At 40.5% G+C, this 288,358-nt stretch overlaps 3 protein-coding genes across 7 annotated transcripts; 1 reads left to right on the top strand and 2 right to left on the bottom strand.

Moving 5' to 3' along the window:
• Nucleotides 1-48,632: 48,632 nt before the first annotated feature.
• Nucleotides 48,633-93,286, bottom strand: MAP3K21 (mitogen-activated protein kinase kinase kinase 21). The gene is made up of 11 exons (XM_075146458.1): nt 92,542-93,286; nt 73,485-73,665; nt 68,394-68,542; nt 67,468-67,643; nt 62,469-62,709; nt 60,456-60,578; nt 57,652-57,792; nt 56,968-57,118; nt 55,836-55,930; nt 53,264-54,049; nt 48,633-52,206 (listed from the first exon to the last, which is right to left on the bottom strand). The coding sequence occupies exons 1-11, from the start codon at nt 93,284-93,286 to the stop codon at nt 51,782-51,784; spliced, it is 3,213 nt and encodes a 1,070-aa protein (XP_075002559.1). The 3' UTR covers nt 48,633-51,781.
• Nucleotides 93,287-97,458: 4,172 nt separating this feature from the next.
• Nucleotides 97,459-257,669, top strand: PCNX2 (pecanex 2). Its single transcript, XM_075146457.1, has 34 exons — nt 97,459-97,611; nt 103,819-104,024; nt 106,570-106,687; nt 108,999-109,035; nt 109,923-111,206; nt 121,322-121,469; nt 121,638-121,783; nt 124,048-124,141; nt 137,658-137,793; nt 140,973-141,115; nt 142,451-142,604; nt 142,699-142,731; nt 149,826-149,997; nt 155,002-155,112; nt 156,726-156,817; nt 167,537-167,646; nt 169,831-169,927; nt 177,288-177,380; nt 177,918-178,068; nt 182,093-182,234; nt 186,911-187,088; nt 198,122-198,232; nt 202,984-203,111; nt 217,698-217,756; nt 220,163-220,378; nt 231,967-232,220; nt 236,167-236,400; nt 239,074-239,177; nt 247,038-247,182; nt 248,365-248,595; nt 248,945-249,219; nt 250,269-250,453; nt 254,982-255,430; nt 257,496-257,669. Exons 1-34 carry the CDS (start codon nt 97,459-97,461, stop codon nt 257,667-257,669), a joined length of 6,363 nt encoding a protein of 2,120 aa, XP_075002558.1.
• NTPCR (nucleoside-triphosphatase, cancer-related) lies at nt 249,090-278,025 on the bottom strand. Of its 5 annotated transcripts, none has more exons than XM_075146453.1 (6): nt 277,900-278,025; nt 275,189-275,351; nt 274,000-274,096; nt 270,339-270,548; nt 265,486-265,570; nt 249,152-249,280 (listed from the first exon to the last, which is right to left on the bottom strand). In XM_075146453.1, the coding sequence occupies exons 1-5, from the start codon at nt 277,931-277,933 to the stop codon at nt 265,502-265,504; spliced, it is 573 nt and encodes a 190-aa protein (XP_075002554.1). In that variant the 5' UTR covers nt 277,934-278,025; the 3' UTR covers nt 249,152-249,280; nt 265,486-265,501. The 5 variants fall into 5 exon arrangements, with proteins under 5 accessions (XP_075002557.1, XP_075002554.1, XP_075002555.1 ...); XM_075146454.1 differs by lacking the exon at nt 249,152-249,280 and adding an exon at nt 253,005-262,410; XM_075146456.1 differs by lacking the exon at nt 270,339-270,548 and having other exon boundaries at nt 249,090-249,280.
• Nucleotides 278,026-288,358: the final 10,333 nt, after the last annotated feature.

Here is a 288,358-nt window from a genome sequence, read left to right as displayed (position 1 = left end):
TTCCATCCTGCTGTGATTTCAGTTTCTCATTGGTTTATCCAACTTCCCAGAAACTTTCTGAGGCAAGAAAGCAAGTCTGAATGTTTATTTATTGTAGATACATTTGGAGAAAGCTACAGATACGTTTACAGAAGCTAGTTTTAAGTATAAAGTACAAGGAGACTGAGGGGAAAAGGTGGGAAAAGCACACTGTAAGGTTAAAATCTGTAGGAACTACTTGTCTTCTTTAGAAAAGAGCTCTTACACCATTGAAGGAAACACTCTAACCTACCATGAAAACAACTTCAATGAAAGATATCTTGAAAATGTCCTTTTTTAAAAATTCAGCTGACCTGTGGCCGGTAGCGAGTTACAGACAGGGTCCTCCTGATGAGGGGACCAAGCAGACAGCTGTAACCCAGAGTTAGTGAAGGGCAGTGGTACAGCTACAACACGGGTGCCAGAGGTAGCAGAGATGCACAGCGGCTGCAACCCTGACCAACTCCATGGCAGTAACCAAACAGCTCGGAGAAGATGTGTGAAGACTGACACTGAAGTGACAGAGCCAAATCCCCCTTAGACTGACCTGGATCAAGAAATCATGCCAAGGAGAGGCTCCCCCTCTCCCCAAAGCCCAGAGTTATAGAAAAACCTGTGCTGTGCCCAGGATCAGATGGAGCCTGCAGCAGAACTGTGGCTCTTTCCCTCCACCCTGGAGGTTGCCTTGTGCTCCAGGAATTCTCGGTGGGCATCTGACTGCTGCTGTGCATCTCAGATGGACACAGGCATATTCAGAGCACATCACTTGCAAACGTTTAGGAGGATCTCTACTTTCAGCTGCATACCAAACCCTGCCCCTTTTGAAATAAATGAAAATTCCCACAGATTTCAATGGGATTTGGATTTCAATTCGTAAATCCATCTCTGCCCCATTCAACTCAGAAAGCATGGTTTGAGCTTGAAGACACACAATGAATCACGATTTCTGCTGAGCAAGAAAGACATAGCAGTTTAAAAGGATTAAGATGCTATACATCTGAGCTGTGTTCCAGCCACATTCCTTGAAATAGATGCTACTGTCCCACTTTGATATATCCTTTCAGGTTCTCCTTGCTGTCTCTGAGGAAAGAGGTTTCCCAGGAGCCCCTTAAATAGTATCAAACATTGCAAGCCATAGGAACATGTTTTCTGAAAATACTCTACAGGGAGTAGAAGAACTAATTCCAGGAGGAAGCAGGTTAGCACTGATAACATATTTCCAAAATACATTTTGACAGCTCAAGTGGCTTGATCTATTTTTCATGGCAAAGCAGCAGCTTTAAAAAGTGACTTTGACTTCTGCTCGTACAGCTAGTGCTTCAATGCTCCTCAAAGCCTATGGATCCTGCGGGCTCCAGTGCTTCAGGTGTTTGGGTCCTGGCACAGGAACGTTAGATTTGTGAATGATTCAGGAGCAAAAATACTATGCCAAAGCTCCTAGGCTTCGTAAGGCAGACTTTCTTCAGGGACCAAGAAAGTCATAAGATCAGCAACAGGTTCAGCTCTCAGCTCTGCCACAGGACCTCCAGGCACTGTGTCCAGGTCCAACCTGGTGAAGCACAGAAGATCCGAAGTCTCTTGAGGGCTTTCAAGCATCCCTCTGTGATTGATGAGAGACAGAAGACATACACCTTACTGCTCAATGAACCTGGCATTTTCTTGTGCTGCTATATCTGTCCATTCCAAAGGGCAGTTGTCTGCAGCCGTTCAAGGAAGAAGCACCTTGCATGAATTAATCTTTTTTTTTTTTGCTGTGGGGTGTATCAGAACAAGTTCTTTTCTTCACCAGCTTTAGTCCCAAATATTCCTTCTTCCAGTTTTTACCACTTTTTCTTTTCTGAATTAGTATAAACAAAACAGAATTTAGGGACTGCAACATCACTGCTTTTTGCTAAAATAGGAGAGATTTTGGCATCCCTTCCTGTGGCGAGGTTCTCTGTAAAGGGCTATTGCCATGGCTAGTGAGTGGAAGGAGAAAGTAGAGAGAGAAGGTTGACACTTTGCAGACTGATGAGTCCTTTCCAAAAGTCAGAAGCTGTTTGCTGCCAGTGTCAGCAAGTTCTCTGAATGGTCACTGTTCCGAATTTGCCTGTGACTAATAGGAAAAATCTGTGGCGAACTGGATTGGAAAAGCTGCTCTGGAGAAAGTAAGTGCCAAACTGGCAAACTTCACAGAAACCAAGGAGCTCTGCTCTTATTTATTGACCCTCAGGAAAGCTGATAAAACAACTTAAATGATAAAGAGGAAAGTATAGCCATACACTCCATCTAGCTGCATAAGGAACTCTTCAAATGAGATTTTAAAAGTTAAACAGAATTAAGCAGAAAATATAAAATACAGGACATATTAATGACAGCTCTAAAGTATTCACACAGGCACAGGGGGACAAATCATTAAGAGTAAGTCACAAGAGGAGCCAACACTATTAGGGAGCAAAAGAGAGCTGAAATAAAATTCAGTAACATTGTAAGTTTGTGAAAGGGAGGAATTATGCCCAGAAAAGGCTGAATTTATCATATCCTCTTTGATTCGGTCTTCACAAGAAAGCAGAATAGTGGCCAGATAGATACCTATGCATTGTTTAACATCTCCTTTCTCCATGTGGCCTGCATTCCCTCCTCTGATTATCTGAGGTGCTGGATGGCATTCACCCAGGAGTTACTATGAAGACAGCTAACACGCTCCGTGAGCAGTCTTGAAGAACTCTCGAGGACGGGAAAGGTCCCACCGCAATGGTTATGATGCTTGCTCTTCCCATCAAGTTATAGTAAATAAATGCAAAATAAGAAGGTCCTGTAAAATTGTGCATGTCACCATATCCATGACAGGAGAAAGGTTGAGTGCAGACCTGTTAAAACTACTATATGCTACTGGCTTGAGTGATGGACTAGCAAATAAGTTTCTAAAGAGTGCAGACCAAAGCTTAATCCTGCTTAAGGGCAGGATTAAAATTCAGAGTGCTTCTCCTATTTATCAAGCTCAATCTCAGGTCAACAAGCTGGAACTGATTTTGAGAAGTGCATGCCAGAGAGGGGAAGAAAGGGGATGAACTGTGCTCAAATGGAAGGGGAGGGCTCCTCTGGGCTGCCGTGTTACAGTGAATGGGCATGGGAGCTATACCAGGCATCACCAACTGAAAAGGCATCAACAAAAATGATGTTGGAAGAAAAAGGTAGATTCATTTTAGGTACCTGAGACAAAAAAGGTCATTTACAAGATAAGAGAGGTGATTATTCCTCTACTCAGCACTGGATGGGCACAGACAATAACGTGTCCGGTCCTGGGGAAAGCGCACTTAATGAAATGTGGGGAGAAAGAGAAGAGTCTGGACTAGAGCAACAGAAATGATCAAAGGTTCAGAAATATGATTTATAAGGAAAGGATGAAAGAGCTGGATTTGGTTAATGTCCAAAGTCCAAACACAAAAAGGGATTTTATCAAGAGAGACAGCAATCAATAAATTATACTCCATGTCCACCTGGGAAAGGAAGGCATTTAGTTGCATTTCTTAAAAACCACCACTATTGCTGTAAAAATGATGGACATCTGTCAGGGATTATACAGGTAAAGCTAATGGCATCTCAAAGCAGGGCAGCAGGCCTCTTGACATCTCTTTTGGAGACCGATTTCTGTGATTTCAGTAATTTGGATTACATTATTTTATCTGTCCTCGGAACATTATTTCTTCTAAGTGCCTACACTACAACTGCTAATAACAAAAGCAGAGCTCCCTTCCCTTTGAAACCACTTTTCTCCACTGTATTACTGTGCCTAATGACCATATCATTAAGTGTCAGCAGGACTAAAGGTTTCCTGTATTTTAGTTCCCAAGCATTGAAGCAACAGACTTACAGCTGATAAATGTAGCACAGTTGCTGCTTCTGCTAATGAGGGGGAAGAAAAAGGTCAGCATCAATACAGAGGGAAAATGCTCCATACAAAGTGTGAGGATAAAAGCAAATGTTAAAGGCAGAAATGTAGATAACCAAAGTTCCTTAGCAACCCAGAGTGACAACTGCTACAGAGACATACAGTAGCTCACCAGGAAAGACATTTCTGTTTCACTGAAATTCATTACACTGACTGTCCAGGCTTAAGAGTTAGTTATTTTAGCTTCTTCACATTAAATGCACATTCACATTCTCTTTTGATTCCTCTATTAATTGAGGTATTTATGGACCCATGTTAAAATATTCAAAACTATTTAACCTGATGAAGAAGTTATGGTGAATATAAGACAGAACAGTCCATCATCCCTTCCTACAGCACAAGGAATCTTGTAGGATTTTTTGCAGTCCCACTCCTCAAACCTGTCTTCACTTCCTCTACCCTCTTAGCAACTGGATACCCTCTCAACATGACACCTCTCCCTCCTCTCTGAAAATTTGTGAGTTTTCTCCATTGAACAGAAGATGAATATCAGGGCTAGTATCTCACAATGATTTATTCACTCAGACATCAGACATGTGGCAGGAGCCTTAGCCAGATGGGATGTATTCAGCTCTGGAGCATGGTTTGAACAGTTTTTCCTCCTCAAAACATGACCACTTGCACCAAAACCAGTACAGACCCACCCTTCCTCTCACCACTTGGCAGACACCAAGCAGTTGGGTAAGATGTGGGAAGAAAAAGGTTATCTGCTCAGCAAAGATAGAGCTGGGCAAGACTGTCTTTTCCCAGAGTGAAACCTCTTCCTGACACCCATAAGGCAAGAGATTAGGAAAAGTTAGGAGAGAGGCACGTAGGCCAGCCACTTCTATTCTCTGCATGCTGTACATCCCATCCAAATGTTGTCCGAGAAACAATTTTCTGCTTCTTCAAGAGAATATTCCCTTCTCAGTTTCCCCCTGCACGAAGTTTCACCTGGACCTACTCATTGCTCAAGAGCTGAGAACAATATTGACTGGGTTGTCTTCAACCCTATCCTTTCCTAAGGCTCCAACACCCTGTCCCCAAGGGGTACGCATACTTCTCGATCTCAGCCTCTCTGTCCCTTTTCAGCCTTTCACACTCAATCTATCCTTTTCCTCCCAGGCCATCAGCCCTGAAATGCTTCCACCCAACGACTATTTTGTTTCAGTACTTGAAGGCCAATAGCACAAACTATATAGAATATGTTCTGTATCTAAAACGTAAGCATTGAAATGGGAAGGAACAACTTCTGGGAGGATGCCACATGGCGAAATAGATCCCAATGGTGATCCAAATGTGCTTAAACCAATGCTCGTTAATTGATTGAAGCAGTTTAGCTGAAATCATTATTGGAGCTTGCTTGTTACTTTGCATAAAGCACAAGCTCCTTCAAGAACTCTGCATGATCACAGAGTCTGATTTTCTATTATCAGAGTATTGGACTCGGGTTTGCAATACATGTCACCTTCCACAGTGACATACTAGTCGTACAGCACCTTATGCACAAGGAAAGACAGGCAGAGAAGAACCCAAAGGCGACATTTCTCATGTGCTTGGGAATGAAGAAGGGAATTGCCAAACCTAGGTCTGTTCCAAGCTTCCGAGCAGAGGCAGCAGGAACAGAACAGCTAATGAGCAAGCTCTGAGAAACAACAGGCTCAGCGATATTTTCATATTGAACAAATAATATCCAGGATATCAGGATATTCAGGATATCGTTGAGCCCCAAATGAGTTGGAGGAGGTTTGGAGAAGGTTCTGAAAGGATTCAATTAAGAGGAGTTTCTGAAGAGAGAAAGCTGGATTGGAAAGAGGAAGGGAGCTGCTGGGAAGGATGCTGAGCCAAATGAGAACAGAGTAGGTCAGCAGGACTGAGTGACTCCCTGCCATATATACTGGTACCATATAGTAAGGGCATTATAGATGGGTAGCTTGCTGTCTCAGGTCACCCTCCTACAGGCATCCTTGACATACAGAGTGAGATCAGGGTTGGAAAGAGAGCTGGCTTTGCCCCTCACTGACCTCCCCAGACACCTCACATTAAGAGTAAATAACAATGGTTTTACTATGAAGCCTGCATGGACAGAGTGTCCAATTTTGTGCTGTCAACCATGCTATAGAGAAATGAGCACTGACCTTTAGTCTGATCCCACTGCCATCCCAAATCTGACCCAGAAGATTAAAGCCAAGAGGCACAGTTATTTGTGAGCTGAAGGTCAGAAGACAGGCATCTGTCAGTGGCCAGAAATCACTGCTCAACAAGCATTTTGTGATGCTGTTCTCCAAAGAGTTCCCGATACAGCCCTGCATCGGGTGCTGACACTGTCCACTACCAGGAGCATTTCAACACCCTTGACTTTGGAGGCATACATGACTTCTCCGAGCATGAAGAGCAGCAATGTCATTTCTCAGTTGAGGTTACATCTTCCCCCAGGACTCTTCTAAGTGATTACAATGCAGAACAGTGGCTTAAATTGCACAATGTGGATTTGGCAGGTTACCAAATCCCAGGACTGCGGAATTAATAGGTTGTTTTTTCAGCTTGATGCTGAAATAGACAGAAGTGATTGATTGAACCAAAACACTTCATTTCATGTTTGTGTTGTGCCTCTTCTGCAAGGCAGGTAAGGGTGGATTGGAGTTGCTGGCCATCATCTAGGGGAAACTAGCAAGATCTGCTCTGAAAAGTTGGGTGTCAAATGTCCCAAGTTACACATGCCAAATCCAGCAATGGACTGTTTAAAATTTTGGCTCCTGCATTTATTTAGAACTTTTAAACTTTTTTTTTTTTTACCTCTTGCAATTATTTTGTCATAGAAGACTCCAAAACATCATGCTGGGAGGGGTGGTGGGGGGGGAAGAGTCATGAACTTTGTATAAGTTCCCTTTGTATAAGGGAAACTGTAAGAGAGAACTATTTTTCCATTTCCCCACATTAAAGAAAAAAAAAATCCTACCGTCAAATTTTATTAAATAAAAAGCGATGTTTGAGCACATCTAGTATTCCCTCATCCTGATTCAAAACATTGCTTGATAGAGCAGAAGTAACATTCACTAAAGCTGACTAGAAGGGAATAGTTTTCTTTTGGAAACTGCTGATCCAGTGGAACCAAAATGGTCTCTGGCCCTTGTGTTCATCCTGCCAAACCTTCCCATGCAAAGCAGGGCAGCCCAGCCAGCTCCCCACCCCTGACCCACCCTGTCCCAGGGCAGCCAGCTCCCACACCACTTGTGTCCTCTGTGCAGCCAACAGTTCCCAGGCCACAGGGGATTTTGGCATCATTTCAGAAACATCTGCAGTAAATATTGTAATTTTCCAGAACAAAACTACCACCAAGCAACAGCTCTCTTTGAACGGGGGCATGTTAAGGGACCTTGAAGGTGTCCTGCACAATAATCAAGGAGGAGTCAGAAGCACAAATAGTTCAAGAAATGCTGAACAATGGCTAATGCAAACTGGTTACAGTAAATATAAAGAGGAGTTGTTGTGTAGGGTGTCCTGCCTGTGCAGTTGTCTTCTGCTAGAAGATGGTCAATTCCACTTGTGTCATGTCTAATGGTGAAATTATACCATGTGGCAAAGCACTGAAATGTCATCTGGTTGTGTTCCTGCAAACTTTAAGTTCTGATTCAACTACATTATTTCAGGAGGAGGCAGCATGTACAATGTTATCATCATGTCATTCATGGAGAACTATTCAGATATTAAGATTTGAAACAGTTTCACAGCTATCACAGCAGAATTTCTTCAAACAAAAGTGGAAAAAAAAAAAGTATATTTGTTATCTGGATAAAAAGGTAGCGACAAGCACATCTAGATTCCTGCCTCCTCAACTGAGTCATAAGTCGAGGAACCAACCTGATCCTTGAAACACAACCTACACCAAAAAAAAAAAAAAGAAAAGAAACAAACATCACCTTCCCCACACCCCATAGGAATACAGGTATCAATCTGCAGATCAGAGACGTATGATGAGGAGGACTGGAGGGGACATTAAATGGAAAGCTCGGACACCAGCCACCACAACTAGATAAGGAGCAGGAGATGGCCACATCAGCAGGGAACCTCTGCATCAGGTTACCTCCTCCTGGGAGAAAGGGAGGCCAGTGGTCTCCACCACACCAGCAAATGGAGAAGATCTCAGAAGAACCTGGGAGGGAGCGTGCCAGAGCACAAGCTCAGCTGTTGCTCAGCAGGATGTCCTGAGGTGCCATAAGCAAGCATACATTAAATGCGCGCCATTTCTGATAGCTCGTACAACTCAAGTGTTCCACTACACAGAAGTCAGCATTGCCCTACGTCACCCAGCCTCTCCCAGCACTGGCCACAGCGTCCTGCACGAGTTGCCACGTACCACTCCAACTCTACCACCTGCTGCCTCCAATACTCCTGCCTGAGGAGACACACGCACTGTCCCCGCACCCTCCTGTCTCACTGCTGAAGAGCAACCTCAGTGCCGTGCCAGGCCCGTCCCACGACGGACGCAGGCTTCAAGCCAGTCAGGATGTGTGCAGCACTAGGCCCACAGTCTAAGACAAGACAACAAAACATACCACCACGGACACAGCGGTCTACAAAGGAGAAATTTAACTCCTAGGTGCTTGGCTGCGTGCCCTGCCAAACTCAGGGCAGCAGAGTGCAGCCGGCTGTGTCTGGACAGGGGTAATCGAGGCTCTTCTATGTTTAGGTGCTGGCTGTGCAGAAAGTAAGGACTGGAAACGTAAGAGATATTCTTATCTTTCTGAGCACTGTCCTGTGCTTCCAGAAGAATATTAAAGTTTGTGCTGGGATGCAACATACTCAGGCAGCTGCTGATAAAAATACAGATATCAAGGGTAAGAGGACCGGTTTCTCCACACAGGCTTAGTGCTGTTTAGTAACAACAAACCGAACAGCTTTAACCATATCAGTCCATAACATACACATACAGTTCCAGACTGTACATGGTTGCCACATTGCTCACCACCCCTCTGGGTCAAAATTCTCCTGTCTCTGGCTGCTACACAACTTCAGCCATCAGAGCACTGTAAGTCTACTGCAAAAAATGGCACAGCACCAAGGCCTTCAGAGCACCTTGGATCCAGAGAAGCCAAACAAACAAGCTGACCTTCAAGAGAAGCTATTGCAGTGGCCTTTGCTGAGGAATTACAGAGCATCATATTTAGAGGGCTAATCAACAACCTGTCTTCAACCCCAGAGCAGATAAAGATGATGCAAAGACATGATTTCTGAATATCCTAGGCACTTAGGACAGCAAAAACAAACAAGCAACCCCTTTGCCCTGTCACAGAAATTAGATTCTTTTGTTTGACAATTTATTTAACTTATTACTATTCCATATTTCAACTGATGTGCTAGCTGAGTCACCACCATGGCTTGTCATCAGTGCCTATAATAAGCACAAAAGGTTGTTTTCAAGAGCAGCAAAATATCTGGTTGTATGTGCAGGAGCAAGAGGTTTTTTTTCTTCAAAAGCAGTAACATAATTCTTACATGGCAGACTCTCACTGGGAAAAAGTTCCTGAACTTCAGCAAATGGAAACTAACAGGTATATACCTACACTATATACCTTGATATACCTTGCATTGTAATGCCAGGACAAAAGGAGTTTTTAAAATCACCAGTAAGGCTAAATTAGGCCAGTATCCATGATTTAAGTGGTCATCCAACAATGCAAGTTCTGCAATTAAAAAATCCTGTTGCCTAACTTAACCTACCCCTCAGCTAAAGGAAGGCCACAGAACAGGAGGACACTCCATGAAAGTGGAGAAACTCAGTTCCTCAGTTGCTTGGCCCAGATGGGGCAGAGTATCTGGGCTGAGGACCTCCCCCAGAACATACAGTAAATCACAGGATGTTCACCAGTGGGGAAAAATGGGAAAAAGTTGTCAGGAGCTCGCTAGACTAGAGCTCTAACACCAAAGGTTGGCCAAGAGGGCAGATCTGCTTCAGCTGACAAACTGTGCAAGCCAGCAGAGCTTGAGGCACAGTCTGCACAGTGCACAACACCTACCAAGAAACAGCTAAAGGAAATGTGAAGCGGCTTTTCTTTTGTATACTCCTAAACAGACACTTGCACACATTGGTTAAAACAAGAAGTTCTCCCACAAAATGCATACACGCACCAATATTGGTTGAAAAGTTGTAGGTTTGTGTCACAGGAACGTTAACAACTCTGAAAGAGCCAATGCTGTTAGGCTTTGAATGAAGTTCTGATTGCAGGATCTGAGTTTATACCATCTTATGCCTAGAGGGAAAGGATTGACCAAATACCAAGAAAGGAAAAAGGAGGACAAGTCTGGTAAAAGGTCCTTTTAGCATGTTCTTCAATGACTTACGGATCCATCTGTACAAGCCAAGGAACTCCTCCTGATCTGGAGCTTCCTGCTTAGCCCGCCTGCTTGCTGTGAAGGTATCTTGTTAGGGTTTCACACATCACTCCACCAAGAATCAAGGAAATGCTTTCCAAAGGAGCTAACAAACACATGAAACGCATAAAGATCCTACACCAATACACACATCTGCAAGCGTCATGAGAAAAATGCATTTTCCTCATTTCTTGCTATGTGCTATCATGAGACGATGCTGCCTGTTACGTGATGCCTGGTCCTGTACCTCAGGTTCTGCTTGTCGTTCTCTTCCCCTGCACCAGCTATAGCCAGTACCATGGGAGCCAAATGCCACACAGAAGTGATTTCTGTTCTTTATAAGAGCCTCTTGAGAAGGAAAGGACTTAATCCGGTTAAAACAACACTTGGAGAGCTTTGTGTCTTTCCATTGTATTTTTAATTGATATTCAAAAGGTCACATTTGTCTGTAATGCCTGATAAATACAATAATTGCAGCAATCTAATATCAAAACTAACCTTCTGGCAATGATGTGGCAATAGCAGAAATTTAACTCTTCCTTTTAGAAGTTCATACTAAAGGCCCATCCTTTTCATGAATCCAGAATGCTCTCTCTCTGAGTGCCAGGAGACACTCTAATTCGTTAATACTGCCCAGCAACACATAACAGCATTTACATGGTAGCTACATAGGTACGTACTTATCAGACAGAATGTTCCTTCTAAGTATACTAAAAAGAAATTTATATGGTTTCTTTAAGACAAAAAGATGCACATTTCTGGCAGTCACATATGCACGCAATCCGTGTGAGACAGCGAGCCTAACTGACAAAGCGTTTTACAAATGCAAGCACAGCAACTTGTCTTTGTCATGGAAGTGCACACGGCCATAGCGATTTGAATACAGTAACTGTCAAGCTTCGCAATTACAAGTACTGACTTACACAAGCAAAAGTGATCTCCATCATCTACTGCACTTGAAGTCAATTAGAGAAACCGGTGGCTCCAATTACAGAGTCATAACCTTCAAAACTTGATAGCAACTTTTACCACGGGACAAAAGCAAGATGTTAGTCAGAAAGGCTGGTATCAATTGCAGCTCTGAGGAAATCAACATCCCTGGGATCTGAAAGTAAGGGGGCCTTTTCTGATGGAAACTCATGGGACGTTTGCCATCAGAACCCAGTGACTGCACATCTTTGGAGGTCTGTAACCAAACACAGACCACGATGGGTGCCCTGTAGAGGTGCAGCAATATCGCCTTCTTGCTACAGGCATTCAGAAGGTACTGGGACCTGGCTCTGAGGGGGCATAACTCTGACCCACTGTGGTGAGATCACCTTTTATGAATACACACCTTCCATCCATCACTTTTGTTGTTTGACCGTGTCTCTAGCAGCTTCCGGGAAATACATTTGGATGTGATGGGTGGGCAGACTGGAATTCACTACTTGCTGACAGAATTATCCCCAAATATTTGAGTTCAGTTACATCAAAGGCTGCAAGTTTTCAGCTACCGCTTTTCAAGATCAAAATTACATGCCGAACACAGAATCCTATAGTATAGCTTAAGAAAGTGGTGTCTGTCAGACTTTCATAGCACTGGATCCTTATCAGGGCTCTCTTTTCAAACCAGCTTTATGTACTGGTGTTGACCGTGTTTAACCATATCTGCTGGCTGCTCTGCCATACACTGTAGCACAAGCACTCACCGAGACAGTGCATTTTGGATAGCATCGCACCTTCTTCGTTTCACAGTGAGCGCGGGTATCTGTGTGGGGTCAGCACAAGTATTGGAGGGTAGGTTAGGAGCCTAAAGACCTGTGGTGGTGCATTTCCCCCTCTCCCCTGGGCTGCTCTGCGATCTCAGGAATTCCCGTTAGGCCTTGGCCTTTGTGTAATGAGTTGGGCAGTTAAGTGTCCGTACCAGGAACTCTTGCATGGCTAAGGCGGGGAGCGGCGCTGACCGTACCAGGAACTCCTGTTGCCTGGCCAAGGTGGGGAAGGAGAGCGGGAATAATTCGTCATCCCCTGACAGCCTTGGAACATTCCTTACCTGGATCATAGCTCAAGTGGAACGGTACCATTGTTACTGGAATTTTGAGAATTTCAGTAATTACTGACCCGGATTGTGGCCAGGATGGAAGTTTACGGATGACTACAGCCAATCATCTTGCGACCCTATAAGCAGCAGTCCTAAGTGAGGCCCTCTGAGCTCTCCTGGACCGCAGCAGGCTGCGCCCAGCATCTCCCTCTGAGCGGGACACCTCTCAGAGCTCAAACTCTGAAGTTTGCAAAGTTCGGAGGACCGTCACTGAAAGCTGATGAAGGGACCTGGGCCGAAACCCTTCACTCCTCAAGGCTCAACCCTCGCCTGTTGAGAAATGCCAAGATATTTGAAGTGAATATTTCACTGAACTCGAGGGGAATTTTTAACAGATATACCTTTGTACATTTATATATCTTTGTGTTTGTATGCGTGCATGTGTGAACTGATTTAGGTGCCTGATAGCAGGTATAGTATAAATATTGCCATCTCAAATCTGTAATTAAGTCACTGCTGTGATTGTAGTAAATTCTATTGACTCACTTTGTAAATGTTAAATTAGTCAATGATTAAGTGCTGCTAAAATCTTGTGATCCACCTTAAAACTGTGAATGAACCTTAGACTGCTACTGGACACATATAATCCCTTAGCCATAAACTGTTGACTAAGTCTGAGACTAAGAGTGGATCCAGCCGCACCTAAGCTTCATCAGGAGTTTAGAAAGCAAGGGGATCTTCTCTAAACCTCGTGACTCAACGGGAGGGTCTCGCTTATGCTTTTGTATCTTCAGTCTCTGTATAAATCATTCTAGCTTGATTCTAACTCGATTTTCCTTTGTATGTTTCTTCCACGCAGTAATTAATAGTGAACCTTGCTAAGGAACTTTGTTAAGTCGCATTTTTACAACATCATATTAAAACCACTTTTGCTAGTATCTTTGATGGTGATTCTTTAAGTGATCTAAATCACTACTCCGCAACAAGACCCGGCCTGTATTCTGCAAGCAACTCCTGCTCAAACACAGGAAGGAAGGGAATACAGGCTGTCCTCGAGGAAGATCTTTATAACCCCTGAAAAGAGCTAGGAAGAAAAATGTCATATGGAAAATATCACCACCCTGTCTGACATTTCTGGTGAGTCTCAGAGGCAAACAGGAAATAATACTGCTACCCAAAACATAATTTTTAAATCGAAGTTGTCAGTTATTGCAGCATTTATCTGGGACCCACCTGTAGCCCTCAAAAGACTGTTTGCACCAGCTCCTTGACATTATCAACTTATGTTATTTGCTGCCTCCTGAAATGTCAGCTGCCTAACCTTTCCAGGCTGTTCTTACACACAATCTGCTTTTCCAAAACTCATTAAGTATAGCAAAGACCTACAGTCCTGTGTAAATCTTGCAATCAAGCCAAGCTGCAAAGGGAACAGTAAGATGTTTGAACCATCTCAGACTTTGTGCACTTCCGATTCCTTGCTGCAAAGGTCCGTCCTCATTGCTGAGCAGTGAGAAAAGGAAATTCTTTTTTTCTTCCCAAATAATATAGACAGCGCTACTTACAACTAGCCAATTTTTTACAAACATATCGCAATCATAAGTACTCTTTAGCTACACAGGGAGACAATCCTCAGCAAGAGTTAGCTCAAGCGTCATGATTTGGGTTGCCTGATTTCCTCTAAGCTGTGCCTATTGTTTAGATTAATCCCCAGTACAGACTGTCTGACACATGTCACTTGGCACTCTGCGACTGTCTAGGAAGTTGCAAGACTACTGCTACATTATCAGACAGGTTGATCTTAACAGCAGATGCTAAATACTGTATTCCAGATACTATGCAGTATTAACTTTTTGAAGGAAAAAGACCACTATTAAAGTGGATTCCTCCAGTCCAATATCCTGCTTTGGTTTTTTTTTGCATAAGGAAAGTAAGTAAACCAGGGTTTGGTGTTGTGTCTCTAGAACTGATAAAAAAATAAACAAATCCACAGCTAAAAAACACTCCTGTGCATTGTAATTGGGGATTATTTCATAGGTAGGTTGTCACGCATGGGACAATGAAAGGCTTATAATAAAAAGCCTGGGGGGAAAAAAATGCACTCTTCCTTCCAGCATCAGGAAATGTTATCTTAAAGAGGCAAGGTATAAATTACTGATTTTTAGGCTATTTCTTACACCTAATGAGGTGCAGTTCAAAAGTTACCTCACTTGTCAGTTGTGCATCAACTAATAGAATCATAGAATCATTAAGGTTGGAAAAGACCTCTAAAATCATCGAGTCCAACCGTCAACCCAACACCACCATACCCACTACACCATGTCCCTAAGCGCCTCATCTACACGTCTTTTAAATACCTCCAGGGATGATGGCTCCACCACTTCCCTGGGCAGCCTGTTCCAAGGCCTGACCACTCTTTCAGTAAAGAAATTTCTCCTAATGTCCAGCCTAAACCTTCCCTGGCCCAACTTGAGGCCATTTCCTCTCATCCTATCGCTAGCTACTTGGGAGAAGAGACCAACACCCATCTTGCTACAACCTCCTTTCAGGTAGTTGTAGAGCGTGATGAGGTCTCCCCTCAGCCTCCTCTTCTCCAGGCTAAACAACCCCAGTTCCCTCAGCCGCTCCTCATAAGGCTTGTGCTCCAGGCCCTTCACCAGCTTCGTTGCCCTTCTCTGGACACGCTCCAGCACCTCCATGTCCTTCTTGTAGTGAGGGGCCCAAAACTGAACACAGGATTCGAGGTGCGGCCTCACCAGTGCCGAGTACAGGGGCACGATCACCTCCCTGCTCCTGCTGGCCACACTATTCCTAATACAGGCCAGGATGCCGTTGACCTTCTTGGCCACCTGGGCACACTGCCGGCTCATGTTCAGCCGGCTGTCGACCAGCACCCCCAGGTCCTTTTCCTCTGGGCAGCTTTCCAGCCACTCTTCCCCAAGCCTGTAGCGTTGCCTGGGGTTGTTGTAGCTGAAGTGCAGGACCCGGCACTTGGCCTTGTTGAACCTCATACAGTTGGCCTCAGCCCATCGATCCAGCCTGTCCAGGTCCCTCTGCAGAGCCTTCCTACCCTCGAGCAGATCAACACTCCCGCCCAGCTTGGTGTTGTCTGCAAACTTACTGAGGGAGCACTCGATCCCCTCATCCAGATCATTGATAAAGATATTGAACAGGACCGGCCCCAGTACTGAGCCCTCGGGAACACCGCTCGTGACCGGCCACCAACTGGATTTAACTCCGTTCACCACGACTCCCTGGGCTCGGCCATCCAGCCAGTTTTTCACCCAGCAAAGAGTGCACCTGTCTAAGCCGTGAGCCGCCAGCTTCTCTAGGAGAATGCTGTGGGAGACAGTGTCAAAGACTTTACTGAAGTCCAGGTAGACCACATCCACGGCCTTTCCCTCATCTGTTAGGTGGGTCACCTGGATAAGTTACCAGAGAGTTAAGGCTTCAAAAATTTTGGCTCTGTTTTTTTCCTTTCCACATCCTTATCTTTCTTATCAAAACATTTAGGAAGAGAGGATGAGGATTCAAGGAATTAAGTTCTGTACCTGAATTCTTCTCTTGTCCTTCAGCAATGGAGCTGGACCACTAATAAATTTTGGCTTTCAATGGATGTGGGTCTCACATTGTGCTTCCAGGTAGACTTTAGGCAGCAACATTATTTTGATTTTTTCCTACACTGGGGACATCAGTCAGGACAGGGTCAACAGCCTAAACATAACTTTGATTCCTATAATGATCAGAGAAAGGCATCTAAGTGCTAATCAGAAGTTGTTTTGTACAGTGAGAGGAAAGGCAGGTCACTGCTGGATGTGGGATTAGGGCATCCACTTGCATGGGGGGGAGACAGCAGAAGCATCTCATCCTAGTCAGGGTGGTAGTTCCTATAAGCCTCCAAGAGAAGCTGGGGCTCTGGCTGCCCATCTGTTTTCATCTTCTCTGGGGACACCAGTGTGATAATTTGGGGGGTGGTGGTGGGGTGGTTTTAAAAGCCCAGCTGAGGTCTTCAGAAATTGTGGTAGTGCTAAAACTGCTGATAACCACAGCATAGGTGGCTCTATCAGTGCTCAGCAGCAGCAGATTAGGTGGCAGCTGGGTAGCTGGTTGATGGATAGCAAATGCCTAATGAGGCAATTAAACATCCACAGCAATTAAACACCTCAGAGGAGCTGAGCCTGTTTAGCCTAACCCAGCTGATTTTGCCTGATGGAAGTTCACATTATCAGCCAGTCCAGGAGATCAAAGAGGACAGTAACCTCTAGCACTAGAGGAGAGGCAAAGACATACGCAGCATTTGGAATAAGGTACAGATATAGGTAGTTCCGGAGAAGGACACCTCTCCACAGCCTCAGCTCAGACCTGCTGGCTCCTTGGCTGTCTCAAACTGAAGTGATTAGAGAGGCATCGCCCGAGCATTTTCACCAGCAGAGCTGGGCTGTGGCAAATGGGGGTACTGTCATCAACAAAGCAAACAAGTTTATTTTGCAGACATCTCCAGCCCAAATCATAACAGCTCTTTTAGCCCACAGCCCTCCAGAAGAAGCGAGAGTCAGTGCCCATACTGAGCTGCGAGTCCCCACACTCAGCAGAGCAGCACTGTTGTTTTACCTTCCACTCCCTGCCCTCTCAGAAAGAATAAGCTGTAGCTTAGTGCGAACTTCCCAGAGGCTGATAAGGACCATTAGAATATTATTTTTCAGTATGGCTGCCCCCACATAACTTGTCTAGGTTTGACTAAGTTGATCCTGAAGGCATTTGCTCCATAATGAAGGCTTATTCCCCATGAAAGAGGAGGCTTAAATCTCTTCCCCCCTAATTTAGATTTGTCTGAGCATCAAAGTGACTATGCATATCATTAAAACAACTTAACATTAGGATTTCATAGATGCCACGGGTGCAGTTCAGCCCCTCCCAATAAATTGGGATAACTGGAAACACAAACACATCACCCTTTGAGAAATAAAACAAAAATAATTTTAAAAAACAGAAACCACTTTTACCTTCAGGATTCAATTTTATTGAAATCACCTTTGGGGATTTAAAAAAAAAAAAAAAAAGTCAAGCTTTGCCCTCCATCTTGACACCAAGAGAAAGCTTACTTTAAGACACCTGCAGCTGTTTCTAGCTTTAACTTCACAGCTCATACCTGCCATTTTTCTAGTATTTACCCTACAGTAAAACCATGAGGTCAGTAAGCTCCGGGTCACCTCATGGTGTTTAGATCCATAGAAGGAAAGATTTTATCCTAAAGTTTCAAACAAGACAAAGCAATGAAAAAAGTGAAATTGAACAACTTTTAAACCTGCAGTACTGTGATGTTATCCAAGCTAGCTGCCCTAAGTTTCAGCCCAAAAGCTTATGCTCTGTGCAGAATATACCCTTCCTGCAAGAAGGCATTTCAGAGCGCCTTCCAGTTGCCAGAATGGTGGCCCAGGGGAGAAATTTAGCATTCTTGCAAGCTGCAATTGTTCAAAGATTTTAAGGAATGGGTAATCTTAACTAAAGAGGTAAGCAGGTGCAAAAGTGCTTGCAGGCCCAAAACGCAACTGCTCCCTTCAGAGAGCCTAAACTGTTGTCAGATTTCCAAATGCTGCAGGAAGCTCAAAGCCCTGCAGCAAAGCAAGTGTGCTGACCTTACGTGGCATCCCCAGAGCTGGAGTGGGGAGGGCATGTTGAGACACGGAGAGGTCTGGCCTGTCCCCGGTCTTGCACAAGAGGCGAGAGCCAGATTTGCCACCACCTCCCTCGCCAACAGGCTTACAGCCATGCATGGTATCACTCCCTTTCCAGGACTGAGACCTTTGCTAGCGACAAGCAAATGCTGTAAGGACTGCAGCCTCATCACAGAGCCATAGCAAATAAGCAAGTTACTTATTTCTTCCTTTAGTTTCTTTTAATCTGTAGAATTTATGATTTATTTTTATTTTATTTTAGGGTACACTGTCGTGGAGCCAAAGGCTCTGCCAAGGCGGAGAAAGCAAACCTGTGTTTTATTTTCTGAGGCCGATCAGCACAGCACAGATGGTTGGGTAAGAATTATTATGCCAGCCAAAAGGGGTTGGGCAGTGATAAACACACACATTTTGTATTATAGGTGAAGGGGCAATTCTGCAAATGTAGTTTATGAGAAACATCTGCAGGAACCTGATAATAAAAATTATTAATGAAGTCAATACAGGTAGGGTTTTGTTGGGTTCTTCCACCCGCAAGATTTAGAGATGTTGCAGCTTTATTACCAGATGTCTTCATAAATTTTAATAATATTCATAATTACTAACTCAGATTCATGGGCCTGTATTTCATGAAATATTTTAACACAGCAAAAAATAACTTCACAGACATACCCAACACTGTTGCAATTTATACTGACAGCTAGAAGATCACATTATACTAAAATTCAGCAACAACAGTTGAGATAACACCAGCCATCTCATGAACCACAGGAAAAATATTTCCTATCTGCTAATAAAAACTTCGATGGCATCATTCAAGGTAACCAAGATATGGATCATGCCAGAAAATATTAGCATTTGAATATACTTAATATTTCTGTTTTGAAATATAATCTCCAGGAATGCAGATACGCCTTAACCATTACTATTTCTTACAAAAAATGTCTTTGGAGTAAAGCAAGACCCTTGTAGAACATACGGTGGCTCCTACTCAACATGGGCACAGTTCCACAACAAAAGCCATAGAGAAAAGCTCAGGATTAAAGGCATCACTACTTTAAGATACTCTTGAAGCAGCAGAGCTTAAATATTCTTTTTTTTTCCCCCCTCTCTCATTATTTATTTTTAAAAGAGGGAACAAAAAGCTGTTTGTTAAATAAGATCATGAATGCTCTGAAATAATGCTCATCAGGTAAATATTGTTGTGCCAGAAAAGCAATACAGGTCATCAGTGCAACAACGGTTTGCAGTTAGGGGGATGCATGTTCTCTTTTCCTGACTTGGACACAAGTTTCTTACGTGACCCGAAGTAACTTCCTTGTTCCTTGCCTCATTTCACAGAAAAATAAATGCTGGTCCTTTGGAAATCTTGTAGTTCAACCTCCTATTCAAAGCAAGGATAGCTTCAAAGTTTGACCGGGTTGTGCAGGGCTCGGTTTAGTTGAATTTTGAAAGTTCCCAGGACCGAGAGCCCTCCGAGTACTTGTTGCAATGCTTAGGAAGTTCATCACAACAGAATTGGTTACTTCCAGACAAAGTTTTCCCTTCTGCAATTTGTGACAATTGCTTCTTGTCCTTTTGCTCTGCACCCTTGAGAAGACCCTGGCTGCATCTCCTCTGCAATACCCTGTCAGGCAATGGAAGATGGCTATTAGGCCCCTTCCTTGACCTCTCTTCTCCAGGCTGAACTCCTTTCCCTCAGCCTCCCCCTGTACATCCTGTGCTATGGCCCCCTGACCACGTTAGCCACACCCTGCTGGGCTCTTTCCAGTTTGTTGATCTCTCCCTTGAGCTGGCATGGGGAGGTTGATATAAAACTGCGCTTACTAGTCCATCAGCTCTACTGAGCTGTACAAGAGAATTTAAACTAGACAAACTTAGCAAGAGCCCAAAAAGTCTGAAGTCCTTGTAGGCAAAGGGCTCATTAAACGTGCCCAATCACCACATTCGTTTGCCCCAAGTAGCATCCTCTCACATTCACATAATTTAGTAGGTGTGATGAAAATCAGTCCGCTCTCCAAACCTGAAGCTACAAAGGACGCATAACTTGCTGAGTTAGCTCAGCTCTCAGAGCAACAGATCTGAATCCACACTGGAAAAAGTGGTCTTAAACATGATGCGTTGCATTCAGGACCTGTTTAACAGAGCCTATTTATGACACAATGGGTACATGTATGAGGCAGCTATTTCTATGGCCACCTCAATTCCTTTTTGTCCTTGAATAAGATTTATTCAAGAGGCCCTTTACCAATAGATAGCAAGCACTGTGTTTAGAAAGTCCTCTTAATTTCACTATCAGCAAGCCCAGCTAAAGAACAGATGTAGTTATATCATTTTTGAACAGCAAACTTGCTTAGAGCTAATAAAATGGCAGTGGTTCATACAGGGCTGAAACAGATTTCCACTACTTGCTTAATTAGCCATACTCTAGAGTTTGTGCAAAACACAGATATTTAAGCAGCAGTTTCTATGACTACCATCATTCTGCTCATTATCGCTGAAGGATTAGCCAAGGGATTCTCTTTTATAGGTGCTAAGGGAAAGTCATGATGGCACACTACCACTTGGGATATGATGGGTGTTAGAAATACAATGAACTATTTTTCAAGAACACTGCTTTCAAGACCCTCTGTACGTTGGCCAAGTATGATTGTGCTTCTGGCTCACGACCTGTCATTTACGAACCTGCGAAAAGCTTTTCCAGAGAGCAAAAAGGGAGCCGAGTCCAGAGCTGCAGCCTAAAAACGGTTCAGCACATTGTGTGCCTTCACCTCCCCCAGCCCGACTGCTCCAGCCATGGCAAAGAGGAAAGATCAGCAAACTGAAGACTTGGTATCTAAGACTGTATTTACAAAGAGCTTTAATTTCAGTAGGTTTTGGGAAGCAGGTGGAGGGGACAGAGAAGGTTTTCTTGACCATGAAATGATGAATTTATCTCTACCAATTTTGCTTTTATGTCTGCATCTGTGACAAGAGGGAGTTGATTCTAAGGCTCCAAGAGGATAATTTTCTGCAGAGCCGACTGAAAAAGGAGCTTCCCTCTCCCTGAGGAAACCCCTGGACTTCAATGTGTGGTTTCATTCCAAAAAACAGACTGAAAAGCAAATATTTTGGAAAATTTCACAAAAAGAGGAAAAATTCTGTTCCAATGTTATTAAAAAGACTTCTTGAGCACTTATATAATTTTGGTTTTGATACAGAATTTTAGAAATCAGAACATTATCCAAACATCCAGGGAAATTCAACAAATTTACATGATAAGCCTCCTAGTGCAGTTTTTTCTTGAATCCTGGTTTTGTGGCCAAAGCACCAGACAGACCTTGAAAGCATGGGCGAGCACTGAGCTGAACCTGAATTCTGGGTCAAACCCTGGCCAAGTCTTCAGTTCTCTGTGTAACTGAACTTGAAGAGCTCAGAAGAAGCCCCTCCGTCTTGCACCAAGGAAAGAATCATGGCAAGTGGATGATAAGTACCAAATGCAAAATAATTTAGGACACAATTGCAGGCTTACCAGCCCAAGTAGAAAGAATGCTTGGCTTCTAGATGCTGCTCATTGTATACTCAAACTAAGACGTATGTGACTTTTACTACCAGCATTTTACAACTGCTGCTAGAACGCCCGTAGGCTTTTGAATGGCTCCTGAAGTCTGAAAGGGAAACTAATGGCATTGCAAAGTACTGACAAGAAGCTTTGGGATCCTTCTGTTCTGTAATACCAGTAGAAATTCACAAGAGACTAACTCCTCTTAAACACCAACCAAAAAACCACCACACCACAAAACCCACAAATTCCAGAATATTAGTTCTTTTAGATTTTAACAACAATTGTATATTTTGGAGAGTTTAGAAGTCCTGCAGGAACTTCATAATGGCTTGAAACGTTTAGTTGTACCTTACATAATTGGGCATTAAATACAGCTCTGTAGCAGCTACTTTAGTATAGTCACAGTGGTACCATACTATAACAGCATTTAAATCTCATCAGAACACAGCCCCATTGTGCTTGAGACTTAACACTCTCAGCTCCCTGAGGAAAAATGTTTCCCCTTGCTCTGTGCATGTCAAGGCAAAAATTAATTTTTAAGGGAAGTCTCTTTCTTCTAGGTTGTTACCGTGCAGAGAACAATAAAGTTTTCTTTTGTGAGGGAGCCCACACACACCAAACATTGATAGAAAGACACCGGCTGTAATGCAAGGCGCAGCTTTCCCAGTGTAACAAAAGAATATGCAAAACAAAGACCTCATCTCAAACCTCCAGTAACCTAGATGAGTAAATTAGTTAAAAGTTCAGCCATCTTTTAAATTTCCCTGTACCTATATAAGAAATTGATGCTATAATAAATCAGCTCTGGGGGCCAAGAGATGGCCCTCGCTGCTGCAACCCCCAAATTTAGGACACGCAGTCTTCCCGGCAGCCACAGGCAGGAAAGCAGCAACACAGCAGCTGTAGCTGTGAGAACCTAGAATCCATGGAAAAGCAACTGCAACCACACACTCCTAGCTTAAACTTTAGTCCTACATCTCTTCACTTTTATGCGGAGATAGTTGTCTTCACAGCTATTTCCCCAACAGCAGTTCCTGTTATTATTTTCCTTTTTTTTTTTTTTTAAATGTACCTTTAAGAAGCTTAGATCACTATAGGCCCCCCACATGGGCAATAAAACACATGATAATCTCTCAAACAAGTTTAACATGAGCAATGGATGGCAGATGAACCCAGAGGCGGATGAACCCATTACCCTGGGTTCCTTTTGTGTCACTTAAATAGATTTGGAGAGTCATCGTGTTCCTCCAGTGGCGGGCTGCAGGATAAACTTCAGCATGCTAATTGGCACAGAGTGCAAATTGGCTGCTGGTGCATGCCTGGAGGTCCTGGGCAATAGACTGAATGAAGCAAATCTCTGTGTAATTGCCCAAAGGAATTTGGACTAAAATCCTTAATCACAGTTTTAATGACAGAACAAGAATTCTGCTTTCTATCATTATCAGTTTACCAGTTCTGTGCTGGCTTTTGCCTATGAGTATTGGAGATGCTCTTGGTTTGATTTCTGTGGTGCAACACCTAGGCCATGCTTACATCTAAATGGACCTTGCCATCAGGGGAGGAAAGGTGGAGAAGTCAGAAACACAGCAGAAACACAGTGAGGAGAAGGAAACTCCGCGGTGCTTTTGTGATGTTTCAGAAAATCCTTCTGGCCGCAGCGGGAGGGAAACCACAGGACAGGCAGAGACAAAGCCTTCAGTCCCCTGCTTCTACGGAGCAAGAGACAGATACCAGCTCTGCCAAATCCAGAAGCAGAAGTGTCCTTTCGATGGCTGAGTGGGTGGATGATTGCAGCTAAGGCCAACATGGTACTTGCAGCTAAGTCACCTCAGCACTTTGCCCCCACTTGCTGCATCTGCACACCCAGCAGATGGATGGACACTCCAGCCGTCTGTTTTAGGGTTTCTTCTGGATGCTGTAGAAAGGGACATTTTGGAAATAGAGACTTCTTCACAAGAGCAAAGTCTCCATTTGCCTTTCCAAATCCTTTCCTTTCTATAAAGCCGTGCTTTAGAGGAACAGTAGTATATAACCTGACCAAGGTCACAAGTCCATAATGGAACCCCAGTTTTCTGACTCTGCTTCACGTTTAGTGAAACAGTATGGTTCAGCTCACATTGGATAAACAAGACTTGTGGCCTATAGGACACCAGAAAATAACCATCTAATTCCCTAGCTTTTCTGTCTTCCCCCTCACTAACACATTTTTGGGGAAAAGATTTAAGCCCCTTTGGGTTTGTATTCTCCTGCAATGAAGTTTGGCTGACTTGCTTGAAGAAGCTTATTCTCCCGAGCTGCTAACACCGTTCATTACATTCCCTTGGATCTACAGCACTTCACAGAACATCGCTGTAGTGCCGGACACAATACCTGAAGACACACATCTCTCCTCACGCTCCTGCTCTCTCCTTTTCACTGACAGCAGACTGTACAACAGCCTATATATTTGTTTTCCAGTACCAATGTTATCACACACTGAAGCTACTGTGAAATACTTTTTAAGGAACATTTTGCTTTACATCAGGCTGGTGTTGGATAGGAAGGTAACTTGTTCCCCAGTGACTAGAACCAGTAGCAACTATTACAAACGCAACCTCCCCACACACATGTCCAACATGGTCATTTGTTCCCCCATAAAGAGAGAATCTATTTTCAAGACAGAGGGTCTCAAGACATTATTAGTGACTATTAAATCTTTATTCTCTATCGCAGTACTCTAGGCAACTCTAGCCCAGACGATGACAAAACGGACCCTTTTAACCACCATTTTGGACCTTATTTCCTATGTATTGTAAAAGAAAACTCTTGCACATTTTTTGTCTTTCAGGAAGACAGATTGTGACAAATTGGAGTCCCTTTGTGTAATACATTACTGCAAGTTGATGGATTAGTTCTAATACTGATTAGCTCAGTACTAATAAGTGCAATTATTATGTTTTCTATAATATTATGGACATCTCCTGGCATCTCTAGGATGACAAGAAAGTAGACTTCATCCTCCTTAGTGTAAGTTTATAAGTAAGAACAGATGTCATGCAGTTTTAAACATCATTCACTGATAAGGGTAAACTAATCAGACAGAAAGAGACAAAGGACCAAGTTTTCTTATGTATTATTTCTCACTAAAGCACCCCAGGATTATGAAAGACAAGTCGAACAAAGAGTTCAGCAAACGTCTCTTTTTAGACATCTACCTCTTTCCCTTTTAGCTACAATAAAGATTTGTATTCATTAGAGAAAGAAGCAAAAACATCATGCATGCATTTTCCTTAAATGCCTTCCTAGAAGTGACCACAAGTCATTTTGAAACCAACAAGCTGAGAGAAGCTGCTAACAGTTGATGGAGCAAGGTTACTCACCACGGGATACCAAAAAGCAAGGCCAGGTGAACCGCATGAACACAGCGCAGCCAGGGACAAACGAGACGGTATGCATGAATCTAGTTTAAGATGAAGAAAATATGCATTTAGGAGGGCTGACAAAAAAAAATTGGAAAAATGCTGGCCCATACTCATCAGCTATCCACACCATCCACAGGCAAGCGGCACAGAGAGGGCAAGCACAGCACCAGAAGAGGAGAGGCCACGTGCGGTCACTCCGCCAGCAAACACCCAAGCACTTGCCCATGCCACCTTTGCAGCATGAGCCCACGCTGGGCTGAGTACATGGCAGTGCCCAAACACAGCTCCCCCACGCACAGCCCGACTGCGTGAAGCTGCCCCGGCCACGCACCCCAGCAGGGCTCCCTGCGCCCGGGTTTGGGCTCCCCCTCCACTGCTGATGGGGAAAGATGGCACTGAGCAGAAACCACCACTTTTTACTAGAGATTTGTCCCCCTGCTAGGGTCAGCAACATGGAGGGAGGGAATAGTAGAAAGACTGATCTCAAGACTGTAAGGGCACTTATTTAGGCTGACAACAACGTGAAGTATTTGAGCGGCTCTCTGGAGATTCTCAGAAGAAAAGTAACTTTGAGCAGTCATGGAGGTGATAGGGAAAAGTCTAGATGTTCTCCTGTAGCTAGTAAGCCTTATTCTGATCCTAATTCAATTGATTTGTTTCCAGACACATGTACACTTCTCTACACCCTTCCCCCACAAATATTACCAGTGTTTCCATAAAAAAAAATTCTTAAAGAGAACAGAGGTTTAAAAATCTATTTTTTTAAAGTTCCTCCTACCCTGGAGAAAAAGATTGATTGTCATCTCTTGATCTCTCCGCTTTTTAAAAATTTGCATTTCAAAGAATAAACCAGAGAGAAAGAACAGAGTCCACAGTAGCATCAGCTTAACTAAAACAATTTTTGAATATTCATTTTCCCTCTTCTCTCCACAGAAAGACTGGTACTGCCATAGCAGTTGCATGATGCACATGCTGAGGAGAGGAGCTCTGTTGAGCTCTAATTTCAAGTGAAAGAGCATCTATTGCATTTTTGTGCTTGTTAGCATAATTATAATTCAATATTTGCATTGCAATAACACCTAAGCAATCCCACTGAGATTCATTCTCCTATACAACGTACAAACATGTTGACATGATCCCAAAAAGGGCTGGATGGTCGCCAGCCCCACCTCACAGAAAGCACACATGATTTAAAGGCTTAGTCTACCACAACTTTTTTGTTAAGACTTGTACATCTGCCACTAGCACGAGGTCCTGACCTAGGAAAGGTGAAATGAACAGAAACAAGAGCTTTAACACGTGTTTTTCTATTGCGCTCACACACAGACTTTGCAGTTAGGTCCCTGCAGCGATCAGCTGAAGCCAGTGCGGTTCAATACAGAGCACATATGGATCCAGGCACCAGCCCGAAGCCCACTCAAGCGGATAGAAGGGCTACCATTTTGGCTAACGTGCACCGTCTCCCTCTGTGCTCACAAGCGAGCTAGCAATTGCAAATGCTTCTTTCACTCTTCCTCTTCCGTCCCCTGTCCTACCTTCCTTTCTCTCTAGAAATTTCACCTTCTTAACATTTGAGTTTATAGCATTTCTAAAGAGACAAAACACCAAACCATAAACAATAACTATCAGAGGAAAAAACTTACTCTCAGGAAGGAGGAAAAAATTAAACAAGTTACCTTACCCTTTGATAAGATGTCCAGCTCAGAAGATATTACTTGATACTTCACAGGCAAATACGGTATTTCTCATCCATTACACTGTTGTAGCAGAAGACCTTTCAGAACTTTGGATGATTAAAAAAGCTGTGGACATGGTGTGTGTTTCCACATACCAACACACAGCTTCATGTACATCTATAAATACACACAAATATACACACCCCCCCTGAGGACTTTTATACCTGAGGATTGAATTCAGGCTTTCAGAGCCTGAAACAAGCAGCAGAAAAACAAAGTCACAAAAAAACTCAGCAGGGGAACACTGGGGGAGTTGCCCAGCTGCCCTCATACCTTCCCCTAGGATGCACGGGAGACTGAAACTCCTGCATCTCAGTAAATCCCACCAGCTTCAGCATAGCACAGAAAACCCAGAGACCTCTCAATGTGCACAGACACAAGGACTTACAGGGTACTAGAGACAAGCACCCTAAGCCTCAGCCCAGCAAGACTAGCATGCATGCCTTGACTCTCAAGCTGAACCCTGAGCAACATAATCATCAGCTGTGTCAGCCCTGCCCACCACCAACAGATCCACGGGCCATTAAGCCCAACCTTGTTTCAGTTAGACTAATTAATTACTACTTTGCAGCACCTTCCCCTCAGCTGGACCCTGCTGTTGCTAGATTACTTCACATGGACTAGAAAGAAAATTTGTGCTGCAAAGAAATCTGCTTGAAAGCATTCGTATTTACATTGAATAGCAAATAGTAAAACAACAAAAAAAAGATCTTTCCGGCAGCTGAGGAATTGCACAGTGTTATGCAGGGTGCTCTCCCACGGTTTGGCTCAGCTGGAAGCATTAGAGAAGAGCACCGGCCCGTTTCAGGGACCACAAAGTTACCCCACAGTTAATGCTCGTATTAGTTCCTACTGTATTCAGCAAGACCTTTCAAACTCCAGCTAGTGATGAAATCCGAGTCTTGGAAAACCCAGCTTTATTAACTATGTGGCAGCGAGGACAGCGGTTTTGCAAGCCACGGGCTGTCTTTGGCACCAAGTGGGTGAGATGGCTCGCCATCAGCACGGGGCTGAGCCTGCCCCCGGCCCCCGCAGCCTGCTGCGGCCATGCAGGGCTCCGCGGCAGTTTCGTGATGCAGGAGTACGGGTGGGTTTGCTAGGGATGAAATGGGTGCAGGCTGGAGTCCGGGGCTCCCCACTCAGGGGCAGGCATCTGGACATCCGAGCACTCAAATTTATTCTCCCTTCTCTGCAAACTGCCAGGGACGAGTCGGGGGCGGCCCTGGGAGCGGCTCAGCTCCCCCCTGCCCACTCACTGCCTGAAATAACAACCCTGTTGTCAGTCCCATTTTCAATTTCCTCATCCATTCGACTATCAATGGTGGGCTCAGCATGGTGGTCAGGGTTGTTAGCGAGGCCACCACCTGCTTTTTCCTGCGACCGGCACAGGCTCCTGCAGACTCGATGTGACATAAACCCATGAGTCCAGAGGTTTGTTTTATCCAGGGGCTGAAGGAGGGCAAGGAGTCAGTCTCTCCTCCTCAAGCTTGACTGCAGCATTTCTAGTAATACTTCTCACCTCTGGCTAACTGAGTCCTTAAAATTACTTTTCTTAAAGTAAGGGGGTGTCCTTTAATGCTCTTCTGCTTTGTCATGTTGAAATAATATTACCAAGTGGTTTAGAAAGCAATAAAATGTGCCTAAAGTTGGGGGGTTTTTTGCAGTAGGAAAACACCGACAGGCACAGGTGGTTTCTTACATCGGCCTTCATCATGCACCATGAAAGTCAGTGAAATATTTGCTGCTTTAGTGCCCTTTTCAGAGTCAGAGTTTTACTTGGAGGAGGGAAGATTCTAATTTTGCCTCTTGACCTCATTTCAATTAGCTTTGGGTGACAGAAGGCATACGTTATATCATTAGACAGCAATATCCCCATTTTAATAAAATAAAACCATCAATACATTAAGCACAATGTTTGCATCAGCTGGTCGGCCTATTCCGTTTAATAACACGCGCCTTCGCCCTGTAGAGCACTAGCTGGCCTCTGGCAGAGGAGGCTTGGGAAGACCCTTTCTCGGTTTGTTCAGTGTAAAGTCTTTTATCACGGGGACAGAACAGGGGTCTGTTGAGGACAGCTGGCCTAACCTGGCTTGGGAATCTTTGCCTTTAAAGCCTGTTAGTAAAAAGTGGTGATTCTTTAAGCCATTAAGTAGTTAGTAAAAAAGCACTATGTCTGAAATCATTCTACAGGAACAGGCGAGCATTTTAGAAGATAGCAATAAATACATTGCAGAATCACTGGAAAGAGAATCCAAATCTCATGATCATTTAAACAAATGTTTCCCATCATGCTGACAGCCACAGAGATAAAGGGAGGCAGAAAAAGGTGCTACGGGTCTCTCTAACGTTCCTGTCAGCTGTGGAGTTTAACTTGATCTTTTTATTTATTTGCACCTGAAGAAAATCCAATTCTATAATTTTCTCCCTTCCTCCGAGATGAATAAACTGGATTTTTCCCAGAGAGATGACAATCAAATGTCAATCACAGTGACAGTTGCCAGCCCTAGTAGTCCTTAAACAAATTAATTCCATTAATATGCAATGATTGTGAAAATGCACCGCTACTATTTAGATTCTGTGCATCTGACAGAAGATACAAACTTTTGAAGCCGTCATGAATACTATTGCAAAACAGCAAGTAGGAGTACCAGTTTCATCGGAACAAAGGTTCTTGTTAAAAACAAACTTAATAAAAACCCCACAGTGTTGCTTTTGTTCATTTGACAACAAAGCGTTTCTCAGATTTCAGCACTTTGTCAGCCTGTGGGTAATAAGTATTCCTCCTTCATGTCATTTCTTTCTCCTGTCACATCTGTGGAGACAGCTGATCCTTCCACATCTTCTCACATTAGCTGCCAGCAGCCCTCTGAAGGTCCCTATTGAGGGCACTCCAGCCTCACACCGCTCATTGACTGGTCATAGCTAGTGGTTCACAGTATGTTTCTCTCCAGTTCTCTGCCCCGCTGCATCAGATCAGGAGAAGACAGCGATGCAGCTGCTGCACGGCATGGGCATCCTCCCTGTGGCTCCTGCCATGGGGCTGCCCCCGCCATACAGCCCAGTGCTGGAAGCCAGAGGCAGGTCGTTCATCTTTTAGTGGCCGTTTCTGCGGCCACTTAGCTTGACAAATACCGAGAAGAGCTGTGTTTTTGCTGTTATCCAGCTGCGTTTGCCTCTGCACCTTCTAGCTTCTGCAGCATTGCTTTAGCTGATACAAAGCTCTTCATTTTGGAAAATGAGTGGTGGAGGTGGACTGTGGAGCTGCTGAACTTCCTAATGGCCAGGGAAAGTGAGGAAGGACTACTTTGTTATAATCAGCATACAAAATTATGGAAAACCTAGTGACGGTATCAGACTTCAGGTTTAAAATTATTAGAAAGGGGTACATGTTTATGTAACTTAAGATTCAATTTTAAAAATCTCTTCCCAGGATATTGTGGAGAGAAGAGGCATAGCCGGGCTCAGAAAAGAGGCTGGCAAGTTTCTGGTGGATACAAGTCTGGCCGGCCATTGGTGATTTTAAACATCGCGGTCAAGAAGTAGTGGCAGGTGCAAATAGGGTAATCCCCCTTCTAGAAGTTATCTTGCCCATCCTGCTGCTCTTGGCTAACTGTGTAACTCCCTATTTTCCACATCCTAACCTTTTCCTTTAGTCTGCTCTCCTTGAGAAATGTTTTGTCTTTTATCAGGGACAGGGAGAGCCAGACAACTCTGCAAATCCCAGCAAGTGCTTCATCAAACCTTCAACTTCGCTGCAGCTAATTATCTCACTCGGGCACTGAGTTCTTATCAGGGGCTGTGCATTCCTTTGCAAATAGGGGAAAGGATATGCCTCTGTTCCTCTGCATGTCTCTGACGCCTACCACTTCTGTGTATCTCACTGTATTCACAGAGGATCTCAGTAGTGATTGTAGTGGAGATGGTAATTCTGCCATTTAGAAATGCCACCATCTCCTTTGCGAGACATCAGTATCATACCACCACTTTATGGCACAAGCAAGGTAGGAGATAGCACCCGGTCATTTAGCACCAGCCAAGAGCAGCCGGGGGCATAGGGGCGGCCCCAGCCCCGGGCATCTCCATCAGGTCCCAGCTGGCAGCCTGCACAGGCACAGCTGATGCCATTCGTTACCGCCTCGTACAGCTGTTCCTAGGCTCACTGGGAAGAAAAATATTGGGCTAAAGATGAACCGATTCTCACACTTTGTATCCATTCTTCTGTAAGGACATTTTGTCCAGAAGTCATTAATTTGCTGCACACTTAGGTCGCACATGTTAAATCATACGCTGAATATATGCATATTTTAAGTGAAGTGGGAGGAAGTAGCATGGGACAACAAGGGGAAGAAAAGAAAGAGGTTTATGAAAAACAAACCACTTTATTTGCAGCAGCTCTGAAACCCTCTTAGAAACTTTTCTACGGAGTTTAAGTAAAAATCCAAAGTGCTACATCAGTATAACCATGTAAGAGTTACACGACAAATATTTTCCATTAAAAATTGTGGAAATGTGCATTTTAATATCTCAAATTAAGACTGTGCTGTGATGCCATGTGAAGCTATTACAAGGTGCTCAGGAAAACTAGACTGCAGGGCTTAACATTTGCAAAAAAGGAGTCCATGAGGAATGCCCAAAAGAAATCTCGTCTTTAAAATAATATGATTTTCTTCTTCCAGCACATCTTCAATAATCTTAGCACTCAAACATTTCCAAGCCCTTCCAAAAAAATAGCGTTACAGATAAATTTTTAATTAGCTTTCTAAAAAGACTTCTCTATTACAACACAGAAAGTGCTGTAACTTACCAAGAAGCCTTGTAGACAAGCTGTATTTCTTTTTATGGTCTTCATCTTATGCAGTTAGTCACACGTTGCTGAATTCATTCTCCCCATTGTACAGCTCTGTAACCTATTAAAGCATTTTTCTCTGGTGCACATACACTGCACTCATAATTATTTTGTACACCACTGGCTTTAACTAAACAATACAAGAATTGTTTTCACATTCATCAATGAACCGCTTCACAAACCCAGCAAGTCTCGGGTCAGAGAAGGTTGACAGCATCTGCATACCGCAAGAGTGAAGAGGCCACCTGTAATTTCTCACATTGCTTCCCACGACAGTACCTACAGCCCCAAAGCGAGCTGAAGGTCTTGGGCTGTGGGCACGGCGGGGCTGCAGGGAGAGGGGCAAGGTGGACTTGCCTCGTGGGCAGCAGCGACTGCTCGCCAGCAGAGCTGCAGGAGGAGCGGGACTCACAGAGGAGATGGAGTGACTCATCCCCGCAACAGGCTCAGCCGCCAGCTGGCTTCGGGAGTCAATGCCAGCGGCACCACGACACCGGCAGAAACAAGTTTCAGAAATACTCTCTTCCAAAAGAAAGGAAACTGCTGGAAGTTCAGTAACAGAAAAGTCCTTTTAACGTTACAGCTACATATTTGTGATTAAATTAAGTCAGATGCGACAGAGTCCTTTACCGTGTATCAGAGGTTCACGGTGAGACCAGATGGCTAAAGGGACGGGCTTTTCCATGGGAAAGGTTGTCAGGCTGTTGGCTCCTTCAGCAGAGAATGAAAACACTCAATGAGAAGTGCCTGTGAAAAAGGAAACTGAAAAACAGAGTTACCACAGAGCAAAAAATTTCAGAAGACACCTCACAAAGCCAGTGATTGCTGGGAATTGTGAAAGAAAAAAAACGTAGAAGACATAGGAGCATGAATATCTCCAGCATTTGGAAAACACTGGAAGAAAATTAATAATTTTGCCCATGTTTGGAACCACATGTAGTGAGGACCACCCAGCAAATGCACTGATGCTGTATAGCAGGAGGCAGCACAGGTGGCAGGGCAGACGTCTATGGGGGGACCTTGTCTGCAAGAGCTGAAAGATCCAGATTAACTCTTTCACAAGAAGCAAATTACATCCAGATGAGCCCACGTTCTGAAAAAAATATAATTTAGAGGAAAAAACAGAAAAACTGAGAATGGATACAAAGGATCCAATTTCCACTATGGGAATTATTTGATTTTAATTGAAAAAAAGGGAAAAAAAAAAATCACAGCTCAAAAGAAAAGTTTGTTACATCTGGGAACAAAGAGCTAATAACAGATTTATTTTTTTAAAAAAAGGGTGCTTAGTTCTGGATTTGATTTAGAGAATGCATACAATAAAGGAACCAAAAAATGTACATAAAATTAATCCTCAGATATCTTTAATGGGACATGTAGACTGGGCATAGAAAATTAACTTTTTAGCACTCCACTGCTCAGTAGTTCATGCTACCAGGAACATCCTTTTAAAAACTGCATTTAATAACTAACTTAGTTTACCAGCAGTAGCAGGAAATAGTAGTAAGTCATTGAGGTAAATATTTAGGACTTGAAATATTCAATAAATACAATTGCCTACAACTAGCAGGACATTCTTATTGACATGACTGAAGCTCAGTATTTTTAAACATTTTTTGATGGTTCTGGCACATTTCCGTAGATAAGGAGAGTTCAATATGCACTTCCAATATGCCATATGGGAGCAAATACTGTTACAGACTACTCTGTGGCTTAAAAAATCTGTTCCTGGTACTTTTTTTTGCCCCCTACAAGAAAGTATCACAGATTTCTGAAGGAATACAGGGCAAAGTGTCTATTGAGACTACCCTGAGAGGACAAGGATAGATCAGAATGAAAGGCTGCAGAAAGCATTCGACAGGGCTCAAGGAGAACTGAAATTTGAGAGACAACCTGAAGGTCATATGAATAATATCTCTAGGAGAAAGACCGAAAATAAGATACAACTATTGCAGAGGCATGCAGACATAGTGAACTCTGGAGGAACGTTCATATCAGTCTTGTCAGCCCATGCTCATCTCTATGTTCTCGTACAGAGAAAAGTAGCTGGAACGTCCTCCAGAAGGGACTTCTCTGTTTTAAAAGGCTCAAAATGAAGCTATCATCCTTGCATGCTTTTACACCAAAAGACAGAGCAAGTTTTCTACAAACACCTCAAAAGACAACATAAGGCACAGTGTATGGGCAAGAATATGATGAATTTTGGGTGTGAGTGACATATGCCCCCAGAATACTTACTGAAATAGAGTGTTACTGCACACGGGCACAGAGGCATATGCGGTGGAGGACAGTTCTGGCAAAAATTAGAAATGACAATACTGCATACATAAAGAATTTCACCTTGAGAAAACTGGCCTTTTTCTACTGTTATTGTACAGCTTGTCAGCACTGTGTAAACTGCAACATTAGCTGCTGATGGCAGATGTGCTCCTAAGAGCACCTGATCAATCTGGTCTTGAGAACCATACGAAAAATGACACAAGGCATGCAACTTATACAAGGCATGTATAAGAATTAACTAATCACAGAAACAATGTAGAATGTATTTACAGAAGTGATAATAAAAGATGAGATAGTTGCAGAGAGTCATTGAATCTTATTCTCTTGGGTGGCTATGGAATTATATACCAAGCCTACATTACCAATGCAAATTCCCATGGCTTTCTGTAATTGCTGGCTTGCTATTTATCGGCAAGAGAAAAGCGCTGCCAGAAGCAGTACAGCTTGACCTGCTTCTAAGGACATAAGAAGGTCACAGTGGTATGCAAAACAGAAAAGAAAATTCATGTGATCTACTGTACTGGCCAGTACTTGGTTTTCTCTGTCAACCCATGTGAAACTTCAGCATAGGAAAAAATATAAGATGTACTAGGACATGGTCTAACAGTAGCACCTGCATCTTCTTCCTTCAAGAAATCAGGATATGGAAAAAGAACCCATTTTCTTGAATATCTCCACAAAATGAAGGAAATCTGAAAGCCTTGCAGAAACCCTCAAAGGAGTGAAAAGCACCAACAATCAAGAGAGAGGAAAAAATGCCTCTTTGAGAGGAGCCAGGACATACAGCGTACCTGCAAGGCATGAGCACTGATAACCAGCCTATACAGCTGAATGAGTTTTGCAACACAATATTAACATTAGATAATTTTCTGTTGGTAGAATGGAAAAGAAGAATAGGTATGGTTGCTTCAAGAGGAGCCAAAGGTTAGGAGACAGACCTGGTCTGAACTACGTAGGCCAGGAGATGAAGGCATTGAGAGAAAGTAAGAGGTCTGCACACTCAGTTTCCTCAGACAGACCCTTGCTAAGTTCTTTTCTCCCATAAACTGTATGGGAAGTCTCCTCCTTGAACCTTGCTCCCAAAGTCATACAAAAGAAGTTGAAGTAAAACCCACATCTCCTGTGTTCCAGATGGGGGCTTCAGCAAGATGACCTCTTTCTCCTTCGCTAAAGAAAAAGTAAGAGGAAGTCTTCACCAAAAGAAATTTATGTGAAAGAGGGTAATTCTGCTGTTTTCCTCTTTCTTTTTGGTTCTTCAAATAAAAATATGTAGGATTTAATATTCCTGTCCATATTTAAAAGCCCTTTGCTACCCTTAAGCATAATCCTGGTTCTCTTTACATCAAAGGGAAACTAATTGGAAAATTGAGATAATTAAATCTCACAGCATCTCCTCAAGCCATTCTTAATCTCTGGAGGATGCAGCTAAGGCTAAAGAAACTTGCCCAAGACTAGAGCTTCACTCTTTAGGAGACCCAGTCTGTACTGCATACTTCTCTGCTTAAACTTTGAAGCTTGCTCCCTGTTCATTCCTGCAGCTAGTTAACATAACTATCTGATGCTATATACAGATATAGCAATGGTAAAAATCAGTAACAATCTACATATGCTGCCTCAGCCAGTTCTGGATGATCAGGGGTGTGCAGGAAATCACACTTTTCATTACGTTAATTGGTCAATGTCTAGGGAAGAATTAGGGAAGAGATGGAAGAGTTTACAAAGCACGTGGTAGAGTTTAATCAGAGGACAAGGCTCACTTCCTTACTCAAAACAATAACATATTGCTTTTATTCCATGCAACACCCCTCTACCTGCCATGGTTTCATCCGCTACCTGCCCATTTATCAATAAACACCAACCCCTCCACCACCACAAATTTTAACAAATCTTCCAGCTAACCAGTCTCTTAAGCAACGATCGAAGTTGTTTTAATTGGAACAGCATACATTGGTGACATCTAGTGGGCACGAGAAAATTAACAGTCAAGCCAGCTTCTGAAAATTCAGCACGTGAAAATAATTGAAAATAATTTTTGACCTACATTATATCTACAAAATTTTGCCTTCAATCTCGAGCTTAATTTCTGCATTGGCATGAGATCAAATGTCACAAATTTGAACCCAAACCTAACATCTTACAGTGTTAAACTCCTCCAGATATCCAACAATATTCCAGAGATAGGCATCTATTACTTGCTTTCTCTCCTTTTCTCTCTCCAACCAGGACATGTTGCTGACAAATTCTCCTGATGATCTTTTAAAAGTACAAATAATCTACTATATTACAGGTGTTTTTAAAATAACAGGCTCTTTGGGAGGAAAAAGAAGTCTGAGACATTGTCAAAGAGCATTGATTTTTTTGCCATGAAATTATACTATTTGCAGGTACTTCCCCCTTGTGCCTGTAGAAACAGATTGAAATGGGCCAAGCCCCTTGAGATGAGAAATAATAACTGTAAGCAATTGAGCTCATCATTTGAATGGGTGCTTCTCCCACAGGATGGGTTTTTGCAAGTGTTTTGACTTCACAACATCTGAGAAATGAAGCTGCACAGTTTATTTGCTATTTGCTAATCTACTTTTTTTTTTTTTTTTCTTTTTTGCAAGTGATGAATTGAAGTACCGGACCCATCCTGGTGGCAAGGACTCAGGGCAATTTCTCTATCAGGAGTTCTGCTTCCTCAGCTCTGGCTGCTGTCTTCCAGCCTCTCCACACTTGCTTCCCTTTGGAGAGGAGGAGGCTCTCCAGCCAAACTGGCAGACTGGAAAGGAATAGCCAGATGCTGGAAGGAAAACTGGCTCACTTAACTCAGACAAGAGAGATGGAAAGTGGGTAAAGTAAATGGTTTATATCACTTCTTCTCAGGATTCAAGTCCCAGCTTCTTTTTACATCTACACAGCACTACCAAGACTGCCAGGCTTTTAACCTTAATTATTAGTCTCATATTCCCAGAGCTCAAGCACAGGACTGAAGCTTTAAGTAAGCTAGAGACCTTTATGCAGAGACAAAAGACGCTTAAAGGCAATTTTTGGAGGTGCAAGGCTACATTTGTAGCAATTTTATGCTTCTTCTATTCATTCTTTTCTATTTTAGAAAAAAAAAATCTTTAATTCACTGAGATGAATCTTTAAAAGTATTTTCAAACAAGAATTTCCACACTAATTCATCCCCAGAAGCATTTATGCAACATACGCTTAGGGACTGGTATCTTATACCTTAGTGAACTTCTTCTCAAGAGGATTACTTATACAGAGGTACTTTGAAAAAGTTTTAAAAGGGAATTAAAGCAGCAAGCCAGAAGAAACAGGCCTCTCTATTTGTAGCCTCAGACCCCCTATTCAAAAATCAAGGGTTGTGGTATTATACATCCACCATGCTGAAAGAATAAAGTTCCCCTTGGTCGCGGCCCAGGGAAAGAAGCTGGACTCCTCACCCCGCCACACGTGTGGCTCCTATTTCCCTCCACGCCAGAGTCAAGCCCCTGGGTCCCCTGCAGCCCCACGAGCCATCCCTTCCTGTACAGTCAGCAGATGATCTTTCAGCTTCTGGTCTGTATTGTTAGGGCTTCACCTCCTCATATGGGAACTGCATCCAGCCAACCTTCATTTCTTGCCCAGCCAATTTGTTTGCAATACACTCCCACTCTGTACAATTCCAGGGAAGAGACCTTGAACCAATGCTGCGGAATTTCTCTTTCACAGTCATCCTACAACCTCCCCTCAAACCACAAATGCACTGCTTCAGCCCGCTGTGATTGCCGTGAAGGAAGCATTAAGGAAGCTCAGATATAATTACCCTCAGGTAATCCTATGATACCATACTGCAGGAGCAGGAAGACACCCCTGTGAGCTTTGAATAATAAATGAAGAAAACATCTTTGAGTCAATTAGTTCTAATATGTTTGTAATGCAATCCTAGTTTGCTTAGTTATCCCATTTGCAAAGGTGAGTTACTTAATAATCCTGCTGCATTGCTGCATACGCATCATCACGCCTATTAATCATGCTGGGTAAAGGAATTCTGATTTTCTTTAACTGCTTTTGGGTTTTCTACATCATTGTACGCAATTCTTAATAGCTTACTTTCTTATCAGGATTCTTACTTCACAGTTAAATGCTCAAGTAGTTAATTACCTGGAGCATAAGGTTCAATGTTCTACAGTGAAGCTAATCTGCAAGATGATCCTTACTTTTCCAAGTGCAAACACAACCCTTTTCCACAGCTGATGTTGCTGTTCCCAACTTCATCACTGTGAGCAGCAGAGGAATTTGGCATTGTGCACATCCCCATGATTACTGGAGGAATAAGGAGTCTAACTGGGTTTGCTAATTGAATGGGTTAAAGTTCAATTTCCCCCCTAATCAGCAGGGACAAGCAGGTGTTGAGTATTTATATTTGAATAGAAAACAGCTCCTCTCTGTTGCTATACCCACTATCAGTATGGGGCAGCATCTACCTCTGCTGCCTTGGGTACCAAAAGACCACAGCATTTTAAACAGCCATCATAAAACGCTGTTGAAGGGAAAGGATTTATTTTGGTATTTCAATTCTCAGTTAAGCAGATGCACACACTAACTTTGCAGGAGCAGAGCACGTGCAGTTCTTACAGCTTTAAGGTCTCCAAAAGACTTATTGCTTTCAATTAGTCTTATTCAAAAGGGCAGCGCTGATAAGCAGAGTAAGAATGTGACGAAAACTTCCGATACTCTGATTTTGGCCCCTGTCCTAACAGAGGTTCCGGTGATGCTGGGCAAGTTACACCTTCCAGTTTTCCCCATCCAGAGAGTTTGGAGATACAGTTAGGTTGGCAATCTTTCTCGTCTGCACTTTGCAGTCAATGTTTTATTTGTTAGCACGTTGCTTGCCACATCTTAGAGAGAGAGTGCATGTCTGCCCTTATTGGTTATTCTCCATTGAAATATAGGCATCTTCCATTCAGCTTTGTCCACAGGTCTACAAGATAGAAACTATGCTGGAGGGTGGGTTTTTTGGGTATTTGTTTTTGCCTACTGCAAAGGCTCAGCATTTCTACATCCCACCAATTGTCATAATTTGGATAGTCTCCAAGGTTCACCAAGGAGAGCACATTAACCTTGATTTTCTCTTTAGTCTCCCAGCAAGTTAATCTACTGCATAAAGTGCCACTGGGGAAACTTGATCTCTGGTGGCTGGTTTTAAGTCCATGAGTTTATAAGGAACCACTTTTCATTTACTGTTTCTCATCAACTCATCACATAATGATTCAAATTAGATCTGAAAGTTGATTATTGTAGGTCTTACAAAAACTAGCGTATTTGCCAGTAAAGATGAGCACATCTAGCATACCAAAGAGTGAGCAACCAAAGCATCATTAAATCCAGAAAAACTTAAGCTTCCATGACATTTTCCAAAAGGCATTTATAACATTGTTTAAAATCCTAAGACAAATGACAAGGCTGAGGGCACAGGGGAACAACAACAGTTATTACTGAAATGCAATCAGTTGTACCTTGCAATATAATGGCTCAGCTATTAAGTCTCTACAGTAGTTCGGAGTAAGAAGAGTAGAATCTCTTTTTGTGACCAGTAGGGAATTAAAAGTATGCTGGAGTCTAGCCACGATTTGAGTGCTGTGTTTCTACCCTTAAGAAAAAGAGGTTAAGAAATTGGTTTTTTGCATCTTATCCAAAATATGTTCTCTTGAAGTAGAAGATTCCTTTTAGGAATTATTCTGTCTTGTGTGAAAAGACTCGGAGCTTTTGACATGCATCCACTTCAAGCTTTTGTGTGATGAACTTTACTTCAAAATATCCCATTAATAGGAAAATCACCTGTAATGTAAAAAAATCCAAGGTGATACATGAAGCTTAAGTAAATAAAAGGTGTCCCTTTAGGACACCTCTAGCTTAATAAAGAGGCTTATAATTTCTGAGTGATGGGAAATCTTTGGGATCCCAGAGATAAACTAAGGATAAACCAGTTATCAAAACCACACTTAGACAAAAAGTTTGGGCTTTGACAGTTTTTCTTTTCTTTTGTCAAAAAAGTATTATTGAAAAGTCCCAACCAGCTCTGCTTCTAAAACTAAAAGCAATATATCATTGAAACAAAAGGGACTGGCTGTTATATCTTATACGTCCGTGGTTGCTTGCAAACATCCCACCATTTGTGTACAAACACGGGAGGCAGGTTACAGCCACAGTAACACTGAAGGCTGCATGCTCAGAAGTAAAGATAACAAAATGGTTAGATAACAAAAATCAGTAGAGACTTTGTAGAAAACACCTCCTCAGCTCTCCTAGGTAGTTAGATTTAAAAGCAGAGAACTGCATTTTTGGCTTGTTTAAAGAACTGACTCTTGGCACACGTGGTGCTGCCATGCAGTTTTTTCATCAACTGCTTTCCTCTGGAATTTGAAGCTGGAGTCTTTAAACCACACATTCTTTCAACCTTATTGACTTCTCATATCTCATATTCATACCCTTAAAGCATACAGATACTGTGGTGGTGAATGCTGGTAGCAATGAACCGTTTCTCCCACTAGCTCTGCAACGTACTACTGCACAATCTGTGTTTTAGGGAGATGAGATTTACAGTGTAGCTTTAGGCATTCAATTTCTGTAGCTCAGTTATGAGCCACGGCTTTCTATACCATCGACTGAGCCTCCAGAGACCCATTCAGAGATTGCTCTTCTTCCAATTCACAGTAGGTACTTATTTCTGTATAGAGTCAGATGCCTAAATTTAGATGATGGAGTAACTCTTCTCCTCCCTCATCCTTATGTTTCACATTAATTTATTAAATCCTATCTCCAAGGTAAAGAGGGAGCAGTTCCAAGAGAGAATGCTACTGTGAGGAAGAGCATGAGGAACTTATCCTGACATGTAGGCCAATAAGCTGTAACATCACCATTCTTTAGGGAATATTTGCATATTCACTCCCCCCCCATAAATGGGGAGCAATCAGATAATGCAGCTTTAAAAGAGTAGTATTGAGTCATTTTATTCAGGCAAAAGAAAATAGCTAGCATCCTGATGAAGTTAGGGTGGGGGAGAACAATGTAATAGCATTTGTTGTATGAAACAGGAAATCAGTGCTAAGTTTTAATAGCTTTGACCAATCATTAGAACCTTTAAAAAAAAAAAACCACGAAACTTTTGTAATTATTTCCCTAATGTGGCAATTACTGGTTAAATCATTGCAGCCAGTTGTTACTGGAATCATTCCTTATCAAAGTTAAACTTTAACTTGCAAGGAACCTGTGCTTTGAAAGAAAAGTATGTACAGCTGCAGTTCCCAGGCTAAGAGTTAGAGCTCCTCTTTGTGTGTAAAGTTAATGCCTTAACTCTGCTGTAGCTGTTGTTTACCACTGAAACATGGTGCCTTTGATCGCAGCTCTCCAAGTGCTCTACAGAAAAGGATGAAATCATTGTGCTCATCTTACAGACCAGAGCTACAGTGTAAGCTATAAAGAAGTTAAGTGACCTGCCCGAGATCAAATGCCAAGCTTGTCCTGGAACCAGCGTCTGATCTCCAGTTTGTACTGCCTGTATCTACAACTTCCCTGCTGAACTCATTGTACTGAAAAAATGCAGAAGAGTAAAGCTCTTTTAGAAGATTCTGTTCAACGTTACCTTTTCAAGACAAAATACGTCACAAAGTAGAAAGATAGCGTTTATTTTAATTAAATGTAAGTAAAAGTTTTCAGAAGCTTAAGTCCAATTAAGCTTTTAAAAAATTTGTAGAGCTCCTAAAGTATTTGAATTTTATAACCCCAAATGCAAACTAAATTGGTTGCATTGATCCAATGCAATTAAATAGGCACATTTTTCAAATCTTCCTTGAAACAGCACTGTTAATTATTGTTGAAAGTGGCATGGGAGAGGTCACTGAACTGATAATACTTAGATTATAGTGTTTTTAACTCTTTGATATCGGAAACCTCTGGGGACAAGCCTACCTAGACAAGCTATTAGACAGATACTCCATCTAGCACATTAGTTTCTTAATCTAGTGAGGAAGATTTTAAATAAGGGTTGAATGGGGCAGTTGACAAAGGCACACAGAAAAATAACAATAGGCAACATGGACCTAAAAATGAGGAGACACACATTTATTTATAAATACGGTCACAGTAAAGCACGGAGAGAGAAGAGTGTATCAAACTAGTCTTAGATGGTTGTATAAAACCACAGTAAGGATGAGGAAGAGCTGAAAGTCTTAATACAATGAACAAGATTATGAGTCAATTAGCATAATTTATGGGAAGTATCATGACCAGAATACAAATCATAGAAGACAAAGCTTATTAAAAAATAGGAAACAGATTGAAATGTTGCTTTACTTATCAAAGAGTCACATGCTTGCTCAGTAGTCCAAAATATAGGAAGAACTACAGGTGTTGAAAAAAATCTCTGTGAACTTATTTCAAAAGGGGACACTCCTCAATTTCCCTTCCCCTGACAAAACTAGACTTCAGTACCTGAAGGACTTGAGTAAAGGCTGGAAAATATAAGGGAAAAATAAGTTAAAAACTTTGGATCAAGGGCATGGCTTCAAATTGTTTCAGTGTGAGAGAAATGAAATTATAGAAGACCACTGACTTGGGTAAATTGTGAATTCTTTATTGATATTAAATAGAAGGCAAAAGCCTATAGAAAAAGTTTAAAAAATGGCAAGAGTACATGGAGACAAGAGGAGGTGAAACTGGAAGGAAAATCTCAAAATAAGTCATATTATAAATACAGTAGTAATAAAAACAAATAAACAAACAAAAACCCACAAGAAAAGTGGTGATACAATTCCAGCAGGCAGGCAAAGCCATCACGTCATTAGTTGGTACCAAGAAATTTTGAGTATTATCTGATTTGCATCAATCTTCTGCAAAATTGTCAGATGTTAAACAGTAACTAGCACAATTAAGACCAGCAAGTAAAGGTAAGACTTCAATCTAAGCAAGTAAAAAGCAGTCTAGAGAAAGCTTAGGAAGTGGAAAAAAAAACCCATTACTAATTAGCTGGACTTGATGAACTTGGTTCTGAAGCTGATCTGATTAGAGCAGTCATTTCTAAGAACCACAGGAAAGCAAAAGACTGTGGAAAGAACAGATGGTGGTGTTTTGATTTTTTTTGTGTGGAGGTGGTACATTACGAACTAGCCAGCTCACCTTCAATTTTCCTTCAAATGTTTGAAAAGACAATCAGGACCCTTTTGAAAGCACCTCAAAGATGACAAGTAGCAGCTACTATGTGTTTGACAAGACTTGACAAATTAACCTAATTTCTTTTTAAGACAGGATAATGAGCCTTCTGGCAACGGGAGAAGCAGCAGATGTATTTTGACCATGACAAAGCTTTGACACCATCACAGATGATGCAAGTAAGGTCTCAGCTGCAGATTTTTGGACACAGTTTTGCCTCACTCCCAAATTGTGAAATGCAATAGAGAGCCCAGAGAGGGACCTGATTTCTAGGAAGTTACTCAGGAGGAACAACTGAAGGAATTGTACGGTTTACCCTAGTAAAGAAAAAAAAAAAAAAAGAGGTGGAATATGATAAACCTAGAGACTGTTGGCAATAAGGACAGAAACAATCTGTTCCTTTGTCATTGCAATAAGTACTTTGCTTATGGAGGAGCCACGCTCTTGGAACACCAGCCAAGCCAGTGCTGTAAAAAAATGGGTTTACAAAACAGTGGAAAAACTCCCACTTAGCAATGTTTGGCAATGGACAACTATAAAATTCTTCTGTGGTGTATTCCACAGGATCAGCTTTTTATTCCTTAACAGACAAGCATTAACATGTCAAGCAACAGATCTGTGAATGGACTGGAGTAAGGGGATGACACTGGTTACTCTAGAAGGTTCAACAAAATGAGGCCCCTGGGAAACAGGATAACCATCTCTGTTAAAATCATAGTCTGCTTTCCTCAGAACAAACAATTACCTTAAACTTCCTTTCTGAGCCCACCAGCACATCTAATGTTGGAAAACAACACTTCATTGCACCAGCCACTGAATTGCTATTATGAGAACTGGTGAAGAGCAGCAGACCACAAAAGTGATGCAGATGGCAAGGAGAGAACTCATTTTCCTGCCTCTCTCTGTCTGCACACACCCTAACAACATCAGAAGAAATCTGCAGGACATCTTTTGACATCGTCCACAATACGAAATCAAGGTTCAATCATATTGTAACTGCAAATGGAAAACGGTGATAAATAACTGGTCTCTAAACTATAATACAATATACTTCTTGTGATCTGTTATACCATGGTGAACCAATACTTTCCAGTTTTGATCCTTTGCATTCCTTTCCAAGGAGAAAATTGGCTTGCATTACAAGATTCAGATATTGATAGATTTCCATATGCAGTATGTGTATCTCATTAATCTCATTGCTTCTCACGCTCAGTCCTGAACTGCTATTTTTAGTGTACTTTATTTTACAATGAAGGCTTTTAAGGATTACAGGTTCTCCTGGCTTTTTCACTGTTAGCAGCAAGATAAACTTAAATTGGACTATATAGAAAAGGAGAAAGTTGAAACAAAACTTTCCTACTTAGGCTTCTTTTCAACTGTAACCCAGCCTCATCCTATCCTGACTTCCACAGGTATTCAGAAAAATTCATCAGTTATCAAAAAAAAAAAAATTTAAAACAAGCATTACAATCATTGCTCACAAAAGTTGAGGCAATTCTCTTTTTTTGAAAAGCATTCACTATATATATTCATACTATCCAGACATTTACACAGTGCTTTTTATCAGATTACCTTCAGCAATATCTGTTGGGGCACGTATAAGCCAGACTCCTCTATTTGGCTCACATACAGCTAGAAAGGGGGAGCATTGCCCATTCCTCTTCCTTCAAAACCCTGGAAGTGTTAAAAGGTTTTAAGGTAAAGGGGGAAAAAAATACTCTAGGAGTATATTTACAGCTACAAGAGAATCTCTCTCTCCTTTTAGTATTTACAACACATAATATGCAAACACAAAGAGTGCCCCTGACTTTCTGGAAGGGATTCAGAATACCTGTTTAAACAAAAAATGGTCTTAGGCACACCTTTCTTCCAAATATACTGTGCAATGCTTAGTACAACTGTGGAAACAGTACCCCATGGCAGCTCTGCAGGCCTGAGAGAAGAACATGTTCTGTAGAGTTCCTCAAACTTGCTAAAGTGATCACAGGTGATGACCTCATGCTATGACATTCTTAATATGCCTTACATAGGTACCCAATGTGATGTCACCATAAACAATATCTGTCCTTTACATCTTCTAGTTATAGATAATGACAGTACAGGTGTTCTTCTTAATGATCTGGTTCTATAAATCAACAGAATTTGCTTAACCAGAAAAAAGCAACCATGGTAAAAAAACCCCAAGCCTGAAAAAGCACCTAAAAGATACGCTTTCAGTGTGTCTAAATTAGCTAAGGTACAATAAAAAATAAGACAAGGCTATTCCTTTGCCCACAAACATCTGTTTAACAAGTATTTCTTGTGGGTAAACTAGGGTGTTTCTGTCCTAGCCCCAAAGCCAGCCACCAAGTAGCTGCATCACAAACAAGACAGAATCAGAGCCTTGGTGATGAAAATTTGTGCTATCAAGAGCAGAGCCACCAATGTGAATAATTTCAGGGGTTCTACAGTGAGAAAAGTAAGTATTTTGATGAGAAATACAGTGGCTGATAGAATCGCCATTACCACTTCTGCCTTAAACATTTCAGGTGGCATGTGCATTGAAGGAGATGCATACTCATTTCCCCAACAACAGAGTCAAGATGACATCTGGCCACACGCAGGCCACTTCTGGAGCAGAAGTGGATTCCCTTTGGGTGAATACCCTGCCCCTGGCAACAGCCTGTAAAAGGTTATCCAGCACTCTCCTCTCAGGAACCATGTACTCAAAATAGCTTAAATCAGTGGACAATCTATGTATACTAGACTAGCAAACAAAGACTAAGTCTTTGACTTACCTAGACTACTGGCAGATATACCTGATGTTTGATCTGTCTGCTTCCTAGCACAACTACCTCTCTCCATCAGGCATGGCAAAAAATCTCGCGTCCCTCTGAACGTTTATCAGGCAGAATAAGTAGCATCTAACACAAGGAACAAACATCACTTTCAGTCTGGAAGGTAGCAGAAAGTAAAAAGGCTTTGTAAAATATTATTGCCTAATCCCGTCTGCCATAAAAGGGAGTTTAGAAACTTCGAATTATTCAAGTGATTTGCAAAACAGTGAGGGGAATGAATAGTCCTATTCTTTCTGTTTTCTCCTGGGCCCCAAATATGCAGACTCCCACCTGCTTTCATAATGACTGGCAAGCCCTCAGATGACTAGACTATTCATAGTGACTACTACTTCATCAAAGATCTTAGCTAGGTATATCTGAACTCTTGGCAGAGAGAAAGGACAACATAGCGCTTATGTAAATTCTCTGGCATGTGAAGAACTCAACAGCTACCGTAGCATTGGGCACCTTTCTTTGGAGAAATGTTAACAGCTTTCTACCAAGGAGTTCATTGTTGTGCCCTCTCCGTCTCCCCTTTGGAGACCAGAGTATTCATGAATGTCTTCAGCAGCCACAAAGATTCAAGTTGTCAGACCCTGTAACTGCATACTTCGGTGTGGTGGGGGGGAAGACTGATGTTCCCAGATATAATGCAAATGTTTTTTAAAAGTCTATTTAGCAATGTTGCAGAGCACGTGTCTCCATATTAATGATCACTCAAAGGAGTAACGCCAAATTTGACATTTGACTGAAGTTTGACTAGTTCGGTCACCCAGGCTGAATTGATGACTCTGCTTTTAAAGCAAACTGTCAAGATTTTGAACAGATACAAGCTGTTACATTAACAAGCACTGAACGTGGCCATCCTGACGCCAGATGTCAACTACCGGAAGCAATTCAGTAAAGCCTAGATGTGAGAATGGTTATTATGCCTTTATTTTTGAAATCGGAAAAAAAGCCTTTGAAAGTAATTGAAGAATAGCAATTACATAAATCTCTTAGGAAAAATATTTTACATGGTATGAATAAAATATGAGATGATATTAACTACAACTTGCTTAAATGTCACCAAGTCACCAGTGGAGTACCCCAGGGGTTGATACTAGGGCCCATACTGTTTAATATCTCCCTTAACGACCTGGATGCTGGGACAGGGTGTATTCTCAGCAAGTTTGCAGATGATACAAAACTGTGAGGAGTGGCTGATGCACCAGATAGTTGTGCTGCCATTCAGAGAGACCTGGACGGGCTGGAAAACTAGGCTTAGAGGAATCTCATGAAGTAGAAATGCATTTGGGGAGAAACAACCCCATGCGCCAGTATGCACTGGTGGCCAACCATCTGGGAAGCAGCTTTGCAGAAAAAGACCTGAGGCTCCTGGTGGACAACAAGCTGAATATAAGCCAGCAATGTGCCCTTACAGCAAAGAAGGCCAACGGTATTCTGCATTAGGAGTGTTGCCAGCAGGTTGAGGGGGGTTATCCTTCTCCGCTACTCAGCACTGGTGAGGCCACACCTGGAGTGCTGGGTACAGTTCTGGGCTCCCCAATACAAGATAGATATGGACTTACTAGAACAAATCCAGTGCAGGGCCACAAAGACAGTTAAAGGACTGGAGCACCTTTCATATGTGGAAAGGCTGAGAGAGGTGGGACTGTTTAGACTGGAGAAGAGACAGCTCCAGGAAGATCTTATCATTGGTTATACATATCTGATAAGGGGGAATGAAGAGGGAGACAGACCCTTCTCAGCAGTGTCCAGTGACAGGACAAGAGGCAATGGGCACAAACTAAAAAAAAACCAACCAGGAAATTTGATCTGAACATGAGAAAATGTTTTGATTGTGAGGGTGGTCAAACACTGGAACAGATTGCCCAGAGAAGCTGTAGAGTCTCCATCTGTGGAGATACTCAAAACTCGACTGGACATGGTCTTGGGCAACCTGCTCTAGCAGAGCGGGTTGGACTGTTTCATCTCCAGAGATCACTTCCAACCTAAATGATCCTGCAATTCTGTGAAACAGAAAAGTAAATCTATCCTACTTGAATAGCCCTGTGGATCTATTCTCCAGCCTAGTAGAACAAAAAGCATTTCTTTTGGTTAAAAAAGCTATTTTATGGAACTAGCTAGATCATCAAGGATACTGGATTTCTAACAGTATTGAGATGACTACCTCATATTTGGTTTGCTCATTTTCACTTATGTTCAGGGACTTGCAAGGACTCTGGCCTAATACGGCAATCTTAAGCACCCTCCATCAAAAAATGTACTAGATAACAGTCTCATTAACTCTTCATAATGCATGCACTGTAGTGATCTGACCAGTTATATTGAAAAGGAAGGTGGCTAGTGAGAATGGGATCTTAATATTACCATTATAAGATTGTGTATAAAATAAAACTGCCTGTGCAGCTTGGCTTATAATCTGGGCTCGATACTGACGCTCACAGACCATGTAAATATTTGTTATTTAGCTAGCCCCACTGAAAGCTCTATGCAGGCATGTCTTCATAAGATTGGGCTTACAGCTTTGAATTTCACTGCACCACTAGAGACTTTGCGGTGTCTTGCCTGTTGCCACTGTGCAAATGGATACTTCCTCTTCTCCTTACTGAAAGATGGGCTAATGTGCCCACGGCATGATGGGGGAAGAGAAGAGGGAAGTTCACAAAAGAAGGTGTTAGAAAATATTACAAGGAAAATACTGGCTTCATTTGCCTAAAAAACCCCAACCAAACAAAAAACCCGAAGTACCAAACCCCCCAAAACAAAAAAAACAACAAACCCTCCCCGCCAAAAACCCCACAACAGAAATATGTTATTCCTTACCTGTATTCTTGATGCTGAATCAGATGCAGAATTTATTTATATCCATTGCTCTACTTCCTCTAAGATATCCAGCCAACATTGTAAAAGCATCAAAAGACATACTATGGTCACATGAAAGAAAGAACAAGCTTATACCATATGTTTCTGCCCACATCAATTGCAAGAAGTTACAGGAACGTTCATGTTATCGTACTGGATAATTAAAGTAACAATTACATTCTAATGTTCCAAGAACAGGCTGGCCATAGTCTATAGTTCCTGATTATTCACTGGAGAACGCCTTTGTACATTTAAGAAAGCATTAAAATATATTTTTCAAGAAAATTCAGGTCACTTTGCAGTACAGTAGCTACAAAACATTTATTTTTTAAATAAAAACATTTAAATCATCAGGTTTTGTAAAACAGCATGTCAAGTGTTTATCTTTGTAGTGTAAGCACCTTCAGTTTTGTGCTAAAACAATCAACATAATTTATTATTTGGTCAGGCTATTAATCTACATTGAAATAAATATACTTTTAACCAAGACAGATCACTTAATGCATACCAGATTACCATACCTTTATAGAAAGTTTCTCTGGTGACAAATGAAATACAGACTGTGAAACCATGATTGCAATATTTTTTTCTTTTTCTCTTTTTAAATTCAGTGAAGACTGGCCTATAATTTTAAACTATCAAAACAATGATAAAGCACTATAGACTATAGCTTAAAAAAACCTGCATCACATAAGAGAAATATTTGAGATGGCTTACCTAAACTGTCTCAGAATAAGAGGTGGAATACAAACTCCTAAATTAGTTACAATGCACTGGGCTGGTCATATCATATGTCCCACTCTTATAGGAAATTATCCACTGAACAGAAATAGAAATCTTTGTTTAATTACAAGAGAGATAAGCCACTGATAAGTGAAAACAATATAGCTCACAAAGGGCTTTTTATGCTGATACTATTAATTATAAAACATAGGGTGCAAAATTCAACATTTAAAATTATACCATCCTCAAAAGTACAGAACAGAACTTAACAGAAGTTTACAAGTCAAAATACTTCAGCACCTGAGATCTTCCTGTAGAAAGCCAGAGATACTTTCTTCAGAAACATGTAATACAATCAGCTCCTTTTCTCTCAGTATTACATAGGAATAATTGATCAAGAAAGAGCTGAAATACACATAATGCTCAAAAATTCTAATTAAGCCTTGAAGATAAATCTGCTATCAAGCTATACTTAAAATTTTATCCATGTGCATTACCTAATTGACTTTATTTTATGAAAATATTTTGTATTAAAACTGGAATAAACTTCATCTATTAAAGTGTTCTGATGAAATTAAAGTTTAAAGATAAGACAAAGAACAGTATTACATGTGAAGAAAATGTAATAACTTCATCATCCACTATATGCAGGCATTTAGTTTTACAGACAACTAGTGGTTATGCCTTTACTTTTGGTAAACTAGTACTTTAAGGAAATCCTTTTCTTTTTTCATTTTGAGAGCTGGGAAGTTGCATTTTCTGTGTTCTGCTCTGTATGATTACGACTTCATGATTTTCTGTGTACAATTATCTGTCATCCTCAAGGTAGCCACTATACTGCATAGAACAGAAACTTTCTTTTTTACTCCCTTGGTTTTGAAGCTTTAAGAAATTGTGTATTCTATTTAACAACTGAACTCCCAGACCCCAGAGCAAAGGAGAGAAAAACATTTAAAACAAAGGTCTCAACAAAACAGAGTTCTGATGGGAACATGGTAGTTTTATTCTAACATTATCTAATTTTATTTATGAAGACTATTTAAATGTCAAATGATATGCAAAATTAGGACTTCAAATACTGGAATGTGAGAGATGTTCCTTTAATTCTAGAAATGTTTTTATCAGGGAAAGTATACTGTACATTTGGTTTTATTTAATCACTCACTTAGTGGTACTGTAAAAAAAATTAAACTATCAGTGTTATCAAGGTTAAATGTTCCTCCCACCCCAATTAACTACTTCGAATTTTCTGGAACTTTTCCATCACTGAAAACCAGTCAAGCATATCTGTTTCTGTCCTTTAATTCCTAAATATGAATAGCTGGGCACTCAGTAGTAACTTTAGGAAGAAAAGCTGCAGAGATTATACTGAAAGATTTAATATTAAATTATCGCAGTTTTAAAATTTGAGTGCAGTAAAACGCACCATTGGCTCACGTAAAACCAAAACCAATCATCCTTAAAACCCTCCATTTTTCCTCAATACAAGGTGCAGCAGAGTTTAAAAAACAAGAAGGGGGGCAAACCCCTCCACCACAAACAAAAAATCCCAAACCAAGAATATTGTTTTCAGTGCAAACACTGTAGTCTTCAAACGGTTAAGAGGACAAATATTTACATTCCAGTGTATCCTTACCCACAAGGAATATTGCTTCACATTATAAAGTATGTCAAATACCTTTAATCCAGTCGCAATACTAAAGTTTACCCTCTCAAATCGATATGGTGGTTGAAACCTAAGTGTTTATACAAGCAGTGTAACTTTCTGGAGAAACTAATGCACACAGTTGAAAGTTCTCACAAAAACCAAGGGCAAAGACTGCAAATTCAGCTGCTGGTCCTTAACCAATTTCAGTATCAAATGCCAAAAAGTAACCAGCTACTTAAGGAGGAGTGAACCTCAAGGAGGAGCCTCCTCAACCAGCACCTTAAATCCCCTGCCCGCCTCCCTAATTCTACAGGCCACAGAGGCAAGCTGCAGACAACCACTTCTTAGGCGAAACTCTTCTTGACAGAACACAACCTTACTGTATATCATTCATTTTTTCCAATGTGCAAAAGTTAAATTTCTAGGAAAACCCCTCAAACCCAAAGAAAACTTCTGTGACACTGCAGAGGGAGGTGGGCATGTTATTTTAGTCATTCAAAATATGCTTATAAAGTTCACCTAGAATACTATTTTGCAGCATTGTGCTTTTAGAGTTACTAGCTGGGATTCTAAGGAACATTTGAAAAAGGCACCTACTACACTTTCTTGATTAGCTGCCCGTTTTAATAATTTTGGTACTATTTGTCACAGTACATCGGAAAACAGCAGCAGAAAGCATTAGATGGACAAGAATTTTATATTTGTTCCCCTTTAAAAAGCAAACATCTTTAAAATGAAAGGCACTCACGACAGAAACTCTCTCTCCAGTTCATATATAGATGGCCGACAAGTTTTGCTCTTCATTCTACATAAAGGCACAGTACAGTCTCTGTTTTGACCTTCCACATCAATATCAAGTAATGAGGGCATGTGGCAGTTAGTTCTTTCCTCCGTATCTGGCAAGAAGTTAACATCTGGATCTACATTGCCCTCTAAATATTCAGAGTCTTTGGAGTTTGGTTTAATAATACGTGGAATAATCTGCCATGCATCAATTTTACTTCTTAGAGAAGAAGGTCGAGGCCGTGATATAATATTGACAGCACTTTGCTTTTCAGTTGAAACACCACTGTGATTGCTTCTTTGTTGAACAGACAGAGAGTGCAGAGTTCCAGTCACTGACAGAACTGGTAACGTGGAGACATCATTGGTTGAAGCAAATCCATTAGCTAGGGGAAAGGAAAGGCCAAACAAAAAAAGACAATTTAAACCATGTGACTTCTTGATTTCTTTGCCATTTGTAAAACTGGATTGCCATAAACACTAGCGGGTTTTTTCCACCAGAAAAATTAAGAGGCTTGTACTTTTGTGGGGAATCTCCTAAAAAAGGACCAGCAGTGCTCAAATAACATTTTTGCATCTATAGTCTCTGCTAGAGACCATAACAATTCATTTTTATTGCTACAAAAGAGATATAGAGAGAAAGCATTAACCACCCAGTAACAGGATGAATACTAATATTGGAATAAAGCCCCACAAATTTGTCCGGTTATTATGAGTAATTACATATGCATAGAGTACCATGAAGAATATTACATTTAAGCCACCATAGAACACCAGTATTGGTATTTAGAGCTTCTTTTCAAAAACTCATCATGAACTTATCCATTTACATGGAAACCAGACGTAAAGACCTTTCTTTCAGCTTAAATTTTTATCAACAGCTGAACTTAAGGATTCGTGGAATATGTGACATAACTTCTAGGTCAAGCAAGCAAACTTACCAGACTTGTTTTTCTTGAAGTTAATAGATGTGCAGTACTAAAATGATGCTCAATCATCACCTATGCAGACTATGAAACTATATTAAACAAGTGTATTCTCAGTCTCAGGAAGTCCACAACTACATAATGCATGCACCTGACACAGACTCAGTTTATTTCAGCCATAATGCTAATACTGTACATTTCACAAAAAGTAGGTTCTCGACGACATAAAATGACCTATTTTTGCAATACCTGAGAAAAATAGATATCGCCTTAAAATGAACCATCTCTCCCCCTTAAATCTCCATACCCACACTCCTAACAGGATACTATTCCAAGTGCAGATAGTTTATTCAGGGTTCAGACACAGAGGGCTTACCCACACACAGTTATGATGGCTCAGCTAACACATAACGGTGTAACAAAAATCCTAGCAACTCATTAGTGAATGGTTAGTTTCCACACATTATCTGTTTGTATACTTAAAAATCCCCTACATTTTAAGTTCTTAATTACCCACCTGTGGTCTGAAAATTGTTCCCATCTGATAAGGTTCGTCTGTGACCCAACACACTTAACTTTGTGGAAGAATCATTTGGCACATTTCGAGATTCTTGTTTCAGACAAAGATTAAAAGGCTGATTTTTAAATTGTGTAGAAACTGTGTTAGGAGCCAGCTGTATCCTCTGTTCTCTCTTACTTTCAGAAGCTTCAGTTGAAAAGTCATCAGTGGAACTACATGGACCACAATCAGCAAACACAGTGCTTACAAATGCATCTTCACTGTCAGATTGAAGTAGGCATTTTGTGGAAATGGAGGGCATAGAGAGAAGATTCACAGTATTTGCAGCTGGATTTAGGGATGGAATACTTGTTTCCTCTTTCTTGGACTGCAATCTTGTAGGGCTGGCACTCCTGCGAAATTTTGAAGCACGCTGAAATATTCCATCACGCTTCTTCTTCTCATCTTTAGGCAAGAGTTCATCTGGACCCTGCGATTTGTTCAGCTCTCTGATATCTAAGCCCAGGGCAACAGATGCAAGGAGGACAGCACACCCATACAGCACTGAATCAGTCTTCTTTTTCTGCAGCGTCCTGCTCAGACTGTTTGTAGGTGTCATTTGAGGAGTACTATTTGTAGAACTAGCAGAAGTTCCTTCTTCAAAGCTCTCATGTTCTACTGTATTCTCTCCCTGATCATCTTTCCAAAGAGGTAGATTAATATAGGCCTGATTCGGCAACTTAATTGGCTTTGGTCTTTTACTGTCCAAACCTTCAGGGAGAAGTTTCTTATCAGTACAGACACCTATAAAACATTACAGTATACTTTAAGATTGGAATTCAGCTCTTTTGCTATTGCATGTCTGTATATGTAAACATTATTTCCTTTCACTTGCACAGTATTAATCTTGAGGTATACTGTATACCCCCTTTAGATGCAGTCAGAAGCTCAGACTCACATTGTAAGATTCAGAAACACACCCTAAGCCTAAACCTCTTCAAAACAGCAGAGGTACCATTTTGCTACAAGTTCATCTTTTTAGCAACTCAAAAGCAAACTCTGTTAGAAGCAACTTGCAGATCAATCTTCCTGAGTGTATATATTAACTGTAAACAAATTACGTCTTCCACACCTGAAAGACTTACTTTTGTTTTAAGAGAGGCATAATGTATCTCCCAACCTTTATGCACTCAACACAGTTGAAGAGCAGATATTGTCTTTGCATTTTCTGTGATATTTGAGGATTTGCAACACTTTGGTAGTGCTTTTCAAATAACATGGAAAACCATTTCCGCGTATGGATTACAGTGAAATAATTTACTATATACAAACTGCCAGGTAAGATCTGGAACACATTCTTTACAACACTTTCAATTGAACGTGTTCCAAAATCCAGTGGGTTACTAGAAATTTTTCCAATTAATTCATTAGGGAATGGTGGTCTGGAGTAAAAAGTAAATTTGACATCTCACACCTAAATGTGTGAGATGTCAAATTTCACAAAAAAAAAGGAAGGTATAATTTGACTTACATGTGTTATTCTACTATAAACTACTGAATGCTACAGAATAAACACAGAAATATTTGAAATGCAAATATGTAAACTTGTATAATCTTCTCTGTAAGTAGGGGTTTAGTAGTAAATTTATAGTAAAAAATAGTAAAATTACTATTTGTGAAGCCTTGATTTATACCCCTACCAGTATATATGAAGATGAAAATGCTTTTTTCCTAGGAGAAAAAAAAAAAGCAGTGTAGCAGTGTCCAAGCAGCTTACTATTTCCTCTTCCAGCTGGCATAAATCTAGCCGCTGGTATGGACACCAAGTTATATCATAGTTTTCTTTCCTGACACTGATAACTTAATTTTCTCAGATAAGAGAATCTCTAGTATAGAAAATGTGTGCAACTTTGAAAATTATGAATATTGTATAGCCATAGCATATTATAGTAATGGACATAAAAAGCAACATACAGCTATTATGTTCCCGATCCTAAAGGGATTAAGTATGTTTTGCCTTGTGATTTACCTGTAAATCCCAAAATTTTGCCTAAACAACTTTAAGATTTGAAATCTACATTTTTTTTCTTGAAAATTTAGAGAATAAAACTCATTTAAAAAACAGGGAACTATTAGCTGGGAATACATCAGGGCTTACAGGTTTTTAAACAGCTATGCATTTTTTTAAACAGCTATGCAGAGCCCACTAACAATAGAAGTCATTAATGATCATTTAAATGTCAAGACAACTACTGATTTAGATATTTCTTTTTAAAAGAAGCTAAAAAGTGGTGACTACAGACCTCATATACAGATCAGCTTGCAACTCAAAAACATGGGAAAAAAGCTCTATGTGGTACTGCTCACACACCATGTATATTTCTTAGCTGCTAATGCTGGAAATGTGAAGATGTTAACACTTGCGTTTTTTTATAGATAGTTTTTTGCACAGGAAAATTATTTGTAGCATGACTACTCTTCTAATAATCTGCATAATCCTTGAGGAATTCAAGCAATACAATTTATAACACTGGATGTAGACTTAATGCCATTATATGGCAACTTTAACTTTTTCAAAAATAGCTCTTACCTTGGTCCACAAATAGTGAAGCTAAGGGAATACCCTTCTGACTTTTCATTAAAAGGGTTGACCAAGGGTTGCTGCCATCTGAAAGGGGTCTTATTCTGAAATAACAATAGTTGTTTTGGTATTACAGAGGATACCATGCTTATACACCGTTTCATAGAAAATTACTAAAACATCTTGCTTTTTAAATTATAAACATGTAGTACATAACTTGAAAACAGTAAAGCTTTCCAAAGGTAAAAAACCTGTATATAATAGCAGAGTCATATGACTAGAAATTGATACATGCCTTATATCAGGTAGTCCTTATATGATGAAAATTTCAGTCCTAAAAAGAAAGCCAATGAAAAATGGGCCTTGACTATCTATTGAAGAACAAAAGTTGGTGAAAACCTGGACAACAGTTTCACTGTGTCAAAGAAATGATGTCAATATTGGAAATTTATTAAACATAGTGACTTTAAAACAAACAAAAATATCATAAAGCCGGTTTCAATAGATGGTCTAGAACCAACTACTGCCACAGGTAAATAAGTGGATGTCTCTACGAAGAAAAAAAGAAAAAGGCGCAATAAATAATTATATATACTAGAAGAGACAAGGAAAAGGATCTCTTGTTTCAGAAAAACTGCTAATCTCCAGTTTAGAGTAATCAGAAAAAATAATCTGAAAGTGAAGGTGTCCAACTGATTTTCAGAACCCTTTCACCCTGTATTTGTCAGTGTAAATGATGTTGCTGGTGTGAATTGTGCTTCATGTATGCAAAGTCAGTTAGTCTTATTTAATCGTACTGGAAGTGCCCACTGGGGGCCATGCTTGCAGTTCCTCAAGTCAAGCTGAATGTCTGGTATGCATTAGGAGCTCAGCATCCCAGTATGTTCCAAGTCTCAAAAACCAGAGATAAAGGGTAATAGATAAGAGCCACTAAAACCTTAAGATAAGTAAGCTTTTTATCCTCAAGTCTATGTGAGGGAGCTACTGATTATTAATGTAATTCCTAAATTAATTAAAAGGTAGGACTGAGTTTTAGCTGTAACTAGAAACTGCAGAACTTCTCTCTCTCACTACCTGTGTTAGTGATTCAGTCACCAAGAACGCTTAGTATTATCAAACAAACAAAATGTAGTAGACATACTTGTCCTTACAATCTGCACGATCCTTTGTTTGAACTGAACTTGGTCCCCATGTACAACCTCTCTTTTTAAAACTTCTCTTTACATCTTCAAACTCTTCTTGGTGATAAGTTGTGCTCCTTCCCCAAGTTCTGTTGCTTTCATCTGAAGTTACTAGAGATTGGATTTAAAAATACAAACAAAAAAACACCCACACATAAATAGTATTTCTAAAACCAAAATATTTTGACAGAACAGAGTATTTTCTCCACTGCAAAACCATTTTGACATAGTAACACAACGAGAAGTAGACAAAATTTGAGATTTTTTTCTTTTAGAAAAACTATCACGCAAACTGCACTGATCCAAAAAGATGAGCAAGCAAGAAAAATAATTTATGAGCTGACAAGAGACCCAAATTAAAGATAAAACAGCAAAACAATCATATTTTCCATGCTTCCTTTAAGTGAGAACCTTATATTTAGGCAATTCAGACAAGTGAGTTAGACTGAGCACTTAAATTCCAGTGAAGAAAATATATGCTGTGGAACAATTGGTATAAAATGAAACAGAATATTCCAATTGTGACAATGATTAACGTTTTCTTTCTCACTACACCAAAACAAATTATACTTTTAAAGTGTCTAACCTTCATTAAATGCTTAGTCTGTCACCGTCTCAACTGTTAAATTAAACAGAACCAGCACCTTTGAAACATAATGAAATCTTGCCTTTTTTCATAACCCCACTGGGAAGTTCATATTCACTTGTGATATCTACATCTTGCTGGTACACATATACACTGTTTCTTCGGCCATTAGTTGTGTGTGTATCTGTTTTGGGAATCACTGAGGAAAAATTAAGAGAATGTAGTAGAGATCTTAGTCAAGCTGATTTCAGAAACGGAACTGTTTCCCTCGTATTTTTATCTTTGGGTCATAAAGCCCAGATCTATAAAGGCACTAAGCATCTTTTGATAGAGAGTTTTTACTGTAGGGTTTAGAGGGTCCTCTTTCTAGGACCAGACCCAGGCAAGTAGATTTTTGTATATGACGGACTAACCAGAAAAGTAACTTGCTATCAACTTAGCATGCTTACAGCGATGATGGAGAGACCTAAGAGAAAAACAACTACGCCGGTTGTAACGGCGTGATAAGTGAGGTTCCATTTACAGGCCCGTGGCTCTGCCAGCCCTGCACCGCACTGCACTCTCCTCCTGCCTCACCGTACACCTGCTCGCCAGCGCAGCCTCCCCTGGAGTACAGCACTCTACTTGCCTTCTTTCCACTCCCATTTTCAACCATATTCCAGGACCTATGGAACATATATCTTACCGGTTTTCCTCCTCCCTTTAAAACACCTTTCAAAATCAGCCGAATTTGTTTTAATAACAAGATTTACAATTAACTTTTTATTTTTATTTTAACCTAAAAACTTACAGATCTTGAAGTTAGCCTCGCTCATGACAAAGTGAAGCAATCAAGTAACCAATTGTTAGATACGCCTGTTCAAATCACCTGTATTTGAGCAAGTCTTCTTGAAACAAAGACACTTTGAAGTTAAATCAAGATAAAACGTTATTGTGGGAAAGAGAATTTATTTTGCACAGGTGCAGATGGGTGTGGAAGCTGAATTGTTTCAGCTAGATACTCCTGAGAGATCTGATAAGCTTTTAGGTAAAGCCTAGGGATCCAAACTCAGAACCAGAAGATTACTTCTTTTAAAGGAGACCCTTTATGTTGTCCTGTATGTTCTAGTCCTACAAATACAAATGCCTGCTCAAATAAAAAAAAATAAAAAAAGAAAACAAAAATCCCCAGTGGCACTTAGCACACACACAAGGACTGGCACTGTTATAGCTTACATAAGGTTATGCATTTTTAAAAAAAAAAAAAAAAAATCAAGTTTTCAGAATCATGCCAACACCTGACATTTGCTTCATTTCCAAGCATTTCCATACAGAGCAAGGAGAATCAAAGATAAAACGAGACAGTCTTGTTTATACGCAATTAGGAAATTTTACTAAGAAAAACCTTTCTTACCTTTCTGCAGTAAAAAAAAAAAAAAACCACCAAAAAACCCACCACACGGTTTGAGGTTGGGAAACCATATCAACACAGATACTGTGTCAGCTAACTTCTGAAAAAGACTTTACGTAATTTTCCTTCCATCTCAAATTTTCATTAAGAAAAGTAAGACAGGGTTTGCCCGCCTCTCTCCTTTATCCACAACATATGGGTAGTAATGGTTTTCGCCCAGGGAACTGTATCAGTTACAGTTCAAACAAATAATAAAGTTACTGCCAGAAAAGACACCACTTCTTCTTTACACATTAATAATGAAAAGGATTTCGTAAGGCAGAGGTATTCCAAAGGAGATGAGAGATCTGGTTTCTATCCAAACTTTAAACAAAGTTTCAGAGTGGTTTAAAAAAAAAAAAATTTAAACTAGCTACAGAACAGTATGCAGAAGAAAAATCCCCATGCGTTTTGATTTCCCCTCCTCCTTATATACATCTGATAAAGCCAGATTCTGAAGTAATTTCCTTCAGAGGTGACTACCCTTGCAAGAGAAGATAACCGTCCATAAGCTATCATCTGGAACAAGTTCCACTGATTTCATACAGAGAGAGAAACTTGAGGCTTTTTCATCTCACATAGCATTCTATGCTAAATATGGACAATTAGACAATCTATTTTGCACAATAGATCAGACTGTACAAATGCAAGCAGTGAATCCTGTAGGAATTGTTTTCTATCTCTACATATGCCATTCCCAAATATAAATGCGGGAATGATCAGATCTAAGTATGATCAGTTTTCTTCCATATTCATGGTACCTTCACTACATGAGCATGAACGCACCTTTCCTTCTATCATCAGTATACATGGAATAATGTAGGCCTACAAGCATACCCACAATTTTATTTTTGTTTCTTTCTCTTGTTTTCAAAAAAATTAAAACGAGCTTTCTTCTTTATTTTCTTCTGGTTTTGTATTTGCTTAAAGCTTGCTTCTTTTTTGACATAAGCAAGCTGGGTTGCTGGCTGATTGTTCGGCCTTTCCATCTCACATGACTCCCTTACTCTCTGAATCTTTCTTTTTTTTCCGATAGTCCATAAGTGATTTCCTTTATCAACTCCAATACCTAATAAAAACTTGTTTTCCATCTTACATGGGTTCTAAGCATGATGCTTTGCCTTTTGCCATTATAAATTTTGATTCTTCATTGTTTTATCCCAGTCAGTTTACAAATGAGTTCCTGAAGTTATTAAGGAAAGATATTATTTAAAGCATTCACAGTCATTTTCAATTACTGAAAATTAGTTAGCATTTTAGCAAGATTATTCCTCCCAAAGAATAAGTTGCAAATGTTTCAGAACAAGTTAAGGGACCTGGAAATCAGAAAGAAATCTGTCTGGAATCCGATACTAATACCAGTGTTTCAGTGAGTATATGGAACAAACAGTCTCTATGGACCAAATGAACAAAAAGAAATGGTGGAGACTTACATTGTATAGCTCGAAGACGAGGAATTATTGTGGGACTACTTGATGGACTAGAGCTGTTACTGTTTAAACTCCTCCTCTTATCCAGATTGGGGGATGCCTGCACTGTTATTTTGTGCTGGAAATCTGTAAGAGAGTAAACCAAATCAGTTTTAATGTTCTAAATAAAAAAATCTTCAGGAGATTATACTGCTGTACTTCTTAAAACAATTAAAGCTATATAATGAATTAGACTTGATAGTGTAAGAGATGTTCATATTAAAAACACTGACAAACTCAAACTCTTAATGTAACAATTTAGATATTGAGTCAAACAGGCAGGATTTCACACCTTCACAGACACTACATGACAGGTTTCCAATAAAATCAACAAAAGCAGGTAGATCCAAGTGGACCCAAACTGCGACACATCCACATCACAAGCTGTAATTCAATCTTGTTGATTGTCACAGAGGGAAAGAAAAATATCAATATTTCATCTCAAATCAATCAATATTCATGGCAATCAGATTTGCCTACTTCTTTTATATTTTATGTAATTCATATGCAATGTAAAAAGTAGCATTAACAAAGAAGTCACATCTATGAGCATGTCAGAAAAACAAGACACCAAGCTACAGAATTACAAATATTTATAGCAATGTAGTAAAAAAAGAACAACAACAAATATTGGCAAGTGAGAAAAATTTTATGAAATAAAATTTGACGATATGCCCCCCTCTAATCCTCATCATCAGTGCAATTAGATTGTATGTTATTCTTACAACAAAATTGTCTCAAGGACAAGTTCGTCTGGATGATTCTTGACAACAAAGAGCTAAGTGGTGTTCTGAGCAAAACTTTTTATCACTTTTTCAAGTTAAATATGAGCAGAACTGGAAACAAAGGACCAAATATTTAGTTTAAGCTTGCGATCCAGCATAAACAAATCTAACATGCTTGTCTGGGAGGCTGTAGTGTTTTAAAAATAATAATAACAGTAAATAAAATAAAGTAAGGAAAAATAAGCTTATTTCACTAGTGCTGAAACAGTACTCTAAATATTACTGGTAAATATTACCTCTTTGTCTCTTTCCAGCTACCATACAGCTATGATTTGGTCAGACCTGTGTTAGCATGGCATTAAGCTCTTACTGCATTAGTAATAAACTGACAGACTTGACCTGGAAGCCGCTGAAAGGAAGCCCATCAACACCAGGATGCTGCTACCACTTTTGAAGCTTTCCAACCATTGGCGTAACCTTGAGTTTACGTAGTGCCATCTCGTGGCAACATTAAAAAGGCACCACTAAACCAGTCCCTGACACCAAAAAAAACCCCAACTCTCTACAAACATACCTCCTTCACAAAGAGGGCATATTAATGCATTCATGGGTGGAATTAAGTGCTCTAACATTCAAATTATATCACATTTGTATTCTGAAATAATATCTTCTGTTGCTATTACAGTGTTTTCTTGTAAGAAGTAAGGCACCGAAGATTGTTACTGCTGTGTTGTATTTTGCAACTGCAATAAGCATGCAATTTGGACCTACCACAGCTGTACCTGCAGCCTTTACAAAGTGCTGTTTTTCTACTATGTATTTGCAAGTTTAGGGCAAACAGCACGAATACATGATCATGTTAGAAAGCTCTGGGATGTGATAAAAAGGCACTTTTCTAACTGCACAAAAAGAACGATAGCAAAAATCTGAACTTCGAACCAATCTTAAATAATTTGGCTCCTGTGCTAGTAACCTTTTCCTCCAGATACAATGGACTTCTAGCTGAATCAGGTGAAAGACTCTTCCAGCTGAAATGAGGACTACTCCACAAGAGTACAATATGTGAAAGCTGTTTTCTTGGCCGGGGAGGGGGGAGGGCCATACAAGTCTTACTCTATCTTTTTGCACTATTAGGATAGAAGGACCTGGTAATGAATTAAAATAGTAGCCAATACTGAAAACATTAACCATGGAACTGAAGCCTGCATATTTAATTGTAACATATATTGTGAACTTCAAAAAAATTGCAAACCTGAAGGCAAACTAATTCTGTGTCCATCTTTAAGTTTTAACCGGCTTCTTTTAAATTTGCCCTTCCTCTTCTTTACATTGGGTTTCTCTTGGTTTAACTGGAATATCATGATATTCAGCTCACGCTCCAGTACATCGATCTCACGTTCTGCTAACTGTTGCTCACGGCGCTTAAGTAATTCTTCTTGAGATTTTTGCTGAAGAGCTGCTCTTGTCAACTCCTCTTCTCGTGATCGAAGCTCCTGAAGATTCACACAAGTGAAACTAAGTAGTAATGTGAAGGTTGCATTAAAGGATATATAAAGTGCACAGTAGGTTGTATTTCCTTATCTATTTTCATGATGCACTATAGACATGTAACATGCACGTGCGAACTTCTGACACTCCTCCATTCTACATAAGCCAAGATTCTGTATCCCAACACAATCAAGCATTATACAGATTTCCTTTTAACCATTTAACTTGAGTCACTTTACTTAAGGTAGGTAAGCACTGGCAATGGGGACAACACATCCAATCAAAGATTATCAGCTTACAGACTAGCAGAAAAGTGCTTGAAGTACTTCACATCAGACACTCTTTCATAGCATGAGGGCTGCTCTTAGATAGCTCCTACGCACTAACATAAAGTCAATGACCTGACGAATACACAAATGAATGCCTTTATCTTAAATTTTCTAACCTTTCCTGTTTTTCAGCCATGTATTAAGTAGCGCTTTTCTATCTAGAAAAGCAATCAGTATTACACCAAATGAGGATTAGTGTAATAGAATAAACTAAGTCATAAGACAGAAGACAGCTGTTTCTTAATTAAAATCTAGCAGGTATCTGTATAACATCAAACAGATACTAACCACTGAATTACACCATGAAGACTCTCCAACCATCAATCCCATAGAATAGTTGTTCTTTTCCCTTTATTCTTTTTATTTTGGAAAAGGAAAAGCTTTAGTGAGAAAGCTAGTTAATTTTTCAGGGTAAATGAATCCCCAAGGCTAAACAGCTGTAAACCTACCATCTTAAAATTATGTTAACCTTCAGCTTCCAAAAGCTGTTAAAATATATCTGAAATTTAAGTAGACCTCCCTTCATAGTATGGGGCATATTATACATGAAACAGACTTACCCAGAAGTGTTGTAGTCAGTACTGCTAATAAAAGAGACTACAGGAAAAGGAGAAGCTACAATGTGACTGATACAGTATGTTTCTCACTACATAATTTTTTCGTTTTTACATATGATTGTGGATAGAAACTGAAATTCAATTCAAAATAGAAAACCAGCATTTGAAATTATGCTATGCTAAAAGTGCTGGACATTTAAGAATCTTATTCCTATTTAAAATTCATTCATTTTGTCACTGTACAATCTTATAATTGTGGTGTGGCTTGGTTTTTTTGGGGTGGGTTTTTTGTTTTTGGGTTTTTTTTTTTTTTGGTTGTTGCTGGTTGTTTTTTTTGTTGTTGTTTGTTTGTTGGTGGTGGTTCTTGGTGGGTTTCTTTTGTGTGGGGTTTTTTTTGTTTTTCTTTTCTTTTTTCTTCAGAGCAGACTGCCTACTTCTGCTCATTAGTATCCGGCAATGTTGTATGCCAGCACAATTCTTTATCGCATACAGTGAAAGCAAAAAAATAAGCTTTCTGCTCTTTTTAATTCCCACTTTGTCCTGAATAAATTAGCTCCTGAACTATACTACTTTGGTGTTTTCAAATGAGGGGGAAAACCCCTCTCTGTTCTTGCCAAAAAGACTATGGTTGTCAAAAGACAGGTTAGCACTGAAGCAAACTCATTCAGTGAGAAGTATCTGTTTCCTCAGAAAGATCCTTGTTCTTTCTTTACAACTATAGCATGCACACACTGCTTATCATTGTTTTCAAATTTAATTGAAATGATGGACAAATTTCATATGGTTTGCTAATTTTGAGTAAGCTTGTTTCAAGACAATTTTTTTTTTTTTTTTTTTTTTTTTAAAATCCACTCTGCTTAACACATACAGTTTTGCAAAAGGCAGTTCTGGCTCTTGGAAATTCAAAGGAGCCTGTCTTCACGCCAGCAAGTAAGGTTTTGAGTTTTGGGGTTTTTTTTGTTTTGTTTTTGGGTTTTTGTTTGTTTGTTTGTTTTTTTTAAGATATTTAGAGATTGCTGCAAATTCTCACTTTCCTCCTCCTCCCGTCTAGTCAAAACTGGACAACCTAAAACAAAGGTTGGAAGCAGAAGCTGCATGAATTCAAATTTAGAATAAAGGTACTTTAGAGTTTAAATAGAAAAGATGTTTATTACGGTATTAATACTGCATTAAAGATGTATTAGGAGACACTGTTGATTATCCTCTTGTTGTCCTCAAATCCAGGTTCCATAAAGCTCAGTAACTAGGCAAAAATTGAGGGCCCATATTGAAAAGGTAGACAGTCTAGAAAAAGTAATAGTGTTTTCTCACTGAGAGATTAAGTATTTACTCTTTCCAAATAAACTAATTAAAGACAGACTTACTGCAATTAGTTATGCAATGTTTTTACACCACTCTACAATTAAAACACCCATTGTAAGGAAGCTAGGAAAGAATTCTATATTTAAGTTGCTCAAGAACGTTTGTCAAAAGAAGATTGTGATCTTCTCTTGGAGTGGGCGTCACCATCGCTCATTCACAGCAAGCCCTTGAGGAAATTCCTCCAGCTACAGAAGTTCCTCTTTTACAGGGCATGAGACTCCATGCAGGGGTTTGTTTGTTTTATTATTACAATATAAATACTTCCATAGACATTACTTTCTCCCTAGTACCCGTCAGTAAAATTGATAATGTGCCAAATTAAATAAGCCTGCACATATGAAAACCTTATCTAAATCAAATATACATGCTTTCATTCTTAAACAGGTTTACCTAATTAGGGCAGATGACTTTAGAGGGGCATTTACTTTGGCATATGAGAAGTAAATTTCATTTTATCTTTTCCCCTCCTCAATTAAGCTTAACTCACTTTTACACCAAAAATATGACTCTTCTCCCAAAGCTTTGTGCCGACTTATTTAATCCTAAACTTGATTTACTCAGTTTTTTCTTCAACGGAAAATCTCATATTGGACTAATGCCTCCAGAAAATTAAAAAATAAACAAAAACCTGAATGGGAATGCCTGTTACAATTGCTCCCGGAGTAAAAAGGGGAAAACGGCTGGTTAGGCAGTTGCTGGAGGGGCAGAAAAGAGAGTTATGCAGGTTAGGCAGGCTGTGGCAAGTAAACGCAGTGGCTGGTGACCCCACGGCCAGTAAAAAGGAAAGTCTCTACTCTCTGTAGAGGGACTCTAACCCATCTGGAAAGGAAAAGATCTGACAGCTACAGAGGCACACAGCCCAGCAACCTACATACCCACTGCAGGCAGGGCGGAGACTACACAGACAACACCTACCCAGTTCTGTGAACCGAAATGGAAGAGGGAAAAGCAGAGGGTGGAAGAAAAGGCAGATATGAAATACATACGATTATTATTGACGATACTGCAATCTTAGTGGTGATCAATAAATTCTGATACCACACATGCTGATATTACAGTAGATCTGTAATGTCACACTCATCACCAGCCAACAGTCTACAAACAGCCATTTGTGACACTTGATGAGAAGTGAGGGACAAAGGCTGCTGACAGTGACTTGCAAGACAAGAGTTTAGTTTTTGCTTTTGTCAAAGTTAAGTGACTATTTTTACAAAGATTTCTTCACAAGTCGCTGCATCTCAATTCTCTTCTTCCTCATCTATTACCACTTCATGAAAAATAACAACAAATACATACCGGACAATAATTGTACTGCAAGAAAGACCTGCAAAGGAGGAATCTGTTTCTACTAGAAGCATTTCTAACAGGGACTCAAGAGGACACCTAGCCTATTCCAACTGTTATCTTTATCAAGTTGTCTAAAGAAAAATATAAACCTCAGGGTGATTAAAAACTAGTTGAAGTAACTAAAAGACAGGGCAAAGAATTAACAGTGAGCGCTCATTTAGCACAAACATATCATGATATGAGAATATGGAAAGCAGATCAGTGACAGAAATCTGGATAATAAACAAGAGAAACTGGATTTGCTGATTCATGAGTACAAGTTTGACCTAATCGATCTTACTAATATCTGGCAAGAAGATTTCCAAAACTGCAACACTGAAAGAGATCAATATTATCAGTCTGTTCAGGAAGAAGAGAGATAAAAGCACTATTCCATTTTTGGAAAAGAAGCCACGTGATACAGTCATGTAACAGCATGAAAAGCTTTTCATTCCCACAGCTGAGGAGAATGTTCAGCAGCAGCTGAAAATTTGTAGTGGTTATAAAGATTAGCTAAGGGGTAAATAAATTCTGGTTTGTTTGTTAAGTGATGCATTCAAATATCCAAGAAAAAAATTACACATTTTAAAAAGAGCCTACGCGCCACATTTACAGATCTACAACCTATTTTCTTTGGGGACACAAGTGTGGATATATTTCTTTTTCAACTACCTGTACTTCTTGAATGAGCCATTCATATGATAACCTCACTTAGTACAACAACATTACACTTTCCTGTCAAACTTAAAATTTCACTTCAACTGAAATACCTCTAGTTATAGTTTCAGCATACAGAACTGTTTATTGTTTTTATTAAGAAAGAAAGGGGAAAAGCAACATTTTCTGAAATTTGAGAAAAACCAATATTCAAACCTTTTTTCTGAAGTAAATTTGCTGCAAGACAGTTACAGGGTTATCTTAAAATACTGTCCAGAAACATATTAATGGAATTTAAGAATAGTACATCTACCAACAAGAATAGGCAACTTAAATTAATAATGTTTTAATGAGAGAGTAAATCCTCTCTTCCAAGCAGCTTATCCTTTCAAGTGTATCTCCACTACTAAATCAGGTTTCTAGTATTATATTGATAAGCCACAATTCAAAAGTTCAAAACTGCTGTATCACATAAATGCACATACACACATACCCTTCCTTCACTGCCATGCAATTGGAAAAATCAACTTACTTTTTCCTTGGTCCTCAATTCATTGAATATCTGCTGAATTTCCAATTTCCAGTCATCTTGCATGGAATGGAAAGACTCTTGAGGCATTTCAGTCATAACTGCCCCTTCAATGGCAGTAAGCTGTTCAAGAATTAAGGCAAACGATGGTCGGATATGAGGGTCCTGCTCCCAGCATTCTAGAATTTATCAAAATCCCATCAGTTTTTAATAGTACACAGAACTTCTTGAAGAACTACATGAATTTCAAGTTACTTGCTTCTGTACTTCAAGTTCTAATGTGTTCCCTTTATCTGCAAGGCTTCCCTAGTTCCTTTTCCATTTACAGAAGTGACATCTACCTACCTGTAATCAGAGGACTGTTCTTGTATTAATAGTCAATTTTTTTCACCTCTATCTTTAGAGTCTGAAATAGCAAAACTAGCAGTACTAGCTATACTACATATAAAAGGTAAAGAAATTCATTAAACACAAGGAAATAGCCATTAGCAAGCAATGTTTATTTCTCTCTAAAGTATTTCCAAAACATTTTTGACACTCAGGAAGAAACAATGAGGAAAAAAATGGCATTTGCAGTTCTTCCCCTTGGGATTTTAATCTTGATGTTGTATTGATCTGTAATATATCCTGTAGTTCATGAAAACTAATGCAATTTGAGTATAAAAGGAAATCAGTAAAACCAGAGCAAAAAGTGTACTCTGTCGCTACTGAAGAACTTATGCAGTACACAGTAATATTGTATGACTTCTTCAGAAACACACAAAACTGTCTGTAACACCAGATTGCTGTGTAAAGAAAAACAAAATACTTTGTACACAGCACATTACCAAATGAAGTGTCTATTTTGCAACCCCATGACTATTACAGGCAAGGATACATACCCCCAAAACATAACTATTTAAATACATAGGAAGAAATAACATTGATACCTTTCATTAATTTTGCAAACGGTTCAGGGCAGGTGGATGGAATGGGCAAAGTAAGCTTATTGACAGCAACTCCGTAAGCCACAGCAAGGCCATCAATGCCACGGTAAGGAACTTCTCCTGTAAGCAGTTCCCACAGCAACACTCCATAACTACAAAAGGTAATTTTTTTAACAGTTATTTTCTGAATACTGACACATTGTTTACTCAAGAACAAACAAGTATCTGTCCAACCATGCACTGAAATCCATGAGGATTTCCCATGTCAAAGGTGAATGTCTTTAAGAGTCAGTTCTACTTTAGTCATCTTGCACCTCTCCACTAATAGTGATTAATCAAATTGGATGCGACTCTAAGATCTAGTATTGTGTAAATCTCACTTGCAATCAGAAGTCTGAACGACAAGAAAACAAGCAACTTTCTCCCCACCAAAAACCAACCAAACAAAACAAATAAAAAAAAAAAAACCTCAGAAAAGCATTCGGGCCATTCCCCTTTCCAAACATTTCACAACAATTTACCTAGATGTACACGCTAAGTTTTTAAAAAAATAACAATAATAAAAAACAGCAGAAAAGTCCCAGCTTTGTTTGGAAGTTTGCATTTCTAATCTCTTGTGTGCTATATAAAGGCGTGTTAACTTTTCACTTCTCACAGAGGATGCAACAAGATTGAGAAATGATTACACACACACAACACTAATTTCTCCATACTAGAAAAAAAAAACCAACCCCAAAACAAAAAAACATTGTCTCCAGTGAAAGGTGGTGGCATGAAGAGATCTTTTCTTAGCATTAGGTACAGAAATCAAGAATCATAGGAATTCCTATTGCAGCAACATTCATCATAAGAATTTCTGCTACGCTCTCCACTCCAGAAGAGCTGGGTGTTGCTTTTACCTTCTTTGGGTCTGCATGGCGTGCTCAAATCATCGAAGCCCCTACAAAGGGCTGGGACAGCACGCTCGCTGCTGTCGCTCTAGAGCTCCTATTCCACCACAACTGAAATGGATAGCTTTCACAGTCACTTTTCAGGAATCAGGCATTACTCCTTTTAGAACGTAAGCCTAAAGTGGACTTTATGACTGGGTTTGGTTTTTATTCCCCATCCCACCACCCCCCTTCCTGCCAGGGACCCACTATCTGTAGAACAAGGATACAAAGGACAACCTGTTGCTGCTTCTGACTAGTAAAGTGAACAGGCAAAGCGAAAAACAGAATACAAAGTATTGCTCTTGCCCTTTTTCTCTAGGTGTGTGAAGAAACTACCTGCAAGTTTTGCAGGACTGGATTGAACTCTCCTACATGAGGAGAAATGCATACAGCACTGGGGAGGTAAGGGCTATGTACCCCTTAGTACTAGAAATACCACCTCAACTACAGCGGATGTGACAGGGAAAAGAACACACATTAGTTAAGTTTTTCTATCACTCTCTCCTTAATGAGAAAAAGTCATACCAGATCTTACATCATCACTTTAATAAATAATAAAACAGCAAACTACGAAATATCAGCAGTGTTTTGTTTATCTACGTTTTGTTTATCTAAGTAGTTTTGCCTACCATAAAATCTTAGAAAACTAATGAATTTATAGTGTTAACAGTTAATCAAAAGCTGAGGAATACAATCTGTTCCTAGAAAATAGAATAAAAAAGGAAAAGTCTTCGGCTTCTTAGTAATTTCCTCCCAATTTTTTCCAGTCTAACCTCTGCACTTGCTTATATACTCAAAGAAAGATAAAATAATTAATTCCAATTTTGTTTTAAAATCAGTGGTACTTCTGACAATAATGAGTACGACACTTCCTGCGGTACATACACATTTTACATGTGATGGAGGGATTCTACTGAACTCTCTCTCATCTGTGTGCTTAGAATAACCATAAAAATAATGTCATGCTCTCTCAGCAAGCGTGGACTGTTCTTAATTCAAGGAATTTCCTTGTTCCGACTACTTTATACATATTTTAGCATGAACTCTGAATTTAAGCAGAACAATAAATGTAACTAAAAAGAAATAATCTTTTACAAAAAACTGTGTCACGTTATTAGCTTTAGTTATATTTACAATTCAAGCCTATAATCCTAAGTAGTTTTCAACAGTGCCAAGAAGGTGGTTGTAAAATTTTAAACAGACCAACACAGTAATAGCCTGAAAGTGCCTCTTTTAATGAAAGCAGTCTTAATATCAAGTACCAAGAGCCAGCACTGCGGGGGGGAAAACGGTGGGGAGGAACCCTAAAGACATTCTAGTCCTGCCATGCTGGAGTTTTTGGGAGATACTAATCTATCATTATCTAGGACAACTACTACAACTACTTATTAATTCTCTCAACTACGGAAGTCGCTACTTTGTGCATTAAATTTCACCAGCCTACGTACAGTTGTCCTATGTATACAGTCAGAGCTTCTAAGAAACAGCTTTTTTTAAAAAAGCAGAAGCCATCTCCTTTTCCACCTTCAGCAAAAGGCCAAAAATACAGGCATAAGAAGCTTGAATTATACATTTTTAAACCACAAAACCAAATACACTTTCAAAAAGATGTCCTTTAAAGTATTTTCATTATTAAAAATTATTCTCCTGCTGTCAAATGTGATTTAAGCTTTACTATATCTCATTCCAGCAATAACTTGCTGTTTTTACATATTTTTAAAGCTGATAAAAATGAAGGTAATTAAAGTTCTCAAAGTTTTTTTTACTTTACAATCCATCTTCTAAAGCAGAGGTTACTACGCATCAGTACATGAATCTCTTCAAAATTATATGAATGTGCCAGGCAAAAGCAGCTGCTAATTCTGCTGCACAGTGCGTGCTTCCTAGCTTTGCCAAGAGCCTGTACAACGGAGGCACACGTTACTGTGAAGACCGCTCCTGAAGCACACCACCAGCACTTGGAGATCTGTGGGCATATTTGCACTTTCAGGATCCATACACAAAACCAAGACTGACATACCACTAAAAAATGTGTGATGATCGATGGACGGGTAGGGCTGAAAGAGTGCAATTCTTGTTTGGGCATTTGGAAGCATATGCCAAAGAATAATAAATGCAGTAGTTATAATTCTGGTTTGGGAAGCAAAAGAATACACATGCAGGGCCTAGAAAGCACCAGTTCTTGCTATCTAGGATGACACCTGAGAACATTGAGCCTGGAAGGCTCTGCACAAAAATACTCCCACAACACTTCTGACCACTGGCTGATTCTGGAAGACTAGCTGCAAATATGAGTATACTTGAGCAGCCTCAACTATTCTTTTTCTTTTTTCTTTTTTTTAAATAAGAGGTCTGCGGACTTCTTTTGGAGACTTAGTACTCAGTATGTGTAACTCAAGTTTAGAACTTTCCTGACATATACTGTTCCTTGTCTTAGAGAGACCCATACTTAAATTTGTAACCTGAATGCTTTTTAAAACAAAAAACACTCCCATAACCAGGATATTCTTTATTTGCTTTTCTTTCAAAGAAAGAGTAAAGATAAGCAACAGAATAGACCAAAGTGCAGTAAGCAGGAAATCTTTAGAAGCCAAGAAGGTCTAAACTATACCGTACAACACAGCCTTTCTACTTAAAAACCTCTCCTGTTAGATGTCCATCATTGAGCTAAATACTTACATTTTTACAAGAGAGGCGTGCAGGAGAGAAGGCGAAGAAGAGAAATACTGTAGGTTCCAAAAATGTAAACTAATGTTGCAGCAGAATATAAAATAATTGCACCAAAGCATACCCCCTCAGATACCTAAAATCACAGCAACAAGACTGGACAGGACCTGTAATTAAGCACGGAATACAGCTGATTAGGGAAACGCCTACACCCAACCTCCACCCCGCAAAAGAAAAAAAAAATTAAAGAAAAAAGGAAGAAAGAATGGAAAAAAAGAATGAAGCCAAAGACGTTTCTCAGCTGGGCATCTATTCAGACTGATGTAAACAAAATGCTGAAAATCAGTTCCAGACACAAGACAAATGGGTGTCACAAAACAGTAGTGCAGATATAGAATCATCCTGAGAATACCAAAAGTATTACTTCATGCTGTAGAATATCAGGCATCTAAGCAAAATAGGACCCTATTTAAGAATTATACAACACAGAACATGCATAAGAAGGCATGAGAAAACAGATTAAAGTCCTTCCCTCCTTCCCCAAATAGCTACCTTGGATCCTTCAGAGAGAAAACATTTCAAAAAGAAAGGAAATGTAGACTTTTCAGGGTGAGGCACAGCAGCTTTTAGAGCCTATTGTGCAATCCCTGCTTCTCCCCACTCACGAAGCAGAACTAAATTAAAACTAAAGTTTAAATTACCTTTCTACAATACATGTATCCCACACTACACCACTCAAAAATAGCATCAGTATTGAGAGCCATATTATTTAAATGATCCACAATAATGTCTTCAACGAGAAATTCACAAATTTAACATAGGGAGTTCCTCCCCACCTTTAAAATTAGAGAGCAAGTTAAAACAATTTTGTGCTGAACACACTCTCCTCACTCCAGCTACTGGAAGCAAAATCTCTATAAATATAAAAGCTTAGATCTGATGTTCACTTTTACACATGATGACATTCTAGATTCCTAAAACCAGCACTAATTTAAGTTAACATTTGGCAAAGTTCTGGTTTACAGCTTATTTTTATTTATCAGATATATAAGGTAATAACTGGCTGGTCCCATTTCTTTATGCAGAATGAGACTTTTCAGACATCTGATATGAAGAAACATACCAATATGAGATCAATCATATGTTAATGTATCAAGAGCATATGCCTGTTTACATTAAGACTCCAGATAAAATACTTCAGTATCTTAACCAATAGATATTTTAAAGGCTTCTCTTAATAAGAACTTGCTTTCTTAAAAATAAAAAAATAATTTTAAAAGAAAGTTTTTCTGTTATTTTCCCTCTCCCTCCCCCAATTGGTAAGTCATGAATAGCTAAAGGTAGATCAAATGAACTAGATGCTGAGGAACTAATATGTTTCTTAGAACAGCTATACTTGCCATATGCTGAGATAATAACATAGGAAACCACCAAAAAATCCAAATAAAAATTCATAGTTCTACTGAACATGGTATTCAACAGACAAACTTCTTACCTCCAAATATCACTTCCTTTAGAAAACATGGAGGACTTGATAACTTCTGGAGCCATCCACGCATAAGTCCCTGCTGCACTCATTTTGGTTGTTCTGTGCCATTCTCTAGCCAGACCGAAGTCTGTAATCTTCAGAGTTTTATTACAAATGTCATCATGTTCCATCTTCTCTAGCAACAAAACTGCAAAAGATTGAGTTTGTAAATTAATGCAATGGGAATCAAATAAAAATATCCAGCCCTCTTATTAATTTCACATACAACTTGTACTGCACAGATAATTGTATACTTTAAATGTTGTGAAAATATTATTGCAATTTTCATAAACATGAAAAAGGTTTTTGACAATTCTAAGCTATTCTAAGCTATAAAAGTGAGAAATACCTTTATGCAACTGTGTGAGTAACCAGCACAAGAAATCCACTGTAAAGAAATGTAAAGTAAAGCACATAAGTTTAAGAAAGCCCAGAATCTTAACATCCCACTGATGATGACAGGCTGTGAAAAAGGTATTCACTCTGGAATGAAATTCTTAAGTAATAAAAATAGCAGTAGTAGTAGAACAAAAACAAATGTTAAGAATTCTTATAAAAGACTTAGAAAACAAAGCAGGACACATTACATCACTGTATAAAATCCATCCTTAATACTGCACCCAATCCTGGCCCCTACTCATCTCAAAAAGTATATAACAGAACTGAAAGAAGCACAGAGAAGGACACAACCAGGGTGCTCAAAACAGCCTATCCACAGCTACAAGGAATGGTTAACAGACAAGGAGTCTTCACCCAGGAAAAGAAACAGCTGAGAACAGAATCTATACCACCACCTATGGAATGGAGAAAGCTATAGGTAATAATTGTTCATGGTTTCTCAACACAAGAAATGGACATCACTAAGCAAAATCAGCAGATAAGAATCAAACATGTGGCAGTCATTCACACAACACACAGGTAACTGAACTTTGGAATTCCTGGCATAGTATGTGAACACTGTAATTTTACATAGATTTAAAAAGCACCTACACAAATTCACAGAAAACAATTCCATAAAAAGCATTTACATCAAAAAAGTGGGTTTAAGTTCAAGAAATCCCCGGGCCACAAATCAGTACAAGTTGGGAGACTATATACCAGGGGAGTTCGCTTGCCTTGGGAGCCCCCAACTGGCAACAGGACACTGGACTTGGATCAAATCCATGTTACATTATATCCACTGCACCTTCATGGATATTAAAGAGTAAATTATCTTTTTTTTGCTTTTGCATCCTACAGTGTGTGTTCAGTGTCTGATTTGTTCGTGACACAACAGTATTGGCAGAGTTGTAATATACCTTCACAAAACAGTGAAGAGTTAAAAGAAAGTTAAAAGAAAAGAGAACTGGCTTATTGTGTTAGAGCTCACATGGAGAAAGACAACAGATACAAAGGAATCATTATTAACACACCAGAATTTTAATTCCATATTCAGTTCCTGTCACTGTCTCTGGCAGGAACTGTTACCTTTAGCTCTCTGTTAAAATGATCTCCTGGGACAAAGATTAAAGGTTAAATTACAAATAAGAAGAATCATAAATGCATGTGTTTTCCAACTATATGTATGGCAAAACACAGTGCAGGGAACCCATTAATAAAAAAGCAGATGAGGAATTACCTTCCCTTACAGAGGAAAAACTGACAACCTTGCATTTGCAATTGCAAGAAATCATTGTTACAGATTAATTACAGTCTTACAAATATTTCAAAAATGACATCAAATCCACATGAAAAAAAGAGAACCCACATTCCATTTTCAGCAAGCTTCTTAACACAGGGTAGACGAAATGAAGGCCAAAACGGTATAGACAAACCAAGAGGTCACCAGTCAGCACCACCAGAACAAGTTAAATACATGCAAGAGTTTTTATACTTTTATACTTGAATCAAAGACCTATTGTTTGCTATTCCATTTCAAACATGTTCAGCAGAATTCCTGACATTCCTTGTCAGTCAATGTGACCGAAACCAAAAACAGTCAGTCTTGCAAAAGGTAATAACTGGCATGTGGCCAAGTTTCATCCTACAAAGGGACAACGCTTCCTAGCAGTTCAAACTTCCCTTTCCGGCTGGTAGCCAGGAAAACAGCAATACTATACACAGATTACTTAGCAGCTGGGTAGTAAAAATGCTCGGCATAGCTGAGTAGTGCTCCGTAAGTGCTTCCCGCGCAGTAGCCTAGCAACCTTTACTATAGCATCCTTCTGCCACTTCCACAGCTTCCCAGCCCTTGCTGGCTGCTAACCTGTGAGAAGTCACTTTTACAATCTTTTGCTTACCCTGTTCGCTCAGCCCCCGCTTGTGTCTTTTACAAATCCTTTAAATTGTCTTTCCAGACTCCAGTACGTCTGCAATATTAAGTTGGGTAAGAGCCAGTTTACCACTTTCTGGTTTACTTTAACACGTTTCAGACTTTTTATTTTCCACAAAGAGTAAAGTTCATACTTACATTAGTGCTATTGTTCTGACAAACACAGCCTAAAACATTTAAAAGTACAAAGCCCATTTGAAAATAAATTCAAACCTACCAAAAAAACGGAATTAGATTAGGAATGCAGAAGTGCAGGAAAATCCTATGTCCACCTCATTTATTTTGACATAAGCAAAACCAGAGACTATGACTGTTTCTGAATGATTCAAAATCTAAGAGGAGGAGACTAAGTTGGATGTGAGAAGACTACTTTGTGCAAACTAGCATAAAACTTCATCTTGGACTGTTATTCAAACATTGCATGTACTACAGCCAGAAATAAACATTTGACTACATATTTTAAGGCTGCATATGTTTCCTACCGGTTACACCATTTTCAACACTCTTTGTGACCTTTCAGCAACGAGATCAAGGGGAAAGTAAATTTATTAATGTCATAGCAGCAGAGGTTATGGTTCCATATACCAGGTACTCTTTGAATATAAGAGACAGTACATGCCCAGAACCATTTATAGGTGAGGAACAAAGAGATGTTATTGCATGTTATTTTCAATAACTCCGTGAAATACAAATCAATAGGTTGAAGATAAAAGCCAAAAAATCCTTAAGTCAGAGAGAAAAATTAAAAAATACAAACGCTCTGTGGTAAAGTGGTATTGAAATTGGTGATATGATTTTACACGTCCTAAAAATTAAAGACACTTTTGACAGTGCAACAAGCGTACATGAGGATTCTAACAGTATCCCTTACAAAGATACTGCTATTTAACCATACAGATGAAAAAACCTTACACTCTTAAGTTGTCTAATGTAACAAAAAAGAACATGGAAATCCAAGTATTACTTATCCTAGCTCACTGAAGGAAGTAGCTCATAGAATTACAAAATAATTTAGATTGGAACAGACCTCAGGATGTCAACCCCGCCCCACTCAGAGCAGGACTAATGTTGTAAAAAGTGTAAATCTACTGTCAAACATTTTTATGGATCTGTAACGTTATGGCACTATGACAGAATAAAAGTAAAATTATCTATATTCAAAACAACTGTATTGTATTCACTCAACTACAGACAAAAATTTAACTTAAATGTCATCTTAGAACAGATTTTGAAGAAAACTAATTAAGGACAGTAATTAGGGACATCAAGGCATAGAAAAAGCAGCAAAATTATAGCAGAGTTACATTACAAATAGGTCATGTCACAGTAATCCCATTTTGTCCCGATAAATGGTTTCTTAGAAAGGGATAAGGTAGCAGACTTGTGCAGATGTGAGTACCTTTTAGGAAGTTTAATCATACAGGCAGAGTAAGGATTAATCAAAGAATTCTATACAACTGTTGTACGAAGGCAAACCTTAAGAGACAAGTTATCAGGATAAAACGGAATCATCACTAGGAAGCATGTTTGCTTCACATGCCAATTTGCAATCAGAGTAAAAATACAAGGTGTGTTTCAAGAACTGACAGCAAAGTCAGAAGATACTGCCCCCACTCTGAAGAAGACCAGATCATCATATGAGAAAATTGGCAAAGTTAGAGGGGATTGATCATAAAACCTACAGCTATAAAGCAGAGGTGAAGGAAGAAGGCTGACTATTCTGGCTAACAGAAGGAAAACCAAAACAGCAGCTACACATAGTTGTGCAACTAGCTCATGCAATTCTAAAAGGCACTAAAAAGGCTTTTTTTAGTGGAAACAGGAAAGTATCAATAAAATTGTACAAAGCATGAAATACTGAATGACTAGAACTGCACGTGTGTTCAAAACCAGGAATTTAAACTGGAGCAGACGCAGAAAATAGAATAGTTAGGAACCTGTAATGTCTTTTATTTAGATAAATCAGAAGAGCTTGTCCTTTTTGCTAGGCTAAACAAATGTTGAGAACAGTTACGAGAACAGAAGTTAGCCATATCTAGATGCAGACCTACAGCACTGGTGCTCCTGTTGATAAAATATTCTCCTAGGTGCCCTGGCTGATCTATCTTACTGGCATGCTCGTGATTAAACTCAGTTCTAGATCTGGAGCTACTAAGGTGGGGAGAGAGTTCTATCAGATTTCAAGATATTGCCTTTTTTCTCCCGCCGCCCTTTTGCCTCTCATCTGCAACGTAGAGCACAGTTTATTCCTCAAAAAAGTCACAAGATACAACATACACTCCTGTTAAACCTAATGGTTCCTGAAACAGCAATGCCATTAATCTTTCCTGCTTTCTTTCTGCATTATCATAGTTACAGCTGGAGTCTTTTTCTACTACTCTTATGGCACACTGCAAGTATTTTATGGTGTAACAGTATGCAGATAAGATGTTCTGCACACTTGAAAACTGAAATCTATCACACGATTGCTCGAGACTGCAACGGAACTGGACCTGCTGAGCCAGCCAGTACTTCCCAAGGCCGCGTACCTCCAATTAAAACAGAACTGGCAACATCTCTCTGCCGAACCACTACTGTTCCCATACAAGCTGTCCTTAGTTAGGAAAGGCACAGAATTTAAGCTTCAAAAGGAGGCAGAAGTCCCAGTAAAATCCCACCGAAATGCTCCCAGTCCCCTGTCCTTTTCCTGTGCCATTCCCTTTCCACCACTCCATCTCCAAACTCTCCTCGCTGGCAGTAACACTTGCTTTGAGCTACTGAGAGCAGAGGATGAGAGATCAACTGCAGCAGCTCAGGTTAGAGATGCATAAAGGGGCAGTCCAGATTTGGATAAGAGCTGCCTTCTCTGCTCCATTTGCTTTTCTTGTGAGTTGGGTTGAAATTTTATTGGGGCAAGGGAAAAAAAAAAAAAAGGAAATGAGAGGCAGGATATGGACAGCTAGGCTGTAACTGGTCAAGAAATAACAGAAAAGAGCACATTTAGACAAATCAGATTCCTGGGGTGCATGCCTGCTCTACCAAATTCAGACAGGTCCAGAACTACACTCCCACTGCTTTCAGGACTAAGCTGAAAGTCTACAGAGGAACTGAAAGGATTCGTTTAAATTGCAAGCATTTTGTTTAATGCATAATTTTAAATAAAAGGCTCACATTCCTGCCTCAGCTTTTCTCCTTTTTATTTCTTAAAATTCATGTAGCTGAAGAAACAGTATTTACAGCAAGCCTGAGGGAAGCCTGGACAGACCTTCTGCTTGGCAGCAAACCCAGGAAACCTCCACCTAGCACTAAGCTCTTCAATGCTACTCTTTTAATGGAGGTTATTTCCTACAGTCTTAGTTTTCTTTTTATTACTAAATACGTATAGATTATATTTCTCCAACTTTATCTATCTCAAAGTCTTCATTTAATACAATATTTCATTTGACAAGTTTCTTGAAATCCAAAGACTTTATGCAGTTAAAATCACTTTTATTTCATAATGCATTCCAGCACTTTCGGGTAACCATTTTCAGTTACTAGCCATTTAAACCACTTGAATAAACAAGGTATTCTGAAAGAAATCAAGTCAAAGGATTGAACACCTTTTTAATAGTTTAGATGTACTGAATTCAAACTATCTTCTAATAGCTTAAACTTAAAAAAAAAAAAATCCTGAAATACTCAAGTCCTTTCTATCCCTCCTATCCTCTTTATACCTTCTACTATACCCTCTTTATATTCTGTATTTTGTTACTACTAAAAATAAAATGTTAAGCAACCTTATTTTCTCAAATTAGTTATTTTCCACCAACTGCTTCTTGCTACTTTATCTACACTTTGCTAAATAGATAACTATCATGTTTTTTGCAAATATAAGCTATTTAATAGCATAGCTATTTAAGTTATTAAGATTATAGGCAAGACTGCCTACATGCCCACTACATTTACCACCACTGATAAAGTCATTCTCAGAGAATACCAGAAAGAAAAGGAAGATGTACTATACACCTCTACTTGCAAATAGAGATTGTCCAGACAACGCTGCTACTGTCATCCGTTCCCCCCGCACCCACATCAGTTCCCTCTCCAACTGTTTGCAAGTGAATCTGGTTCCTGTTAATTCACTAAATCAACACACAACAAAACCAGCAGGGCAAGCGTGTATCTTTACCTGGGAACTAACAGGCAGAAAAAAAACTTATTAAACATTGCATATTCAGTTAACAAAACACAATAACTTGTCAATATTAAGAGGCCTACCACCATTATTTGGAACTGTTGTTTGGTTCCGATTGTAATTAGCAATTAAAATTTCAACACTGCTTATATAGAAGCCATGCCCAGTTTTAAACTGCAAATTAACTATCACAGTGAAAACATTAAGCATTTAAACCACAAATTAACTATCACAGTGAAAACATTAACTGATCGGGACATCTTCAATACATACAAAAGATGATACATTTGCCGAAACAGCACTGCTTCTTAAATACCTTGCTTTTCTCCTATGGGTTCACACAGTAACAACTGTTATCCTCATCTCTGTAGCCAGTATCTGCCAGATTGCAATCATCTCACTAGGTTAAGTTCAGAGCTCACCATCAGCAAGGGAATGTCATCCTTTAAACACTGATTACATATGCAGGAGGCATTTATCTACTTTTCATTATAGGGATCCTATGCTCCTCTATCATCCATACAGCAAGCCCATAAACATTTCTTAATTTTCACACTATATTGAAAACAACTCAACAACAGTTTGTTCTTAAGTGTATTTGTCTAAAAAGATCTAGCTTAAAAAAAAAAAGAAAAAGAATCCTACTTCACAGGAGCCAACATATATTAAAAAAAATCCTGAACAAAGTGTTCCCAATTGGAAAGCCAAAACAAGACAAGACTTGACACAAAGTCCTTGACAGCACGAATTGACAAATACACACCAACCCCATAAGAAAAACACATCCCAGAGCAGGACATGTGGCACAAGAAAACCACTAAAGCATGAGAATGACACAGAGTCACCTGGCTACCTGGAGGAAATGAAGGGAAAAGAAGAGAGAGAAAGAGGGATGAGAGATTTCAACAGCTTCAACACACCTTGCATCACCATTTTTTGCTTCCCCTTCACTTCTTTAATAACCATTATTAAAGCAACTTTGGGCAAATGGCAACTTGAGAGAAAGAAGAAGTTTTAACAAGTTTTTGGCACAGGATGCAGATGCTGCAAGTTACTTTACTGCCTAGCATTTGTGCTTTACTTGCTGTTCAGATAGTTCTGTAACGCAAACCAGAAATTTCTATTGTGCCATAAGAGGAAGTACCAGAGGTAACAAGCGTTTATAATTAGACATTCAAATAATGATCATTTAAACAGTAAATTCTGAAAATGCAGGATCTGGATATTGCATCAGCAAAAAATCAAAAGCAAATTGTACACTAAACATTCTCAAGTTCTCTCTTTAATAAAATACTAAGTTTAGTTTTCCTATTTAAATACTACATTTAAGAAAAGTTACCTCATTACAGCAATTCCTCCATAATTTTACAATTACATGGAAATCAGTCAACACTGAAACTTAGCTTTAAAACTCAAAACACTCAAGTTATGCAGCACCTACCAGGAACTTCCATACTTATTTGAAACAGCAATTACTTTCTTTTAAGCTCTTTCTTCTTTGCTTGCTCTTAGTTTTTAAAAGGCAGCGATGCAATAAAAACAGTGACAAAAATGCAGGTAGATTAGAAAGAAATGCTAAGAATAACTAGTAATAATAGTTAGGTGGTAAATCAGTCATTCCTGACTAAGATATTCTTCTAATTTCAAACTCTACACAACAAAGTAGCTGTGTATCCGTTCCTTAAAGAACATCCCCTTTGTTATGAAATAGTGATTTATTTATTTTTTTAAGGAACTTCTTCCTATTCCTAAAAGAACAAAACACAAGGCAAACTAAAGCTATTATATTCAAACTGCAAAAGGAGCCTTAGCCAATATACAATGCATCAGGTAGAATGTCCTCCAACAGAAACTTTCAGAAAACATTAATCACCTCCCTTACCCCAAATTCAAGACCTGGCCATGCCCTTCAAAACAAAGTAAATCAATATATGCCATGCAACATACAGAATTCACTAGGGCAATGCAGCTGAGGTTTATAATCTCGAAAATGGCATCTAGGGGTGAGAGCTGACAGAGGTTACCTTCCTTCGGAAATAACAAGTTAACTTACCCATCCTTAGTCAAATCACTTTTTCAAGATTTAATTTAAAAACCAAGAATCTTTCATTCCAATTTATTTTGGATTTATATAGTTGGGGGGTTTTTGAAGTAAATAGAACATGGCTTGATGCAATTTGATATTTCAAGCTAATCAGGAGAATACATAGCTTCTGAATACATGCAAGTATTTATATAGTTGGCATACTTTTCCTGATCACAACATATTACACTCAGCAATTACGTACTTCCTTGTTGCTTTATTTTTTGTGATCTATATCAAGTTGCATTTGATGTGTTGAAATTAGAATATTGAATGCACAAAAATATCACTTGGAAATTAAAGAAAGTTTAGAAAAGTTTAATATAAATATATAGATACATATATAAAAAAATAAAATCACATTCCACCTTTAAAGGTGATTTACTAACCAAAGTATAAGGGTGTAGGCTGATGTCACAACCAAGACCATAAGAGCCTGCTGTTACTAAAATACTTATCTCCTCTCCAGTTATAGTCCCTCATCCTCACAGCTTCTTGTCCCCTGCACTGAGTATAGCAACTGGGTAGTCTTGGGAGACTCAACTAGCCAGATAGCTCAGCAGAAAATTAAGCCTGCAAATAAAACAGCTTAGAGTAGTTTTCTGCTGGATCCCCCAGCTGATTTAACCCAGACCTACTGACCGTGCAGGTAGAGATGAGTAGATTCTGCTGACACGTGGGAGGGGGGAGAACCTGTGCCTGGAGATGGGTGGGGAAGGCTCCTCACGCAGCTAGCTGCTAAATGAAGCCACACATCACCTGGTGTAGTAAGTGAGAAGTAAAGCAACATTTCAGAATTAATAGGTCTAACCCTTTTACATCTAGTTTTAGTCAGAGATGTAAAGATAGAATCCAGCTTTGCTACTTTTTTCCATTATAAAATAATCTTTGATGAAATTTACTGTTGAAAAGAACCAGTTGAATAAACTGAAGACAAAAAAATTTTCTCCGTCCCTTTGAAAATGCCTACTGCTATGAATCCAAACGAACTCTGCTTGTAGATGCTTAGTCAAGTTTAGTCATTGAGTTCCCTTAGAAGCTCATCAGTTAACATGCAACACTCCATAAAGGATTCTGACTTAGGTTGTCAGTTTCTTTTACACAGAATATTTGAAAGCGTCTTATTACTTTAAAACAATTTTTACCAAACAGCCTGTCCCAAAACAAAGCAGGAAAAAAAAAAAAAAACACAGACTGAATTTTTGAACCCACTTTTTTTTTAAAAAATACAAAACTTGGGAGGAAAAAAAAAAAATCAAACTTTTTAATATATTCTGTGGGGTAGAAAGATTCCTGCGTTCCACCCTTATAGTTTTTTCAGTAGCTGAAGCCCCTCAGGACTGTGCATTTCCAAAATCTCTAATCATCTTTAATAGCAAAGACAAAATGCTTATTTTTAAATGAGAACTCTGCAAACTTGGCAGAGCTCTCTTTCTCTTGGGAGGAGAAAATGCAAGGGAGAACCTGCTCTTTTGACTCAATAATTAACGTAACATTCAGTAATGAATTAAAAAGTACAATTTTTTCCTTTCTACATAACCCACGAGGAAATAAACACAATTAGTTTCAGGAAGAACAGTGGCATCTAATCCTAATGGAAAAGAAAAATCACAAAACTGCCTAAACATTTAGAACTAAAATATAACGAGTTCCAAGGGTTAATTTGTCCCATAATGAACCACAGCAATGAGGCAGTTACTACTGCATTTTCAAGAGGGAGGGCCAGCTTATCAGCTCCAAGTTAATAGCACACCTGCCAAAACACAGATTTTAGTCACTATGAAGAGAACAAAGCATGATTATATAGCCAACACTGGCATGTCTAGGACTAATTTAACTGGAGTTATGACCCCACACACAAAAAAAAAAAAAAAAAAAAAAAGAAAGGTTCAGCTTGGCAGGAAGCTCCAAGAAAGAAGAATACTTTTGCGGTGACATTATACAAATACGTAACTTTTCCATCTTACCATATATAACCCATGACTTTAAGATACAGTAAGTGGGTCAAAATTTAAACATCCAGTTACTTTCAGTTACTGATTTGAGGTAAGCTCTCAGTAACATAGTAAAGCAATTTAAAAATGGTGAAAATAGTTTTAAGTTGTCAATCCAGGAATGTAAATTTATGACACCAGTTGTTATTTTGGTATTGCTACTATAGACAGCCAAGTCATTTGGTATTTAATATATTTTATCTATATATAAAATCTATATTTTTGTTGACTTCAATGTCGTAATTTTGCCTCTAACAAAAAAAAACCCCAAAGCTCAAAAATAAAAAAAAATGCTGCACTTTTTAGAAGCATTATTACTGAAGGTCATTGGGATGAATTTCAATGCTTTAAATTTTAAGAGATCATCAGAAATAAAAATTCAAGGACAGAAATCACCCATGCCGCTAACACTCCTTGCAAATTTTCATTGTACAAGGCCATCGTGTTTCAGAACTTGAAACACTGAAGCATGTTTAGAAGAAAGTTTATACTTAGTGATAAGAAAACTTACAGGCTGCAAACAAAAAGCCATTCTCTTCTAAGGTCAAAGAAACCACAAAACAGCATTCAACATCCAAATACAGTTCAATGATCTGTTACTTCTCTATTCTTTTGAGGTTGCAGAACATAATTTTTTAATGGAACTTTCAATATTTGTTAAGAGGGTCCAAAGGCATGCACTGTGCTTGCAGTCCCAATAGGGGGAAAAAAATAATCTGTAACTGAAAACCCAGTTATAGCTCCAATTTTTCTAATGCTAGGCTAACACTATCAATGCCCAAATTCCAACCCTATTTTGCGTTCTGTTTTTTTAAGTACAATACCTCATTTCACAAATGTTATGGTCAGCAGTTAAACTTATTTCTCACTGTTTAGGGGAATGAACAAAATTGTATACGTATTTTAACACGTAATGGGAGGTGTTTAGCTGCCTGTTTTTCCATTGACTTCTATGGAAATGGGTTGCTTGGTCAGCGCAATTTTCAGAGGCAGGTAGGTATGTGACCATATCCTTAGGGCACCAGCTTAAAAAAAAAAAACAACTGAGCCAAGTAATGCTTGAAGTCGTCTTTAGTATACAAATATTACAAACACTCTAATCCAAAGCCCTACACTTCGGTCAGCAAATGTGACATACAGACTAGAACATGACTCCCCATGTTGGACATGAAGAGGTCACCAGAAACCTCGGTGCAAACGAGCCTCTTGCAGAAACCTGCTAGGAAAGAGTCCAACATGGAGCAGGAAAAAAGAAAAAAAAACTTCCAACAGCTGTAAACCAGATCACTTGGTGTCTTACAATGAGAGAGAGAACAAAAACAGGGAGAGGAGAAAGACATGAAGAACCAAGTTAAGATCCAGAAAAAGATCAAAGTAACATTATTCTTGAATTAATAATCCTACCTGTTAAAGATGCAAAAAGTCTCAACACCAAATAAGGAACAACTCCACACTTATCAGATGGACATAGTTGGGGAAACATTAAAATCAAAGTCGGTATTAAAAATGAGTTATAAATAGGGGTATTAAATGTTCACGGGTTTTTAATTAATTATATTACATTTAGCTAGTGTTTCAGCCTAGAATCTTGTTTTCAGCATTAAGGACTGCATGTAAATATGCTTGAGCCTTGTTAACTTTGAGGGAATTTGTTGTAAATTAATGAGCATTTTTTCCCCCCCCGTTAATGTCCAGACTTGAGATACAGAAAAACATCAAATGGTAGCAAATTTAGAAGATAATAGATCAAGGTCAAATAAATGGCTATTGCAGTTAAATTTTCATCTACAAATAAAGTAACTGCTGGATGTTACCTCTCCTCTGGAAGCTTACAGACTGTACAAAAGAATATTGTGCTACAGAGTAGTACACAAAATTTCATTCGACAGATATTGTATTAAAATCATTAAGTTCCTGAATATTAATTTTAAATGCTGAAACACATCCTTCAACTGGAAATTAGCCTCTACGACATTTTAGCACTAGTTATTTCTATTGCAGATTGAGACAACCACAGCAATCAGTTACTCAAAATAGTTCTTAATTGAATTCCAGCACCCCTTTCTGAACACAAAATATACAACATATTTATATCCAGCAAGTAAATATATCAAGTCAATATAAAATGGGCACAACACAAAACATTTCCTTTGATGAACTGGAAAAAGATACATATAGCTCAAGGCTGCTAAGCATTTGCTGCTCCCACAGAATCCAACCAGCCTTCAGGGTCTCCAAAAAAATAAAATCCCTATCTATAGTCTCAGCACACACCAAATAATGAAACAAATTACTGGGAGCAATGTTTTATAAAACAAAGTAGAACATTTTCAAGTGACATAACTATATTCAAAAGAAAAACTTATTAGAATTCAGTGGCATGCTAACTTTTAATAGACCATTGATGAAATTCTGCAATCCTACCACAGTTTGCATGAGGATGGTTTGATTTTGATTTTTGGTGTTTTGGTTTTGTTTGTTTGTTTGTTTTGGTTTTTTGGTTGTTTTTGGTTTTTTGGTTTTTTTTTAAGAATACTGTGTGGACAAGGTTATTAAAACTAGAGCTCCTTCCTGCTATACATTTCCAGATGCTTCAGGATGTGTGACCAGTTCTTATGTTGTAATGCAGCAGCATTATCTTTACAGCAAAGCACAAGGCAGGGCTACATAGAGATGGGATAGGAAGCTGGTGTACCTGGAACAGTTTCTAGCTTTATGCAATTTAGGTAATTAAGAATAGAGCAACGCATTTAAGTGCCATGACTTCCTATATGAACACATGGAAAACTACAGCATAAGAATTTTAAACTGCTAAATAACTTCTGGACCCATTATTTTATCTGACTGATGTTAGTCAAAGCGATACCACGTTCTCAGAGATATGGTTCCTGTGGGTTTCATGAAAGTCAGCTGCCTTACGGAAGAGGAACTGCAGTTAGTTCCACCAGAAAAATTGTTCATTCCTCTCCTCTGAGAAGCCAACCAGTAGGACCTTAGCAGCTAGCCAGGCAATACAAGTGGTTTCAAAACAATTACAGCATATGCAGCCTGCTATAGGAGGTGGCAGGAGTCAGCCAGTGCTGGAGGTGGGCACCCTGGGACAGCCAGGCTTAGCCCAGCAGGGACACTGGGGATGTGGAAGGGAACAGGAGAGCAGAAGTTCCACAAATGAGAGTGCCAGGAGGAGAGGGAGATGCAGAATACATACAGGTAGAAAATCAGGTTTTTTAGTTTTGTTACAATATAACAGCTGAGCAGTAGTTGGCACAGTGCTATTGACAGAAACAACTGCAAGTTTCACTGCCAGTAGAGGACATCTTGGAACTTTATTTCCAGACAAAGTAAGTTAGGTTGAAGCTCAAATCTACTGAAAAGCCATCTCTCTCCTTCCTCAAAACTACCAAAGACAATTGTAATAGAATTTTATTTTTGATTTTCTTGGTAACTGTACATTGGAAGATACTGAATTTTCAAGCATTTTAGTAACATCTAAGCAACCCTTACCGCTCTACTTGTGATGTGAGCAAGTCTTCCCTCTTCAAAACAGAATCAAGAGACAAATTATGCACCCCAGTGATTTCAGAATAAATAAAATCAGTTCAGAAGATGGCAGATAGGCTTAACTCTAGTTTCTTTCTCTTCCTCTCCCTGAACAGCTAGCCTAAAGTTGCTAGGTGGAGAAGTTAGAAGGAAAGTAGTTTTTATGAATTCTTGAAAACCTATCTTAACTGTTTAACAGCATAACTTGAGCAGTTCTGCTGCAAATAACCCGTAAAAGCAAAGAACCAGAGATAATTTGTTCTTGTTTTTCTCAAACTCCAGGACACCTTCCCTCATCAAAATCAACTGATTCAACAGTTCTGTCAAATCACATCATACTTTTGAGGTTTTAAAACCAAATGATTTCTATCTTCTGTTTTTCATGAGACTAGTTTGAAGAATGTCACATTGGAGTGGATTGTCCAATTACAGTTTCACTGTTCTCTTGTATGTTGCATTCCTTCAGATTTCAACTATTGCTCTCATTAGCATTGTCACATCCATGGCCTTAATCAACAATCCTTGAAACTCAAGCTGTCCTTGACCATTTCAAAAAGTAATATAAATTCAACACACTTCAGAGAGCTGAGGGCTGCAAAGGATCCTGGGATGTCATCATAGAATGGTTTGGATTGGAAGGCACCTTAAAGATCATCTAGTTCCAACGCCCCTGCCATGGGCAGGGACATCTTCCACTAGACCAGGTTGCTCAAAGCCCCATCCAACCTGGCCTTGGACACTTCCAGGGATGGGGCATCCACAACTTCTCTGGGCAACCTGTTCCAGTGTCTCAGCACCCTCACAGTAAATAATTTCTTCCTTATATCAAATCTAAATCTGCCCTTTTTCAGTTTAAAACCATTGTCCCTTATCCTGCCAGTACAGGCTCGGTAAAATGTCTCTCTCCATCTTTCTTATAAGCCCCCTTTATATCTTGAAAGGCCACAATAACGTGCCCCTGGAGCCTTCTCTTCTCCAGACTGAACAACCCCAACTCTCTCAGCCTTTCTCCGTAGGAGAGGCGTTCCATCCCCCTGATCATTTTCGTGGCCCTCCTCTAGACCCTCTCCAACAGGTCCATGTCTTTCTTGTACCCAGAACTAGACTCCAGAACTGGCTGTTAGAGGAGCTGGTGAAAGCCATAGCAAACTGAATCCTGCTCACATATCCATCTACAACAGAGTACTTTATGAGTATTGTATTAGTACACATAACCTGCACAGAATCAACTTTATGCTTTATTTTGTACTCATGGATGGGTCTATGCCATAAGCAAGATATTCTGAACTTTTTGTAACATTTCCTACAAGTAGGCAAAGCTGCTGCACTAGAGATAAAGTGCATTTTTTTTTTAAGGCAGAAGTACTGCACAGTCTGAAATCCATCCCAGAAACGCAAACCTCTGCTTTCTCTACGATAGACTTCAGAAAGTAAAAACCTTGCATGCTCTACCTGAACATATTACTAGCTTTCTTCAGAATACTGAAAAAGAATCAGGACAGGCTGCACCGAGCCCCTAAACAACCACAGGTCTCCTAACTAGTGGGGTGTCCTTGCCCAGAAGAAAGCAATCTGATTCCCCCAGAGAAAAAAAGTTGCCCTTTCAAAGAGCCAGCAAAACAGCTGAGATGTGCTAAAAAGACACATGTAACTATTAGTGTCCAGTCTTGTAGATGAATTCGTGTTTTTTATTTTCAGTAAAACTTAACTTTTTAATAATCAACTGGCATGCTTAATCAAGACTAAGTTTGTACCCAGGAGATACAGTTAAGAATGTTCAAGTATCTTCACAATTTTTAATATATTTGCTTTTCAGTCAAAGTATCATTTAATTCAGAATTCCTTGACTATCCATGAAGGTTTGAAAAACGTCAAATTTTCTTTCAAATTTTTTCTTTAGATTTTAGATAGATAAAGTCCACCTCTTAACACTTAATTTTAGATTATCTCCTTAATCTAAGCATATCTAAGAACATAAGAACTGCTTATGAGGAAGATATGCTCAAAATAGACCATGTTCTTTTTCAGAGAAACTTCTCACCATGTCACCTGCACAGGGTTTTACAAAGCACCCACAATTTGCAAATCGGCATTAGAGGCCATGGTTACTATGTTTCATTTTATCACACATATCTAAAGCTAAAAGTGTTCTTTACACCTTTGTTTTGTCTACTTCTGAATTACATTTAAATATTAAGTTTATTTTACATGGACTCCAGAATTGAAGAAACTCTGCTACCAACAAAACTTGAGAGTTACCCCTTACTTCCTTGTTCAGCCCTCACAACCAAGTTTGATAGTTTTTCTTCCCAATATAGAAAACATTTGCATACCTATTTATTTCCTTTTTCTTGCTTTGGCAGAAGCAAAAACCTTTTCCCACCCTCCAAAAGGAGTCTAAGGAAACTTGTGCATACAAACCTAGATGGTCATTACTGTTAATAAAACCCTGCTGCTCTCATGGCTCTTCTCTTTGTGGCACCTTCTCTCCAATCATGTCAATTTGGCATCAGCAAAACTGCACTAGATATGCTGTCCTATAGATCCCAACTCCATAAAATTGCTTGGAGAGAAATAACACACTTGCCTTTGAGATGCTTGCTTTGCCTATCGCCTGCCAACCACAAGCCCAGACATATATCCTTTCTTGATCGTATATACTGGTGGAAGGGACTCCCTTCCCCTGGCTGGAAAAATTAGTTCCTGCTTATTTGCTAGGGAAATAGTTTGGGGAGCATTCCTTACCACACCATGTTAAGGGCAGTCATTTTTCCAACTTGTTGTCCAAGGAAGAAAAATTCCTTCTTAACGAAAATAACTAAGCTAGCACAAAACCTATAGGTTGGTATATTACCTAGAGCTGTGTAATGGAGAACACTGAACCACCACTGCTAGCAGTCCATGGAAAGCAGCGATGAGCAGTTGAGGAATAGGTGCTGCCAGACCCCTGTCCGCAGCTGTAGCCACTGCTGAACTGTTACTATTGATCAGTCAAACCCAACAGCTTTCCACTCCCACTGTGTAAGACTGGAAAAGACTATCGTAAAAGAATGAAGTGAAATCTTCCATGAACAGGTGAGTTAAAAGAACAGGGCATACTGTCATGATCTGCAGTCATTTCAAATTCATGTTGTTGAACTTAATTACTATAGCATATTGTACCACTCGCACACCATTGTCTTCCAACGTTATCATTTAGTTGGATGATCAAGAGACATAATTCTATTTAGCGTATTCAATACTGTCTTCAGGCTTCACTAAGATTAAGAAATATGGGTGAGAAAACTAAGTAGCTGAAGTTAAGTGCATGTGCAGCAGGAGTTAGGTAATGAAAGCAGTGAATAGGCACACATGCTGAGGTTATAATCAAAAGCATGTTTTTAAAATGCTCTGCCATTATCCACATACACATAGATGATAATGGTAATCAGTTCACAGCAGTCACCAACTCAGCTCTAGCTGCTACGCTAAGCCACAGGGTTATGAATTCATTTCAGACTTTGCCATTGTCACCTTAGGAGGCTAGCATGCAGCAACCCATGTTGTCTAAGGAAACTCAAGAAATACTCAAGGTATGGCACCTCACTCTGAACAGAGCAGCAAACTAGGAGGGCACAAGCTGCGTACAGACAACCTGCTAGACATTAAGGTGTTGGCCATGACCCTAAAGGTACGTTCCAAGAGTTCATCATCTTGTGCTACAAACAGAACCACAAATGTAGCTGAGCTAGGTCCTTTCTTTATCAAATAAGTAGTGAAAGTATTCTCAGGAACAGTCCCATGACTGAGCCTTGTCTTAACAACCCATGCATGATGACCTTCAAGACACGCTGCAAAGGCTTTTTAAACAAAGTGCTTCAAACTTGAATGAAGCTTTTTTTTTTCCCCCTACTGGACTACTTAAGGACTCCTAACTGGAAAAAGAGAGTAACATATTGCTGCACATTTGGCCCATTCAGAACAAAAAGCAAAGAGAGTAAAGATAGTTTCTGACATTTATGGAAGCACATAGATTTCCACTTTAAAGTTACCAATTCAAAACACATCTATGATGGCAAGTCATAAACACCTCTATTCTAGTAAGCCAGCCTTCCAACACCACAACTGCCAAAATCTTAGATGCTCCTGTATCGACAGATGAACCAAGGATCCATTAAGCACGAATTTAGCAACCCCCTCACTCTTTCAGGTGCTTTTGTCCATGCCAATGGCTGAAAGCAAATCCAGCAACTGCACAAGAGTTTCTACTGTTTTAAGCTGCTGTCTTTTCTGTCTCAATGCTTGCTAAGTGGGTGAATTTTAGCAATGCTAAATGCATACAATGAAAACTAGAAACACATATGATTGTTCGCCAGTGAAACAGAAGCGATACCCTTATTAAACCTTTCCTTTACAAGGTGCTTGGCTTACAGTAACTTTTAAAAGCTAGGACTACGCAACGCATCAGAGTAAAAGAAGTCTTGTGGATGTGCAGTTGCAGTTGTGCACAGGATTTTGTCCCGCTTCGCTTTTAAGTGAGCTCCCGTCCGAGAGGGCAGGACTTTGCTCTGCGTGCGTTGTAGGTAAACCCTCTTCTCCCTACCTTTTCACAACGAGTCCGTAACCAGCTCACAGCCACGGCAACTAACCTGCCGCCAGCCCAAGGCTCCTGGCAGAGGGTGCCCAAGCCGCGACACCCATCTCCCGGTGAAACAGGGTTGCCGGACCGTGCCCGTCCAGGCCTGGCCGCCCGTTTCCTGAGCGAGCTGCCCGCCGCCGGGCCGCCCCCGCGCCGCGGCAACGGCCAGCGCCGCCGCGCCGGGCAGCCTCAGGCGAGAGGCCGGCGCCGCGCTAAAGGCCGGCCGCGGCAGAGGGCGGGGGACCTCCTCACTGCCGCCTCACCGCCCGCGGCGGCCCGAAGGCCCCCCGTCACCCGCCACCCCCCCCCGGTCGGGACTCACTGTTGCTCGACTTGAGGTCCCGATGCAAGATGGGGACGATGGCCTCGTCGTGCAGGTAGAGCATGCCGCGGGCGATCTGCACCGCCCAGTTCACCAGGATGTGCGGGGGGATGCGGCGGCCCCCGCGGGTGGCTCCGGCCCCCGCCCCGGGGGCGGCGGCGGCGGCCAGGGCCCTGTTGAGGGAGCCGCCGCGGGCGAACTCCATGACGAGGCAGAGGTTGGGCTCCCGCAGGCAGACCCCGTGCAGGGCGATGATGTTGGGGTGCCTCAGCATGGAAAAGAGCTTGGCCTCCTGCCGCACGCTCTCCGCCGTGGCCGTGATGTCCTCGTCGGGGTCCTGCCGCGCCGCCTTCACGGCCACCTCGCGGCCGCGCCAGGTGGCCCGGTACACCTTCCCGAAGCCCCCCACGCCGATGATCTCCTGCAGCTCCAGGTGTTGGAAGTCGATCTCCGTCAGGCTCCCCGCGGGGTCCCGCCGCCCGCCGCCGCCGCTGCTCCCCGCCGCCCCGCCGCGGGGCTGGCGGGTCACGTAGTTGGCGGGGAAGATGCCGAGGCGGTGGCGGATCTTCCCCGCCCACCAGCCGTCGTCGCCGGACACGGCCGCGTCCTGCGACAGCACCTCTACCACGTCCCCCCGCCGCAGGCTCAGCTCATCCTCGCCACTCGCCTCGTAGTCGTACAGCGCCGTCCACAGCGGGCACGGACCCCCGCCGGCGGCCGCCGCCCCGGCGCCCGACAGAGCCATGGCAGCAACCTCAGCCCCGGCGGCCGCCAGCGCCGCCGACGCGGGGGCACCCGCCCAGCCGCATCCTCACCTGCCGCCGCCGCCGCCGAGCGGGAGCCGCGGGAGGGGGAAGGGCGGGGGCGCCAGGCACAGGGAAGGGGCGGGGCCAGGGGAAGGGGCGGGGCCCGGCCGGCCCGGTCGCTACCGCCGCTGCCGCCGCCGTCGCCGGGCTCCGGCAGGTAGGGCGCAAGCGCGCGCGGAGAAGGCGGGCAGGGGAGTGGCGGTGCCCCGCGACCTCCCTCCCGCCTCCGCGCCCTGCCCCCGGGGATTGGCTGCCGGCCGTCACATGAGGCCGAGCGCTGGAGGCGGGGGATGGGGGGGCGGTGGTGGAAGCGGGCCGGCGGGCGGGCGTGTAGGCAGGTAGGTGCCCGCGCCCGCCCCCGCCCTCCCACGCGCGCAGACTGGCAGGCTCCGGCCGCTGCGGGGGGCGGGGCGCCGGCGGGCGCGCGGCTGAGGCGCTCGCAATGGTCCCGCCCTGGCAGGGGAGGGGGCGGTGTAACGGCGCCGCCGGGCCCACCCCGCCGCGGGGGGGGGAGGGTTGGGGCGGAAGTCACCCGGTCTGGCCCCGCGCGGAGCCGGAGGAGGGTGCCGGCGGGAGCCCGTGGCCCCCGGCGCTCGGTGAGGTGGCAGCGGTGTCTCGGTGCAGGCCGCCCTCAGGCGCCCGCCCCGGCCTGGTTTGTCCCTCGGGGGCGGCAGAGCCGGTCGAGGGGTTCGTGCCGCCGCCGGCAGCTTCCCCTCTCCTTCGTTGTGCGGTCTTAGGACTTCACCAGAATAAAACGCAAGCAGTTTCTGAAGAAACCGTGCTGCCTCAGTTCGTGTTTCCTCTCCCAGCCGCCTTCACCGCTCATCGGCTCTCTCCCCTGCTCGCTGCCCTGCCCGCGCACGGACCGGAGAAGGTCCCGGCTCCGTGTGGCGCGGTCACACAATCCTTTCGTTGGGAGGTTGCCTGGAAATAGCAAATGCTGTATGTATACTATTTCTGGATAAAGATTTTCCACCTGGTTTTAGATGGAAAAATCGTATCACTTTCTAAACTACAGTCGTTTCGTTGGAAGGTAGAGGGAAGCGTGTGGGCTGGGGACGTACTCTCTTCTCGTCAACGCTGTGGGAACCGTGGTTCAAAGTGAAGGAAGATGTGTTTTCATCCTCGGAGTTGATCACTTTGTGCTGCGGCACCTGTGGTTCGGGACGCGGCTGCTGCCAGCAGAAGCCCCGAGCTGGATAGAAAAGACCTGGGGAAGGTGTCAAACCGCACTGCCGGGTATAATAACCTGGTGTGATGAACGCCTCTCAACTTCTCGCACAAAAGCCCACATCCAGAGCACTGTACATCCCTATATAAACACAACATTTGCGACTGGATGTCACAGGACTAAGGTTCCAACACAAAGACAGTAATTAAAAAAAATTAAAATTACGGTATCCGAAAGTCATAAATTTTTGTTTATCCCACGGTCTAAACTGTGTCTATAGTTGTACACACAAGGCAAAAAGTAAAATTACCCAGAAAGTGACTTACTGAATCCTGTTAACCAAAAAGAAAGAATGCAGAAGCAGCATGTCTATTGAATCTTTTCCCATTTCTTTTAATATAAGAGAATGCCTTGCAGCTATTCAGTGAGATAATTACAAGCCTTTTCCTTATCTGCATATTTGCTTTACTATAAAAGCCATAAAGTGTGTTGTAATACAAGCATTCTGCCACACAAATTCCACCTTGAACTTTATCTGTTATCTAAAGGAATCTGCAGGAACTAATTAAGTGTGGAATGTTTTGGGTCAGACAAGGTATTGGTTGCAGTACAGTGAAAAGTTTAAATATTTATTTAAAGCTATTATTCGAAAATTTGCTCTCTGAAGTGCCATCATCCATTAGCAATTGCTACACTCGGGTTATTCTTTGTTCGGTGTTTTTGCAGCACCTACCGCTCTAGGATCCTGGTATGTAATTGCTGTTCCTGGGAGTTCTAATAATGGAAATCACGTTGCAGAGAACGCTGCAGAGCGCCTGTAACTTTTCTGGTGGCACCACCTAGTGGAGTTCCCGCTGGGCAGAACAGCCTACGGCAGGCAAAGCTTTTGTCTCAGTCTGTCATCGGCTTCTCTCGAGAGACAAGCGGTCGCATTTTTCATCTTTGGCACTCCTGCACCTGTAGATGCAGTACTGGGCATCTACGTTGTGTCCAGAACACATATCCTGAGCTGGAAATGACAGGAACCTGTCATTCCTGCAAGTATCATGGTACCAAAAAATGTTTGCTGTCAACATTATCCAGAGCTGAGGAAGAGTTGAAAGATCCAAGATCCAAAGATGAGGATGAGTCAAAGATTTGAGTGATGGGCAGACAGGTCACCCTAGTAAGATCCAATGTTATATCAGCTCCAGTGAAGCTTTCACCATCTGGGGCCTCCAAGTAAAAACCTACGTGAGTTAGAGGTCTCAAAAAACAGAAGAGAGGAGGTTGTGAAGAAGCTTTCCATTTCCACCTTTGCTTATCCACCTCTCTTTTTTGGAGCTGTGCATGTCAATGTTCTTATTTGCCAGTATGCATGTGGAAAACAACTTCAGTAGTTTCTGAAAAAATGTTTTTAGTTATGTGTACACAGGAGTAGCACACAGGGCACTGGTGGGACTGCACCTCCTTCATACAGATCAAGAGACTTTGCTGCTTACCAAGGACACACCAAGCACATACTCAAGCCCTGTGGCTACGGATCGACAGACATCTGAGGATGCCAATGCTACGGAAGGAAACGGTGCCATTCCTCTGCTGCTCCCAGCCGCTTGTTCATACTGCTGTGTCATCCCTCCCATTGAGCCAACACAAGCATCCAGCATAGCCACATCGCCTGCAACATCAGGAAGTGAGCGGAGATGTGGTGCATTAGCTCACAAATAAGGTGGTTTAATAGCATCTTTGGTCTCTTACCTTTGTCTAAAAAATCCGTACAAGGCACACCAGAACAGCGTGTTTAGTCCATGAAACTGTAGCCACAGTCAGGAACAATGAAACTAGGGTAAATTTGGTCAAGAAACGTGCAAGCTGCTTGGCTGCCTCCATTTCATACACGCATCCTTCACAAAACTGACTGCAATGAAAGTCTATACACGTGGAAAAGTCTCTGGAAGGGTTTGATGAGAGACATGCAATTGAAGTTCACATCTATTTTCTGATGGCAGAGGAGAGGGAAGGAGCACTGTGTACAGTTGGCTCTGGTGTTCACGGCCCAGCCTTACACCCCTGCCTTCAGGGGTATCCCATAGGGATATGCCCTGTATCCCTATGCCCCATCCTTTGCTGCCTTTGGTCTCCCCTGCTCAAGCTTCCACTTGGCTCCATCCTTCATTTCAGCTCCACTCCCCACTGCTTCGTGCACCCATGCTTCCCCCACCCCTCACGTACCTCTTGACTCTGCTAATTTGAGGTCAGCTGCCATGAAATTCTTTAATGCAAGGCAGACTGTGTTTTGCCCTACACTCATTCTTGAAAGAAACCGAATGGTTTTTACAGAATTTCCCCACCTGCCTGCCCAAAATGCAGCTCAAAACAACACGGAAAGGTCAACACTGCAGTTGGGGAGAGCTCAATGCTCGGAAACTCGTGCTGTATCAGGCAGAATTAACAACTGACAATGAAAACACGGCGGTGGGGGGTGTCACCGATGCGGAGAGCAGCCCAGCTGGCTGACGCCGGTGCTGCCCCTTTGCCGCGCATTTTTTGCACCTGTGACCCGACCTCGCCGCCGCCCAGGGCGGGACGCCGCGGTGACGGACGCCTCCGCGCCAGAACTGCACCCCCACCCCCGCCGTGCCTCGGCCCGGCCCCTTTCCGCCCTGCGGCCTCCCTGCGCTGCCGCCCGCTACCGGCAGCCGGGCGCGGCCCCCCGACCCGGCAGCGGGGCAGCGTCCCCCGCACCGCGGCGGGGAGGGGTGGGGCGGGGCGCTGTGCCCGGGGGGGGGTGGCCCGTGGCGGCGCCCTCCCGGCGGCGGCGGCGGCAGCGCTCGGGGTGGGGCGGGCGGGATGCTCGGCGTCGCGGGGCACCATGGGAGAATCCGCGGGCGCCCGGCATGGCGGCGGCGGCGGCGGGCGGCTGAGGGGCGGCGGTGGTGGCGGCGGAGGCGAGGGGCGGCCATGGTGTCGCCGGCGGCGCGGCTGGTGGGGCAGGGCGTGTGGGCGGCGCTGACCGGGGGCTGGTACCACGACCCGGAGCAGGGCGCCTTCACCAACAGCTGCCACCTCTATCTGTGGCTCTTCCTGCTGGCGCTGCCCATGGCCCTGCACCTGGTGAGACCCGGCCCGGGGCGCGGAGCGGGGCGACGGGGCTGAGCTGGGGGGGGGGGCTGCCGCGGACCCCAGCCGGGAGGCAGCAGCGGCAAGGGCGCGAGCGCAACGGAGAATAAACTGACCTGGGGGGGTTAAAAAAATAGGTATACTGGGTTTTGCATGAGGATTTTGTGTCTAAAGGTTAACGGGGTTAAGTACACCGGGCGCGTTGGTCTGGGGCCTCGCCTCCTAGCCCTGCTGAAGCTGTCGGGTAGGGTTGCTTGGGAAGGGGTGCGATGCTGGCCTCTGCAAATGCTGAAGGACCGTGGGGACGTTTGTTCAAAAAATCTCTTTTAGAGACTTTTTTTTTTCCCCCCAAGTCTGCTCTGCTCTAGTCTTACCTGCTGAGAAGGGTACATAAATGGAAAAATCCAAATATCACATAATTAATATGCCTTGCTGAATGTCACTGGTGAGTCACATGGCTTTTCGTGACATGCAGCTCCCTTTGTGATGAAATTTAAACACGGCAAAAAAAAATTTTAATAACTAGAATTTGTTTGCCAGACTTCAAATTATTTTCCTTGAAAACTTGAAACTTTTGTTCTATTTTTGTGCATTTTCCTACTGTGTGAGAGAAGCTTAAGAGTCTAGTTTGCTGGATCATTGCATCTATTCGTTGGTGTGTTTTTCAGTGATTGTAGCTTAATATTGCTTCCACTGGAAACAATTTCCACCCCTTTGGTTCTCACAGTGACTCAACTAAATTCTTAACTAAGTTCTGTAGAATTGTTTTGTTTTGTTTTTTTTTTGTTGAATAAAATTTCTAAATAGGTCTCCTCACCCTACATGGTCAGATATTGGCCTGATTTTCAAAAGCAAAGAGCATTCACAAATCCCTCCGCAATCCCAGTGAAAAGCAAATCTTGTATTTTTAAAACTCAATTGCTATACTATATTTTGTGGCATGGATTGCAGTAAATTCCTGTAAGCATGGCTCATGGAGTTAATGAACCAAGATAACAATATGCTTTCTTCTGATTGATAGGGTCTATTTCCTATGCAAACCAGCAAAAGTCTTGTTGGATTGACTGTCAAAGCGGTATGTGTGATTAAAAAGAAAAAAAAAGAGTAAAGGTTAACTTTTTTCCAGTTGTATCTGAAAGAATATGTATTTCCTTGTGGGAAACTTGTGAATTAAGAGCATGGAAGAAGGCATGCAGAGTTGTGCAAAAGAATACTGGATACGAAGATTGTAGGTCAGAGCTAAGGTTAAAAAAGACATTATTTAAAGGGAAGGGGAGAAAACCAAACTTATCTACTGAACTCTCTCTCTTGGGCTTCATCTTTGCCTATCTAGATGGACTTGCTTTTTCTGCAGACTGGCTGACTTTCTGATGAATCATCTGGTTAAATGCAGGACTTGTGTTCTTGAGCTAATGTATTGCTATGGGAATTCTTTATCCTTGATAAGAATAATGCATTTATTATTCTGGCTGCTTCAGAGTAATGATGTCCTTAAGTATTTGGTTTTTTGCTTTTAAGTGGTTGGGCTTTGTAAACTTTGTGCAAGACATATTCTTGCCACTTAGAAACTTGAACCTGCTTTCTAACTAATGGTTTTCTTTGGGGAATTTTATTTACATTATTATATTTAGTAATGTCTGGGGTGATATTTATGTTACACACTTGACACCAATAGTTTTGGATTCAGCTAAAGCAGTCACTGACATTTCTTGAAATGGCAAAGTCAAAACAAATCGGAGTACTACTTTTTAAAATTTTACTTTGCTTGGGATAATCTTAATCTTAATCAAAGTCAGAAAGTCTCTCTGAAACAGCTTGATTTGAATGAAATGGCAAAACTCATCCAGCTGTTTTTAGATTTTTCACACTCGCTCAGCAGAGACGTGCTGACAGTAGTGTCGGGAAGCTTATAGTATCAAGTTGTTTCTGTCGTGTGGATCGAGAATCTCATTCTCTAGCTTTGTCAGCATAGTTTACTTTGGTACTAATAGTTCAGTTATTAGCTTCCCCAGCCCTGAAAATGCAGATCTGTGTTTCCATCTCTTCTTTTTCTCATTTATCCTTTGTAGTAGTAAATATACAATTAAAAATGTGCATTGGATATTATTTGGAGCATCATTGCTGTTAAACTCAACTTTAAAAATTGTAATGAGATCTCTTCTAACTTTGCCATGTCAACTCTCATAGTAGATTAAGAATTAAAGTTATCTTATTCCACCAATCAGTCCAGGGTTCCCAGGTGTTTTGTGCATGAAAATAGTGGTAATTGTTATACAAAGCCACTGGGCTGAATTAGGCCCTGGTGAAACAGCAGTGATGCAGAGATGCAACTTTGGGAATGCTTGTACTATAGGTTATTTTACAAGCCACAAGAGAATGTGCATCCACGTTTCGGTGAGTCCGCGGCATGGCTTAGTGAGTGTTTCTCCTGCCTTTTGTTGGACAGGAAGCCCTTGAACTTGCAGGGTTGTTACTTCTTATGTATTAGATCTTCAAATCATGCTGTGATAGGAGCAGTACAACATGGCAGTATAAGGGTGTGGGCACATAAATGAGTCAGAGGTAAACTGTAATAAAACTTGCAGTGTGTCAGCTGCTTCCAGTCCTATGTGGCCACACTTTACCCCGCTTTATCTCTCTGTAAAAGTAAGGATACATATACCTCCACAAAAGAGAGGTAAGCTACACTGTATTTATTATGGGGTAGGATGCATGCTTACAACTGAGTGTACATCCCTGGAATTTTATTTGCTACCTGTTTTCCCATGTGTTATACTGTGTGATGGACATCTCTTAGTTATTAATTCAGCTAAATTAACATCAAAATATTTATCTTTGGCTCCAATATTGTATCTCCCACTCATACCTCTGCAAGCCTGATGGTAGTGGCTGACTGTTTGGTAGTTCCCTCATTTGTGTTCTGTAGCACACCAAGGCCCAGATGCAGCACCGTCTTGCTTTAGATGCCTCAGGCGCTCCAGCATCAGGTGGGATACATCTGGGTCTACTGAACTTCAATCATTCAGTCCAATTTACAAGGTGTGATATTTTTTTCAAAAGTTACCTTTATATTAGGAAGTATATACCTCAGTCACACTGCCTTTGTGCTACTCAAATAATGTTAGTAGACATGTGAAGAAGAATTTGGCCATTCCTCTGGGAGCAATCTCTGGGCGGACGGAAGCCCCAAGCAAAGGCTTTCCCTGCATGGGCAGGTCAACTCTGTTGCATTTGTAGTAGTAAGTCAGGCCACATTTGGAACATGCCAGCCTGCGTTTCTGCCTGTGACCCCACGCTGTTCTGGTGCGGTGTATAACAACGGAAGCTACTGGAAAACAAAAAGCACATTATGGTAGAGTTTTTAATTGGGCAAGAGCAAAGAAAGCTAGAGCTACAGCTTCCACAGAAACCTGTGGGATGTCATGAAGCCTGCTTTCTAATGAATTTGTATCTGTGGATGGTTTTTCTCCTAGCTTCTAATAAGATGTCAGCTCAATTGAAGCTTTTCCTGTCTCTGGGGCAGCGTTCAAAAGGTCAGAGAGCTGTGTGGGTTCCTCTTGTTAGCGCAGGAGGTGTGCTGCTGTGACCTTGTCCCAGTGGGGTGTATTCTCTCAAAGTTAGTTGAAAGTAGCCAAAGAATTAAAAAGTTATTCAGCAGAGGGGATGGAGAGAGATGATGAATACACAGACACATGGTGTGATTATAAAACCTCGTTTCCATAGGAAACCAGGCTAATTATAACTATAGTGCATCAGAAGTTAATCTATCGTATAATTCCTCAGTGGTCCATAACTTAATTCCTCCTTAGCTCAAGCAGATTTGATAGCTTTCACCTATCTGTACCTGGGAACACCAACTGCGGTCATATGACACTTGTACCCTTATGCAAGAGGCCTGATTCAGAAAATCGAGGGCTTTCCATTTTCAGCTCCATCTTTCTCCTAATTCCTCATGTGGGCAGGGAGCAAGCTGCCAGCTTGTACTAGTTAGCTTGCCCCGGGATTCAGAATATTAAGGATGCACTGGCCTTATTATATGTAGGCAGGCTTGGGATTGTGAGCATGCAGGGCACATATGCGGGGGAAGCACTGTATATCCTGGGCAGGTGGGCAGGGAGACCATAGGCAGGCTCAGGGCGCAGCTCCGGTAGGTCTGGTCACAAGGCGGGGGTGAGGACGTGCAGCACGCAGCATTTGCTAAAACTGGCCCTCTTCTCCACTTTGAAATGTAGGAGCTTCCTTTGATTCTCTCCTGTAGCGTGCTCTATGCATGCATAGACTGCTCTACTGGAAGTCTATTTTTGTTGTGTCCTCTTGACATTATTCATACAATATTTATTAAGCTTTATGAATGTCATCTATAGAGCACTTCTTTTCTAGTGACTCATTCTGAGCTGTTATTTAATAATGCGTGGTCGGCCTGTGCTTTTTAGCATATAGTTGAAGAGATTCCTTGGAAAGTGAACAAATCTCTCTTTTAAACAAATAATTACAGATAACTGGCTATCGTTCTTTGTGAAATCAAGCAATTTTTAACTTCTGTTTTACAAATACATTAGTCATAAAACACAAATTCTTCAACCTTATCCACCAAACCTTATACCCTGGGAGCATGGCCTTGCAAACTGATCCTCCTTCCGGCTCGGGTTCGCTAAATAACTGAAGGGTATGCTTAGTTTCGGTATATATGTAGTACCATGAAGTACTCTTCACAGACTAAGCCTCAACTTGTAGAAAGTAATGTCTTTCTTATGAGGGATCATTAGTAGTACCTACATGCTAAGTAGCTTCTCCTCTTCTGTGCAATAGATTCTTTATGTGAATCAGAATAGTCATAAAAAAAGGATTTGCCTGAAAATTTTCACATGTACATATTGAAGGTAAGAAGTCTCACTAAGCCAAAAGCAGCAGCAGAATAGCGACCCACTTGCTTGTAAAAACACAGAAATGATTCAACATATTCATTTCAATGTCAAGATAAATGCAGTGACTTGTTTTAGAGATGAAGTAAGTGTGCCTCATTCCCTTCCCGTCACCACCTGTGTGGTCAGTGTGGTTTATTTATGAATCTGAAAAGATTTCTAATCTTTTACATGCAAATGCTCCTTGACCTGCAATGCTGATACTTAAAATGGTAGATTCAGGCCCAAAGTAAAGACCATTCTTAAAAATTAACTTCGGTAGGCTTTTAACAAATGCTGAGCATTGAAAATTTTCCTTCCCCTCCAACCCCCGGCTACAAATTGTGCAGGGATATAATAATGCTCTGAAAAAAACAAAAACCTGAGAAGAGAGTAAACTCATTGTGAGACTGCAGCTGCGTGACGACGATACATAAGGGCGTTCCATGACTATAATGATAAAGGCTTTGGCCCTTCAATTATAATGACAAGTGTCCATTGCTATGATTTGTGCTTTACTATAAGGAAGTATTTACGTATAAAAATGTTGTTAGTATGTCATGTCTGTGAAGGAACTTTGCAGACTACAGTTGAACTGTAATTAATTTTAATGACTAAGAAATATGGTGCTTATCACAGATCGGCAAACAGATCACAGACAGCTGCAAATTAACTATTATGAACTTTAGAAAAAGAATTCAAAGAGGCTGCCTCTCCAAATGTATTTTATTAATTTGTTTTGACTAGTCCTGATTAATTATTTAAAATTCTTCAGCGGTAAAGAGACTTGGGAACATGTTGTAAAGTGTTAGAAAAAGGAGATCAAACTACAGCGTTTTACTGTTAAATCATAACTCAGAAGCAGGGTAAGATGACAGAATTTTTCAAAAGGGGTTTGCTGGTTGTAGATAACTAATGTTTCATTTTTATAAGTTCATAGTTTAGGAAAGGCTGCAGCTGCATTATCCTGGGAATGCAGTGTTTTAAGAGGATTTACAATGTTGGTCAATTGTGAGATTTTACTGATTTTGTTAAGAAATAAATAATATCCACAGCTAATCAAAAAAAGAATAAATCTTGTAAAATGGTTTGAAATTTGAAAAAATTCTTAGACCTTTTTTGTGAGCAGAACTCAAGTATACTGTATGAAGATGCACTAATTCTTGTGGTTGCAAAACTCAGTAGAGGTACAAATAATAGGCAATAAGGAATAAAGAGTTTGAAAATTACTTTAAAAATTTTAGTAGCATCTTCTCAAAATAAACTGTTATGATTATGTCTTTGTTTTTTCTTTCTGTAGGCTTTTCCAGCAAATGCAGTTACAGTTTTTGTGTACTGCAGCTCGGTGACAGTGTTCTTCACAGTAATAAAGGTTATCAGTTACCGTCTGCACCTTATGTTTGATAAAGGCGAAGTAATTCAACAAAAGATCTCAAGAAAAAATGGAAGGCAATGTAAAGATACAGAGGTCCCAAAAGGAAACACAGTTCAGCCCTCAAATTGTAGGTAAGGTTTTCATTACGCATTGCTGGTACATTCTGTAAAACAGATGAGTTTGCACCACGGTCCTGCATAGCAGAAATGCTTCTTGACTGTAGGAAAACTCCTTACAGCTGTGTGAGGAATGGCACTTTTAAAAACCTGCTTAGCGCTTTTATTTTCAGGGGCTGCAGCATGTTTGTGGTGAAGCAGCAGAGCTGCACCTGATTCAGAGGGCAGGGCAGCAGCTGGGCACGATGAAGGCTGTAGGAAGAGGCCTGTCTGGGAGGTGCTAAAAGATCCCAGAGAAAACCTGAGAGAAGTTTTCTGGGGAGGCCTTAAATGCTTGCTCTTTCCTCTTCCTGCTGTGCTTACCTGCTGGCAAGAGGAAGGGAAGCGGCACGCACCCGTTGGCAAAGAAAATGCTTTAATATCATGGCTTTGAAAGCCTGAACTCATGTTGCCTTTGTGTGCTTACAGTACTAAGCTAGAACTGCTTTTATTTTTCAGGGGCATTTGGTAGGTATTTGTAGCCTCTCTACCGAGAAGCCAAGTACTATGTCTTTGCTGCAAATAAACAATCGAAGTCAATAAGGCGGCTTCCAGGTTGAGATGGTATTAAAGGTAATAGTAGTATTGGGCTAAAGACTAGTACTGACTTTTTCCAGATGTGTGTATGTGTAGAATATTCCACTGTAAACTTTGCAGAATAAATGGAGACCTCTCTTGCTGGTTTTTCAAGCTTGAGTCACACAAACAAGTGAAGCTGGCAAGCGGCTTCCAGTGTTCTCAAGCGTTATGAAAGATGTGAAAAATGCTGAAACAAGGTACATTCAATAGTGACAGCAGCATAGAAATGTCCAAACAAAGCTTAAACAGAGTAGGTTCGTTACAACTACCAGTCAAGCTTCCGCAAAGACCGCTGCATAAAAGAACTTACTTTGGGTATTTTTTGGTGCGTTTGCAGTTGCTGATGCTAGCTCTGTGCAAGCTAAGTAGTATCACGATTGTTTGTGTACCTCTATGCTACTGCTCTTCTGTGTCTTTACGCGTGCACGTCTGTGCTACACTCCTGGCAGTGACATTGCTGGGAGTGTCAAGGTCTGCCTGCATCGAGACTCTTCTGAGGATTGCCTTTTATATGTGTCACTAACCGTACAAGGTTTTTATTTTAGATTGGGTGATGCCTTTCAGGCTCTATTCCTCTTTAGTTCTCGCCAGCCCACAAAGCTATTTCTTATTTACAGATGTCTAATACAATAATTTAAGAGGCTCATCAGTTGTTCTAGGCTGGTTGAAATTTAAACAGAACCTCAGTGTTTTCCTGCTCACTGCCTAATGAAATGAATGCAAACTTTCACTATCCTGCCTTTATTTTGGCTGAAAAGTAGAGGTAGAATCACTTAAAATTTGCGTGCTAAATCACATAACTATTCCTCCTAGGAGGTCCTAAGCACAACAGTCCATTATTTAGTACTTGATCAGAAAATAAAGAATTTAGCATTTTGACTAGATGGATGACTGAAGTTTTTAAACGGGCCCTGATCGTTGGCAGGTTGGTTAAACAAGTTTTTGAAGCCAGCTAACTACAAAAAAAATTGTGGAAGGGTGACTGAGACCCCCAGGTAAATAATTTTATAGCTTATATACAGCTGCAGGGTTTTAAAAATAAGTTTCTGGAGAAAAAAAGACAACCTCACAAACAAACAAAAAAGCCTAAACCCATACTTTTTAACATTTCTCTGTAGTGTCAATTTTTTTTTTCAACTGAATTTTTGTTGTATTATACCCAAGAAAGAGAGTGTGTTTGTTCTCATCAGTAAACCTTGTCCAAAAATACTTGTTTATATCCATGGAAAAGCTAGTAGAAAATACGTGTAAAAAGAGTTAGTGGATAGTTGAATGCATCCACAAAGGCAGTGATCAACAAGTTGCCTGTAAGATATGAAATTAGTAATGGATATATGTTTGGCTTAGCTAAAATCAGAGGAACAACTTTATTTTGTGGTCTAGTGATGATATTAATACACATTATGTATTGCGTTTCAAATAGTTATTTGATGGGAGGTTTGTAAATAAACAGGCAGTTAGATAAGCAATATGTACCCAAGGGTACAGTCAAAGGACATAAAAAGCAAAAATTGTGAAAGGAGTAGCGTTTGACTATTATATTTCTAATGAGAAGCCCCAAACTGCCTTTTGTGCCAATAAATCTGTGTGTGTGTAAGGCAGGCTAAATGGCATTATATACACATAGGGAGTTTGAAGAGATGTCATTGTATTTTTTCATAGCAATGCTCTACTTCCTAAGACACCAGAATCATTTTATATTGAGGGATTTTTATTTATTTATTTTTAGCAAGTTGTCTTGGAGAGGAAGGAGGTGCAAAAAGGGGTTACAGTATTTTTCAGCCCTGTGCTTTTAGCATTGGAGGGGAAAAATGTGCTGTCACTTCATTGTGCTGAGCTACTTCTTCCTATTCTGTTCTTATTCCTCAGCTTCTTCCCAAAACTCACTGTGATCCTCTGTGGTAAGAAGCATTGCTTTATTTTTCATTTGCTTCCTTTTCAGCAATAACACCGGGGATAATGGTATCATCGGTGAGACCAACCAAAATGACTCTACCCAAACAATTCACGACAGTTCAAGGGTACAGGCTCTGCACTCGCAGACCTCACCTGGAGTAAGGGTTAGTATGCGGTTTTCTGTAATAGTGTCTTTACTTCGTGCAGTCCACAGCTTACCACATGGAGATTTGCATTGCCAGGTGCTGATCACTTGAAGCATAGGTCTGCCCTGAGGAGGAAGGTTCGTTCTGTGGGTCTACTAGGTGTACCATGGCTGTTGGTCAGCCTTGTCCTAAAGGTTTGGGTTTGCAAAGCAGAAGCTGGTATACATAATTCTGCACTACTTAGGAGGGGTCTGCCTGCTCTATAGATATCAAATGGCCTTTGTAAATATTGCCAAGAGCAACTAGTTTTCGTGGCTGCTTTGAGAGAAGGGAGAGGCTAATGCAATTAGAGCTGCCTCTCATTGCCTCTGAAGGGATCTGCTCCTGGAGCATTAATAATTTGGTTTTGTGTAACTAGACTTATGCTTATGAAATGAACCCAACACATCTCTTGAGTATTTAAACAAAGCATAAAAAACATTATTTAAATCTAGGAGATGTCTACATGAGGTTAAAAATATATGTATGTGCATTCCATGCCATTGGCCATGCTTTCTAAATCAATAGTGTATGAAATGATGAAGGGGATTTATGTAGATGTTATTATTAAAGAAAAAATAGAAAACACCCATGAGAAGGTTGAAGAGTTAAGTATCCAAAAATTAAGAAACACTGTCTGTGTAATCTTAAGCTACTCCCCATGTATACTGTGATAAAATCTTTAATTATGTGATCCCATGCTATTTTTTCTACAGGACTCCTGCCTCAGTCAGTGCAGAGGATGGTTAGTGATCTCTGAATAAGTAGCTATTTGATACTTCGTTCTGTCTTCATATCCCTCCACCCCCACCCTGTGTCCCTATTTACTGCAAACTCTTCAAATCCTGGTCTGAATCAGAACTCTTTCCTCATTTCCTGGAGTGTTTTTACCTTTTTATAGCATCTGTATGATTCAGACATTAATAGTTTTCTTTTATGAGGTAAAATATTTTTCATCTTGTTTCTGTCCTAGTCCCCAGTATTCTGGTATTTGTCCATTCTGCAAACCCATTTCTTCTTGGGATCTTGTCCAAGTCTCCCACTTCCAAACATGTAGATTGGGTCTGGTCAAACCTGGTCTCCTGTTCTTGCTGCCAGGATACCACCATGAAATTTTAGGTGATAATAATTATTTCCTCTTGTTTTTGGTGCCTGTCAGCCAGAAGAGAGCCACATTAATTTTTCCCAATAACTTTTTTTCTAATTATGCACTTAGGCTGTTGAATTTAGACTCTTGAAGTATTCCTCTGGACTATTGTGTTTAGTTTTGAGCTCCCCAGTGAGTTCCCACAGACATTGACCAGCTGATGAGAATCCAGCAGGGGCCACTAAGGGGACTGAGGAATGAGGTACATGATGTATGAGGACAGGCAGATGGGATGTGTTAGCCTTTGTAAGGCTAAAATCTTTTGTAAGACTAAAAGAAGAGCTTACTGCTGTCTTCAGCTTCCTATGGAAAGATATAGAGAAGATTGAGCATGCTCTTCTCGGCGGTGCCCAGTGACAGGATAAGAGACAGTGGCTGCAACTTGCAGCCATGGAAAACTACAATTAGATCAATTGGACTTAAAGGTTTTTTGTGTGTTTTTGGGGGGGGGTTGGGGTGGTTTTTGGTTTGGTTCCCCCTCCTCCCCCCCTTACCAAGAGGGTGGTCAAATACTGGAAGAGGTTGTCCAGAGAGGTTGTGAAATCTCCTTCTTTGGAGATATTCAAAGCTCTGCTGGAGATGGCCCTGAGCAACCTGCTCTAATTGTATCTGCTTTGAGTGTGCATGTATGGTGGAGGGAATTTGGACCAAATGACCTCCAAAGCTTCCTTGCAATGTAAATGATTCTATGATAATTTAATGGCTCTGTCCTCTAGTTTTCCACTGAGAAATTGTTACCAAGTACTGAAGACCAAACTTTTCATTTTAGTACTTAGGAAACACATAGCTGGAAAAGTGGAACAGATAAACACATTCTATTCCTTAATGATTAAAAAAAAATCTGGATTAGGCACTGCAAAATGTTTTTAAAAAAAATCTTAGATTTCCCCCCCCCCCCCCCCCTCCCCAAATATCACACACAATTGCAGTGATGCAATTTGGAGCATGACTGTTCTATAACCATCTCCCTCACCCACCCCTTGCATTTTGTGCAAGGTACATGTCCAAATTTCAGTGATGTTAAGCAACTTACCAATGCTGTAATTAACCTTTGATTAAATAGCTATTTCATTGATTGATGTTTTTTCCAACAGAATTTAATAAATGTCCATGCTAATTGTGTGTGTTTCTTTTTATTTTTAGGAGCTGCCAACACGGGAAACTATTGAAGATCTCAGAGGTATCTTAAAGGTTTTATAAAACCCTTTAAACTTTTGTTTAATCATTGCTTGCCACAAAAAAAAATGGCACAGAGGACCCCATGGCAGGTTCTGTTGTGCCTCATATTAGGAGCTGAATGGAAAAGCTTGAGAGAACAAAATCTCAAGGGAATTCTAACAGACTAAGTTTTCTCAGCTGTCAGCCAAGCTGTTTAGGATACAGCCTTTTGGTGAGAATGCAAGTAGCTCTCCCCATTTTGACATGGGGAGATGAAAGAGCCTTCCCCCTGCATTCTTGGGAAGCTATGTGCCTCTGGAAAGCAGTAAACCAGGAAGCCAATGCTCAGATTGCATCTTAAAGCCCTTAAACATCTTCTAACTGTAGACTCCTGAGATTGCTGCCCTTTAGCTCAGTAGTGTATACTCCAGCACACCTTGCTTTGCCTACAGTTCCAGTGCTTGAGATGTCTCAATATATTTCAGTTTATCTCTTTTTTGTTAAGGTTGATTGCCATATCCTATGGGACCATTTAAGAATTGCACAGAGTGATGTAACAAACTTCTGCTGCGCTGGCTTATTCTTTATTTCATCTCTCCCTAAGTGGGGACAATTCTGTAAAACATTCTAGTTTTGATATTAGCTGTTTCTTGAGCTATTTTGACTATTTAAATTAAATAGACATGCTGCTATACCTGTCTTGTCGTGGAATGATTCCAGCTTGCTTTTATAGTATTTCACATGTAGCTAACAAAAAAGATCCTTGCTTAGGAACTGTTTTAATCAGCTACATCATCTGTGCTTCCTTTGCTCTGCTCTGGATCAGATTTTGCTAGCTGAAGATCATACTTCAATAATGCACAGTGTTCATGTTTGTGAGACCTAACTCCCATATGTTTTTTTTATTAGGTGTTATGGTATTAGAAGACCAAGCTGCACCACCAGTTTCATCTACCTCACCCTGTATCAAAGCAGATGTATTACCTGTTTCTACAGCCTCCACTTCAGGTGCCACCACATCAGCAATAGTGACAAAACCAGCTGCTATGGAAACACTTCCTGGTAATGGAATAAATGAAAAAGGAGGGAACGGACAACCATATGGACACCATGGATCCCAAGATATTCTTGTGGACAGAGATGTAGCTAAAAACTTCTCCAATATTTCTTCATCACAAGGTGATATTTTAAGGACTGGAGTTTCTTCAGAGCCATGGGACAGTGAAAATTCAGTTATTTCAGACCATTTGAGCAATCCTAAAAGCTACAAAAGAGAGAAATTGCTGGATGGATCACCACAGACAGGCTTTACCAGTAATTGCCTACAGTGCAATGCCATTGCAACCAAAGATCCTGAGCACATGGAAAGTTCTTGCAATGCCGGTAATACCCATGAGGACCTTGAGTGCTCAGACAGTGAGACTGCTGTTGCAGTTGTGGACAACTCTCTTCCTGGAGACCAGCTATGTGAGCCCATTAAAATTGTCATCACGATGAGTACTACACCAAACACCACCCTCAGTGACCTAGCGGGTTCTGTCCACCTAAAGGCTCTGGGAACTGAGGGAATGAGCTCAGCCCTTGAGTCTGGTATAGTTACAGCAGGTTGGCCAAGTCAGCAAACTAATGAACAGCTCAGAATCCCTGTTATCACTTTTGACTTATCTGATGATAGTAGGGCTTGCCCAGAAGTTAGTGAAAGTGAAAGAACTCCAGAAATTTTAAAGGCAGAGCTGTCGTCCAACCAGTGCTCTGGCTATGAATCGGGTGATGCAGTGAAGGAACACAGCAACCCAGCAAATACTCCTTTAGAAACTAACACTTGCTCAGATCCAAATCGGGAGAATGCTTCTGAAAATGTGCAGACCGTGGATTTAACTTCTAAGGAAGACCTGCAGAACCTAGACCCGCAGTCCTGTAGAACTGCTCATGAAAAGAGGCACATGCGGGTGCTGAGTGTAGACAGCGGGACAGATGTGCTTTTAAGTAAGAATTTCATGGAGGTATCTGACAAAGAAAAGACCTTACCAACTTCTAAATCAGATCTAGAAGCTAAAGAAGGACAGGTGCCCAACGAATCTAACTTCCTAGAGTTTGTCTCCCTCCTGGAATCCATTAATACCTCAAAGATGAAGGCATCTAATCAATCTACTGTCAAAATGGAGACGACAAAGGAAAATGGGCTTGTTGGAGGTATGATGCATGGTTTACAACTCTTTTTGAATAAAGAAGTTGTGACTAGTTACATTATTTATAGCAGCTTAGCCTGACATCTGCAGTAGGGCAAATTCCCAGAGGAGAACTGGTTTTGCTAATAGGGCCAGGGAAGGGCTGGGCTTGGTGGGACAAGATTTAGTGAGAGTGTGATAGTGTCAGCTGCAGTTCTTTGAATATTCGTATTTTCTTAAAGATTTTCCTTTGGAAAACCTAATGCTAACCTCAGTAGGTGTCCGGTATGTATGTAGTATTCTGTACTAGAATAGCATGCATGTGGCAGGCCTGGATTGTTGGAATACCAAAAATATCTTACAAAAATGTGTATAGCTATAGCATTACACCTGCCCTTGCCCATCTTACCAGGTGCATGTTGAAGAGTTCTGTGTGTGGCTGTAAGTATGTAGGAAGCTGGAATTGTCACTGGTGATGGTTCAACTTTTAGCTAACACATGTGTGTGCGCACACACGCATATTCCTAAACTTCCTGCACAGTTGTGGGTTGGTTTATAATTAAAAAAAGAAAAGAAAAAAAATCATATATTTGTCCTGAATAGGTAAGAGTTTTGATTTTTAGTTGCTTAAAACTAAAACATCTGGATTTTAAGGAGGGAAGTTTGGTGGTTGTTTTCAATGAAAGCCCCCAGTATTTTAATGAAAAACGGTATCTTCCCATGTGAGTTCCCATTAATCAAAAGGGCTTTTATTTAAAACAAAAAAAATTTCAATCAGCTAATTTTAAAACATATGCAATCCAATTTATAGCTCTTCTATAGAAATATCTGGTTTTAATCAGCGTTCTCGTTGCTGTCACCTAACTCTGTGACCCCTTTCTGTCAGGAAGGAATATTGTTTGTAGTGTCTTCAGCAGCTCTCTAGGCAAAACTAGCAGGACTGTTTCGTGAGGATGCGAGATACGGTGGAGTGAAGGCAGGTGCAATCTCAGGGTACTTGCCAAGTGATCATAGAATCATTAAGTTTGGAAAAGACCTCTAAAATCATCGTGTCCAACCGTCAACCCAACACCACCATGCCCACTACACCATGTCCCTAAGCGCCTCATCTACACGTCTTTTAAATATCTCCAGGGATGGTGACTCAACCACTTCCCTGGGCAGCCTGTTCCAAGGCCAGACCACTCTTTCAGTAAAGAAATTTCTCCTAATGTCCAATCTAAACCTCCCCTGGCGCAACTTGAGGCCATTTCCTCTTGTCCTATCGCTAGCTACTTGGGAGAAGAGACCAACACCCACCTCGCTACAACCTCCTTTCAGGTAGTTGTAGAGCGTGATGAGGTCTCCCCTCAGCCTCCTCTTCTCCAGACTAAACAGTCCCAGTTCCCTCAGCCGCTCCTCATAAGACTTGTGCTCCAGGCCCTTCACCAGCTTCGTTGCCCTCCTCTGGACACGCTCCAGCACCTCCATGTCCTTCTTGTAGTGAGGGGCCCAAAACTGAACACAGGATTCGAGGTGCGGCCTCACCAGTGCCGAGTACAGGGGCATGATCACCTTCCTAGTCCTGCTGGCCACACTATTTCTAATACTATACTAATAATAGGTCAGGATGCCGTTGGCCTTCTTGGCCACCTGGGCACACTGCTGGCTCATGTTCAGCGGGCTGTCAATCAGCACCCCCAGGTCCTTTTCCTCTGGGCAGCTTTCCAGCCACTCTTCCCCAAGCCTGTAGTGTTGCCTGGGGTTGTTGTGGCCGAAGTGCAGGACCCGGCACTTGGCCTTGTTGAACCTCATACAGTTGGCCTCGGCCCATGGATCCAGCCTGTCCAGGTCCCTCTGCAGAGCCTTCCTACCCTCCAGCAGATCAACACTCCCGCCCAGCTTGGTGTCGTCTGCAAACTGACTGAGGGAGCACTCGATCCCCTTGTCCAGATCGTTGATAAAGATGTTGAACAGGACCGGCCCCAGTACTGAGCCCTGGGGAACACCGCTCGTGACCGGCCGCCAACTGGATTTAACTCCGTTGACCACAACTCTCTGGGCTCGGCCGTCCAGCCAGTTTTTTACCCAGCGAAGAGTGCACCTGTCTAGGCTGTGAGCCGCCGGCTTCTCTAGGAGAATGCTGTGGGAGACAGTGTCAGAGGCTTTACTGAAGTCCAGGCAGACCACATCCACAGCCTTTCCCTCATCCACAAGGCGGGTCACCTGGTCATAGAAGGAGGTCAGGTTGGTCAAGCAGGACCTGCCTTCCATGAACCCGTGCTGGCTGGGCCTGATCCCCTGGTTGTCCCGGACATGGCTCGTGAGCACCCTCAAAACGAACCGCTCCATGATCTTCCCCGGCACCGAGGTCAGGCTGACCGGTCTGTAGTTCCCCGGATCCTCCTTCCGGCCCTTCTTGTAGATGGGCGTCACATTGGCAAGCCTCCAGTCGTCTGGGACTTCCCCAGTCGGTGCAATTGGTTTAGAAGATCTGGGCCAAAGTGAAATAAGACAACCTTTATCTTCCTCTTCTCCAAAATGTTTGGTTTACCTTAGATCCTATAATAAGCTGTGCTAAGGCAGCCTAAGAGGATGCAATCTCAATACCTATTTTGCACGGAAGGTAAGAAACTTAATGGTGCTCAGCAGAACAGCTTGGTGCTCCTGCTTTACGATGGTATCCCTGTCCATAGACAGGCTCTAGGGAGTCTCTGCTCCCTCGGCTTGTTCCCACAAGAACCTTCCATTACATGAAAAACGCACAGCTGATTTCAAAGTTTGTCAGCTTTTTTAAAAACAGATGTGAAATTCATATTTTTATTTTGTTTAAAAAAAATTAAGTGGTTTTATTTTCTTGATGTGTCATCTACCCATAGAGTCTGTTTACCTGCCTTTCCTAACTCTCTTTCCTCTTATCTGTCCTATCAATTACATTAGACCCATATCTCATTCCATCTTTCACTTGTGTCCTTTTCTCCTTCCACTTCACATTTCTTACTCTGTGCCTTCTCTTCCCCTGTTCGTCCCTTCTCAGTTTAGCAACTCCATGTCCCTCCTGTGCGACCTCCTTATTTGCCTTCCTCTTCGTACTGCTTCTCTCTCGTCTTTCCCCCTCTTCTTCCTGGCAATCCACACTTGCTTTTCTAGCCTTTTCCGCTCTCTTGAGCTCACCTAAAGCTGTTGCCTCCCCACAGCCTGCATTCACTGCTCCTGTACTTACCTTCCTCTCATTCCCTAGTCAAATTTTGCTCCTCCTTAGGCCTGGTGTCTGGTGCTTAGGCCTTCTGCTCTATCTTACCCATCTCTCCCGCCTTCTCAGGCTGTTTGTTCTGCAGAGCAGTTTCTGTCCTGCTCTATCGAGTTTATCAGCCTGCCTGGCTGGCTCCAGCCCATGCTCCCAGGTTTCCTAAGACACGTGCTGAGCAAGCCCTGCTTTTCACCATAGCCTGCTGAGCTGGTCCCCTCGGAGCCCAGAGAGCCCCCCGGGGCGCGGGGGGTTCGGGTTCCTGTGCAGCAGCACGCAACGAAACGAGGGTCACGGCAAGCGGATTGCGATCGTTGCTACTCCTTAACCATAAAAAGGAGTATTTACACAAGAACTTGACTTCTGTGTGATGTGACTTAGCTGGAAAAGAGAAAAGATAAAAATTTCAGAGGTAAGTTTTAAAAAAAAGAAAAAGTGCAGCTAATCTGCAAAAGGCTTTCAGACATGTACCCTCAGAGAACATGAACGGGGAAGATTGCTGCATAAAAGAAAGCAGTGGGTGATCAGTGTAAACCAGACTCATGATGCCACAGTGACGAAAAAACCCAACAAACCAAAACTTTATTAATGGGTGTGTAGTTACTGTGCTTTAGATCTGGCAAACGAGATTCTTACTGGAATCCAGATCCTGAGGAAACAGGAGGATTCTGCTCTTCCCTCAAACCAAGCTGTTACTTAAAGCGACCTGAACTGAATTTCCTACTTTCCTATTTTCTTAAGTCCGTATGTTTGTCAGACGGTGAAGTTGAGCTGCATACGCGTATAATTAAGTGGCCCTGCTCGTTTCTGGCGTGGGCCCGGCAAGTGTCACCCTGGGAAAGGAGCGGGGCTGGGAAGAGGGCTGCCCTGCAGGAGCGGGCATGGCGGCTGTGGCGCCTGTCGCTGTGAGGTGTCTCCTGCACCTCGGCCCGGCGCTGTGGGAAAAGGGAGATTCAATCTGAACACTTTAAGCTAGGGAGAGGTAGTTCAAAGGCACTTATTTTTCAGAGCAAGTAGGCTTTGCTTTCTAGCCTAGGCAGAACGTGCTGTTTGCTAAAATAAATTACTGTCATTACTGGCAGCTCCTCCACAGTAAGACTGGATTTTAGGAATGAGAAAGCCTCTAATTTTTTTATGCCTTGCAATTACAAATATGCTTTAACAAAATAGCATCTTAGAACAGATCTAAATAAACATTATTCCCACATTAAAGTGGTTGCTCAAAAGACAAAAGGAGGGGGGGAGAATACAGAGCAAGTCAAGCTATGCATCCGTTGTTTTGAGGGAGGAGGTTGGCTGTGTTTGTTTTTTTTGTTCTTCTAACCTTGCAAACTGCCTAATTGGCAAAAGCTAATAATAGATGCCTGGTCCAAATGAAATGCATTGAGCATGAAATGCACCCCACAAAGGTGAGTGTTAGGCACTGTGAGAAACTTGGCAAATTCCTGGAAAGCTGGATATTCAGAGCTATGTGTAAGAAAGCTGACATTTTGCATAATTTGGAGAAGGCAGGGAAATGTGCTTACTGGAACAGTCTTGCAAGTGAGTGAATGTCATAGATGGATCTTTGTTTCAGGTGCTCCCTCACAGAACTTGTGAGTTTTGTGGAAACAGAAGAGATATCATCCTGACCATGTAAGCCTTTGCCAGTAGACAGCTCAGTAAAATGCAGTACAAGAAAATTAAAGCCTTGCTTTACCCTACCAAGGATGCCAGATTTAATGTGTTAAAATACAGGACATAAAAAAGCCATCTAAGAGCTGTTCTGTGGCCACCCCACCTCTTCTAGATCGTGAGAAAGTGCCACTCACATTGTTGCTAAAAATGATTTTCAGGCCAGTGTCCTTTCAGTTTTGAATCAAACTTGCACCACCTGTGTAATGAAAGCCTGTTGAAGGGCAACTGCAAATTTTCTTCAGTCTTTGAGAAGCATAAGGAAAGCCAGGTTTATTGGCTGCTTTGTGTCCCTCTGACATGTCTGAAGCTGAGTAAGAGCAGCTGTGCATCAATTGGACTTATGCAGGGCAAAAACTCATGTATGTCCCCTCTGGCACAGCTGGTTTGTAATCTAGGACAGGCGATGTTATCACCCAGGGAGCAAAGCCCGCCATGGGAGTGGTGGGGACTGGCGCGGGAGAACCTAAACCAGGACTGTGTGGCCTGAATTTAGTTGTTTTGCAGGCTCTTTTTAGAAAAGGTACTCATAATTCTGGGCAGTGCACAAACCACAACATCGAGTGAGTTCTTCTGGATCCCAAGCAATTACCCTTCTCCTATAAAAAACTTAAACATACTCCTGTGGATATTTTTAGACTCCTCAGTTTTTTCCCCTGCATGTGAGAAAGAGGGCTATCGCCTGCCATATAATCATGGGGAAGAGGGATCTTGTGCATTGAGTCACCACCCCAAATGACAGCCACGGTGGGAGGTGACAGCAGGGGAGTGTGCTGGCAGGCAGGCAGCACCTAGGACACAAAGCCCTGCCAGGTGCTAGCTCTCCCTGACTCTCATGCCAGAGAGGGACCATGTGGCATTCGATGCCCCTCTTTGGATGGGGAGGAAATGGGGTCCAAAACAGTTCTCTAAATCTGATACTGGATGTGTAAGGCCTGATGGGTTGAGATTTCAAAATTTCAGTCTTTAAATTTCAGTCTTTAAAAAGAGGTAATAGTATGTTTGATGGCAAGGCTGACACCTGTAAAGAAACTCTGAGGTTATTTCAGAGGTCTGTATTCTGACATAATTGTTAGGTAAAATGATGAAATTTCTTACCCGAGACCTCAAAACCCTTGACTTTATTACCAGCTCTGCTGCTGGCCTAGGAGATTGTTTCAAGCAAGTCACTTCTGTGCTTAAGTCTCCCTGTCCTGCAATAGGTACAGTGAGTATTGCTAGTTTTTCCTATCGCTTCAGGATTAATGTGGTAATCCTGATTAATGGATAATCCCATATGTTTCTTCAGTGCCCATGTTGAACTTTTATAGCAATTCTTGGATGGTGTCAGGTTCCCTGGGCACTCCTGTTGTTTGGCGGGTGACTAGCTTTAATGTCAGATTTTTCTTTTAATGTATTTGTGGCATAATAGGCAAATTTGGATTGAGAAAAAAGTACATAAACTAGATGTTTCTGCTAAAGCAGTCAGTGAAGAAAGGGTTGGGAATGTCCTTAGGATATATTCTCCAGAGATATGAATGGGACAGTTCACAACTCGTAGAGCTTTTGTTTCATGCTGGTACTAACAAGAGCATAGAGCAATTTGAAATCAATTATCTCTGCAGCCGAACAGGCAACAAATATATTTTAAAGTGAAACTTTCTATTTTAGAATGTAGTGTTGTGGAAAGAAGTAGATTCTGTAGCAGAGCAATTAATGAACAGAAGAGACTCAGGCTTAATTAGCTTAATTCTGCTTGACCAGATTTCAAACCAGATGGCATTTAAAATTATGACAACAGTGGCATTTTAATTTACAGGAGTGAGTTGTGGAGACTGGGATAAGGATATACAAGTAAAAGACGGGGAAAAACGTCTGGGAGACTCTGGAGAGAGGGCACAAAATAGTAAAAATATTTTGGAGAAAATTTACAGAACAATAAAATTTCATTCTAATTACCTAATAATAAGGCAACTTTAAGGTTGAGATACACTGACAGTTGGTTATCGCGATTACTATATGTACAAAGGCTGCTTCATTTCAACTGTAAAACTGTTTTCAGCCTCCTCCCAGTGTGGACAAAGGATTGTCTATAAAGATGATTTGGGATACCTAAAATTTGTTCTACAAATGAAAAAGTTACATGGCAAAGGAAATTTTGGTAGTGTAACTGCATTTAAATTAGGAGCTTATTTGTCAGCTTTGGGATGTTATATTTTTAAGTAATGTTCCTATGCTGTTACGACTCTTCAGTGCAGATAAAAATGTTTACAGGAAGTATCTTATACCGATATGGGACATAGAAGAAATGTTTATCCTGGTAAGGATTTTACCAGGATAACTAAAGGATGTATCTTGTGCTCAGCCAAAATACGAAAATGGTGTATAGACCAAAATTTTGTTTGTGCAGGACTCTTCTGAATCACCCTTCCCCAAGCCTGACTTAGCCATGAATCCTGATAGTTACGCCTCACATATCTGAGTCATGTGGCATATAATTTCCAGATAAATTATGAAGTTAGTTGCAGAGCCTGGGTCTGACCTTGAGGCTTCTGCAAGCCCAGCTGTGTGTACGCCAGAGACGCGTGGAGTGGTGGCTTGGGGTAAATGGCTCTTGTAGGAGGCCACAAGGAAGGTGCAGGTACACTGCCATGTTGTGCTTTTTACTCTTCTCTTGCTCTTGGAGAAAGTTTTTCCTAGTAACTTGAGCTTTGCCAGCACAATTTCCATGCAAGGAGCGTTTGGTGACGTAGAGCCGATTACATACCCTGGCAGAACACTCCTAGTCTAGACACCTCTATCTCCATTTAAATACTGAAGGTGTAAGTCACTTAGAAGAAACTGAGTAATAATCATGAAAACCAGTCACAAACCCATTGTGGCCCGCCTTTTCAGCACTGGAAGTACTCATCACCATGGTGTTGTCTAATTGGCATATAAAGCCTGTAAGAAGCAGTACATTTATGTTTTTATTATTATGACTCTTTACCACTGCAGGGAAAAGAAGTCTGAAAGGCTTGTGGTTTGGAATGGGAAAGAGAGAGGCATTTTCTAAAACCACCAGATAATCAAATTAAAAAATCTTTTTAATTGTTCCAACCCTAGAGCTAGTTTTGGGCAATATGGGACCAATTAGATTATTAAAACCACAGTTTCTGATCTCTATCAATTATTCTTAGAGCTTGAACAGCCCAAGCCTTTAGGAAGGTGATTTCGATTAGGTGTCTGTGGCTCCGTCACCTCCCTCAGGTACAGTTACATCATTAAGGGGATGCCTCAGTAATGCCACAGTTAAATAAGGCACAGTTTCTGCTTAAAATGGAGTTTAAATCTTTAATTAGGAAAGGAAAAAAGTGTTGTCCACTCCCCTCCCTGCTTTTTTTTTTCCTAAATAGAAGAAAGTAGGTCTGGAAGATCTATTGAATTTTTGTCTCCATGCACAACAGATACAAAAGATTTCCCTAAGCCAAACTTAGGCTTATTGTATTTATTGCACAAGAAGTTGGGATCTTTGGTTGTCGTGTGCTACAGGAAGAGAGCAGGAGACTCAGAACATTGGCAGTGTTGTAGTGAGATTCTTTTTTTTCCTCCTTGTGGAAGCTGAAGGAACGCTGCTGTTCCAAGCAAGGGTTATGTGGTGTCTTTATCTCTACTGCCCATTCCCTCTGGCTTCTGGTACCCTGGCTGGTGAGTGTCTGGGGCCTCAGTGAGACTCTTCAGGCTTGGTGCTAGTTGTGCTTCACATTAAGGGCTGAGACCTGCTAGGACAAGATCTGGCAGTACAATTAAAGTTGTTCTTACGCTTCTGAATCCCCCCTGCTCCCTCCCGCAAAAAGTAAGTGTGGAGTGTCTGCAGTGAAAAGTGGTTAATGTGTGAGTGTCTGAGACTTTAGGGTATTAGAGGGGTGTGTCCTGTGAATGGAAACTGGTGTAGAGATGTCTTAACTCCTGAAGGTAGGTTTGTTTGTGGAAGTAATGTCTTATTAGATCAGCTGATATGGTTGGAGGAAAACAAGACGCATGATCTGAAAGGTCTGCATATCCAAAAGCTTGTTTGCTTTTTTCAATTATATCAGTTGCCCTAATAAAAGATGTTACGTCTCTCTACAAGCCTTGAATCTGCTTTATCCTTAGACCATCTTAGCTATGACACCACTATTTCTTGACTGGTGATTCTTGCAAGTTAGGATGGTAATTGTATTGGTAGGAAATATGGTTTAACAAATGGAATTTTTTGTGGGGAGAATTTCTGTGTTTTTTTCTTGATTAAATTTCTAAGGCGTTTAAACAGCAGGTATTGCAAGAAGTCTGGGTAAGTATATTTCACTACACCTTGCTTAGTGCAAGAAGCTGTGGAACTCGCTGAAGCATCTCCAACAAACACTACAAAGCCCCCCTTTTTTTTTTTTCATTTAAAGCATTTAATTGTGTGAGTACACATGGTGGTGATGAAATCACTATCTTAGTTACACTTTAAAATTCTAATAGATAATTTTTTTAGTTTACAGTCAAAGCACAGTTGCAAAATGTTTCACTATTCAACATGAACATTAGTAACTAAAATTGACTATTCCTTGAAAGTTGTACACATGTATGTAAGTAAATGTCATACATGTGTAGAGAGGTAATATAAACATAATTGGTATTCAAAATGGTATTCAAAGTAGTAGAAATCGGACAAGTCCATCATGTATATTTTAAAATCTATAGTTCTGTATTTTCCAAGCATAGGAAAATCTACCAGGAAATTGTTTAGCCAGTTTGTCCTTTGTCCTCAGGTGTGTGGCCAGTGGGGAAGAGCTACCTGCTTTCCTCTCCAAGAGCTCTATTTCCTTTGAAGGTGCTGCTTTCCCTCTTATAAAAGGGGAATGGGCCAGCGTTTCTGCTGCCAGTATACACAGCTTGGGAACAAATTACGGCCCCCAGGGAAGCAGCCTCTTACCATTCTAGGTTAGGGACAGATTGCTTCCCTCTGAAACAACAGGAGAAGCAAAGGAGAAATTCTCTCTCATTTGTCCTTTGCTTCACGCAGCCTGTTCTTGAAACAACCTATTCATGCAGCCTCCTCAAGTCAGAGTACCTCCTCATCCAGATTTCTGTGATTGTATTGTTTTAAGTAATTTTAATGTTTTCCATAAAACTAGTAATTGCTGCAGTGTTTTAGCTTTTCTCTTTTAGATGCTGTTGTTCCGTAGTTAATGAATGAAACTCTTGACAGTCATCTGCAGAGAGTGGCTCCACTTCACTGCCCTGTTTTCCAGATAGCCAGATGACGGAGAGAAAAGAAGAAGTGGTGGGAACAGAAAAGCACTGTGAGCAACTTCCTAAACAGGAAAGATCAGATGTACAAAGCCAAGATCGTGCTAGTACTAGTCCAGTGCTACCAGAGTCTGCCAAATTTGCAGCACTGTAAGGCCAGTTTACTTTACAATTTTGTACTTCAAAGATATGATGTAAGCTGTTTTGTTTCACTGAGTAGAAATGACATAAACTTTTAATTAACCTCTCTTTCTTTTTGTTTTATTGAGAACAAGAAAAAAGTTCCTCATAGTAGTTTTGAAACATTTTTGTGTCAAGTTACCAGGGCAACAGGCAAAGGCAGATAATCTACCGGGTAACTTCTCAGCAAGACAGTTCTGTCTTGCAAGTAATAAGTGGACCTGAGGCGTCTGTGCAAGATGAGCTATCCGTGGATGCAATGCACGTGTTCATAGATGAAAATGGTGAGTTTCTGTAGTTGGAATAATTACAATGTGTGAAGAAATTTCTAAAGAAACTTTAGATGCCCTGGGAGGATATTTCTCTTGTCTGTTACTGATTGCTTGTTTTCCTGTGTGCATGAAAGAAAAGGGCTTAGTAATTTGAAGTCAGATCAGCGATAACTAGAGTTTTCAAAATCCACCAGCGACCATCATAGACCTGAGGCTTACACAGTACATGAAATTTATCTTCCAAACATCATCCTCAAAAAATGCTGGTGTCATGGTTTAACCTGGCAGGCAGCTAAACACCACACAGCCATTCGCTCACTCCCCCTCAGTGGGATGGGGGAGAGAATTGGAAAAAGGTAAAACTCATTGGTTGAGATAAAGACAATTTAATAGGACAAAAAAGGAAGGGAAAATAATAATAATGATAAAAGAATATACAAAACAAGTGATGCACAATGCAATTGCTCGCCACCTACTGACTGATGCCCAGCCAATTCCCGAGCAGCAGCCATGTTTCCCTGCCCAACTCCCCCCGTTTTTTTTTCAGCATGATGTCGTATGGTATAGAGTATCCCTTTGGCCACTTTGGGTCAGCTGTTCTGGCTGTGCCCCCTCCCAGCTTCTTGTGCATCTCCAGCCTCCTCACTGGCAGGGCACTTTGAGAAGCTGAAAAGTCCTTGACTTAGTGTAAGCACTGCTCAGCAACAACTAAAACATCAGTGTCTTATAAACATTATTCTCATACTAAATCTAAAACACAGCAGTATACCAGCTACTAGGAAGAAAATTAACTCTGTCCCAGCTGAAACCAGGACAGTATCCACCCCTTATTCTATACCATCTACGTCATGCCCAGGTCCCACACTTTCCAATACATCCCAGTTAATCAGCACCACCTTTCCTGTCTTTTGGTATATACACACAGATTTCATTCCCTAAGTCTAAGGGCTATCCCTGTAAAGCGTCCATTGTGTTCATTTAGTCCATGGTTTTGGGCTCCATCTGTCATAACAGTCCTTCAGGGCAGGAGAGATGGTGCGTGGTGTTGGATTGTTGCATGCTGAAGCCAGTTCTGGTTCCATCACAGCTGCGCTTGTCTGGTTCTATCATCGCTGCACTTTAGTCGGTTTCATCAAAATTCATTCTTCACCAATTTGGGTGATTCTTACTGTAATACTGTTGATACGGCATATAGCAACCATAGTAGTGATGACATACAGTATTATATAGCAATTAACATCATACAATTCAAATCATTGGCTATTCTCGCCAAAATCAAATTCCCTTGAGGTACACATTGGACTTCCCCATCCCATGCATCACCCACCAAGTGCACCCAGGTCCTTGAGCAAAAGCAATCCCACGAATGGCTTTGCCTTTGCCCAAGACAGGAGTAACCCAGACTGTCTTCCCCAGCATATTTTTTATGTGCACTACAGGGACTTTATCCCCTTCTACAGTATGTAAAAGTTTTGATTGGGCAGGGCTGGCTCAATTGGCAGATCCCCTGGTGTTGACTAGCCAGGTGGCTTTTGCTGAATGTGTATCCCAATGCTTGAATGTCCCACCACCCATTGCTCTCAGTGTAGTCGTTAGCAGTCCATTGTATTGTTCGGTTTTCCCGGAGGCTGGTGCATGGTAGGGGATGTGACATACCCACTCAATGCCATGCTCTTTGGCCCAGGTGTCTATGAGGTTGTTTCAGAAACGAGTCCCGTTGTCTGCTCACAGTAGCTGGGCTCGTGACCGCAGAGGTGATTTGGTTTTCTGCTAATTCCTCCTGGCCCTTCTTGCAGCCCTGCGGCTCCTGGTGTGCTGTGGAGCTAAGAGCAGCAGCTGCGAGTCAGGCAGATGGCATGATCTCTGGGTCAATGAGCAGTGACCTTCACTTTTTGCTGCATATGCAAGGAGGGAGTAGCAGTGGCTACGCTTTTAGCAGAATTTTTCCCTGCTTTGTACCTCCTGACCTCACCTTTGTGAACCAAAAGAAAAAAATCTGATGATTTCAGATTTTACAGTGAACTTATATTGATAGATGGGCTTTGCATTTACTTTACATACCTTTTAAATTTTTACTAATGTCTGTGTTTTGATTTGTCTCAGGTTTTCAGTTCAAATGTTAATTTGCTTTCTGAAGTCTAAAATAAGCCTAGCATACAGACTGAAAACTATATTTATAAATATGCCTGACCTAAAATGTATTTTTTATAAACTGTGTGTATAAAAACAAATGATCATATCACTGAACTGATTTTTTTCCTTTGTATTTTCTAAAGGGGAAATTAGATCCTGTTATTTAAAGGCTGGCTGTCAGAAGGAAGCAAATTTTCGACATCAGCTATCAAATTGTGATTGTATTTCAAATGCTCAGTAAGTAAGCCCTTATCTTTAGAAATGTTAAAAGTTTTCATTGCTAGAAGCTATGAAACTGGTTGTAGCTGTGAAAGATGTATGTGAAGAGAATAAATGTGCTAACCTCTTCCGGACATGTCAAAGCATGCATTTTTTGTTTTGTGCTAAAACGGTGACTGCTTTGTAAGAATATTGATAAGGAGAAGTGAAAAAGAAAACCAGAACTATCCAGAGTGCTTTCATTACTTTCTGGGAATAGCCAAAGTCAAGTGTGGCGAATATAAATAAGATTGTAAACAAAACAAAGTAAGTGGGACTGTTACCAGCTATTCTCTCAACCTTGTCTTGCTCACTTCCCATGCCTGTTGGGTCCTTTGTAGATTTTTAGTGCTGTGTCAGCCAGTGACACCGCTTCCTGTGGATTCTAGCAGCAGAGCCTTTCACCTTGCATGAAATCTCTAATGGTAGTTTGCCACTCTAAAAAGGTAACCGAACAATTTTCTTTTTTCAAAGGTCTTTTCGGAGTGATCCACATAAATCCCATATTCATTACTGTGGTTTCCACGCTCTCCTATGTGATCTGTTATTTGCATATCTGTAAAAAGAATTTTAACTATTCATAAGCATTTTTATTAAATAATTTTAATTTGTTCATACTGTTATACAGCATTTGGGAAAGTTGAGGGGGTGAGAAGGGTTATTGTTATTAACAAACATTGTTCTGCAAGTGTTTGGCTTTCAGTGGAGATGTTTGAAAAGCTTGGGACCGTGTTAAGAACAGCATTAGCATTTTAGAATGCTATTAAGAGAGACATGAGAATAATAGTGGGCAAAGATTAAAAAAAAAAATAATTTGAGTTCATCTTAAGTGGAAATGTTCTGTCTGTAGCAAAATTAAAAAACCCAGTCTGGTAGAGTTCAGTTTTGACGTAAAATCAAAAATTTTACGTTGGGGCTATTTAACTCTTGCAACTCTCTTTTTCACCTTGCACAGAATACTCCCCTCCTCCCCCATCATATAACTATTAACTTGAACCTGTCCTAAATTCAGAAATAGTTTACTGTCCCCTGACATTTATCAGTTAATCTGTTTTTTATCGAAAGAAGAACAATCTTCCTTCTCATATAAGAAGTCCTTCTGAATCTGTCTTTGCTAGATGCTTATGTGACATTTCTGTCTTCCTGTACTATGTTAAGTGCTGTTTTTTAGTTGTAGTTTGCAGATCTCTAGGGATGTGAATTATTTTTAAGGGGTCTGCTAAACCTTGTTAACAAAAGCAATTCAGATATTCTTTGCAGCCATTTACATGCATTTAATTTCTAAAGGTCAGCACCTTTGCTGGAAATCTCAGAGTACAGTGACAGTTCACATTGGGAAACAGAACGAATCAGCAAAGATGAGTGGGTTCCCAGGACTGTTTCTCTATGGGAGTCAATGGGAAGACAGAACACAAGAGCTTTTCCAAGAACAGAGCAGCAGGAAAGTGCAAAGCAGAAGTTCACATGAAAAACAAGGAAGGAGGACAAGGAGGCATGAAGTGTGCTCAAATTGGTTTTTGCAAGGGCAGTTTGTAATATGTTTATGCCAGAGAGATTAGTGAGAGCTGTTTGTTCAATGGGCAGTTCCTACCATCTATGCATAGGTTGAAGGGTAGCATGGGAGGGAAAGGGTTTTTTTGTTCACCATCAAGTAATTTTGTATTTAGACAATATGGAACACTTACAGGATATAAAAAATAGAGGGGCAAACCTGCTTTAAAGACAGTTCAGGAATGAGGCATCTTTCCTTCCCCTTTTCCCCTATCCCCACCTGCAGGCTTGCACATCACTTATGTCAGGTTAGTTTCTTATCCACAGTTAAAGATAAGCCAGATAATCACAGCTATTAACTATGATCTTTTTATTACTGAAGAAAAAGGCAAATAGAATAAAATAAAGCACAAAGCGTAATCAACAATCGCTTCAGTTACAGTCTCTTCTGTATGACTGTCTGCGGAGAGCTCTTGACAGAAATTATTCCCTTGAGGGTGGGCCCTCCTCTGGTGGAGATGTTCATTGTGCAAGGAGTCCATACCAACAGGAGATGCTGCTGTTATGGAAGGATATTAGAAAAGAGACATGGAAAGCACTTCTGAGATGTCCTTGCCTTATGTCCTAGCCCATCAGAAAGTTAACTAAGGAGAAGACAATGACTGTGGCGGTACTTCTTCATGAGTACTTGAGACGGTGCAGAAACAACAGCTTTAGGCTTGGTGTCTGAATCCATTAATGAGCCATCCTGGATTTTATGAGGTCAAAGGATGCAGGAGAAAATTAATGCCTGGACATAAGAGGTGGCATCCTTCTTGAATAGGAGGGATAGGGCTTTGATCTCAGGGAGCTCAGGTTTCAGAATCTAGAAGGAACTTATGGAGAACAATAGACAGGTCTGCGGTAGGTGTGTATAAGCTCTTAAAACACTTTTCACCAATCATGCTTGCTTTATAGTGTTAAGGTTAAGCTGCTCCTAAAGGGAAAATGTCAAACTGAGTTGAGCTAGTGGAGTGACTATGTGGATGTGCACGGACCATGCCCTGATGTGCTCCTCTATGAGAAGGAGAATTGGCCCAGGCCAGGTGATGGCAAGAGGCCTCTTGCTTTGGGTGTGTTGTTGGGAGAAGCAGCAGATCAGAGGTGCTGGCATGCTAGGAGCTGTGGCACTTCTGGGTAACGCTGCAGCTGGTGAAGGGGGAAGGACTTTTGACTGGGGAGGATATGAACTCTGGCTGGTTTGTCAAGGATAATGTAATTGCCTTGTGAATTGGCCATAGGTAAATACCTTTTAACTAAGTTATGCAAAACTGGAGAAGGTATTTAAATATTACTTAAAAGAAGCCATTAAAGAAAGCCTTGAGGCAGACTAACTAATGTTTAATGATCTTAAATTCAAATTATAACTTGCTGTTTCTGTCTATTGAGTCCTACTGTTGTCTGTTCCGGTAGTAAAGTCTTAAGTGGTCTGGCATTTCACAACAGATTATTAGGAACTGAAATTGAAGTAGTATTTCTATGGCCTGTAGACATTTTATCTTATCTTCTTGGCATGGCTTCTGAAATCCATTTCTCACAAATAATGCAAAATCTTAATAATGCTGCTCTGTCACAGAAGTGATGCTGTGTTATGTTTTTTTTGTTCTTCACTTTTGTGTGCTTCCTGCTCTTCCTTTGCTTGTAAAGGGCTAGGTGGACAACAATGGATTACAATGTGCCAGAGAAAGCAGATGTCCAAGTTTGAAAGAGTGTGTCCTTTCTCCTTTCAGAGGCTCCTTGACATTAGAAGCAATACTGTTTGAGGGGATTACACTTTGTCTTGTCAGATATCTGTGGTCCATCACCTCTTTTTGGCTCTGCAAGTGTTGTGAGATGATCTTTGGAGTATTCTCCTGTTTATCAATATTAATATATTTTCCACCAGATTCTAATTTTTTGTTGTTGTTGTTTTTTTTTTTAGTTTTATTGTTTGCATTTTCAACTATAGTAGTTTTCCTAATGAAAGATATTACCTGTACCTGCAGTCCTTGTCCTGGAAATTTTCAGAGCTTCTTAAATGTAGCATAAGCAGTCTCTTATTAATAATTTCTGAAATTATCCCTTAATTCTGCCGAAGGTTACTGAGAATTAGAATTGTTTCAAATTGTCTCCATGTTTGTCTCTCACCAGTCCAGCAGTCCAGCTTTTAAAATATTTAAAAACTTAAGTTAGCCAAGTTAAATTTAAGGAGGTTTTTATGTTGTAATGATCACCAAAAAAAAAGATAATTCTTTTTCCATCTTAACCCTCACTTTGGCAGGTGATCCTTGTTACTGAGTTTGGTAGGCTATTTAAACATTGGCAGGTAGCTAATCAATTCCCCAATTATTGTCCATGTAGTTGCCCTGACCCCACTTTTGTCTGTTATCTTGCCAGCAACACCTCTTGCCAGCAGTCCCTGTAGAATGCGTTCCCTGCTGAGCTAATTGCCTCTAAATTTGATGCTCCCATTACCTTGCCAACTTCACCTCTAGCCATAAATTGCTTTGTGACAGGCTTTGACAAGACAAAGTGTAAACTGTATTCTCAGCTCATGGATTATATTAGAAACTTTTGAATCTGTTTTGAAATGAGAAACTGGAAATAGCTTTCTCATCCTGAAAACCATTCTTCTGCCCCATTGCATTAAGTTCTTTACCAGCCTTTGTCTCTCTTACAGTGAATCCTTAACGTTTCTATGCTGTGTGTTTTGATTATGTGTTTGGCTTCTGGGAAGGCAGATAAGGATGAGAAAGTTCACATTTGTGTAAAATGGGTGCCTGGTATAAGCATGAACTGCCTTTTTGCATGGTTAGTTTGACTTCTCACCAAACGGCCACTAGGTTTACATCTTACCTGTATAGAACAGTTATAATTTCAAGTTAAAACTCTTCCTATTAGATTGGTGATACAAAGTAAAACCCACAGTCATTAACAAGAACACATCTTTAAAAAAAGAGCTGAAAGAATGTATACATTAAAGCATTGTTGGAGGTGTATAGCTGTTTTCTGGAGTTACGAGAAACAAGTTGGAGTTAATAAATGTCTTACAAATAAGGAGGTGTCACTCTGACACACCTTTTTTGTCTGCCACTCTGTGACTGAAAGCAAAAATTCCCAGGAATTTCTTTAATTACCTTGAATGTCTCTTGTAATTAAATAACTGAGTCAGTTTTGATAAGCAGTCAAAAAGATAAATGTGAGCTATCATGTTATCTAGGCATTACATGTAAAGTGGCTCATAAATATCAGTGAAAGAATAAACCCCTAAAATTACGGTAATTATAATAGTAGAATTAATGATTTTTGCATAAGTTGCATGATCTGTCCCCAGTACATAGCCTAATAGGGCCATAAAGTATGTATCAATGCCAATATATAAATTTAACAGCAATCATATATTCTGTGCATAGTTGCTGTACAAGGCTAATACATTTTTAAATGTTTAACTACTTTTCTAAATATGCTTTCTTTGCATACTGGGACTCTTGTTTAGAAGGTTGAGCACCTTCAGCATGTGTGTACGTACATATTGAAGAAAACTGTGTCAGTATTTGATACCTCTCAGTAATGTAGCTGTCCTCAACATGTGTATGAAATACTGCTCTGTCTTTCTAAGTTATTTGAATATAAGAGGTTGATCTATAGGTATGTAGTCCTTCCTGGTTTCACATCTATGAAAAACTCTGTTCAACTACCACAGACTGTTGCAGTTTCTTTTCTCAAGTATCAAGTACTAAAATAATATACTGCCTGAATGTATAGCCTGTATCCGCTTCCTTCACTTATGTTGTAAAAGACAGAAAAAGTAAGCGTACAATAAACTAGAGGGCACTAATGTAACACATTTTACTATTTTGATAGTTTCTATGTCGTTTTGCTCCTACCAAAAATGTATCCTAAATTTCTACCGTGTGTAAAATCGTGTTCTTAATAATGAAAGGAATAGTGTTTGGAGAAACCTTGAACGCAACATGCAATATCAAAATATAATACTGTTAGGTATAAAGTTGTTAAATAGCTGGCTATATTCACATGATAATCTGTGAAATAATCTAATGATTATGCATTCAAATTATTCGTTCTTTCTGCTTTTCTGCTTCAAATAATTTTGCAAATATTCCCAGTCACGAATAAACTGTCCAAAACTTCCATGGTACTGCGTGAAGCACTGTGAAACTCAGATGTTTTCCTTCATAAGTTTTATCTATCACCATAATTTTTATTTCAGCATAGCATTTTGCTAGCTAATATGAACAGATTTAATTTCAAGAAGGGCTGGATTTATTTCCAAAAAATGTTTTGCAATTTTCCCATGCTGTTTTGCTCAGATATATTGCAGTCCATCTCTGACATGTTCGTGGGTATTCAGATCTGAGATGAGAACAGATCATTAAACATCCTTGAAGAGCATGCCAGTGTAGGGTCATGCTAGATACCCAATAGTATTTATGAGTATTTTCAGCACTTTTGTCTGCATCCTTGCAATTTTTTCTTTTTAAAGCACAGAGCTTTCTTTGGTGTGTGTGCAGAAACGTATATGCTATGGTTAACTACGCTTAAAATACAGACGGTGGTCCACATACAAAAGCCTGATGTGGATATGTTCATACCAACCCGGGAATGCTCGCTGTGTTAGCTGAAAAACTGAGATATGTGTAGCTCCAAGGAAAAATGTTTTTCGTGGAGGCTTTTTTCCTTACGTAGGAAAAAAGCTAAGGACTACTTTTTGAGGATTTTGAGGCCAATTCTGCATCTCAAATCAAGTATTCGGTCTTTTAAAGCCAACTGAAGTTGTGCCCACACAAGCTGTGGAAGCATTTGGCCATTTATATTTCTTTCAAGAAATACTCTGGGTTTTAGCGAATGCAATTCATAAGAATACTGCTTGTATTTTTGAGCCCAATTCCTTGTCTCCTGTGTTAAATTCTTGAGAAGAAAATCACATTGAAGCTCCCAATTCTGTGCAGGATGGTATCATTATACACATGTATTGATTTTAAAGAGATAGAGTTGGTGTCTCTTCAGAACAATCCAAGTTTTAACCAACAGCGATTCAACTTCGTGATGCAAAACCATTTGATTCATTCACATGCATATATAGGTCTAAGTGCTGGACCTCTTGCTGCAGTTTATCACTTCACGTGTCTGGCAATAGTCAGCAATAGCCATAAATTGCATCAGGAGGATACTGTGCTGCATATGTGTAATAGAAGCTGGAGTTTAAAATAAATATGTAAGATAGACCACAGAAATGGATGTATGGCATGCAGCTGAAATATTTGAGAACTGGAGCAGAAAGAATGATTGCCCAGTCTTTCTATCTTAGCTGCAGATTCTCCTTCCTGCCTAAGTGACACTTGGGCTTTCACTTGAAATCGGTTATATATATACACCTAACTTGCTGTATACCTTTAAAAAAATAATTATTCTGGTTTGAACCTTTTCCTGCTTTCTTGGTCATGTATGTTTTTTAATTTATGTGTATAATTATTGAAGTAATATAATTTTGTGTATGTATAACTGTATTTTTGTTTAATTATTGCATTCATATTGCACTCTGCATGTTCTGTCTGAGCAATTGGTCCTCTAAACTCCTTACTTTTTTTAGATGAGGCTCTGACACTAAAACCAGGCTTCTAAGAAGCTATATTATAGTTTGAGTTTAAAATGCTTTGCAGTACAAATAGAGAACTCCATTAAGAAAAAAATTTTTGCTTAAATTTTTTTTGTTTGTTTTGAGAATTTTTTTTTTTTTTGCCAACAGCAGGGCCAATAGGTTAAAAAGAAGTAGTTGCAGCAACATAGTGACTAACAAGTACTAAGAAAATAATTTAAGTTACCTGCCAATACACCTGCGAAGTGCTAGTGTTTCTGGCACTGGGCAAAAGAGAGAAGTTCAAATCAGTGAGTTAACTTATTTGATTTATATTCACATCCCTGAATAAGCTGCTTGAGTGCATTATACTATATGAAAGTATCTGTCTGAATGCCTTAGCGGTGCTGTATGTCTCCTGTATAAATCCATTAATACTTTAGTATGTTCACTGCTGGAAAATTCCCTGAACCTTTGAGGTTTATTTCTCATAGGAGAAAGTAGATTTATAAGTAGATTATTTTTTCTTTTACTTTTAGTGTTTCAAAATGCCATTTTAGAATGACAAAATACTGTATCAGTAAAACATTTTTATATTTCTCAGCAAGGTGACCCAAATAACAAAGATTACCCACTGCTCTAGTAATAGGCTGCTAACTCTTAAAGATTTCTTAAAGCTGCTTGGCAGGTTGTGCCATTCTGCAGCCAAGCACATTTTGAAATGGATGTGACAAATGTTGTATAGTTCCTTTTGGGATTCAGTGATTTCAGATGAGCTGGTCACCTGAGCGTAGTGCTACTTGAACACATAATTGAGTGTTGTGGCACGTGCATGTGCGCGCTGAAAATGTGGTGATGTTTGAATTGCAATGAAGCTATTGATTTTTCAGAAAAGTACTCTTTACAAACTCAGTAGCATTCTCCTGCTGGCTTGCTAGAGACAGGAGGAAACCCTTGTGTTAGCTTGGCCAGTTAAAATCCTCTCCTGTATTTGCAGGGTTTTTTAGCCCCTCTTTCACTCTGTGAACACGGAGCAGGGAAGTGTTTTCAAGAGGATGAGACTCGGAGATTAGAGGGGGCCCTGCTGCCACATGATGGCAGCAAAATCCTGCTCAGGACTAGGAGCTTCGGTAGTCCTTTAGCTTTTGGGACTGGCTTCACTTCCTTCCCTCCCTTCCTCCCCGCCCCCCTTTCATAAGGAGAGCGAAACGGGATGTTTTAAAAGACTCTGGAGATAATGGAACCGTGGGTGCTGTTAATGCATTAATTCCAGCAAAGCTGCATCTTCTCAAAGTGCATCCTCAAGTTTATTAGCTAGTACATGCTGTTTGGTTTTAAAGTTGTGAGTACATTTATCTTTGCTCTGAAATGTAATAGGCTTACAAATTAGCAATTTACATGCTTGTTATTAAAATAAAAAATCTGAATACTGAGAAGAGTGTAGTGAGTGGATCCCATTCTTACACCTGAGTAAGAAGGCGTTCATAACTTTCTGCCTTCTTATTGCCCGCAATGTTACCGGTAACATGCTTGACAAGGCCTTTCTGTCCATATGTAGTATCTGAATTAATATGTACCACCACAGTACCACTGCTCATTTTGTAGTATATTGCAAAACTTAAACTGTGATCTTGTATCCTTTTCTGTCTATTGTGTCAGTAAATCATTACATCCAGCTTTCCCATTCTGTAAACTTGGGTATTCTATCTTATTATCGTTACGGGTGTTGTTATTGCTAGTTAAAACAAATGCCAAAAGTCCTCCCCAAATCCTGTTGCAGGAGTAGCAAAATGTGAACAAGATTTAAGAGAGGTTTCCTCTTTAGCTTGAGCTCCCCTCAGAAGTAACCACTCAGGAAAGTTAAAATATGCATTCTGAATTAATTGTATTCTTTTTGAAACTATTAATTTCCTACCAAAAAAGTGAAGATTGCCTATTCTTCCTCATGTTTAGCACTTCAGGTTGCTTTTTGGTTTAAGTCTTGTTATTTGGTAGTACAATTGGGAACTGTAAATCATCTGCTGCTTAAAAAAAAGCAATATATACAACTAGCGGATTTAATCTTAGTCCTGAATTGTGCAATACTCTGGTCAGAGTAGTGCTGGCAGCTGTGTAGTGGAGGCCTAATGAGCAATGAGTAGAGACATAGCAAGGGGCCTGTGTGATGAGGTGTAAAAGTGATTGGGACATGAAATGGCAGAGAGGCCATTTTAGGTGAGAAGGAGCAAAGCTGCTGAGGTGGTGGTAGGAAGACATCAGCAACGACATTGAGTAACAGAGGTGCCATGGGTGAGCTATGGGCTGCTGTTGATCCAATACTTTCAATGTCAGTTCAGACACCTACATCTGTACCACAAACTGACCGTTTTGAAAGGGCACAAAAGTAAGGACATTTGGGGTTCCTGCTGTGTCTATGTCTCTTGTACAACCGGCTCACCCAGGTCACAGTTTGGCAAGTGCTTTGAGTGCACCTCAGACCAGTACCTCAGAAGTAATTGCAGAAGAGGAGAGTCCCAACTCTGAGGTTCACTCTGGCTCTCTTCAAATGTCACAGCCATAGCTGCTTTGACTTAAGAGTGGTGTTGTAGTGAGTATTACAAATAGCTTTCAGATACATTATTTATTATTGCTGCAGATATTTGTTGCACACTGTTAAGTTTGTAGTGACCCAGACAGCTGTCTGAAGGAGTCTAGTGGGATCTTTCTGGTTTTAAGCATGTGAGGACTAAGAGGAAGGTGGTTTGTTATTGTGACTGTTGTGACATTGGTTACAAGGTTCCTTGTCATTTCTCCTAAATGCAGGTTAAAATAAAATTTGGCCAAGACCTGCAAAACAATTTTATTAATGGGGAATTCTTTTTGCCGTGCCTGTATAATGAGCTGACCTTGAGAGGTGTTCAGACTCAAGGCTAGCTAATTCTTAACAAAGGGGATGACTTAGGGTGGGTTATATTTGAATGGATTGAGCCAAATTGTCAGTAATGTAAGGCAACTGTCACAGACTAATCAGAGAGGGAGAAGGAAGATTTTTCCAGTGCTGTGAATTCTCAGTGTTATATGATTGCTCAACTAGCTTATGTTTACTCAGTATTCTTACAAAACTGAATTATAAGCCTGAAAAAAATTCCTGACTTTATAACCAGTTATCGGTAGAGGGTGCTATGTAGCTTTTGCATTTGATCTGCATAGATTGCATGTTTATCAAAGATATTTTTATTTAATAATTTATTATTCAAAATTTAGTTCAATTATACCTTTGCTTACATTAGCAGTGCAGTTTACTGTAGTAGATCTTGATAGCATTAATTTGATTCTGCAAATGAACAGATTTTCTGTTTAGCAAGATTCCATGTTATACTGCGATCAGCTCTGTTATAATGATTTTATGATTAGAGAGCGTTTGCTCCTATTTATATATGGTAATAAATTTATGGAATCTGCTTTATAGGCTTACAAAAACACAAACACCACTATCACATTTCTTACTGGTATTTGCTGTCAGTGTGGTAACAATGTCATCAGATGAGACATGCAGCTTCTAAATAGCTGTGCAAGCGATTCAGCATCAGGGGGATAGCAAGTGAATGTCAGAAGGAGGTTGTGTGGAAAACAGGGATAAGAAGGAAAAAAAAACAGCAAACAGGAGCTGAGAGGAACGGGGGATGAGGAAAGAGTAAGAAGATACAGAGAGATGAGGCTGATGAATAAAAGGCATAGGAGGCAGGTGAAGGCCAGATGATGGCTTCTGATTTTGGAATTGTTGCTTTGCTAGCTCTGCCTTCCCAACTTCTCTGTCCTAATTGCCTTTTCAGGCCTATGAAGTTTCTGACTTTTTCCCACAGTCAGTGTCCCAGCTGCTTGTGGACTCTTCTGCCAGTTGCTGATAGGTGGAGCTATGAATTTTTTCTGTAAACAGAAAACAGACTATGGGCTCTCTTGGCTTTTAAGTTATCTTCAAGTCTGGTGGGAGACGATTTGGTCTCTTAAGTTTATTCTTGGAAGAAGTCTTATGAGTGAAAGAATTTTGATTTCTGAGAACTGATAGAGCAGAGCAGGGGAATATCTTGGCCTATCTATCTGTCCTTCTGCCATTTCCATTCTTGGTCAATGTGGGATAAAAGACATGGTCCAATCTAGAAATACTCTTGGCTCCACTTGGCTTTTGTAGAAAGACAGCTAAATATGCAGAAAGTTAACTCTTCATTTAGGAAGGCATGAGCAGTCACTGTTCTATTCCCCTGCTGTTTTGTTGGGTTGCCTTTTGGGCAGGAATTCCCAGGGTAGTGTTCCTGCATAAGCTGGGCTACGCTTGCCTTTTTCCTGCTGTGAACAGGGAGTCCCAGGGTTGCACCCACAATGACAAGGAACAGCACAGCTCATCCTGAGGAAACAAACAAAAAAATCCATTGCTTTCCTTCAAGCTGGACAAGGTCACTCTTGAGTAGGGCACTTCAAAATATGCAAAAGGCACGGCTGTCCTCTGTAGTCCATATCTGTGGCAATCTTCCTCCTGGGAGGCATGCCTCTAGGCTTCCTCCCCCTTCTTCCTACCTAAATCTTTTGGTTGAGATCCAGGATTTTGGATCAGTTCCCATCCCTTCTGTGCTCTTTAGGTATTGACTGCTGACAGGGTCCTAGACGAGACCCACAATGGAGATACGTTCTTACGGAGGGCTGCCTCATGGCTGCGACGTGAAGTGGATTGTGTTGAACCAAGTCCTCATTTCCTAGTACTGTCCAAAGGGAACGTGACAGCTGTCCTGACTCTGTGGAGCAGATCATGCTTCTGCCTGTAGCAGGAGGCATGGGGAGTGCAGGGGAAGCCATTAGGGTCAGGAATGTGGGGTGCTCTCATTTCTACTCAGCTGATAGCTCTGTTGGAGTGGCAGATGGTGAATATCAGGTCTGGGATCCAAGCCTGATAGCAATCAAGGTTTTGAAAAAAATAAACTACCTGGCTCAGAGACCAGAGGCAGGATGGCTCCTCTGGGGACATCCCGAGGCTGCTGGTGTTCCTGTAGGTCCAGGCAGAGCTAGCAAGTCCTGGAGGGGGAGAAGGAGAGAGTGTGTGTATTTCAAATTGTTGGTGTGACTCTTCAGCCCCGCTTCTAAGTAATCCAGACATTGGACCTTATCCCAGCACAGTGCTAGCCACTGCAGCTTAAGTTAACAGCCAGCTGTGTGCAGGACAGCCACAATTTTAAAGCCCCGTTTGTTGAGCTTAATAAGGTTACATGACAGGCTTTGGGAATTGGCGCCCAAAGGCAAGGAAGGTTGAGTTAACTAAAATTAATAAGGTGGCTTGGGGGCAAGCATAGGGTATGCAAGATGAGAGTTTTATTCTTTGCCCTGCCACAGGCTTCCTGGCTGACTGTAGGCAGATTGCTCTAGTTTCTTCCTGCTTGTCTTTTCTTTATGGAAAATAGGAACAATAGGTATTGACTGCCTTGCATGAGCACTGAGGTGCTTTCACCTCACGCAGATATGAAAGTAATAAGAGCTCAAGGCAGGCATCCAGAGGCAGGGGGGTAATGAGCTCAGAGCAGGGTGCCTGATGTATAAACCCCATTTGGAAGAGAATAAGCAAGAAGTATTCAAAATAGATCTTTTCCCCCTGTAACAATTATTTCATTTCAATATAGTTCTTGCTGAGACCCAGTCAGTCATGTCATGGTAGCACACCATTTCTGCAACCCAACAGGTATTGCTGCTGTAAGTGCAGAAGATTTCCTCAAGTAAACTGTTTAAGTGCTGTATCTACAACATAAAGCAGTAAACACGGGGAAAAAAAAATATAGCATCTTGCTCAGGGCCCTTCTAGGGTGAGTTTACACTCAGTATGGGTGATATCTGAGCTAGCCTTATGTGAACTAGCTTATGTGTTGTTGTCATCTTGCTAGGGCAGAAGCAAGTTCTTGTTGCCTGAATTCTCAGTAGGGTAAATTAGTACTCACCGAATTCAGTGCAGGTGAGGCCAGACTAGCCTGGTACCTAAGTGAGCTTCCTTGAAAGCTAATCTAGGATCTCTGCAGTAGCTACCTGCAGTTTTGCTTTGTAGATATACAGCTCTTGACCTGAATTATTGTCCATGGACAGAAGAAGGCACTTCTGAAGTGTGATTCATTGTAGGTGCTCATCTCAGGATGAGAAAAATTATGATACAGAAGTATCTGTTTCTTTGTGGTGGATGTAGTAGACCATGCGTATCTAAATTTGGGTGTTAACTGCTTTGTGGGCCTGGGCTAGATTTCAGGTATGGAGGTGGAACGTTCCATGCCCTGTGAGCCAACCAGTAATGTAAATACAGGCTTCCACCTGTAATGTTTCAGAAATACTAGGAAAATACTGCTTCTTAAAACAGTCTCTTTCCTTTCTTCCCTCTGTGCACAGTGAGATACAGTTCAGCTCTTCTAGTACTACCACTTCAGAGAGCCAAGAACCGTCTTCCGGGGATCAAGCAGCGAGCGCGCTTCAGCAGCAGCTCCTACTGATGGTCGCACGAAGGACCCTTTCAGAAAGCCCACGGGTACATTGTAATATCTCATTTTCTAGCATTTTGATAAACTGCTTTATAAACAAATGCTGCAGGCTTGTTCCTGAGACAGTTTTGTTGATTTTTCTGTACTACTTTGCCAGGTATTGCTCATGCAGGAGAAGATGTATTTTATGTTGATGGATGCAATTCAGCTGCTTTCTGCTGACACTGAGTAGTGTCTTAGGGGAGTACTTAAAGACTCCATCACCTAAAATGTTGATCTTCTATCTTTGGTCTTGTTTCATTTGAAAGAAAGAGGACACAGCTGTTAGGATTTTAGACACACTACCAGATTTTAATAGTATGAAGTGTTTATTCCAGATTCATTACTATCCTAAAACCTCGTGTCTGGTTTCACTTTTCTGAATCGGACAAGCAGACTTCTGGATGTCTGTCGTGGAATGTCAAAGCCACCTCCTCAATGTAGCTGGTAAAAGAAAAAGGCCCTCAAAGTTCAGTTTGTATGGTAATATGCAGACATACTTGAACTTTACAGTGTTTGGGATCTGTGACCAATGGCTTAAGGCTGTAATCTGTTTTTACAATTCCTTTTATAGTAACTTTAACCTTCTCTTTTCTTCCATGGCAAATTCTAGTTTGATATTTATGAATAACCTTAAAATGCCAGTTAATTATCATTCATCTTAGATTTTGCACAGGAACTTAAAGCTAGAAGCAACTTGTATAAAGGAACTATTTTAAATTAAAAATAAGGAAGTTGTCCTGAATTGTGTATTTCAGATTTGGACAGAGACTTCCATCTAAAGGCTCAGATGTTTTCCAGATATTTATAATCTTGTAAACTGCCTGTAAATTAGAGAACAATTATCATACCTTTTTTTTCCTCTCTCTTCCGGGAAAACTGCACCGTTCAGAAGTAAGATGTATTGCTCAAGATCACATAGCAAGTTTGTAACACGGCCAGGCAGTAATTTCAGAACTTCCTGGTTTCTGAATTTTTTTTTATTAAACATGAAATTCTGAGCCTGTGTAAGTCAGGAAAAGTTTTGTTACTGATTTCAATGGAGCTAGGGTTTCAGGCTGTCCCTGACACCATATAAACTTAGGAAGTGAATTTTTTAAGCCCTTTTTTGATAGGAGGCACAATTAGACTTAGTGACTTGCTCAGGGCTAGTCGGAGAGTTTCCCAAATGCAGCTCCAAAATCTGACTCCAGCCCAAGTACTGCAAGCCTCATGTAATGGACTTCATCCAAACGTTACAGTTCCATAGGAGCCAAAATGTTCACTTACGCACTCAGTTAAATACGTGTTAAGCTGTTCTGAGGACCGAACAATCAGATCCTCAGGTGTTTTTAATGGACTCCTTGCCACCATTTTGATTTTTTTTTAATTTAGCTACACTCATCTAGATTAGATGAGTGAAGGTAATGATTGCAGTTGATTGAATTTCACATTACTTTCTGTTGGGAAATAGGACCCAAGAGAAACAAAACTGTGCCAGTATTAGCAACTGTAATATTTTAAATTACATTTTTTCTTTTAAAATGCCCCAACTCCATAATAAAGCGACTTTTTAAAGTGGTAATAGAAACACTGAAATTTGGAGTACCTAAACTACTTTTAGATTTTAAAATCAGCGTGGAGAAAGGATTGCAATCAGTCTCCTTTAAATTACTTTGAATTGGTAATAAATGAAAGAATGCTGAACAGCCCGGCATCCCTCGGCATGTCTGAATGTTCAGAAACATGAGTGAGTTACTGTCCTGTGCTGATAGTGGCTGAACTGCCCAGCACTGTGTGGCTGTACACTTTTAGTCAACTGGAGGCATAAGATAAAATGCATAAACTTGAATTTCTTTCTCTGAAGCTTAAACTAGCCTGTTCTACCTCACGTTTGCCAGCAGACTGAGGATGTCAATAAGTTGGTTCCCAGCTGACACGTAGCAATACATTAAGTCACATGTAAATTATGTGTAAGATTTCGTTTCATGGAAAGTGAAGATTAGAAACTATTCCAATAATCTGACAGACAATTTAACAATTCCTTTGTGCAGGTGGACAGTTTGTTTAAAAATCTGTGTTTTTCTAACAGTTACAGTTTAAGAAGGTGATCAATTATTTCACACAGAAATCTCCTTCTCTGACTAGGAAAGTTAATCTAACACAAATAATTCTAATGTAAACATTGCCTAGAGTTTGGATATTCTCTCTGCCTAGAGAGAATAGATAAATGTATTATCCAATGCTGATTAATCATCTTTAACAATGGGGGGTAGAAGGAGGTTGAAAACCACTAGGCTTTACACTGATTCGAAATCTCAGACAAATTCTTCTTGAAAGAAAAATAAGTGATTATTTCTGCCCCCCCCCCAATCAATTATTGGTGTACTTTGGAAAGAAATCACTACTTTGCAGAGGGTTTTTTTGTTCTGCTGTCTAGCTTTGCAGACTTTGCCTGATGGTCTGTAGATAAGCCTCCCTCCCCACAAGTTTTGGTGAAGGAGTGCAGGTATGGAGTTGGAGGAGAACTGAAATGCTATAGTTCAAACACAGGCAAGAAGAAAAGGCCTTAGAATCTGACAAAAGCAATATTCAAAAGGAAGGATTTATGATTGTGATGGTAAGATTAGAGACTCTTAAACTAGTGATGTTTATGCTGTTTGTGCTTGTTTGCAATTTTTTTTTGCTCCTCTTGCTGTTCTTGGGGATGCACACCTAATGTGGTATTAGAAGCATCCCAAGAAAGATAAAAAAAGCTGCATTCTGGAAGGACGGTTGATAAGTCATGCCTCTAGGCCTTAAAGCCTACTTGACTTTTTGGTTAAAAACAAGGATTTGTCCTGTCATGTGGTTTTGTGTTGTGCTGTATTTAGCCTGACGCATGGAAAAATCTTCAAAAAGAAACTTTAGACAAGAAGTGGATTGGGACTAAAAAATAATTATTTTTCAATGAATATTTATTTGTAAAGTATATTATCACTGTTGAGCTCCACAGTTGATATAGCTTCTGTCCATCTGCAATAATTAAGCTGGTGCAATATCTTTGTTTCTAATTTAAAATGAAGAAAATAAATTGTCCCTCAATCCCTTTAAAAAAAAAAATCTGAAACTTCATGTAAATTTGGCCTTTTAAACACCTGTTTTGCTGGCAGCCATATGTCAATGTGAAAGTGTGTTTTGTGTATTTCTGGTTTGTTTGTTTTTAAAGCAACCCAGCCAGGACCCTGAGGATTCTTCATGTTCTTCAGCACAGAGGAAACTGAACAGGCAGTTTTACAGATTTATTATATTCCCTGGCAAATGGATTAAAGTCTGGTATGATCGGCTTACGTTGTTGGCATTGTTAGACAGGTAAGCTTTTTTAAAATGCAACTCTATGTAGTATTACAGTGTGTGGCTCCACACGTATAGAGCAATGCAGATGACTAGAGAAGGAAAAATTAAGCATTGTATTAGTGTCTTAGTTGAGTAGATGCATAGATGCTTGTTTGCTTTGAGTAGAAAAAAATGTTTTTCTTCGGAGTTAGTTTTGGTGGTTCTCACTACCATTTGTCTTCAAGCAGAAACTGATTCATGTGAGCACCAGGCCTGTAGAATAGTCTTTAATTTGACTTTCAGCTGTTGGATCCAATGGTTCTGAGCTTTCTGATGAGAAAATCGGTGTTTTGTGCAAAAATACAGAAGTGGAAAGGTGCCAGGGTATTGTAGGCCAAGTACTCCAATCTTAAAAGAAATAATAATATTATAGAGTGAATATTGAGGAGGCGATCTTTCAGCTGCTCCCTCTGTTCCAGTTCAGTTCTATTTGTTTAGAGAAAATTTCTTGTCTTGGCATCTCTCCTTTTTCTAGTCCCTCAGTTTCATTTGGCATTGACTCTTCAGGCAGTGCCCTTTGCTATTAGACCTCACGTGGTAATCTGCCGGACTACTAGGAACTTCAAACATGTTAGCCTACGTACATAATGGCTGCTAGCTCTCCTATCTCTGCTTTTGGGTGGGTGCTATGCAATGTATATTAATAGGGGCTCCACAACAGAAATTTCAGATGACAGTTTTACATGCTGCAGCAATCGGGCTATACAGTCAGGGAGCTTAGGTCCAGAGCAGATACATACTTATCTGTGGTGTCTTATCTCTGTGTTTCAATTGCATGGAAAGCATCTGCTGGTAAACTCTCTTTTGTTATAGCCTGAATATTAACATCGGTTTTTATCTCAGCTTCAATGATCTAATAGAACACACAAAACGAAAAAAACATCAGATGCAAATTTGGTCTTTCAGCTAATTCTTTGTTGTCAGACGTACATTTTTCATTAAATGAATGCCTTATTTCCTCATTTAAAAGTGTTTGGGGTTTTGTTTGTTTGTTTTTTATAAACATAGACTTGTCTACATTCAAATCAGCTCCATTATGGAATTCCGTTTGGGAAATGAGATTGGAGGGTGCTGGACTTCAGTGCATATGCCTTTTTTCTATACATTTTAGCTATCACAGTAGTTAAGGTCTTTGCCTCGTGGGGGTGAAGTAGTGTTGAACATGGAAATGTAGTTTTGGGAGCAAAACCTCAGACTCTGTAAATTCTGGTAGCGCCAGCATTGACAGTTCATACCAGCTGCAAATGAACCTGCCTTGCTCTAATGAATGTATAAATATTTGTATTTCTCTTAACACTTTTATTCACGTAGGACAGAAGACATAAAGGAGAATGTATTTGCTGTCCTCCTAGTAATTCTTGTTTCACTTCTTGGATTCCTGACTCTGAATCAAGGCTTCTGTAAAGACATTTGGGTTCTGTTGTTCTGTCTCGTGATGGCCAGCTGCCAGTATTCTCTCCTAAAGGTAGGACACAAGTTCATCCAATTGCTGAATATTCTTCTAACTTCTATGAAGGCAAAATCCTGTAAGCAAACTTTTTTTTCTGTTTTGTTTTTAGAGCGTTCAGCCTGATCCTGCTTCACCAATACATGTAAGTCTCGGCCAGTATAACAAGTCTTTCTCCTTTATTATCACTTGTGTACTGTGAAACAGTTGGCTGTTCAGTGAAACACAGGTATAAGTAGTTTGCTGTTCTAGGTGATTTATGAAAATGAGCGAGATGATGCCTGTGATTTTTGAGACTTTGTACTACGTTTAATTAATTTTAAGCTATTTGAATTTTTAACTACTATTAGAAAAGTGCTTGTGCTTTAAGCTAAAATATGCAGTAAAACAAATGCATCTGGATTAGTTTGATGAAATTCAATCTTGTGGCATCAGACAAGCTTTTTCTTTCTAGAAACAGTGACTGAAAACAGCAGACGTTCCAAATTAGCACCTCAGTCATTGGTCAGTTGGGGTTTTAATTTATTTTTTTTTTTGAGATTGGGGATTGATTTTTTTTTTTTTTAAATCTGGTATTGCAGATGTATTTCTCGTTAGTATTATTAGCTCATCAAATGGCACAGGTGTTTTCCCTTTGTTATAATATGGTCACAGTTTCTGTGCTTGTGTCCTGAAGAAATGGCCAAATCTGTGGTTGAACACAAGCTGTAAGGATCTTTGCTGGTTGCTATTTGTCTGTTGAGCGTATCTGAGAAACTGAGCTCTGACAATGACAATCACCTTGCAAGGAAACAGTTCCCTACCCAAGTCTGTTCTCATTATAGGGCTGGTTTAAGAATATCATCCTACAACTGCAACCTGAGCCTTCCACCTGTCACAGTGTCTCAGCGTTTTTGATTTGTGGATCTTGGAAGACATGTCAGTGGTCACAAGGTCCCTTGCTTGCTTTTACACCAGCTGCTTAGTTGCTGACGTTTCTTATTTAGCTCTTTGAATGTTTTTGAGGACTCCCTCTCTTCCCTCAGGGTTCAAAGACAGCATGTTGAAAACTGCAGGTCTGCTGGATTATTTCCCTTTAGCAGGGAGAAATTATTTTTGTCAGTTTAGAGGCTAGAAATACAGGCTGAACTTGAAATTGAGGTTATTTACAAGTGTATGCTAGACATTTCACTGAGATAGATTTCAGAAGATTCTTAGTTTCTTTTCCATGCCAGTTATTATGGGGTGAACTTATGGTATTGTTGGTTATAATACATTCATAGGAAATACCTGTCTGCATAAAAAGTGAGGAAGGCTAATAAACAGCAGCCTACACATTATAGGGTAATATTTTCAATATACTAAAGAAATATTCCTACCTCAGTAAAAAGTTCAGGTTTTTTGGGACTAAAATAATATTATTTGTCAGTTCAACTAGCATGTGTCTAGACACAATAATGTGAACTATAATCAAATAGTTTGCACTTATTCAGACATTAGTAATGTGTACATTTATTTAAAGTATGTGGCAAACAGTTTAATCAAAACTTCATTATAAACCTATCTAGCCCATATTTTTTATAGTATTAAAGACAAATTAGCTAATGAAGTTTAAACAGAACATTTTTTTTGCAGAATCCAGGTTTGCATTTCAGACTCCCACAATACTGTTACAAGTATTATTCACCATGTTGTATTCTGTGTGTCATACGGTAGTGTAGCAAAGTAACAATAGGTGTATTTCCATCTTCCATATGCTTTCCTAAAACTTTGTTGGGGACATCTTCTTGCAAACATTTTGGTGCACTATATGAACTCCAATGGAAATAAAATTTAGAGAGTTTTTCCACAGAGGTTTTTAAAGGTGGGAGGCATTATAGATAACGTTAAACTAGAAGATTAGCTATTTCTACATTATATCTTTTTAACACAATAGGTATTTGTAAAGGCTTGCTTGAGCTAGGAAGCACCACGAAAAATAAGACAACAAGAAGACAAGAAAAGATACTCCATGTACTGTTTCATAATTCATGTAACTACATTAAAATTAAAGAGAATAACATCTCTTGATGTTGATGTAAGGATGCAGAACAGCAGAGGGATTAAAGAATGATCAGTACCATGTCCATGAATAAAAATGCAGATGAGATTTTTCAGTGTGAAACAAACCATCACGAGCCACAGACTTGCACACTGAATTAATTTCTATGCTTGGATCCATGAGTAGCCGCTAATGCCTTATGTTACCAAGGAGGTTCCAAACTTCTTCCCTATCTCTCACATGCAGACTTTGTTACTGTTTTATGTGACTTTGTCATCTCTAGCCTATACCATTTTGAAAGAGACTGCTTTAAAATACCATCTAGTGAATTCAGAAAACACAGTGCCTAGGGATGCATAAAGCTTTTGTTCTGAACTCCGAGTGCCAGTGTCTTCACTTCCTGGTGTTGAGGAGGAGCTTGCTGACTAAACCCTATAAAGTTTGGTAGTCTGGTACAATTTTATTGGGGATAAGATTATTTCTTGCCCCATACCATGCTGTGACAGCTAGGGTCTCCGAGTTGAACGCTGTCTGTATATTGCCACTGTGGTAAGGGATGAGTTTCAGTATGTAGAGTACCTACCTAACTCAGCTAATGTTTTGAATTTTATATTCATTTATGCTCATCTTGTTGAATTGTGATAATGGTTCTGTTTTGATCAGCTTTGATGTTTCAAGTTGGAACTTCCCAGGTTCTACAGCTAATGCTGGCTACTGGCATTTATCGTAGCTGCAGGTTTAGTACTGTTACAAGATGAGAGCCTAATTTTCCTGTCAGCCTGTGCTTTGGGCTTTCCAGTTCTAGTCCGTTGGGAGCTGATGGCCTTTGGTTCTTGTTCACACAGGGGTATGTGGTTCTGGGATGGTGAAATTTGGGAACAGCCTCCTCACTGGAGTGGCGGGGAGAAGAAAATAAAGTCCATCCCAAGTGTGAGTTGTATCCGTTTATTAAGAGCAGAATATAAGCAAGGTGCCAATGACTGCAGGGTATTAAATTCAGAGATCCAAGAGATCCTTGTTGTGTGCATTTCAAGGTTTTAGACAAGTGGCTTTGACTGCAGAGTTTCTTGATACTGGTTAGCGGCAGCAGCAGATTGGGCAATAAAGGCTATGTCTGTAGTAAATGGCTATATAGAAGGATCATGAGAGCTTGTCTGTAAGTCCCTCATAAGGCACCTGTATAGCTCAGGATCTAGCTCAGGTTTACAAAGGCATTTGAGCTTCGAAAGATTGCAGTCATGCTCTTAATAAGATTTACAGAATCACTTGCATAACTTCATTGTCTTGGTCCTATTACCTGCCAAAGCAGATAGCTAACTCAGTTGGGTAGCTACCATAGGCAGTTTCATAAATCCCGTAAGGCACTTTAAAAGTATTTTTAATTTGTCCCTGTAAGCTTTTCTGTAGAACTGAGCACACACACTTTTCTTTTTATATAAAGCCTTCTGTTTTTTTTCTCTTGCATGTGTGCGCCCACAAACAAAAAAATCATTAGATCCTTCTGAAATTTCCCCATCAAAATGCTTTGCAGTCAAAAGTGCTATTTTACTAAATGGAAGTGTTTGTGAAATTATTCTAGCTTTGTTAAAAATCTTAATATCAAAATATGAGATGCACCAGTGCTGTGTTTGTAGGTTGTGAATATGTTTCTAAAACATATTCATGAGAAACACGGACCTGAAAAAGTCAGTGACATTTTTTGGCAGACTTAGGGAAAGGAAGAGTTTTCACTGAAATTTTTATCAGCAGAGAGAAAAATGATTGTTCAACAAATGAGATGTAAAACATAAAAGGAATCCTACTTCATCATTTAAATTCTTCTGAAGGAGAATGCGGAGTGGAGTAGTTTCACCAAGATGAAATCAGTTTTGCATGTCAAAATTTGATGAGTTTGTCTAGTAGAACAAAATGAGCCTTTACTATCCAAAATACCTTGTTGATAAGTTGCACTGCCACATGCCCATTTTGGTGAAGGGCTGCTTAGCTTGGCTTGTCAGTGGCAGGCATAAGAGGGCTTCGCCCCTTTTTTTTGTTTCAAAAGCCTTGAAAAGAGGAAGTGTAATGTTCATCCCCTGGCTGTGGCTTTCAGGAGGTGATGCACTGTCCCAGTGATCCTCTCTCTCCTAGAAAGTGTCTGCTGTTGGCCTCAAACCAATCCTGTCCCGAATAATGTCCCTCACACAAAGGATGTAAACGACAGTGAAATACAGCACTAACACTCGCTGCAGTTCCTCTTTCTTGTGTTGCCTGTTCCCCAGATGTGGGGACTGGAGTCTTTGTTGTGCTCTGGAAAGCTCATTCAGCTCGAGCGCATCTCAAGTGTCCTTCTGAGTGCATCGCTGCTGCATTGCTTTGCCCCTGTTGATCCAATAGTAGGCAAGATTTCCGTTTCAGGATTCTGTCTCATTCCCCACTGCCACCTGAAAAATAGGCAAGGTAGTATTTGCTCACATTTTGCAGGCTGTTCAGACAGCCTTTGAAAACTGCTTCCTCAATCCTAACTACCATTATTGTTGTTAGCATGGTAAGAGTGATTTATTTGGAATAGACTAGACTAGACTATTTCAGTTGGAAGGGACCGACAACGATCATCTAGTCCAACTGCCTGACCAATTCAGGGCTGACCAAGTTAAAGCATGTTGTTAAGGGCATTGTCCAAATGCCTCTTAAGCACTGACAGGCTTGGGGCATCGACCACCTCTCTAGGAAGCCTGTTCCAGTGTTTGACCACCCTCTCGGTAAAGAAATGCTTCCTAATGTCCAGTCTAAACCTCCCCTGGTGCAGCTTTGAACCATTCCCACGCGTCCCATCACTGGACACCAGGGAGAAGAGCTCAGCACCTCCCTCTCCACGTCCCCTCCTCAGGAAGCTGTAGAGAGCAATGGGGTCTCCCCTCAGCCTCCTCCTCTCCAAACTAGACAAGCCCAAAGTCCTTAGCCGCTCCTCAGAGGACATTCCTTCCAGCCCTTTCACCAGCTTTGTTGCCCTCTTCTGGATGCATTCAAGGACCTCCACATCCTTCTTAAATCCCAGAACTGCACACAGTACTCCAGTGCTGAATACAGCAGGATAATCACCTTTTTTGACTGGCTGGTCATGCTGTGTTTGATGCACCCCAGGGTGTGGTTTGCCCTCTGGGTTGCCAGGGCACACTGCTGACTCCTGTTGAGCCTGCTGTCGACCAGATCCCTTTCTGCAGGGCTGCTCTACAGCCACCCCTCTCCCAGTTTATACTTGTGCTTGGCATTACTCCATCCCAGGTGCAGAATCTGGCATTTGGACTTCTTATATTTCATCCCATTAATCACAGCCCAATGCTCCAGTCTAGCTAGATCCCTCTGCAAGGCACCCCGTCCCTCAAGAGAGTCAACAGCACCTTCCAGTTTGGTATCATCAGCAAAATTGCTAATGGTGCATTCATCTCGTACATCCAGACCATTGATAAATACATAGAACAGAGCTTGCCCTAGAATTGAACCCTGAGGAACGCCGCTGGCTACAGCCAGATGTAGCACCGTTCACTACAACCCTTTGAGTTCTGCCCTTCAGCCAGTTCTTCACCCAGCGCACTGTGAACTACTTCGGAAGTAAGAGTTAAATATACACTGTAAACCTAATTGAGTATGTCAGTGTTCTGCTTGGAACTGGAAGGTGTGTGGAGCTAAACCTCTGGACTTCTCGTCATCAACTCTGTCTTACCCAACTGCCTTCAAATAATTACCATGCAAAGATAAAACCTGGGTTCATGTAATTCAAGAGATAAGACAAGAATGTAATATCACGATAAAATAGACTTTGGTCTGGAGTGCACATCAGGATATAAATCATTAAGCAATTGTTTAGACACAATATTTACTGGTTTCTTTTCCTAAGGTGTAGCTTGTATTTAAGGTAAATGAATTGAAGTTTAAAAACAGCCAGAAAGAAATACTTTAAGTTAATTTTTTTTAAGTCAGATTTTTATCATTTTAATTCTCCTTTGATTTTTTTTCATGGACATGTGTCCTATTTTAAAAAAAAAAAAGGCATTAGTAAAATAGAGACTCCGATTAAACAGGTAGGATTTTTCAGTCTGACGATCCATATTCCATGGATGTGAGGTGCAATATAAGCCTGCTAGTTCCCTGCAATCTGCCACCTTATTAACTGATTGATCCCAAAAGACAGTACAGATCAGTTAATAGCAATGCTAACATAGGAACTTGTCTGGCAGCCAAACAAATACGGCCACTGTTTCAAATCAGTAAGTAGACTCCTAAAAGAAATGATCTTTTATTATACTCACTTAATTATTACATTTTACAAATAAGAACAGTTCACAGCAGCTTTATGCAAGGCAAACTTGAATCCTTGTCACTTTGCTTCTGGCTTTTCACACTCAAGGAAGAAGCTTTTGACTCACCAGTGTTTAAAATGTCTTATTTACCCTGAAGCTTGCTACCAGGAGAACTATTAAGATTTTTCTTAAGCGTCTGTTATTCTCCCTGGCCCCCAGCCCCACAGCAGTGTTTTGTAGGATTAATGCAAATCAATCATGTGAGAGATGTGTATGAAAGACGTAAAATAAGGATCCTTCCACATATTAATTCCTTTGGATCATCATTTCAAAGTGCTGCATGAGAGAGAGACCAGAAACTGCTGATGAATGTCACCCCCTCCAGGAGGGACACTGATTTGCTGTCAAGTGGTTCAAATCAACAAAAAAAATTGAATTGTTTTGGTGCAAAAAATCAATCTCCATGCCTCACACTGCACCTCTACTGCTTTTTTATTTCCCAGGATGCAATTAAAAATTAATTTTATATTTCATAAAGTTTAAAAAAAAAAAAAAAACAGCTACCTGAGGTAGACGCTCATTAAAAGAAAAGTAATATAGAGAAAAATTCTTTTTCTATTGAAAAGAAAGGTTCACACAGATTGAGCTTTTTTTTTTCTCCAGAGAAAATGACAACTTCTGCAATAAGTGTGTTTTGAAAGGTCCAGAAAGTTAGATTTTCAAAAGCATAAATGATTGCTGGAGTTAGTGTTAACTGCTTTTTGTGCCTTTTGAATGTCTCCTCTGGAGAAGATAAAATACCTTTTTATTATTAATTAGTATGTATAAGTCATTAAAATATTTTGTCTGACTCCTGACCCTCTCTCCAGTTTAATGCAGTGCACGCAGTAGGAGAGTGAATACAAAATTCAAGCACTTTTTTTCTTTTTTTTTTTTTTCCAGGGGCACAATAAAATCATAACCTACAGCAGACCTGTATATTTTTGTATATTGTGTGGCCTTATTTTGCTGCTAGATGCTGGATCTAAAGACACAAATCCTCCAGTTTATACAATGTATGGCTTGAAGCTCTTTTCGCCTAGATCTCTCCAGTCAGCCAGAGACCATGTAATAGGTGAGTCAATATTTTTCTTAGGACTGTAAAAATGAATTAAGTGTTAGCTGGGGAAGTCTGTGTTTTCCCATGTTGGCAGTCAAATGCATGTTATGGAGGCACAACTCTAAGTCAAATTGATAGAAACATTTGGAATGACTTAAGACGGGGGTGGGGGGCAGCTGGCAACCTTCCCTCACGTAAAAGCAGTTCTTAATGAAATGAGGCTCATAGAAAAGTCTCTATAGAAAACTAACAGTCACTGATGTTATTAGCAAAAGACATCATCTGTGAAATGCAGTTAATCTTTGTAAGAGCTTGTCTGTGCCGAGCAGTTACTGCAGAATAAGCCAAGTTTTAAATTTAATGCCTGGAAGCTAATCCATGCCAAGCCCTCAGATGGACATTCTTCTACTCATGAAGAACATGCTTTTTCTTGGTTAGTTTAATCTTGCTGTCCACGTGATGAGTTAGTGTGGAGCGGCCACTCTGCAGTAGCTCTTCCAACCTGTTTCCTTCTGGGATCATGTCCTGAGGTGGCTGAGAACATTCAGGTATTGCCCCAAAACGGGACTGATGGTCCTTTGGCACTAATTTGGAGTGGCCACAGCTGGAAATACCCCATTCTGTCAGGACACTTCCTCCTGTTACACACTTGCAGCCTGTAACTGTGATGCTGCTCTAGTTGTGTCACAGATACGAGTGCAGAACTGGACTCAGGTCAAGTAGTGCCACACTGTTAGGTATGAAGTAGAAAAGTTAAAGGTTACTGTAAAAGTTGTGAAAACTTCCCGAGAGCTGTGTTGTAGTGTACCAAAGATGACCCATTGGTTTGTGAATTTACAACCAGGAAAACTTACCGTAGTAGAGGAAAAAAATTTGTGATATAGAGTGTATGACCTTTGAGGTCTTTATTCACCTGCGACTGTTGCACTTGCTTTTTGCTATACTCAAGTCAGGCTATTACTGCCTGAAAGGCATACTATTTTTAGGAAAGCCTTCTGGTCCTTTATACGGGTTCATTGACTCCCAATCTTTCTCACTAGAAACAGGGGAATAATGAAGACCTGCATCTCACTTATTTTCATTAGCTTCTTTCATTACTTTCCTTTGGTCTCATTAAAGTTTCTTCTTACATCTTATTTTCCCTGCCTGTCAAAGGTGAACAGTAAAAATGCTGATAAATAATTCAACAAGAATCTTAAATGACTCTTGGGATAGAGATAAATGAAAAACTATAGCAACCAGGATAGGAAAAAAAAGTGTGGTTATAAATGTGCTAATTTTGACTGGCCTCAGAAGAGATGGTGGAGCAGGTTCTTGAAACAGCCTGGAGGAGGTGGGGGAGAGAGGAAATACAGGCTCATCTCCCCAGTTAGCACCTGTTTAACGAGAGAGGGAGAAGAAAGCATTTCCCTCTGTTTGTCCCCTGTTCTTATTTTGCCAGCTCTTATTTTGCTGGCACATCTGTGGGTGTATTTGTTCAAGTGATGTTTGGTGCCATGCTCTGGCAGTTCCTCACTTTGTCTCTATGGGAGTCCCAGCTTCTGGCTGCCATCAATCCTTGCAAGTGTCACAGTGCAGCTACTTCCCTAAGCCATGGCATTCAACATTCTCCAGCATCTTGCTGCGCTTTGAGTACAGATTCCCTTAGGCACTGAAGGTATAGAATTGTTTTGGGCAGTATTTGTTTTGGGAGAGAGGTTGGCCCCACTGAATACCAATGAAGTGTTGCTATTGTTTTGCGGTTTTGCCCATTTGCTAGGTATTTTTGATATCTTTTTATTGGTTTGTCATCATATGGTGACTTTTTAATTTATACTTTACTCATAATTCATTGTTGTATTCCAAGTTGATATGTTGGGAAATCAAGGGATTTTTGACTATACACTACAAATACCGAGGAAAGGAAAAGTTTTCTATTTCAGATGTTTACTATGGTAAGAAGCTAAAGTGATGGAAATCATAGAAAGGACTTACCAAGGAACTAGTGTGATGCTACATGGCATACTATGGTAAAAGTCTTGAAACAAGGTTATAAAAGAAAATCAGTGGAAATTTGTTAGATGTGTAACCTAATTACTTAAGAAATGTGGCTTTTAACAGGTCTGTTTCTTTGCAAACAATCTATTTAGGATCTGATTCTGTTTTATTTTAAATTGATGGTGGTTCTGCTATTGATTTATATTAGTTGGGGAATCATGACTTTAATTCATTCTAACTATGGTTTTCATCTTGAACTCCTTATTTCAGTTGACCTTTTTGCTAGATTAACATACGTAGTGGAAGTAAGCGCACAGAGCCAACCTCAGTCACTGTGTGCTACGGGTGTGGTTAGTGACAAAAGTAGTTACCCACTTAATGTATGATGGTTTTTGTGATGAAACCATTTAAGCATTAGACAGGTGAGTGAAATTATTTGGCAGACATCTCGGAAGAGTAAGTATCAGGTGGTGGCAAAATTTTATGATAGCAAGTCTAAAATTTTATGATAGCCTGCTACTTTCAGCAATGACTGAGCTTCTGTCGGGGGAAGAAAGCTTCTGTGAATGTTATCCTCTGCTGTGTTCAGGAGGGGGAGAACAAAAAGACTATTTCTCACTGAAATAATGCATTTTTTTTCCCTGTGAAAAAGTATGTATTATTACACAGCCAATGGACTAGTACTCAGATTTTTTTAAAAAATAATAATTTTCTAAACTTCTAATATGTTTGCAGTGACATTGCCTCTGCATTATCATTCTACATTTCTCAAAAGACCCAAAGCTTCCAAAGTCAAAATTTGTGTTTCCCTCCTACACTTATCTGGTAGCTACTCATTTAGAGGAAACCTTCAAACCGCAGTGTTAAATGCCAGCAGCTCACATAAGCATCTCTTAGTGGTCCAGCTCTTAAAGGTGGTGTTCTGTATGGAAATGTGTGATGCTTAAACAAATTCTCTCTGGAATTTATAATGCAATTCCAACTGATTAATCAGTTACTTTTATTATCTGCTTCCCACAAGGGAAACTACTGCTCCTAAATTCAATCCTTTTGTAAGTGACAACTGTTTATTTTCCTCTCTGGTATCCTTTGTGCAGGATGAGATAAACAAAGCTACCTTAGCTAAAGAAGTTGTTAGGATTATTCATGGTATTAATTGAGGGAGGGTGAGATGAGGAAATTGCTGTAATCAACCAACTTTTCCCTCCTTGTTTACATTCACCCCTATATATTTTGGTGTATTGACACTATAATGTCTCTGGTCTTCTCCTTCCTTCCCCTGCTTTCATTCAGATTTTTCTGAGGTTGCTACAGCAAAGGCAGTCATTTGGACTGTAAGTCAGTAGTCTAAGATGAGATCTGGCAGTTCTGCAAGTCTTTTGCCTGAGGAACAAGATCTCCTGTGAGTTTCAGCAGTGAGATTTTGGGATAGTTGATCCCATGGCGAGTCCACATGGCCTGCTGGGCAGTTTGCTGTCATGCAGTTGTCTGTCTTTGAGTGGTCCTTGCTTGGCTTGGTATGGCTTGGTGAAATATCTAAAAGAAGAGCAGAGCAGTAAAGGAAGAGGAGATTAATAATGGCATTTGCATGTAAAAGATTGAGAAGACAGTGTTTCCTCATGTTCTTATGTATATATGATTTGTGCCAGCAACAGGAAGTTGTGATGAAGGGCGCATTGTGAATGCAAGCATACTTAAGTGAGCCCCGTCTGTGTTTACCACTTGAGTGTGTTGTTTTTTCTCCTGCGTTTGACTTCCTCAGCAAGATTTACAATATTAGATAGCAGTACTGTATAATACGATGAAGATAAAAGCTGTCAGATCAAACTCGGTGTTTTGTTTTATTTTAGCACAAGAGGGATTAGTAAGAGGAGCTGGGAGTAAAATGTGAAATTAGCATTCAACAAAGGACACAAATCCTGTTGTTACCTTTGTAAAATTTGACTGGGGTGGGAAAGGGAATAAGTTGTACTAGTGGTTTGTTTAATTTGCTCTTTATGAGAATGAATAGGAGGAAACTGCAGTTTTTCTAGCACGTAAACTAAGAAATACATACTTGTTTACGAGGAATAGTGGCTGACACACATCTGTCCTTCACATGTGGAACATTCTGGTTCTAGTACAATGAAGCAGTAAGAATATGATTAAATGTGTGCATGTATCCTTGAAAGTTGACAGTATTGGAGACTTGGGTCAAGTGTGTGTTTAGATGCTTTGCTAGACAACTTGTGCTTAGTATTTTCTAGGGTGGAGCTATAAATGGGAAGTGGGAAGGCGGAGTGGCTGGAAATGAACAGAACATAAGACTAGCAGCACAATTACCTAAATTATGACTCCTGCTTTTCCTTGACTGTAAGGCAGCCTTTTAAATTAGCGTATCTATTTAGAAAGAGACTATGTAAACATGTCAGACTGGGTTTTACCCCTGAGTTTCTTTACTGTTTTTAATCTTCTTTCACTACTGCAAAGTCAAGGTCCATGCTGCTGGAAGCTGGGGAAATATTCTGGGGAAGTTTCACTTTTGTCCCATTTTTACGTGCTGCTTTAAATGTTTGCTGTTGATTGCTGGCAGATGCAGGATACGGTGATAGCCAAGATACTTAGGATCTTAGCCATTAAAATATTTTTTGTCTGTTTATATTGAATTGTTATACCTGTGCCTTAACCATCTCAGATTCAAGGAGGAAGTTCCAAAGTCTGCCAATTGAAATTTCTGTACTTTAAATAGAACAAATATAACTTCAAAAGTATTTGAGAAGCAGTAAGGAGGCTACATAATGCTATTTTTTCTGCTGCTGCTTTTATCCAGAATAAAACTTGAAGTGAACCTCTGAGCTTTAGTTCCTTGCATATAAAATAGAATAATTTATTTTGAATACATGAGGAGGAAAGTGTAATCGTTAAGGTTCAGGTATGCTCACTTGAGTAATCTTCAGAATTTATTGCAACGATTTCTTATTCTGCTATGATGCATATTTCTCTGTTCTCCATACATTGTGATGTATGACTGTGTTCTAACATACATCTTCTTTCTTTCTTTAGTGTTTTTATATTGCTTTCCTGCAATTTCTCTTCTTGGTCTTTTCCCTCAAATCAACACCTTCTGTATATATCTTTTGGAGCAAATAGACATGTTGCTTTTTGGCGGTTCTGGTAAGTAGCCAGTTGCAGCCCGAGCTATCCCTTTCTGGGCTTATAACCTTAGATTACAGTATATTATTGCATGTTTTAAAGCGCATTGCATGTTAAAGCTCAAACAGCTAATGGTATTCATATAACAGTGGGGTGAATACTAATAAGACCCCCTTGATTAGATTTCTTTTTTCTTTTGAAAAGTTGTATATAAGTTGTGCTATAGGCTGCAGAATGTGGTTGACATTGAAGAGTTCTTTCCTGGCATGTCCATTGTGAATCTTTACTATATTTATTTAAAAAAAAAAAAACAACTTAAAAAAAAAAATTCTCTTTAAATACCATTTAAAAATAAAAATTAAAAAAATGTTTGTATTGCTCCATAGTAAGGCATGTTAACAAGATACTGGATCTGTGATTTTTTTGGTGTTATTTCAGTCAGAGATTAAACAAGGCCCGTGAGAGACAATGCATCAGTTTTTTGTTGGTAGTGGTGGGTTTTGTTTTTCATTATAGCTTAAGTAACAGAGAAGACTGGTATGCATCTACACTGTCATCTTAGTTTGGATCAGAAACAAAATTCCTCCTTGTTCCCATTTACCACATGTTGTTTTGCATCATGGAATGATGTCAGAGTATGCAAACTGGATTCCATTTGGATCAAGCTTAAAAGAAAGGTGCACTGTAAGGGTGCATCTATTGCAGTCCAAACACTAATGAGCATACAGTCTGTGGGACCAGACTAGAGATAGTCTGCAGTAAGGCATCTCAAACATCTATATAATGGATATGGCATCCTCAGCACTTCTCATTCTGCAGACCCATGCTTGCTGCATTGTTCTGCTTGCTACTGTAGACAGATGTTGGCAAGTGGTTAAAACTAGTACAGATGATACGGGTGTTCTTTGCTTTTTGTCTCATAAATACCATAGCAGACCTGGAGGAAATAATATGTTGGATAAAGTCCTTATCCTATCAATAATGATGATTCCAGTGTATGTTGAACCTTAATTAGAGCATGGTTTTGCAGCCCCTGTGTCTCCATTGTTGAGACTGCTGAACTCCTAATTCTGTCTGATAGCTTTTCCTACCCTGCTTCTGGAAGCTCTCAAAGGAGGTTATAGCAAGAGATCAGCTGGCATCCTTCTCTCTCCCTTTAAATTCATTCATGTATCTTAACATGGTGCAAATCATGGTTGACTGAGCAAGTTAGGATGCTTTTGGATGATACCAGAGCCTGTGTCTCAGGAGCAAAGGGAAAGAGGAAAATTTCACATGGAGTTTGACTAGAAAATTGCCAGTTTTGTAGATCACTTTATTCCTCCTTGGTAGCAACATGAAGAGCCATACTGATATTTTGGCAAAACAATGTTCAGTACAAAAAGCAGTAGTGTGGGACCTCAGGTCAATGGAAATCACATGGAGTACAGTGGCATCGAGCTTTCAGTCTTAGCTATAAACAGTTTTGTGAACTTATTTGGGGCATTGAAAGTGTTCTCTCAACAACCAGCTTTGTGATATCTGATTTTAATCCTTATATCTCTCGTGATGCAAGAGCTGCTTCATTTTTTTTCATTTGATTGCACGTTCTCATTTAGGAAGAAATTAACTAACGTGTAATGTCTGTATTTCAGCTGCTGCTGGGTTCGTATCTGCACTCTACAGCATTTCCAGAAGCTTTGTGGTTCTGATTGTTCTATATGCGTTCTGCTTCAGTGCAGTGAAGGTAAGCCAGAAAAACAACACTGCAAAAATTCAAAATTTCAAGCTCAAAATTCATATAATCTGGAGAGACCAGCATTTTTTGGTGCTACGTTGTCATTATTGTTTATCAAGATAAGCTTTACAAGCCATGCTTCAGTTTCTGCCTCTTAGCTACACTGAAATAGCTTGAAACTGTAGTAGAAACACTGGAGTAAACGTGTCTCCAATACCTGTGACTGTTTGCCTGTTTGTTTTATATATCAGTCTGAAATGACCCATTGACTTTCCCTTACAAAGACTAACAGCAGCCTTGGCTTAAAAAGCTGCAACTCCTCTTGACCTGTATAAGCCAGGCTGAATTTGGTCAAAATTCCTAGTAAGGTCCGTATTTCCGAAAGAAAAAAAAGGATTTTGTTGTTGCTTCATAACAGTACGCCTAAGAACTTAAATGTCCAGTGTGGGCAGACAAGTGGACCATCTAACCCAGTAATGTGTCTGCATCCACAGGGAAATGCAATTTAGGAATTTAATGCAAGCCAGATGACTCTTTGCCACTCTTTTCCCTAATGTTCCACCAGTATCCACAATTGTCAGATTAGGGATGTTGGAGAGTGTGTCCCTGCTTATTTCATTTGGTATCTGTGGATTTGTCTATGAATTTGCCGAGTCCCTTCCTGAATGTGCTGGTCCTGTCTGTCTCCACAACTTTGTGCCAACAAATTCCAGATGTTCACTGTGCTCTGTGCAAAGCAGTGCTGTCCTTCATGGTTTTTAAACTGATCTGCTAATTTCACCAAGTCTTCCCTATGCCTAGTATTGCAGGATTTGTGGAAGAACTGTTCTGCATTCACCATATCCACTGCCTTCACAGTTTTGTAGACATCAGTCATATCCCTCTCAGCCATCTTCTCTTTAAACTGAAGAGTTCCAGCCTTTCTAGTGTCTCCTTGTAAAGCAGCTGCTCTCTCAGGAGTAGCTAAGATAGAGAAGGCACAGAGTAGGGCGACTTACTCCGTTGTGACCTTCAGATGTGGAGGGTAAGTTGTGTATGGTGCTCAGGATGTGGGTGTGCCACGGCTCTATATGGTAGCAAAATGACTGGCTGCCTTGTTCTCGGTACCCTTCCCAGTGATGCCCAATGTCGGGTTTTTTTGCAGATGCTGCATTTTGAGCCATATGCAATCTAAAGCATTTCTTTTTTTGCAGTTAATGTATATGTCCTCTGCATTTTTTGTTTTATTTTAAAAATATCAATGAAATTTTGGCTGCCTTCAAGTCTGCTGTAAAATTCCCAGTGATCACAGCAAGACCAGAATTTCATCTTAGACTTGTGATAAATTTTATCCTTTAAGGGACAGTCTTTTGGCAGTGTTTCATTACAGGCTAGATACTGCAGTGCCCATGCAGGAGTGCACCAGGATGTGCAGTGATTTACAAGCCGCTCTTGACATCTTGCAGGCATACGTGAGAGGATGCTTTATGGTGCTACACATGCATAGCACACACAGAGATCCCAATATGAGGTTCTGCAACAGCCAAGGATGTATCGTGTCAACACCCAGGCTGGCGATTTACACAGATGAGGGGGGCGATCAGATGTTTCTTTAAGGGAATTCTTTAAGGAACATAAGCATTTCTATAATGGCTTTTAGCAATTTTCCACTTAAAATTTTTAATAGGAGCCTTAAATCAAAAAAGGTCAATTATAATGCCTTAATGATCCCTCGCAGATGATCAGAGCTGGCTGTGCATGTGTTTTTAACCACTCCCAATAGTAAGGTAAAATGTGTTAAGCCACCATTTTATCTTGCCGCTTGGTGGCTTGAGTCCATACACAATAAATTATGGCAACTCAGCTGCTGAGCAGTGCTGTGTTAAGACACTTTAAATTAAATGTCTTTGAACACGTGGTGTACTCCCAGGGAATCTCCTGTCACCAGGCTCACCCAGTATATCAGTTATACTGGTTTGACCTGACCCAGCTGTGTGATGCGAGAAAGCTTAACTGATTCTTACGCAGTTTCCTAAAATAGCTAGTATTCCTGCTACTGTGTTCTGGCTATATTAATGATTTGGAAACTGGCACCTGGGATGGAGAAAGTGGCTTTCTGTAAGGATGAACAGAGTGAGAAAAATCTATAACGGGGGGGAGAAACAATGAGAAAAATGGGAAGAGCTGGAAAAATGGAAGGAAGGAATTTAGTTAAACCACTGTTCAACAGGCAAATGGGCAAATGATCATTTTTTCCCCTAAGGTTAGCAGAGGGCGATTCACTAGTTGAGGGTAGGGAAGTTGTGTGATGGGTACTTTAAAAAATAGTTTTGTAAACAGTATTAAAGAAAAGCCTCTTAAAATATTCTACAGACTCCTTTCTCAGCATAATATTTTAAATTACAGCATGCAGGTGGCTTTGTAGATAAGCAATCTCCTTGTGGATTAGACTTCAAACTGCTTAGAAATATGCTTTTAATGCTACCCTGAAGTTGTAGAGTGCTGTGAAAGATCTACAAGATATCTGTTGTAAATTACCAATATTAAGTGCAGACTTTCTGTTCACACAGAAATTACAGTTAATTGGAATTTTTATGGCACTGTTCTTGTGAAGGCACTTCTGAGGAGGTTAATTTAAAGCATGTAAAGACAATTCCACTTGCTTCAGCTCATAATCTCAGTCTACTGGGGTGCTTGAAATTTCATACACTTTTTCTTCTAAAAGTTATGAAATAAGCACTTGCGTTAACCCTCCTTGTTCTTCAGTCGGGTCCAGAGATTATATTCTTTTTGGATTCTGTCAGACTTATTCTTTGGTTGGTGGAGGGGTGGGAATTGGCTTAAATGTAAGAGAAGAATCTGATCCTGAATAGGGACCACTGTGAAAGGTGGTCTAATACCCCTCTAAGAAACTAGAACTGTTTTGATATGTAGCGAGTAACAACTTGTGATCCTAATCAAATGAAGGTTTGGATTTGTGGTGCACTAGAAATTGCAGAGTTTAACTCAAAACTGAGCAAATGCTATAGTCTGTTTCATTGAGGTGTTTGCACAATGGCGATAGGTACATGTTTTCTTTAAGATCGAAATGCCATCTCTTCCACACTTGCACTTTACAACTATTCTTTATTTTTTATTTTTATTTTATTCTTTTCACTTTTAGTCAGTTTGGCAAAACAACAGAGCAAAATTTTCAATATTTATGGAGGTCAAAAAATCATCACAATCAAAAAGATTCAGGGCAGGGAAACATGATAGACTCTCTCTGGCTTAGGATTTCTGGGTTGCAAAGCTTACTTCTTGGCTGAAATGTAGCATCCTCAAATGTAAACTCTGTTTATTGGCAGAACATTTTATAGCTCAGCAGGTGTAACTAGCAGAGTTCTATTTCCTGAAATAAATTGCAGAGGAGAATGGATCTCTAAGTGGTTATGTGCTTTTTACTGGTGAACAGTTACTCACATGAAATGCCCAGGCTGAAGACCCATTCCAGCAGTATCAGGCTTAAGCCTCTCCTCCCTGAAGTGGTGCTTGTGTTCTAATTATTATCTTGCAGGGCAAAATGACCTAGCCTCATTTCTCCGTGTAGGTTAATTATTCCAAAAGGAAAGATATTATTCCTGAAGAAGTTCATTAGAAGAATAATTAATTTACCACATGATTTTCTTTTTTATTAAAATAAACAAACAATGTTCATTTGATAATAGATCTGTGTTCTTAAGTGAGTTTTTCTTGTTCGTTTTTAGAACAGAAACTATATATGTGCATACAATAGTTTAATTTAGTTGCACTCAAATTTTGAAGTGATTTTAGAATAGCAAATGCACAGCAATTAGTTCTTTGCTCTAGAACTCCAATTTTAGAAAAATTAAAAAGTAAGAACTGAGCAATTGTTTTGGGCTATGTCCACAAAACGGTGTAAGTACTCAAGCTAACTTTCAACATGCGAATATAAGCTCTGAGAATTGAGATAAATAGGCCTGTGCTGAAATCCTGTGCCTTGTCCAGACTGATTTTGCTGTTGAATTATGTTGTACAAAACCAACTGAGAGTCTCTATGAAAAAGCAGCTGCAGTATAGACGTATCATTAGTTTAACTTCATAATTGTCATTGATTTTTTGTTCAGATAAGTTGCCTGAGGAAAATTACTATACAGTATTTTTGATTGAGAGTTCATCCTATAATCTGCAGACAAAATTCAGCGTGCCCAATGAGATCATCTGCCCTGTCACTCTTTCTGAATGACCTTGCAGCATCTTTGTCATTGCATGACTAGAAATGTTTCTTTCTCATAGCTAAAATGCACGTATCACCTAAAAGAGGATGGACAGATCTCTAGTCTTGTGCTAACAGTGAATGTGCAGGTTGGATCATGTGGGCAGGCTGCTTACTTGTCCCATCACAGGACTTGGTCAGAAGCATATGATATGTTTTGGGGGGGGGCTGCATACGGCTCACCTGGCAGACACAGGGTGTTATGTGACCAAACATGAACTTTTCACACGACTAAAGTAAAGGACAGTCTGTTACAAGGCCACATGTGAACTCATCGCGTGAGGGGGCGGCCTGTGTTTGAGTTGTGTTACTCAGACACTTGGAGGAGGAACAGGGACATGTTGTTTGGAGGTGACTGAGAAGCGAAGGGGTCCCACCTGCTGTGGCCAAGTGGTCGGCTCCCGTTCTCAGAGTGCTCCTCAGCAGCTTTGCCCTTGCTTGCTGTTTGTGTGGAGGAACTGTGGGTCTGCAGTTTGTTGGGACCTCCTCTGGTGGTGCTACTGCTGGACTGATCAGTTTTCTTTTTGTTTAAAGCTGTCAAACTAAAAAAGAAAAAAGAAAACCCAAAATTGTTCACACTAGGAAGTACAGAGCATTGCATCTAACATTATAACAGATAATTTCTCCAGAAAACTGCAAAACACAAAATAACTGGAATTCCAGGTCTCCATCTATGTGTTTGAGGCCTTGAGGACTGATGGACAAGGCACTGTTCATCACCATTGTTAGTCAAAGGAGCGTATTGTGAGTGGAGCAGGTTTTCAAGTCACTGTCTGACATAGCTGGTGAACAGAAGTCGTTCCCTCTGGTGATGACGTGAAGTCATCTGGGTAGATTTTTGTTTTACAGTCTTGTTATCCCAGTGATGCAAAGGCGGTTTGGCTACAGCTTTCAGGTGCTGTAAAGCATCTCTTCATACATCTCATCCCATGACACATCCCTGCCGTGAGTGATATGACGCCAGCTGCTTATCCAACCTTACATACAACAATACTGTGAACTTGATTTCGGACAAGAGAGAAGATAAATGTCTTGGCTTCTGAAGAGCAAAGACCTGAGTTTCTCCTGCTTCCTTTAAGATTTTCTTCACCTCCCAGGCCTCTGTTTAATAATATCATGACTCCTTATTCCAGTTCTTTCCAAGTCCTCTATGAACTTTCATTTATTTTTGTTTAATAAAAAGCTCTAAATCCTAAACACGGTTTTATCACCTCTTTTGGTCATTCCTTGGTTTGTTACATCTAATAGCAGCAATTTTTCAGCTTGCTGCTATTTTGAAGCTATTGGGTAACTGAGTTTAGTTTAAAATTATCTCCGTTCACTTCAGCCTGGCTTTATTTCTGATCTCAGCTTCAGTCCTGTAATCTTGAAAGAAACTGGCAGCTCTAATAGCTACCTTAGCTTTGATATATGAAAGGGTTATCTCTTTTTCCTGGAGGAGGTGTTTTTATTTTCAGATATTACATCCCGTGGAGACACAGGAACTTCTGTGCCATCTTTTTCACTTGACTAGAATTGCCTGATGTGCTGATTTTTGTCTCCCACTCCATCTGTTTTGTGGTCTGTGCCCAGATAGTTAACAGATATTTAAAAAAAAAAGTCAGGTATGCTCTCCTACTTTTTCCACAGATATTCAGTCTGGAATTTAGCCATCTTGATATCAGTCTTTAGCATTCCAGCACATCAATGTTTTGCTGTGGGGCAGAAGAGCATATCCCCGAAGGTTTCTGGAATCAGTCAGTCCTCCTCTTTGCCTTCTGTTCCAATCAGATGGTTTGGATTTGAAACTTATTCAGAACCAGTTAATTATTTGTCATCCAGCTTTTTTGTTTGGTTAGGGTTTTTTTTGTTTTGGTTTGGTTTTTTTAAACTGCTTAAGGAACTTGCGGTTTATCTTAATTAGCCTGGAAAAATTTCAGATTTTGGACTTGGGTCAGAAAAATTAAACTGATGTGAATGTGTTCATATGTGGCACAGCTGCCTCATCCAGCTCTGTGTAAGCACGTATTTTTTTTAATGAAAGTTACATAGTTTCCATTACCTTATACCTGAAGAAAGTATTTTCTGGTAACTTATTTATCGCTTCAATGGACAGTTACTAAAAATCCTGTGTGTGTTTTAAACCATTCTCAGCTCACATTGATGTAGTTTGGTTTGTCGTTTAATGAGTTTTAAATTCATTAATCAGAATAACAATGCTTCTTGATTCCCGTTTTCAACGACGCAGGCTTCATCTGTGTACTAATAATTTTGAAATATTTGTCTTAGGGTTTTATAATGGGAAAGAATTGCAAGCATACGTCTCCCTCAATCTGCTAAGACTGCCCAAATAAATTTCTAAACAGCACTGAATGGGCCCATGTGTATAGACAGAATTCCTGGATGTGTAAGTGACCAGAAATAGAAGTATAGGATTATTAGTCAGCTTTGTTTCTACTGCATAAAATACTTCCAGCCCTGTTGGAGGTTTTGAAGACAAGGCTTATCAATTTCATGTACTTTCCAATTTAGAGACCCCCGAGGTTCAAGCAAGAGCTGTTAGGAGTGTTGACTTTGGAGAGAATTGTCAGATATCACGCATTTCAGTGAGCGATGTTTGCAGCCATGGTCAGACTCGCACTTTAGTCATAACTTCAGTAGTTATGCTTTTAGTTTTCTGCATGTATAATACGAATTTATTGTCCAGATATAACAGAAAAAGTAAATTATGTCTGCAGAATCTGATATGGCCCAGGGTTACTCTTACAGAAGTATGTCACTGTACAGGAATGTGGAAATCTGCATGAGTACTCATGCCCCCCTGCCTGAAGTTGTTGCTTGTCTTACTCTCTGACCGAGGAATCCTAGTGAAAGACCGGGACCCTGTTGTGTAAGGTGGTGTGTGCACACACATGCATACCCCTGTGTCAGTCCCATCCTTGTGGACTTTAAATTTCAGCAATGAAAATACGGTCACAGATAACAGTTGGGAGTGCAGAGAGACAGAGACAACATTGCTCAGAATGGGTACTAACATCTGTATTCTGGTAGCTTATCACTTGTCAGGTTTTTGGAGCTCTTCTGAGAAAGTAATGTCTTGTTTTCTGTGGGTGATGGGAAGATAAGGCTGGTGGGCATCTCTCCCTGGAATTTGTCTCTAACCAGTGTAACACGAGGTCCATGAATAATTCACATTTCCTGGTCGTTAGTGTTCACTGAAAACGAGTGTCCATTGGTAATATAGTTAAGCTTACAGTTAACCTTGTAGAGAACAAGTTGTTGTTACCATTTTCTCATACCTTTGGGGGGCAGGGGGACGATTGCCTTTTACAGACTCATTCAGAAAGTTTTTGTGTGTTCTGAAATAGGATGATAGTATTTCTTTCAATTTACCATCACACATGTGGAATGGCTGACTGTCAACAGCTGTCCTGCATATTGTTTGATATGAGCAATAGCATAGACCCATAACGAAGCCGGGGAGTGGAAGTAAGGAGAAAGACCCGCCAAAAAAATTGGTTGAATAATGGTGAAATCATGAGAGAGTGGAAAATTAGATGATGTCTGGTTTTTGTGAAGAACAACTGGGGTTTGTCTCCATATTTAAAAAGCCAGTCAGTATGCAAACACCTTTGATGATGCTAATGCTGCAGCAATCTGCAAAGTCTTTGAGTTAAGAGGAATATTCTGAAGAAAAAAAAAAAAGTAGCAGCAAGAACTTCAGCTTATCACAATGGTTCTGCTGTGTTCAGAGCACTTTTTGTCTCTGGAGTAGGACGTAAGATTTATGTTAGCATATCTTTGAAAGAGTTTGCTACATGCTTTTTTTTTTCTAAAAAAAAAGGAAGAAAGAAGCAAAAAAGATAAATAATGTAGGACAGAAAACTACTATCACCACTTTTTAAAAATACATTTGCCTCCCCACCTTCACCAGCGGTAAAAGGCTTGTAAGTTCAAAGACACCTTTATCTTCCTTTTTAGTGGGTTGTTTTGGGATTAGGCGATTCTGTGGTTGAAATGGAACACACCACCCCAACCACTGGGTCTGTTGTAACTCATTACTTTCATCCTTAACCCTGTAAGTCCATTTCACTTGTTTTAAAAATGACTACGTGAGTGTCTGCATCAAAGTCAAAACTGTATATGAAAGCACTACGTGTCACCTCAACCAAATGAGGTAAAGTAGGAAGTCAAACTCCCTGTCTAGTATGACAGATAATACCAGCTTCCAAGACTCTAAAACCTGTCATTCCTGTTTTCCCACTGAGAAGAATCATTGTCCAATTATCAGCTGTATTGTTTTTTTCATCTTTTTAATTTAAAGCTCTACCAGGCATCGTAGTGGGGGAGGAAAATGACAAAATGGAGCAGGGTGCATCACACTGATGCTGGAGAAATGACACCTTTGTTCATTCTCATCTTTTGAACAACCTTGTGTAGCATTACTCTGGAAAATCCTGCTCTCTAGGCACATAGCAAATATTGATGCCTGTCCTGCCTGCCTTCCTGGCTCCCTGACAGCTGAGCTTTGAGGGGACAATGGCACTTTGGAACTGGAGCACAGGCCAGCCAAATGCAGAAGCTCTGTGTAATATACAGAAAATATGGAAGTTAAGAGTTCCTGAGACATTAATATGAGGTCAGCCATGTGCAGTTTTACAGTAGAAATAGGGCGAAATGATTTCTCAAACTAGCTACTGATACATTTCAATACCCAGGTATATTGCTGGGCTCTTTATAGTATTTTGCTTTTGAAATAAGTTACAGGTTAAAGGGGCAGTCATGCACTAGAAGCTGCTGGGTGGATCTGTATGCAGTTGTATTGCCCTGGAAATGCAATGGATATTTGGATGGGCCCTGAGTCAGCCATTTTCAGAACATTTTGACTCCAGTTTGTTTTCTTCAGTGTTTTGAAGAATATGAATTTCTTACCTGAGACTAAGAATGAGAAAAGTTAACCCAAAATGTATTTGGCCCCAAAACTGGGAACAACGAAATGAAGAGTGGAATTGGATGGCAAAGTTTAACTTGTCAAACAGATGGTGCTGGATTCTTTTAGTAATACCATGTAACACTCTCTTGTTTGTAATGACTGTTTTAAGTAGGATTGTTTGACAGAACTAGACACTTCTTTCTTTTATCTTTGTGATGTTCAGTAGTATGATTCTTGGAATTAAAATTTCATTTCTGTGATACCAGTTCTTAGGGTAATTGGAATTTCATTGTTAAATTCCAGAGAAATCTCAAGTTGCAGCAGGTGGTTTGTCCCTTAACAGCAAATTAGTTTGTCTTATCCAGGTATTCATTGCACCTGAAAGAAATGAAATCTTTCTTAATGTGAATCAGCTTTGCTAAGAAATCATGCATATCACTGAGCAAAATAAGATGAATAAAACCAGTTTATTCTGCGAAAATATGTCCTGTACAAGTTGTGAAGTCTTTCAAGCAAAAGACATGCTGCAGAAGATGCCTTGTTCGTACTAGCTGAACAAGGCTTAAAGTTTCACAGGTCCTACAAGCATTGTCTCTCAAAACCTACCCAGAAAGTGCTCTGATGTCAGGATCTGGTAACCTTACATTCACCTGATCAGGTAGAAGTTGTGTGGAGGCATTGAACGAGCCTAATAATTGAAATGGCTATGGATCTGATCCACTGAGTTTCTGTGTCCTTCACAGCCAAAATTTGTGTCCTTTTACAGTCAGGACTCGCAAGTATGTCTTAGGATCCCTAATTTGTCGCTGAGGACTCCACAGATGAAGCTGGTCTTGATAAGTGTTCCTTAAGCTTCATGGTCTTTCTCTTATTATTTCTAGCCAATTTTAGCTGTTTAAGTTACCCAGAGACAGTTTCTCGTCTTGGTTATGCCCGGAGTGTGCTGGCGAGTGTGTGAATTGTCTCTTCTTTCCCTATTTGGGGATGTCACATGCGGTGGCGAGTGCTCTCCCTCTCCACTGTGTTATCATCCAGGGCCTGGATGTAATGTACAAAGCAGCAGAAAGAATTCAGAGTGAGGTGCCAGAACTGTACCCCACTGCCTGATTTAGGTGACATTGGCATTTGTTGTATGCAATCTGGCCACAGGTCAAGTAACTACATATCAATTTAGGGTTTAGACAAATACAGTGCAGTTCATTTCACTCTCATCTCATTTTAATGAGCATTTGCCTCTAGTGTTTCATTAAAGAGGAAGGAAAACCTGCCTTTCATGTGATTTCGTAGCTAATTGCTGATTATAGAGGAATTACATAATATGATTACAAAACATGCCTCTAATCTCAGTCTTTTTTACAATAATAGACTTTGATATGAAAAAGGATTTTCAGTCCTTGGTAGATGGTGTACAAATTTAGATGCTATGCGTTTTAACACTGCATGGATGGCTTAGCCTACTTTTTTTTAAAAAAAAAAAAAAAAAAAGAGAGAGAGAAGAATAAGAAAATTAAGTTCTGCATTCCTAACTTACAAATACTTTGCTTTCTGTCCTCCTGTTCAGGAACCCTGGGATGCACAACACATTCCAGCGCTGTTCTCTGCTTTCTGTGGTCTGCTAGTTGCACTTTCTTATCACCTCAGCAGACAAAGCAGTGACCCATCTGTACTGATGTAAGTTGCCTGCAAATGTTATTTATTTATTACTCTGTACAGCACACAACCAGAATGATGTCTGGGTTTCAGAACCCCAGGGACTGTCTCCTGAAAGTACTGTGGTGAGGTGGAAATTCCTCGTCGTGTCTGCCTGGTTGGTATCCGTCCTGTAAATAAATGAAGTGCTGCAGTCAGATTACCAGTAAGGCTGGTGCTCTTTAAACAGCACTATCCAAATTCTCTGAAGCAGATTTCACCCTCTGGGAAATTGTGTGCTTGCCATGTTGGAGGATAGTGATTTAGTTGAGGGGGCTTTCAGGCTACTGAAGTTGCAGAATGTGCATTGGGTAGCACCGTGGCAAGGAGAAAGGGCATTTGATGTGCTGGGAAGATGGCTCAATTCTAGCTCTTGCTGGGGGTCACTGTCAGTAGGGTCTGCCTCTCTGTTTGAGATTAACTCCTTCCTTTTCTGCTCTGACACAGTCTGCTAAAGGTAGCTGAGGAAAGGTAGTGTGTATTAAGAGCTGCCATTGAGAACAAGGAAGATCCAGGGGGGCAGTCCCCAACATTGTTATCTGCAGGTTGAGGTGACATGAGAGAGGCCCGTAGATCCATAGGTCAGGGGCAGCAGACATAAGTATTCCTGTGTGGGAACTGTGCTATATGGGTGTCATGAGGGCTGTGGCGGTCCAGAAGCAGCTGGGCATCTACATATATGGCTGTGGGATTAAGCAAGCAAATGGGTTTTGTGCAGCCAGTATCACCATGCCATCTGGGATTCTGCTTCACAGACAGCTCAGTCTTATCCTAGAACAGTGCAGAGGGCTTGTGAGGAAACCCACAGGTTCTCTCCTTTGATTCATGAGGTGTGTTGTGCATGTCTTGAGGTGAGGTTTTTTAACATATGAAGATAGGCATAGGCATATGGTAAGTCAGGGTGGTTGGACGCACAATTCTGTAATGCAGGAGAGGGGGGGAAGTGGAGGGCTTTTTAGGCCATTCAAGATTATGTTTGAGGAGAGAAACTTGGGAAAAGGAGAAGAATTCTGATGAGGAAGAAAAGGATATAGGGCACTAGTAGAAAATTGGCATCCCAGTAAATCTTACTGAAGAGTTGAGAAATTCCTTCTTTACCATCCAGAAGATTAAAGGAATCTGATATTTATGCATTACGAGGTTCTGATGTGGCAAAGCAACAAGAACTGCTTATATCTGTTGCCATTAACTTTATCCAAAGCCTACTGTGTCTGGCACTGATGTCAATTAGACCTGGATCAAGCTTTATGTAGGTAGTGTGTAGTTCATCAGCCATTACAGTATGGAACTCAGGTATGGAAAGAAGTGAAGCTGTATGCTGTATTAGGGAGATTTGTTTAGCCTTGGAGTAAAATGTACGCAGGTAAATTGCAAATCAGCATGGAAGTGTGAGCTCTTTCAATTCTGAAGTAATTTAAATATATTTTTCTCTCCCATTCCCCAGGAAGGACACAACAGTTCATTAATTTCTTTAATAAAACAGAAACTCGTCTGTCTTAAGTAATCTTAAACCATTAAATCCATTTTAACTTTTAAATCTAGCTACCGATTTCTTAACATTCTTAATCAGATCTTCAGCAGCTGAAATGGTTGTTAAATATCTTAAGAATATGTTTACAACAACATCAAATGTTTATTGTGCAATCATGATAAAAATGTATAAACCTTAAAAAAAGAGGTTTAAGATTTTTTTTAAAAACAGCTCTGAACTTAATTAAAGGAAGTTAAGGAGATTGGAAACTGTTTAAAGGATGGCCTGTGGCATAAACTTCAAGATGGAGGAGGAGGTAGCACATAAATCTTGAATTGAGGATTAATATACAATTTATACAGAAATAGCTTCTTTGGCCCTTCTAATGTGGGTCTAAACAGCTCCCATATTGGTTTCAGCTTAGCTGAAACATTAATAAAGGGCATGAATGGAACAGGTCTGCTCATTCCTCTAAATGACTGAGTCACATTGATTAGACTGCTGAGACTCCTTAACATTTTGACGATCACAGGTAGAGCTGGTTTGTGTCAATCTCCAGCTATACAGAGATAAAATAGCTACTGCATACATGAGGAAGGAAATCTGAGGCTGTTCCTCCTCCTCTGCCCCCCAGGAGTATTCATATCAGTTAGACATGTTCAGAAGTATCCTAACTAGGATTTTTTTTTTAACAGGTCCCTTATTCAGTGCAAATATGTCCCTCACTTTCTGCGTCAACAATTTGAAGATTCATCAGCAGATCCACTCCCAGAAAAGATGAGAGAATCAGTGGTAAGACCTTTTCTTTCATTACTTTCTGTTCAAAGCTCTCTCCCATCCATTTTCCCCAGTGAGGAACCTTTTAAATATTCTCATTTAGTAATTTAAGTATTTAAATTGGGGATTGTCAAAATACTTAAATTTAAGTATTTAAATTACTAAAAGCATAGCAAATGGGAGGATCTCTATCCTGTTCCTTTAAATCCACAGATGGAAACTGAGAGAAGTTCCAGATCCTCTTTCCAGTGAGGCCGGAAGGGAGAAGGGGGATATTGCAATTTTCCTTTCTGAAGGGTTCCTTTGAAGGACTCGGCAACATTGATTCCTTAATATAGTTGATGGGAAATGCACTCTTAGAGCTTGGGGAATAAGGCATCTTATTCTGGTACTCAGGGAGCTAGTGCAGGTTCTGTGCATAGAGTTACAGCTTGGCAACCTGGTGTGTGCAAGGTAGGCTGGATTGTTCAACAAGCATTCAAAAAGGTGAGCAGTCCTGCCAAACTCCCTGTCTACATTGGAGGGGGACAGAATTTGGTCCACAGAATTAAGTGTGTTTAAAACAGCCCTTATTCATTCTTTTTCCAGGGCTAGGAGTTGACCTGGTTTTCAGGAATGCCTTTTTCTGTGCCAGGAAGTACTCTTGATTGTATGCCCTCCACCCCAGCCAAGCCAGGTGGAGCATAGACCAGACTTTGCACCTAGAGATGGAAGAAGCATGTGAAACTTGACCAGTATGAGAGAGGGAGGTACATGCCTGGTGCCAAGCATTGCTGCCTCCTCTGCTCTTCTTTGCTTGGCAGGCTGTTTATTTCCTACTGTCTGGCACGTAGCTCTAAGTTTGTGTCAGCATATTTCCCACTTCAGCTTAAACATCCAAAGTGACCCATCTTCCTCTTTGTGTCTTTTTATATAAAAAAAAAATCACTAACTGTTACTCAGGGGAGGTTGATCTTATAACGAGTCCATGTGGGAAGATCGTCAAAGGTATTAAGGGGTGTTTGACACTTCTTAGAGTCATGAACTGTCCTGCTTGCCGGCTGTCAGACAGCCTTTCCTCCTGACCACATTCCTAACGCCTGCATCTGAGCATTTGCAATCTAGGCAATTATTCCTGAATTCCTGAAAGGTTGCAGAAGCAAGGAGTGTTCAGAGAGCGTCTGGAGGACAGGCTGCCTTTTTTTGACCCTTAAGACATGACCTGAGAGTCCATAGTGCCTAGGTTGCAAGTGTGGTAGCTGGCCTGGCCTCCAGCTGTACCTTCAAAGGGATGCATCTCTCCTGAACATCTTGTTACACAGCCTACATTCAGCACATGAGTTGATCCCACACTACCAATGTTTTCTACTTTTCTTTGCTAAACTGCTGCTTAGATTGTTATTTTCTACCATGTATAATATTATGCTTACTCTAATAAGGCCCACATAAGGTTAAGTAATATGTCTATTCCTTGATGCTTGTATTGAGCTACAGTTTCTTGCAAACTAAGCTGTCTGCAATAGGGTCACACCGCAATTTGAAAGTCCAGCTAGTAACGGAGTAAAAACCAAAGTATTTATGTTAAAGTTTTGCTATATTCTGTGGTATTTTGGCTGTGTAGGTTATTGCCACGGTTCATTGTCAGTCCATTCTTGTACATGGGCACTCTATGGCAGATGTAATGCAAAGCTGCTTGTTCCCCCATATTTATATCCCACTTGTATCTTTTGCTGATAGTGCCCTTCTTAGAGCAGTACCGAGTCTGATCTCATCTGTTCCGCAGATGGAGCCTTACCAGGGGACTGAAGCAGTTACTGCGGCTGTCCACTTAACTGGTTTCATTTCACAGTGCAGAGGGAAACCTTGAGCAAGGCTTCAGTATATTGAAAACAAAAAACCCAAAAGAATGAACAAATTCACATCTAAAATCCTAGCTGTATTTTCAAAACGGAGTCATGCTGCAGACTCTCGACCTATTTTTGTGTCTAATGTGGACAGGGATCTGATGTCTTATGCTAACACAGTTACCATGTGGTTCAACCGCACTTGGGCCCTTGAGCCACTGGGGCGGAAGATACAGAAGCGCAGGGAGGACTGTGGTGGGACTGGCCAGACATAGGACTTCAGTTCTTCTCTTCACCATGTCTCATTCCTGTCATGTTTTGCAGTGGTTTTTTTACATTTAATTAAGTGGGATTCCTGGCACCTTTTGCTTTCCAGGATGTTCCTGATTTTGGGGATTGGCACTTTTCTGCTCTGTACATTTGATACTTTATGCTGCTGCTGCTTTTAGACAGAGGCTGCTTTCCTTCAGCGTTGCTGGAGCTTGCTAGTTCTTTGCCTTCATGTTTTTTTTTCCTTTGTCCAGGCTTCCCTCAATCTGTATAAAAACTGTAAGCAAATGTGTTTGCTTACAATGTCAATTAGCAGTGCTAATTCTTCCATGCTGGGAGATCTCTTGAAGAAAGAGAGGGCAATTTCTGATTAATGCAGGCTCTTTGTCTAGCCCCTGTGTTATCTGGTACCTCTGTCTCCATTAAACACTAACCAGTTTGCCAGGAGACTCCCGCTGCTATCTCACAGTGCAGTGCTAATACAACAAGTAGAGAAGAATTGAGGCAGGAGAAAATGCACGTGCCTCAAACTTGAGGAGCACAATCAAGCCACAGTCTCTGCTGACTTGCTTCAGCAACAGCAATCGTGTTTAGGATGTAGAACTCAGCTGACTCTTAAAAGCCAATTTTAAATAGCTTCCAGAACATCTGCAAGGGGATCTTCAAACAGTTCAGAAACTGGGTGAAACAATGTGTCAGCATTTGAAGGAGATTTCATGGTGGTAGTTTGTTTTTTTCCTCTGAGAATGCTCCTCTGCGAGGAGAGTGTTCCTAACCCCCTGTCAGTGGCAAGAGATGGCAGGATGCAACACAACAGCCAGCCTTGCCCTCATCTGTGTACAGACATATGGTCTACATAACATGCCATTTTAATCAGAAATCCCGAGGCATACAGAACCCAAATCACCTCCTCAAGGAGCTGAAAGCAAACAAGGTTAATATTGAAAATTAATGTGTTGTATTCTGTAGTGGCTTTGCATTGATGTTAGGAATAATAAATACAGCATCTCTAATGTTTAGTTACATGACCTTTACTATTTTCCTTTGCTTGAATAGCTGTATAAGAATTGCCAGCTTTGGAAGCCTGAATTATAAAGCAGCTGTGATGGATAATTGACCATTCAACTTTGAGAATGGAGCTGCCTACCATTATAATTAACTTCCATAGGCATCCACATGGCTGATTACTAGATTAACCAGTGGCCTGAGGGTGCTAATGTGTTACATTCAAACTCAGCTTCCTTCCTGGCCTTTAATACAAACATTTAGATAGCTAGTAAAAGGATTTGAACAAAGCTCCAAAAGCATAATTGAAAATAATAATTTTTAAAAAGTGTCACTATAGTATATTCTGCTTGTAAAATCTCTGAGGCATCAAATGTAGTGGTGTTGGTTTGGGGTTTCTTTTTTTCCTTGAGTGTAAAATGGAGAAAAAAGAACACCTGCTTTCAGCCCAAACTATAACAGTGATTATCTCTCACTGCAGAGATTTTAACTATGATCAGAGCTTAACTTTTCCACATTGGACCAATTGCAATGAAGGACTCAAGCATCACATCATAGGGCTATTCAACATTCAGTTCAGAAGTGCCTGGGCTTGGGAATGGAATCCAAAATCCTGCTTTAGACAGTTGGGTCTAAATGCAGGATGGGGAACAGAGTTGTGTCCAAGGTAGGCATGTGCTTTGCAGGAGCTAGCTGCCTTCAGCAGGAAGGGTGGAAGCCTCAGATCCACCCACAGCAGCCTGTAGGTGGATGCCCAAGGTTTTTTCCTGGAAGGTATCTCTGAATCACCCTCAGTCAGAGAGATAACTGCCCAGGGTCAGCCGTTTCTTTCCTGGGGGGCCCTGACCGCTATGCCATGACATGAAACAAAAGCAACTACTGCTCAGCTTTGTTTTAGAACGAAAAAAAACTGAGTTTTGTGAGGTTTGAAAGCATCTGCCACATCAAGAAGGAGCTCCTGTGGGGATCACTGTGCAAGTCAGCAGCTGAGCAGTACATTTACATTTTGAAGCAGTTCTGTGCAAGGGCAAAAGGGCAAGCCTGGGCATATATGATACTTTAAACACTTTAGATGTTGCCAGAGTTGGAATGCAATTGTCAGATTTGGGTTTAAATACATGAATAATAATCATTGCTTTAAAAACATGGGCCTTTTCCTGTATGGGATTGTTAATCATAGAATCATAGAATCATACAGGTTGGAAAAGACCTCTAAGATCGTGTCCAACCGTCAACCCAACACACCATGTCCACTAAACCATGTCCCTAAGGGCCTCATCTACACGTCTTTTAAATACTTCCAGGGATGGTGGCTCAGCCACTTCCCTGGGCAGCCTGTTCCAAGGCCTGACCACTCTTTCAGTAAAGAAATTTCTCCTAATGTCCAGCCTAAACCGCCCTTGGCGCAACTTGAGGCCATTTCCTCTTGTCCTATCGCTAGTTACTTGGGAGAAGAGACCAACACCCACCTCACTACAACCTCCTGTCAGGTAGTTGTAGAGCGCGATGAGGTCTCCCCTCAGCCTCCTCTTCTCCAGACTAAACAGTCCCAGTTCCCTCAGCCGCTCCTCATAAGGCTTGTGCTCCAGGCCCTTCACCAGCTTCGTTGCCCTCCTCTGGACACGTTCCAGCACCTCCATGTCCTTCTTGTAGTGAGGGGCCCAAAACTGAACACAGGATTCGAGGTGCGGCCTCACCAGTGCCGAGTACAGGGGCACGATCACCTCCCTGCTCCTGCTGGCCACACTATTCCTAATACAGGCCAGGATGCCATTGGCCTTCTTGGCCACCTGGGCACACTGCCGGCTCATGTTCAGCTGGCTGTCAATCAGCACCCCCAGGTCCTTTTCCTCTGGGCAGCTTTCCAGCCACTCTTCCCCAAGCCTGTAGCGTTGCCTGTGTCAGAAGCAGTGAGAGCACCCTAAAAAGGACGCTTGCAAACTCAAAGATGGGAAGGGTGGGAAGTACCAGTCCTGTGCAATATAATCTGTGTAATACATTCTCTTTTGAATGTAATCTTCTGAAAAGATTCTCCTTGGTGACCTGGCACAGAATGGAAAGTTAGGATGCCGCCTTTTCCCAAAATCACCTCTGCTGATTTTACAGCTAAATTCTTAATATTTGATGTAGTTCTTAAAATGGCAGCTTCTTCAGTCATTTGATTGTGAGAGAAATGAGTCATTTTAATAGTAATCCTTTCTGGTTGTACAGAAGAGCTTGAAAATATGATTGGAGTGTGTTTGTTGTTCTTATAAGCTTGTTTTAGACTATTGAGTAGTTGGATTCAGCTGTGCGGAAAATGATACTTGATCAAGACTTCTCATAATATCTATTCACAAAAGGGCTGAAATAGTGCCATATAAATCTGGCACTGCTTAGCTTTCTCAGAGGCTGAATTTTACCAGCTAAATACTGCTGCTTTATGTAGATTTTGTATGCAGCATCTTTAAAATAATTTGGAAAGATTAAAAAAAAATTATTTCCATTACATGCATTGGTAATAATTCCCTTATCTTTATTAGGGTTTTGACCACGATTTTTCAGTACTGCTCCACATACTAAAACCACTTGAGTTAGAGATGGATACACAACTTGCTAGTGAGAGAAGGTCTGAACTGAACGGCGAGGACTTGTGGGGACAGGCAGGGATCAAAGGTTTGTTCAGGGAAGAGACGGCCTTTCCTGCGAGGTCCCTCATGTTGTGGTTCTCCTGTTGCATACGATGGCCAAGAAGCAAGGAACAAGGTCAGCAGTGCTATGTTTTAAAAAGATGGTCGGGAAGAGTTAGGAAGACCTAACTCTGCTCCTACGCCTTCCTACCTGTAGTCCATGTGGAGTACAGGGCCGTCTGGAGAGGGCGCAGCTCTCGGAGGGGAGGGAGTGCTATTCTTTTGGAGGTACGTGCTCCTGAGCAGCCTGGGAAAGGGAAGGACAGTGGTGATCGCTTGAGAATTCAGCTAAACCGGATTGGAGTTTCCTGGGACAAAGCAAAAGTACTTCTTGAGCCTGAAGGCTTTTTAGTCCTGCTGAATTTCAAAGGCATGTTGCAGTAAGTGGAAGTGCTGATGCTTGTGACCTTTCACTAAGAAGCATCTTTCATAACTGGGAGTGATAGGCAGCCTAAATATAGTGGTTGCTACCACCTTCCCCTGTAATTCGCAACCCTTCTGTTGTTCACTTGTTCTGCTTGCTTTCTTTTTATCTCCCTTATTCATAGGTTTGCTATCCCATCATTATTTTAGTTTTCTTTCTTTTTCTCTGATGAGATACATGAAGACTACCTAGATTGCAGCACCAGGAAGTCGGATGAGCTTCTAATTCTAACAGAAGTGTTGCATTTCACATGTCGTTTATAGATGTCTTTGAATTGCAGCATAAGTCAGTTTCTAAACCAAGAGCAACAAAGAGTTACTCATTTGATAACTTAAAAATAGTATTGAGTGCTGAACTAAAATGTGCCTCTCATAAATCTAAGACAAGATTTTCATTTACTCACAAAGACCTTTGGGTGGCCTCCAAAGTACAATTCAGAAGATCGCACAGCTTGCAAGCTATCTTGTTTACTTGTTTACTGAGAATGACATTTTAATTACACGAAAAACGGGCTGGAAAGATAGTGATATTTTCCAGTCTTTAGAAACAAAATTGCTCCTACCCTAGTTATAGATCTTTACGTAAAGGCAGATGTGTCGTTTCATTTTCATTCAGTGACACTAGAAAAAGGCCTTGTTTGAAATCCATAAAATCTTGCCGAAATTTGGCTTCCGATACAGAAAATCAGGGAATGGGACATGTCACTTTAGAACATAATAAATGTATTAACTTTGTGTCTCTAAAGACATTACAGAAAAGCACGTGTCATTTCAGTAATGCAAGAGAAAGTGGATCTGAAGAAATCTTAATGGTTGCAAATAGGAAATGGAACCAGAATTTTGATTCCCAAAAATAAAAAACTCATAATGTAAAAGAGTTATATTCCTTAAACAGAATCAGACTCGGTATGAAAATGTATTGCTTTCATTTCTCCAATCTTAAAACTACGTTATTTAAAAATATAATTTAAAACTAGGCATGATGAATTTAAATGTGATTATTTTGACAAACCTAGAGTGTGAAGAAATAATTTCCCAAAGCAAAGTGGAGAAAATACTTTTGTATCAGGGAGTGCTGATTAGCCTTATCATAATGCAGACTGTGAGTAATTGAGAACAGTGTCGTTTACTTTGATTAAAATAGTATTGGCTTGATAATTTTGTATAAAATAACTATTTTCACAGAAAGAAATCTTGAAGTCGGATCTCATTGTCTGCACAGTGGCTGCTGTTCTGTCATTTGCTGTCAGTGCCAGTACTGTATTCCTATCATTAAGGGTGCGTATCTGTCCTTTTTTTTTCTTTTTTTTTTTTTTTCTTCCTTCCCCCCCTCCCCAGTATTATCTCTTTTATGCAAAACCACAGGGTGCTTTAACTGGAAAGAATAGAGAATGTGGAAGAGAACTTAGTGAAAATGTATTTACTTGATAATGATAACATTTTTTTATGAGCAAGGCAGTTAGTTTATGGATATTTGTATTAATTTTAGTGTTACTTATTTGATATCTCTTTCCTTAAACCTCTGCATATCCACAGCTCTTTTATGATGTGGAACCTGGGGGACAGAATGAGTAAGTCTGATCTTTTTTCTTCCAATTAGGGAGGAAAAAATTGGTTAATTGTGTGTGCAAAGTAGATATTTCAAAATTCATCTCCACCTGTGGAGTCAGAGAGTTTGAACATAGGAATAAAAATTAATTGCACAAAAATACAGGTATAGGAACTGTTAAAAATTGTGAAAAAAAAAAAACCCTTGTATATAAAAATGTTGTTTGCAAATTATAACCATGTTTCGTTTTTTCTCTTTTGACCCAGCCGTTTCTCAGCATTGTCCTGTTTGCTTTAGCATGGACTGTGGGATTTGTAACACATTACGTACTTCCTCAGCTTCGCAAGCATCACCCCTGGCTGTGGATCTCCCACCCTATACTTAAAAGCAAAGAGCACCAGCAACGGGAAGTGAGAGGTTTGTAATAAAATCTTTTCTAAACAATGGATGCAATGACTTGCAGCTTGTCTTTAAAAAAAAATCCAGAAGGAACAGAGCAGGGAGAATAAATTATGCTTTACATTTCCCTCTTTTGAATAGCATGCATAGCCCATCATTTCCATTTTCCCCCCCGATCACCGACAAATCTTTGAACCTGTAGAAGTTGTCTCCTGAGACCACTGCACAGAAGGGCTGAGGCTGGCCAGGAACCTCTGGAGATTGTCTAGTCCAACACCCCTGCTCAGAGCAGGGTCAGCTAGAGCAGGCTGCTCAGGGCTGTGTCCAGTTTTGAATATCTTCAAGCATGGCGACTCCACAACCTTTCTGGACAACCTGTTCTAGCATTTGATCATCCTTACAGTAAGAAAGGTTGTTTTGGTTGGTTTTTTTTCTTATGTGGAAATGGAATTTCAGTTTCTGCCCATTTCCTTTTGTCCTGTCACTGAGCACTACTGAGAACAGTCTGGCTCCATCAACTTTACTCTCCCCTTCAGGTATTTATACCCCCAAAATACCCCCAGTCAGACATTAATAAGGTGCACTCTGAGCCTTTTCTTCTCAAAGCTAAGCAATCCCAGCTCTCCCAGCCTCTCCTCCTGTGTGAAATGCTCCTGTCCCTTAATCATCTTACTGGACATAAGTGGCCATCATCTGATCTGCCTTTTGCTTTTACATTACAGTACTGTTACTTGCTGTGTTGCTTGATATGTTATACTTCATGCTTAATACATTGGCATTTTATATAATTTAAAAACTTAAATGATTGATGAAATTGAGGCAGAATTTTTTCTACTTTCTGACATATAACTCTATATCATTTGAACAGCATGGGTAGTGCAACTTAGAGTTCTAATTTCCATCATAATGCTTTTAGAGAAACATTAGAATTGAAAGGTACCGTGAAATTTTCTTGAAGATTTGTTCTTGCTAATGTCTGCTGGCTTCAGCGCATAGTGCCCTGATACATGTGAGTATCGGTAAATATTTTAGTATGTCGAGGTCTGATTTCCCGTTCTGATACGGTTATTCCTGCAGTCAGTGTACTTTGAGAAGCACAGCTTTTTGTTTTTCCCCCTCAGCTCTCATCTTGCCTTTGCTACCAGCCAAAAGCTTGCTTGTCATTTCTTGATGGATCTTGTGCCTTAATCATTCTCAATGTATGTTCCTGAGGTGTTTGAAGACAGTGTTGTCAGAACACAGTCTGCTGAAAGACTTTAGTCTGATCTTCAACCTGACAACAGAAGAGTTCAGATCACTCTCTGCAAAACCGTGCATTAAGGATTTAAATCTTTTTTTAAAAAAAACATGTCTTTCAAAATGATTACTTTCCAAACAAGACTTGGGTATGAAAAAAGTACCCAAGAGACTTGACTGAAGGTTGCCTTTTAACTTTTACTGCAATACGCCAAGGAAAGTGTAGTAGAAATACAAATCTTATTAAGGATCATGCCCAACTGAAAACATTGTTCAGGGCTTCCTCTCCCTGATCTAATGAATTCTAATGAATACCCAAGTTTTATTGTTTGTTACATCACTTAATCATAAAAGACTACTGTAGGATTTCTTTCCCTTGTCCTGATTAAGTCTGTCTTCATTTGTCAGAAAACATTGTTTTCCTAAATGCAGTGACTCAGCTTTTGAAAAGGTTGAGGGTAGAGGTCTGCCAGACTGATCTCCACAGATGGGTTTCCTTCTCCTTTGAGATCAGCTGCATTTCCCATGCTACCTGCTGCGGGCAACAGGCTTTCTTCCTTCTTTTGCAGGTCCTCATTTTATACGTGGTCCATTTCTGCACTTCGGGGCTTAAATATTATTGCAATGTATCTGGTGTTGTGTGTTAGAAAACAAGAGTAAAAAAAATATATTTCAGTCTCTTAGGCTGCTGCAGAGGCTTTTTATCATGTTCTGAGATGAGACAGGCTGAGGAAAAGGTTGTGTAATCCCTTTGATAGATATGTCTGACAGGCTGTCTTCTTTCTTTTACTCTGCAAGAAAAATGTAGGAGCCGAAGGTAAAGGTTCCCTGTTTGTATAGCAAGAGAAGCTTGGAAAAGGACAGTATCCTGTAGTTGTCAGGCGTGGACAATGAAAGGACAAGAACACAAAACAAGATGTCTGTGAGGAGCTTTTACTGCATAGAATTTCCTTTTCAGCTTCCTAATTTTTGACAAGTGTAGAGCTATGGGGAGACAAATGTTTGCTTGCAATTAGACGAGCAGGTGATTTATTTTCAATTCCACAAGTTTATTCCTGGCTTTGTTTCATAGACTCTGGATGAGTTCAAACTTTCAAGCCTTCCACAGAATAGCAATTATCAGACTAGTTCTCATGATACCCGTATGAGATAACTCATTTATTACTTGTCATTCTTTTGCCTGACTGCAGGAAGAAAGGCTGAGGTCAAGATGTATGAGCTTACGGTATAATAATGTGTAGAAAGTAGTGCAGGACTGAGTGAGAAAGAAACCCTGAAACACTAGAGATTATTTTTTCTTCTCCTTCCTCCCCACCCCTGCTTTTATACCCCACAGATTCATATAAGCCATTTTCAAATCATCCACATCTTTCCCAGGACCCCCTCTGAACGTGAGCTCTTTTTTTCTGTCTGCGTTGTCTGCACACATCTCTCTCTGCTCCTGCAGCTACCTTCTTTTTGGTCTACTTGATATGCACATCTCTTTATTCAAGCTTGAGTTCTTACACAGAGTTCAGTTTTGGGCAGCTGGATGAAGTTCTTGACTGGAGCTCTGAGAGCAATTTGTAGTTCAGGAGGAGGAGAGAGGAACAGAGAATAACAGTAGGTTCCAAAATGGACATTTGGCTGAATGTATGAACTTTTAGGAGGTGGCCTTTAGGTAATAAGAGAAGGAAATATTTTTACGTTATAACAAGAAACAGAAGTTGATCATATTTTCTGAAGGCGGATTTTTGCAAGAGTATTACCTTAGCTTAAGGTACTGGCAAAGCATGACTGAAAGCTAGTTTGGAAGGATTGCTTTTAGATCTTTCTCTTTGAGCCTATACAATATACAACTGTGCCTTTAGAACATATAAATCTGTTGATTCAACATGTCTTCTTTGCCTGTCATTGAAAAGGTGTGGGAGGGTGGGATGTGTATACATAATTATTTTCATTTCTGCAGGGAAGAGTACTGGAGATTCAGTAGCTGGCATTGTTATTTCTGAGTCAATACCAAGTTCTGCCTTTTTGCATTCACTGTTTTTCCCATAACCTTGTCTAACTGAGCTCAGTTGAGAATAAAGACATTATTTTTGTCCATACACAAGTGTTTCTGCACTCAGTTCACCTAAGTTCTCATAGCAGCTGAATTGCTCAGAGCATTCAGTTATTGTTTAATACTCATATTAAGCACTGTGATGTTGTTACAAAAGTCTACTGCAAAAAAAGATATTCTTTACTAGTGAATGATGTGATCCTGGCAGATGCTTTTTATGATGGCTGTTTAAGTGTTTTGAGAAACGTCTACAACAGTTTCTAGCGCCTGTTAATTCTTCAATCTTTAGATCTCAAAGGATTTTTCATTTATCAATGAGGTCAATGATACTTTGCAGCTTAATAAACAGTGTTTTGCCACTGTAAGATGGGGAAGGAGAGGCACAGAATTCAAATGAGGTTCCCTAAGTCATCCACCAGGTCAGTGCCAGAGCTGGAGAAGGCCTCTCTGGAGTCATTACATTACTAAAAGTGCTATTTAATATAGTGACTAGTAATTGGATTATGTAGAAATTACCATCTAGCATGTACCATCTCTTATCGTTTCTGAGCATTTCTCATGAGTGCAGTTACAAGCAGCAAAACAGATACTCTCTAAATTCAGAATAACATGATTTCTCTATTGCAAAAGAATTATGAAATCCATTGTTTTATAAATTAGTTGATTATGTTTATTAATGTGAGCTAACTCATTTCTTCTACGGTATTGCAGTACAAAAAATGCTGATAATTTGATGAAATGATGTTATCTCAATTTCTATTTCAGATGCTGCTCATTTGATGTGGTTTGAAAGGCTCTATGTGTGGCTTCAGTGCTTTGAGAAATACATTTTGTATCCAGCTATAATACTGAATGCCCTCACCATTGATGCTTTCTCAATTAGTAAATACAAGAAGCTTGGTACACAGTAAGTAGATTATAACTCAAAGCATGTGATTAGTAGAATATTTGGTTTTAGACTGAAGATTGAGAAATGAAATTTGTTTCTTTAAGTCTGTCTGCTTGTCACAGTTTGCTTTTGTGCATTATTAGTTCAGTATACAGTAATCATTGGCTTTGCTGAAAGAAAAAAAGCAAAACTACCTTAGCACGTGCTCAGACATGACTCCAGTGAGAGAGAGAGAAATTAAAAGATTAAAGATCTATATATAGATATATATGGAATGTCTAAATGTCAATTAAAAGCAAGACACACTATAGCAGGCTGCAGGTGTTTGATGGGCATAAACACAGTGGGGTAACTAGAATTAATCAGATGAAAATGAGAAATCTAGGCTGGATATCAGGAAACATTTCCTAACTGAGGATTTTTAAGACTACAGCGTAGTCTCCCAAAGGATTTATCAGAAGCTTCACCACAGAAGTCTTTTAAGGAAAGACTGAATAAAATATTCAACAGTGTAGAACGGTGGGTAATCCTGCATTAAGAGTGGTTTGAGAAAGGTAGGGATACAAGTTTTTCCAAAGTCTGATGTCTCTGATACTACGCAGAAGAGGTGATGCTGATCCATGGTCTCACGTATGATCCTTGCAGACAGCCTTTTATGGTAAATAGTTTGGTCAGTGACTTGCCTACTGCAGATATTCAGCAGGCTTAGTGACTGCAGTATTCCCAGTGAGCAGAGTTTCTGCAGACTTTTTATCAGAATGACAGTGATGCAGATGATAAAAACAAAGAAACAGCCTGTGTTTGGGAAGGAAGGTTCCAGTAGCAGGAAAAACTGCTGGTGGGGGGCAGAGTTCTTCAGTATTAATAATAACTTAGATTCTTAACTTTAAATATTAAATAAAAGAACTTTGATGTAAAAATTGCATATTGTTTTAATTATTCTTCTCTCTTGAAGAGCAACACAGCTTTAGGGACTACACAACTATAAGGAAAAGGTGGCCCCTGCTTTTCGGGGCTGAAACTAGGACTAGGGCATTAGTCAAATTTTCTGTATATTCCTCCCAGACAACTGCTTCTCCAGAGAGATTCTCACCAGTCACTCAGAGATAGCCTGTGTAGTTCCCCATTGACCTTTTTCCCAAAGGCACTTGGGAGATGCTAAGGCCAAGGTGCTTTAGGAGTTTAAGTGTATTGTCCAGGGTGAAACTGAGTTCATACTCATCCCTTTATTTGGTTCTGCAAGGCTGGGAGAACTAAAAAGTAATCAAAATGTCATTTGTCACTAGTTAGCAGATGTGACTGAATACGTGCACAGAGCAAATATGTAGGGTTAGGAAAGTGCTGTTTTTACATAGTCATTCCTCCAAGCTAGATTGCACTTTAAAGTATCACCTCCCTCAAATGTTCAGAAGTAGTGAGTCAGTTCCCCAAAAATCTTGATATTAAAGAAAGTGATTGCATTTATCTGCCTCTGATTGTTTGGCCTGTAGGGGAAAACCATGACAGTCCTTTCCTTCCCCATCCCCCTTGTGTTTGTGTGATCACCTTGGATTTAAAACCTGTGTTTTCTCCTTTTTCTTGTGACTGAGGTCTATCCACAACACTCCCAGTATCCCTTCTTCTCTGGCACACCTCTTTTCTACAGCTACCATGTAAATGCCACACACAAAACAATTGTCCTCAGATCCTACCTCTTTCTCCTCAACTCTGTAAGCCTGTGAGGGATCCTGGATTCTCCTTGCTCCTTCCATATACAGTGTCAGTGAGGGTTGTACTTTCTCTGCTTTAATATATGAATACTCGTTTTCTGTTGTTGGAACATTCCTTAGTTATTTACTGCCCAAGGATCAGACCACATCGTACCTTAGAGAAGGGAAGGTGACACTCTCCCGCTCTGTGTCTGAAAGTGTCTGAGGTGGTACGTTTTACATTATTTCATTCTGGAGTTTTTCTCAATTTAAATGTATTTTTTAAAGAAGCTTCATCTTGCTTTGTGATTTAAAGGACTGAAGCAGTTTTCTTCTTGAGGAGGGAGAACAGCTCCTTCACAGCTAGGAGTTTGCTTGAGCTTTCCAAACCCTGATGTGCTGGTTATTAATGGGACCCATGCTGACAAGCTGAAAAGCCTGCCTGTGTTACCTGCCACAGAGGCTTCAGAAATAAGCCCTCCTTCTCTCTCTTGCTTTCTCTCTGCTGGGAGTTAAGACCCCAGGAAAAGCATCTTGTGTGGCAATATCTTTAAAGAAGAGGGATAATGAGCAAATAATTTTCTGTTACCCATGAGAGCATTATTTTATAAAATGTCATTTTTTTTGTCAAATTTTCTGCATGTTAATAGATCCAGTGAGGAAAAAGTCTTCTTTCTGCTCCATGATCTGGAAGTTTTCCATGTGAAAATTCCTCCATGTTGCAAGAATTTTCTTCTTTCTGAAGAATGCGAGATCCAACTGGTTCATACAGGACACACTGGGATTGCTTCTAGTGACTGCAGAATCTATTTAGCTTAGTTGCTAGGCTTTCCATTCAGAAATCTGGGGCAAATTGAAAAGAACAGCTTTGACAAGGTGAGAAATAAGGCCATCTTGGCATTTCATTCCAACAGTGATGTCCTGGTGATCCTTTAGAATGACCTGCACTCAAATAAAGTTGCATCTGCATTACGGAAGATACACAATAATAAATAAATGCCACATAAAATAAAATCAACCTGGAAATGTACAGGCTTATGAGCCTTGCTAGAATGATGAAAACCTGTTTAGAGCTTTCTGGCCTGTCAAATGTCAGTCATGGCAGCAGGTATTCTCCTCGTTCGCAGCAGCATAGAGGAGAACCTTCCATGCATTTTGCAAATACCTGGCCTACTTTAAGTCACTCATTATGCATTGAAGTCCCCATCTATTTTCACCAGCATCAAAAAAACAATGCATCTCCCAAAAAGTGAATGTGCATAATTTACTTAAGAGAAGTCACTGGCTCTCAATTACAGGGAGTTACTTGTGCATGTCTATTAGGTTTGGATTGTTTTTTCAGGGATAGATCCAGTATGGTTCTTGGGCATCAATGTGCAAAACTGCAATCCAAATATACTTGTTCAACTGCCAGAAAACCCTGAGGGTACCTAATATCACTAAATACTCCTGAATTTGACTTGATGGTTCATTAGGAGGCTTGAGATATACTTCTGAACATGCCCAGAGCTTTCTGAATAAATCACTTGTCTCTTATCTTATCCTGACTAGAACCCAGAAACTCAAAGGTTTTGAGCTGAGAGCTGTTTTTGCAGCATCCCCAGTATGTGATCAGGATTGAGTTCACAAAATACTGCTTTGATTTCCTTCCTTTTAAAAACCTTGATGGAGAAGGTGTTGCCCGTTTCATTGAACAGGAGCCCAACTGTTAAGCACTTAGCAGGAAAGTAGAGGCTATGAGAGGTTTGCTCTTGATTCCTCCTGCGTTGGTGGTAAGGAAATTCTTACAGGAGTGGGGAATCATGTATTCCAATTCCTGCTCCTGACCCTGTTCCTGTGTTTTTTAGTGGTTGTTGGATAAAATACAACACCATGCAACTGTTCATGGTCTGGAGCCCAGTACTGTATTGCATCTCAGGGGAGTGCCCATCTACCCAGGTGATCTAAAAATTAATGTGTCTGAGACCATTCTAGGATCTAACCCCCGGAATAGGCTGCATTATCAAGAGATCAAAATCGCTGTCCAAGCAAGACCATCTTTCTAATTCTGTAAGGTACCTTAAAAACAAAACTTGAAAATGTGAATAACCTTAAGTCTCTAAGTTCAGATATGTATACAGACACTGGAGTGGTTTTTTAAATTCAAGGGGTGCCAACACGTTACCTCTATCTTTCCTTCACATATAATAGTATTTTCTTTTAACACACAGAAAACTGTGTAGTTTTCTAGAGAGTTAGAAGAGGAAAGTTATCTTCTTGGCAATATAGCAGCAAGCACTTTAATTTTTAAAAATTGGACTTCTTGATTTTCTGTGTGGTCACTTACTATTGAGAGTTCTCAGCTTAATTTCACTATCTGGAATATAGTAAGGGAGAGTAAAATGCAGCCTGTATGCATGTTACAACACATATATGCAACACACAATTTCTTTTAATCTGATGAAGTAATTACTATATAGAATAGATGACCTGATCAAGAACAATGGTAAGAATTTTAAGCACTTCATGTCTATGGGTGTTTCTATCCAGAATTTTGGCATTGTGTGTAATGAAATTAGGAGAGTAATTATAAACTCTGTGATCAATGAAATTTCTAGTAATAAAAAAACTGGAGTGGGTTCAAGATGTTTTTTTTCAAATTACAGTAATGTATTAACGGAAGCGCCAAGATATTTCCAAAAGTGAAATTTTATTTTAAGAGCTATATAAAAATATCCTTTCTAGATTCTTGGTTTTTAATAGTCAATACTACTGTTTTTAGTACAGAGTTCTTTCTTTATTACAGATTACAAGTGTGTGATAATGATAAGGGAAAAATATGAAGTTGCACATGGGTCAAATAAATGTGATTATTAAAAGAACATAGGATTAATATCAGAAATCAATAAGATGTGTAGATTGAGATATACATAGCAATCTAAAATACATGTGATACAGCTATTTGTATTTAAGAACTTCATAATTTAATGCTTTATGACTTTGACTCGATTTCTGCCTTTCTTACAGTTGTGATATTATCCTGATAACAGTTGCTGGGATGAAACTCCTCCGGTCCTCATTCTGTAATCCTATTAATCAGTTTGTTACTTTGAGCTTTACTGTAATCTTCTTCCGATTTGACTACAGAGACATTTCAGAAAATTTCTTGCTGGATTTCTTCATGATGTCCATCGTGTTTCATAAGGCAAGTTTTATAGCTCCTGTCATTTCTTTGGAAAATATATTTCATAGCTTTATTTATCTTCTCAGCGTCACTGTGCTGATCAATATATGGTAGGATTTTCTAGAAGTAATGAATGCATATATAGACACAGATTATTGGTACTATAGAGGAAAAAATCTGTAAGCTGAAAACAAGGTTCCAGTCAAATGTCTTCTCTGTTTTTGTGCAATGTTTTGCATTTTTGCATTTTTGTTCACATGTTGCTATGGAAAGTTCAGAATTGTTGTTTTCAAGAGCAGAATCCTCAATGAGTTGGAAAGCCTCTTGGGTCATTAGTGCAGGGCTGCCCTCCAGATCAATCGCCTGGTATTTTTATCTAGGTTTCCTTTGAATGCCTCTAGTGTTTGACTCAACAACTTCCTTTGGGAAATTATTCCATTATCTAATCATCCTCATGATAATAAATGTTTTCCTAATGTCAGCCTTAACATTTTTCTTTTCCTATGTTCAGTCTGTTATCCTTGTGATGCTACCCTTAACCTTAACCTCAGAGCTCCTTCCTCTCTTTTACATTGTTAACTCTTGGAGTGTGCTCTAGTTGAATTTACTTTAAAAAAAAACTTTCTGCATCAGTCAGATCAGATCCTGTCTTGATTTGCTACCTATGCTGTTTCACTGAACAAAGCAGGTTTAACTGATACCTTGATAAAACGTGAGAAAGTATTGAAGACTTGCCTAAAGCTTTTACCAATTCTTTTGTATTTTGTTTTGTTTTTAAACTTCTTGGTCCCTGATTGCCATAACATATGATACAGTTTGTCTGGGGGTAACTCTGGTGAGGTGTTTGTTTTTGTTGTTGGGTTTTTTTTTGTCAGGCTTGTTTGCTTGGTTTCTTCTTCTAAAATATTCCTACTATATGTGTGAGTATGACCCAGCTAGCACCACTTAATTTCTGAGAGGAGAAAGTCATGGAAGTTTCCTAAGGCCCAGTTCATTGATGTTGCGCTGGGAGTTCCCAGTCATTCAGGCAGAGTGAAGCTAAATGCTTTTCCTGGTTTATTTCTGCCCTGCTGTAAGGGAGGAGGGAAAAGGAGGAATAACAACTCAGTAAGGGACCTTGGGATCTTTCTTTTCTCTGAGTTCTTGGGCCACGCTCCAGCAGGAGCTTCACCTGCTTCAAGCCTTCCAACCCTCAGACCTGATCTGCTTTCTCTCTGCTGGAGTGAGGAGGCAAGGGTTGGGGAGGGAGGGCAGGAGAAAAAGAGCAGGAGAGATACAAAGCCTTGCTTTAAAAAGAACCCCCACCCCATGCTCTGTGATCCTAAAATACGGTTAGAGTAATTTTTTAAGCTTCTTACCTTGCAGTGAAAGATGAGCAGTGAAAGTGATGCAGAGGTTGGTAGCATTGTAGCAGTTTTCAGTATTTGTTGCATTTCCATGTTCCCTAGAGTAAGGGGTGCTTTTCTATTTCCAGAGAAGATTGTCAGTGATGTGCATCAGGGGACATCCCATGTCTGGATAATGGCTTATTTAGTCCTAAAACTCATTCTCCAAACACCTCTTTACAGGATCAAAAAATCAACACCCCAGAATTGAAAGTCTCACTATTCATTAATTCTTTTGAAAATGTTGACCTTGTAAGCATACCACAAAATACTGGTGTGGATTATTGCATGTTTTTGGAAGAGAGAGATGTAAAGGCTTTTCCATATTGTTGTTTGGGAATTGCTTGGGTAGTTTAAAGCTCCTGTTTCAGTAGAAAGACTAGTGATAGCAATACGAATGAGATAATGAAGGATGCATACCAAATTAAGCAGAGATGTTTGCTAGAATAACTACTACTGTACTAGGCTGAAAGCTTCTACTACAGACATGTTTTGAAAATGTAGTTTTAGCATTATCTGCCACTTCTTCATATCTGATAATATCTGAAATTTTGCAGGTCATTAGTTCATCAAGTGGACTTGTCCTTGTTCCATTTTAAAAAATTGAAATTAAATGGTTGAATTATTTATATTACAAAACCACATGCACAGTTACACAATGATCATTAAAGCCAATCTGAAAAATAGCATTGCAGATGATAGCAATTAAAGTCCTATCAATTTAAAATCATAAAGGGCATAAGTTTTCTTTACCCTAATTAAGGTCTGAGCTTTTATTAGCTCAATATTGTGGGACTTCAGTAAAGGATATGGTCACTGGAGGATAAAGATGGTGTGTTTATTCCATACTATAGGCCCTAAGCAAGCTGCATCCACCTCTGTTCCTAAAAGCTTTATGGATCTTCACAGATTCTGTCTGTCTGTAGTTCACTCATTTTTATGTTTGGAACTATTTTTAAAAAGAAAAAACAAAAACTGTAATAGTTTCTGTTACCATCACCTTTGTCTGTGCAGAACAGTCATGGCTGATTTCTGCTTACTCATTGAAAGTGTCAACTTACCACCATCTGAATTAGGGAACACTAGAAGCGCTGTGCCTTAGTCATAGTGATGGTAATTTTTAAGCATGGTTACCCCACAAAAAAAAATTTGCTTGCTCTCAAAAAACTGTGGTAGTAAGCATTTATTTTCTTCTGCCAAGCACTGGGGAAGAAGGCATCTAAATTAAACAGACGTTCACAACTGCACTAGTGACTCTTGAAGCAGATTATGTTGAATAAAACTTTGCTAATAATGTTGGGTAGAATATTTCTGAATATCTCACTGATTGTGCTTCTCTCATTTTCCTCATAGTGCTGTTGATTTAATGTAATTTAGTCAAATCAGAAGCTCCAAATGAGCATATTGCTCCCTGAACAAGTTGAGGCATGGAAGTCCAAATTGCTGCTCACAGATTTTTATCTCTGTTTGCAAATAGCCAAGCCACCCACACTGGGGTAACACAGAGAACAGGAGAGTTTATTCAGTTCTATTCCTGAGGATTTTTTTAATCAACCTGGATTTTTTTGGTCTTTTTAACATCATAGGACTTATTAATGCGACACGGTTAATTCACTGCTTTTTTAAAAATCATTAGCTGTTTGCATTTTGATAAGTTGCGGAATGTGAAAATGTAATGCTAAAAGTTGATTAGGCATATGCAGAGTGTGCTGTTTTGTCTTTCAAATTGCCATGGGAAGGGAGCAAGATAAACATTTAGAAAAGACTTTCTTGTTTATTTTTAAGAATGATTGCAGCGTTCAATTCAAGTGGAACAGGACTTCTCCATCTTTCTTATGCTAAGACTTTCCATGTAGCCAGCCCAGTTTGTCTCCTTGACAGCCTGGGATTCTTCTGTCCAAAACTCCCGTTGTCTATATTCTTCAAATCAGAGCTGAGTGACCTTTTAAAATTATGATTGCTCATTTAAAAATTGTGGGCATAATGCTTTACGGGAAGTCAAATGGATAATCAAGACAGTCGTCTTGGTCTACATGACTCCGTGTAAACTTTTCAAATGAGCCAGTTGTTCTCCCTGGACTTTTTAGGAGATGGTGTCAGTGCAAAAGTTAATAAGAATGTTCATATTCATTGAAAATGGAAACCCACAAATAACTGAGAACATATTCTTCATAGGCACAGCAAAGATGGAATATATAACAGAACTTAGGAGATTTCTTCCTAGCGTTCTAACAGTAGGAAAAACTCTGAGACTTTTTCTGTAATAGGGTAAAAAATGTGGGAATATTAACCAGTTTGGGGGCATGGAAAGAATAAACTATTTGGGAATGATGAAAAGAAGGACCTTTCTTCCACGCTTCTGATGTCTACTGACATAATTAATTGAGGAAAACACAACACATAAATGAGAGGGAGAGCATATGGATGGTTAAGTGCATGTCATAGCTCATCTAGTCTATCTTTCTTCAGTGCGATTAAAAAAAAAGAAAATTAAAAAAGGAACGTGCCCAGCACTGCCCTTCTTGGCAGATGTGTGAGCTGCTTTTAAAGGATGTCTGGAATAACAAATCTTCAAGTCAAGAATGAACAGGTATTGTTAAGTGTGAGGTAGAAACCAATGCAAATCATTCAAACAGTGAGGGTATCAGTCTGGAACTGGCTGAGTGTTAACAAAAGGTGCTTAGGGCAAGGCTTGTCCCCAGCTCTTTTTGTGTGTTCTCTTAAAGATGTGGCTTTCCATTTCTCTCAGTGCTATGGGCATCCTCTGAATTTTGCTGGTGGAGAGGGGTCACAGTGTCTCCCTGAATTGTTTCTGGAACCTCAAGTGGTGCTGATGTTGAGCTGAAGGAGCAAAGACAGCAAAAAACTTGGTAGTGCGAATGTGAATGCTTCTGGCTATAGTATGCTCTCGGCTACTACAGAAAAACTGGTGGGATTTTTTTGCCAGTCTGTTCACTACTGGCAGCAACCAGCAGCATGTTGGAGATTCCTGTATGCCAAACTGTGGTATACCAGTTCTTTTACCAGCAACTCTTTCAACTGAGAAGTGATACCTGCCTTTGGAATATGCATTTTTGCCAAATCTGTGTAGCTTTCTTTAAGCCCTAAAGCAAGAGCCACCCCTAGCTTACATATTCATCTACTACGAAGTTCCTGATGGGAATGATAAGACCCAGTGTCATTAATCCTCTAATGTATAGGACTACGAGTTCTTATCTTTCAGTGCCTTGTATGTTACTGGCAGGCAGTTTAATGGCCTCTTAATTTGTGTGTGTGGATGAACTAATTAGCAATACTAAAATATGAAATCACCTTATATTTTCTTTTAGTCAAGTCCTCTGAGGGTTCTGAATTTGTCTTCATGCATAAGGCAAAATAATCAAAGAACCAGAGCTTGTTAAATTTGCCTTCATTAACACTGAATTCATTTGCCTAAGTACTCTTACCCTGCTGAGTTCACTTAAGAATACAATTTCCCTCTCTGATATTTTTTCTTCTTTCCCAGAATACATTTTCCAGCTAATAAGGGATCTGCATTTTTTTTCTACAAGAATTTTTCTCTGCCATAGTATCAAATGTCACACATTTATGAAGGATGATCTTCATGTCAAAGTAACTCAAGCTAAGACAGCCAGTTTGGAACAACCTGCCAGACCTGTGCTGATCAGGCTTAACTTTCAACATCCACAACACAATCCCTTCAACAGGAAAGAAATTATGCATGTCATCTTATTTTCCTTCATTTTATGAGAAAGTGCTACCAAGTGCATTGACCTTCTTGGTGCTTTGTTGAAGTCAAGTAATTAACCTATTGGATCTTTTTATTGCCTTTGTGGCAGTAAAACTCTTGGTTAGCTGGCATGTCCCATTGATTGATTTAGGTGCTACTTATAAGTCAAAAGCCTCACTCTTTTTCCTATCCCCTTCTGATTTTTCATCCTTGTCTAAATCTGATGTTTCACTTCAAAGCTTCTGGCACTAAGTCATTAATTCATATTTTAATCCATTTCTTGCCATTCGTGCATACTGAAATCCAATGTCTTAATCAGCTGCACCCTCTTGGCTCACAGCTGTTTCCTCAACTTTTGATATCTGGCACATAAACCCTGTTAAGACACTTTCTGCTGAGTAAAATACCCAAGGCTACATCTGATATTTGACAGGATAATCCCAGTGGTATTTTCCTCCTTAACTCTCTTGAGCACTGTACAGTTCGTATTTCCTTTTAATGCTGGAGCAATGGTTTAATTGAATTTTCATTCAGCCTTCCATCACTGACCTCTTTGTCAGACTTCATTCCTGACACTATTCCCAAATTGCTTTTTCTCTCTCTTTTTTGTGTTTTTTCCTTTAGGATGGGACAAATGCACTCAGAGGTGCAGGGAGATGTACACCCACTCCCTGGGTTCAGCCTGGCTCACTACGCACTGAGGATTGTATTCACGTACTTTCATGCTGATAGAGACATGTTCTGTATCTGTTGGTGCAGGCACTGAAAGAGAAATCTTGAGTGTCTGGTGCTTCAGCACACAACTCGCTCTGTGCATTTTTTATGTCATTTTTATTTTAGTAAAGGAAATTTCTGGGAAGATATAGTCTTGGCAGGATCCATGCCTGTGAAGGCTTCACTGAAGAGGCTGGATCACTGCAGCTCCCAGCTGATTTGTTTCGTTTGTCTGGCCCTCTGCAAATTAAGCTGATTAGCTCTGATCTTGTCCTTTTTGCCCACCTCGGGAGATGCGGTTTCTTACAGTACCACAGACTCCTTCCCTGGGCTTTTGCTGTCAGCTAACAGTGTTGGAAGAAGCAGCCTCTGCCATGAGCAGATCCAGGGCTGTTAGGTTTTATCATCATCTTATTGTCATAATCCTCATCATACTTACTTCTGCCTGATGGTTAACATTTAACTTCAAATGTAAGGCTTCTGAGGATTGTTACTCGAACTGTTTAAAACATGCCTGTTTTGTACACTGGCGATGTTAAGTGCTGAACACTGTGTTTCAGGAATGTATTCCTCCGAGGTTTGATATCAGAGCCTTGGACTGATTGTATTTTGATCCTCTTATATATGTTGCATTAGACAATGATCTTGAAATCCCACAATATAAAGGCTTCAAATGTCTGTAAGCAGATGCAAATAAAGACAGCCTGGAAAGTATTCGTTGTAGATTCAAACATAGTGCTGTTCAAATACACTAATAGAATGTCACAATGACTTAAGACATAAGCATTAAAAAGCTTTAATATTTCCAGTAAATCTTGTTTTGTAGGATTTCATAGCTGAAGTTTGGTTTAAATGGCATTAAATAAAAAACAGAAATTAACTCAATGATTTGCAAAGCAAAGGCATGAACTAGAATAAAATTATTCCACATAAGTTTAATTTCGTATCCATAAACACATACATACTCCCTCTTAATGTATCTTAATTTTTATTGACATACCAAAAAAAAAAGAAATTACTAGTAGGTATTAGAATTTACTTCTGAGACTTGGAGCTACTAATTGACCAGAATTAGCTTAACATGAAAAACTAAATACCCACCTAGCATCTGAGAGCCTGAGTTCAAATTTGTCTCAAGTTCTTAGGCTCTAAACAGGAATATAAAGAAATAGCTGTTCAAAGCAGGAAATAATTGCTTTCTGCATTTAACTTTTTTAATCTCTCAATTTTGCGTTGCACATAGAGCATATAGCCATATGTATATGACAGTTATTTTTGTTTAAAACCAATTTGTACATATATTTTTTTAAAACGCAGCAAAATTAAAGCTTAGCAAGAAAATGTTAATGTTTATGCATTATTTAGTCCCAGTATTGCCAAGGAGTCTGCCCGCACAGAATCCCAACAGATGCTAAACAGATAGAAAGGCTGCCAAAAGCTGAAAGCATTGCGTAGTCTCCATCTCACATTCAGTGTCATTTAAATTCGGGTGTTAATCTCTGCCTAGTTTATTGAAATCTACCAAAGTGAGAAAAGGAGATCACATTTTAATGATGTTTCAGACTCCCAAAATCTTTTTTTTATTGTGTGTTAACTAATTCCCATTAACTTCTACTTTGTAATGTTACTTAAAAGTCTTTGCCTTTGCTTTGTTTGTAGATATATAATAGCTTATGTGCCAGAGGTCTGTAGAGGCTTCAGAACTCATAGAGGACTTCAGGGTGATTAGGATGATAAAATGTGTGTGTCCATGTAAAATAAATATGAAAGATGCAAGTTCTGCACTTTCACTTGACAGTTGTGGGAATGTGCTGGTTTAAATTCACTGAATAATACTGATTATTTAAACTCTTTTGATAAAGACTTAAAAACCGTTTACTGTGCAAAACTGTCACATGAGTAACAGTATCTAGGAATATTAGAACTTTGTCCCCTAAGTAATATATTATTTTTCTGCTTAGTGAACTGTAGAAAACACTGAAGATCTAAGAAGGCTTAATAAAAATATTCTTTTATAAATCATCCTAAACTGGGATTTTTTTTTTTATACTTTCACTTTAGATGGGAAGGTTCCCCTTTGTATCTAGCATTGTTAGCATTGCCTACCATTGCCTAGCATTGTCACCCTCACGAGCAGGTTATTACCCTCATTCAAACAAAACTTTACTGAGGATAAATTGCGTATTTCACAGAATCACAGAAGGGCTGAGGTGTCCCATCAGGTCCCATGGAAGTGTGTTTGTCTAGTTTGTTTAAATGTACCCTTAATTAATCCCTCACTACTTAGGGTGTCTCCATTTCTCCATGCTTTCCCACAGGTCTCAGGGGCCTGTGATTCCTGAAGTCTTACCAGTAAAGACCATGGCAAAGAAGGCATTGAGTACCTTGACCTTCTCCATGTCCTTTGTCACCAGGTCCGTATGTCAGATATAGGAGAAAGTATGTAGTAAATTAGGTAAAACTGATAAGGAGCAATATTTTTCCAGATGTTTCTAGCAAAACAAAAAAGAGAAAATGTAAAGCCAAGTCCCCCCTTCCTAAATCTCTATATTGTAGTTGCTAGGTGACATCACCTTTAACAAGTATAGTTAGTTATGTAAAAATGCTAATGGCACGTTACCCTTAAGGTGTTTTGCAGAATGTGCCCTGGAAGCAGTAATTTAAGAGGTAATAGAGGTACCTGACAACTCTTAATGAAAGCAGTAGCTTGAAAATCACACATTTCCAGGCCTTTAGGTGCAGTGTCATAACGTTCTCACTAGAGCACTCTTCTTCTTACATTCATGTTCTTGCAAACGGAAATGAGCTCCATTGCCTGTCTTGTAAAAACATTAGCCGAGAGGCAAGTGTTGAAAGAAACAACAGCAAGTTCAAGCAGTGGTGAATGTAGAAGTAGTAGGACTTGTTAGAAGCAACAGGGAACTTGGGCTCCATGGCCTGTTTTGCAAGAATATGTAAATATTAAATAATGATTAAAACGATGTAATGGAACAAGAAGCCAGAATGGTGTCCTCCTGGATTTGGTTTCCTAGTAAATGCAAAACCTGAATTTTATTTGAGGTTTGAAAACCTTTTGATGAACCCTGAGCTTTGAGCACAGCTGGGGTGATTTATGGCTTTGTGATTTCAATCTGTAACAGGCAGAACTTCGCTGCAGTTTTGAATTTTTGAGGTTTCAGATGTGAGCCATTAGCTTTTTCAGCCCTTCACTTAAATCTTTTAGCAAATACAATTTTTCTCCCAGCTGTTCATTCAGACATTTCAGATAAATAAAAATTAAGCAAAACAAAGCAACCCCACAGCCTGCTAAACAGGGTTCAAAGAAATAAAAGTCAGTTCTAGTTTCAGTTCAGTTTTACTTGCCTACTTTATCTAATGTTGTAGTTTTCAAGTCACGTGTAGTATTTTTGAGAGAAAACAAAGTTGACAAGATCTGAATTTCTCTTATTTAAACTAAGTAGGGGTAACCAGGGTGTGCCTTGAAGAGATCGTAACAGCTTGTTTTTATCAAGGCTTTGCTGGTTTTAAATAGTATGCCTGTGCAAAGTTAACATAATCTGTATTTTGCATGTTGCTCCTAATTTGAGTCATGCCAAAGCACAGAAAGCACGTGAAGCACTGCTTGCGTCTCAGCTGGAAGATTTATCAGTTATAACTGGAGTTAGCATCACACAGCAGCTGTTTCTGTGGTCGTTTGGTAGCACAAAGACCAAAACACATTAATGCTATCAGTCATTCTTACCTCCCTCCCAATTAATTTGCAATTATTTACAACAACTCCTAGAGAAGCTCATGAAACATCTTCCAAGTGCGTTGCTGATGTGGATACAGATGGCCAAGTGTTACTTTGGGGGGGGCAACAGAAGGATAGATGACATGAGTTAGCCAGTGAAGGTGCATCCTTTCTGACTGTCAACATACTAGTAAATGAAGAGTGCCTAGGACCATACTCTATCCCTCTGTCCCCAGCTGTCATGGGGAAGCTTGTGAACATGCTAATAAACTCTCCCAGTCTGTACGCAGGGCGGAGGTATGGAACTGCCACCTGGAAATGGACCATGGAGGGTTTTCATTCGAAAGGATGCTTGGGGATTGCTTGGAAGAGTGCTATCTGGGCCAGATCAAAACCTTCCCAGGGACCTTTCTAACAATTTAACAACATATACAATATCAGTGCCTGGGAACATTCCCTGGAAGCATTTCATATACAAGTATTGATATAGCCTCAGTGTCTTTCAGTATGTTGGCAATGTCTTGTGTTTCATTAACTCAATTAAAATATTTGCTATAGGAAATTCAACATATATTTGCTATATGAACATGAAATATTGCATATACTCCTGTTTGACTGTCAACTTGTGTGTGTGTTGAGCACTAATGTCTATTGATGGCCAAATCTTTCCTGACAGTTTGTCAGGAACCTACACTGCAATATGAATCTGATGGCCCAATGCAGATGAGACCGAAGATCTGTTTTGGCCTGATGCCAAGAGAGCTGGCAGAAAAAAATATGTGTTCTAGGGAATAAGTACACATCATTCTTGAATCAGGAACTGCTAGTTGTAGTACCAAGCATATTTTACAGGAAGCAAAAGTAAATTCAGTGTGTTTTTCAACTTGTACCGCACAACAATGAAAATTCGTATTAATGCAATGTTTTTATGGTAGGATGGTTTGATCTTGAAAATGCAGCTAGAATTCATGGTTAATGCCAAGCATATGCTTACATAGTGATGCCTTCTCCCATTGATTCATCAAATGAAAATGTTGTGTTCTTGAGAAATAGGTCTGATTTCCATGTGCAGAGCCACACGTGTTGCACATGGAGCTTCCTCTGTTCGCTATATCCACTTTCTCCTGGCATCTCTTCTCCTGTCACTCACCTGTCACTGGCAGTGTGATATACGCAGCGAATATCAGAACCTGTTTTCCCACTTTCTAATTAAAGCAGACATACTTTTGAAGAAAGGTAGTCTGGGAGCTACCTCAGTATGCTGGTTAAAAACGTACCTCATTGCAAGTTTGAATTTCAAATGAAGAATGTACTTTTGTGCTGTACTAAAGTAAGGCCTTAATGCCCATGAAAGCTAATAATACAATATAATTTATCTCACATTCATTCCAGGGCACAGTTCTAAAAAGTACCACTTTCAGATATTAATACTGAAACTATGTCAATGCCTAAAAAGTTACCGTGTTTTTCTTTTTTTTTTTTTTTTTTTCAGCTGTGGGACCTACTGCAGAAGTTGCAGTTCATCATGACATACATTGCTCCCTGGCAGATTGCCTGGGGATCATCGTTCCATGTTTTTGCTCAGCTCTTTGCAATACCTCATATCCTTTATAAAATTGTTTTTCTTTATTCTTAAATTCCTCTTCATGTATGTAATTTATTTACAGTGTTTGAACAAGGTGTGAAATTCTTAGGTAACTTATTTTAAAATGTGAAAATGCTTAGAGCATCTCCTGAGAAATAGAGTTTTCTTTCTTTCTTGGCCGCCTGGGATCTGAAACTGGGAAACTGAACTCTGACTCAAACTGATCTGTTTATGCCTGCTCACTTCCCACTGAGCCACATTCTGCAGATCACTTACTTCCACAGTCCTCAGAACTGGCTTTTGACGCATCCAGAAAGAAACGTTGTGACTGACATATTAGCTCCAACTTGGGTGGACTTGTATATATGCGGAAGCTAGTTTTGTGAAGTGCTGGGCATGTGGCTGACTGAGATCTAAAATACTAGTTACTTTCTCAGTTGCTTCTAGTTGGTATCTCAGATACAAATTCACTTCAGTGAGCCAATTTCTGTTGCAACTGTCCTGATTTTTTTTTCCCCATTTCAGAAGCAGCTGGATTTTAACATTTTAATGTACATTTTTCATTGTGGTGTTGAGAAGCATTCTCCTTTTTAACATTTCCACTCTGTTTTATGAGTAACAACATATGTTCATCAACACCAGAGCAGTCCTTCGGAAACAGTCTGTTTCAGTGCCTCTTCCAGGGCTGTGAACATTGGTTTTGTGGATATGGAGAGTAAAACACAGAGTTCAATGACCCCCCAAATGTCTGCAGGGTTAAAAAATATATTTGGATTTTTGGAACAAAAAATCTTCAGCTTAAAGTCTAATTCAATTAGAAACTTGATTTAATACAGGAAAAAGATAAAAAATGAAATAAAACACTTCAACTGAACAAATTTAACTTTATTGACATCTAAAGACTTTTCAGAGACTAACTTTTCATTTCTTCCTTCTTTCCCAACCAAAGTTGTGGAAGAAGAGTTGAGAAAATGGTTTTAGTTCAGACCTCCTGAAGAGTTTACTTTGTACTGTTTATTAGATTTTTGCACTAAGTCTTTGTCCCTTTCATCCCACGGTGTTTTTTCCCCTCCTTGAGTCATTTTTTTCTCTCTGCTCTTTGCTGTGATATATTGAATCATATGCAGCATTGATTACCTATGCTTATGTTTCTAGATAGGAAATATAAATGAGAGCCTTGGACAGAGGGAATTGCAGACAGAATAACTCCCTGAGGGAAAGCTTTAGACTGTCTATTTACGAAAGGAAAGCATTATAAAAATAGTGATCTGTCTGAGCACTTTGAGGGATTTGTAGCAAATTATGACAGAATTCCTTCCACAACAAAAAATTATTTTCATCTCTGTTGTAGGTATGAATTGCAGGAGAAGTGTATATAAGGTTATTTAGTAAAACATTTAAGAACTGAGATGATATTTCAACAAGTTTCCCTTTGGTCATGAATATTGTGTGCAGTGATAACTTTACTCTTGGTAAAAGTACCAGTTAAGCTTTGCAAAATGGAAAGCAGTTAACTAAGCAGGATTTAGTTTATTTACACAGTTATTACTAAAGTGATCTAGACTAGTTTTCTATTATTTATATTTATAATATCCTTTGTAAATGCAAATCTGTCTTTAAGGCAATGTTGCAATTAAGATACTGGTTAAATGCCCAAGTTACTATTGCCACAACAACAATAACTTTGACTTTTTGCATGGTATTTTTATTTGTTGTTACCGTAACCCTGCAAACAGTACTGATGCATGCATGTTGCAGTTTGCAGAGGCACTAAGCCTGCCACTTCTTTGCAGAGTTTAATTATTTGTGGTTCTTAATTGCCTAAATCGCTTCTTCAAACGGGACATAAATTTTTAAATTTCAAAGTGCCTCTGTAAGCTTTTGCCATAGGGCTCAGTGATATGAGAAGTTCTGCATGCTTTAATGCATTTGATTCCGGTGCGCAGAGCACGAAGGGCAACACACGTAGAGCTTTGCCTGATGGAGGTTGTGGAGCCTTCGCCATTAGAGATCTTCAGGAACTTAGACAAACATCTGTCAGGAGTCATATAGGTTTAACTGATCCTTCCTTGTCGCTGCTAGATGGACTAGGTGACCCCTCGAAGTACCTCCTAATCCCAAAAGCCGAGGAACGGGAATGGGCTTCTGCCTTGAGGAGAGATCTGCAATTTCACTTCCCAGTGCTTAAATGAGTAAGAAAAGGTTATGTGTTTATAATTATCAGTACACCAATTATAATTGGTGTAGTTTGTAGTCAAGGGAGGATTTTGCGTAATAATCAATGGTGAGATTTGGAAGGAAAGGATTTGTAGTTCAGATTATCCTGTTTATGAGAGTTTCTGATTTGTCTGTTTCAGGGTTACAGCTCTAACATCAGAAAAGGAAGCCCTGTGATGCTCGGTTCTCCCATCTTCTAAGTGATCCTGTGCTTGGAAGTGACAAAATGTTTTTTGGCCCATAGAAATTGCAATTAGAAATGTGGGTTTTGGGAAACAGAGGATTTACACTGGCCTTACTGCATAGTTTTGTGTTAAAAGAAGGGGATGGAAGAATTTGAAAATGTCAGTCTTTCAGTTACTTCTTTTGAAACTGATTGGAATTTAAACAGATTTTTTAATTACAAGAATTAATCCTGAAAATAGAATGTTTTATTTCATGTTTGAAGGGCTTTTAGTTATTTCTTCTTCTCAAAATTTGATTTTGGCCATATTAAAAAGAAAATCCATTATTCACAAAGAAACAAGTTCTGCTTCTACACTGTATAACCTAACAACGATGGTACACAGGAAAATTGGCTTGGGGCATAGAATAAGAAAGCATGCCTGTAAGTTTTTGGCACTTCTTTTTTATTTTCTACTTAAACATAATTAAAGCATTGGTATAAAAAAAAATGATCTAATAAAAGGAAATCAAGTAACGTCAAATAAAAAAACCCTGATGACAGATAACTGCCCGCTATACACATCAACTGTGTATGTAAGGGAATTGGGTGCTGTTACTTGCTCTCATGACATGCTTACATATATGAAACACTTTATTAAAATCACTCTTCACAAGTCAAATGGGAAATGTCTTCCAAAGTACATATAGTAGAGCATTATGTCTTTTAGCAAAAATAAAACTGTTGCTACTGATTATGTCTTAGATACAGACAGTTCACAATGGAGTGCTAAATGTCTTAACTCATGATAGTAGCAATTTTTAAATCTATCATGACATTAGAACTCTCTTTAGAAAACTTGATTTGCTGTCCTTCTCTGTCCTCCTTGTTCTCTTTTTGTCTCTTCAGCTCCAATGCCTCCTTCCCTTATCTGACACTTGTAAATACTTGTTCATCTTTCACAGCCAATGCTGGTTATGACTACAGTGTAATGTGACAGTTTAACTTTTTTGATGCACTTGCTTCCTGCTCTGTCCTCTCTGTTGCTTTTTGAACTTTATGCTCTTGAGGGCAGCTCATTTTGCAAGCCCAATAATGCACAAGACACTGTTCCAGACCACTCTCTTTTAATAAGTTCGAGGGATTTGAGAGATATCTTTTGGCAAATATTTGGATTTAGATTTTTGCGGATTGCTTTGAAAGCATGGCTAGCTAGCCTTTTTATGGAAATACTGTACCAGGAATGATACTACATGTGTTAAAATGTTTTTTTTGTGAAGTCTTAAAGTCTGTGGGACACACATAAAGGATATTATTATAAGAGGGTAAGCTAAAAGACTGTGGTTATTGAGTGATTTGACCTGAATTTTAATTTGAGATGCACTTGAGTGTTCTACTTTGATAGTCGCTCCTTAGTCCATGATTTCTTTATTTAGCACCTTCCTCCCAAGAATGGTGTATGGAAGGACAACTATTCTCTTATGCCAGCTTGGAAACTTTTTTCCTGAGATTTCATGGACATGGTATGAATTAATGAAGAATTAAAGCCTAATATTTAATTTGCTTGGGTTTTTTAATCATGTTCCTTTCAACTCACATGTTTTTCAGTATCCTTGCCCATCTCCTAACTTGCTTTCCAGCAATCTGGAATATGAATTTACATTTAAAGTAAGCTATGGATTCAGGCATGCATTATGATGTTTATGTGTGATATTTGCTATTCTCCTGTCCTTACCTTCTCATTTTGTATATGTTTCAAAAAGTATGAAATGCTGAACATTTTTTACCTTTCAGTCAGTGTGGAATATTAAGTTGTCAGTAAAAATTAACATGAAAGCATGATTTTAAGCCAGCAGGTTGGATTAATAGAGGCATAGGTGTTTCTCCACATACTAGGTCATTCCAAAATAAGCAGAAACTCACGGAATGAAATACTGGACACATTGGGAGCAAGACTCCAGTGCAGAGAACCGAGAATTTCCAAGAAAATGAGTTTTTGGGGATTTTTGTTTTAAACCGTGTGTCAGACTCTGGAAAGGCATTTTGTGTTGTAGAAGGTACACTAAGGTAGCTGGAAAAGGGCACTTACTGTTCTGCCTACGCTCAGGATCTGTCCTCAGGCAGAGATTAGACAGAGTTGCCCTGCTAATAACATACTCCGTTCAGACATGTCGCCTCCATTACAACTGTGTAGCATTGAAGAGCCACCGATTACATGCTGGTAATTGGCAATTTGGCTCTGCCTGCCTTCCTTTCCTTTCCTTACTGCTTCTTTGGTAAAATAAATAACAACAAAAAGGCAAAAATAAATCGTTCAAAGAGCTGCCTCAACAATGCTTTAAAAGTACGAGGAAATAATTTGTGTTACCTTAACTTGCAATTTTCAGACTCTGCTATGCTTTTTTTCCAAACTGTGGCCACTTCAGTCTTTTCTACACCACTGAGTCCATTTCTTGGTAGCGTCATCTTTATCGCATCATATGCAAGACCGATCAAGTTCTGGGAGAAAAACTACAAGTAAGACTATTCAAAAATTTTCTACACTTTTTATTTGTAAAGGTTTTGCTCTCATTAGTTTCATTTCTGGAAGTATTTTTCATTCTGAAGATAATCCTTAAATTGTTGTAGGGCATAAGAGGTTAATCTTTGAATCTTGATTCTGGTGTTTTACTATTTCATGGTTACTTGGATATTTCTGAAAATGTATTTAAACAATTAGCGGTACGTTACAGATGAGATGTCATGTTGCATTTGTTGTAAGACATACAGTAACGAAGCTGCGAAAAAAAAATCAGTAAAACTCCCAGTTGTCAGCCTTTTTTGTCTTGCTAGCTAGTGTTAGCAACTAAATCTGTGAAGCCTTTGGCACTAGAAGTCAGACTGCATTAATGTATTTTATACTGGCCTGATTAAATGTTACCATTTGGGATGTGGCAGGTAACTCTCATAGTGAAGTGATGATGAGTGCGCATTGTCATTATTTGCTACATCTGATCTTGGAGTTTGACTTAAGAATTGCTTGGTTTTGTCAGATTTTACTTGCCATTCATTCAGTTTGACAAGGATGTAAATGTAGAATATTGAAAAGATTGAATAAAGAGCTTCTGCTCCTTCTACCTGGTAGGATTTGAAAGCTCTTGGTAACTGGGATCTAATGGGCTCCCAACAAGAGTACTGGAGACAGGGAAACACTTCCCTTTGCAGATGGAGGTAGTTTTTGCAAGGGATGACTGAGCAGTCTGCAAGTTTAGGCGCTGGATTCAGTGACTAAGGGGGGTCCTTTGAGCCCTGCGCTCTGGGCAGTACATGAGCCCTTCACCACCTACTAACATGTAACCAGGCTCAGGGTAACTTATTGCAGCTGCAGAACAGCGGTTTGAGGCACAAAGTGAAAATTGTATTGGCCAAATCAGGACTTGGCCGGGCCAGTAAGAAGTACTAGACACTTACCACACTTCTTTTATCAGTGCCACTGATGTATCTGAGCACCTCAAAAGAATTCAAAACTAGAAATTACAGTGATTGATTTTTCCATCTTTTAGAAGAAAGGGTCTGATTAGTTTGAAGAGGTTTATTTTTGTTTCAATTTGACTTGTGTCAGTGAGTGAATATGTATTCATCTATAAAGAATTTACTCAAAGCCAAGTCATATAAAGAGGCTTTGCATTTGCTTCTGAGATTTGTGGAAACCTTTTGGGGGGGGTAGCCAAGTTTTGTGCACTGGGACCAGATCTTAACAGAGTTCTTTCTCTCACATCTTTTTCTGGATCAACAGGTTCATTATTTCATAGGAATGAAGTTGAGGGGAGTCGTGGAAAGGCAGGAAGCTACCACTAATCCCACAGAAAGCGTTACATTTTTGGACAGAAAGTTTGAACCGTGTTAGGTGGGAAGTGGAGAATTGAATATCTGCAGCATTTTACTTCAACCAAAGCATTTTGAAGGCATGTTGCTTCTTTTCTAAGTACGGGTTAGAGAATCAAACTCCACTATAGGCACATCATTTCCATATAGCTAGGGTAGTGTAGTATCTGTAGGTTATTGTAGATGGAGATAGAGGGATCGTTTTCGTTTGCTTTTGGTTTGTCAAAGGCTTTTGGGACGAGATGAACAGAAGATATTCAAAGGAAATGTCAAAAGATGGTGCTTGATGGGTGATACTTAAATAAGGGGATCTTGTTTTCATCAGTACTGACCATCTGTGACTCCCACTAAGGAAAGTAGAGAAGTTGGTGCTAATCATTTTTTAAAACAAAACTATTTGTTTTACCCATAAACTGTAAAATCCTAAGTGCAACACTTTAAACCACCACTACTTGTCCTTTCAAAATAAGCAGTAACTACAACTTTGTCTTCAACATGAATGCTTAAGTTAGGCTCTTTGTGAAAAATTTCTTGTTTGTTAGAAATTCCAGTGTATCTTTTATTATCTTCTCTCTTTAAACATAAAAAACACAACCTTGCCCCTCAAAAACTTTTCAGAAGTAGAAAACAGCTTTGTAGAAGATTCAGGTAGTCATCAAAGTGAAATAAATGTTTGCCTGAACCTGTGGTATCCCACAATATGCACATGTAATGACGACTCCTAAATTTATATTCATTTTGTCTATAGCACTTCTATTCTCATTTGCCTCGCTTCCATTTCAGTATTTCATTGCTCACATGAAGAACTGAGCAGAGCGAGTAAGTGTTGGACTGTCCTGAGTCTTAAAGGGACACAGTGAAAATACAGAAAACAAGGGGAGGGAGTAATTTTGTATTAAGAATAGGGAAATTTTCTACAAAATACTTAAAATAATTGAATGAAGTGAGATGGGCCTTGCCTTACTGCTTTAAATCTTGACCCTTCAACATCTAAAAATTCAAAGGGATGGCATGATTGCTTTCTTTCAGAGCTGTGGAGTTAAATAGGATCAGGAACTTGAGCTGGAGTGGAAAGTTGTGCTGGCTCCTGCACTGACCTGTCTGTCTTTGGGTTGCAGTGCCCTATGGCCAGATGTGTACTTCAGGTGCTGTAAGACGAAACAGAACAAACAGATGGGGAAGCTGGTGTATACATTTCTTTTTAGAGTGCATTGGCAGTTACTTTTGCTAAGTTCAGTTCAGGGTATTCATGAAAAGTCACGGGTTCACTACAGTGCAGTCTGATACATGCTTATACGAAGCAGAAGCTTTGGCAGATTTTTTTGCTATTTCCATACTCATTGCCTGTTGACAAGAACTTTTGCCCAGGGGAAAGCTACCTTCAGTGTGCTTTATATAGCTTTTTTGTTTTGGCTGCTTTGCATACTCATTTTTAAACACGTCCTTGCTACATTGATGACTACATTAAATACCACGTTTATATGAGCTGTGCAAAAACTCATTTATGTTTGTATGAAGTTACAGAGGCAGTCAATTCCGTGGTTATATGTTTTTATACTTTAACCTCTTAATTGGACTAACGGAAAACAATTTCGACGAGCAGTCTAGATATCAAAATGTCATGGTTTTGTTTTTCTTCCAAGTCATAAATTAGGTTGCTTTCTTAGAGTGTAATTTCTGTTCATCAGTATATGCACACTTCACTGCTGTCAGGCAAACTTCATTTTTTCTTTGTTTCACTTAAGGAAAACTTACTTTTGCATCTCATTTGGGCCAACCATGTGAAATTAGATGAGGGAAAAGCCATCCGGTTCATTTTCTGTAAAATGAATCCAACATTGAAGCTTTGGACATCAGCAAGTAGACAGTACCATGTTTATTAATAAAGCTGGGCTATTACTCCAGTAGCCCAAGTGGTGAGCAACTGCTCCATCTGTTCTTTAAAGAGCTGGTTTGGTTGTCTCAATTTGGTTTTCTGAGTGCACACAAACACGTCTTGCATTTCTAGTGTTTCTTCTAGTCCCACTTTTTCTGCTGGCTAAAGAGGAGTTTGATTCCTCAGGTTTCTGACTGGGCATCTGCCGCTCTAGGTGATGTGAGCTGGAGCTGAAAGTCTTAGAGAATTAAGATGGTGGCTTGTTTGTTTTTTCAAGAAGATGGAAGAACCCAAGTGGGTTAAAAAAAAAAAAAAAGATTCATTTTGACAGTAAGCAAACTGTGAAATTCCTAGTAAGCTCTTCAAAATTCTGGAATCATACTGTGCCTGTTTGTGCTCTTGTGGTGTGTGCGCAGGGCATGGGTGTTCTCTCCTGCAATCAGCAGATGCTGTTTGTTTATAGTGTGCACTTTGGTACTCACTGTGTTCAGAGTCTAGTACCCCAGTACATCACTGAGGTCAGGGATCTTTTGGGGGGGAAAGGGAAGGGTGACTTTAAGAAGAAGAGAAAGTAAGGCAATAAGGAAGGTGAGTAAGAAAGAACAACTTCTCAAGCAACCACTTTTTTACAGCTTTTACAGCTTTTGCTGCCATTGTTGTTGAAAGGAGAGGGGTGTAAAATCAGAAAGCTGGCCTGCTCATGAGCTGATTGCCTCGTGGGAGTCCAACTATGAGAAATTTTCTCTCTTTTTTCTTTTCTTTTTTTTTTTTTAAAAAAAAAAAGTTTGATGCAACACTGGCTTTGTCCTGCCATTAGCCTGCTTCCCAGTTTGAAGAGTACTGTTTTAGTCTTTATTTTCACAGCTGTTGGAATGATTAGGCTGTAGATGTCAGAGAGAGAAAAGGAAATAGCAGTAAATCTTGTTTAATGTATAGGCACTTTAAAGCATAAAGTGTTTGTTCAAACGCGGTTGTTCCATTCCTCTGCTTTGCTTTTTTTCTTAAATACTTTGTCACGCTGCAGCTTGACTCTGTCCCCCGCCTCCCTTCCTCTTATCTTGCTTTGTATCTTGGATAAGGCAATGGACAGAACAGAGTAGGAAGTTTACTTTCATTCCCCAGTGGGTCTAACCGCTGGATCACGTCGAGCAGCCTGTTCTCTGCTGCAGCTGTGACTTGTCCCCGCAAACAGCAAACTGCCACCAGGAATCTGCAGATTTCACTGCCTGCAAGCCGCTCGTCTCTCTTGTTTCTATTTGCCTCTCTTCTCCTTGTTTCTATTCTTTCTCGGTCATCTGGTTCAGTGCCTATTTTTGGGTAAGGCACAGCTTGCATTTGCTTTGAAGGGTCTCGAGTGAATTACTATGTGGTGTAACTGAATTTGTTAGATGTCTCTGAGGAGGCTGTGATTAAATTGCCAGTTATCTCAGAATGGCATTGCAGGACACCTCTCTGCGTTTGAGAATATGTGAGCAAGCCTTTCTTTTCTCCATCTTTTTAAAAAGTGTATCATTGTGTTATTATTCCAGTCATTGTGGTCTGGAAAATAGCCACCTGTAAGGTTAATACAGCTGGGAACGGAGGGTGAGGAAAACCTGCCCTGCCTCAGATCTAGTGCAGCTGGCATTTTCTTTTTTCCTACCGGCTCACTTAACCTGCCCATTGTGGACAGTCTGCAGGTGGAATGGGAAGAGTTTTCCCAGTGTAGACGTAATTCGGGTTGACTGCACATTATGCACGTGTGTGGGAAAAGGAGTTATGAAACGTACCCGTCTGCTCCCTCCTTTTTTCCCCGTACACTAACAGGCCTTCCACTTCCAAATGCTTATTTTTAACACACCATAGTGCATCTGGTTTCCCTGTGATCGTGCTCATCTGTTACAGCTGCTAAAATCCCTGCTCTGAACACAAAATGTCATTCAACCATAACTGTCCATGAGCCTTGTTTGGGAGCTGCATGTTCAGACCTTTCAAGTTTTCCTTTTTAGGGCTGAATTTCTTTTTTTAGTCTTTTCTTGCTATGTTGTTTGATTTTTCACATGTTTTTAGACCTCCATAGTGGTGATGTTTACAGAGGAACAACTGCAGCAGCTGTTTATGGTTCAGTAATGCCTTGGACATTGATTTATAATGAATACTTTAAAGAAAGGTACATTAACCTCTGATGTCAACAATTATAGCATAAGCTAAGCATAGGAGAACCTTTTTTCCCCTAATCAACAGGAGTTAGTGTTTACCTTATTTCTTCAAATATCACTTCAGAAACGTTATGTTCTATTGTCACTGCCTTTTCTCCTTACTTAGGGTTCAAACTTTTCTGAATACTTCCAGCCACCTGACATGAAAGCCACACTGCAGCCATGAGTTTTACTGTTCATTGCAATCATTTTAGTTTCTTCTGAACTGTTTCTCTTTCTCTGCTAATTTTTGTGTTTCTCTCTGGCTGCTTCTATTTCTATACTGTTTTTTATGAACTGACTTACGAAAGAAGCTCTGTATTTCAGTTGCACAACTTTACTCTAGAGTGTACAAAGGTTCTAGTTCCTTTGTTAGCAGTTCCTTTGTAATTCAGTTTTATGAATGCTAGTCTCTTTGATGACCATGGCTCTCTTAAGAGAAGTCTTCACTGACTTGGCCTCAGGGCTCCTCCAGGCTTTTATTGAGTGTTAAGTTAGTTTAGAACTCAGCAAAATAATATAAATAAGTGTCAGCATGTAGATAAAACCAAAATGGGTGCCTATTAGTGCCTGGAACTTACAAGTCAAAATAAATAGGACCAATGAATGAATGGTTTTAGTCTGAATTTTTGGTGTGTTATCTTCAAATCAGAAGGGCTGCCTGGTTCTGTTCACAAAGCATGTGGAATTTGGTGACAGTCTTTCTGGAGACTTCAAAGGGATTTAGATCCTTGAGCATCCAGCCTAGACTGGTACTGAGGTACACTTAGGCCTGGCTTGGGTGCCCTTGGGCACAGCATTTCTGCTGACTGTAGTGGCTCTCCCTGGCTGGCAGTGATGCAAAACCTGAAATGTTAGCAAGTTGCTGCTGTTTTTCCTCCATTACTCTTCTCTTACAACTGGCAGATTTCCCAATAAAGATGATTTTTTTGGGGAAAAAAACGCTCCTCTGTTGAAACCATGAGTATAAACTGGTCTTTGGGAAGTTGCGCTCTGTTCTCCAGCTGCATGTGTGGTCATGGTTCTGGCATTGGGGGAGAGAATAGAGAAAACCAAAACGTTTGAAGAACAAGGAACACCTGTGTCCATACTTCAGCCTTAGTTCTTCATGAGCCCTCTGAAGTTACATGTTATTCGTAAGACTTGCTCATCTGACTGTCTTCTCAAGACCATTCCCTGACTCCTCCCTGCTGTAGTGCCTATCTGCTATACATCTCCACATTGCACACCACCCGTACTGCCCATGGACTTGTACCTGCAACAGTTGCCTGGTTTGAGAGTCTTTAATCCCTTTCAGCAGGTGTGTAGGGCTTTGAGGAGTGACAAAGCCACAGCATTCAGGTGTGGGAAGTGTTGATTCAGGTAAAGCCCCAGGCTAAAAGAAGCCCTGCTAGAAATCGCGTTCCCCTCAGCATCTTGAACTGTGATCTCCCCAAGAGTAAATAAGTGACCCTGTGTGAATGTGTGCCCCTTTGGCCACTTGCTGTACGGTGTGGAGGTATGCACATCTCTTCTCCAACCCAGCCTGCACCTCATCGCTTGACTCCATGTGTCGAGTCACATTGAACTGGGAAAATGTGAGATCTGTCTGGAAAAGGATGGGCGAAGAAAACCAGGCACCTTTAACAGATCTGGTATTAAAATAAGTGTTTTCTGACTTGCCAAGAGTTTCACACTCAAGGGATGCTATACAAAATTCAAAGTTGTATTTTAACTGTTTGGCAGTATCTCTTTAACTGGTTACATCTCCTCTTCTCAAATTTTGCCCGTGGCAGTCAATAAAACAAATTGAGGCTAATTGAATAGGAGCCATATGTGTGATAATTAATTGGGAGTGCATTCTGATTCAGTGCTCTGTAGTTCCCTGCCGAGTTAAAGATGCATTCACAACTCCAATTCACTGAATCATTCTAAGAGGACAGAATAAAGACAGAAGGGAGGCATCAGAGAGGGAATGCATGCTGAGGCCAGGCAGGAACACAAGCAGAGATCAAAACCACAAGCAGGATAAATGAAAAGGGAAAGGGATGGGCAAAAAAGGAAAAGGCATGCAGTGAAAAATCTGAGAGGATAATGCAACAGACATTGATAAGCAGGAACTCAGACCTATAGAGGAAAAGAAATCATGAGCATGATAGAAGAGGACTTTTAAAGATATTTGGAAAGGAAGGCAGCAACAGGATGTAAGAGAAAGATGAGAATGGACTCAGAAATCTGAAATAGGAAGCATGTAGTATTTTAAGGGCTTATGTGGCTATACAGTGGCACTAAAATTTTATAAGCTGTTCATCTAATGCTTAGCTTCCAAATTATGTAAATCTAATGAGATCAAGTAAACTCACGAAATTTCTGTCATGTTGAGTCTTGGAAACCTGTTGAAATGGATTGACCGAATTTCCATAAGAATAAGTATTCTCAGCAAGCGTTCATCCCATTCACTTGGATAATGTAGATCACCTCCTGTTTTAGATTTAACTGAATCAAACATTTAAGGGCAAGCTGAGGTTTGGAGCACTAAACTCAAACCTTTCATTCAGGAAGATGCTTACTCAAGCAACTTTTGTCAAGATGTGAAGACAGGGGAAAAGCTGAGATCACAGAGGAGATATTCAGCAAGTGTAACTGTTCTAACTGAGTGATATGTAAGTTGTGTACAGATAGCAGCAGGGAATAATTCATGCTACAGCTTGCTCAAGTTCTGGTTGTCTCCTGATGTACAGGGGTATGTACTGGACCCAAAGTGCTTGAGGGCTTATAAGAGCAAAATGTAAAATGTCTCTTGCTCCTTTCTGAGATAATGCAAAATGCAGACTTATGTCACCATTGCCACTGAGAATTGTCTCTGAAGCTTTGTATTGGGACTAAGTAAATACTGGATGAATGCTAGAGGGATTTTTCTGTTCGAATCCTTTGACTAGCAGTGTTTGCTCTCAAAATACCATCTAGTTCAACCATGTGTTGGAGATTTCTTCAGTCTGAAGAGTACTGTAGAGACTACCATAACGACTGCTGTAAATGATTAACACTCTCAACAGTCCTTGCAATGAAAAAACCAGAGGTATTAAAAGTTATCCCTGTTTTAGACTGGATTTTGTACAACTGCACAGTAGCAATCAGATTTTTCTTGTTCTTCAGTGTAGTATCACTGATGCTGCACTTGCAGGTTTACGGCACTAGAATGGCTTGGTTAGCTTCTGTTTTGTCTCCCTTCACCTTTTGGTGAGAAATATGTATATGGAAAACCCTATAGCGAACTAAACTACTATTTCTGATGTAGGCTTTCTTTGTAAGACATCATTCAGCAGTCTTTGTCTTATTCTTGCATTTGCTCATACTTCCTTGCCATCTCTACCTCCTAATTTTATTTTTAAGCAGTCACCTTGAGTCTAAAAGTGACAAAATATCTTAAGTATATGTTATTATAATATTGCACACTGAAAAAACATAAGAGCACTTTGTCCTCAGCAATAAAGAATATTAAGAATGAGTTCTGAAATGCCTTGCTGTCCTTTCCTCCTTTTATGATGTTTAAACAATGTACATCTCTCTGTGTGGGGTAAAAGAGCTAAACATCTCGGCCTCATTTGCTGAAGCAGTTCCCAACATTTTGGTAATTTTTTTTGCTGTCTGATCTCGCTCTCTTTTTCTGGTGAAAACTTCACCAGGACATTTCTCATCACCTCCTTTCTACTCTCCAGGTCCTTACAGTTTCTCAGGCTTTTGCCACTTCACTCCTGGGCCCATCAGCCAGTGCAGAGTCCAAGTGAATTAGTCCTGCAGAGCTCTTTACCCAGAGCTGGGCACAGCATAGTACCTTTCCTATAATGTTTGCGTTGGCTCACAGTGGGAAAACCAGAAAAATAACACTTACCTGCAGTATTTCAGATGCATGTTTTTGTGTGCAATTAACACATTTGCTTTTAAATTAAAAGTATGTCTATGAATTGCGGACAGTGAGGTATAGCTGTGATGCCGGGTCCTGCGCTAAGCCCCATCCTTACAGGAATGTCAGGGTCCCAGCCCTTTTTCACTGACACAAGAGTGAGCACAAACATCTCTGTGCAGTTGGCATAATCCTTCCATGTATAAAGCTCCTTGTATTGCTTAGTATAAAATATCTGAAGATAGTGACTAAGTGCCTTTTAAAAGAAAAAGCATATTCAGACAAGGGGAAAGCAATTAAGTAGCAAGGTAGGCAAATAAGACAAAAGTGGGGATATTGATGACATTTTGGTAAAGCATTAGTGAATATTTTAAAGTACACAGATGCTTAAATGACCTGGCTTACAAATCAGAGGTGAATTCCCCAGCTAAACCTTTGAAAGTCAGAGCACTTAGGTGGGCTGTTTAATCCATATTTGGGCACTCAGCTTTTGATCTCAAATTCACCTCTTATTTGCATCCCTCTTGCTGCAGGAGCACAGAAGCCTCGTCTTTAGGAAAGGCTTCAGAATAGGCCAAATAAACATGCTCAGTAGTATCTTAGCAAATGACCGCAATTCTGATTTTTACACCTACTTAAAAAAAAAACAAAACCAAACAAACCACAAAAAACCCAAAAACCAAACCCGAGAAGCTCTCCGAATGAATCATAAAAACCTTTTTAAGAAAGTAAAGAAACCCTAAGAACAGGAAACTTTACTGATAATAAGATCTTCCTATGTTTTAAAAGGATCCTTCAACAGCGCTGTCTTTACAACTGGAACTTTTTCTACCTTAGCCCTCCCCCAGTTTCCTAGCATGCAGTCAAAGCCACTTTTTACTATTGTTAGACGAAACACTGGAGTAGTCAGGGAAGGAGCGGAGGAAGAAAGCATGAAAAATAAAAATCAGAGCGAGTGATCAGGAAGGAGAAGTTGTTTTCATTTTTAAGAGATCTTTCTTTATTGACGTAAGTTAAACCTAAGGCATGTCTTCCATGCAGCTGCCTAGAAAACCTGGGCATGGTTATGCACGAAGGGTCTGTCTGCCTTTGCTGTTATAATCGCACTGAAATCATTCTGCATTTTAGGTGAAATTGATTTAAAACTACTTGGGCACCTCACACTTCCCATTAGTACCATCATTTTTGCCTCTGGTGTCCTTCAAATATTCATGGATGCCTGCTTATTCTGCCATCTCCTCATTCTCCCTCCTGCCTCACTGTTGTAGCCTGCTACTACTACTGTGTTTTTAATTGCTAAGCCTTCCGTTTATAGTGCCAGCAGCGTAAGACATTTGCACGGAAGTGTTGAGGATATTTTTTTCCAGACTCCCATGAATAATCATAGGGCTGCGGCATAGTAAAGTTTCTCTCTGTTAGACTTGCCTGTTAGATGTCATGGAAAGATGGATTAAAATTCATTGGGCACAGACAAATAAAAACTTTGGATCTACCTAGAAAGGCATCTCTTGCATCCCCCAGAGGGGAACTGCTTTTCTTCGTTTTGTTCTCTTTCAAAGTAGAGATCCCCTCCTTCGCAGCAGGAATCCTGGAAATCTTGCATTTCTGTTTTGGGGCAAAACCCAGCAACAGCAAGGCACATAGAACAGCTGCAATTTTATTTTCATCTTCTGGAAATAAGCACAGCAATGATTTATTTTTTTTCCCCTCCATTTGCCCGATTCTTACCATCCGCTCTATGTTCCCCAGGCTGTCTGAATCCCCCTCAGTCTTTTTTCTACCTTTCTAAGGAAATTGGGAGAGTAAAGAAAGTCTTTCCAGGTTAAAAAACGAAGCGGTATTTTTGGACAAGGGAAGTATAGGAGATGACTTCATCCTTTTGCAAAGGGAAGCGATAGTTGTAATGGCGTGAAAAGTGCTATGCAAACCAGTGGATTATCTCAGTGCCCATGTAAATGCTGGATTAAAAGAGCATGAGATAGATATTTCAGGAACTAAGCAGGATGTTGACTTTAAAATTGCTGAAGACTAAGCTGAAAACGTTCAAACACAATCACTGGCTCTCTAGGGCAAGTGCTGAAGGACCTGCACTCGGTTTGCATAGAATAATGCAATTCAGGAAGAAATCCAATTACTGAGCTAATTATCACCTCGGATGAGTGGTAACAACCAAATTTAAAGCAAGATGCCACTGGAGGAAAGCCCGAATCACCCACTAGTCCCAAAAGACCTTTGAGAAGTCCTAGCTGACAGCGAAAAGCCCAGGAGTAAAGGCGTCGCTGGTTTGATTGTTAGGCGCAGTGTATTGTAGTTTAATGCTGTGCAAATTCCCGTTGCCTTCAAGAAGGTACAAACATAGCTTTGATTACTAATAATTGTGGAAGATTTTTGAAGTCCAGAATGGATTACCTGACTGAATTTATTCAACTAAACTGAATTTCAGGACAGAAGTTCACTTTACAAATTGTCTCTATTACCCTCGGTCTTAAAAAAAAAATAAAATTATGCTTCAAAATATCTGTATAAAGATTGGGGTTTTTCTGGTAGTGTCTGAAAAGGTAAATCCTTTCTTGTCTCGTGTCCTGAGGCCCATGTTTTAGCTGCTTAAGGAATCGTTACTGTGCTTGGAATGGAGGATAAAGCCACAACGGAGCCTGGTTTTGTTTTGTTTGTGAGAGCTGTTCTGGTTCGTTCTCTTTTTCCCAGTCAGGCTACATTATCCATCTCGGAGTGTCCTGAAGCACTTGTGATTTTCCCTGATTGTTTCATGCATCTTTCTCTCTCTCAAAAAAAAAAAAGGCGGGGGGGAGGAGAAATGGAGCCAGAGCTGCATGCTGGGCAAAAGGATTCCTACTTATTATAGATTAGAATTTTCTGAAGTATTGCTTGATTTGTATGGGTCTCAATATGCCTCAAGAACAGAAATGCCTTATAGGTTGGTAAAAAAACGGGGTAAAGAATAGTATTGACTTGTACCTCATACTGCCACACTGATTTCAGAGGGACTGAAAGTTAATAAGGAGTCTTTTAATCTTAAAACATATGCATTTGGAAATCAGCAGCGTTTCTCTGCTGAGAATAGAAAATTGATTGAATTCCATAACCTAATCTTTATGCTTACTCTTGCATATGTTGCAATTGCAGGTGAATGTATATCAGAGTAGAAGAATTCTGACAACCATTTTGAAGTAAAATCATTCTTTATATTCTGAACTGCTTAGAAGGCCCTCCCCCCATTGCCATTTTCTGTTGCATAGGAAATGAAAATTGCAGTTACAATAAGCTGAGCCAACCAGAGGCAGGAAGATAAATAATACATCAAATAAAATGTTAATCTATGTAGATAATGTACTAATATTAATTACAAATAATTCTAATTAAGACTCATATTCTCTCCAACTGTATTTCTTGCAAAGTAAAGAACATGCCTTTTTAAAGCAAAAATCAGTTGCTGCTAGGGAGTAGAAGTAAAGCAATTCTGTTCCTCTTCTGTCTACTACATGGAAGCCAGAATGCAATTTTTCTGTTGGTCGGTTTTCCACAGCTTTCTGGGGGAGGCTATAGAGGCTGGATGAAAAGGCTTTCTAACATTAGGGACATCAATGGCATCCTTCTCCCAGTTGGCTTCAGCATGAGCTTACAGTTTCAGCTCAGAAACTTCCAACCTTTTAAATGATTTGTATATTGACACACAAAATCCTGGGAGCCAATACTGCGATGAGGATGTACAGACCCCCAGAGAGTCTCTACTGTGCTTCAAAGACGACATTACCCTGGGTTTACACCATCCTTTTTCAATGTTATTTAAGCTGTTTGAAAGCCTTCCATATAACTTACACCCTTTTTGCCACAGTCTTCCTCGGGGCATGTCTAAGTTCTTATAGTGAGTAGCTAAATTCAGGCTTTCTAAGTTGACTGGCTAACCATCAGCCCGTTCAAAATCTCCACTGTGCTCTGTGCTCCATCCTAATGAGCCAGACCACCGCCAGTCCCACCTGGCCATGCCGCCCTCATCACATGTCCTTTGACAAAGGACACGATGAGGACCACGCCTGGTGTCTTCCTCGGTGCCGGTGCCAGGAGAGGTGGTGCATTGGCACTTTTCCCCCGCGTTTGCAGGCTGTTGAACCGATGAGACTCTCACCACTGTCACATATCCTGACTGTTGTTTGGGGCAAGTGGCTTCGTCTTTACCCGTTTTCTGCTTTAACGCCATTTTCCAAGGAATGATAATATTTACATATCTGATTGAGGGCAAAACTGTTGAGGCAATATTCGTAATGAAGTGTGCTGAAATCCTAAAGCACCACTGCCAGAGCAGTATTTCAGGGAAATTTACATTTACTATAGCATTTCTGTTAGCCAGGCTTTCATTTGTGCCCTGAAGGCTTGGGAGATGGATGCTTGGGATATGCTTTGGAATTCTGGTGTTGAATATCCCTAGTCGCTACAACAACCACTTCTTTCTGTTGGTCGCGTGCTTGCCCACAGGGATTTACTCGTTCCTTATTTTCAGACTTTGTTAGTGTCTTTTGTTACAGGTAGGAATAAAAGCTCAATCCAATCTACGTTTTAGTTGCTTTCTGTTTTGTGACCATTTTTCCTGTGGTATTTATATTCTACTGCTACAATGAACATACTGAGTAGGGAATGTGTCATTCATAAGGGAGACAGGGTTACTGTCTGTATGGCCTAAGACCCTGTAATTTACAATTTTTCAAGCGATAAGAATGACCAGGGACTCTCTCATTGCTGCTTAGCTAAATATGAAACAAAGTGGGTTTTTTGTTGTTGTTTTTCCATAGGTGTTATACACCCACAGAAATATTTTCGCATAAAGAAAACCTCTTGAGTCCAGCTGTTTCCCTTAAGCCTTAGAAGGGAAGAAAGACTGATTTAATATTCTTTCTATTCACTGTTTTGGGGCACCTGGCTGATGTGTTTCTGGAGCCAGTTCAATTATTTAAGTACGTAGTGTTGTGTATTGTCACAAAAGCCAAATTCTGAATGGACTCTGCCCCACAAGAAGGAAGGTGGGGAAGAACGAGTTTGAGGAAAAGGAGGAGGGGACACAGACACTTTTCTTTTGTGTGCTGATAAGCTACAATATCAATAGCAATACTGAACTGAAATAACTATATATGCCTACTTGGAGTAAACCGATGAACAGATTAGAGTGTGAACTGCATAATGATATAAGCACAGAATGAGAAGTTATGTTAACAAGAAAATAAAAATGTGTTTTGGGGAGAATCTTATTTAAAAAAAAAAGAATTGGCTGTACAACATGTCTTTATTTCCAGCACCAAAAGATCGGACCATTCCAACACCAGACTGGCAATTCAGATCGAAAAGGATGCAGGTATGGCCTCAGAGTTTGGGTGTTTTGCTTGATTTGCAAAATGTGATGTATTTACACCATCGAAGCTTTGCCTGGGAAGCTGAAGAGATGCAAAGGGTTTAGTTGTTGTGTGAACAAACCAGAACGTTTTAAATGTAGCAGAGCACTCGTTTAAGTTGTGTGACTTGATAAGTAAATTCACTCTTCAGTTATGCGTAGCTGATCAGATCGCTGCAGGGCTGCGAATTGCTTGGTTAATCATAACATTGCTGTTTGTGCGGAGCATGCAGCAGACACCCCAGCTAGACTTGAAGGCCAGCTGTGGGCAGGGAAAGGTTTTGGAAAAAAGCAGCAGGTTAACAGTGCCCCTACGCTGAGCAGTTTGAGCTGACAGGTATCTCCTCTTCCCTGGAGAGAAACCTTTTTGGAGAGGGGGGAAAGGGAAGTTGGAAAATTTGCAGGAGGGGGTAAAAGAAAGAAGTAGGAAAGATGGTGGGCTTCTCCTCTGGGGATTGGTGCATTAAATGAGCTCTGATCAATGTAAAGCACCTTCCTGGGCTGCACCGAGTGGCTCCCGCGAGACTGGGAAGCGAGGGCATTTTTTGGCAAGTCTGTGGACGCGGAGAGCATGTGGTACCTCAGCTGATGCTCTTCAGCACCTGGCGGGACAGAGTCCTTACCAGTGTTTCATGCCAAATCCCGGTCCCAGTGAGAGCGGCCAGGGTTTCATATATGGGTTTCTTCCGCTTCAGTGTTATGCAGCTGATTTTATTTTGCCACTGAGGTGTCAGGGGCTTGCATTGTGGAGGTATAAGTTTACGTTGTAGTTATTGCTGTTTTATTTTATCACCCCCTTTTTATCCTTTTCCATTACATCAGTAGCATGAACAAATACACATCTTCAAGCAGAAATGGGTGTAATCCAGGGTGTCCAAGAAGGCAAGAGAAGTATTAGCAGTTTGAGGCATATATAGGGCTCTTTCATTATTTATCATTTCAAGGCAGGCAGTTAAGATGTTTCCGAAGGCCATTCTGTCATCTGATAGCAATAACCTTTAACATTATTATGTATGCTAATAACTTAATTATGTTTTAAACCCCATAGCTCAAGCAAAACATTCCTTTTGTGTGTGTACTTAAAAGATTCATTTTATGACTCGTTTGGATCTTGACACAAATATATTCCAGAAGGTGTATAGCCAAGTATGTCTATATGTGTATACACACCTGCATATACATACATGCCAGGGCTGGATGCATAATGACCATGGTGACGAAAAGCAGCATAGTAACACACCCACTCCTCTTGTATTGAGGAGCAATTTGTAGGGGAAGCTATAGATGTCATCCTCTGTTTTTTTTCTCCATGTTATATCTGCTCCTAAATATGCACATACATAAATATGCATGTGTATCTGTACATATGTATCCACATACACACTCTCGTGTATACAAATATATCTACAAGGTGTTGGTTTGTACATGTATATCTATTCATGTACCAGCATTTTAAAAGTATTGAAGGTGAGACACTGATGCATTATAGAAAAGAAAAGCAGTTCTCATGTCAAGCATATATTATGTAAAAGAGTACAAGCACAAGACAACACCACGTTGGATTATGTGGCACTGTGTTAGCATTTGTGAAAGGTTCATTCCCTTTCACGGGTCTCCATCATAAAGTGCTGCTTTTAATCCAGTTAAATGCCATAGACCTTTATGAGATGACACTTTTAGACTGTGATGGGGTGTTTTTCACCTGGACAATTGGTGCAAGCAATATGTAATTGGACAGCTACTATTTTTAAAGAAGTGGTAGCAATTCTAGTGGTGAATGAACCTTGTTTCGTTCTTTCTCAATATACTAAGTGAACTCTTTGAAAATATGTATCCTCATCTTAAGTACCAACAGATACTTCATGGACAAAGCCTCGAAAAATTCCTGGAGGACAAAAAAAAAAAATCCCAACAAAATTACTGGGAGCTGTGTGACTGAATTCTTTAAAAATCTCAGAAATAATATTCAGATTTAAGCTTATGTACTGAAACAATCATTATTTCTGGCTTCTTAAAATTAAGAACAATATGTAGACATTAACTTAGCATTGCAGAGACTTTCGGTGGAACCAAAAAATTCTTGCTGTTGTAAAACATGGGGGTGATTTGATTCAGTCTGAAATATGTGTTATCACTAATTTGATGTTCTATTTACAATATCGTTCATATTAAAAAAAAGTTTCAGGCCTGATTCTCTGAAGGGCTAAAAAACACCTAGGAAATGTAGATTGTATAAAGTATCAGGAAGATACCATCCAGCTAGAGGAAAAAGCTTTATGCAGGAATAAAAAGGAACATAGGATTTTATGCAGAATGGCTTAGTGTATTATAAATTTTATTCTTTACAAATGTGTGCTGCTCTGGTTGTAGGAAATGATGACAATAATCTCAACTCAATTTTTTATGAGCATTTGACAAGATCTCTGCAGGAGTCTCTTTGTGGAGATTTGATTCTGGGCCGCTGGGGAAACTACAACACAGGAGACTGTTTTATTCTGGCATCGGATTATTTAAATGCTTTTGTGCACTTGATCGAAATTGGAAATGGCCTTGTCACCTTTCAGCTCAGAGGGCTGGAATTTCGAGGTAAGGATCCCTGATGATTTAAATAACAACAAAACCAGCAAGAAACCCTGTCTGGCTTTTTAATCTATCACAACCGTATAGTAGGACATAGAGTTTAAGGACCTTTCTCTCTCTCTCTCTCTCTCTCTCTTATTTTAAAGATATTTGTCTGTCTGTCTAAAAGCTCTGTACTTCTGTGTATCATTATTTGAATGACAATGTTTTGAAACCTAGGTGTTACGAAATTTGGAGTCATGTTCTTCAGTATCATAAGACTTTCAGAAAGAAGGCATGTTGAGTTATTTGCTTGGTTCACAGATCTTTTAGGTTATGCTTAGTTATGTTTTCAGATTATTTCTTTCCCTCCATAACCATGAAAACCGAAGTTGTTCTTAATATTGTTCAACCCCCCAAAACTTCTCTTTGAAAAAACCCCAAATATCATTTCCCATGGAAAATATCCTGTGTCAGCTCATGCAAGATGCCAGTGCTGAGATGGTCTCCGTCAGAGTAGAACAGGAGAGGAGTCAACAGCAAGTCAGTCAGGGCTTCATATTTCTCTTACTTAGGAAGCGCTGACTTCAGTTGAAGAAGGGACCTGATTTTCTTCCTGTTCAGTATATTCCTCTGTCAGGACACTCCTCTTTAAGGAATGGCAATTGCATCCCCTTCCTCAGTGGTGTGACTTTTGTGAGGCCAGTTGCTCGTAGTGTCACACTCTTGTCCTTTTGTCTGTTGTTGTCCCTAAAGTAGGAAGAAAAATGGAAGTAAAACCACAAAACTTTTAAACAGCTTTTAAATTTTGTTCATGCTACACATGTTGGCTGTCTGGGTTTGTTGCTTGGGTTTGTAACCTTTCAAAGATACCACTTTGCAATTGCAGGTAATGGGAGTTTTGAAATCCCAGAATAAATAGCTTCCCAGGCTCAAGGGCTGAGCAGCTAATGGGCAACGTGTAGAGGAGTGTATAATCAAGGCGACTTTTCAACAAGGTTGAGTATGAGAAAATAGGAGACAGGCTGGCTCTTTGAATGCACTTAGGTGTGGGAGGATTAGACTAGGAAATAACATGTGTGGGCTCAAGTCTTGACTCTGTGACAGACTCCTTGTAGGATGTTGAACAGGTTGTGGTAAATGCTTGATGTTCATTTTCCTTCCTATATGGTGGGGACGAAGATAACACTCCTGTATCTTAAGAAAAGTTATGTAGAAAAGAGTAAATACCTGAAACAGCTCGGTATTGTAGTACCTGAAGAGATACCTACCTATTCAGTACAAAGGCAAATTGTAAGAAAAAGCAACTGGAAAAGAAGAGAAAGAATTTGCTTATCAGCCTTAAAATGTCTTGTTGTTCATGATGATGATGATGATGATGTATGTGTGTCTCTGTGGCTTTCTTCAACTTCAAAGACATCTGTGCAAGTATTATCTTCTCCTTGTGTGCCCCCAAGGTAAGCAGTGGTGCTGCTGTGTCAGAGGAAGGTTCTGAGGTTAAGTACCCTATGGTTTCACAGGTGGAAGGCTTTTTTTAGGTAGATTTGGAATTTGCTATTACTTTTTTCAAATCCAGGCCAGACAAATGCAGATTTATGTCGTTCTGCAAGAATAGTTAAATACTATGGCAGTTCAAATCTCTTAGTTACAGTATCACTGGTTTCACAGGCTGGTAAATCTCTGAGATAATTGCCTTTTTTTTTTTTTTAATTGAAGACAGTTTTAGTCAGCCTGTTATTTTTGGTTCCTCTTAGGTTGCTCTCAGTTATAATTCTTTATGGAAACTCTGTGAAGTCAAAAAATAGTTCATTCATTTCTGCAGATCTGAAAAGAAAAATTACTTCCAGGAGTGATTTATGTATGTTAAAGAAGAGACATATCTTGGACAATGTTGACATTTTATTCAGATTTGTTGGGATTTTGAGTAAGCAGGACCATGTACATTTCCATTAATTTGCATTCTAACTTCAGAAAATTATCTTTGCTGATCATCCTTTTGAGTTAAAATAGTTCACTGTAGGATTTGAAACAAACAGAAGAAAGAAATCTCACTTTCATGCTTAAATTACATGAGTTTTGTGAGTGTTTTTTTTCCTTTATGCAGTTGCCACCTACTGCTGGGTCCCTCTCCATCATCACCATCCCCAGGCAGTTCAAGAAAAGTAAATCTTGGAAACAGAGATGAAAAAACATGACAGGATCCTTAAACCATGTGCTAGCTGGATAAAAAGATCAGGGGCCTAGCAGACAGGCTTAATGAACTGGAAGTTGAATGGTGAACAACTGGATAGTTTTGTTGCAGTGGTTTGGGAAGACTTTGTTTGACTTTGAGCCAGGATGGTTCATGACCAGGCAAGTGCCATTTTTGCATTTGGATCTGCAAAGCTCAAAAATTGCAGTGTGCCACCTGTCAAGGCATCTCTGTATTCCCTAAAACCACAGTTTAAGTAACTAAATGAGTCTGAAAATTGACTTTTCCATGCAGATTGCCTAATGCTGTTCAGTGTTAGTACTGTAGCTGGTTTGCTTTGTGAATAGATCCAACATGTCTGCTGGCTGCAACAGGTTTTTAAATTCAGCTGGGGCTGAACCCCACAGCCTCTCATGTGTTTCATGGGTTGCTATTTAGAGCCAGCTGAGTTCTCATCACAAATATCCCCTTTCCCAGTCTCTCTCACGCTCCTCAGGGGGAGGCTGGCAGCCTGCAAAGCAGCACCCTTACCCGAGCGTTCAAAAGACCTGGACCAAGACAGTGGCAGCAAACTGTGAACTGGGAAAGCACAGACAAGTTGCTGGAGGAGGAGGAGAGGAGTGGGAAAATGGGAATAGGAATCTCACCTAGATTATCTCATCTTCAGTACAAATCCAGTCGCCTATTCCTCCTCACCCCCAGAGTATTACTGGGGGAAGAGACTCCCCAATACTAGAAGGAGAGGAAAAGGATGGAAATGGGAGGGAAGTGGACTCCTCTCTGAACCCACTGGATGATGCTATTCCAAGAATAGGAGAAAATGTGTAGTTAGTTTGTGTCCTCACAGACATGGTATGTAAGGAAGGTTTCTCCAGCTTTCAGAATGTTTTCTCCGGGTAGAGGAGACGTTATGGGAAGAGAAGCTAGGAGCGTGTGAGTATTGTTATTACGTTGTTTGGCCTGGAACAGAGAAGCCATGTAGGATTGAATAAAGGAACATACCTGAGGAAAGAACAGCTCAAACACGTAGCATTTGACGTGCCGTGTGAGAGTTGAACCTCACTGGACCGTGCAGAATGGGTGCTAGAAAAACCACATGAATTACAAGCCTGCTTAAGGATGGAGTAGGAGGAACAGAGGAGCCCAGGGGGGAACCAGGCACAAGCCAGATAAGATGGATCTGCCTGACGCAGACTATAACAAAAGCTTCATGGACTCCAAAGTGTGGGCAGGTAGTCTCTGTGTGCCCAGTGCAGAGGTGGTGTGCTGACACCAGAGGGTTGCTTGTGTCTCCAGGTAACCCATGAGGACTGGCGTGCTTTAGATAAACTATGCTGCAGTACCATGCCCTTCCCGTAACAGGTTTCGTCTTTGTATGAACAAGGAGCCCTGCTCTGGTGGGGCCGTAGGGGTTACACGAGGGTGCCCAGACCTGAGTAAAAGGAGCCAGAAGGGCTGACCTGAAGGCAGAAGCTGCCTCATGGGATGGGCCAAGGGCTGTCCCAAGGAAGCTCTGTGGAAGCTGAGACTGAGCTGAAACTCTTCCTTGGAAGGTTTTCTTTGCTCCTTGCTTTGAGCGGGAGCGGTGCCTGCAGGGGCAGGAAGTTAGACCGGGCTGCCCCCCAGCAGCACCAGGAGCCATCTCCTGTGCGGACTAGGCACGTTCTCCCCCATTTCATATCTTGCAGCTGGCAGGTGTGGGGTACCACTGAATACAGTAGGATTTTTTTCTGCATAAGTGGGAAGAGTGTATGCAACTGTCCTGGAAGAACCTGGTGGTTTACGAAGTCAAGAGGCCGTTGTTAAGCACTAGGCTCATTTTCTCTGCTTTGGGCATCTTACATTCCTATTTTTAGTTGTCTGGTCGTGCACTGTTTTTCACATAGGACCCTGATTCCTTCCATTGTACAGAATGGTTTGCCACAAGCAGGAAAAAAGAGGGCTAGAGGAGGAACTTGAAATCTGTAATTTCTGAGCTTTGGCTGCTTGACTTCAATTTCAAACAAGTAATTTTAATTGAGGGCCTTAAAAATCTGCTGTTCCTTAAATAGGAACTCTATGTTTACTTTGGAAATGAGTGAATCACAACAGTGTTCTCTGTGTCTGTGACTGTTTTCTGTTTATGAGTAAACCAAAAGCAATATTTGCATTGTGGAGCTCTGGATTTTCCTACGGGTGTTTCTCATTGGTAGCTGAAAAGCTGTGCTGGCAATCCTGCCACAGTAGTGCCCGAAGACGGGGTCATAGTCTTCTGAATTTAAGTGTACTGGGGGCAGGAGGAACTGCCTCCCCAGTTTGCAGTCCAGCCTAACTGAGAGTTGGCATTATAAATGACTGATCCAGATGCCTTTCTAACTGTATGTAATAGAAGCATTTGGCTCAGCTTTTAAATGAAAAAAAAAAACCCAAAAACCAAAAACCAACCAAACCCCTGCAGGCAGGGTAAGAAGATACAGACTGAGCAGACTGAAAGAGAGTCAGCAAAGCTGAGATTCCTCTCATCCGTCTTCAGTCCTGTTCAAATTAAGCGCCTTGGATGCATTAGTTCTTCACTCTCCCTTTCTACGGACAGAGAGGGGCTGTGCCTCCATCGTGTCATTCATCCTGTGTGTAAAGCAGGGGGGAGCCTCAACACCTCCAGGTATTGAGAGGAGACGCCCAACTCCTCCTTTTCCGAAAACAAAGAGAGAACAGTAATGAGCTCAGGCTAGGTGAAAACTCTCAGATAGCTGCACGTTGGTGTGGGGGAATCAAGCCCTTCGGTAACTTACCTCTACTGTCTGTGTTAGACCACAGCAGTATGCTAAAAGCAGCCTGCCAGAAGAAATACATAATGTATCATTTAATTTGAAAGGAAGAGACAGGGGGAAACCCACAACCGGGGAACAAGCAGAAAGAATGTCAAAATATCTAGCTCCCGCGTGTTCCCTGTAGAACAAGGAAGACTTAAAATATTTTCCTGTTTAGTCTGTGCCTCTACAAAATGTCTTTCGGAGAATATCCAGTTAGGCATTACATGTGCAGAAATTACTTATGGATGGTGATGCTGAAATCTTGAGGAACTGTTTTCTAACTCATGCCCGGTATTCTTCAGTCGTGTAATTAACTTCTAAATCTCTGCTGTGATTTTTTGTTACTCTATGTTGCACGTGCAATATTCATGCTTCACTTGGAGCTTCATTAGATGAATCAAGGAAAGAAGCTCAGAGCAGACACAGATGTAATTGTACATAGTGGAAGGCAGCTGTGACAGCAGGATGGGATCGCCCGTGGGGCTTTCTGTGTTAGCTAGCTAGCTTCCCATGCAAAATGGTGTATGAATGCAGCCAGTTTAGGGTATAAGCTTTAGGCACAGTAATGATGTCTAAGAAATAAGGACAGTTACTCATTTCTGCAGTGTATGTGTATGCTGTATAGTTTTATTACAGTAGCAAGTACGTTGCCAGTGTAAGGAATATTTATTGGAGTTTGATTTTTGTGTCTGAAGACTCTGTAGCTCTAGCAAGAATCATTCTTTATTTAAAGAGTGGTTGCAACTTTCACTTTTTGCTTTTACAAATCACTTTTTGCTGTTGGGAAATAAAAGTGCCCGCCTTCATGTCTTTCCTGAGACCACACTTGAGGTATGTTCCGTGTATGCACCAGACCATGAAAAGGTATTGATAAATTACAAAGAGTTCAGAAAAAAGCAGCCATTTTTAACACATCTCTTTGGAGGAAGGTTAAAAACCAAAAGTACATTGTTTGTGGGAAAGAACAAAGGCTGAGAGACACAATGCTTGGAAATATTAGAGGAATGAACAGAAAGGATGCGAAGGGGTTTCTTTAATCTTGGTGATTTAATTGGGAAGAATGGCATCAAACAGGGAAGGGGATACTTTATGTTGAATGCAGGAAATCTGTGATGTACAAGCTTTTCTAAGTGTACAATGATGCTCCAACAGTGGAAGCCATCTATAAGTTTCAAATAGGCTTAGAATAGTTTCTGCAATACAGACTAGAATAAATATTTGATATCTTTTTTCCCTTTCCTCCCTTCCACAATTTTATATGTATATATGGGTGCACTGGAGAAGACTTCTGGAAGGAAGGAAAATGTTGTTAGATGCACTGCAACCTTTTTATTGAGAAAATAATGTCTTTGCCAGAAACAAAATGTTGTGTTTTGCATTGCACTCCGAAAGAGGTGACATGAGAGGTTTTTGTGGTATTTGGTAGCTGCAAGTTTAACAACCAGCATCCGTAGAGAATGCTTTCTTCCACCTGGGCTTCCAAAATGTGTCTCTGTGGACCAAGAAAAGGAAAGGTTTCTGAGGAGGGGGGATGCCTGTTATTAGAGCAACTGATCTGGTTTGAAAACCAGACTATTTTTCAGGCATACAAGCACTTGAAACTGCTGAAAACCAAACCACAGTTTTGTAACTAACAGCTTTGATGTTTGAGGAATTGATACTGGTTTTTAAGTCCTGAGATTTTTCTTTGAAACAACCTGAGACTATCAGAGGCTGTTCTTAATCCCAGTTCCTCAGGAAAAGAGCAGGAAGGAGCCAAAACAGTTGCTGGTTTCCAGTTCTGGGGTTCGTGAGTTTCCTTTTGGGAGCTCAGTTCACTCCTTTTTGAAGTATTTGTTTTTCTGTGTTTCTAGAGCTATATCTGATGCTTGTTTCAGGAGAGGATGGCCTTTCAATGGCTGTAATCATGCTCTTTGTGCTGCTTCTGGGTGATAACTTGCTGCTTATTAAGCTGCTATCCTGAGCAGAAAAGAAATGTTTCAGATGAGAAGGAGCCTTATCCATCAGAATTTGGGAATACTCAGATTTGCAGCAGAGCTTGGTGGAGTAGAGTCAGATATTTCCACTGTAATGCATTTATTTATAAAATATTCATGTGCATGATTTTGCCAAACAAATGGTGAGCAACCAGGCATTTTTGTGGAGTTGTCGATGAAGAGACCTCTGCGTGGCCTACAAAAGGAGTTACCCTGGGCTTAGTCCATCTTCATGGCTTCTATCTCCATATCCAGCTCCATCTCTCAGACTTAACGCCTAGTTAAATCCCCTAGTCCAAAACTGGTTGTTGGCATCACAGAGTTTAAATCTTGAAGTGCCTAGTGCAGGAGAGTGATTTATGATCTTCTTGATGTCTGTGGGGTGGGGTTAGTGCATGAACTCTATGAGCCCGTTCTATGTACATTTGCACCCTAGTTGCTTATTATATGTCAACAATCCTTAGCACTCAAGCTATTGCTACCTTCAGCCACAATAAGAAGTTGCTATTCTGGATGTGTGGTTAAACTGAAGTGTTTTATAGAAATTAAAACTGCTTCTAGAAATACGTGATTGTGTTACGGGATTTTCTTTCTGGCCCTTCAGAACTGAAAAATGCTGTTCTTTTCACTCATTAAGTTTTCAAAATTAAGTTCAAAAGCACATTTTGATTTCAGCCTTAAATTCTAGAAGGGTGGGTGGTCATTAATTTAGGTGTATTTTGTATATCCTCTTGAAGTGAGATTACAGTCTTCAGTTTCAATTTTCTTATTTCCATTTAGGTCAGATCACTCTGGCAGAGCACAAGTCAGTCCTCAAATCCTGATGCGTCAGGAAAATAGAAAAAGCTTCAAGTCTCACCCTGGTTTTCTCCTGAGCTCACATAGATTGACCTTGCTTTGTTCAGCTGGCACACGTTTTTGCATTGATGGATTTTTGGCAACCATCCAGTGTTAGGTATCTTACAAATGAATTAGTCTCATCTGTACTAGCAAGGGTCACAGTGAATGACTAAGCTTGAGTGAAGGAGAGCTTATTTTCTTTCTATTGCAGAAAGAAATGTAAAAAAAAATGTTTTCTCTCAGATTTTAAAATGACTAATTACCAGTGAAAACATTTTCCTGTATTTTAATATTTAATGGTACTACACTTAATTATATTGCAGAACTGAAGTGCACGCTCTGCTCCCTGCTCTTTTATGAATAATTCTCTGAGTTGCTTGAACTTGATAATTTTTTGAAAAGCAATATAAAAATTGTCATTTTAATTATCAGCATATAACATATACACAAAAGTTTAGGGTCGCCCTTCTGTAAAAGATGCACATAAACGTTTAACTTCATTTACTGTGACTTGTCTCTTTTGGCTCAATGCATAAAGCTGAGCACATGGTCTTAGTCTTTGCCGTACCAGTGTCTAGAGTAATGAACCAAAAAGGATTGATGTAGGCACTGGTAAAATGAAATTTCTCCGTAACATGCAAATCTGTGGCATTGAAGTCCAGCCAGTACATTATGGATTAAAGTAAGGCTCGATTAAAGATGAGAGAAAATTACTGGCAGTCTTTCTAGAACTGATTGCAAGAATTGGGGGGGAACCGATGTGTACTTGAGCATCAAGCCTGCATTTTGTCTGTGCAGACTTGCGTCCTTTTACTAGATGTCATTTGGAAATACTAATCAGCAGCATGATGATAGGAATAGGGATTTGGTGTTTTGTCAGAGCACTGGCCATGGCTCAGATTATACCTTTAAACTTAAGAGGGATACCCCAGAGGCTCTGCAAGCAGTCAAGACACCAAATCTCCAAGGTGATAGTACCCGAGTCCATCAAACAGCTTTTGTTAAGCAAGTGCATGTTTGCCAGAGCACAGCCCTGATCTCATTCTTTGGAATAAATCTGCAAAATGACCACATGAGCTCCTTTGGTTGGTTCCCAGAGCTTTTGTAATAAAATCATACCAGTTAGAATGTCTCTCGCTCCCCAAGTTCAACGTTGATTGCGTCCACTGTAGTACAATTTTAACTTTAGTTGATTAAAATTACCTAGCAAAGATGACTTGGAGATATTTTTACCTGTCAAATTAGCTGAGAATGCAAATAATTGTTCTGGCATCTTCTTCTTCTGTTTGTTATGCATGCGATGACAGCTTCCCTCAGACATTGAGGGTCTCTTGAATTCACCTATTATTTGCCTTGCCAGCTTCTTTAGTCCCTATATTTTCCAAAATACATGGCTTAAGAAAACTAGTAATTACAGAGTCTCCGGTAATAATATTTCATATTTATTAATAAAGATAATATAGAAAGCACATAGACAGCCAGCATTACACAGGAATGAAATGTGGTATTTCCATCCCAAAAGAAAAAAAAATTATTTAACAATAGAGTTACATAGACTGAGTAAAGCCATCTTTAATTCCCTTAGTTGTAGGGGATCAGTGGCAGTTGTTTATTAGGCTTGTGTTTTTAATCGTTTATAGACATTTGGTAATACTTAATTTAGCACCTGGGATGAAGATGTATATTCTCTTAAATTCAGTTTAATATTGACAGACCTTTCAACTTTCAAAAATAAACATAACAGCAATAGTAACAGCACCAGCATGAAGTAGTTATTTTATTCTTTTCAAGCTATGTACAAAGGAATATGCCCTTCCCTACTTCAGTTTGAGCACGATGTCTTTTGACTTGACTTCAGAAAAGCGTCCACTGACCCAGAGCAGTTGCTGCTTTTTTGCTCTTGAGCAATAAGTGTTAATTCATGTAGAAAACTGTGAAATATGAAGCAGAAGCAGTCCAGTTCATGTCCAGTCCAACTGGAAATGTCAGCTTGATAGGTCATGTTTTGTACTTTGTGGCAGTCTTGAAAGGAAAGATGTTTATATTTGGGTTACTCGAGACATTTAATAATTTGTCATATTGTATATCCCTGAAGTCCAAGGAGGAATACATACCAGTGTGTGAACAACACTGCATACACAGTGTAAGTTTTCGCTTCTAGAAAACTGAATGGAGAACACTGGAATATACTGGATCTTTTTCTCCCTGTCTCTTAGGGCTACAATCCCATTTTTTCTCACACATTTCCAGATCTTTCTATTCATCTTTTTTTCTTGTGTGTTTTTGCTTGCTGGATACATTTTAGAAGGTGCACAGGCAAAAAAGAGAAGGTGATAACCAATACTTTAACATATTTTGTTGTATTTTGAAAGGCTTTTCTTGCTGTGGAGAGAGGAATATTCTGGGTGCTACTTCTATCGGTACAAACTAAAGGTCCTCAGGTTGTTGACCAGACAGTTGTGATGGGACCGGGATAGTCAGTTGAGGGCACAGCGACTGTCATGATGCTCCATAGAAAGGCCTTTGGGATGCTGCCTTGCCTCAGTCTCTCTGTCGGGTGCTGGCAAACTGCGGGGGACTGGAGCTGACACTATATTCTTTCCCAGTCCAACGTTCAGATGATGAACATAGCCAACTTCTTCTCCCATTTACAGTGACACAACCCAACAGGTCTGTTGGTCCTGGCAGGGGGGGTTCATAGCTGTTGAACTGCAGCACAGTGTCTAGCACCTTCATCTCCTATCGATTCTGTTTGGAAGCTGACGGAGCCAGCTCTCTCGTGGGGTGATACTGAACCATTGGCGGAAGGCCCATGCGAGACATATGTGTAACTTGCATCATAGAAGATGGCCTTGAAAGACGGTTTATGTACAAATTCAGTGGAGAGTAAGTTCAGCAGAAGCCCACAAAGAGTAAATTTCAAAAAGATCCATGCATCAAGAACATGTAACTCATATATTTTGAGAACGGTGGGAGGAGCACACGGGTGTCCACCTTGGGTTTGATTTGTAGTGCCCTACATGGTGTAGAAATCACATTTTCATAGATTCCAAATCCCGAAGGGCTCAGCTTGACCTTCTAGTGTGCACAGCACAGGCCAGAAATGCAAAGTCTGCAGAGCAGATATATTATTGTTTCTGCATTTGCCTCGTGACTTCTTTTTGAGTTAACAGCTCTTTTTCAGGAAGATTTACTCTATTTTGATCTAAAGCCTGTGTAATAGGCTAATTAGAAAGCTGTTCTGTCCTCATGATATACTGCCACTAGTGCTATTCATTAGAGATGTTTGATCCGGAGTAGCTTTTACTCTGTTGGGAGAGAGAACAACCCGTTGGATGTTATTTTTGGAACCTGCTTTCCAAGATAGTTTGCTAAAACCTGGATTTTATAAGTGTTCTGACACACTGTAAAGTCTTTGTTTGCATCCTGTATGTTATTTGAAGAAGCAGACTGAGACTTGGATCAATTTGCTTAATGTGCCTGATGGAGCGAGACTCTTTAGTTGTTGTTTCATGGTGAGTTTTTATTAAGGCAAAAGCTGTGGTCTGTAGTTTAGCTCAGCTCAGAGCCAAAAGCCTGGAACGTTAGATCGGGCCCTTTTGGCTTTTATAGGTGAGAGTTAATAAATAAATTACAGCTCTTTATTTGCTACTGCGCATGGATCAATTGGCACATCTAATTTTTGCCGTAGCTCTTTCTATTAGATTTTTGCTAAGTGCGTAGAGCCTTCAATCATACTTTTTCAGCTTGGAAGAAGTCCTTTGTTTCCTCCTCCCCCAATAACTGGCAGCACACTCTCTTTTTCTCACTGCCAAGGGACATATTGCCAGCAGAGAGAAGTGGAAGCTATAACAGAAGGAGATGAAGACAATGAAGGCTGCTGCTGTTGTAAGCCCGGGCACTTGCCTCACCTGTTATCATGTAATGCAGCCTTTAACCTCCGATGGCTGACATGGGAAATAACACGAACTCAGTACATCCTGGAAGGATATAGCATCATTGATAACAACGCTGCAACAATGCTGCAAGTGTTCGATCTGCGGAGAATACTTATCAGATACTATATAAAGGTAAACTCTTCGGTAGAGTGAACTATATATAAAGTGGCTATAAACCTAGGCAGGTTTGTCGAAAAGAATGAATGCTGGCTGTGTATTAGAAATAGCGTTTGAAGTTTTTGGCTTTATATTTATTCATTTGCACTACCAGCAGTCAGACTGACTTGGTGTTAGATGGGGATAATTAATTCATATCTCCCTTTGCTACATTTGATTCTGACCACTTACACTTACAGCTAGTACAGAAAATTGCTGGCACGCTTAAGCAGAAATCAAGAAGGTGAGTTAACATCCTCTAGCGATAAAGTCAGAGGAAGCATTCTTACAAAGCAAAACTTCAGTGACAGTTTGTTATTTCTTCTTGACTTGGCCTTTCCACTGTTTTTTCTGGCAAAAAAAAAAGATCAACAAGCATAAAGTTCTTGGGAAATCTCTGAAGAGCTGTTTCTCAAATATACTTTTTTAGTAGTACAACCCCCCTTCTTACCTGCTGTTTTACATATATACCACAACACATTTGAAGTTGTTTTATTCCATTGATTAAACAGCAATTCATTTACATCAGTTCTATATTTGCACTGTTATTAAGATCACAATGACCACACAGATATTAATTTGTCAAAATAATTGAACCTTATAGTCTAGCAAGGCGTCTTCATCCTCTGCCAAAGTCTTTCCAGTCCAGTAAATGAAGAAATCACTGAGCTTTATTGTCTTCTGCTGAAGCAACAAGAACCAAATGCTGCCTCCTGTGCCATTGGTACTGCCATGAAGCCACTCACTAAAGCTCCCAACCATCCCTATCATCTCTTTTCTACTTACATCTCTGCAGTTGTAAAAATCCTGTCAAACTTAGAGAGAGACCTCTTGTAAATAAATTAATCGCCTTTTTTTGCCAGTGAGCCAATGCAGTAAAAACAAGATCATTGCCTCACAAAGCTGCTTCAATCATACAGTCGATTACTTTGTAAAATGCAGACTGGGATTTCATAAATAATTTTACAGACAGTAGGTCCTGGTAACAAATCTGCTTTGTTTCATTAACTAATTAGAAACAAAACTGCACGTGAGCATGATTTTTTCATTTTAGAAGTGGGTTTTGTGGCTATAAATTAAATTGGTTTTAAGCAATGTATCTAAACTAAAAAAGCCAAACCCTTCTTTAAACTGAAATGAGTATGTTGCTACAATTGCTTCGCTTCACTTTAAAAGGTAGTCTGAATAACCTGAACATAAACTGATGCAAACTGATATATGACTCAGCTTTTGATGGCGAACGAGACCGAAAAAAATCTCAGTCTAAGATGCAATCAAATCAGCAGCTTATTAGTTTAAAGCAGTGAAGAACTGTGCTTTGTAAACTGGAACTTTTTTAGTGCCTTCAAGTCAACTAACGTGTAGAGGACTTGTGGAAAGTGTGAAAAGTTCATCACATGGGAAGTAAAACTTAACTGAAAGGTAGTTTAGGGCTTCTGGTTCTGGACATACCTGAGAAGCAGCTGACATAGGTAAGCTAGCTTAGGCAAGCTTTTGTCCCGTGTGATACAGGTGTGGTTAACTGATCCTGTTTTGAGTGAAAGGGAGATGGGTTAAATGAACTCCACACTGCTGAGGTATGCTGTGGCTCCATCTCCACTATATGCAGATTTTGTTATGTCCACCCCCTATGGCTTTGAAGGTGTGAAAATCGAATCTCTTTTGGTTGGATTTAGTTGAGCCAGTACTATAACACTGCATTTACAGATCTTCGTTCTTAGAAAGGTGCCAGTCCTTTAATCTACTTCCCTTCTTAGGGAAGGATGAACAGAAGATAATAATAACCTGTTGGCAGCTTCGATATTAGCCTGGGCTGGGGCTCCCTTCAGCAAAGGGAGAGCGTGCTCAGGAGATCCCTTCTATAGAATGACACTTCCCAAAAGAAAGCTATATGGAGATTTTATTCTCCTATTCTTCAAGTTATTAGTTTCTTCCATACACAGGAGCTTTGATAAGATTTGGTAAAATCCTTAGTACAGCCGCGGAAGGTGAGAAGATGATACCAGATCAGCTATCATCCTGTTTATTTAGTACTTACCTCCAGATAAACAATATCAGAAACAGAGATGAGAATTCATTCCTTCCCCAGCTTGCTTTTATGGGGGAATCTTGAGCTATAAAGACCCTGTGTGATTTTACTGTGAACATTTTGAAGCCCTCTGCTTTCTTTTTAACGGCATAGGAAAGTAACTGCAAGAAGAACTCTAGTTAATGCAGTATTCAGGTCACATAAATTACAACCTCAGAAAACACTGAGACTGGAGTTTTGGCAGCAGCTGTACTTCCATTGCACTGAGCATTTGGAGTGCTTCTAGTTTATTCTTTGTAACTTACAATACTGTAAATATTTACCATATTATTTCTGAATTGCCATATAGCTGAGGATGTACTTGTGCACAAAACCTATCTAGGAAGGGCTACTAAGAGCAGAATTTAATTAGGTGGCAGAAGTTTTTGCTGTTTCTATGTTTGATTGCGAGTCTGATTTTTCCCCAGCTGAATCTGCTTCTTTGTAAACACAGGTGAGAATAATAAAAAAAGCAAACTGTATTTTGAAGATCAACAAAGAAAACGTATGCTTTGTTTCAGTTCTCCTATCCTTCAAGAATAATCACCACATTGGCTTTTAAACAATGAGTTGCACTGAGCATCTTATTCCTAATGTATTTATTTCATTTGCAGTTTCATTGACAGCCTAGAAAGGCCTGTATTTCTTCTTATAAAAGGATTTTTATTCTCCACAAATAAAGTGGGTCAGCTCCTGTAGCCCTTCTGCATATATTTTGAAATAATTTCCTGCCCAACTACTGTGATATTTTTCCCTTGTGCCTCCTCCACCTCTTCTCAATATATTCTTATTTAAATGTCTTTTAGTATTCAAGAAGTCTGCATTCGCCAAGAGCTGTGTTTTCAGCTCATTGTTTCTGCATTAATCTTTTTTAAAGAGTGTACTGTTCTCCACATGCCAAGAAATTAAGGGTCCATCCTTAGTCGGACCTGTCTGACCTGTCTTTTTCCTCAGCAGCTTAATTTTCCTCGTGCTTGTGTATTTTTGTACAATTTGAAAGATAAACTGTGGAGGGCATCTGGAATTTTTAAAAGGGCTGGTGGTGTTTCTGTCCTTTTTAATCCATTATATTTTCATTTTATACATTTATTTGCATATGAGATATGAGTCTTGCTGCTTTCTAATATTTCTGCATTTGGTAAAAGAGCTCCTGCTGAATGCTGGTCCTCCTTCAGTGCTTTAAAAGCAAACTCAGTTACATCAGTTATCAGCTTCTTAACCCGAAATATAAGAAATAATCCATTATTCTTTACTGGCCTCATCAACAAATAACAAAAATAGTGGTGCTACTAAATGCAGAGAGAAAACAGCAATTAAAACAGCGGTTTTCAGACTGCTGTTGTACACATCTGTCAAATCTCACCTTTGTGGTTAAATTGTGGTGGAACTGTTTGTTAAAGAATTAGGAAAGCTTTGGAAGTCCACGGAGGAAAAAGAGCCCTATTTTGAGCATGTGACCATCTACTACTATTTTTTCAAAATATGCCTGAACTTTTATCGATATCACCTTCTTAGTGATAGACTCTAGAACCCCACTAATATTCAGTAATTAACATGTTTGAATGCTGGAACTCTGTATTCTTGTCATAGTCTAGTGTTTGTATTAATTTTCCTATAAGGCAGAAGGGTATTAAAAATATGACTTCTTTTTCTGTTGTCTGCTATTTAGATATCAATTATTATCATCTTTCTGACTTGAGCAGTTTTGTGAAGCAATGATGCCCAGCAGTAAAAAAAAAAAAAGTACCATTATGGGTAGTTAGTGTGGTCCTCTTTGATTTATTTTCTTGTGTGTAAAATATATCTTCTCTAATCAGAGATAGAGTGACTAACATTTGTACATTTTGTCAACAGAGTATAATATACTTTACAGCAAGTTCTCCCAAAATCCTTGACTGGATAAAAGACGAATCCATCCAAAAGATACTGCAGCCTTATGCAAAATGGCATTATATTGAACGTGACCTTGCAATGTTTAACATTAACATAGACGAAGATTATGTTCCGTGTCTCCAAGGAATAACAAGAGCTAGTTTCTGCAGTGTTTATCTGGACTGGATTCAGTTCTGTGCTAGAAAAAGGGTGGAGGTAAGCTTGCTTTTTTTTTTAAGTAGTAGTAGTTTTAATTCTTGGGATAGGAATTAAATGATGCCTCATTGCTCTTTTGCTTGCTCAGGATTAATACAATAAAATTTATTTCATTTAAGCTGTCAGATTGTTGTGGTTTTAACCTGGCAGGCAACCAAACGCCACACAGCCGCTCGCTCACTCCCCCCAGTGGGATGGGGGAGAGAATTGGAAAAAAAAGTAGAATTCGTGGACTGAGATAAAGACAGTTTAATAGAGCAGAAAAGGAAGGGAAAATAATAATAATAATGGTAGAATATAGAAAATGAGTGATGCACAATGCAATTGCTCACCACCTGCTGACCGATACCCAAGCAGCAATCACTACTTCCTGGACCGGCCCCTATTTATATACTGAGCTTGACATCATATGGTATGGAATACCCCGATGGCCAGTTTGGGTCAGCTGTCCTGGCTGTGCTCCCTCCCGGCTTCTTGTGCACCTGGCAGAGCATGGGAAGCTGAAAAGTCCTTCACTAGTGTAAACATTACTTAGCAACAACTAAAACATCAGTGTGTTATCAATGTTATTCTGGTACTAAATCCAAAACATAGCACTATACCAGTTACTAGGAAGAAAATTAACTCTATCCCAGCCGAAACCAGGACACAGATCTAACATAAAATGAAAATATGTGTTTTGTGGAATGGAAAAAAACATATTTTGGAGACTACCCTTGTGCAAAAACTGAGTTTTAAGGAGGGTTAGTCTTTCAATACAGAACCAATTTCTTATTGTGCACACTTCCCACACTGTTAATTTCATCATCTCTAAAAGGCATGAATATAGTAAGTGTTCGCAGAAGTAATGCTGGCGCAGGCTCTGTTCAGGGAATGTCATCATTCCTTCAGTGTTGCCAGTGTTTGCGTACCCTTTCCAAACATTCACGATGTTTGCGTACCCTTTCCAAACATTTGCCTATGTTTGGGTACAGTCTTCAAATGGTAGGGAAGTACATAACAAACTCACTGCTAGTATAGGTCACTTCTGAGAGCTCATAATTCAAATGTGAACCTTGCCACAAAACCGTGTGAAATTACCTCACAGCTCTAGAAGGTCAAGGGCAGGTTTACAGCTACGCATTCACGTGCTTTGAGCCACTAAGATTACTGATGGTCAGCAATCATTTGTCAGAAATGCACTACTGTATTTCCATGGAATACTCAAAATAGCCCAGAGGGAGAATACAGTTTCAAACAAGCATATTCCCTTGATTTAATTTTCTGATTATTGCTGATAATTGCAAAGAAGGAGAAATGTATCTTTCCTGGCTACCATGTACTGTTATTTGTGCATTTTTCATTCGGGGTCACTGAGTGCGCATCCCCTTTGCTACCACTGACCTTAGCTGGCGTAACATTGCTGAATCTTAATGTTTCTTCTCCACTTCGGTTCCTCCTCATGTCTCTAACCCTGAATACCATTCCACCAGTTCCTTTGCATATCATTACATTGATACTGCTTTCATTGAATTGTCCTCTGAGCCTTCCCCACCACCTCCTCCGACTGGGAATATTTCATCTCTTTTCTTTCCCATCTCCATGTTGCAGCTCCCAAGTTCTGACACACAAAGAATTGCACGGTGCAGGGAAAGCCACTGTTAAATGATGCTTTTTCACTTGTTATGTGGCTGAGGCTTTCAAATAGAATAATAGATTTAGGGAAGCCCAACAGACTTGACACTTATCAGAGCTAGACTTAAAAGGGCAAATGAGTGCCTGCACTAGTGTGCACACACACACATTTATATATTTTTTTACATCTTTTTCTTTTACCTCTGTTTTTGTAATTCACTAACTATATAGAGGTAAAGTTCACGTAGGAGATGAGATGCAAAAAAAGCTTCGCTCTACACATAGCCCTGAAAATCAGTATATTTTATAGAAGGAGCTACATTCTCCATTATAATTAGCTTCAGTTTTAGAGTCAAAGAAAGCTGTAAGAAATCACCCGTTGCATGGACAGAAATAATAGTCTGCATCCTCCTAAAGATTCACATTCATGAGTTGTTTCAGTTTTTCCTCCTGCTTGATAGCAAGGTTTTCTTTGCAAAAATTTCAGTAAAGAAAGTCTCCTGAGCTAGTAAACGTCAATGAAATGTTTTGACTGCTTGTTAAAATGTGAGGTCAGCATCATCAATGGTATACAATTTAGATGTATGTTGTTATTCACTAAAAGTATGTTCCCCCAGTTTTTTCCAAAAAGATTGTTCTTCTGGAATCTGTGGGGGAGTTTCATATGCACTGTGTCCCATGAAAAGGGGTTTGGCTGCCTCCAATTGCAGTGTCTCTCAGCAATAAGGAATCTGCTCTGGTTTAGAATGTCAAATCTGGAAAAACAAACAAACAAACAAAAAACCCCACAGAAAACACCACCATCACCAAAGCTCCCCTTCCTTGGGATCTCGCCACCCGAGATTGAAATGTTCTGTTTCTAGCCAGTAGGCAAAATAAGCTTGCACTTTGCAGAAAGCCTCTGATGACAACAATCTTCCTTCTTGTTCCGTTTAATTGCAAGGAGTGTTTTTGTGTGTAGGTCCAGCTACAAGCAAATTTTATGAATGTTAGGATTTATAGTGCTTTTAAAGATGGTATTTGCATCTGGAATAACATGCTATTCTTAAAACCTCGTAGCACCTGGACAGCGATGAGGATTCTCCTCTAGTCACGCTTTCCTTTGCCTTGTGTATACTGGGTCGAAGAGCTTTGGGAACTGCAGCTCACAATATGGCCATCAGGTAATTTTTAGGAATCCTTTTTCTTCATTTTAGAGCAAAGACCTGTTTGTCTTTTTTCACTGAATGTGGAATCTCAGCAGAAGATTAGATCAAGGCGAAGTCTCTTTCCTCCATAAAATGATTTGTTTTCTGCCATTCTTGGACATCTTTTACTTTGGTAGTTTGCTTAATAACTAATATTAGTCTTTATTTCATAGGGCAAAGCAGAATTTTGCATTGAAAGAATAGGTGCCAATGGTTATTGCTTGTGTTCACTCATGCCTGGCCTGGCTACTGTAATGCTGGCTTCCTCCAGAAGGGGAAGAAACTGCTAAGTACTCTGACATCTAGTTAGCTAAATAATAACAAATCCATAAGGGTCCTCTATTCCTCAGGGCTGTATTCCGTGTTCCTTGTGCCCCTTCATTCTGGTGACCGAGGAAGGGAGAACCTCACATCTCTTGAGACCGCAGCTTTGTCTTTTCTCAGTCTACCTTACTCATTCATTCATTCATTCAAAACACTTCCTAGAAAGTCTGGTTAATTACAATATGCTTGGTTAAGTTTATTTCTGGATATGCTCTTTACCTTACATTTTCCTTAGGGATTCTTTCACTAGGAGTTTTGAGTTGTTTGGGTTTTATAACCTACCATTTATACCGTGCTAAGTGTTCAGCCTGGGTAATTCATTTTACAGGTAAGGCATTTTATTAACGAAATAATCTTTACTTTCTTAAAGTCTAACTTCTCTCCTAATTTTCGATTTTTATTAGGTGTATTTGAACTCCCTGTGTTCACAAGAGTTTAGTAACATTAGTGAAGATTAATAAATACAGTCTCTAAGTGACCTTGCTGTATTGGCACAAAACTGTGAATAAAGGTAGCTAGCCCTCTAGCAACACGGTCCCTAGAGAGGATTTGTCTTACTAACAAGCAAACAAAGAGAGCATGTGCAATTTTGAATGCATTTTCTGTTATAAGATAAAACAGTCCTTTAAATATTCACTCTAGCTTTGTTATCTGTTGAGTTGTTTGTAACGTCTGTTTTTATGTCTTCCTCTTTCAGCCAGTCACACAAAATGTTCATGGCCCACACGCCCCATTTCTTGGTGTGCTGCTTCGTTCGGCTTTCTAAAGTGGCTTTCGTCATCTCTTTTGTACTAGTCTTTGTACATTCCCTTCCCGTAGTAGTTTTCTTCTGGGTTGAGTTTCCTCTCCCTTCATTTCTATGCACTCGAATTAGTGTGATGTGTAGTAAGTCATCGATATTTCAAAAATTGCCCTATTTTTTTTATGATCCAAATGAGTTTGGGGACATGATAGAAAAGTTGATGTGCATTTGTGATTTTTTTTTGAGAAAAGATTAAAGTGAATTTGATCTGGGGCTGCAATAGATATGTCACAGTGATATTAGAAATGCATCTAAAAATATCACAAAAGCTTCCTAAAACTGTCATCACATTGCATGTACTTTTCACAGGATCTTAAAATCTTCATTACAGTGTTTTGGCACTACTACAGATATGATAACAATGTCACCTATTTTTATTGGCTTACATGGTCAGTAGCTAATGGAAAGAGATAATATTATCAGAGACTTTCAAAGCTTAACATGGAACATATGAATGTTGAGAATAATTATTTGCAAAGTCTTCTGTAAAGATTTTAATAATAATTGCAGGAGTCAGCTATAGCATGTCTTTTTAAAATCTGGAAAGGTACCAATGAACCAAATAAGTTTCTCTCGTCTGGTGAGTGGACACTCCATACTCAAAAATACTTTTCCTGGGGAGAAAAGGTCTGTAGAAGGGGAAAAAATGTAAAAGTCTCATGCACAGAACAGCTCTACCCCTGAATCCATTTCTGAATCCATTCTGTATAATCCTGTATCTTTAACTCCTGATTTTCTTTTTACTAAGAAAGTGCTCCAGGGCAGTATTGAATCACTGTATTTTTTTTAAATGTATTTTGTGACATAAAAGGGATTAAGTGGAAGCTTCTGTCAGTATCTTTTTCAGTCCTACTTCACAGAAGCTTTCCCTAAAAAAGTTTCACTGTGAAAAACTGTGTCACTTACCCACCTGGTTAAATTACCTTTAATACTTTTCAGCTGTTAGAAAGATTTGCAGGGAAAAAAAAAAGGAATCTGAGTAGCACAAGTCAAGTTATAAATTGCTACAGCTAGAAAACATGACTTTAGCTTAGTGAAATATGTTATTCTTGTCTTAAATAATTTGTATGTTTATTTTAATTGATAAAAACAATTTAGTAGAAATTATTAACTAAGGAGCAAGGTGGGTACGCTACCCCCTGACATCAAGACCTTTATCAACAAAAATCCCCCAAATACATTCACTTCAGCACAGAGCGCAGTTCTTACCGTACTTACAGCGTTCACTGCTTCACACAGATCTTCACAACTTATTTAAACACAAAGCAGCAGTAAGTCAGCAAGACTCCGATAGGAATACAATTATATGGCATGCCCGGGGGAAGGAGACTTTGTCCAACACGTGCAACGCTGCTGAGGCCGGAAGGAGATGTGCCCGAGGATTAACTTTAGGCACCGAAGGCAGGTCTCCCTCCCCTCTCTCTGTGTTTGATGGAGATACAGCAGCTCTTACGAGGGGTGATTTAGAGCATTATTGCTGGTCCTCGCCCCCAGCTCTCAGGCTGTTGCAGGTCTGCATTCAGTCAGATGGGGGAGAAGTACTTACGGTCCTCAGAAGCTGGAGGAATCGTTCCTTAGGTGATGCTTCAAAGTCCTTTTCCTTGAAAAGGTGTCATGATATTTTGGGGAGCTTTTGGAGCCTACTGGTGCTGAAGAGGGTTTTAGTTTTCTGCAGAGGTGGTGTCAGAACAGGCAGTCCCACAGCCAGCTGTGTGCCTGAGGGGGATGCGCTGCATGTACGGCTGTTGGGAGCTGGCTCACTTTGTAAGAGATCAGGGCTCCTAACACATGCTCTGTCACACTTGAATGCTGGACTACAGAAACTTAGATTATTTAGATTACTGTGGTAGGAGAAATGACCTTGAACTTCATCTCAGGACTGTCTGTTAATTCTGGCTGCGAAGCATCTTGTCTACAACGTTGCTAGAGGTTTCGTGATGAGTTTGAGATGTAATGGCCAGATAGGCATTGTAGTCTTCTCCTCCTCACACTTATTTCTATGAAGTGTTTCAGATATGTCCAATCTGAGCAAACTAGCCAAGACTCTGTGCTCTGTGGTCCATGTTTTGTTCTCGGGAGTAACTGTGCAGGTAGTAGGAAACTTTCTCCGGACTAAGTCTAGCCCTTGCTGTGTCTTGAGGAGTGACAGTCATCCAACTGTTATGCAGAAATAGTAATGCAAAGGTAATGTTACACTGAGCTGTGCGCTACAGAATTGAGATTCAAGTTTACATTGTGTATGTAAACTATCAATTTGCTCTCATTTACACATGATTTTGTCTAATCTATTAATCAGTAAATGTCACTGTGTAAACCAAGATTTTAAATGCTCTCATATAATGTATGTAAATAATTATGCAGTGTACCTGTTCATGTAAATGTCAGTAGAAACCCAACATTAACACTAGATTACACAATAAATGCATTCATTAAGAAGGAAGAACATTGCTATGCAAATCACTTGCTCTTTTTAACTGTCATTAGGAGGCATACTGCACAAAATGCAGTTTGAAGAATGACATGACATTACCATTCATTCAAATATGAGTGATATGTTTAGGTGTGTATTTGTAAAAAATTACTTAATAATCCTATTCAGCCACGAGACCTATTAGTAAATAAATGTTCAGTATATATTTCAAATTTGGAAAAATATAAAAATCTCTTAATAAAGCATCTCTCATCAGATACTTCCAACGCTACCAAGCCTGGATGCTCAGGTCCCCTGAGCTCCCTCCGGGCGTTATCACTCAGTGTGGACAGAGGGTCACTCCAAGGAAAGCCTCTGCCTGGAGGAACCGCTGCTCGTGCTGAAGCCCAGGGAAGCAGCTGGCCCCACTTGCCCCTTCCCTCCTGGGCACCACGTTGCACTGCCCAGCATCTGAGGGGAAAGAGGCGGAGGGCACGGGACATGGCACCACAACGCTGCCCGTGGTGCCGCATTGCTAGTGGGAGTTCAGGCAGACAGTGCAGCTTTACGTCTGCCAGAGCTGAGCAGAGCAGAAGCAGGGGAGAAAAGTTTGACTCTTAGCTCACAACCACCATCATCTAAAATACAAATTTAGAAGGGCTACCATTGAAAATATTTCATTCAGGTGAGCTATGACATCTAGGTCATTACCAGCTCACAGGCATGCGTGTTTCTTTATTCCTTAAATAAATCTGCTGTTAACATTGGGAAAGGTCTATAAACTGCAGACAGAGGATGGGTTTTGGTGTGGAAAATACAGACAGATATATTCACCAGCTCATTAGTCTTCACCCGTACTGTTTTCAGGCTTGCATCAAATGCTTTTAGTTTCAGCTGTTGGAGCAACGTAAGGAGTGCGGTAGGAAGGAGTATTTGCTTTGGCTCTGTTGCCCTCCCTCTGGTATTTGTGGTGCTACTTAATCCCCTCCTTTCTGTACGTTCGAGGGGCCGATGGTTCCCACACACCTACTAGAATCATAGAATCATAGAATCATACAGGTTGGAAAAGACCTCTAAGATCATCGTGTCCAACCGTCAACCCAACACCACCATGCCCACTACACCATGTCCCTAAGGGCCTCATCTACACGTCTTTTAAATACCTCCAGGGATGGTGACTCCACCACTTCCCTGGGCAGCCTGTTCCAAGGCCTGACCACTCTTTCAGTAAAGAAATTTTTCCTAATGTTCAATCTAAACCTCCCTTGGCACAACTTGAGGCCATTTCCTCTTGTCCTATCGCTAGTTACTTGGGAGAAGAGACCAACACCCACCTCGCTACACCCTCCTTTCAGGTAGTTGTAGAGTGCGATGAGGTCTCCCCTCAGCCTCCTCTTCTCCAGGCTAAACAACCCCAGTTCCCTCAGTTTAGTCTTGTTCTAAAATAGCTCGCAGTTGTGACAGCAGCTTTTCGGGTTCTTAGCTCAGAGGGTTAGAAATGTTGCCAGAAATAGTAGTTATGTCTCTTCTTGATCAATGTTGTTTCTTTGGCATGTGAATTTACCTTAATTAGTTTTTTAAATATTTTGAAAGAGCCTGTACTAATTGAGGTATGTTAAAACTGGGCCAAGAAAGCAGCAACAACCTTGAGTCAGGCCTGAGATCAAAGCTGTTGGCTTTACAGCTTCCTTATAATCTCATTAGAGTCTTCAGGAGAGAGCATAACAATGGGAAAAATAACAACAGCTGGATCTTATGGGGATTAAGGGCTGCGTGTTACAGAAGTAATGGCTTGAGATAGTGTCACATTATAGGCAGAATGTACCCAAAAGCCTCATTACGATTGGCAGGAGAATAAAAGATGTCCAGGGTTTTGTGAATACAGCGATCTCCTCCAGACCTCGCTGGTGGAAAATAGGATATATAAAATAATTGACTCTCAGCCTCTCACAACTACTGCCACCACTGCTTTGCTCCTTGTAGCAGTCGTATTTGTTCTTAAAAATGCTGGTTAGAGAACTTATTATGCAGAGGGATGAGAAATGGATGAGCGTTCCCTAACTAAGCACAGTGAGAGCTGTACGTGCTTCCCTCTGCTCCCTCTGCTGATGCTCAGCTGCGGTTTGCATAGCTGTCCCACTCCTGGCCTTGCTTTCAGCAGATACTGCTGTTCACAGCAGCCTGTTTAGCATGTGCTGATGCCTATAAGACACTTTGATGTGAATGCAAACTCTTTGTCTGCTCTGGTGTTCAGATGTGGCTCTGAGAGCCTCTAATGATGTAAAAAACAGTTCTCTCTCCTGCCTGCTCCTCCCTTCATCCCAGCCAACTTTTCAGAGCAAACGCAGGGGGTGTTATGTGGGGAAAAACTATGCTACAGATCATCATTAGGCGCAGAGTTCAGGCTAGTTTTTTCAGTGTCATCCGGGGAAGAATATTTAGATACAGAAGTGTTTTTTTCCAGGCAAGGATTCAGCTGTGTATGCTGGATGTTGTCTAGTGGGTGGGCGAGTGAAAGGACCCTTCCTGATTTCTAGCCTTTTCAAAGGAGATGATAGTCACATATTTCACCGCGCTGGCTGTATCCACCGTGTTTTTTCCCCTAACTGGTTTATTCTAGGGCTTTCCTAGCTATTAAGCAGGATTTGGGTATACTACCATTTTCTAAACTGTGGAGATGATTGATTAAAAGTCAGTGGGGATCAGAAGACGCTCCTTGAAGACACAGAGTAACTCTCATCGAAATCAGCGTTTGAATGTTTTGAAGATCTGAGTGTAAGTGCCTGTCTCACATAGGTATGTTTTAATATGTAACTTAGTACTAATAAATGCAAATCAGTTAAGAATTCACAAGAGCTTCCCCGTACTCTTCATGTTCCCAGCAGCGACAGCAGCCCTGCCCTCCCGACTGGCCTTGGTCCCACTGATTAGTTGATTTGTATTACACGGTGCTTTCGCGGAGAAAATCGGTATCCAGCTGTTTTTCTGGTAACAACATATATATCTTTCCATTTTAATTTCGAAAACATGCTACCCACCAAGGGGGCAAAATTAGAATGTGTCTGAGCTGAGGATAGGCCGAGCAGTCTCCCAGTCTCTCTTCTCTCTCTCTCAGAGAAGAGAAAAAATTTAGAAGATTTTTTTTCTCTTCCTAAAATAATTAAGAAAGCTCAATTATGTGGAAAGATTATGTGTTCTCTGGAGAAAGCCTGGGTGGTAATGAAAACCGCTAACATCTTAATGCAGCTTCTCCTCAGAGCCTTTACAATCTGAAAAAATCAACTGTTGTTGGAGTAAGTAAAATCTTGGCAGGTAGATGAAACCATGTCCTGTGGGTTTGCAAGAGATGCCTGTTTTTAACAGATGGTTCTGTTTTCCTCAATTTCGAGATCACTTCTTCAGAGCAGCATTAGGACGGCAGTCCTGCTACATAAGCATTATACAAGTGGCTGTGGTGTCGTCGTGGGAAGCTCGTGATTCGGGGTGCAGATTGGAGCTGAAGGCTGGTGCAACCATTTTCTAACAACTCCTTGATTTTGTACCTTTTACCTCTTGCTTAAATCTCAGGTCCAGGCAAACTGTCATCCAAGGTCAGGCAGAACTGGTTACATCTAGATTCTTATATTAGAAAAAAGAAACCCGGTGCATATTTGCTTTAGGGCTCGTTGTTTCAGTATGAAATGCCTGCCGTTTGATTCATGGTCTCACCTGGTTTGCTGAACAGTTCCTGAAACTTAGTATTCTTCTTAGTACATCTGGTATAATGTTCACGTCTGGGTTGGAGTTTCATGACAAAAGTCTCAGATTTGCTGAAAATATTTTTTACAGCTGTTTTGTTTTTTTTTTTTTATTTTTTACCTTGCAAGGAGAACTGCTAAGAGTAACAGGGCCAATCAATAAACTTCCAAATCAGGGTGCGGCTTCTGCTGCCTGCAGAGGGACTGCAGAGCAGCTGGCACTCTTTGACCTGGTCTCTTTGGCACAGACGCAGAGAAGCAGCACCCTGAGGCACCCCGTGACCCAGCCACCCATCCGTAGGACATCCTTTGTTCCAGGTGCCACATGCATTTCCTGGCCAGTCGTTTACAGTGCCAGCAGAGGGAAAACCACCTATCCCGAGGAAGGTTTCTCATTGGAAATATGCGATGCGACCCCTGCTTTATACCCACCGCAGGAGCTCACCCGGCGCCGGAGGGCCACCGGTCACTGCGCAGCTCAGCCCGTGGCCGGCAGCTGGCAGGGGTCTGGCTTGGCAAGACGGGAATGACTTCTGGGAGTGACTGCTGCCTTTCTCTTACAGCTTGGACTCTTTTCTTTATGGGCTCCATGCACTGTTCAAAGGAGACTTTCGGATAGCAGCAAAAGATGAGTGGGTCTTTGCAGACATGGATCTATTGCACAAGGTTGTTGCCCCGGCAATCCGAATGTCTCTGAAGCTACACCAGGTAGGGTCTTTTTTTCATTTTTATTTTTAACTTTTACTACCGCATCTGTTTTCTTAGGGAAACACAGGAAACCTTAGAAGCTGTCCAAAGAAAAAAAAATGAGAGGGAAACGGAGTACTTGTTGCCTTATTCTGAGAAACTTCCTTAACCAAAATGGAAAAACTTGGCATTTATTTATTTTGCATTCACTTGATCTTCTTTTCTGTACCCTCCAGCTGCCCATTTGAAACCATTCCTATTGCAGAGCTTGACCCTGTATGTTTCATGAAAACAAAACTGACGGTCATGTCATGTTTTACTTGCATGAATACTATAAAGATAGTTTCTAGATTGAAAAGAAATACATTGATTAGACCGATTTCATTGCTAATTTATCAATGCTTTCGTGAATGGCCATACACATGTAACGCTTCCGTATGTTAAAAGACACAGCTGAGAGAAGAGTGGTTTGAAGGGTTAGTGTCACGGCTGTTTGTTTGATTATGTCAGGCTGTTTCTGACCCCATTCTGTTTTCAGTTGTAAAAATCTGGCACACCTCCATTGAAGTTGCTCCAGTTTCTTCAGGTCAACCCCTGTATAGCTTGGAGTTGATTTTATTCTTGCTCTGGCACGTTATGATTTAGTATCATGTGCTTTTATCATGCATGATATTTATGATTGCACTAAATGTAACTGAAGTGGAACTGCAGTGAATTAATATCTGAGAATTTGACACAATAATTTTATGAATGTTATTGCTGGCCATGTTGCTGCGTGATAGCTAAAGTAGTAACACAATGTTGTGATACCTGCTGATGGATTCCCAGTCTGTGCTTTTGTTGGTGGTTTTTCGTGAATAATTTCGTGGAATGCCCCAGGTGATTCCAGCCTCTGTCCTGCTTACTCAAAAGCTCTGCCTCCCGTGGTTTCCCACTTTATAAAAAGAAAGTGGATAAGCTGGTATTCTCCGAGTGTCATGGAGACGTGAGATCAGAACAGGTTACAATAAAAGAAAAATCATACCTTTCTATATTACTGTTAAATTAATTGTTCTACCTCCCCAAAGACACGCTGTATCAAATGGCAAGTCACTTGGGGGGTCAGCTGGCCGCTGTTCAAAAAACAGGATTTTGTTTATTGTTAATAGTTTCTGTGTTTTCACAATATACTGACCTTTTCAATACTTTTTCCTGCACTACCAGGACCAGTTCACCTGCCCAGATGAGTATGAGGACCCAGCAGTTTTGTATGAAGCGATCCAATCTTTTGAAGAAAAGGTTGTGATTTGTCACGAAGGGGACCCAGCCTGGCGCAGCGCTGTACTTTCCAACAGAGAGGAGCTGCTAACCCTGAGACACGTGGTAGATGAAGGAGCAGATGAATATAAAGTTATCATGCTCCACAAAAGCTACTTGAGCTTCAAGGTCATCAAGGTACATATAGCATCCTTCTAATACTGCGGTAATTTAGGGCTGTGGTAACTAATATTATTTCCGAGTAATCTGGCCAAAAGGAGAGGTTGATTGTAGTTATTGGAGTAGGGACTGGAGGCTAAAAGAGCTCTCTTCAGCTGACTTCCATTTTGCATCCATAGGCTTGTATATCTGAAATAACATTCCAGGCTTTACCAGGCAGTAGCTGCAAAAGTTCATAAAACCTGTTGGTGCAAAGACCTGAGGCGTTTGCACACGCAGCTACTGCCGTTCTACCTGGATCGTGTAGTTCTGCATCTTAAGTAGCAAATGTTTTCACACGATCCACATGTTTTCAACCTACCTGTAGGTCAACAAGGAGTGCGTCAGAGGGCTTTGGGCTGGGCAGCAGCAGGAACTGATTTTCTTACGCAATCGTAACCCAGAGAGAGGAAGCATCCAGAACAATAAACAGGTCTTGCGGAACTTAATTAATTCTTCATGTGATCAGCCACTGGGATATCCAATGTACGTTTCCCCTTTAACCACCTCGTACCTTGGGACACACAGTCAACTGAGGAACATTTGGGGGGGACCTGTCAGTTTGGACAACATTAAAAAGTGGTTCAGATCCAAATGGTTAAGGTAGGTGTTAAATTTTGGCTATGCAGATAGAGACCCTGCAGTCTCGGTTCCACTGTATTTTCTGTTAAAAGACAGTAATTCCACACTGTTATCTATGAGCAAAAAATGACTCGCAAATAACTCAGAATATACAAAATAGCCCTGCAGATATAGCAAAAAGCAAATTACTCATTAACTCATTCATGGCTTTTAAGTAAAGCTTTCTACATGTTCAACAAGATTCATTATCGAATCACTTAGCACTACAGACATTTCCCTTATTCCAGGGAATTTTACTGTTTATGCCTTGTGAATAGGGGTATCTTTTCTGTAACTTAGTGACATGTCAGAACATGAGTGAATGTGTTGGTGGGTTATGGTGGGTTATGCGCCAAAGCTTTGGCGGTATAGGTGATCATCCCCAGGTTACTGTTCTTGACCAAAACCCATCTAAAAATGTACTCGCTATCCACCAAAACTGCCGGACTTCCCCTAGGTGTGCATGATCAGTATCTGACACATTCCATCTCTCATTCCTACATGCACTTTTCATACAGCAATAACGCACTCTTGGCTCATTCCCTCCACCTGCCCTATTGCCACTGTGGCTGCGGAGAGGCCTGGGACCGTGGAGAGACTATGGGAGCCAGCTTGCATGCTAGGACCTATGCTAAAATGCCAAGATTAAATCTAGTGGCTCGATATGCTAGTTTCCCACCATGCAGCGCATTCCCACTGAGCTCCCTCCAGCCCATTTCTCTTCTTTGCTACTGGGTTACCTCATGCAAAAGTTGACCTTTAGAGACCGCTGTAACTTTAGATAAAGAGTCCTAAGGTCTTGCAGGGCTCCAAAGCCACTTAACACAGACAAGGAAAGATTTGGTTTCTGTCGTATACAATTTTGTTCCAAGTAAGCTTACCGCATCATCATCCTTGTCATCTCATAAAATGTCAAAACACCTGCACTGGTATGAGAGAGTACAATTACACATTTTGAGGGCACCCAACATTGGTGGCACAAATTTTTGTGCATAATAAATGGCTGACCATGCGTGTGTTCCTGCAAACAGAATGCGGAAGGACTGCCATGCAGCTCACCACGAGAGAGGGACCGTTGAAGAGGTGGATAGTGGAGGGGGGTCTTCGTCTAGCAGCAATTCCACAGGCAATTCAAGCCAGAGCAGTAGCTCGCAGCCCACCAGAGATGGAACCCCTCAGTTGCAAGCTTCATCTCAAGAGGTCCACCAGCGTGCAGGTATTTGCACAATTTACTTGGCTTTTTCTGTAGTCTTGTGAGGGGCCATGGAGGCCGATGCTATTGGGGCGTGCTTATATCCAGTGGGAAACTAATTTCAGAAAGGGAGAGCTTTGTCCTTTCTAATGACCAAGCACATGTAGGAGATGGCTTCCTGATATTATTCCAGTTATTTACTGGGAGGGTATAAGACAAATGTGATTCACCAAAGGTTCCACTGTCAAACTCCTTTATGTGTAACTTTTGGACTAGGAGGTGCCACTAACAATGCCAGAATGAGAAATGCAGGTGGGAGGGAGTCTACATGTGCAATGCAGGGAGCCCGTACCACAGTGAACCTGCGCTTATTGGTGGCTGGGAACAGCAGAAGTGAAAGTATGCAAAAATCTTAATTATCTTGGAAGGACCATAATGATTTATTTGAGGAATTGGTTTGGCAATTGTGCATCCATGCATGTGGCGAACAAACCAATAGGAAATAACTTCTTACGTCTATACAGCAGTTACCAGGCGAAAATTAAATGTTGCCAATCATTCTGTCAACTAACAGCTGAGCCCTTCTCATATTAAATTATGGATTCAAAAGTACTTCAGACATATTCACAAGGTAGAACTACTGGCCTTCATATTGGAAATATATATTAAGTTTGGCAGTGGGTCACTGTGAGACCTATCACTGTGGGATCAGGACTCATAATGTAAAGCCAATTAACTCAACCTTTCAACAAGTTGTGGTATTACTGTATAAATTAAAGCAGAGAGCTAGAGCGGTATGACACTTGTTTGTTTCCTGTTAGATCATTTTGACCTATCATTAACGATAATGGATAGGACTGGAGAAAATCTTGCCCTGAATATAAATCATGTTGTGAGAATAAGATAACTGCTGCTTTTAATTGAGTCTAGCGTTAGAGGAATCCCCATGGGCATACTCATAACTTGACACTGCAGTAATCAGAATGGCAAACTTAATTGTAAAATAATGATCCTGAGCATGCCATACAAGAATGAAAGTTAATTGTGAGTTGTTTAAAAGAACGTATTGGGTGCCCAGAAAACCACAATCAAGAGAGAAGGTCACACGTAGTTAAGAAAAGCAACCTAGCAATGAAGAAATGCACAACAAATGCAAGGAAGTGGAAAACAGCAAATGCAAATCAGTATTCAGTCCTGAGAGATCATTGATAAGAGAAAGAGAATGAAACAAGGAGAAGTTTCTGGCTAGCACCATTAGGGACAAAAAGATGAAAGTGGGTTTGTGGCTGTTTATTTTTAAAGAGTGTTAGAAGCAAACGAAATCCTAACAGTCGTCTCGATCCATCACTATATAGAAAGGAAGAGCTGCCAATAACGTAGAAATGAGAAAAGAAATGTCTGGTTTGTATTGGGGAAAACGCAGATGATCTATTTCTATGATCTGACCATGAAGTAGTTCCTTCCATCCTAACAGCTACAAAGAACATGAAAGAGTGGCTATCAAAGCTGTATGCTTAATTGAGCAAATCATGAATGACTCTCATTCAAGAAGGTTTTTAAGAGAGCTGGTTAAAAAGCAAGCTCTGTTTGATCTTCAGTGAGTATCCAGACACTAAGGCAATACCAGAGGACTGGGAAAGAACTTATGCTATGCATGTTGTTAAAAAAGCAGAGTGAATGGGGTGACCTGCATAATGCATGTCTGTCAATCTGACTTTGGTTCAGGACACTGTTGGCCTACCATGCACAGTCCTAGTGCCCTAATTTAAGACGGACATTTTTAATTTGGAAGGAGTTCAAAGCAGAGCCAAAAAATGATCAAAGATCTGGGAAATACTTCCTGTAGTGAAAGATTAAGAGCTTTCAAACAATTTATATTGTAAAAGATGATCATAGTCTAAATACTTACCTGGGCAACAAAAGGTGACAAAGACAGTTGATTCAAGCAGACTTGGATATAACAAAGCTAAACAAATTCAGATTTGAAATCAAGTGCACATTTTTAACAGTGAGAGTAAATAAACAGTGAAACAAGTGACTAAAGGTTAAGATGGATTCTCCATGATTGGAGATACTGGATGCATTTCTTAAAAATAATCTTAGTAGTTAGTAATACTGTACAGGAATTAATTCCTGGAAGTTCTGTGGCTCATGCTATATAGCACAGCGGACTAGATGATCACAGCAACGCCTTCTAGACTCATAATGTATGAATCAAGTGCATTTAATGTTTTCATATTTCATATTTCATTTTGCAGCCTGGTGCCTCTGAGTCTGCAATAAAGCCCTATATAAAAGTGCGACCAAAATTGGGAGCATTGGAAACGTGTGGGGTTCTCCCCCAAAGTGTCCTTATTTCATGATGCAGTTTATAGAACAGCCTTTGTTTCCTAAGTGTTTTCAAGGACAGAGTTATTTATGTGTAGACGCGGGTGGTCTCCTGTCCAATGCTCTAACCACTGCATTTGGGATGAATATAGAATACTTTTGGACAGGGGTCAGCTTGGCAGTTTAAATCACAAACAGATGTTTGGCCACATTAGCGCCTGCACAAACTAACACACCACAGCCCCTCTGTTCTTAATTCCAGTCCATTCTTTTTATTTAAAAAGGGTAACATATTAAAATAACCATCAGATGTAGAAACCAAAGCACTTAAACAAAACCCCAGAGTTTGAAGAACCTGAATCCCTGCGGAGGCCAGACCTGCGCGCGGCCGCCAGTGCGGCAGCCAGGCCCGACCCCCATGGCAGCGCGTGCCCTCCCTATTGATCACGTCTGAAGTGCAGAGGACACCGGCAACGCGGCACACAGGAGCCACATGCGTCTGTCCCATTGCTCTCCAGCAGGCTCTTGTTACAGAGAATGCTGCTTTGCGTGCCATCTTAGGAAAATTATTTTTTTATTGTTTGGAGTATAAAAGTAGAACTAAAGAGACATTGTAAGTGGGGTGCGGAAGTGCCCAGTGCTTGCCAAAGCAGCTAGGTTGTAGTCCAGCTAAAGAGCTCCAGTCAGGTTGTGGCCCAGCTCTGCTCTCTGACTTTGTGCCAAGTTACCTAAATTCTCTTTGCTTCAGCATCTGAAAAATGGGGCTAATGATACCAGCTTCTGGAAAGCAGGTCTGTGGATGTAAAACAGCTATATAACATAAATAGTTTGGATATGAAATTCTGCATTACTGGAACGCTCATGAATTCAGCAGTCATGTTGCTAGAAGATAATGTGAGATTTATATTCCTTTATGCCTGCAAAATTTCAGTATCTGGAGGAGTTTCAGTGCTTCCCTCCCCTCCGTAGTTTGAGTATTGGGAAAAAAACAAAGCAAAAAAAATTACCAACAACCTGGAAATGCCTGCCAGCAAAACTTGTTTCCGCGTTGATGGCTCTCAACAGATTTTTTGGCATCAACTCTCTACCCCCCAGCTATAGCTAGGAAACCAAAATGCCAGCTTGTGTTAATGTTTGGAGTTTCGTGGAAAGCAAAAAAGCCAAGCAGGCAGTCGCGTGACTGGGTATTTGCTGCGTAAGCCTGGGTTAGTGCCTGTCTGCAGAAACAGTAAACTCTTTCGGGGCCGGTGGCGCACGCTGCATGCCATTTGCAGAGGGCCTGGGTGCAAGTATCTGGTGGGCTTACTGGCCAGTAAGTTGATTTATTCTTCATTCTATGCCTATTTAAATATGCAAGTGTAAGAAATGCAGAAATTATTTGTTTGAATGACGTAAGGTGTTGATATAAATGTTGAAAATGGGGGTGTGTATGTACAGGAAGATAGAAGTCGCCAGGCACATCAGAATAGCTTATCTAATCTACTCTCTGTATCGAACGCTGGCTGCATCGAGACACTTCACAGAATGGGGCAAGAGCCTTATGTGGGTCTCATTCAGCCCTCCAGTAGACTACCCTAACTAGAGGCGGTCACATCTTTTCAGTCTGTGGTATACTGTAAATATCACTCTTGGAGCTCAGCTACATTTTAATATTAGTCTTAAAAACTGTCTTGTGGATTGAATGCTGCAGTATTCCACTTGGTTGAATGTTCAAATTCTCCTTCCCCATATGCAGGAATAATTCTTTTTTAATGTGTCATTGTTTTAACGCACAGGTTTTTTTGTTTTATTTTTGCATTTAATTATACCAAGCCGTTTAAGGTGGATATCCACCATCCCCTACTTCAGCGTGGTTGTCAAAGGGGAGTGGAGTTACAGCAACACTATGCTCAGTCATTCACTGGGCAGGTTAAAATGTATGTGGCGGAATAGGTGTGAGCCTGTGATTAGAGTACTTTCCTTGGGGTGTCTTCTCATTTTCCTCTCTTTTGACTCAGTGCAGAACCACTGGAGCCATTCTGACCAAAAGCCAGAACCCTTGTACTGGAAAACACAGGAAGGTTCATAAGTTTAGCAATTTGTTATTTCTGTTATTCTTGGGATTCTTATGCTGATAAAACCAGTCGTAATATGCCAACAGTAATATGTACACATGGGACACTGTCAATAGCATGGAGTTCATCAGGATGCCACTTACTTAAATATATTAATCTTTCTTTTAAAGGCAGGAGAAAACCCAGGAGCCAGTCTGTCCAGGCACACACTGCTTTAAACCAAAGGCCCCCTGCTTCAAGTCACTCTGGACCCATTGTAGAAAGCCGCCAGCCTTTCATCCAAACATCTACATCTGCCCACGAAATTGCCCAAAGGCTTTCTAGTAGTCAGCTGTCATTCCACAACTCGGCAACATCTGTGTTTTCCCAGTCCCCTGCTGTTCCTGCCGCTGGCCAGCTGACTGTGCAGGACCGAGCTGCAGCGATGCTCAGGTCCAGTCTGGCCTCTTCCACCAGCTCAACCCTCAGCCTGCTGTTCGGCAAGAGAAGTTTTTCAAGTGCTTTGGTGATTTCTGGGCTCTCAGCTGCAGACGGAGGTAACACCAGTGACACCCAGTCATCCAGCAGTATGAATATTGCCATGGGTCCATCTGCTAGAGCAGCAAGTCAAGCAACTCGGGTAAGGCTGAAGCCAAAGCAGCAGTGCTACGCGTGAGCTACTGTACTGCTCTCCTGCCAGGTTCCTGAACTGTCCTCACCACTGTTTGGTTTCTTCCTTCTCACTGGTCAGAAAACAGTCTTTTCCAAAACAATGTCAGGATTTTGGTATTTGTTTCGGATTTTGCTGCATCACAATGAAAATGACACTGTTTATTAGTGTGTATATGAGAGTGACGTATTTGTAAGTAATTGACAGGTTGGCTGTTAAGCACACACTTGAAATTGCAAACTGGGGCAGAGTCCCCCTTCCTTTCATTCCGACCAGGGATTTGGTCTCCATTTTCTGCAGCCCAGCTGATGAGTGCCATCATAAGCAGACTAAATAGCTCCTTCCTCGCTTGCTTACGCAGGACTTAATTATTTGTACAAAGAGGAACGGTTCCCACTGAACAGCGCACTTGTTCTGTCCCTCTCTCTGACCAGAAATTCAATCCAGGACCTGAAAATCTTGTTGCTGAAAGGGTTAGTCAAAGGAAGTCTGTAGGAAATATTTCCCAAAGGAAACCTGCACGCCCTGTGATTCAGCATTTTCTAACAGCAAAACAGTACACACAAAGAACTTCCAGCCCTCTTCCCAGTAGGCTCCCAGTTCTGTTCCCATCTTCCCTGGAAAATTCAATGCACATAGTAGCGTTACTGTTTTGTTGTCTACTTAAGTATATTTATTTAACTTTGGTTGCCATCAGTTGCTTTCCTGAATTATGAAACTTCCACCTCAGCACTACAGAGCAGTAACGTGAGAAGATGGACTAGCGATAAGGGGCGACTGCAACTAGAGGTTGAGTGACAACATAATTAAGACAGACTTTCGCATTTGGCCTATCAAAATGGAAACCAAATTGGCAACAGGGGAAGACTCTGGACTTTTCTGCTACTATCATTCTGAACTGTGTATAACTTCCCTAATTTTCAAAGAATTCTCCAAACCTCAAGTGAAAAAAGCTTCTTAGCCTGCGTATATTTTGCTCTCAACCCAAAAATACCATGTATGGTATAGGTCCCTGGAGTTTTGCCATGAACTTCAACAGAAGTTGACTGAACGTTATTCATCTGGGTCCAATCCTGCTTTATTACTCTAATGAGCATTAATAATATTTCTACATGTACAGCTGAACATATCAGATGACCAGGCATAATTCCAACTCTCAAGAGTTTATAGCCTAATTTGCAAGAACTCAGCCAGTCTGCAATACTGAGTACTAATGCTAGGATTCACCTCATCTAACTTTAAGCCATCTAAAATTTGGGCGTGAAACCTCAGTAGATTGTTGGTGTGGCCTCTGTATTCAGTGGAGAGGACAATCCACTTCATCCTTACAGCTGTCAGGCAGAAGTCTTCCCCTGGGACACTCGTATCTCTCTGCCAACCACTGACAGCCTAGACGATACCCTAAGACTACATGGTTAAATTTAGATGAGGTGAGTCCTGGCCAAAGTAACTGCTCAGAGTCCAGGTGCCTATTTGATGGAAAGTGGTAAGGAAGTGTTTTATTTAAACGTTAACACGGCACAGTTCTGGAAAGCTTTTATACTAATGGACTCCTTACAGTGGGGTGACACTGCGCATAACATTTTCAGACTGATAATTGCATTCCAGTTTTGATGAAAAGGTTTCTTTGTAAGTTGGATTTAAAATTTGGCGTATAAAGCAAGCCCCAGAGCAACCCGATTTAACTTCTTAGAAGTCAGCCCTGCTTGGAGCAGCAGTTTGGACTGGATGACCTCCAGAAGTCCTTTTCAATCCAAATTATTTTACAGTTCTTTCTATATGTACATCTGTAGTACTAAACCTCTAGTTCCTGGTCTGCTTTTCTTTCCAAATTTATGTGTTACACAAAGTGTGACAAGTACCTCTTTAGAAGTCCCTTGTGAATAATGCATGTTAAGAATCCCATGCAGTTTCACAGAATGACATTCCTAAGTCAATTTTCAACTTTTTATATTTGTCACTTCAAAAAATAGCTGAAGTGTTACTTAGCAATTTCCTAAACTAGTTGACTTTTTCTTTCTTTCTTTCTTTCCAGCAACTCACAGAGACCTGCGAAGCAACCGATGCTACAGAACCCAGACCACGGCGAGAGGCAGGTCCAGCCCATGCCATATTCATGAGTCGGAACCTGGAGTGCAGAAGGGCCAGCCAAGAAGATATGGCCCTGGAAGACACCGCTTCTCAGCAAAGCCTGTCTGAGGAGCAGTAAGGAGTGTTCCTAGCGCAAGGGCCATGCGCTGCTTAGAATTAAATAAAGACAGAGTTAGGTCAGGGAGCTGCACGCGGGTTTCGGTTCTTTCAAATGTAAGAAGCAACCTCCAAATGTCTATTTTTCTAACTTCTACACAGGAATACTACGGGACAGATGTTCTTCAGCTAAAGGCTTTGGCATGGGTAGGGTTGGAAGATGTCCTAAAAAACACACAGTGCCACTTCATCTCAGGTTCTTGTAAATCCTAGAACAATGAATACAACCTGTTTAACGTTCCTTTCCCTGGAACGGTTGGAATCACAATGAATACGGTGGGAAATATTAATACAACTCAGTGAAAAGCACACAAGACATCTCTTTCCTGCCATAACTAAACAGCTGATTGCATGCAAACTAATTGGCATTTGATACATAACATATAGCAAAAGGCAACTTTGAACAGAGGCAATGAATACATAAAAGAACAGTACAACATGTACTGTAACATTAGAGCTAAATCTGATTTTTTTTTTCCAACAGCAAATCTCTTTTTTATTTTTCTTTAACATGTCATGCAGGTGGTAATTCTGAATAGCAACGTAGCATCACAGATTGATATACTGCATGCAGCCATATCGAAATATTGTGTGAACAAGCCATGCTACACAGATTAACAAAAGTCAAGTGTGAGAAAAGGAAGTATCCAGTGCATGGCAAGCCTTCCAAGCATATGGTGCAGCACCTTATTTGCAAAGAAAGCAGCTTTGCATAAACACCTGCTCTTAGGTATTATCTCGTGCTCCTGGTTGGTTTCCAGCAGTGTTTCTCAAATTCCAGGCAACAGCCCCCTTGGGAGTGGCAAAAGGGCCTAGGGGAATCCTCCTCAAGGACAGGAAAGCACAAAGCAGGCTGTAATTATTGTCTGGAAGTGTTTGTATTGGGAAGGGAACAGCTAAATGCCTTTAACTGCTGGACACAGCTCAGTGTCCGTAAACACTTGTAGCCAGTAATTACAGAGCCTTCTGATTTCCCTCCCCCCAGAGAAACTGAGCTGCTGCCAATTTAAGAGTTGCGTAAAGACAGAAGATGCAAAAAAGGGAGGCCATGCTTTCACAAAGTTTGAGAAACACTGATTTACAGGAATGCATGACTACTTTGGAAGCCAAAAGGCTACAACAAATCCTTCCTCTAGTATAGCGTCTACACACACGTGTGTGTTCTCCTTATTTTTTTTTTTTTTTAATTAAAAAAATTGCAGCTATCAGTGTCTTGCTGTTCTCTTTACTGTAACTACCATAGATTGTTTCTAATTCTCAACACCATGATGTGCAGCCAGGCTGTCTTGTCCCAATTAACAAGAAAGATTTAACAAGAGATGCTGTAGCTAAGTCTCATTACTGTTAGGCGATACACAGTTGCATTCTGAGCTTCTTACTGTGCCACACTTAAGATTCTAAGTAGTAGAACTAAATAACATCTAGTGAAAATAAAATGATCCAAGTATGTTTTGTGTGGCAGCAGTTTTTGGGTTTTCTTCTTTATTTTGAATTGGTTTTGCTTGCTTTCTGCCTGATGAAATTGAGAAATCTATTGTTTTTCTTTCAGTTCAGATCTTAATGAATTGATTATTTATAAAGCTCAGCACAACCTAGGCAAAATTCTGCTCATGTTCGCAAGGGCAAAAGCAGAGTATTCATGTACAGCCCCCTGAGACACACGGGCATCAGTGCAGGTTAGGCCCTACTCACGTCTCCTCCAGCATCCAGGTGTGATGTGGAAGAGGCAACTGAATCCAGCTGCTCCCTTCTGACCATTTCTGGCAGATTGCACCTCTCCTCCCACCACCCTGCTCGTGAAGTGCTCCATTACCAAGGAAGGCTGGAGGTTACACAGGTAGGTGGAGGGCCCTTACTAACAGCCACCAGCCCCATTTCTGCCTTGAGGGCTGTCGCATGGCAGTCTGCTAAGATAAACCATCCCTGCTTTGTCTTGCGTGGAGGCAGGGCAAACAGGCGGCTGTGGAAAGCACTGAATATGGGAAAGTTTTCAGTTAGCCTCACTTAGGCTTCCAGTTTTCACATCTTTAACTTAAGTTTGAATTAATTTCCATCAAAAATAAGTACCTCCAGTAGTCCCCATCAACTTAAATTACTCTATGTATCCAACTCAAGCATACTACACCAGACTGGGAAACAGCTGCACAAATCCTTCCAGCGGCAAGCCGCTGCATCTGCTTAGCACAGCCCGAGGCCCAGCAACACCACCTTCCCCCCCCACCACATCTTCTGTAAGAGACTCTACCATGGCCTCTGGTACTGCGCCCTAAGATCATGCAGCTGCCTCACAGTTCCTGACTTAGTTCAAGCCACCGGCCCCTGGAGCATAACTCCTTGGGGACAGCAGCGTGCCATGACGTCCAGCCTCCTCTGCACAGGGTGGCTGCCAGAAAAGGCATGTCCTCACTCCTTTGTTGAGGCACAGTGCACACGCGGGGCAGAGCAGGAGTCAAGGTAAGATTCAAAAATGAGTTCCTTTTCGTAGCCATGTCTTACACAGTTTTTATTTTGCCTTGAAGTTGTTACTGTAGCATAGTGGGTTGAAAAAACCCAAGAATGACCATTAACAACTGTAACAAAGACAAAAAAATAAATTGAAGATGACAACACAAACTCTACCATGTTACATTTTCCATAATTTTGGAGATCGTCTGCTGTTATGTATAAGACTACTGCTATATGCAGTGTTTTTAAAGATGGGCCAATGCTATAGAATAATCAGACCTGATAGTTAGAAATAAAACCTGGAACTAGGTATGAGGTCATATTGATTAAACACACCTTAGACCTCCCCCCATGTTTGCATGAGGTAGAGAGAGACCCAGTTACTCTGTACGTGACGAGTAACGCTCTGATGCATACAAAGACAACAAATAGGTACCTAACCTTTACACAGGGCCTAATTTCAAGAGTGAGCTGCTCAGAGCAGCTCTGCATGGCACCAAAAGGCACCCGAATGCGTAAGAGTGCTGTTCTCAGCACCAGTGCCTATAGATATACACAAAGGCTTTAAGCCATACTTTTATTCCTGAAAGACCTAAGCAGCTTGATACTTAACCTCACACACGAGGTGCTTCAGAGTTGCAAGATGGAGGTACCTGCGACACCTCAGGAACCCCACCTGTTGGGCAGTTTTGGGCTCTGAATGAAAAGCAAAGGCAACTTTCACTGCTTTTAAGTCAGTGGCGGCACTGACGCTAGGTTTCACAATGCATAACGCTGTTGTTAAAACTTGGCCCTGAAGCTCCTCAGGCTGAACAGTTTGCCTACATTACACATCTGATCTCTTACCACAGCTGTGATGCAGGAAGGATGGCCACCACCAACACATAAATACCTTTTACACGCAGTTCCATTTTGTGTCAGTTTTGAAGATTCGGGGCTATGCTTGAATTTTTCCAGAGCTGCAGAGGCCACTTACTCAGCAGGGGTTGAAGGTAGAAGCCTGCCCGACGCTCCTTCAGCCAGCCCAGAACCTTCTTGTTTCTACAACCTGAAAGCAGTGACACTCCCGTCTTGCTTGCGAGCTGAATGCACCCTTTGAGGAAATCAAGCACGCAATCCACAAGAGCATTTGGTACATGCGGTTCTTTCATAGAAGTATCAGAAGGGATGAAGAGATGGAGGCCCTATCTGCCTCCCCCCAGCTTAGCCCCAGATAACATCACCATTGCTGAAAAGAAACATCGGGAGTGATTTTTATCCACCGTGGCTCAGCGGGGCCCTCACAACCAGAAAGCAGAGAGGAACACATGCAGCAGAGCAGGCTACAGGAAGGATAATGAGTATATAGTGAAACAAGCACAAACAGTACTTCAGCCCTTGCATTAAATGTGGGATACTTACTCCCCTCCCATTTTGTCTTCCTAATCCTTCCTTTCGCTAATAGGCTCTTGTTACATCATACAGTAAGAGCCAGGTGCTACACTCCGAAGGGTGAAACAGGCCTGAAGATCTGGTAAAAAGACTTTCAGTAACATTTTACCAAAGCCAACTACAGGCTGCTGAACTGCTCACATCCACCGGGTACACTGGCAAGCCCCCAGCCTGGCCTGCAGCCCGGCTGCTTCCCACCACGGCAAGCAAGGAGGAAACAGTGATGGGCGCAATGTACAAACTTGGTTTCCGTTCATCCAAAAACACAAATGCCGGAGGTCCTGCTGTTCCCTCCATTTTGAAGTGTCACACAAACTTTTTCTGTGTGAGGCATTGGAGTTCTCGTTGAAAAGTCTCACCTCACTCCCATGGACAGAAAATCTTGGCATTCATTTAAGACAAATGTTAACAAAAAGGACTTACCAGTGTGAGACTTTTTCCCTCGACAAGATGGCCAGATACTCTCAATATCTATGAATGACATTCTGAAACTATTAAGTTCTTAGGAGTCTCTGCGATGTCATTCACAGCTTTTTAAAAAAAGTTATTTATTAGAATAAAGCAAGAAATGTCATCTACATTTGGCTCCAACCCACCAACCGACTGCTATTCTCTTGCTGGGGGATTTAAGTTAAAGATTAGCTGAATTTTGTGCGGCTCATTTTAGAAGATTAGAATTACCAGTGAAATTCTCCAGCATGTAATAATCATCTTCTCATCAATGCGTATTTTTTAACTACTCAATTATTGCCATATTTAGATTACTCACAGGATTGGGAGCTGGTATTTAATTACAATGTTTCACTGGTGCTTGCACATCCTTAGATCTGTAACACAAGACGTATTACTTACAATTAACTTTGCAGTAGGTCCAGTGTTAAAGATTCACCTCTCTCATTCAGACTTCTCAGAGTTTTACAAGACAAAAATTGTCTAATGCATGATAAATAATGCAGGCCCTGTTTATTCCATGCTGTGTGCAATTTTATGCTGGAATTACAAGCCACCTTGCCAAAAACGTCCTTGATCCTCGGGCTTCGAGAGAGTAATTGGTACCTCATATTCTCCCCTTTTTTGCACCAATTAAAACCTGCAGGTGCACTAACGTTGTCATCTGGAATCTCGCTGGTACATCAGAGGTTATTTTCACCAAATGTGTGCTATTAGTAAAATCGGCCCATCAGGGGAATTGTGAATGCTCTGTTTGTTGTTACAGTGCTCTCAAGGCCTTCCAAATATTTTACTAGTGCAAGACCAGACAATAAATTTTTACCTCTAAAGTAAACACAGGGTGTCATAAAAACTAAGTTCAGTTGGAAATACTACTTTCTCACTCACTCAACGTATATTTGAAACAGGCAAATCATTTCTTCAGGACTGTCTCAGATTTAAAGGCCAGACACGACTGTTAAGGTCATCTAGGATCTCCCGCTGAACACAGACCACTAAATTTCTCTTTATTTCTCTTGCAGAGCACTCTGGCTCACAGAGAAGATGGGCTTAAAAAAAGAACAACAACAAATTAAAGACTCTCACCAATCTTGAGACAGGCAGCAGAAAGCAAGAGCCACTGACGCCAGTAGCAAAAATACCTTTTGATTTAAAAGGGCTGATACTTCACTCACAGTTCCAGTGAAGGAAAAATCCACCTCCATTTTGGAAGTTTTTCCAGTGACTAACTACCCTCACTACAAAAGGTCTTCCTTGCGCTATACGACAATGGTTTAAAAGTACTATAAGCACACTGGTCAAAAGTTCCCCAAACTTGCTGTGATTCTTTTTTCTTTGTTTCCAGTCTATTAAATGATGGGACTACAGTAGGCATCATGGCACTATATGCAGGGCAATATATCTACTTTTATGAGGAACAAATACCACTTTAAGTGATGAACTCCCAACAATACTGGCTGAACCAGAATTTAGAAAACTGAACTCTGCCATCACTCCTGAAGGAACTCCTCTCCCCAGCCTCTACAGAGAAGTGTCAAATATCTCCATTTTATTTAGCTTTAAAGGTCAGTCCTCATTTAAGACTCAACTACAGTCCCACTAAAACCTTGCTAGACTTTGGGTAATTATTTAATCATTGAAAGAACTATTCTTTTGCAGCATATTTTAGAGCTTAAGAGACTTAACATTGAAACAGTAGGACATCCAACACTTAAGTGCAGAGAGGTTTCTATTCGAAAGCCTACGGCACCTAGCCCTGAAAAAGGTTACTTTCATCCCAAGTCCTTCATCTCTAGCAAGGTGTCTTGTCTGAGTAAGATGCCTGAAGTAATTAAGGGATTAGTGATACCCTCAGGGCACAGCCTTATTTTGCAAAAAGCAGCCAGGAGCTGTACATTCCCAAAGGAGGGGGACCCTGAGAGGAATTCTCTTTTTCCCAAATACGATGAAGATGACACTACCATCCAAACGGATTTGGGCAGGATGGTAGTGTAATGGGGCAGTCAGGGAATAAGGCCATGGCATCCTTTAACGTGGCGCATACCTCCTACCATCTGTGGAGGGGCAATGTTTGCACTAGACCCTCGTTCTGAATACAGGAAAGAGAAAGGACATTCCCTCCATGCTCCCAGCTGTTTCCAGGGCACCTGTAAAAATGCCTGTCCCCATCCAGCCCCCTCTAACTTTGGGTGTCAGTTTTGCAGAGATAAATAACTAAAATGATATTTGAAAATGCCTTTAAATAGTTTGCTCATTTTAACAGTTGTTGAACTGAACAGAAAAAAGTTAAGAAAATACTGAATTCTTAACAACTTTTTACAGCCAGAGATGACTATAAATCATACAATGAACAAGTGTGCATCTGGGAGGGAAATCTGTTTTCACAACATGCAAAACTGATTAAGCGGTGGCACTTCTCCTGGACATATTTGCACACCTCACAGGGAAACACATTGTCTAATACTCTCGAACACTTCTTTCACCATTAACCATTAAGCATGTACAGAATTGAATAAAGAAAAAAACCCAGCCAAACAAAAAGTATCAATAAACATAACAGATGGTAACATATAGACAAACGCAGTATTAAGTCGATCCTGACTTAATAAACTCTGCATGAAAAACACAAGTCAAGATTTGACTGAACTTCATAGACTTGAAGATTTATATATATAATTCTTTTAAGCGGGTGCAAGGCAGGATTGCTATCAGAATCTTGAAAATAAACCCAAAATCCAGCCCTCTTATCAACTACTGTCTGGGCTACTTAGGAGAGGGTAAAGTTGGTTATTTTTCCTCCTGAAGTGGAATTCTGTAAATGTCACTTGGGACTACAGGAAATTTTCTTGAAATTCTAGATAACCCTTCTTACATTGCAACTGGAGAGAGGGGTGTCTCGGGGTAGAGGGACAGCATCTGCTTGTTCCTTCTACTTCATGAATCGTCAGCACCCGTGCTGAAACACACTTGGACACACCTAAGCTGGGTCACCGTTAGAAAAGATATTTCTACATAAACTGGGCAGAGCACACATACATTTTGGGCAGAGTTCTGTTCTCTTACACCAGGGCTAAGTTCCAGATACTGAATTGCTCTCTAGGCAGAACAGTCCACTCCACAGTCTGAAAGACTAAGATCTCAAACAGATTTGACAGTTAATTGCTTTTACATGGTGTAACTAGGATCAGAGTCAGACCACCCAACTTCCAAATACCCAGATTAGAATGGGATGTTAACTACGCATCTGTTCAATTTTTTGAATGGATCGGCTTGTGAACTGAATAAACAAGAATGCTGCTGTCTCATTTTCACCTTTTAGAGTATTACCAGCTTTACCTTGCTTACCCTGAAGGCACCAGTAAAGCCTCCAGGGGCTAAAGCAGGAAGGACAGACTCTAAAACATCCGCAAAATGTTGTAATGTTTTGTTAAAATAAAAGCTTTAGTGTTTACAGGCAAGAAAAGGTCTTCATTTTCTGCAGGATTCCACAGCTGCCAAGATGTCTTGCAAAATGCTGTTTCTGTTTTCCTTACTAACCTAGAGAAAGAGAAATTAAAACTGATGTAATTTGATGAATAACCTCTATATCAGTGTTTACTTCAAAAACAAACAAAGCAGAAATTCAAATGCATTTCTTTCTCAGTGGAGGAATGTTGAGTGTCAAACACCTGCCGCCTTCTGCTACTGAGAACACAATAAGCTAAACCCACAAACCTGCATATGTAATTGAATATTCAGTGATCTTTTTTATTTAATTACCCATGGTATTTTGCAGTATTATTCAGGGCTTGAATAACTAACAAGAATCACTCCAAGAACCAGCATGTACTTTTGTCATTACTAGAAATCCTTTTCAATTACCAAATATAATTTTCCTACTATAAAGTGGAGTCCTTATGCCTTCAGTACTTGAAAGGGTTGTATTTATTAGGATGACAGACCTAGTCAAAAACATCTGCAATGAAAAGAATTAAAACAGGCTTAGCACAACTCTGTATTCTGAAAACCTTAGCATTGCAGGATAGAAACACCTTGAAAAAGAAATAAGACTACTTGAGAAAGCTGGGGGGCTTTTGTGGCACACTGAGGTACGCCTTTGGTTGACCAGTCCATGGAAATGTTGGGCTTTAAGACCAGTACATGTGAAAATCCATATAGTCCAGTGTCCTGTCTTTTGCTGGGCTCATCTGCAATGCAGCATGTGCAGATTACTGTAACCTGCCAAGCGAACGCTGGCACTTGCTAGTCAGCTCAGTGCCCAGGTGCAGCAATGATAGAGCACAGAGCTGGCGGGGGCAGGGTGTGTGTAAATTACTCCTTCTTGAGAGAGCGGGTCCTGATACAGAGTCCAGTGACCCACAGGGCCATGCATTACTAACTCAACCAAAACCTGGGGAGATGGCTGGGGTGGTGAAAGGGTTAACAAGCAATTGTGAAGTGTCAGCAAAAGCCTCATTTTAAAAAGCCTAAGAAATTTTCCCCACTGTTCAGATCCCTGCAGAGAGGGCAGGAAGAAATCAAAGGCAGATGAGCCAAAAAAAAGTAAGAGGGTTTATATTTTTAACAAAGTTTGAGAAATGCTGTTTGACGAGGAAGGAAAGACACCACACGATGTATGGCATAAAACTCTCTACCGGGAAGGTTTCACTGCATTCCCTGTAGCTGCATTTAAGATCTGCGCACAAGGGTTTGTATCCCTTCCAGTACTACAGTCAATACTGAACAGGAGAAAGTAGTAGTATTATTATTTTTAAATAGGTGACAGTCCTACCTGAAGAATTTGGCCCTAGGAACCTACTGCTATTTACAATCACAGACATCCTATCCAAATGCTGGAAACCAATACCGTAAAACCTAGAGACGGTGGTCTCGCCTATGCCACCTGAATTCAAGAGAGCAGATCAACATGGAACTGATGAAAAAGTGACATTAAAAAAAATTTTAAAAAGGAACGAAAGAGAAGATCTGCCTGAAAATGTTGCTGTTTTTATTGAGTATCATTCCAAGCTTATTATAAGATAAACAGAAAACCCCACAGTAACAAAGACAGCAAGACAACAAAGACTGGAATTGCTCTTCAGCAAGGCTATTGAGAGACCCCAAGGTAAACAAGGCAGAGAGCATAGATCAGCCAAACTCTAAATCTCACAGCAAGTGTCCTGATATCCTGACTTTCAAAGGACCTTCTGAACATTTAATAGCTCTTCCCACTGTCTCACGGCCAACAAAAACAATACTACATTTTATCTATCCCTTTTCCATACCTACATGCCAGAAGTCCAGTGAGAGCAGCAGAGAGAAAGTGCCAAGCGCTGGGAAATTTTCACAACTGTTTTACAAAGGCTGCTTGATAGTAAGTCTCCTCTCAAGATCTGGAGACATTCTGTGCAGGCAGCTTTCCCAGAGAGAACAAATCTCCCAGTATCCGTACTGAATGTACAAACAGATGGGTAGATTTTTAGACAGGGAGTTGAAAATAACTGTAGATGCTGCTTATACTAAGCATTTAGGTAATGTGGTGGAAACTACCACCTAGACTCCAAGCAGGCAATAGTAGAGGACAAAAGCTTTCTTCCCCTAACTGTTAAAATACTGTCAAGGAAAACCCTCTTGTATAGTCTGTTCAAATGGAACCTTTTCTTCTTCTGATCCATTTAACTATTTATTTTCTTTCTTAAAAGGCATATACAACTAAACTTCATTAATGGGTTTCATGGAAGCAAAATTAAGCATGGGAAAATGGGAGAAAATGAGTATGTGCCAGCTGCTAAGGATAATCTGATCCTATTTATGACACCGTGTCTGCAAAACTACACAGACCTGGGCAGTGCAAAAAGAGCCTCTGTAGTTTCACTGGAAAGTTTAGTTCTCAGCAAAATGTAATTGGGCAACAATGGAAAGAAACGTGTGAAATATCAGAGCTCCTATCGTTAAGTGCTCTAAACATAATAAATTAAACATTTGGGACCAAATCCTCAACTGCTTTTAGGGCATCTGGGCCCATTTACACTAACTGAATATGCTTTCAAGACAGAAGGGACTGTAAAACCCCCAACAGCTGTCTCTATGCACGCAGCGTCAAACATCAGAACTGTCCTTGTGACACTAAGAGAAGGATGAGAAAACTCTGCTGAGTTACTTGAATGCAGCCTAACTCCATATTAAGTGGCAAAGCAGGCAGAACTTTCTTGGAAGGTAGCCACACACTTCTGCACACTTCCAGGCACCATAAAAATTAGTAAGAAATTACTGACCATGAGCTATTTGGGCACTCCAGGTTCTCCCCATGCCACAGCCCTTGAAGAACATAGCTTGTGATCCAGTATTTACTTCAGCTCATAACACCTCTGACTCCCCACAGGCAGGTTCTGTTCCTGCTCATGCACACGTTTTAATTAGCTGGGAAAGAGCATGTAGTGTGTCACTGGAGCAAGCGAGACAGATGCTCTCCTGCACAAGACTTTAGCGTAGCAGGTCTCTGCCACCTGGGAACTATTGCAGTCTATCACACATTTCACACCCATGCTTTTGCCTAACAGATTCACCAGAGAACTCTATTTAAACAAAGAAACCTGCATGTCCTAATCTCAGCAGCATAAACAGGATGGCTCATTTTTTTAGTAGTTTTTTTAGCTAGAGAAAACATTGCTCCCTTGAAATCTACAGGAAGACTTTTGCTGGCTATAGTCAGTACTTAAGAAAGAGATATATCAGCAGACTGATACAGCCAACAACCCGGGGCTGAGTGGCACATGCCCTCAGAACGTCACCTGATAAAAAGAGACAGCGGAAGCCTCAAAAGCTTCCTTGAAAAGCCAAATGCTGTTTTCTAGCACACTGCTTCCTCTCCTGAGAGGACCAAACACACACTATTGCCTTGCTGTGACTGGAACCTAAGCACCAAATGACGGTTATTTTCAGTGAGGCATTCTCCATTCCCTCTTCCCCAGTCCTATCACTCTAAAGCAAGTCATACAAAACTCACATTCACCTGCATCCCTTAATATGGAGTTGGCCTGACAACTAACACATATCAGCTTGTCAGTAGGAAACCTGGGGTTTTAACTCTGAAAGGAAAGGTAGGAGTTGAATGCTTATGTGAGGAAAGGAATTTTCTCTCGTCTTTGCTCCTAGGATTGCTTTAGCACTTAATTAAAGAGGCATTTAATTTAAAAAACAGAAACTGAAGATGATGATGGGACCACCAACTAAAAAGAAGCTGAGGAACTTTTCTGAGCACTGCAGTTTTATTAATCTCACTTTGAAGAGGAAAAAAGAAGATGGAGGCTTTGCTTTCTCTGCAGTAATTAAGATAATTCAGTATAAAGTTGTTGAGATAGTGTTTTTTCCTTCCTCGTTCACTTGGATGAAAACAAAGTAAGCATTCTCACTGTGATGTGCATCTGTTAAAGAACAGGCTGCAACAGCATACTGCTCTACAGCATATTACCCCTATTAGTAAGCCAGGATGTGTAAGTCCCACTTACTGAATTTCTAATTTATAGAAATGCAGAGTTCAGTTTTGGATATATAGCTTTATTCTCTACTATAAATAGTACACACTGAGCAGAAAAATGAATCGAAGGAGTGGGGGCTCGTTTAGCTTGTTTTTGTGAAGCATCCAGGACACTTACAGATGTTAAGGAAACCTCATACATTTGTTCCCGTGAACAGGCTATGTTTTGTTGTGGTAAGTTTTTGAAAACCTCCCTGTAACTGATCAGAAATGCACTTTGAGGCCCTAATATTCTGAAAATTATGTCTGTAAAAATAACATAATGAATTCCAAAATTGGTTCACTGACTCCAGAGAAAGTACACTCCATTTACAAGTGTCTTTCTTCTAGAAATCATTTCTGCAAACTCCACCACTGCCTTTTTTTTTCTTTTTTTTTTTTTTCTTGAATATGATTACTGGTAATATTTCTGCGAGCCAGTCTGGGAAAAAAAAAATATTAAAAATCTGACTGTACTTTGAAAGATTTAACTCTTAGGAATAATAAATACTTATACGGCAGTAATACTACAGCAAGAAAACCTTTTAGAACAACTATATCATTACTTCTACAGCCCCTCACAAGCAAAGCCAGCTGTGTGAGACTGCTACAGTAGGTGCCAAATGTGATTTTTTTTTTTTTAATAAGGTGAACACCTGCCCATTAAGAATAAAGTGGAAACTAAAAAACTATTTCATACAAGCTACCCACAGCTATCAATTGGTAGTAACAATTAGTTTTTAAACAGAGCCAAATACAAACCAGCAACCTAGAACAGAAGGCTCTTTAAGAATATTAAATATTACTCACATTGAACACTTTAACATCTTTCCTACTTCTTATTTCTTCAACAAGATCCAGTGGCTTTCCCTTAGGTATTGGAATAGTTCCAAGCACCATGGTCCCTGAGCCAGTCAGCGTTTGACGAACAGCTTGAATAAAAGCCTGGCTGAAGAGTTCCATTTTACCAATCTCATCTATGACACAAATTTTTTTCTCTGCATCGCTGCCATGGTTTACCTACGGAAAAATGCATCAAGAGACTGTAAACAACACAGAACTTAGACCAAGCAACAGAAATAACTTCTATGCTAATAGAAGAAATATCTCCAAAAGAAATCAATTCCATTTTAATACCGGGGAAAGTGGAAGAGTCAAAGCTGCTGCTGGTAACTGACAGACTTACAAATCTATCATTTCTATTTCAGCACAGATTTTTGGAAAGATAAAAGATGCTGTATACGTACAGCATAAATACCAACTACAATAGGAAATATTCATAATATCAGTTTTCCTTCAAAGCAGAATTCTCACAATGTCCCATACGAGCTATTTGACAATTAAGAACTGCACTTTGCCTACTAGCAGCTCACAATCAATCCGAGGGACACCAATTTTTCAAAACTTCACTCTACCTATCAAATTATGCATTTAGAATAGATCAATATCTACACAGCACAAGTATTAAAAACAAGACTTGCATTAAAACTAGATTTGGAAGTTTCTCCTCTTGTAGCTGGGTCAAAGGAGTGTCAAAACTAGCACTTCTCTCATAACAACTAGCTTTCTTCAAGGCTATCTGGATAACAACCAAGCCGTTCCTAAGTCTCTCGTGCATCAGAACAGTCATCTTCTATTTCTTTGTCAAGTTATAGCTTATTCTATAGTCCTAGCCATCCCCCTGGATCATAGGATAGGCACCATACTAATGATTAGAATCATAGAATAGTTTGGGTTGGAAGGGACCTTTAAAGGTCATCTAGTCCAACCCCCCTGCAGCGAGCAAGGACATCTTCGGCTAGATCAGGTTGCTCACATTTGTGGTTTGTTTGCTTTTTTCATGACATGAATACTGTGCCAAACAGTACCATGCTGCAGACTGGTGTGAGCAGCAGGGAAGTCTAGGAGACAACATGGGTGATGGCCATTGAGGGAAAGGCAAGGAACTACTGGAAGCAGAGGAACTACTCAACAGAAAAGGAAATGCACTGCCTACCCCCTCTTGGTAAAAGTAACGGAGAACTGTACTCCATTATTTACAGAAGTGAGGAGGAAATCAACTCAAGTCAAAACATCACTGTAGATCCATGAATATATACCAATACCAGCCATATTATACAGAATTTTAAAAAAATTGAAATCTTTTCCCTTGTGAAAGCGAAGTATTTGCTTCTGGGAAAGTGGAAGAACTGTACAACATGCATCCTAAAATCTTTTCAAGCTAAGTCCCTGCTGAGTAGCTGTTTTATCTAAAATCCTTTCATAGATCAGTGAGCTAAAAAGCCAATACTAGTCACGATGTCAGACGTTGAGAAACAGAGCACTTTGCTTTGGCAAAAGTCCTCAGTCCTGCCTGGCAAAATTTCCAGAACCAGAGAGATCATCCATTGTAGAATCTACCCCTGCTCTCACCGGAGTGAACGAGATCCAAGCCTTAAGAGCTGAAGCTGTCCTCACGACTGAATGGGCATGCCCACTCCGTGCTGCTCTGTGATCAAACCAGACCATACCTATGACTCTCCTGCCCTCATTCTTCATTTGTCTCTTCTTGTTTCAGTTCTGTGATCTTCCTCACTCTCCTCCTCTCCCATTTTGTGCCACTGTCGTGGTTTAACCTGGCAGCAGCCAAATACCACGCAGCCGCTCGCTCACCTCCCCCGCTGGGTGCGATGGGGGAGAGAATCAGAAGGGTAAAAGTGAGAAAAACTCGTGGGCTGAGATAAAGACAGTTTAATAGGGAAAGCAAAAGCCGCGCACGCAAGCAAAGCAAAACAAGGAATTCATTCACCACTTCCCATCGGCAGGCAGGTGTTCAGCCATCGCCAGGAAAGCAGGGCTCCATCACGCGTAACGGTTACTTGGGAAGACACACGCCATCACTCCGAACGCCCCCCCTCCTTCTTCTTCACCCAGCCTTATATGCTGAGCATGACGTCATATGGTATGGAATAGCCCATTGGCCAGCTGGGCCAGCCGCCCTGGCCACGCTCTCTCCCAGCCCCCTGCACATCTGGCAGGGCATGGGAAGATGAAAAGTCCTTGACTAGCGCAAACAATACCTAGCAACAACCAAAACATCAGTGTGTCATCAACATTATTCTCACACTACATCCAAAACACAGCACTATACCAGTTAATAGGAAGAAAATCAACTCCATCCCAGCCAAAACCAGGACAGTCACCTACATGCATGACCACATTCCCACAAAACTGATTAACAGCGCTTTCAATGAGAACAGGATCATGTACTGTCCAACCCTGCTGGCCCCTTTTCTTCTTGTACTTGCAGAAAGCTATAGAACAACCAGAAAAATTCAACACTGCTAACACCCTTCTAATAAGATCTCTCCTGGACGTCACATTAATGCAGCAGTAAAAGGATTCCGAGCACAGCGCTAGCTTAATGAAGTCTTTTTTATTAAACCCTCCTTCTGTTTACTAACATAGTAAATCAAATTAGAGTGAAATTAGACATATAAAAATTGTCCCATTTTATTCACATTTCCTTTCTTCCTTGCTCCCAACGTCTTTGCTTCCCTACTCTCAGAATTCAATGTTCCTTGACAAAAACAAGAATCAGATCCTCAATCTCATTTTTGCTCCTTGCACCTCTTTGGCTTTTTGTTCTTTCGAAGTTCACTAAGAAGTCCCTTCTTCCTTGGCCCCTTGAGCTTTGGCAGTGTAGAAAAATCACAATAGGATTTTTTTAGTAGTACAGTTCAGCAGCTGCTGCACACTGTTTGTCATATGTTATTGTCAAAATCAGATCTGTTCTTGTTTAATTTTGGACAGGGGAAAGGTTGGAGTGAGAGAGAGGAAGGAGAAGGAAAAAGGCAGTAACAGAATGTTAGGAGAAGGATAGGAAAAAGACTGTGTGGAAAGTCTTGTCACAGTCAGAGCACTCCTTGTGCAGCAGGCTAAATCTCAAATTATCAGGCTGCTATTATCAGTTAAAACCTACCAGTCTGCAGGTACTTATACAGTGGAAATCAAAAATAACCACTGGATTCAAGAAACAAATGCTTCTACTGGAAGAAGATCAGAGCAAGAGGGGGAAAAAAAGCTGTAAAGAAGAAGAGCAGCAGCAAAAGCCTTTTTCTTGGACCCACTGACTCCACCCAGTTCTGTGTGGTAAGCCAGTCGTACATTTTGTTTGCTTTCCAGTACGCAAGACAGTGGTATAGTAAGAAACTTCCTATCGGCTACCTCTCAGGTCAAGGAGGTCCTGCTCACAGCACGATGTCGGGTCAAGAATGAGAGGTGATTGCAATCTCTCCAACACCACAATAAGCACAAGAGAACAAGCCAGATTTGCCCCTCCAGCTCCCTGATCCTGAAGTCAATCAGAATCAGCGATACCCAAGAAACAGGCCATTTATTAATATCAAAAACTAGTGCTCTAGAAGGGCCTTCCAATAACACTGATTATCATAAAGCATCCATTTTTCAGCAGCTTTCATAGAATACTCACATTTCTCAGCATAGGTAGAACCAATTGCTCAAATGAAAGAAGGTCCACAACATACTGTCCAACCCGATATTCACGTCTTGAAGTAGAAGAATCAGAACTGAATTTGAAAAACAGATACACAATTCCTTCTAAGTAATGGGTTTAGTGAGAATTTACTGCAGTCATTTCAAGTGGATTTATGAGAAGTTATCCTAATAAGTCAAATCCCCTTAATTCTTCTAAGAAAAATAAAGAAACTCTGTAAACCATCCATTAAGTCATATTGCAGATAGCATACTTTCAGATAATAAATATACCATAAGCTACCTTCACAACTATGTAAGCTCAAATTTGAACAGTGTACGGAAGGACAATGGGATCTAAAAGCCAGCAGGTATATTTACACTGAAATCAAAACACATGCCTGCAGTTCAGATCTTGGAATTTGGTAATGTGACACTACAGACAGCATCACAGCAGTAGCCTGAATCTCCATATGGGCTGCAAAAACCTTAAACAATCTTGGAGAAATACTCGGTTTGCATGTGCTGCATCACACTATCCTAGGTGAACCTCCTTTATTAGCAGGATGCAAATGATTTATTCAGATCAACTATGTCTGAATGAGGTGCTAACGTTACACCTGGACCTAGACTAAGTTTTGCACAAAGCGTGAAAAGCTAAGTCTAGTGAATCACGGGAGACTCTGCACTTCAGGGGCCCCCTCTTAGCGGGGGTCCGAAACCTTCTTTTTCTTAAAATTCCCATGTGGGTTTTGTGGGCCAGTCAGTGGCTCTTTAAGACAATGTTATATGCAATTTCCCTTTCATTTTCCACTTCTGTCCCCATAAATTAGCTGGTGGAAACAAAAAATCTTCCCCCCTGCCTACAATAAGCTACTTACTGTATCCCAAAGAAACTCAGCCTCACAATAAAAGGCTCAGCAGTGCTTCCCCTCTATCTGGTGTAAAATAGGCAGTAAGAGAGAACACCCTTCCTTAACACATTTTCAATATTTCACTACGCAGCAGAGACACTGTCTAGATAACAATACAGGTATCAGCCAGGACACAAGAACTGAACAAAGAACCTGACCATGAAAGCCATATGTGTGCCAGAAATCACCTTCTGGAGGAGCATTTAACATGCCAACAGACTGGAGCAGAAGCATAAAACAATAAGTCACTTACGGTTATTAAAACCTCAGTACCTGACTCTAGATAAAGGTCCTCGTTTTCCAGACAAAGTGACAACATCAAATCCTGTTCTCCTGCCACCTTCTCTAACTTCCTCTGTGTAAAATCCATCAATGGGAATGCCTGAGGATTTTAGAGCTTGAGTGACTTTCTGGATCAAAGTAGTCTTTCCAACCCCTAAAAATTAAGAGGAAACAAAAAGCACACAGGATTAATCTTCTCCACTAAAAGCCCATTTTCAAACACCACAGTAATAATTCCGTTCAGCAGGAACATTGATTACTTTTTAAGTTTGCAAATTGTTTTTTTTTTTAAATGGTAGGAAAGGAAAGAACAGAAACACCTTTTAAAGTTCATCTCGTACTGACATTGTAATGTTTTATTAGCCTTTAAGAAGTATGTCTACAGTGAAATCACAACAGAATGGTAAAAATATCCCAGGCTACCACTAAACTTGTTAGCTTAGATAGTGCGCAGGCAGGCCACAAAGCTTGCCCCAATGCAGGTAAATACACGAGAGCCATGCTGTTACACAACTGATACCCAAGCTAGCTGGAAGACTGACTGATGAATCTCCCTTTCTACCACTGCTATTCACTACTTTTTAAGAACAGAGCTGAGTTCATCCCCCTGTCAAAATTTAGGTCAAAATTGACTGCTATTACCAGGAACCTAACCGGCACAAAGGACACACTACTTCTATTCATGTCATAGAAACTGGAAGCACTCAGTGCCCCTGAGATATCAGGTCCTCCATGGCAAAAAGTTATTTCCAACGACAGAAACATGCTATTTATGGTAATTGAAGCAAGAGAGGTTGTGACTAGATACAGGGAAAACCCTTTCTATCATGAGGACAATCAAGCCCTGGAACAGTTTGCCCAGAGAGGCTCTACAGTCTTCACATCCGTTGAGGTTTTCAAGACCTAACTGGATAAAGCCTTGAGCAACCCAGTCTGGCCTCATAGCTGACCTCCTTTACACCTCCTGAAGTCCCTTCTCACATGAATTATCCTGTGGTCCTAGAATCCATTTTCTTACGCTAAGACAGATCCTTAAAACCCTTGCCACCTGATGTCTCCTAGCACAGTTTGATGTACTTTCCACAACGTGAACATTGGCCATGTTCCAGACATCCTCTCATTTTCCACAAAGCAGCTATTTCTGCTCCTTTGCTATTGTACAAGTACATCCCTCAACAATCTCCTTTTAAACTCAACTTTATTGCTGCTCACAAAATTTAGTGTTATCACTTCATCTTTAATCATTGTTATCCAAAAAATCAGAAGTTAGAAAATATCCTGCAGAATAAACCTTTAAATTCCTGGAGATGAGGAATATAAACCAAATGTGAGGTGCCTAAAGATGCCAACAGAAATAATTTCAACATGCACGTACCAAATTCCACCCTTAGATTTTAAGCAGATTTAGGAACTACTTTCTTAACAGTCAGTATCAATGGCAAAATATTCTGCGGCTTCAAGGGCACCTAGTCAAACTATTAAGCAAACTTTTCAAAATTGAAGCCAAAGGGATTCCTGGCATTTGAACAACAATAAAATGACAAATGTGGCACCATCAATATCTACCATCTTTCCAGGGCCTTCTCTGTATAAGCAAATTTATACTAATTTGGCTAAGTAGATTTGCTGTCTCTAATTTGGTTACCTTCATTCAGTAAATTGCCAAGGAAAACTAAAGCGCTTCAAACCAAGTTTAAGAAAGCCTAAAGTTATACATTTAGCTAATCAAAACAGTACCCTCAATTTCAGTTAATGAACAGAGACAAGCCTAAGCAGGCCTAACATCTGTGTCTCCTGGTGGACTGCCTTTATTCAGTGGATGGAAAGACAGAATGAAGCATGTGGAAGGTATTGCTATCTCAGCCTAGCAGTAGCATTTTAAATTAATTCCAGACAAGACAGGTACCTGCAAAAGGTTCATAAAAGGGACGATTAGGCCCACTGCTTTACTTCCAGACCACCAAAGAAAGCTTTGCAATCATAATAACTGCTTTATTTCTTTATCAACCTTATAGTTCGACCCTCATACCCTACACCATTCTACCTTGCCAATAATCAGATTCCCCTACCATGATAAACTACTCCACTGATTCAATCAAGGCCTGCCCATCTGCGATACCAATTATTACGTATAAATGAACATTACTTAGGTTGGAAGTGCTAAATCACTACAATCAAGTTACAGAAAAGACGAGGGCTCAGAAATTATCAATGGCTGCGGTTTAATTGAAGCAGGATTAATTGTCCAGGAGTCTCTTTTCCCCCCAACATTGAACTGCAGGGCAGGAGTCAGGGACAAAGCAGTAGCGTCTGGAAACATACACGAGATGGGACTGGACGGAGAGCTAAAATGGACTTTCATTAGGAACAAATTAATGCACACAGCAGCTCTGGCCTCAACAGGCGACACCGGGGGCGGGGAGCAGCTACAGGCCTGCACGCCGGCAGCCGGGGTTACCTCGCAGGCAGCTGCCGGGCCCGGCTGCAGCAGGAGGCGCTCTCGGGGCTCCCTCACACCCTGGGCCGGTGCTGGGGCCCGCCCGCAGATGCCTTCCCCTGGCTTTAAGCGCCACACGGCCCCGCTGGCCCCGCTGGCCAGGCCAGGCCAGGCCAGGCCAGGCCAGGCCAGGCCTCAGGGCGGCCCCAGCGGCCGCGCCGCCTCCCCTCGCCCCGCTCCCCAGGCTCCTCCTGCCCTGCGTTACCTGGGGGTCCCGTGAGAAAAACGTGCTTGGACATGGCGGGGGGCCGCACGCCGCGCCGCGCCCCGCCCTCTCCCTCACCCGACGTCGCCCGACTAGCGGGAGGGCCGCGCCGCACCGCCCCCTCGCTCCGCCCCTGGCCCGGCGGCCCGTCACCGCACCGCCTCCGCCTTCTGCCCGCGGGGAAGCGGTGACCGCAGCGCGGTGCTTCGCAGGGAGCCGCGGGAAAGCGGCGCGGAGCTCTGCCGCTGCCCCCCCTCATAGCGGCGCCACGGGAGGCGCCCGCCCCGAGGCCCTGTCCGGCGGTGCCTGACATGGCGGTTCTTGTGGCCTTGAATCACAGCGGCCGACGCGCGATTTTAATGGGCCGGTCGCGAAAAGATGTCGGGCGGTGACAGCGCCCAGGCGAGGGTTGGCGCGAAAACCCTGGCAGCTGCTGAGGGGAGGCCGGCCTCCCCGTAGAAACCCCCGGGCGGGGATTACTCCAAAGCCGCCCCGGGCAGGAGTCTGTCGGCGGGCCGGGGTCTTCCCGCCCCGAGGGCGGGAGCAGCTGCGGCCAGAGGGCTCGGGCGGTTGACGCCGCGGGACGGGCCCTTCCCGGCCCGTGGCGGCCTCGGAGGCGCGGCCCATGGGTGGGCTGCCGCCGTGGCGATTCCCAGAAGGTGGACGTTATTTAAGGTTAGGGGAGAAGGGAAAAAACAATTAATTTCCTAAATGTGGGTCAGCATTTTCTTTATCCAGTCAGCTTGACCTATTTAATTCCTGAATACGTTAAGAAAGCTCTCCCTAGAGCTTTCTACCCATTTCAGTAAACAACGTGCTCCAGGATGCAGCAAACCAGTCAATTAAAAGACAAACGGGTTGTCTGATACCTCGATGCAGACTGCAAATGTAACTAGGGGGTTAATATTCAACTAGGGGGTTGTTACAAAGCTGAGCGAATTAGGTCACAAATGAAAAGGTTTGGCAGGTTTAACAAAGACACTGACAGACATCTGTCAGCATCCCAACACGCCTAATGCATGTGGCCTCCTTATTTGTTTAGACTCGGGCGATGGAGAGCTGTAAGAGAGCAGGGAAAAGGATTTTTGTGTGGAAGGTTGCTGTGCACAGGCAGAAGTCTGGGTGAGGCGATGCCCTGCCACTGAGGCGTGTTGATCCCTGCCTGGCCATAAGCACCAAAATGGTTACCCAGAAATACTGAGCTATGAAAGGGATACATCCTGGTTGTTGCTTGCTTCAGCTAGAATAGTGCTCTTCAGGTTCAGCACATCTTTGGCTTTCATCTTCAGTAATTTCGCAAGGATTTAAAGGTTATTCATCATTTTCACAAAGATAATGAGCATCCTTTTCAGCCAGATGAAATGTGAGGATCAGCAGGTAGAGTATACATCACAATAGACAGGTGTTTCTGTAAATTGAACGGAATGTTTTTGATGTGTACATTGCATATGGCCACTCTTCCTTGTATTGTTTTCCATTCTTCGCACGATGAAGAGCAACCCTCTATTTAGTGATTCTGCATCTTTAAATATACATTACTTTCAGGTCAGCTAGGAGCAGGGTCTGGGTAGAATGGTGGGTCATCTAAAAGTGTAAGGGATGCAATCACTGCATAATAAGAGTACCTTGTACCACTGCACTTCTTGCTTCCGAGGAAAGCAAAAGTCTCTTTCAGTCTCCAGTTACGCTCCAGTTAAGGGTCAGCTTGTGAGGTAGAAATGATCAGAAGGAGAAATTGCAACGAAGAGATGTTAAGAGGTGGGGTTAATAAATTATGCATTTGGTCCCTCAGGTGGCATGCAGAACCAGAGCTGATGCCTAGGATCCCAAAACAGTATGGAGGGAAAGGAAGGTAGGTGTCTTGCAGAGGTAATCAGAACTAGTATAGCTTGCCATCCTCCCTTGTGAGGAGGATGCTAAGAAACACTCCCTACCCCTAAATCTGGTGCAATGTTTCAGGATGGTAGAGGAGTATTTCTCTTTAGCTGGGATTTATAAACCAGAACTTTTTACAGCTGCTCTATAATTGCAGGTGAAGCACTTCTGCTTTATGTAATAGGCTACCATTCAATCAGGTGGTAGGAAACATGTATCCTCTTCAACTGCAGTCTCAAGTTAAGGGAGTTGAAATCCGTATTGTCCATTTGCCAGGAGAGTATCCTTATAACTAAATTCACAGGCTTTTCCTATTAAGGCTGAGACATGGCACAGCCACAAATTCAAGCTGATTGGGCCAGACGGAGCACAATTAAGATGTTAATGTAGAGGAGGGAAGATCTAGTTTCTGCCCTCAACAGCATTGTACAGTCACTGGATATATTACATATGGTCAATTCACTGGATATATTACGTATGATCAATACACTTCTGTTTTACGTAAAATTTGGGGGGGCATCAGAAGCAAATTTTAAGTATTACTTACGAGCAGACTCAGGATTGTTTGTATCATAGTTTAGAACATCTGTACCTTTCTTTGGCCTAACTACTTCACTGGATCTGGCCAGAGGTCATTTCAGAGGGGAGACCATAACTCCGAATTCTTGTTTGCGTATTCTCTGCTTTCACCGATGACCACATTTAGTTAATTTATCTTTCTCTTAAACACAATGACTTTTATTCCTCGTTTCACATGTTTCATGCTTAAATACTTAATTAAAAAAACTTGACAACTCTGTCATGCCTCTTGGGGGGTAGGAGGATAGAGAGGTAATAAAGACAGCTTCCCATGTCATCTAAACTGAAAACTGCATTTTCATAGTTTACATTCCAATACTTTGTTTTGTATTTTTTTCAGGATCGATGAAATTGTGATGTTAACTTATGGCTTCCTGCGGGTGTTTGTCAGGCATCTTTAATCTAAAGAACGAACCACAGAGAAGAGCTGCATATTTACTAGACTATTAACACAAGAACAACGCTTTGTAACTGGCTACTTCACCCTTGCCCTGAACTTCCTGCACAGAGCTTACTGTGATTGATTTTACAGGTAGGTTTTCTATATAATATTAAACTATTTCAGTCTATTGGCTGGTCGCCCAGGCAGGCCACATAAAGAGACCCAGACAATGTTGTTTTGTTCGACATAGAGTTTTACTAGGTTTTATAAATCAACCTTTCATTTTCAGAAATGCATGTGGAGAATTTTAGGGCTATCACTACTGTTTGACAGAACCCTTGATTTCTGATACCATAGTCTGGTACCGTTTCATCCTGTTTTCAGATGCAGGACTCTGACATTTATTTCACTGCGTAGCTAAGACCTTGGTCTTGCAAACAAATGTATTAAGAAAGCAGTTGCAGCATCAGGGCTTAAATTAGTTAGCATTCCATTTTGATTTCCATTGTAATTTGTACCATAAAATGTTCTCTCCTTCTGGATGCTCTGTCTAGGTTGAAGTCATTTAAATGCACCAAAACCAGGAAGTAGTTATGCCAGTTGTGCTTTTGTAGAGTTTTGCTAGTAAGAGGACCTTATGTTTGCTAAATGAATCGCAATTTTTGTGTGTATTTCCTCAAAGATTTACTATTTAGGTTTGTTCCCTTTGATATAATTATTCTATAATCTAGTGACTGCCTAGAACACACAGGTTGTTCGAGAAGCATGAGCTGCAGCATGCAAGTTGTCTTCTCTGTAGCTGTCTACTGCAACCAGTAGTCTTTGGAGTCAGCCTGTGCGCACTCCTGATCATGGGATTTTTGCATTCTTGGCTGGAGATGGTTAGCTGAAATAAGCAGAAACAGCACATACCCTAGCAGTGTAGGTAACTCTAAAAGAAAATAGACAACATGGGTTTTACTCCTTTTAGGATGAGGAGAGAAAAACCCAGCTTTTCCCTCTTCCAATATGGGTAGCTTATTAGTAGTCATTTATTCCTAAAAGGTTGCTAGCTCAAAATACTTTCCTGTCCAACTACCTAGACTATGTTTTTGCTAGGTGAGGGTCAGTTAGATTTAACTCATGCTGAATTGAACTGTATGGTTGGGCAAGGCCATGAAAGAAATATTTACAAAAGTCTGGTGCCTGGAAAAGACCTCCTCTGGAGTACCAGGGGCAGGTTGTGATTCTGAGTGACCTGTGGAGACCTTGGAAGGAGCTGCCATTCATTGTTACAAACTGTTAGCTAAGCCTGGGGAAGCCTGCATTTATTGGTGGATGTTCACTAAAAAAAACTTGGATAGAGTCCTAGACCTTTATGTTGAATGGGGTAAAATTAATTAACTGCAAGTTTCTAGACCAGTATCTAAGAAAAGAGGACATTTATGATATTTATGGTATTCCCGAGAGTAGAAGCTGGAAGGAATGAGAGTGTAATCTATCATCTCTGACCTACACCCTCAACTAGGCAGTAGCTTACTTTTCAGCACTCTGCCTCAAGGAAGGCTCAGCACATTGTTACAGTTTTAGCCCTTGGTTTATCTGGTGTTAGGTTTGGGGTTCTTTTTCCCCTCATGGGAGAGAGAGAATGGTTAGGTTGACATCCTTTTCTTGCTCTCCAACAGAACTTGTCTTTTTGATTCATGGTACCTGAAGTTTGTACAGCATTTTGCTTGCGTCAGGATAGGGAAGTATGCTTTGTTTTTTAAGAGATTTAATTTTAGAGAGTTCCTTGTTTTGTCCGTGTTCTCACTTGCAGAGAATGCTCCTGCTCACAGATAGTGGGCCTAGCTGTGTCCCACTGGCTATCTAACGATATTAGTGATGGTATTTCTGACTTGTCTTTGTTTTGCCTGTGAAGTAATCATGGTGTCAGCAGGTGTCTGAGAATAAGCATTGAGCATCTACAGCCTGCCAGTCTTTAATCTTAAACTTCCCAGAGAGATAAGCCATTAGCTACATGCAGGGCCTCCTCTAGATCAAAACTGCGGTACTCCCTCTATTGGTGGTTATTCTATGGATCTTTTGTGTGTGGTTCATGCAGTAGAAATCCTTTATGTTCCATCAATGGTTATGTTCCCCAGAACAGAAGAAATTCCTGAAAGTATTTCCTGAAAATAGAAACATAAGAAATAAATTATATCAAATGTTATAAATACCCTCTATATGGAATAGGAGAATATTTGTGAAATTGAAGTTACTATTGTAAACAGAGACCAACCAACCTTCAAAGAATGTAGTCCTCTGTCTCTACCAGCATAGCATGTTGAACCTCCTGGGCAATTGCAGCCAGTTTGGCAGAGAGGGAAAAAAATAAAAAATCTAATAAGTTGCTATACATTTTTTTAAACACACATGGCTGGATATAAGAGGAAAACCCTTTTAATGATTGAGTGGAATTATGCAGCATAAACAGAATCCTTATTAGGCGGGAGAGAAGCTACATAGAGCTCAACCCATTGCATAAATCCATAGGAAACCAGGTTTAATTGTTTCCATTCTCGATGAAACAGTTTGAGCTTGTTTGCTCTTTTCAGTAATCTCCCACCTTCTCCTTCTTCAAAAAGAAAATAGTGTCCTTGAAACTGAATGACATTTTGTATGGTATTCTTATATTTTTAGTAGAAATAGCAAGAAGCATTCACTCTGGGGAAAAAAAAAATCCTGCTTTGTTTGTTATGGGATGATAAAAATAAATTTACTATGTTAATCTGTTATTTTGACATAGACTCACCTGCAAATTTCAAATTTCAACTGAATTCTGCTGTGGGCTAGATGTTAATGGAATAACCTTGAGGTAATTGAGGAAGAATTTCATTGCAATAGAGAATAAATTTGATCGTATTGCTAAATTTTTCAATTGCTGTTTTTTAAGGTGTAACAATTTTGTCAAGAAAATGTCATTCTTGTGATTGTTGGTTTACATAGGCAGGAACATAAGTGAATTTCTAAACTACTTTGAGTGACAGTTGGCAGAGTGCTTGGTACAAGCTGCTATACTGGAACAAGTGCATCAAGCAGTAATTCTTGTAAGACAGTTCAATCAGAGAAACCACAGGATGAAGTGAATACAAAAATCCCAGGAAAGTGAAGCAAACTGTCTCCCTCTGGGGCCTAATCTCCTTAAATGCAGTAAAAAAAAAAATCCGAAGTTAACAGGCGTGAATAGTTAAGAAAGGCTAAGCCAGTCCAAGCAGCTGTAGATATATATGTATTTAGAAGAATGTAGTTTTCACATTTATTTTCCCCAGAGATGCTCCTTTTTTGATTAACAGCTTTTATGCCTAAAGGACGCAGTGGTAAGCCCTGCAGTATACTGGTGGACAAGTGTAAAGATGTTCCAGGAAGGCCTTCATGTTTCTTTGGCATCCACACAGAAGAGGGCAAATATGGAGTGATCATGTAGGCTGTTAGGAGTTGCTGAATCTGGTAGCTTGAGAGAGGAAGGGCTGCTCCTGCTCCACGTTCCCTCATGCAACCAGTAGTGAGACTGAGCACGTATTCCCAATAGACAGACACCCACACACGGTGTATGTATATACATACACAAATGATTGGCTATGCAGATCAACACCAAATGCCTTCACATTTCTCTTGTTACTTCTTCCCCCTCACCCTAGTTGTTAGTTTAAGGGAGATCCTGTACCCCTGCTCTTGTTATAAGAACAAACACATTTTCCCAGGAAAATTCAGTCACTGGTAGTTATTTTCTATTCCTTCTTTTTCTACCAAGAAAAGAACTAAGGAAAGAAATTCTGCCTGCTAAATAAATTCCTCTTAGTGCCACCTGTGGTTTTGCCCAGCCACAATGAGGAAAGTCACAAAGAGTAAACAAACAGTCTCTCCTGTGCTAAAATCTATACAAACTCTGGCATGGCTGTCAATCATTTCTTGCCTGATGTGAAAAACAAACCCCTATTTCAGCATTAGCAGTTAATGGTATTGAAGTTGCTGAATAGCCAATTCAGCTCAATATTACCAGGAAAAAAAAAGTAATTTGAGCTATCAGATGGATGAAATTAATTTTTTAAATGATAAAACCATCTTCATGGTTACCATTTGCTTTAGTTACTATTTTTTATCGTGTGTTTTCTAGCTTAGCTGCATTTGTCATGTTACTGGTAATGTAGTTATGTTTAATTTCTCCTATAAACCCTTGTAGAGGGCTGTGTATAATTCTGTTTCTGTCATTACAAATTCTGATTCATCAGTTTAAATTGTTGTTCTGAAGTCTTCGTTGCTAGGAACAGTGGTTTGCCTCCTTGCCAGGAACTGAGGATTTGTTTTCTTCCCAGAAGAAAACTTGTTATTTACTTGTTTGCAATATGTGCTTTGTCTGCATGATTGATATTTGGATCCATTTGTAGTTTAGGTGTTTTTCAAGTAAAAACCCTTCATGAGCGAAGCAAGTGGATCAACACCAAGTGGGTAGAAATATCATAGCAAGGCAATACATTTAACATTTAAAATTTAATAAAGGATGGATCCCTGCCTTATGACCTTGTGTCAGAGATTGGCCATCGTCCTGCAAGCACTTAGGTTTGTATTCAGTCTTCCCACTGTTAGTTCTGGTAATAGGTCCATGGACCAGCAATATCATGGCCTGTTCTTAGCGGTGGTGGAAGGCTCCTTCCTTCCAATTTCATTTGAAATACCTACTTTTGCACTAGGAAACTTTTCCCCATTTAGTATTATTCCTATTCCATAAGGGGAAAAATCTAAATCTGTGCTAACCTGGAATTAAGTTAAATTGTTGGAAAGTACATTTTGGAAAGTAACATCTAAAGATCACCTGAGCAATCTGGTGTCAAAGGAGAGCTGACTGCTCTGACTTGAGATGATGTGACAAAAGTCCTTTTTTAATCAGGGAAACCATGAAAGGAAGAAAACATGGGGCGGGGGGAACAGTTAAGGCTCAGGAGGATGCTCTCTTGTCCCTCAGTCATAAGTCTCCTGACCCACGCTCTTAAATGAAAACATCAATGGTTCTATTATTTACCTGGATTGTGCTGTAGACTAGAATTATCCTAATGCATTTAAAATACAAACGTTATTCTATAAATGCTTTTTGTTCATGTTATTTGATTTATGATCCTTCTTGTTTTACATTGGGTACAATTAAAAAGCCAGTAATTACCATATATTATATGTAGCATAACTATTTGAAGTTTTGGAAACAGCTCCGTCAGGCTCAGCTGGCTGGTTGCTAATGTTTTAGAGAGCAGCCTGTATGAGTATACATTGAGAGAATCTAAGTGAGAGCCAAAAGGTCCAGTGGAGATTTAAAAGCAAAAGTTTGATGACTAAAACCATGATACATTTTGGAAGTTTCTCTGTTAATCTCAATGTCCTGACCAGAATGTGATTTTGATTATTTATGTTCTGTTTCTTTCAAATTCCCTACTATGTTTTGTATTTGGCTGTTGTAGCACTTGGCACTGCCTGTCCTAATCCATTTTGGTTGTGATGTAGCAATTCGCAAAGCACAACATTTTCCTCCAGAGGTGTAAACAGCATTTCACTGTGTAAGTTGGCAGAAGGGAGGACAGTTATTCCCATGGTATGCATACAGCCCATAAATGAATCCTTCTGGATGAAAGATGCTCTGTAAGTGTAAGATCGTTACCAAGACTGTTATAAAAACCTGAATGCTGATTGGAGAGTCTTAAATATCCTTCTGACACTCTTTCCTTGCTGGTAGTGCTAGTTCTTCAGTGCTTTTCCTGCTTTTCTTTAATCCTAATGTTTTGGGGTTTTATTTAAAGAGAATAAGCTGAGAATCCTGGCTCCCGCAGCTAACCATTATTCAGCACAAGCTGGTCCCAGAGCCTTTCCAGTAGGTGCTATTAGCTGTTACAAAAACTATCGATCAAAGCCACATGCAAAGAATATACCACTATTTAAAGTACTTTACTTCTTAAGTCCGGCTTATAATTCCTCAAGGGATAAAATGATATTTAGGCATCATGCCTAGTGAACAATGATACTAAATGTCCTCTGAGAACACTAGTTACTGATGTCTCAAATTATCATGATCAACAGTAAGCCAAGTTCTGGCATATAGCTAAGTCTTATGGGAAGCGCTAGTACTGCACGGGCGCAGACACACACATACATATATATCCTGCATGTTGTACTTCTACTAACTTGTTATGTTGTCTTTTGACTCCTATTGCCCTCTTCTGCATATTTTTTTTTATTTTTATTGCTGTTTTTTTGTTGCTTCCTGCCTCATAACTAAAGCTGCTGGAAACTCATTCCTTCCTGGCAACTGGAATCAAAACAGAAGATGGGCTTCACCTCAGACTCAAACTGCCTGCTTCAAGGGCTGGAACCTCTGGGTGATTGCAGTTACATCCTGCCAGTGTGAGAGACAGCAGGCTTGCTGCTGCCCCTGTCCTTGCAATTCTGAGCCCCTGCATCCTCCAAATAGCCGGATACGTTTGCTGACCTTGGGCGGGAAGGGGCTCTTCAGATCAGAAGTGTGCTCTCTCCCCTTCTCATCTGCACTGGCTCAGATCTTGTAGTTTCAGCAACACCCACTGATGGGTTTATAAATGAAATGGTCTTTGGGTCCATTCCTGTTACATCATCCATGATTTCTGCTTCCACTGTTTTCTTACAACGTTTTGGTCAGAACTCTAGCTGTAGGCAAAACCTGACGGTTGGATAATTGTGGATATTTTGGGCCTAACACCGCATGGTCTTTCTGCGTTTCTTTCAAGCGTTATTCATTATACAATACTTTGTACTTTACAGTTCTTTCCTTTGAAGTCCTAGATGCAATTTACACAGATTAATGTAACTGGTGTGAGCCTGCTCTGGTGGAACAGGTAGAAAGTTGATACTACAGTTTTACAGATAGTAACGGAATAGCATAGTCGTACAGCTTGGGACATGAACTGGCTTTTAGTCCTGTGCTTTTAACTGTAGGGCTAATAGCAGTGTCTCTATGATCTCTTAGGAAAGAGATGTCATGTTTAACTTGGCTGCTTCTTTTATCTTGTGTAGTCTCAATTTCAAATAGCAAAATTTAGTGTCTTCAATGGTCTTGTGGTGTTTTGTTGTAATTGTCACGGTTCTCAGTTTTCTCTGTTGTTATACAGTTCTTAAGTAGGCTGCTTCTATTACGTATTTCATACCCCAAGAAGGGATTGCATGTCCAAACGCTTATTCAAGTTTTTAAAAAAGCTATACCTGTCTGACTAATAAAAGAAGTTACATTGACCTACAAGCTTTGTCTTGTCCTTAGCTGTAGAATTGTTTTATATATTCTGTGTTCCTTGAATACTGAACAGGGAGTTTCAAACTGGGCCATAAAGTTTCTATTAAATGCACAATGATGAAAGACATGTTAGTAGTCAGAATCTGGTAAGCAGCTGGTTTTAAGTTTCAGACTTAAGTTTTGTTGAGAGGACAAGGTAGGGCAGTTTTTCTGGTGATAAAGAGAACATCTTTTTATCCAGTCTAGTCTCCAGTTACAGTAATTTTGGACTTTTCACAAGTAGTAAAGTCAGAAAAAAAAGAAAGATAAGAAAAACAAAATATAAAGTAAATACCATTCTTGTTTCTGCAGACTGTAAG

The sequence above is a fragment of the Calonectris borealis genome, chromosome 3, assembly GCF_964195595.1.
Source record: "Calonectris borealis chromosome 3, bCalBor7.hap1.2, whole genome shotgun sequence".
NCBI lineage: Eukaryota > Metazoa > Chordata > Aves > Procellariiformes > Procellariidae > Calonectris > Calonectris borealis.
Note: the sequence above shows the minus strand (reverse complement) of the source record. Positions and strands in the feature narration are given on the sequence as shown.

What these genes read in the sequence shown, in the direction of transcription:
- MAP3K21 (XM_075146458.1), bottom strand. Translation starts at nt 93,286, where the DNA reads ATGGCTCTGTCGGGCGCCGGGGCGGCGGCCGCCGGCGGGGGTCCGTGC. An exon ending in CGTGCAGATTGTAAGGACAA is followed by an intron (nt 55,931 to 56,967) that starts GTATGTCTACTA and finishes TTGTTATTTCAG; the next exon opens with AATAAGACCCCTTTCAGATG. An exon ending in TTCACTATTTGTGGACCAAG is followed by an intron (nt 54,050 to 55,835) that starts GTAAGAGCTATT and finishes AATGTTTTATAG; the next exon opens with GTGTCTGTACTGATAAGAAA.
- PCNX2 (XM_075146457.1), top strand. Translation starts at nt 97,459, where the DNA reads ATGGTGTCGCCGGCGGCGCGGCTGGTGGGGCAGGGCGTGTGGGCGGCG. An exon ending in CCCTTTCAGAAAGCCCACGG is followed by an intron (nt 137,794 to 140,972) that starts GTACATTGTAAT and finishes TTGTTTTTAAAG; the next exon opens with CAACCCAGCCAGGACCCTGA. An exon ending in TGTCCATCGTGTTTCATAAG is followed by an intron (nt 187,089 to 198,121) that starts GCAAGTTTTATA and finishes TTTTTTTTTCAG; the next exon opens with CTGTGGGACCTACTGCAGAA.
- NTPCR (XM_075146453.1), bottom strand. Translation starts at nt 277,933, where the DNA reads ATGTCCAAGCACGTTTTTCTCACGGGACCCCCAG. An exon ending in TTTTCTCACGGGACCCCCAG is followed by an intron (nt 275,352 to 277,899) that starts GTAACGCAGGGC and finishes CTTAATTTTTAG; the next exon opens with GGGTTGGAAAGACTACTTTG. An exon ending in TTCTACCTATGCTGAGAAAT is followed by an intron (nt 270,549 to 273,999) that starts GTGAGTATTCTA and finishes ATTTTTCCGTAG; the next exon opens with GTAAACCATGGCAGCGATGC.